Here is a 288,358-nt window from a genome sequence, read left to right as displayed (position 1 = left end):
CCAGCCCGAGGACACCCAGGTGCCCTTTCTAATCCCACCTTCCTGCACCTGGCCCATAGCCTTAGCACTTTAGGTGCAGACCCAGGTACTTTTTAAAAGAGTTTAGAATTTCTGCCTCTACCACCAACTTGGGCAGCGAATTCCAGGCACCCACTACCCTCTGCATAAAAAAGTTCTTCATCATGTCCCCCTACACCTTCTGCCACTTATCTTGAATCTACGTCCCCTGGTTCTAGAATTCTCCACCAAGGGAAACAATTTTACCCTGTCCACTCTATCTATTCTCCTCAAAATTTTGTACACCTCAATCTCAGCCTTCTTTGTTCTAAGGAAAATAACCCCAACCTATCCAACCTCTCCTCGTAGCTACACTTTTCTAACCCTGGCAACATTCTTGTGAACCTCCTCCGCACTCTCTCCAGAGCTATTACGTCCTTCCTGTTATGTGGTGACCAGAACTACACACAATACCCCAGTTGTGGCCTCACCAGTGTTTTATACAATTCCAACATTATATCCTTACTTTTATACTCTATACCTCTGCCAATGAAAGAGAGCATCTCATATGCCTTATTTACAACCCTGTCGACTTGAACTGCTGCCTTCAGGGACCTGTGTACTTGTACGCCAAGATATCTTACTCCATCTACCCCTCTTAGTATATTCCCATTTATTGTGTAATCCCTGTAACTGTTTGACCTCCCTAAATGTATGACAACACACTTCTCTATGTTAAAATCCATCTGCCACTTTACCATCTATATCATTTTGGAGATTATGGCTATCCTCTACACTATCCACTACTCAGTCAAACTTTGTGTCATCTGCCCTCAGAAAAAGGGTTATCAACTCTTGGGGGAAAGAAATTAAGGGACACTATGACGTGGAGGACCATACGAGTGGGCAGGGGTTGCTGGCAAACCTGTGAGACTGGACGGGGTGGGAATGCTGGTGAACCTGTCCAATCAGCCAGCTGAGAGCAGTGCAGATGCACAGTTGTGTACACGCATAAAATTTAAATGTCCAAAATACAGGAGAAACAGTGCCAAACACCATATGGCTGGGACACGGGACAATCACCTCAATTATGGAACAATCCCATAAAATCCAGGATGGTTGGTCGTCTCGATAGGTGACGTCTTTGGCACAGGTCTGCTTAATGATATTTCTGGCGGCAGCATGTTTCTCATGTAGGCCAGCACTGTGTCTGCCGAGATTCTTGGCAGGAGTCATTAGGCATATCTTGAGGAGATACTCTTTGCCACCCAATCACCAGCTGGTGATCCGGTTGGTGTCAAGACTGCACCGACGGCAGAGACAGAATTAATGGATTTTGACTGCTGCCAGGAAACTGGACATGGACCTGCATGGTGCATTGCTTGTGGTCACAACCAAACTGGACATTCTTTTCTTTCTTGTTACAGGACAGAGTGAGGCCATTTGGCCCATCATTGCAAGAGCAACTCAGCTCTTCCCACATCCCTGCCCTTTCCCCATAGCTGTGCAATTATTTTGTTCTTCTACTGCTTATCCAATTTGGAAGCAATGATTGTATCTGCCTCCACCACACTCTCAGACAATGCATTCCAGATCCTAAGCACTCGCAGTGAGTGCGCAGTGTACTAAGGTTTTTTGTCTCTCATTTTGCTGTTGGTTCTTTTGCCATTCATTTTATATTGGTGTCCTCTGGTTCTCGACCGTACTACCAAAGGGAACAGCTTCTCCCTATGTACTCTGTGTAGGCTCCTAATAATTTTGAACGCCTCTATCAAACTCCTCTAAATGTTCTTCTCTTTAAGGTGAACAGCCCCAGCCTCTCCATTCTAGCCATACAAAAGGCTCACATCTTTGAAAACATTTTCATTAGTTTTTTCTGCACCCTCTTTCCTAAAGTCCGGTATCTATATAAATGATTTGGATGTGGGGACCAATTGTAATATTTCCAAATTTGCTGATGACACACACTGAGTGGGAATGTAGTTGGGAGGAGGGAGCAAGGAAGCTTCAAGAGGATTTGGACAGATTAAGTGAATGGGCTAGAACATGGAAGATGGAATATAATGTGAATAAATGTGAAGTTATTCACTTTGGTAGAAAAAGGCAGAATATTTCTTAAATGGTGAGAGGTTGTAAAATGCGGGTGTCCAAAGGGATCTTGGTGTCCTTATTCATGAGTCACTAAAAGCTAGCATGCAGGTACAGCAAGCAATTAGGAAGGCAAATGGTATGCTGGCCTTCATCGTGAGGGGCTTTGAGTACTGGAATAAGGATGTCTGGCTGCAGTTGTATAGAGCCTTGACAAGACCTCACCTCGAGTATTGTGTACAGTTTTGGTCCCCTTATCTAAAGAGGATATACTTGCCATAGAGAGAATGCAAAGGAGATTCACCAGATTAATCCCTGGGATGGCAGGATTGCCGTATGAGGAGAGATTGAGGAGACTGGGTCTGTATTTCTTAGAATTTTGAAGAATGAGGGGTGACCTCATTGAAACTTACAAAATTCTTACAAGGTGTGACAGGGTGGATGTAGATATGTTTCCCCCAGCTGCTGAGTCTAAAACCAGGGGATATAATTTCAGGATAAGGGGCAGACCATTTAAGACGGAGATGAGGAAGAATTTCTTCACTCAGAGGGCTGAATTTTCTGGCTGACATGCGGGTGGCAGGGCCTGTATGTCAGCGCTTAAAATGCTGCACGAGCGTCCCGACGTCAGCGAGTGGCATTGCAATGTTTAGGTTGGCGGGCGCGCTATGCAGCGCAATGCGTTCTCACCATTAATTAAAGGCCATTAAGTCACCAATTGACGAGGATTTTGAGGAGCCTGTGCGAACTTCAGCTCAGTGCACGGGTCCAACGGGCAGGGGGGTAAGTGATTTTTTAACAAACCTCATCCAGTGGAGGGATGAGGTTTGATATCGGATTTAAAAAAGTTTAATAAAGTTTTTGTGTACTTCATTAACATGTCCCATCTCGTGTGACATTTTCACCTGAGGGGGACATGTTAATGATTTTTTTATTGTTCTATTTTTAATCTTTCACAGCCTTTCAGCGATCTCCCTGAGGCACCACTTAGCCTCAGGGAGATGTGTACTCTTTAGCACGCATGTGCAAAAGAGCGCACTCTTGCAGTTGGGGAATTCCCCCCAACCTGCACAGGAAGCACATAGTGCTTCCTATCAGGCGTTACACTGGGTGGGCCTTAATTGGCCCACTCACGCAAAATGGCGGCGGGGCCCATTTCAGCGGCAGCGATCGGCTGCCCGCCAGCCGCCAAGTTGATCGGGCCCGCCCGCCTGTCAAATGCAAAATTCTGCCCAGAGGGTGATGAATCTCTGGAATTCTCTACCCCAGAGGCTTGTGGAAGCTCAATCATTGAGCATGTTCAAAACAGAAATCGATAGATTTCTGGAGACTAATGACATCAAGAAATATGGAGAAAGCACGGGTAGGTGGTGTTGAGGTGGAAGATCAGCCAGATCTAATTGAATAGTGGGGCAAGTTCAATGGGCTGAATGGCCTACTCCTGTTCCTATGTTGCTCCTTTATCCTTTCAGTTTTGTTGTTTGCTCTCATCCTACATCCCCAAAAGGGAGACCTACCCAGACCACTCATCACTACAATATAACTGTTTTAAAAGCAGACAAAAGAAATCCAACAGCAGCAAAATGTTGTTAGTAAATGTTAGAACACAGTTATGGATGGGAGAAAGTAGACAAAGAAAGGTTAAATATAAACTAGTATCCTAGAAGGACAGCCAGCAATTAAACTTTATGGACTGGATCAGCCTTTTAAACATTACTCTTGCAGAGTCCGTAATGACTGTCAATAGCTGGATTTGCTGAGTGAGTTTAACACATGGTGACCAAGTGCTGGGCAGACCAATTTCATGAAAATGTCTTACTATTGTTATGTCATTATTCAAATAATACCCTATTTAAACATTTTAATGAGACTTTTAAATGCCTCGCACTGAGCAGTGCAATCCAACAGAGTGGTGGGTCTGTCGAAGGGTCATGAGGACTCGAAACGTCAACTCTTTTCTTCTCCGCCGATGCTGCCAGACCTGCTGAGTTTTTCCAGGTAATTCTGTTTTTGAGTGGTGGGTGGTGCATTTCTGGCAAGAATGAGTGTGCACTCATCATCCTCTGTAGTGGATCCTTAATGGGATTGAATTTCAAGCCAACAGATTTAGACTTAAAGCTTGGACTTTGTCTCCATCTAGTGACACAAGTTAAAGACTGTCAGAATATATGTTTGAGCTTTTCCTCCCCAATTACAAAACATCAATTATTACTATTGTTTTGTAATGATGCCTGCCTGAGGCACTGACTGAGGCCAGGTGAGCAAGTGACAAGCTGAAAGGAGGATGAGGCAGACCAGTCAGCACTGCACTATATACTAATGCATAAAATTTCTCTTTTCGTGAAAATAGAAGAACGTGTTGTACATAATGAGATAGATTCAGAACAAGATAAAAGCAAAATACTGTGGATGCTGGAAATCTGAAACAGAGACGGACTCAAAAGGTTAACTCTGTTTCTATCTCTACACACGCTGCTAGACCTGCTGAGCTTTTCCAGCATTTTCTGTTTTTGTTTTCGATTCAGAACGAATCTAGCAGCATAAAATTGGGCATCCATGAAATGTCGTGGGCCATTAGCAGCAGCGGAATTGTATTCAAGTACAATTTGTAACCTCATAGCTCAGCATATCTCTCCCTCTGCCATTACCATCAAGTCAGGGAATTAACCTTGGTTCAATGAGGAGTGTAATAGGGAATGCCAGAGGCATCTGGGAGCACGACAGCCTTGGTCCAAACATAAGAAAAAGAGCTGAATTCCAGAGCTAAGGTGAGAGTGACTGTCCTTGACAGCAAGGCAGCATTTGAACTAGTGTGGCATCAAGGAGCCCTAGGAAATTTGAAGTCAATGGGAAATAGGGAGAAAATTCTTCACTGGTTGGAGTCATACCTAGCACAAAGGAAGATGGCCATGACTGTCAGATGCCAATCATCTCAGCCCCAGGACATCACTGTAGGAACTCCTCAGGGCAGTATCTCAGGACAAACCATTTTCAGTTGCTTCCCTTTATCACAAGGTCAGAGATTGGAATTTTTGCTGATGATTGCACAGTATTCAGTACCATGTGCAGCTCTTCAGACATTGAAGCAGTTGTCCTTGCTGACTATGTCAAACACTAGGAATTTCCTAGCATTCAGAGCAGCTGCAATCTTGTTATCCCTGAAGAGGTACTAACAACTCTGTACTTGCAGAGACCAAATTCCAAAGGAATTGTACAAAGCCATTTACATTTCTAATGCCAGGCCCAGCCAATGGAGATTACCTGTCTGATAGAACAAAGGACCCTGAAATCCCCTCTAGAATTATTAATGGTTGAAACATTAACCATCTCAAGGATCTAGACAAAGGAATATACATCCTTTTTTCAAACCAAAGTGGAGAAGTGGGAATCCTATCACATGACCGCCCCACCACCTCCCCAGCTGGGAGAGCCAGTTATCCTGCTTTGTGGAGCTGCAAAGGCAGTCTGCCATTTTCCATCAGCCAAGCAGCAGCAGAGCCAGAGCTCTGTCCAGTTTGAAATTGCCTGCCTCCCCACCCCCCCATCTACATAATTTCTACTGAAACCTCTGAACTTCTATACCAGCGCCTACAAGACTAAATCATCTCTTATGTGCCTATCCCATTGTGGAAGTCATCACTACTGGAAAAATGGATTGTCCAGCATCTGCCTTCAACCTGCTGACTGTGTGAAAGAATATACCATTGGACTTTGATTCTGGACTCTTAAATCACATGAAACAATAGTTCTTATTTTGTCTGTGGTATTTGCTCTGTACCCCTTTCTGTGTTCTATCCCGGCTTTATTGTATAAATGAAAAGGCCATGTTGCAATCCTCCTCTTGCATTTCAGTGTGTGCAAATAAATTAACCCTTTTAGTTCATCCTATTTTGAGTTTGCTGTGGGGTTATTAATAGAGAATTGAATCACACCAAAACTGAGGGGTTGGAAAAATATGCCACCACATATAAAGGGGGAAATCAAAAATCAAAACACCTTCCTGTTTACGGATGGGTGGTGAGAGGAAAATTCAGATCTGCTTAAATTAAACCCCTCCTGTCCATAACACAGTCCATACCTGCATGCAGCAAGATTGGACAACATTCAGGTTGGGCTGATAAATGGCAAGTAATATATACGCCAAGGAAGTGCCAGGCATAGACCATCTCCCACAAGATGGAATCTAAACACCTTCCCTTGATGTTTGTTAGGAAATAGAGATGGTTTAATTAAGTTATATTGATATTTGTGGGTGTTAGGAATGAGTTTTAGCTTTAAAGTTTAAGTTAGATTTGTATTTCTGTATCTGTGTTAAGAAAGGTCAAATGGAGTTTTAGTTTCACTTTAAAAAGGTACTTGCATTTCTAATGAGGTTTTTTATGACTGTTGCAGCTAGGTTAAACAAACAAAAGTAGAAGAATTGGGCTGTTGCCTAGCAACAGGGGTAAATCTGTCCCACAGACACATACAGAAAAACTAACAAAATAGCAGTTTTAAGCAGTATGAAGCCAAGACCCCAGAGAAACTTGACACTGGGAGAGGGAGGTGCAGATTTCCCAAAGAACCAAAAGGTCCCAAGGCCAAAGGAGTGAGAGATGGAAACTGGTGGAAGTCCCAAGCAGACCTTCTAGTCAAAGGAAGGACAGGAACATGGAAAAGGTCCTGTTAAGTGAAGTTAAGAATGAGGGGCAGAGAAAGGCTCCAAACTTCAAGTTTAAATCTTCAAACTTAAAGGGAGCTTGAGAAGAGACAAGAAGGTCCAAAGAGGCAACTGAAGTTCTGTAACTCTTTGCTATGGGCATGTGAAGTAATGGTACTGTTGATGGCTGAGTCGGTGAGAGTGAGCACGTGGAAGATAACTTGAATGCAAATGGTGACCCAGGGAAGAGAAACATCAGAAGGAGATTTAAAATCTTTGAGGTAAACCCTTGTGGAAGGCCTCTGAGAGAAAGAGTCAGCTTGGAAGAAGATTCCGAGGCGAGGTCTTCGAGAGTGGAGATTGGAACCCTTGTATGAAAGAAGGAATGCACAGAAACCAGTTGGCTCACAGTGTGACAAGCATCTGGGAGGAGTTGAGGGCAGATCCATGGCACCTGGTTGAGGTGGCATCTGTCACTTTGTTTCAGAGTGTGGTGTGCCTGACCATAGACTGCCTGTTGGTTTATATGGATTGTGTACTTTCTGTGAACATTAGAGTATAAGATAGTTTTTATAATTTGTGTTATCCTTACAAATCTGTATATATTTGTAAAGTTATAGTTGTGGGTGAAGGAGTATTGTAATGCAATTAGTTTTTGCTTGTTTAATAAATGTTTTATGCTTTTGTTAAAAGCTCATTAGCTGACTCTACTGACTCTGTTCTGTAGCCCCTCTCCACATATCTAAACAAACATATAAAAGTTAGGATCTATCAAGCTGGGTTCCACACTGGGATTAGGCTTGTCCAGGGGTAATCTCAGCTGGGGATCATAACATGTTCAATGAGATTACTGTCACTGAATCCTCCACTATTAACAGAAACTAAACTAGACCAGCCATATAAATACTATGGCTTGCAAGAGCAAGTCAGAGGCTGGGAATTCTATGGAGAGTAATTCACCTGCTAACTCACCAAAGCTTGTCCACCATTTACAAGGCACAAGTCTAAAGTGTGATGGAATACTCCCTATTTGGCTGGATGAGTGCAACTCCAACAACACTCAAGAAGCTCAGCACCAGCCAATACAAATCATCCCACTTGGTGGGCACCCCATCCACCACCTTAAACATTCACTCCCTCCACCACCAGCACAGACTGGCAGCAGTGCTTATCTCCTACAAGAGGCACCGCAACAACTTTGCCAAGGCTCTTTTGACTGCAGCTCCCTTGACCTTCCTTCGAGCACAAGGGCAGCAGATGCAGAGAACATCAGCACCTGCAAGTTCCCCTCCAAACCACACACCATCCTGACTTGGAACTATATCACCATTTCTTCACAGTTGCTGGGTCAAAATCCTAGAACTCCCTCCCCAACAGCACTGTGGGTGTACCTACACCAAATAGACTACAGTGGTTCAAGAAAGTTGTTCACCAACAACTTCTCAAGGACAAGTAGTGATGGACAATAAATGCTGGCTTTGCCAACAATGGTCATATCTCATGAACAAATATTTTAAAGAGTAATAACTAACAACATAGTAAAAAAGTTCTGGAAATGTGTGATTTCTAGGAACATAGTTTCATTAGTTTGTTAAGGAAAAATTAGGAATTATCTCTATCTTAATAAATGAGAAATTGTAATATTAAGTTACTTAAAATAAAGGATATGATACTAGAAAAGCAATGGCTATTGTTTAAATAACTTATACATAATTTGCAACAGGTACACATTCCTTTAAGGCACAAAAACCCACAGGAAATGTGGTGCAACCTTGGCTAGCAAAGAGTGAAAGTTAGTAGTCGATTAAAAGAAGAGGCTGTTAATGTTGCCAAAAGGAATAGTAAGTCTGAAAATTGGGAGGATGTTAGAATTCAGCAAGGGAGGGCCAAGAAATTGTTAAGGATGGAGAAAAGAGAATATGAGAGTAGAGCAGCAACTAAGACATAAAAACAGATAATAAAGCTTTCTATAGGTTTGTAAATAGGGCTGAGATGAAGTGAAATTTCTTCACTCAAAGGGCTGTGATTCTTTGGAATTCTCTACCCTAGAGAGCTGTGGATGCTCAGTCGTTGAGTATATTCAAGACAGAAGTTGATAGATTTATGGGTATTAAGGAAATTATTGGGACATGGGATAGTATGGCAGGGTGGAGTTGAGATAAAAGATTAGTTGTGATCTGTTTGAATGACAGTGCAGGCCAAAATGACCCTCTCAGTTGCTATTTTTTATGTTTTTATGTTCTTATTGCTCTTTGTCTTTATAATGAATAAGCAAATATCGAATAAGGAAATGATTAATTCTTAGGACAGGAAAAGGCCATTGTTAAAAATTGGAAACAGTTCACTTGCACTTGAAATGGAGAGATCAATAGCAGGAATCCTGTTCTTCACTTGCTAGGCATAACCATTAAACATGAACCTTAATCTCCTTTCAAGCCAGTGTGATACTGGATAGAAAATGGCTTGGCATTTATTAAAATATATAAGTACTAGTCAATCTCTTGTGGCGTTATAAATGGGTTCAATATGAAGTACAATATTTAGGTCAAGAAGGGCTAAAATGCAAGGTCTTGTGGCACACTACTTTTGGCCAGAAGCTCTGGGTTCAAGTCCCACTTCAGGACTTGAAGGCACGTTCTTAAAGTGGGCAAATTGGTTGATCATCAGCCTGTAAATTCTTCCAATATGCCTGATGGCAGGTAATAAGAGTAGGAGAGTTTTCTGGTCAGCCATACTGCAGGAGGCAATGTCAAACCACTACAGTCCTTTGTCAAGCATAATCATGGACTAATCCAATGGAAGTCCATGGTGGCCAAAGCCCTCTTAGGATATGGACCTGGAGGAGGAGGAGGAAGGCTAGGGAGGAAGCAATGGAAAGAAGGAATGAGAGAGGAACTGAAGAAGGGGGTGAGTGGGGGCAGAGCCAGTAAGTGAAAGGTAAAGTGGAGGATCATGTGGATATGTGGATAAGGACAGGAAGAGTAGGGGAGTGGCAGTTGAAGGAGTGGTCAGAACAGATAGTGGAGGAGAGTGAGGAATAAGGAAGAGATGGGAATAGGTGGAGGAAAGGCAGGATGGTAAAATCTCTTAGTATGTGGAGCTTACGGGGGGAGAATTGTTAAACTATCATCACCCACCTAGGCCGGGATTGTTGTCAGTGAAAGGAGGGGATCGTGACCTTTTCTACCTATTGTGGGGAAGGGAACACTTATATAATCCTGGAGTTTGATTATCTGTTCAGTTTCAGGGAGAGAAGAGCTATGCTAGCCTCATATCTAGCTATGACTTCTTCCTCCTTGGAGGGAGAAGATCACTTTCTGGTAGTTGTGTGGCAATGGTGAACAGAACTTTGCAAGCAGTGGAAAGGGAATGTGATAATGAGCAAGTTCACTGCACTTCCTGGGCCAAATTTCTCCTCTGGAGGTAGAGTGAAGTGGAAGGTTCACTATATTGGAGTTTCAGTACATTGGTTTGAGGAGAGGGATAGATTAGCACAGAACAGAAGAACATAAGAACTAGGAGCAGGAGTGGGCAATTCAGCCCCTCAAGCCTGCTCCGCCATTCAATACCATCATGGCTGATCTCATTTCAGCCTCAACTCCAATTTCCTGCCCTCTCCTCATAACCTTTCAATCCGTTACTAATTAAAAATCTGTCTATCTCCTTAAATTTATTCAGCATCCTGGCATCCACTGCGCACTGAGGTAGTGAATTCAACAGATTCACGATCCTTTAAGAAAAATGATTCCTCCTCATCTGTGATTTAAATCTACCACCCCTTAGCCTAAAACTATGGCCTCTCTTTCTAGAATGCAACAACATTTCCCTATTTTTATACTCTATTCCTTTACCAATAAGTGCCAAAGTTCCATTTGCCTTCCTTATTACCTGCTGCACCTACATACTAGCTTTCAGCGATTCATGCACGAGGACTCCCAGATCCCTCTGCACTGAAGCATTCTGAAGTTTCTCTCCACTTAAATAATAAGCCGCCTTTTTATGTTAATATTAATGACTGTTAATAACACTCTGGCGAGATACGTCTTTGTTGTTATTAGTCTCCAACTATCTTTTATTACTGGAAATACAGAAACATTTGACAAATTAGGATACCGAGAGGCAATTAGTGGATTTCCCCACTGGGCTCTAACAATCCTAGTTCACAAGTGATTGTTAATTCTGCATTTGAAGTTTTGCAATCAATCAGGGATTCCAGGCCATTGTATTATCAGGGAGTGTTCTACAGACATGAAAAGAAAAGCAGTTTCACTGAGGGTATTCTGATTCGACTTTTTGGTTTAACACCAAGTGGTTTCTCCTTTATGAAACACTTTGGGATATTGAATGTTAAATTTGCTATATAAATAAAAGTTATTGTTAAGAACAGCAACTCTTGTGGTGTTCCTCCACTTAATCTTTTAAAGAACTGGCAGTGCACCACATCCCTCCAGTGTGTACTTTGGATCCAGAAAGACTATTCTCATCTGGGGTTATTTTGGCCAAAGGGTGAAAACATGCATAAGTTGGGTGCTGTGCCAAATATCTGTCTGAAAGTCTGGTTGTCATGAGCATTTTGTGGGTTAATTGCTGACAATCGTGATTTGAACATATCCACAGACATGGGTGAAGTCTTCTGCTCCCAAAGGAGGCGAGGAAGGAGGAAGGAGGGCCTGAAAATTAGGTGGGTTGATGTCAGGCCCAATACCCAATGTCTTCCCACCTCCACCAGTAGTAAGTTTTGGGCAGGAAGGCCTTTGGTTGAATTTCCCATCCTGTCTCCACTTAAGTGGCCAATTAACGAATGCTTTGGTCCCCTTTCAGCCCCTGCTGCAATTTTCACAGCTCCAGGCAGCCTGCCGACATGAGGCCTCTACAACTGATTGAACTGCATGGATTGTATGTCAGCTGGGGGTGGGAGTTGGGGAGAGGATCCCACGATCTGCACCACTGATCTGTGTATGATTGAGGGCATGGACATGGGGCAGGGATGTGGTTGCTAACAGCCAAACCCCATGGCTTCCTTCTCTCCGTAACCCCACCCCAACTACCCCTCCTCCCTCAAAAGAACTTACCTTTCTCCTGGGTTGCTCCACAATCCTGGAACTTTGGGCAGTCATGTTCTGGCAGCAGCCACAGTCTCCATGTGGCGCTGCCAAGTGCAAGAGCTGCCAGCCTCTGATTGGCCGGTAGCTTTAGGCGTGCAAGGTGTAAAATCCCTGGGTCCTCATTCAGGGGGAAGGCCCACCATTGTCTTCCTAAGTGCCTGATGGGCAGAAGATAAGGCAGGCCTTCATCTTAAGAGACAGCATAGATGTCTTGCTTGTTTTTTCAGGCAGCGTGAGAGACACAAAAACAGAAGATTCTGCTTACTGAAGCTGACCGCTGCAGGTTTAGCACTCAAGCAGTGATTAGATGCAATTCTTGTGGACAGACAAGTTGGTAGAGCGGGCAGATAGGTGGCAAATGAAGTTCAATGCAGAGAAGTGTGAGGTGATGCATTTTGGTAGGAACAGCATGGAGAGACAATGTAAAGTAAGGAGTACAATTCTTAAGGGGGTGCAGGCGCAGAGGGACTGGGTGTATATGTGTATAGATCATTGAAGGTGGCAGGATGGGTGGAGAGAACAGTTAATAAAGCGTACAGCATCCTGGGCTTTATTAATAGCAGCACAGAGTACAAGAGCAAAGAAGTTATGCTGAGCTTATATAAAACACTAGTTACACCTCAGCCGGAGTATTGCGTACAGTTCTGGGTGCTACACTATAGGAAGGATGTGAATGCATTGGAGGGAGTGCAGAAGAGGTTTATAAGAATGGTTGCAGGGATGAGAAACTTCAGTTATGAAGATAGATTGGAGGAGTTGGGACTGTTCTTCTTAGAGCGAAGAAGACTAAGAGGAGATTTGATAGGGGCATTCAGAATCATGAGGGACTGGATTGAGTTGATAGGGAGAAACTGTTCCCACTCTTAAAAGGATCAAAAATGAGATGACACAGATTTAAAGTGATTTGCAAAAGAAGCAAATGTGATGTGAGAAAAACACTTATTCACACAGCAAGTGGTTCAAGTCTGGAACACACTGCTGGAAGTGTGGTAGAGGCAGGTTCAATTGAGGCATTCAAGGGGACATTAGATGATTCTTCGAATAGAAACAATGTGCAAGGGTACATGGAAAAGGCAGGAGAATGGCACTAAGTCATAATGCTTATTTGGAGAGCCTGTGCAGACACAATGGGACGAATGGCCTCCTTCTGCGCCATAACAATTCTGTGATTCTGTGTGTATGGCTTTCACCCATTCCACTGAAGATGTGGACCGCAATGGCTGGGATTGGATGAATGTCTCAAGAAGCAAGAGAAGGGATGTCTAGGTTCTTTGATGAAGAACTGGTTCTAGTGGAGGAGGTAGAAAGGATGAGGGATGTCCTGCAATGGGGAAGAGGTCACATCTGTGGGAGGCCCAGGACAAGGTTCCAGTCACATAAGACATTTTAATGGTTTGACACCAAGTGATCAAGGTAAGATCCCATGTCATAAATACACTGTTCAATAGCTGTGCTTCCACCACTACCATCACCAGGATCACAAAATTAACATACTTTATCCACCATCTTACTATACAATGACATTCACACAGCCCACACTATTATATCCCTCACCAGCACTACTCAGATCTCAAACACATCTCACAGATTTTTGACCACTTGCAGCATCTCACGTGCACACTTGCCAATATACTCATTCACCATCAGCAGGCATGCTTTCTCTTCCAGGAAAAAAATAGCACATAACCAGTGACACCAGGGGAGGTCAACCATGTCTGCATGACATCACTCCCCTTAAGGAGACAGAGCTAGCAGTGATTGGGTGGGGAGAGGCAGAATCTGTGGCCAAATGCAGAGCAGGGCACATCTTGCCTAGAGTTGCCTGGCTACTCCAGTTTCCTTGTGGGTCCACAATTATCCAGATCCCCAGTTACCCAAAGCTCTCCTCACTCCAAAGCTCCATTCTGTCTCATTACGCACATCCTCCTACAGTGATCACATACGCTGTAGCCTAACCCTTCCAGCATGATCACTGCAGGCTCCTTGGGCCAAGGTCAACTTTGTCCTACAGAACAAGTTGAGGATGAGAAAAGTACCTCAATGCTGTGACACAGGACTCTGTGATCTACGGGCTGTTCTTAGGGACACACAGCGAGACAAACATTAACTGCAGCTGGGAGGATCATCAACTTGGTGAAAGGTGCTCTTTGGTCTGCCCGAAACTTGTTGGTCTTCCAGTGCAAAGAGTTGTCCCTGACCGAGTGTTGCAGACTGGTATGTTCCAAGATGCAGGACTACGTGCTGAGGGACACACTAAAGTTTGGGGCAGCTGCTGAAAAGGCCAATGGGGAAAGGTCACTAAGAGCTTTCTGCCGTAGTGCACCGAGGGACTGGGAATTGTATAGACCCCTCGGGCTGTATGACTCACAATGAATATATATAGTGAATACTAAATGTATTATAATTGTATTGAAGCGCCTCAGAGTGCAACACGATGTATGCCGATAACTCCAATACCATTGCACTGTCTGACTGTCTGTAATGACCATATTGAAATGTCTGTGATATTCATTGATTGTATAGAAGCACCTTGTGATCCACGTGTAGAAGTTGAATAGGATTGCACTTTTTGTGATGGCCATTTAGAAATGTTTTGTAATGTTCGTTCAGATATTTTATGAATAAAGTATATTTTTCCAAAAAGAAAAAGGAACAGCTACCTCATCCCCTTACTCTCCTCCTTCTCCAGAGGAGAAAGTAGCAGTGAGGAAGAATGTACTATGGCTACTAATGTTGCAGGCACCAGCTCATAGACTGGCACCATTAGGAACAGAGGTTAGCTTGGAGAAGGGGTCCTCAAACTGGGACATACTAGACACTAGCAGGGAGAAGGGGCAGGTGACTCTGCTGCAGAGAAGTCCGATGAGGACCTTCACAGGGTCAAGCTTCAGAAGAAGGCTGATGGGCCAAATGAACCCAATGCTTGGTGAAACGGCAAGCCTGCTTGAAAGGCTATAGATCATATCTAGGGGCTTGAGGTGGAGTCCATCTTGAGCTTGGTCTATGGTTGGACGCAGAACCTGGAACCCTCCCTCCCCAGTATGAAGAGGTTGGTAAATTCTAGCCAGCGACCTGTGGAAGCAGCCATCATGTGGATTCTGATGACTGACATCACAGCAGCTTCCACTGTAGCCACTGCAAACTGCTGCAAAGGGAGCTCAGGCAGCTGCCAAGGTAGCTCTGGGGTCCTCAGTTGAAAGTGGATTGCAAGATGTCTCTGATGCTCTGACGTCTGTCCCAATTAATGTAGGACTACTACTTTGTGAATATCCTAGGAATCCAGTTGATAGTTTTTCTGTCTCTCTTGCAGCACTTGGTTCTACTCTACCTGCCCTCACCTCCTCCAATTCCTCATGCAGAGCAAGAACACCTAGCACCCATGACTTAGGACTTCCTTTCTCCCCATGATTCCCATAAGATATTCAATTAAAGTTGCACCACAATTTTTTTAGATGAAATCCTGAGACACCACCTGGGAAAAGTGTTAGTAAGAGTGTTTTTAAAATATGGAACTCTTCACAAATTTGCGTCTCATCCTTGCGCAGGGGCCATGCTAATCTTCTCTGTATCGTTCCAATTTTAGTGTTGGTCAAATCTTCACAAAAGATTCCTAATAAGTCTCAAAGTAAGTCAAACTCAATCAGTAAATGCACATTGAAAACTGAGTATGGCTATAACTGAGTAGTGCTTGAAATCCTCAGTAATGACTTTCCTGCATTCAGCTGGTTGCTGTTAGGAGGAGGCATTAAATGAAGCATGATCCACCAAAATGGCATGCAGCCTCTATAATGATCATTAATTGGCAATAAGCTCCCTAACGATCCTTTTGACAGCCAGTTCTAGTGCTGGGTTCAACCAGTGGTGTCTCTAAGATGGTGTAATTGCAGGCTAAACCAATGCTGCAGCTTTGGACCCCTCGTTAGTGCCTAAAATATTCAGCCAAAATCACTCTCATAAAGGCTTCTGGCCCACATGACTAGACTGTGCTGAGTCCACAAATATGGAATGGGTTTTTCTGTGCAATATGCCAAATAATATTATGGCATAGTAAGCCTGATTTTCCCTTTCTGCTGAATTTGCAGTGAAATTTATTGCAGTTCCTTTCTATACCACTCAGTGGTGCCATAGCATAACCTTTATTTTTGTTTTTGTCCAACAAAATAACAAATACGTAGGTGTATGTGTATCAGCAATAAACTGTCCCACTGAATGTTTGGGCACAAGTTTAAGCCCACACTTTTTTTTTGGGAACAACCTAGCCATATATCAGAGAAAGATATAAAAGGAGAGGCCAAGTGCTTAATCAGGGAGACGGAGGTGAAATGAGTACATCACAGTTTCCCTCTCCAGGGGCTTGTCACAGAAATGCAACGTCAGACCTTGGAACAAGTTGCCTCAGTATGTATCAGCTTCAGCTAGTCTATGATGGGTGGCTACAAGGGATGGAGATAGTGTTATCAACTCTCCTTTGATGTATTGCAGGACTTTCAGCATAGAACCTCCTAGTTCCAACTTCCCCATCAGGTCACAGAATCTTTTTCCCTTTCTCTAATATTTTTATAATCTAAAAGTGTTCAAAGAAAATGAAAAATGCACACATTTTTAATGCCTTATGCTATTTCTCCTGGGTTGTTCTGGAGATTAATTTTCAATTTCTGGAGATTCCAAGAAAATCTGCAGAGTTTGAACCTTTAACCTAGAAGGTGTGAAAACAGAAAAGAGAAATCATATTGTACAGATCCAATAACCTAGAAAATGACGTAAGTCCCGATTATCCCAAAGCTATTCAGGTATTGACCCATCAGTCAAAAACTGTGCAAACTAAAGAAATAGGGAACAGGACAGTGGTGAAGAAAGTGCATAATACATATTAAAAGAAGAGCAGGACTTGAAAGATACCTCAGGGGATCTGATCATTAAATTTGGGAAATAGAACTCAGATAGCCAAAAGAAAGAAGAGCTTATCATGAAATGGAGAACTGGCAAATTCCACATACTAAGGAACATATAAAAGCCTTGCAAAAGTACATTGCCACATTTTTAGTTTCCAAAGTCTAGATTTTATGCATGATAAAATGGATTGTTTATCATTACATAGTTCAAAACTACTCTATTCTTTGCATAAATGTTGATGATTTTTCACTCCAAATCAATATTAAGAGAAAATGAACACCTTCCAAAGAACTGTTGATGAGAAAAGAATCAACTTTAGACAATCAAATAAAATGCAAAATAAGTTTTCTATTGAAAAATGCAGAACCGTTGGGAGTTTTCCTGTGCCTGCATTCAGTGACTGGCACTCTCAGTCATGGTGTTTATTATAACTGTAACATGGGAACTTAGCTGGGATTTAAAAGCAACTTTACATGACAATGGCCTGCTGTTGTGAGCAGAAAACAAATTGCCAATAGTTTTGATGCTGAATGGGCCCAGTAATGTGGGGATTGGGTCAATTGTGTTGGTTTGAAATGCGATACAAGAATCATTGTTTCACATATCAGTTTAATTATTGAAGCTGAAATGAATTCACAGCAACCATACAAAGAGTTAGAGTTTAGTGAAAGAGGACAATCACAATGTATTGTAACATAGCCAGTGAAATGGATAAATAGCAAATAATATTTTGCACTGAAACACTGCTTTAATGTTACAACACTGTGCTATAATTTTATGTCTAGTCAGAGCATTTCCTGGCTCATTTAGAGTTTTAACTGATGATTGTCATATACATACGGTTCCTAAAAGTAGCTACAAAACTCTCCTGTAAATTATAACTTATAAGATTGTTTCACTCCTGAGAAGTAAATTTACAGCCAAAGTTTGAGAGATTTTGTCAACTAACAATTACTACCAGCATTTTAGTTTTTAATTACCATTTGAGTTTGTAGCACAGGGAAATCGGGTAGGGTCAGTGGACTTACATATTTGCCTCCTGACTTTAAACATCAGTGGAGCTAACACACCATTGTGTGTTTTGAAAATTGCTTCTCTATATCATTCTCCTTAGCAAAGGAGAATTGCAGTTGTCAAATAGAAAAAAACCCTGCAAATCTTGGAAATCAGAGACCCAAATTGAATTCTGAGAAAGGCTTTGCAATCAAAATGTTAACCTATCTTTTCTCTTTACAGATGCTACCTATAGCCTGTTAAACTAGATTTTCCTGTCCTCTATGCAATCTGTGAAAATAGAGTGGCTGAAAGAACTTATACAGTGCTTGTTACAACCACAGAACAGCCTAAAGCACATTACAATTACTTTTGAAGTGTAATCGCTGTTATAATGTAGGAAATATGGCAGCCAATTTGCATATTGCAAGCTTCCAAGCAGCAATGTGATAATGACCAGATAATGGGATAAAAATTGCATAGCCTGGCTTTTGGGTACAGGGCTCATGATTCACGATCTTCCTATGCCACTTCCAAATGGGCAGCATGTAAAATTAGTGCATGTACCCCATTTCCATGATTGTATGTGATCCCATGCAGATCCCATGCTGCCCTCTCCTCTGTACCACTGCCTCTCATCTCTGTGCACCACAAGGGGCCGAGCAGCATGTGTGTGGCTGCATCAAGCTGTGCGTAGACCCTCAGTACGCAAACACCAAGTGTCACTTTGTGCTGAGGTTCTACCTATCCCCACTGTTGCAAAGGATGGTTCCCTGAGCAGACCGTCAAAGCAATTTGGCAGAACATGTCATTGCCAGAACTTTCAAATAAACACCAAGACATAGCTTGGCTGGTAGTGAGAAAGGCCCTCCCTGTCAGACCCTTCCTACCTGCCCGGAGTCTCACCCCCCTCCCCACATTGCCTTTGAGATGGCTGTGGTGGGGAGGAGACCATTGCCCACCTCCTTGTGGAATGTGCCTTTAAAAAGAGGGTCTGGATAGAGATGCAGTGATTTTTGTTGAAGTTCATCCCAAGCACCTCTGCGACACAAGACTCTTGTGCTCTATGGGCTGTTCCCAGGGACACACACTGAGACAAACGACTCTGTGCTCTATGGGCTGTTCCCAGGGACACGCACTGAGACAAACATCAACTGCAGCTGGAGGGTCATCAACTCAGTGGTCCGCTTGAAACCCGTTGGCCTTCCAGTACAAAGAGTTGTCCATGACTGAGTTTTGCAGATTGGCACATTCCAAGGTCTAGGGCTATGTGCTGAGGGATGCACTAAAGCTTGGGACAGCTGCCGCAAAGGCGCAATGGGGAAAGACCAATCAGCCATAGTGCAGCAAAGGGCTGGAAACTGTATACATCCCCTCGGGCTGTATGTCTCACATTGAATGTGTATAGCAAATATTACATGTATCACAATTGTATTGAAGAACCTCCAAGTGCAGCATGATCTATGTGGATAATTTGAATATCATTACACTTTCTATAATGACCATTTTGAAATGTTTATAATGTTTTTGTTGTATTGAAGCACCTGAGCGTGCAACGTGATCGAGGCAGAAGATTTGAATATCATTGCACTTCCTGAAATGACCATTTTGAAATGTTTATAATATTTTTATTGTATTGTAGCTCCTCAGAGTGCAACATGATCAGTGTAGAAAATTTGAATATCATTGCACTTTGTGATGGCCGTTTTGAAATGCTTTGTAATGTTCTTTTAGTATTTTCTGAATGAAATATATTTTTGCAAAGAAAAGCATTGTGAGCAAACCATGTGCTTCAGGCAGCTTCCCCTTTTAAGGGTGCAGTCTGTGTAAAAGAGTAGTTACACTAATGGACTGAAGATTGCTAGACGATCACTTTGGAACACTCAAGAGTATTACATCAGGGTAAGAACTCCCTACTTTTGATGGATCCAATAGGCTTTTCCTGTCTTTGATGTAACTCATATGCAAATGATTCTGCAATCTGTTACTGTGGTAAATGTCCTATTTATCCTGTGAGATGAATGCCACAAAACCAGGAATCAGAAAAACAAATGCACATGAAAAAGTTTTTGCTTATACAGTTGTTTTGAAGCTCTGATTCATGATTTTCTGACCTCCAATAACTAAGAGCAAAGTCAAAACTAAGTCGAAACAATACTAAATGCAGAACAGATACCCAGCTGCAGTGACTGAGGTCACGGTTCCAGCTAAATGGAGGGTGGGGGGGGCGGTGGGAAGAGGAGCATTAAAATGTATCCAAAACTCTAAAATTAAAAGGTTTGTGTCTAGTTCAAGTTCCGACATGTCTGTAAGGCATGTGCAAGTGTCTGGCATGTCCTTCGGAAATGATGTGTGCTGACTGGCTCAAATTTCACATTCACCAAAAAGCAACCAGTAAAAAAAATTTGAACATTCACAAGCACACCCACAACACTTAAGTTTCAAAAGATTATAATTACAGAAATATAGATTCATTTACATATTTCATATAAAATATTAGAATGACATTGGACACCACAACAGTTTTCCATCTTTCATTTCTCCCTTTTAGGGGCCTAAAAAACAAATTTTGATTTCCTGATGGCAGCCTTATTTTCTTTGTTTCTTGGTATTATATTGCTCCATGAGCCTTTATTGGGTCTCCTACACATATTATGCATTTCTCTTCTCATCATACCTGTCTCACTTTTGCTCTTTGCACAATTCCTAGATCTCATGCAGTTGACTTCATTACTCTTTTGCAGAATCTGGATCACTTTACATGCACAATTTTTCAGTTATTTTATCGGTGTTGATTTTTGGGCTAGTGTGCACATGCTCTTTTGACCCTTGATCACCTCATAGCCCTTTTCAATTGCTATTGAACAGTTTCCACTCATGTGTGATCACACATCCTTTGAAACTTTGAGTCTCAGCCAATAAATAAGTAATGCATACTTAGAAATATAGCTATTTCCCCAATGTAGTGCCGGCCCTCTATAGGAATATATCGAAAATAAATGAAATTCCATTCATTTTACATTTGTATCAACACTACATTTTAAACTGCTAAGTTATTTTATATTTTATTTTATATGTGCTCACTCTGTCCCTGTGTGACTGTGTTCATTCTCTCTCTGTGTGACTGTGTTTATTTGCTCTCCTCCCTGTGTGATACTCTGTTCACTCTCTCTGTCCCTGTGTGACCCATAACACTCTCTGTCCCTGTGTGACTGTGTTCACTCTCTCTCTCCCTGTGTGACTCTGTTTATTTGCTCTCCTCTCTGTGTGACTCCGTGTTCACTCTCTCTTTCCCAGTGTGACTGTGTTCACCCTCTCTCCCTGTGTGACTCTGTGTTCGTTCTCTGTCCCTGCGTGACTCTGTGTTCACCCTCTCTGTACCAGTTGCCATTTATTCATAAGGCAGAATTTTCAATTCTGGAGACTAGGCGGGGTAACGGGCAGGGAAGTTGGCATGATTCCCCCTGCTGGGCAGCAGCTTGGATTAATCCATGTGATTTTCTGTTTTTCAGCTCATTAATTATGCACCAACAAAGAGCTCGTCAAATCTCATGACAGGATGGGCAGGGATTCAACCGCCCAACTGTTCCCTCATTGGGTCGAAGGTCCTGGTGCCATATTTAAATGGCACTCACACAGACATTCACTCACTGCAGGTCAGGTGTGTTGTGAAGTATTACATCACCATGGTGCCCAAAAGGACAAAACCCTCCACTCCACAGTTCATCGAGGCCTCCCTGGGGATCCTTCTCCAGGACATCCAGGAAAGGCAGGAAGTCCTCTTTCCTCGGGTTGTAAGCAGGAGGTCCTCCCACCTGACCACACAAGGGGATCACTAGGGAGGTCAGTGTCCTTGGCACACAAAGAAAGAACTGCCCTGCAGTGCAGGGAAAGAATGAATGAATCATTTGATGCACTCCGCCAGGGTAAGTGAAACTTCTACTCACTGCAAGCTCACATTCTCATAAAGGCATCAGGCAGCCTAAGAGCTAAAGTCCACAGGGATGTCACATGCAACCAGCAGATGGATCATCAGCATTGAATGTCTGCTAGCCACTTTAAGATCATCTCATGTAAGATCCTGCACAAATGGTATCTTAATCCCTTACTGGGGAGGGCTGAGCAGACACAACAGGGCATGCATGCTTCTGAACTGCCCTTTCATCCATAGTGCTCATAGCCAATCCATCTGTCTTTATGCAGAACAAGATGTCCCACAACAGAAGGGAGGGAGCAAAGACCAGAGGAGGGAACTGCATAGCTAAGGACACTCTCCTCCCACAAGCAGCAGGCAGCAGACCTCACTGGAGAGGATAGAGATCATTCCTGTGTGGAAGGCCTTGCCCAAAAAGCCAGTGAGTGTCACTCCAGTGTGCATCAGTCACGTATGGAAATGACTCTGAGTGATATAATGTAGGAGTCTTCCTAGTCAATCACTAATTATCTCTTCCCTCTATTCCAGCTACCAGCAAGAAAAGGCAGAGGAAGAGCTCCAGCAAGCACCTCAGCCCCGGCCCCCAGACCACCTCTAATGAGGAGACAGGGGGAGCATCTGATGAAGACCAGTCACTATGTTCACCTGCACCATCCATCAGCATAAATACACTCACCTTGGTGGGATTTAGTTCTAGATTAGATCACCTGACAGACACGTATCCACAGCAAGCGAAGGCAGTGGCAGCCGTGGTCTCTGACACTCAAAGGATTGCTGGAGACCAAGCTTCTGCTGAGACTGAGTCCAATGATAAGCCTCTGGAATCGGCCCTGAGAGAAATGTTGGGGATGCAGAGACAGGCAGATGAACATCAGGCAGAATTATCAGAGGTCGTCATCACATCAGAATGAAGGATCAAGGAATCCATTCATGTTCTATCTGATGTCATGACTCCAGCATGTGAGGCACGATGAAGTTTCCAGGGTAAGGGTGGTGGCCACCTTGGAAACTCAGGACCAGCAGGTTCTGCCGGATTTATGCTCAGACCTGCACACCATCAGCCATGGGTGCGCTCCAGCAGTGGTTAGGCAAGAGGGACTTGGAGCACATCGACCTCCCTCCAGGTATCCGTTCTTCTCAAGGAGTCAGGGAGATGCCCTCAGGTACCCAAAGGGAGGAGGAGCGCCAGCCAGACACCTTGGGGACATCCACCCAGGACACCCAAATGGTGTTGTGCAGTTCCAAATCACCTCTGCCTGGGACCCCATCAACAGCAGCCAGTCATGCAGAGGAGGGTGCACTTGCCCCAGAGCAGGAGACCCTTAGCAGGCCAGGGCTCTACAGGCCTCAGGTATCTAGACGATGCCCACCGAAGTCAACTCAGACATCAGGCATAGCAGTCAGGAGGCTGCCTCCACCTCTGCTGTGGATGTTGGGGAAGTACCTGGATGTAGCCGTAAGGTTAGAAAAATTTAAAAAAATTTAAATGCACAATGGTGGCATGGCTGTTTATTCACTGTATTGTTATGCCAATAAGATATGAAAAGAAATCCAAAACTGTATATATATATAAACTTTGTTGTTTTTTGCTATTTTTAAAATGGGCTTTCTGCTGAACCAAAAAGATATAGCTGCTACAAATCTGTGGCCTGGATTTTCTGTGCCCACTGGTGTGGGGTATGTTCAGTGGCATAAGCGGACAATATGGCAAGAAGGCCAAAAATCAGTTTCATGACATTGGGAAACCAGTTTGCAGTCTTCTACTCAGCCTGTCAATGGCAGGCCACATTCCCCGCCATCGGACGTCAGGAACCTCATTGTTATACATTAGCATATCATTATAAGGCCAGCCCGCTGGATTCATCCCCCCTTTGCTGGATCGTCCTCCCGGGTCAGCGGGAAAATACGCCAACGTGTTTCACAACAGCATATATAAGGCATGCACTTGACAGTCTGCACTCCGCTTGGGACTTCAAGGTTTGTTTGCTAACCTTGCTTTGGTCAGCACTCACAATCATCAGTGCCAGGCTTCACAGAAAGCATCACATCACTTTTAGGGGGGCTCTCACGCAGGTCTCTACTTTCCAGATCATCCATATGTGGCTTTTCAATGGCTGCAGAGCTAGGGCTTGCTTGGAGATGGAGGAGAAGTGGCCTCAGACAGGGGAAAAGGCTGCAGGATGAAGGCTGCACTATGGAAGGAGGGTATCCCAGGGTGTGTGTGAGGGTACATGTTGATCTGTGCAAGTGGCCTCAAAATGGTGAGGGCTGAGGATGCAGTCTCCAGAGGAGATGAGGCCAAATGGACATGTGAGGGTGTGTGAGTGAGAATGGGTGGTGATGCCCCTTGAGCTGGCAGTGAGTGAGATGCCAGTGAATGTGTGTTGGACTTGAGTGTGTGAGTTTGGAGTGATAAGATGGTTGCCATACCCTGGCAGCATGGATGAGATCATTCATCCTCTATCTGCATTGGATAGCCAACCTTTTTTGAACAGCTTTGGCACTAATCCCCACAGCCATCACCTACCAAGCTGGAGTGGTAATGTAGCTGCCCCTCCTGTGGCCAGAGCCAGAGTAGAGGACATTACAGTGGGGGTCCCAGCATCCAAAAGGCACTTGAGGGCTGCGGCGTTCTTGCTTTTTGGAGCCATGTCTTCTTTGCAACAGTCCTGGGCTGAAAGCATTGAGCGCAGCTGTACTTTAAATGTGGTGCCTGGCATGATGAAGCAGCGAGGTGATGGCGCAGCAGGCGAATCAAAGCCTGCCCGCCACGGAAACAGCGTGTATCCCAGGAATGCATAAATAATGCAGCAAGTTTGGGATGGTACGGCGTGAAAACCTGCCTTTGCGACTGGTGGGTAAAGCATCGTTTTTCCCACCCGCTACCAGACTTAGTGCAAATCTAGGACAATTCCACCCTTTGTTCTAGAAACTACCGACAAGAACAAAAGAATCCTCCTCATCATTGTGGGCTCGTACACACAATTATAAGGACATTATAATCATGAAAGCAAGGCACTCACAGATCAAACTTGTTATTCCTGCAGAGTTGTTACACAATCTGGACAATCACACTTGGGATTGTCTAGGTCCATTTCAAAAGGGAACCATTGAGGGGACAATGGATGTCATTTGCCTCTTGATAAGCTACCCCTTTAGCAGAGTCAGAGGGTCTGCCCAGACAATGGCTTTCTGACATAAGGACCTCAATATGGATGGTAACTCTTTTAAGAGGCAATGACTGGAACATTATCAGTTCTGAATCCACAGTCAATCCCATACAATAGCTAAACATCCCTTTTGACATCTTTGTGGAGAAAGAAGATTACATGACTTGCGTGACCATTTTGAAATCTCTATATTCCTTTGAGAAGGGAGAAATCCTCAGCCTGCTGCATTAACACCAACTGGAAAGAACTCCAGCAGCTCCTGGCTGAGCAAGCAGCCAGCAACCATCTCTCAACTCCTTGCAGCCTGTTAGATTTTAAAAGCCTCCAATGCTAAGCAGTCTAAGCACAGAAAGCCCATCGTGCTGCATTGTCATTCATTTTAAGGGTTTTCATGTTGTTATTTCCAACCAGAAACTCATCTAGACCGAACCCCGCAATGGAGGAAACAACCTCTGGACTTTGATTTCTCAAACTCTGGAAATCATATGAATTAAAATTCATTTACTTTATTCTTTTACTGTTGTTGCCCATAATTGGAAATCTTTCTCTTTTTATCTCCCCTTACTGTATGTGCGTGTGCGTATGCGTGTGTGAGTTGCGAACACTCCCCCTACCTGAGTTTGAATGTGAATAAACTAACCTTCTGAGGTAATCATGATGCAAGTTTGCCATGAGTTATTAGTAAGTTGGATCACATAAACTGAGGTTTTGGGGAAACACACCACAGGCTACTTTAAAAATAATTCTAAAACACCTGTTTTCGGATTGTTGAGGAGAGGGTAAAGAAGATCTGTTTCTCTTTCTCCTGTCGGCAACAGTATATAATCTGCAGTATTGTAAATATAGTTCGCATTTATACTTCTCCAAGTCGCAGGCATTGAATGGCTAATTGATGTGATGCAGGTCCTGTGTTCATTCAAGGGTCCAAAATGAAGCCCCCGTCCCCCCCGCCCCACGTCCCAATTATCTCCATTAAGTCTCACTCAATCCCACCACAGTGATTAGTCTTTATTTCCACATCTACGACATTAACAAAGGCACTTCATATGTGAAGATGTTGTTTGGACAACACACGCGTGACCCTTGGATCTCAGACAGACATTATTTGGCCTCAGGAGAATTGCTCATAAAGGTTAATGATTATCCTGATGCTGTCGCACTGAAGTCTATAGTTTGTGGATGTTGTAAATATTTGTCCAACCAATGTTAGAGTCTCTTCTCCTATGAATACTTTTGCAATGGCGTTCATTTTATGATTGTGAGTTTTTGGGAAAAGTAGTATTCATCATCGTGCACCATAGTCTTTCATTCCTTCCTGTGCTGTGTTTTTTGTCTCCATGTTTAAGGCTGATCATTATTCCTTTCATAGTTCCCACTCTCCCCATGCAAGATGCTGAATGATTGCAGTAAGAACCACATGGTGACATTTGAAATGTGTGCTAGAGGGGAATGAGTTTGTGATGGGGGAGGTGTGTGCTCTCACCCTGATGCGGTCGACAGCTGATGAAGCTGCGGACTTACCTGTGAGGATCTTACTTTGCTCCTGAATGGCTGCCTAGCGGTGCTTTACAGAACGCTTCTGTAAAGGCACAGTACGCAACTTCATATGGAATTCATTGCATGACTGTGCACTCATTGACTTAGGGTAGATAGAAAGGGTTGGCCTTTGTGAGCTGGACAATGTTGAAGACTGTAATGCTATGGAAGCGATGGACAATGTTGAGGACTGTAATTCTATGAAAGCAATGATCCAGCACTTCTCCTGAGTGCTCAACAGGGCCTATGAAGGGACGAAGTTGTCATTGATTGCTGTGTCAATACTGACTGGGCCACTTCTCTCCCAAATATGAATGCAGGACATGGACTTGGCAGGCTTCTGATGAATGCAGGGTCATGAATGATTGCATATAATCAAACTATGGTCCTGCTGAGCCACTCTCTGTGAGGACAATGCAAACATAACTCACAGCTTTGGGTGCATGCTATCTAGTAACAGGTCACTGTGTCCTGATGTCCAATGGCATATTGAGCCTCAGTAGCAAGATAAGGCCTCTGCATTATTCATGCATGAGAGCTGGCATTTGGAGAGATGATGTTATCCAATGTAGCTCCCTCTTGAGACAATCCAGCGCTAACCATTGACAAATAATTTTCCTGTTTGTGTTGCCTTGCTAAGCTGCTGTCGCACTGGCATGAGTTCATCCATGTATGCAATGGTGTTTTAGTTTCTTAAAGGCTGCCATGCCCACTGCCTTGTTGATGCCATGGTTGAAAGGACTGCACTATGTCTAGTTGCTTAAGGAGGTGCGCTAGTGGAGTGCTGACCACTATCCACAGTGACCACATGTTCGCTAGGCTACTGCACTTTCCAAGGATGACCACATTGTTAGGGATGAAGGTGACTTATGCTGTCTCCGTGATCATTTTGGGATACATTGACACTGATAATGAAGGTTATATTGTGTCCTCTCTATTGAAGCCTGAAGAGAACTTCTATCCTGAAAACTTGACTTCATCTTATTCCTCTTGAACTCTTGTAGCTATGAGGTTGTCATAGACACGTCTACCACATCATGCCTGTGCAATGGCATCCTCACACAGCTCGTCTGACTCCTCGCCCTCTTCAGATTCATCCTCTTCCAAGCCCTCCTTATCTGAGGAGACATCTAGCTCCTCCGTGTTCCCCTCTGGCAACACATTGTTTTTGCTTGTTTATCTTTTAAACACTGGTACAATTTATTTGTAACGGTAAAGTTTTACTCATAATAAGGTTTTTGTAGTGACGATAGTAAAGCTTATTGGGAGTGGTAAGGTTTAATCATTAAAATGATTTTTTTTTAAAATAAATAGAAGTAAAAATAAACAAATAAATAGAAAGAACTAAAATTTTAAAATAAAATAAATAATATAAAATAATTAAAATAAATACCAAAAACACTTACCAGTGTAATTACGAAACATATAACTTTTAGTTGTAGGTAGTACTAGCATTTAATAAGCACAGTAAACTGTAGCACACATAGGAATTATTCTAAGTTATTTAAGAAAGTAATTAAAATAACTAAATAAAATAAATAACCATGGCAGGGCAGGTGTTATGTTTCAGCTGTGGAATATAGGAACTTCTGGATGCCAAGGCGATCCAGGACTAACATCTCTGCAGAAGGTGTAAGCAGCTGGAGAAATTCCAAATCAGGATTATTAATCTGGAAGCCAAACTGCAGACACTGCACAATATCAGGGAGGGGGAGAAACACCTGGACACTTTGCTCCAATATCCTGACACTTGGTCACACCTCTTAGAATAGGGTCGTATGTTTTGGCCAGCTGTGAGGGACAGGAGGATGTGACCGTGAGTGAGGTAGGAAAAGGAGCGAACAGCCCGTTGTGAAGGAGCCTCAGACTTTACATTTGTCAAACAGGTACAAGGTGCTATGTGAACGAAAGCAGGGTCCGTGGGGTGGATGAGAAGATTGGCCATAGCACCATGGTACAGGAAGCTGGTCAAGCGGGGAGAGCAAAAAGAATGTTAGTAGGGGATAGTATAGTGAGGAGGATTGACACTGTTCTCTGCAGCAGAAAGCAAGAGTCCAGAAGGCTGTATTTGCCTGCCTGGTGCCAGAGTTTGGGATATCTGCTTAGAGCTGGAGAGCAACTTACAGTTGGGGGGGTGGGGGGGATCCAGTCATCATGGTCCATGTAGGTACCAATGACATAGGTAGGACAAGGAAAGATGTTCTGCATAGTCAGTATGAGGAGTAAGACACCATATTAAGAAACAGAGCCTCAAAGGTAATAATCTCAGGATTATTACCTGAGCTGTATGCAAATTGGCACAGGACAAATAAGATTAGAGAGATGAATGTGCGGTTCAAAGACTAGTGTCGGAAAATGGGCTCCAGTTCATGGGGCACTGGCACCAGTACTGGGGAAAGTGGGGACTGTACTGTTGGGACGGTCTACACCTGAGCCAGGCTGGGACCAGTGTTCTTGTGAACTGCATAACTAGGGAAGTAGAGAGGGTTTTAAACTAAATGATGGAGGCAAGGCATCAAACGTGGAAAGATGTGATATGTCAAAGAGTAGAAACAAGGTAAGGGAGGAAGGTATTAATATGGGATATGATAAACAGACAGTGACAGGAAGGGACAGAGATTACAGAGAGCATAAATCTAAGACTAAATCAACAGATAAGGCTAAATGTTACAAAATAATAAAAGGACAAAACTTAAGCCTCTATATCTGAATGCACGTAGCATTCGAAACAAAACACCTGAAGTGATGCCGCAAGTTGAAATAAACAAGTGCAATCTGACAGCCTTTACAGAGACATGGCTGCAGGATAGCATAGATCTGGACCTGAATATCGAAGGATGTGTGACCTTTATGAAGTACAGGACATTAGGATAAGGTGGAGGAGTGGCTCTGTTAATTAAAGACAACATTAGAACAATGGAAAAGGATGACTTAAGTTCAGGAAATCAGGATATAAAAGCAGTTTGGGTACAGATGAGGCAAGAAGTCACAGGCCCCCTAATTGTAATTACACAGTAGGACAAGGTATCAAAGAATAAATAGTGGGAGATTACCAGAAAGGTACAGCAATGATTTTATTTTTAATCATTCATGGGATATGGGCATCACTGGCTAGACCAGCATTTATTGCCCATCCCTAATTGCCCTTGAAAAGGTGGTGGTGAGCTGCCTTCTTGAACCGCTGCAGTCCATGTGGTGTAGGTGCACCCACCGTGCTGTTAGGGAGGGAGTTCCAGGATTTTGCCCCAGTGATAGTGAAAGAACGGCAATATATTTCCAAGTCAGGATGGTGAGTGGCTTGGAGGGGATCTTCCATGTGGTGGCATTCCCATGTGTCTGCTGCCTTTGTCCTTATAGATAGTAGTGGTCATGGGTTTGGAAGGTGCTGTCAAAGGAGCTTTGGTGAATTTCTGCAGTGCATCTTGTGGATGGTACACACTGCTGCTGCTGTGTGTTGGCAGTGGAGGAAGTGAATGTTGGTGGATGGGGTGTCCTGGATGGTGTCAAACTTCCTGAGTGTTGTTATTAATCACTCATCCAGGCAAGTGGAGAATAGAGTACAAGAGAAAGCTAGCTAGAAATATAAAGACAGGTAGTAAGAGTTTCTCTCGATATTCAAAATAGAAAATAGTTAACAAAGTGAGCATTGATCATATAAACAGTAAGTCTGGGGGATTAATAATGGAAAATAAGGTGATGGTGGATGAATTGGACAGTTATTTTGCATCGGTCTTCACTATAGAGGATACAAGTAACATCCCAGAAATAGCTGTAAATCAGGAATTGGAAGGGTGAGAGGAACTCAAGAAAATTACAAATCACCAGGGAAGTTGTACTTAACAAATTGTTGGATCTGCGGGTCGACAAGATACTTGGTCTTGATGGATTTCATCATAGGGTCTTAAAATAAGTGGGTAGTGAGATAGTTGATGTGTTGGTTTTAATTTTCCAGAGTTCACTAGATTCAGAGAAGGTTCCATTAGATTGGAAAATGGCTAATGTAACTCCTTTATTTAAACAGGCAGGGAGACAGAAAGCAGAAAACTATCAGCCAGTTAGTTTAGCATCTGTCATAGGGAAAATGTTAGAAGCTATTACTAAATACATTATAACAGGGCACTTAGATAAATTCAAGGTAATCAGGCAGAGTCAACATGGTTTTGTGAAAGGGAAATCATGTTTACCCAATTTATTGGAGTTCTTTGAAGAAATAACATGTGCTGTGGATAAAGGGGAATCAGTGAATGCTTAGATTTTCAGAAGGTATTTGATAAGGTGCCACATCAAAGATTTTGCAGAAAATAGAAGCTCGAGGTAAAGGAAGTAACATATTGACGCGGATAGAAGATTGGCTAGCTAACAGGAAATGGAGAGTAGGCATAAATGGATCTTTTTTTGATTGGCAATATGTAAAGAGTGATGTGCAATAGGGATCAGTGCTGGGCCCTTAATTCTTTACAATTTATATGAATTTGGATGAAGGGACCAATGGTATGGTTGCTAAACCCGCTGATAACACAAAGATGGGTAGGAAAGTAAGATGCAGTATGCAGACCAGGCTTGAGGGGCCAAGTGGCCTACTCCTGCTCTTAATTTGTATTTTTGTATGTTCGTATCGCCCCTTTTCAGTGCCAGGTTTGCAGGGAGCAACAAACAACGATGATGCAGGACATTCTCTGCGGTGAATATTGGAGAGTCCTGCCTGATCAGTCCAAACCTCGGAATTGCATCTTCAAGAGGCCAATAATTTGCTCTGTTAAGGACCTTGTGGCTGAATGTGCAACACTGTATCTCTCCTCAGATGCATTCTGTGGATGACCAATGGATGTCCTTAGCCATGTCTTCTGGGGTACCCCTTATCACAGAGGAGCCAACCGTCTAAGCACCGAGCTCTCTCCATTATCTCTCGTACCTGGTGTGACTCAAAATGTACAAGTCACGTGAGCTCCCTGGGCACCTAGCACAAACTTGCATGATCTGCTTTCTGTGATCACAAATTAGCTGAATGGTCAGACAGTGAAATCCTTTCCTATTAATGAATCTCACAGGCAGGTGCCAGGGAGCTCTCAAGGCCAGATATGTGCAGCTGATGGTGCCCTGCATTTGTGAGAAGTCTGAGATCGCAGCAAATCCCACAGGTCTGGCAGTCTGGCTTGCTTTATCCATGTGGAACCCTGTGTAATGGTGAGCTTTACTGAAAAGGGCATCTGTCACTTCCCTTATGCATCTCTGCTTCACCAATTGTGAGATTCTACAAAGGTTCCCAGTGGAGCCCTGGAGAGATCTGCTTGCAAAAAAGTTCTGTGTGGCAGTAACCTTCAGAGCAAATGGCATTGGGTGCCCTCCAAGTCCATGTGGCGTGAGTTCCTTATGGACAATGTGACAAATACAAGCTCCCACATTCCAAAAAAAGCTAAAGTGCCTGTGGCACTGTCTTGTGCTCATCTCCATGTATGAGCTCGGTCTTCTGTGGACCCTTGATTGCGCAAAACATCTTTGTGGATTTGACCCCACCTCGCCACCATCCTGGTGCCCCACTGGCTCTTATTTCTCAAGGCAATGCTCTTCCCTGAGCTGTGCCAATCAGCTACAGGTCCTTCTTCTCCTCATTCTAATCGAAGCTGTCAACAAGACTGTGTTGCCTGCAGCCTGCATTCTCCACTCCTGCTTGTATCTGTGAACGGATACATTTGAGCAATCAATGGTTCCCGTTGAATGGTCCCCCTCCATATATAAGGCAGGAGTGCAGTCTACAGCCCTTGACTTGCCCTCACTCTGTACATGGCATAGCAAGGCCAACTCTTGTAGGATGAAATCATCCTGAAGGACAACAGGTGACTGAGATTTCCCTTCAGACGTGACTGCACTTTCACAATGAGGGTCAGGCTTCTGGTGGTTGTGCTCAGCATTTTTAATATATAATAGATAGAATATTTTTCAGCTCCTATTACAAAACTAACCAAGCTAAAAATTGTGTTTATTGGTAACTCTGCCCAGCTTACCTTAGGATGCAGCTCTGATCACACCAGCTGTAAATAATTGGTAACCAGGTCGGTGTGTATCATTGAAAAAACTGTTTTATCTATTCGATGATGTTCAGATATACTAGGCAATATGTCTTAGCTTCACAAAAATTTAACCCTATGTTTAGAAATAACTAGACTATAGAATAAATTCAACCAGTGGGCATTGTGTTGAAAGAGGGTGCAAATCATGTTTCTTTCTGGCACAGCTCCCCACTGGGATTGTGAGATCACTGAATTTGCTAGCAATTTGGATTCATAAGTCGAATATATTTTTATATCTTTCTCAAAACAACTTTCTGGTTGTATCATTGCATCTAATTATAATTCAATATAACCATTGAATAGGTAACAATGGCTTTATTTTATCATGGTCTGGAAGCACAAAACATGAAATCTAACATCACATCAAAGGCACTAAAAACCACGAATTGTGCAATGCTTAAACAAAAAACACAAGAAGATCAGAGTTTGCCTAACTATTTTCCTCTCCGTCCGCCTGAAGCCTATGTTTACCTCCAAGCTGTGGTCACCCCTGCTAATCTATAACACTATGACTCAGAGTCTGTTATTCGACTTATTTCCATTTGTAAAGTCCCTTGGAATTTTCTTTACTTTAAAGGCACTAATATAAATGCAAGTTGTTGTTATTGTTGATGTTGTTGCAACAAAATCATTGAGAAATGCAAGTGAATTCTAATGGAATACGCAGAACAACAGTATTCATTATTGTGTCTATTCACAATCTGGTTAACCAAGCTGTTATGAATTCCACAGATCCTTAACTTCTGTTACAAATTTGTGTGGAATTCTATCAGGTTCAATTTGAAAATCTAACCAAGTATAACTCTAATCTATTCATTTTAATTTCAAGGCATGACCCATTGGGCAGAATTTTTCAGCTGCCGTGTGGGCTGGCCGGAGCGGGTGGGGGGCAATCGCGGAGTCGGTCACTGCCCGAGATTGGCTCTGCGCCACCATTTTACATGGGCGGGCCAATTAAGGTCCGCCTAGGGTAATCCACAAGCGGTAGCGCACAGCTCTACCTGTGCGGGTGGGGGGAGGAGGGAGAGTCGGGGCCAGTGTTCTGAGGCACGGAGCTATTCTAACCAAGACATGGAGATGCCTCAGGGAGATTGAAGGGCTTCTGAAATTATTAAATAAAGCGTTTATAAATTTATGTAAACATGTCCCCTCATGTGACTGTGTCACATGAGATGGGTCACGTTTTTATATTTATGAAATTTTTATAATTTATTTAATAAAAGCTTTAGGAAACCTCATCCCACTCATAGAAACATAGAAGCTAGGAGCACGAGTAGGCCATTCGTCTCTTCAATGGCTGATCATCCAACTCAATAGCCTGCTCCCGCTTCTCCCCATATCCTTTGATCACTTTTGCTCCAAGAGCTATACCTAACCCCTTCTTGAAAACATACAATGTTTTGGCCTTAACTATTTTCGGTGGTAATGAATTCCACAGGCTCACCACTCTCTGGGTGAAGAAATTTCTCCTCATCTCAGTCCTAAATGGACTACCCTGTATCCTCAGACTGTGACCCCTGGTCCTGTACTCCCCACCATCAGGAACATCCTTCCTGCATCTACCCTGTCTAGCCCTGTTAGAATTTTATAGGTTTCTATGAGATCCTTCCCCCCCTATTCTTCTGAACTCCAGCAAATATAATTCTAACTGACTCAATCTTTCCTCATATGTCAGTCCCACCATCACAGGAATTAGTTGGATAAATCTTCGCTGTACTCCCTCTACAGCAAGTACATCCTTCCTCAGATAAGGAGACCAAAACTGCACACAATATTCCAGGTGTGGTCTCACCAAAGCCCTGTACAATTGCAGCAAGACATCCCTGCTCCTGTACTCAAATCCTCTGGCTATGAATGTCAACATACCATTTGCCTTGTTTACCGCTTGCTGAACCTGCATGCTTACCCTCAGAAGCTGGTGTACGAGGGCACCCAGGTCTTGTTGCACATTCCCCTCTTAATTAATAGCCATTCAGATAATAATCTGCCTTTCTGTTTTTGCTACCAAAATGGATAACCTCACATTTATCCACATTATACTGCATCTGCCATGCATTTGCCCACTCACTCAGCTTGTGCAAATCACACTGAAGCATCTCTGCATCCCCCTCACAGCCCTCCCACCCAGCTTTGTGTCATGGATGAGGATTCCTAAAAAATGCGAAGGCTGCTTAAAGTTGGACAGGCAGTGTTTATAATTCTTAATGGCCTTAATGGCGGGCACACAGTCGACACCGACACGCGCTTGCCAAACGAAACATCGCTAGTCAACGCGATGCAGTTGGGGCACAAGCCCGACGTCATCATGCATCATGTTACACATCGGCATGTTGGACCCGCCCCCGCACGCCGATTTAAAAATTCTGCCCATTGTTTCTGAAACTACATCTCTAAATCTTGTGGATGAACATTGATGGCATCCATAAAATATTTCTGTTAGACTAACTCATTCATAATTCCTTGATTCTTCTCAATCTTTTCTCTCTGAATATCAGGATTGCAAAACAATAGCAATTGCAAAAGCTGTATTCTAGTGCATTATGACAGTTCTTGATTGTTTTGCTGCTTCTAATAAATATTAGCCACCACCTTGCATATTTTCTCACTCTTCTTCATGTACATTAATGACCTGGGCTTGGGTAACATGAATTTCAAGCACACAGACTGCACAAACATTATCAAATAGGGATCTTTTATCTGCTGGCATCAAATTTTCATAAGCATTGATGGAAAAGCTTAACTCCAAGAAACAAACTATTTACAATGGACATGAGTGTCTGACACTACAGATCCACCAAGGTAATGTTGAGAGCTTAACTCCTGTTCTTTAATCAGCCAGGTAGCAGAGTTCAGTTGGTGGAGATCCTATTGTTAATTTCCCATGACCATATGACCTAGATTACCTTGCCTCCCCTACACAAAGGAAATCTTCCCCTTTTTGTGACTTCTCAGACATGGGGTTGCTGCCCAGATGGTATGCCCAGTTCTCTAGCAGCTTTAATTACCCTTCAGTTACCCTTCCCAGTTCCACAGCCATTGTCTGAGGCTTTGAGCTGCCCTATTCATGGCCTTGGCTGCTCCATGCTGCAACTCACAAGTTCTGAACTTCTGCTCCTGCTTGTTACTGCTGCCCTCGCTCTCTACTCATGGCATCTGGCTCCATCATTCCCACCACCCTCCCAGCCTACCAAGACCCTCTCCCTGCCCATAGGAGCCGACCAGTTTCCCTGCTTGGTGCTCTTCCGCAGCATTGCCACCTGCTAGCAGAGGGCCTATTACAATGGCATAACTTCAAGATTTGCAGATGACATCAAACTCAAAAATACGGTAAACATTAAGGATAATAGTAGAAAATTTCAGGAGACCATAGAGAGACTGGTGAAATGAACAGATAATATAGCAGATTTTTTTAAAATTTTGTTCATGGGATGTGGGTGTCTCTGGCTAGGCCAACATTTATTGTCCATCCCTAATTGCTCTCATTCAGATGGCATTTTTAAGAGTCAACCACATTGCTGTGGGTCTGGAGTCACATGTAGGCTGGACCAGGTAAGGATGGCAGATTTCCTTCCCTAAAGGACGTTAGTGAACCAGATGGGTTTTTACAACAATTGGCAATGGTTTTGTGGTCATCATCAGACTTTTACTTCCAGATTTTTATGAATTCAAGTTTCACCATCTGCCATGGTGGGATTTGAACCCACATGAGCTTTACCCTGGGTCGCTGGAATACTAGTCCAGTGACAATACCACTATGCCACTGGCACCACCACCCCACCCCCCCCCCCCCCCCACCGGCCACCTCTGGTAAATTTAATTTAATTAATGAAATTTAATGCAGACATGTGTGAGGTGATACATTTGATAGGAAGAATGAGGAGAAAAAAACTAAATGTACAGTTTTAACGGGTTGCAGGAACAGAGAGACCTAGGGGTATAAGCACACAAATCTTTGAAAGTGCCAGGATAACTTGAGAAGACTGCTAAAAAAGGACTTGGGATCCCTGGCTTTATTAATAGATGAATAGTTTGAAAGGGAGGTGGAAGCTGATTAAGCAGTAACTTTCAAAAAGAGAATTGCTAAATACTTGAAAATAAATATTTTACAGGGATATGGGATGGAACAGGATGGTAGGTCTAATTGAATGGCTCCACCAAAGAACCAGCTCAGGAACATTGGGATGAAAAACCTCCTTCTGTGCTGTATTATTCTGTGGTTTATTTCCTTCATGATTAAGGGTGTATGCCATCTGGTTGATAGACATTTAATGGTTTGTTTCCCGCTGTGTGTGAACAGATTTTTATCACCAGCAGGAGAAATCAAGATCTGCACCTGAGCTGTCCACTACATGAAAGTATAAGTGAACTATTTTAAAGATGTACGTTTACTGTGGGAATCTGACATTTTATGTTGCAATCATGTTAAAAATAAGGTGGTGGTAACACATGGTAAGATAGATCTTTAAACGTAGACTTAGAATCCCACTGTACTTAGGATAAGACTCCAATTGGTTTTGCAATTATTTTTTAAAAATCCAAATAATTGGAGTAGTGTTACAGAGTGATTGTAATTCACTTCAATGCACCTCTAAAATCTACTGTAGAACTAGGACCAGCAGCAGAAATGGGCATATCTCTTGTTCCCTTACTCTTCTAATCGTATCACTGGAGATAAAAGCAAAAAAATAAAAACAAAAAACTGCAGATGCTGGAAATCCAAAACAAAAACAGAATTACCTGGAAAAACTCAGCAGGTCTGGCAGCATCGGCAGAGAAGAAAAAAGTTGACATTTCGAGTCCTCATGACCCTTCGACAGAACTAGGTGAATCCCAGGAAGGGGTGAAATATAAGCTGGTTTAAGGTGGGGGGGGTGGGGGTGGGTTGGGTGGGGGGAGAGAAGTGGAGGGGGGTGGTGTGGTTGTAGGGACAAATAAGCAGTGATAGAAGCAGATCATCAAAAAATGTCACAGACAACAGAACAAAAGAACACATAGGTGTTGAAGTTGGTGATATTATCTAAACGAATGTGCTAATTAAGAATGGATGGTAGGGCACTCAAGGTATAGCTCTAGTAGGAGTGGGAGGAGCGTAAAAGATTTAAAAATATTTAAAAATAATGGAAATAGGTGGGAAAAAGAAAAATCTATATAATTTATTGGAAAAAAACAAAAGGAAGGGGGAAGAAATAGAAAGGGGGTGGGGATGGAGGAGGGAGGTCAAGACCTAAAGTTGTTGAATTCAATACTCAGTCCGGAAGGCTGTAAAGTGCCTAGTCGGAAGATGAGGTGTTGTTCCTCCAGTTTGCGTTGGGCTTCACTGGAACAATGCAGCAAGCCAAGGACAGACATGTGGGCAAGAGAGCAGGATGGAGTGTTGAAATGGCAAGCGACAGGGAGGTTTGGGTCATTCTTGCGGACAGACCGCAGGTGTTCTGCAAAGCGGTCGCCCAGTTTACGTTTGGTCTCTCCAATGTAGAGGAGACTGCATTGGGTGCAACGAATGCAGTAGACTAAGTTGGGGGAAATGCAAGTGAATGCTGCTTCACTTGAAAGGAGTGTTTGGGCCCTTGGACGGTGAGGAGAGAGGAAGTGAAGGGGCAGGTGTTACATCTTTTGAGTGGGCATGGGGTGGTGCCATAGGTGGGGGTTGGGGAGTAGGGGATGATGGAGGAGTGGACCAGGGTGTCCCGGAGGGAACGATCCCTACGGAATGCCGACAGTGGGGGTGAAGGGAAGATGTGTTTGGTGTGGCATCATGCTGGAGTTGGCGGAAATGGCGGAGGATGATCCTTTGAATGCGGAGGCTGGTGGGGTGATAAGTGAGTTCAAGGGGGACCCTATCACATTTCTGGGAGGGAGGAGAAGGCGTGAGGGCGGATGCGCGGGAGATGGGCTGGACACGGTTGAGGGCCCTGTCAACGACCGTGGGTGGAAAACCTCAGTTAAGGAAGAAGGAGGACATGTCAGAGGAACTGTTTTTGAAGGTAGCATCATCAGAACAGATGCGACGGAGGCGAAGGAAGTGAGAGAATATGATGAAGTCCTTACAGGAAGCGGGGTGTGAGGAGCTGTAGTCAAGGTAGCTGTGGGAGTCGGTAGGCTTGTAATGGATATTGGTGGACAGTCTATCACCAGAGATTGAGACAGGGAGGTCAAGGAAGGGAAGGGAAGTGTCAGAGATGGACCACGTGAAAATGATGGAGGGGTGGAAATTGGAAGCAAAATTAATAAATTTTTCCAAGTCCCGACGAGAGCACGAAGCAGCACCGAAGTAATCATCGATGTACCGGAGAAAGAGTTGTGGAAGGGGGCCGGAGCAGGACTGGAACAACTCTTTCTCCGGTACATCGATGATTACTTCGGTGCTGCTTCGTGCTCTCGTCGGGACTTGGAAAAATTTATTAATTTTGCTTCCAATCTCCACCCCTCCATCATTTTCATGTGGTCCATCTCTGACACTTCCCTTCCCTTCCTTGACCTCTCTGTCTCAATCTCTGGTGATAGACTGTCCACCAATATCCATTACAAGCCTACCGACTCCCACCGCTACCTTGACTACAGCTCCTCACACCCCGCTTCCTGTAAGGACTCCATCCCATTCTCTCAGTTCCTTCGCCTCCGTCACATCTGTTCCGATGATGCTACCTTCAAAAACAGTTCCTCTGACATGTCCTCCTTCTTAACTGAGGTTTTCCACCCACGGTCGTTGACAGGTCCCTCAACCGTGTCCGGCCCATCTCCCGCGCATCCGCCCTCATGCCTTCTCCTCCCTCCCAGAAACATGATAGGGTCCCCTTGCCCTCACTTATCACCCCACCTGCCTCCGCATTCAAAGGATCATCCTCCGCCATTTCCACCAACTCCAGCATGATGCCACTACCAAACACATCTTCCCTTCACCCCCACTGTCGGCATTCCGTAGGGATCGTTCCCTCCGGGACACCCTGGTCCACTCCTCCATCACCCCCTACTCCCTAACCCCCATCTATGGCACCACCCCCTGCCCACGCAAAAGATGTAACACCTGCCCCTTCACTTCCTCTCTCCTCACCGTCCAAGGGCCCAAACACTCCTTTCAAGTGAAGCAACATTTCACTTACATTTCCCCCAACTTAGTCTACTGCATTCGTTGCTCCCAATGCGGTCTCCTGTACATTGGAGAGACCAAACGTAAACTGGGCGACCGCTTTGCAGAACACCTGCAGTCTGTCCGCAAGAAAGACCCAAACCTCCTTGTCGCTTGCTATTTCAACACTCCACCCTGCTCTCTTGCTCACATGTCTGTCCTTGGCTTGCTGCATTGTTCCAGTGAAGCCCAACGCAAACTGGAGGAACAACACCTCATCTTTCGACTAGGCACTTTACAGCCTTCCGGACTGAATATTGAATTCAACAACTTTAGGTCTTGACCTCCCTCCTCCATCCCCACCCCCTTTCTATTTCTTCCCCCTTCCTTTTGTTTTTTTCCAATAAATTATATAGATTTTTCTTTTTCCCACCTATTTCCATTATTTTTAAATATTTTTAAATCTTTTATGCTCCCCCCACTCCTACTAGAGCTTTACCTTGAGTGCCCTACCATCCATTCTTAATTAGCACATTCGTTTAGATAATATCACCAACTTCGACACCTATGTGTTCTTTTGTTCTGTTGTCTGTGACATCTTTTGATTATCTGCTTCTATCACTGCTTATTTGTCCCTACAACCACACCACTCCACTCCACTTCTCTCCCCTCACCCAACCCACCCACCACCCACCTTAAACCAGCTTATATTTCACCCCTTCCTGGGATTCACCAAGTTCTGTCGAAGGGTCATGAGGACTCAAAACGTCAACTTTTTTCTTCTCTGCCGATGCTGCCAGACCTGCTGAGTTTTTCCAGGTAATTCTGTTTTTGTATCACTGGAGAGTTTGGTGGCATAACTGAAAATTAAATAATGGGTGTGGTTAGTATTACTTTCAGCTTAATTAGAAACTAAAGTGTGATGACCTTTGACCTGGAAGCAGTACAATAAGGAAAATTTGTAATTTATTTGAAATGGCTGTGCAATCTGAAGTTGTTTTTAAGCATGGTTGAAAAGGACTTTTAAGAGTTTGCACCAATGTAAGGGGATTAATTGTAATTTTCTTGGATAATAGGGAATACTGGTCCAGGTGACCTGGCGACCATTGACCTGAAAGCAGTATCAACAGGAACAAAGTTAAGACAGAAGTCCTGTGGCCAGACAAAAAGGAAAGCTGCAGACAAGGAAGAGCTGCAACAGGGAAAGAACAGAGAAGGCATATTTACCTGGAGCTATGTTTGTAAATGACAGAAAGCTGAAGACAGGGATGGAGCAGAGATTATGAATTGGTCAATTCTATGGTTATGCTTCAATTTTGCCAGAGCCGACCAGGCCATTTAATGAGGTATCTAGCCAACCGAGTTTCCTCAGAATCTTATATACTTCAATAAGATCACCTCTCTTTCTTCTAAATTCCAATGAGTATAGGCCCAATCTGTCAACCTTTCCTCATAAAACAAGCCCCTTATCCCAGGAATCAGTCTAGTGAACCTTCTCTGGACTGCTTCCAATGCAAGTATGTCCCTCTTTAAGTATGGTGACTAAAACTGTGCACGGTATTCTAGGTGTGTTCTCATCAATGTCATGTACAATTGTTGCAAGACTTCCCTACTTTTATACACCATCCCCCTTGCAATAAATGCTAACATTCCATTTGCTTTCCTATTGCTTGCTGTACCTGCATGTTGATTTTTTTATGATTCAGGTACCAGGATACCCAGATCCCTCTGCATTGCGGAATTCTGCAGTCTCTCTCCATTTAAATAATATTCTGCCTTTCCATTCTTCATGGCAAAGTAGACAACCTCAGCTTTACACACATTATACTCCATTTAGCAATTTTTTACTCACTCACTCTATATCCCTTTGCAGCCTCTTTGTATCTTCTTCACAACTTGCTTTCATAGTTATTTTTGTATTGTCAGCAAATTTGGCTACAGTACAGTTAGTCCCACCATCTAAGTCATTATTATAGTTCATAAAAAGTTGACACCTGTGGCACTCCACTAGTTACAGTTTGCCATCCTGAAGATGACCCATTTATCCCGACTCTCTGTTTCCTGTTAGTTAGCTAGTCCTCTATTCATGCTAATATGTCACCCCCAATACCTTTAATGTGGCACCTTTTCAAGTGCCTTTTGGAAATCCAAATACACTGCATCTACTGATTCCCCTTTATCCACCCTGTTTATTCAATCCTTTAAACACTCCAATAAATTTGTCAAATATGATTTCCCTTTCACAAAACCTGCCTGATAATATTATGATTTTCTAAATGTCCTGCTAATACATCTTTAATAACTGACTGTAGCATTTTCCAAATGAGAGACATTGGGCTAACTCGCTACAATATCATGCATTTTGTCTCCCTCCTTTCTTAAACAGAGGAATTACATTTGCAGTTTTCATTCCACTGGGACCTTTCCAGAATCTAGAAAATTTTGGGAATTTAGAGAATTTTCCTCCAATGAGCTGTCTGGTTCCAGGGCTTCATCATCCTCAAGAGAACCATGTTGAGGAGAGTGCAGCAGTCTGCCACAGTAACTGTGACTCTGTAGGAGTGTGGTATAGGGCACCATCTGATTGGTCTAGGCACTAGAATTGGATCTTCAGAAGCCTGATGGCCAGCATGACTGCCAGGAAAGCAAGTGCACAATTGGAAGAAGCTCTTCTTATACCACAGACCAGTTGAATATTGAGGCAGTGGAAGCCCTTCCTGTTGCTAGATCTCAGCCTTGTTGGTCATAAGAATGCAATCGATGATGCCCTGCACCTGGGGAATCCAGCGGGTCAGGCAAAACCCACTGCCCTCTGTGCCTGTAAGACTTAATTTGTCACGAAATGAATGTATTGTCTAGATTTGGTTCTGTTCTGTTCCCCATTCTGCATTTGTCTCCCCTCACTGGTTTACCCCAGACAATGCATGTAGCCTGCATGTCCCCTTGAAACTCTCAACACCACCTGTTTACAAGCTCTTAATGAGTTCTCCAAGTTGAGGATGAATTGGAATTTGAAATGTAACAGGCAACCCTGAGCTGTGCAATTAGGGGTGAGCGCACGTGGCTTGAGGGGGAGTTTGTGCTCCAGGCAAAGTTCTACACCTGGGCCAAGGTTCAAATTAGGATATTTCATGCATCCTTGTGAAGATGAAATTGTTTGCAAGTGCACTTCAGAAGAAAATAAAGCCCTGTATTTTCATGCACCAGTTTACCAGGAAAACAAAGAACGGATTGGGAAAGTTGATTAAATATTTAGTCAGCTAGATTTTTATTTTTCAGTTAAATTATCAGACAACATGAAAGCTACTTCCTTTACGAAACTACAAAAATTTTATGTTGATCCAGCAAAACTACTCCCCCTTCAGCGACCTTTGCCCCGGCCAGCTGGTGTTAAGGGCCGAGGGAGGGGAGGTCATGGAGGAGGAGGGGGTTGAGGGGGTCAAGGCGGTGGATTTAGAGGACAAGGTGGTGGTTTCAGGGGAGGCAGGGGAGGTGGTTTCAGAGAAGACAGAGGTGGAGGGGGTGGACGTGGTTTTAGAGGTGGAGGCGGAAGGTGGAATTGCAAATATTTGAAGATTGTGCAGCAATTTACAAGTTTTCTGTTTTAGTCCTCCTTATTTTGCCAGATATGAACTACATCAGGTTTTTGTGGTTTATTGCATAAAGGGTATTATTGTATTATTTGCATAATAATAAATCACATCTGTATGTATTGATATAAATGTATTTGAGGGTCCAAAGTGCCACTCCGTAATTTGTTTGTATAGTGATGGAAATATCAATATTCTAATCCAACTAGTTCGGAACACCTTTGTGCACAAGAATACAAAGGAAGTAGTTTGTATTGACCTAAGGCAATTGTACAATGTTCTATTGATTATAAAAATACTTGTTCTACAAAATAGTACATTTTGAGATAATGTTTCAGAATGATATTTGTTTTAAAATAAACGTTTCTACACAAAAAAAACAAAAAACAATGTTAATTGACCTTATTGGCGATCCCATCCTCCCCCGACCCTGGTGATCATAGCCGGCACCGGGAACAACTTTGGGAAACCGGCACGCCAGGCAGCTCTGGTATTTTCAGGTCCTGTTCATCTCTGTTCCCAACCTTGGCGGAACCCAAAAGTTGAGTCCATGCTGTCCATAAGCATAGCATTGATGCTGAGAAAGCCTTCTTTGTCTCATGAGCATATACAGAACACAGATGTCAATGTGATGCCCCTTATACACCCAAATATTTATATATGCACACATGAAGCATGCGAGTAGCAGGATATTAAAAAGTATAACATGTAAATTACAGGAAGAAAGTGACTGAAACAAAAACAATAAAGGAGAGTGTATCTACTTGACGTGGTAGCAGTACTGGATTTCAGTCTTCAGACGTGCTGAGCTCAGCTTAATTGAAGTTTTAGCCAGCTGGTATACAGAAGGAAGGATGTGAAAACATCTACTGCCTTCATATCCCTTACCATAATGTGCTCAGGAATCAGACTGACAATCTGACTCCCAAGTTATTTTGTGTTATTATGTATTAGAAACTACGCTGATGTAAGAGCAGTAATATAATAGCAAGATAAGATACTCTGTATGGACAAAACATTTTGAATATATATAATCAGTGTGATCATTATTAGCTGGGATGTATAATGTGGGACATGATCCTCACAAACTGTAGTTTGGAAGAAAAGCCAGTGAAAAAAATGCCATGTTTATTACCATTATATAACATGAAATAACAAAATAGTAGTTGTATATAATGTTTCTGAACAGTGATGTGCTTCAAAGTGATTTATGCGATTTGTTCATGTGTTTCAAAAAAAAATTCATATAAACATTAGCCCATTAAAGAGAATTGCAAATGCTCTTCTTTAAATGTATCTTTATATGTATGAAAAAGCACCACAATGGTATGAATATGTACTTTTATTACTTTTGAATGTCTTTTAAACCATATAGATCATCAATGGCTTGAGAAATTGTATACGATTGTTCTGTTTGAAATTCTGTTTGAAAAGCTTTCTTTTTGCCCCAGGTGAAAATGATGAGCTAGGAATTTAAAGTGGACCTTTGGATCAAAGTTGAAAGGTATCATAATGCTGTGCCTGGCAGTGGTTTACAGCTGCAATCAGTCCATGTGTGCATAAAGAAAGAATCTTTGCTATGTTCAGCAGCTGCATGCTGGCGGCAAGATGTGGGAGGTTTTTTTTACCTGACAAAACAATGAGTGTGATATGCTGGAAAGACTGATGGCAAAGTTTCTGTCACAGTCACTCTGTGTAGGCAGGAGTGATGCTCCTCACGTGTCTACAGATCCACCTTCAGATGAACTTTGATGTAAGCTTCTTATTTGATGCCAGCTGTTTCTTTCAGACATGAATGCATACTTTATAAATCATGATGCCACAACTAACCATTTAGGGCTGATATCTGTCTGTATGAGATTCCAGGCTTGAATCATTGATAGATTTTTACAACATGTGCTCTTAATAAAAACAAAAGTCCAATATCCAAGCCAAAAGATACGTCTTCAGTTGTCTAACAACACAACAATGTTATGTGAGCAGAACAATTCAAACTTTTGCCTCATGTAAAGAACTAATGTACCAATGATTCATAAGTTTATTATTCCACTTTCAAAATGAAAAATAAAACCTTTTAATTAGTGTTGAAATAAAGGCTAGCTTAAGGACATATTATAAATAAACAACTTTTTGTGTAAACAACTGTTCTGTGTCAATGCAGCTATTGCACTCATGCCCAAATCTAACACACCTGCTCACACAATCTGAATTAAAAAATCCATCAATCGGATGAAACATTTTTTATCTGAAAAGAAGACACTTCACTGTCAGGTTAACCACCAAAAATATTTGGATCAAAGAATTACTTAGGTTAGTCAATGCACCTCAAATTTCTCCAGGGTAGAAATCTGAGCATACAATCAGCAATCAGTGATATCGGAGCAGGCAAGGTGTAACACATAACCACACATGTCTGAAAAAAAACACATCTATGGTACACTAACATAAAGATTTTCAGTTTACCAGCAACAGTTTGTGAGTTTGGGTGACACCACAATGCTCAAAAAAGCTGCTGGTTCATCATTGCGCGACTAGCCTTTATAAAAAGAGAAAAATGCATTGCATGTCAAATGTGAAATGATCATTATGGATTATGTTAAAAGAAATTACTCAAATAAACACAATGAAAGGCAATTTTTCATTAAGTTCTTCACTGTCAAGTGCTGCATGGTGAACATTACTTAAATGTTGTACATCTTTATGATAATCAGTAAAGACTGTTTTATAAGTATGAAGTGATTCAGATATTTCATCCTTCTATTGTTGCTAATTACTTTGTGATGTTTCTTTCTACTCACCGGCTGCAGCCAGTTTTCCAGATGGGTTCTAATTTAAGAAATTCTCATTAGATTAGGAGTTAATAGGTTTATAATCCTCTCAGTGTCTCTGTGATCACTGTGTAATCCCCCTCTTTCAATCTCTGCCTCTTCATTCTCTGATCTTTTACTCTCTCTGATCTCTCGGTCTAATCTCTCTGCCTCTGATCTCCCATCTCTGTCTTGTCTTGCATAATGATTTAACAGCACAATTTCTCTCAATTCTCCACTCCCTTTACACCACTTTTATTTACTGTGTCTGTGCCTTCTTCGTAAAACAGTTTAGGACATATCTGCTAGAAGCTGCTAAACTGTTATAAAATGTGGCTTAGTTTTTGATAATATTAACTACTAGTCACCCTAAAATCTTCACAAAATAAGATTGAAAGGATCTCATTACATAAATTTTATTTTAAAAAAAAGTATACAACCCGCTCTGCAAAGTTAAGTATACTAAAAATTAACCTTTTATTTTTAGATACTTACATCACATACTTTTTTCACCAATTAACAATAATAATAAAAATAAGGGAAATTGCATGGTGGTGATGATTTTCGTCATAACCACCCCATGGCTTTGGACCTAATTACTAACTTGTCCTTCAGGTTATGAGTTAAATGACTCATGTCCCTCCGTGATTTACTTCTCAGCAAATCGCTGCAACCATACCTGCCCTCCCCAAACTCCGCCTCTCAAAACTCGAATAAACACCATCATACTTCATTTGGAGAAAACCAATCTTTCATAGATTGAATGATCTCTAAGGCATGGATTTCTCGTTTCCAAAACTAATTTCAATCTGGTGCCAAATTCAGGGGATCTCCAAGTGTTCAACAACTATTGTCATCAAGCAGGGTAAGCAACCAATCATGTTGTATTATCCTCACAGACAGCAAACCAGGCAATTAACAGCACTAATTTTCTTTCATTTTTCAATGAATAGAGCAAAATAAAGATTGGGACTTACACATGGGATTGAGGAGGATGGGGCGGTGGGGATTTGAGGGGATGGGGGGGTGCCTGCGTGTGGGTGAGGGGGATGAGAAGCGAAGGGGGTTTAGTATAAGGGATGGGAATAGGTGAGGGGGGGATGAAGGGGCATGCGGATTGAGAGGGCATGGGGGCAATAGGTATTTGGGGATGGGTGAGGGAGGTAGGGGGAATCCTTTCAAATTTAACATAGTTTTGAGATACTCAAGATTCTTTTACGCCCATATATTTGTAAACTGGAATGGAGGCAGGCCTTTTAACCTGCTCATTCCAGATTTGACCTGCCTCGACTCCTATCTTAAGTCTGCCAATGCAGGCAGCAGATTTGCCTCAAGGCCAATTAAGACTCTGGGAATGCAAAATTGCGATCCCTGGCAGCCTGGAGAAGGAGGCGGGAATGCGACTCGGTTTAGTCCTGACTCCTGATTCCCTCCTCTCATGTGATAATTGGGCCCCTGGTAATGGGAGATAGAGAGTGCAGGATTAAGAAGTTATTCACAGCTTCAGTAATCAAAACAATACAGCAAAGAAGTATGTTTTTGCAGGGTTTTATCTCATTAGGTTCATGTTACATGCCAAAAAATATTCGCCATTTTAAAATTTCCATGCATTTTCACTAAAGATTAAGAAAAAATTGACCAATTAAAACAAGTTGTCAAACAAATTAACCATCAACAGTTAAAAAAACATTCTGGTTAGCATCAACTTCATCTCTAGCCAGTCAAGGGATTTAGCTCAAGGATTGGCAACAAGAAGAATCCACTTGCATTCAACACTCAGGTCAAAAGCAATAGGACTCTTGTTAGAAATGGTGCATTTTGGGTATCATATTGAATAAACCCAGCCAACATATAGCAAATGCCTTTACAGATTAGCTTGGCATACCTACCCACTTCTTTTGTAGTGGCCAAAGTGCTGAATAAAATACATGAATAACGTATCAAGCCAGGAGAATGCTGTGCAGTGATCCATATAATAGCTGCTGTCAATCATGCCAACAGCTAGTGAATTCCATTACTGGAAAGAGTGACCTTTCCCTGGGAAATTCAGTCTGCTGTGCAGAAAAGAAACAATTACATTGGGATAATTGAATATTAAACTGTGAATTAGTAAAGACGGCTGCTGTGATAATTACAAGGAACAGCATACAACCACCTTTTGTTTCATGTGTGTTTTTGGATGGAAGAATCTGTTATGCATCCTGAATGTAATGAATAAATGAATGAACTTGTATATTTTGCACTGAATGTTTCTCTGGGAGAGTTAAGGGAGAGCTTATAGTTTCGTTCAAACACAAAATGTTAAAAAAATTCCTGCCTATTTTCTCTACTGAAGTTGCTGACTTATGCTGAGTGCACTACCATGCACACCAGCTGCCCTTCAATAGCCTGGCCATTCTTCATGAATGAACCTAGGAAATAAGTGTTGGCAAGTTACGTTACTCTGATGGGCATCACAGTGGAGCCAAATCCTGCCATCAGCTCATAACCATATATGAAAAAAATCCAACAAGCGTTACTAGAAAGCAAAATAAAAACAATGAATGTTGTAGGTTTTGTCAGGATCTGTAAGAAGAACAGGAGGATTGAGGGTGTGGGGCCAAATTAGATCCTTTCACATTCAGACAAATCCTAAGAACTCAAGGCCAGCAATAGTAGCTCTATTGGGAGTGCAAGACTCAGATGTTTAGAGGGCCACTGAACTATTATTGTTCATAGTTGAATTTCACCCCCGTGAAGCATTAAAATGAGTGCATTAACAGGTGACCCTTGACTTCCTGCAATCCCTTCAAAGCTTACACTGACCCATTTAAACTAGGCAATAAAGGCCAGCAAGGTTATTATTTGTCAGGAGGGTGCTTTTAAGGATAAATTCCTCCTCATTTCAGTCCAAAATGGCCAACCTCTTATCCTGAGACAGTAACCCTTAGTTTTAGACTCTCCAGTCAGGGTGAACATCCTCCCAGTATTTACCCTGTCAAGTCCCTTAAGAATTTTGTTCTTTCAATGCAATGACCTCTCATTCTTCTAAATATAGGCCTAGTCTACTCAACATATCCTCACAGGACAATCTCCTCATTCCTGGATTCAACCTAGCAAACCTATGTTACATGTCCTCCAGGACAAGTATACCCTTCCTTAGGTAAGGAGACGACAGCTGTACACAGTACTCCATGTACAGACTCACCAAAGTCTATAATTTTACTAAGACTTCTTAATCCTTATATTCTCGTTCCTTCGTAGTAAAGGTTAACCTGCCATTTGCTTCCTGACTGCTTGCTGTACCTGCGTGTTAACTTTCTGTGAAGTACATACAAATACACTCAGGTCCCTTTGAATGCCAACATTTCTCTGTCTCTCATCATATTCTGTTTCTCTATTCTTCTTACCAAAGTGGATAACTTCATTCTTCCCCACATTACTTTCCATTTGTCATGTTTTTGTCCAATTATTTAACCCGTGCAAATTCTTTTACACTCATCTTGCACTCTCCTCTCAGCTCACTTTCCCATCTAACTTTTACATGAACAAACCTGGACACATTACACTTGGTCCTCTCATCTAAATAATTGATATAGATTGTGAGTTGCTTAGGCTCAAGCACTAATCCTTGTGGTACTCTGTTAGTTAAAGCCTGCCAACTTGAAAATGGCCCATTTATTCTTAATCTCTCTTTTCTGTCTGTTAATTCATGCTTATACATTACTGCCTAATTTTGTATAATGACCTCTTGTGTGGCACCTTATTGAATGCCTTTTGAAAATTCAAATACACTATAACCACTGCTTCCTCCTTATGCATCTTGCTATGTACAATCGCAAAAAACACTAATGGATTTGTCAAACACTATTTTCCTTGTAAAACTAATTTGACAATGCCTAATTATTTTGTGATTTTCTAAATGCCCTGTTCTCCTGTATTTAATAATAAATTCTAATATTTACCTACCACGGATGTCAGGCTAACTAGTCTATGGTTCTCTGTTTTCTTTTTCCCACCTTTCTTTACCAGCAGAGTTCCATTTATTACTTTCCAATCCATGGGTACCATTCTAGAATCTAGGAAACTGAAAGATCAAAACTAATGCAACAAATCCCTCTGTAGTCACCTATTTTAATATCCTAGGACAATGTATCTCAACTTGGGTTCCACAGAGTCCTTTCAGGCGTTCTGCAATGCAGAGTCAGCCCATAGGTGGGCACCATGGGCAACTGTACAGGGCACCTCGGTCAAGATTAAATGAGTGGTGGCTGGAGGCTCCCTCAGGCCTCCTGTTCTTCCGCCTGCTTCTCCCATGCTCTATCTCTGCTCCTGCTCCCTTAGTGCTCTGCTCCCACTGTGCTCCTGCTCTTCAGCTCTCACCAGGCTCCTGCTCTCTCTGTGCTCCTCTTGCTTTTGCTCTCCACTGCTTCCACCACACTCCTCTTTCCTTCTACTCTCTAGTGCTTTCTTTGTGCTCTGTTCTCCTCAGATTCCTGCCCCCTGCCAAGGATAGCCTCAACAAGTGAGAAGTAGGCACATAAATCTCACAAATATCTGTCAGTAAATACCTGTTTTCTTAAAAGCATTATTAAAATATTCTTTAAATGCAGCACTTTCATGAGTATTATATAGTATTATAATTCAACTGGCAGTGGTCCATGATTACTAATCCATTTGAAAAGGAATCCTTCACCAAAAAGGTTTGAGAACCACTGATCTACAGGATGCAGCAACTTGCCAAGGCTGTTTTGACACCACCACCCAAAATTGCAATCTCTAGCACCTGGAAGGACAAAGGAAGCAGGTGCATAGAATTATGCACAAGAACTATGTGCAAGTTCCCCTCCAAGTCACACACCATCCTGATTTGGAAATATATTGCTGTTTCTTCATTGCCACTGGGTCAGAATTCTGGAACTGCCTACCTAATAGTACTGTGGGTGTACCTTCATCACACTGACTAAGATGATTCAAGAAGGTGGCTCACCACCACCTTCTCGAGGGAAATTAGGGATAGCCAAAAAATGCCAGCCTTGCCAATGATGTCCACATCCTGTGAATGACTAAAAGAAAAGTTATATTGATAATGGCACAAGCACAAAAATTCGCAGAAAACAGATGTTGAAAGTTAAAAACAAAAACAGAATTACCTGGAAAAACTCAGCAGGTCTGGCAGCATCGGCGGAGAAGAAAAGAGTTGACGTTTCGAGTCATCATGACCCTTCCACAGAACTTGAGTTTTTTTGTCGAAGGGTCATGAGGACTCGAAACGTCAACTCTTTTCTTCTCCGCCGATGCTGTCAGACATGCTGAGTTTTTCCAGGTAATTCTGTTTTTGTTTTGGATTTCCAGCATCCGCAGTTTTTTTGTTTTTATCTCTGTGTTGAAAGTTAATACTGCTAGCAAACTGAGGTACTACTTTCTAGTTGTCCTGCTACGTATATCCTGATGGATGTTTGTTTAGGTGCTATTCTTCCCACTTTAAAGTGACACATGCACTGCAGTAATTCAAAATTGACTTGAACACTACATTATTGTGAGAAATGTTTGTATGGCAACATGGAAAGCTGCTTGAACTCTGAACTGGAGGATCTGATTTGTTCTTTTAAACATCCTAGTTCAACCTCAGAGTAGGCCATGTCCTTAGGAATGGTGCAACAGGCTTGAAAGGCCTACTCCTCTTCCTATATTAATGGCTCAAAGTCATGTATCAGCATTGTTGACTGGCAGTCACAGCTATCCCCTTCAGTCATGCTAACAGCACCATTAAGGCTTCCACAGACAGAAGGCTGACAACAAATATAATGAGGCCCATGTAACAAAGAAGAAGTCTCATTGGACAGAATATAGGCGTTCTCAAGTGACATCTTAGGTCCCTGCAAGGCAGGCCAAAGTGTCCAGAATGACTGTAACTTGTTGCATATCACATATTATTGTAATAATGGAAGACTTGCTACTTTCAGAGCTGAAGGTGATAATGATGAAGGACTTCCATCTCCATGGAATGAGGAGGGTGGATCAGGACAGCCACAGAAGCTTGTAGCACAGTGCTCTCAATAAATAAAGGATGACGCACCAAAGTGAAGACTTTAGAGAGAGTGCAGAAAAGATTTACAAAACTGGTTCTAGGAATGAGGGACTTCAAATATGTGAATAGATTGGAGAAGCTGTGGTATTCTGCTTACAGAAGTTGGAGTGGAGATCTGATGGAGGTGTTTGAAATGATAGGAATCTAGACAGAATAGAGAGGAACGCTGTTCCATTGGCAGAAGGGCAGAGAATAGAGGACTCCAATTTAAGGTGATTGGTAAAAGAAGCAATAATGACAGGAGGAAGAATATTTTTATGTAGTGAGCAGCTAGGATCTAGATTGCAATGCCTGTCATGGAAGCAGATTCACTTGTGGCTTTCAAAAGTGAATTGGATAAGCACCTGAAGAGAGAGAAATTGCAGGCTTATAGGGCAAGGGCGGAGGAGTGGGATCAGCTGAGTTGTTCTTGCAGAGAGCTGACAGGCCGAATGGTCTCCTTCTGTGCTGTAACCATTCTATAATTCCAGGTCGAATACAATTACTTCTCAGTGCCCCCAGCTAACAAATTTGCTGGAGCTCCAAGTTTACTACATCTACCTGTCTCCTGAGTGAGACTGAATGCTGAGTGGCATGAGTGATGACAGCTTTATGTTCAGTGCTTCATCTGGTGAAAACCCTTCTTACACTTTAACTACTTCCTCTCGTTGAGTTTCCATGGGCTGGGTCTGTGGTGTGATGCGATTATAGAGCTGTTGATGAAGCAGCAGGCGTTCAGGATTTCCATTCTTGGAAAGGAAATGCACTGCCTGAGACTGTGGTGGAGGCAGATTCAAATCGAGGCCTTCAAAAGAGAATCAGATAATTATCTGAAAAGAAAAAATTTGCAGAGCTATGGAGAAAAGGCTGGGGAATGGGACTAGGTGAGTTACTCTTGCAGAGCCGACATGAACATGATAGGCTGAATTGCCTCCTTCTGTGCTGTCATCATTCTGCCAACAAATTGAAATCTGGAAGTTCCTGTCAGTTATTGGAGTGGATGGCTCTTTCCTGCGAGGCAATCCCTCTAACATGAAACACTAACGAGCTTGTCTAGCAGTACCCACACTGACCTTGCAGCTTGCAGTAAAAAGACTAGCTGTTAAGGTGTACAATTTTTTTTTAAAAAAGCATTACACCTGCCACTACCCATGATGAGCATTTACCGCTTTCTAAAGCACCGTGTCCCGATCTCATCATCACACTCTTGGTCCCCTCTAACTGATTTTCAATATCTACTCCTCATTCGAATGAAAATATTTCAGTGATGCTGCTTTTTCCTTTACCCACCGATCTTTTTTTGTACTATCTGGAGTTGAGAAATCGGGGCTGAATAGGTTCTTAGTGCAGTTTTACTATATTTACAGATATTTTTCAAAAGTCCCAGGAATTTACAACGTAAAGAATTTCAAGTTGAGAAACATAATAATCACTCATTAATAGTTACTCAATGTAAACTTAATGGAACATAAAATTTATCTTTCTTTCAAATAGTGCATCTAATACATGGGCACTATGTACCCCTTCAGCACTTAAAGCTGAACTCATGCTGTAAAGGTGTGGTGAACTAATTTTCATAATATTAGGCATTCCTGGGGTACATTAAATATCCAAAGCCAATATAATTTACAGCTGTTAGAACTGCTGACCATCCTTAAGTTGTCCTGCTACAGAGGGAAGGGAAATGGCTCCACTAACTGAGGGAAGGTGAACTAAAGTCAAGTGCAAACTGCCTGAAACAGTTTCAAACTGTTTGGAAGTTGTTCACAGAGGGGTGTTGCTAGGTAGAGATCCTTTTGTCAAGAGCATCTGATAGATAGCCAAACATGATTCTAACTGTGACTACATTTGTAACCTTGCCTTACAACACACTTCAACAGAACTTCACTTCTATCTGGTAAAGCATCAAAGAGGAACTACCTGGTATATATTGCACTATAGTAGCTGCTTGCAGCTGTAGATATGCCCATGTTTTTGCAGAATGCACTGTTTGTGTCATGCAAATACCATTGGCACTGTCACACAAAAATCTTTCAAGCTAGGAACACATTACTGATACAAATCAAAAACAGAATTACCTGGAAAAACTCAGCAGGTCTGGCAGCATCGGCGGAGAAGAAAAAAAGAGTTGCTGCCAGACCTGCTGAGTTTTTCCAGGTAATTCTGTTTTTGTTTTGGATTTCCAGCATCCGCAGTTTTTTTGTTTTTATTACTGATACAAATGTTGGGCATTCATTGATTCACATAAGTTGGCTGATATAAGTTAGTGTTGCTGGTCTCTTACTTTCTTCATTCCTGGTATTTATCCATCTTCTTGCAGGAAAACAGTTATTAGCAGGTGATTACCTGAAGGGACCCAGAAGGAATCAGCAGAACTAAATGTCCCTTCTGTACTACCTCACAACATTCTGCAAAAACACAAAAGGGGAGCTACTCATTCCCTCATGGAGAACCCAATTTCTACCCTTCCAGTGTGGACCTAATGGTTTCAGTAAGCTTGTGACTAATGGTGACCCACAGGATATTGAGAGGTGTCAACTTTGTGTCAGTGGCAGCATTCTCACGTTTGAGCGAGAACATTGTGAGTTTAAACCCTAGTCCAGAGTCTAAGAAATACAGTAGGAATGCTGCACTGTTGGATGTTCTGCCTTTCAATTGGATTGAAGTCATCATTAATCATTGCCACTGGGCACTCTTTGGTTCCATCAGCCGTTGCAGACAAAGTTCTTGTAAACTAGATCAGGAAAAATCAGCGATCGGTTGGAGGTGGCCATAGGGTCATCCATGTGAACCTGGCTAAAGCATGCCCAGTGAATTCTTGATGCCTCAAGTGAAGCATTACATGGATTGTCAATGCCACAGACATTTTCTGCCAAATTATAATTGATTGCATACCTGGGTAATTTCTCACATTATTAGGTACTAGTGTAATAGTTGCACTGAAATAGCTTGGCTGGGGATGGTTAGTTCTGATGAGAAGACCTTCAGCACTACAAAGGTGTTGTCAAGGCCTATAGTCCTCACTTGCATACTTTTAAAAAAATTTGTTTATGGGGAGCTAGCATCGCTGGCAAAGCCAGCAATTATTGCAAATCCCTAATTGCCCTTAAGGAGGTAGTGGTGAGCTGCCTTCTGCAACCGCTGCAGTCCATGTGGTGTAGGTAAACCCACAGTGCTGTTAGGGAGGGAGTTCCAAGGTTTTGACCCAGTGACAGTGAAGGATTGATGATATGGCTTCAAGTCAAGATGGTGTGTGACTGGGAGGGGAACGTGAAGGCGGTGGTGTTCCCATGCATCTGCGCCCTTGTCCTTTTAGGTGGTAGAGGTTTATGGTTTGGAAGATGCTGTTGGAGGAGCCTTGGTAAGTTGCTGCAGTGCATCTTGTAAATGGTGCATATTGCTGCCACTGTACACTGGTAGTGGAGGGATTGAATGTTTAAGATGGTGGATGGGGGTGCTGATCAAATGGGCTGCATTTTCCTGGATGGTATTGAACTTCTTGTGTGTTGCTGGAGCTGTACTCATTCAGGTAAGTGTGGATTATTCCATCACACTCCTGCAGACAGCTTTGGGAAATTAGGAGATTACTCACTGCAGAATTCCCAGCCTGTGACCTGCTCTTGTAGCCACAATATTTCTGGTCTAACCAGAGCTATATATAACTGGTAGCCCTTTTTATTCCAGCCCACCTGAGATAAAGGTCAACATTCCATTAGCCTCATAATTTTTTTGTGTGCCTGTCCACTAATTTATACTGATTTCTACACTCACATCTTCATAAGAACATAAAAATAGATGCAGATGTAGGTCAAATGGCCCTTGAACCTGGTCTACCATTCAACAAGATCCTGGCTGATCTTCTACCTTGACTCCACTTTCCTATTATATCCTCATAACTGTGAGCCCATAAAATCTCATGGTTTCAGAACAAACAAGGCCAAAGAAACCTGATCATTACCTGGCAATATCTCAGGAAGGGACTGAATTGAAGTATCCACTTGACACTTTGATTGTTGACATTGTAAATACTTCAGTCTTGTCCTTTGCATTCACATACTAGAGTCTGTTATAGTTGAGAATAGGAATGATCATGAAATCTTCTCCCCCTTCCTTTAGTTTCCTAATTATCCACCACCAAAGAAATAGAGCTTTGTTTTCATCTCCTGGTTAAGGAACTGTATAGTTCTATCAACTGCATTCTGCTTTTGCTGTATGTGGGTAACCTTATATAGTAACTTGGCTAGGTTTGTACTTCATTCTAAGGTACGCCTGGTGATACTTTTGGTGTGCCCTTTTATAATTCCCATTGGTCTCCAAACTTGATGTAAAGGAGGCCTGATGGTTGTGTAGAATCATGAAGTTACAGACAGTGATGGTATACAAGTTTGCTAACACAATGGCTGCCATGCTCATAGATGCTCAGTTTTGGTCTGCTGAATTTATCATTAGTTTGTCTTATTTTGCACAGCCATCATTTCACACTACACAATGGAAGGCATCCTCAAGTTGAAATCAAGACCACTGTGATGGTTACTGTTATGTTCCTTCTGTCAGGTTGCTTTGCTCAGTGAACACAGTTGCATGCCTATCTACTGGTGAGTGAGTTGGCAAACAAGATGCTGCAGATGCAGAGACCAGAGTAAGATGAAACACATGCTGTTTATTAACACAAGTAACAGAGCACTAACACGTTTGCTTCTCCAACCAGACCCTATTCTAAACTACTGATTAACATTGTAGCCCGCGCTACACAGTAACTGGGTAATACAATCACATGGTCAATCTGATCACATTTTCTTAAAGGTGTATTGCACCTCAGATAACCACATCCCTCCCGCTTTACTTGAAAGTACAATTTACAATCTTTACAGCATATCAACTATTTACATAAACTATTTATAAATTCAGTCTCTCTGGAGGCCTCTGCAAACGCGTCGAATGTCATAGTTCTACGACTTTGGATCACTTATCCGAGGCCTCCGCCTCAGGAGTCATGTGTCCATTAGGCCCTCCAGTAGGAACCTGTAAGTTTGTCTCTTCGACTCTCTCAGGCTCAACAGATTCTACAGGCACTTCCAAACCAAGTGGAGTTCCTTCCACATGAGGTGTAGACTCCAACGGGAATGCTTTCCCCCTCTTCCGGGCCCAATCACATGCACACTTGCTGCCTCTCCCCTCCAAGTTCAACAATATGAAGGTCAACTGTCAGGAAGGTTCTCAAAATCGGGATGTTGGGCAAGGCTAAATTTAATATGGTATGATCAGCTTCCTGTTGCGTTAAAAAAATTTAGGGGGTCTTTTAAGTAATTCCACTTTTTCTTCCTATGTGCCTTCTTTTGATGGGTTTTCTTCTTGGCAGCGCTGACTTTAATCTTGGCCTTCTTTTCAATTCCCTATTGGCCAGACTAGACTCAGGTCTAAGCTCAACTTGAGTGAACTTAGTGGTTGAGTCTTCCAGCATTTCCTCATCTGTCAGCTCCTTTGAAAACTCAGGGGTCTCTATTTTTAAAGCTTCTTGGCTTTCACGTAGCTGATTCTTCAGCTCTTCCATTTCTTCTTTATATTTGTTAGTTGTTCCTTCGAGAGTTAAACATTGTTGTGTTTTCTCTACTAATTTATTCTTCACCTCGGCCAGAGATATGCTGAATTATTGCCGTTCTTCCTCATACCTTTTTAGTGGTACAAATTGGGATCTGAGGGAATCTTGTGGTATGCAAAAGTCTTTCAGCAGGTTTTTTTCTTTTTGGAGGTTACTGACTTCAACTCGAACTCTGTCCTGAAGCATCATCTCTACGAGTTCCTTTTGTTGAGTCTTTGCATACTCCTTTTCCCAAACAGTAACATTTCCTGCTTTGGATTGAGATCTCAGTTGTCTCTCAAGGTTAATCTCTCTTTGATCCTCTGCCCGCTATCATTATTAGGGGTAGATTAACAGACTGATTTCCATTCTGTACTGGTACCTTGCATCTACCTCTTAATTGTATGTCTTCACCAGCATATGTCTTTAATTTAGCATCTGAATTTTCCAGATTTAATGAATGGTCTCCTCCATTCAGATATTTAAACGTATGTTCCCCTATAACTGTCATGGATGCCCCTGTATCCACCTCCATTTGGACTGGTTTCCCATTGACTTTCACTGTCACATAGATTGGCTCTGTTTTACCCATTTTCAAGTTGTGTAGTGAGTAAATATCTGACTCTGCTTCTTCTGGTTCCTCTGTTATCCTATGACTTCTACCTTTTTGCTTAAAGTTTTATCTTAATCTGTCATTACAATATAGCTTAACTGCCCATTACGATGGCAGTAGAAACACTTGATTCTTTTAAATTGTCATTCACTTGCAGGCTGTCTGGTACCATTTCTGTCTTTATTATTGTAGGTTTCCTCTGTTAAACCATTGCTTTTTGCTGGTCTGTTAATGGTGGCTGTTTCCCACCTTTCCATGGAGCCCAGCACTTCCGCACCATTTCTAACTGGTGCTTCCCTCCAGACGTGAAGGATGGCGCCATTTTATGCTCCCTTGATTGCTTCTGAATCCCTGAATCCATTGTGAGCGCCAACTCCAACACCTTGCTGAAGTCTAAATTTGTTTCTGACAACCACCTTTTTTGAATGGCATCTTCATTAATCCCACATACTAATCAGTCTTTTAACATGTTGTTAATCGATGTTCCAAACTCACAGTGCCCTGTCAGTTGTTTTAAGGCTGCTACATAGCAAGAGATTGTCTCTCCAGGGGCGCAACACCTCGAATTAAATTTAAAACACTGTTACATTGTTACCAAGGGATTAGGCTGAAAGTGGCTTTTCATAAGATTTACCAACTCATCAAAGCTCTTGGAATCTGGGGCGTTGAGTGCCATTAAGCTAATAATTGGGCTGTATGTTTTACTGCCACACATCGATAAGAGGATTGCTTACCTCTTCTCCTCCCCCAATGTGTCGTTGGCCAAGTAGAAGAATGCAAGGCGTTCAATATAATGTGACCAGTCATCGGTGATCTGATCAAACGGTTCAATATGGCCAAACTGTGGCATACTGGAGGGAGATAACTTCAATTACTATGATGAAGGTTGTACTTACAATTGCCTTGCAAGGTACAGCTGAATTACTTCTGTTTAATTTCTGAGGCTTTTTTTGGTGTCGTCAACTGGTTATATTTTGCCTCGTCTCCAGTTGTTATGATCCTTCTGTTGGGTCGCTTTGCTCAGCGAACATGGTTGCATACCTATCTACTGGCGAGTGAGCTGGCAAACAAGATACTGCAGACACAGAGACCAATGAAAGATGAAGCACATGCTGTTTATTAACACAAGTAACAGAGCACTAACACATGTGTGCTTCTCCAACCAGACCCTGTTCTAAACTACTGATTAACATCGTAGCCCGCGTTACACAGCAATTGGGTAATACAATCACGAGGCCAATCTGCTCACATTCTCTTAAAGGTGTATTGCACTTCAGATTACCACAGTTACTCTCATCAATGACATTGTGGATATACATGTCTTAAGCAAGTAGGTTGTTAAGTATTAATTTACTAGCTGGGGGCAGCCTTGTTTGAGCTGAAATCATATGATCTCATGGGGTCTACAGTCAATCCTGAAGACTCCCAGAGCTAAATTGGTTGGCACTGCCTCTGATGGGTATAGTTCCTATTGGGTTACTGAATTTATTCAAGGCTGACTTATAGCTTTTTGACAGACAAGGGGCCAAGGGTTATGGGAGGCAGACAGGAAATTGGAACTGAGACCACATCACACAGCCATGATCTTATCGAATGGTGCAGCAGGCTCAAAAGGCTGAATGGCTTACTCCTCCTCCTAAATCCTATGTTCCAGTGGAAAAGAGTTGGTGCTGAAGTAACCTGGGATGTTCTGAAAGTAAATATTTGTAAACCGTACCCCTATCATTTACATGTGACATTGCCTGCTTTTGGATATTTCATAAAGAGAATTGTGCAGAGACCATACATTCTGTTTGTTGACATCTTTAAGTGATCACTTAAATCGAAATTAACATCATTTTCTTTGGCTCATTACTTAGTTTTCTCTAGATTTATATTTCTGGTAACTTCGTGTGCTGGGGATCTTTCCCACATTTAGCTGCCTGATCTGGGAATCAAGCACTCCCAAGTCTGTTGCGAGGCAGTGGAGTAAAGCTTCTTCTGTTTGGCTCCAACCTGCCAATTTCTAGGTACATTCGGACTGTGTTCATATGTGTTCCCTTTAGGCAGCAAGACAGGAGATCATGACTCAGGCTAGAATAGAATCTGAATTCCAGAAAACTCAAATGTCACTCTCCAGCTTAGTAGGCTGGTGAATATTTTCACAACTGAATAATTTCACTACATGTCAATGTACCTTTACAATGCATAAGCCGATTCCCATTGAGGTGACAGGATGAAGCCCATGAAGAAAATGTTCCAGACACCATACTGAGCTGGAAGGATAGTCCTTTGTAGAAATTGTTTTGTGTGTTTAGGACATTCACACTTCAATGACATTGAAAGCCTTCTCTAAGAAATAAAAGAGACAGTAGAAGCAAGGCTCAAGATGCCAGACAGACAGAGAAATGAGCAAGTCCAATATTTTAAGTTTAAGTTAAGTTGAGCAATTTGAACAATAACCATTAAGACCTGGATTCCAGAGTGACAGAGGATAACAGTAATGTCACTTACCAGAAGGCAGTAAATGATAGTTTTAAATTGTTACTTTTCCTAAGCATTGACAATTTGGTGTGAAATTTTTTTAAAGAATATCTTTTCTACCTCTTCCCCAAATTTAGTTTAAATATTGTAAATGCTTTAATAATATTGCACTGCCAGAAAGAGCGAGGGAAACAGATCCAATAATAACTTTCAGAAGGGAATTGGATATATTCATAAAAAGGAAAAATTGGAGGGCTATGGTAGAAAGTTCAGGACAGTGGGACTAATGAAATAACTCTTGCAAAGAGCCAACACAGGCACAATGGATCAAATGGCTTCTTGCAATGGTGTATGATATTATAGTCTTTTAAAACATTTCAGACACTCAAATTTTAATAAATGCCAAGGAAAAAAGGATACTTGGGAAACAATGTGTTAAATGATACACGTGACGAGTGTTTCTAGAACTTTGCAGTGAACCAACTGTGGTAATGAAAAGCACAATCTGAGAGAAGATAAAAGAGGGAGAATGATTTAAAATCATAATTTTACAGCACAGAAAGAGGCCATGTGGTCCATTACACTTGTGATCGCTCTCCACATAGCTATCCACATAGTCCCATGTTCCCGACTGTTTCTCAATATCCTTCAAAATTTTTCACATTCACTCACTTCCTTTATGGAAGTGTTCATGGATTCTTCATCCATCGGGGTGAGTAATATCTCATCCTAAGGTACTATCTCAATAAATCTTTTTTACTCTTTTCATTGAATTGACACCCTTCCTAAAGTACTGTGTCCAAAATTTGACATTTGAGCATTCTAACTGCTGCCTAACCAAGGATTTGTGTAGATTTAGCATTAGCTTTTAGTTTTTGAATTCTATGAAGTAGATTTTCTAAGTCCATGCCGCTACCTAAACATGTCGGATAATATATATCAGACAATAGGCAGTAACTTCCGATGGGGTGGTAATTGAGACAGATTGCAACTCCGCTCGAAATTACTTACCTGGAAATCCAGGCAATCCTATCTTGCCCGACCTTCCAACTCAGGTCGGGTGACATATGTGTGGTGCAGTGAGCTCCTGGGGCCTACAGTTGAGGGCAACTCAGTTGCAGGTAATTAAGCCATGCCCCCTTTTTTACACTAGCTGCCATAAACCATGTAAGTTTAAAGGTCCATGTAAGTTTAAAGGTCCAGCCAAGTTTAAATGTCAGCGGGAAGGTGAGTGTAGAAGGTAAGTGGGTAAGTAGGGGGGTGCGGGAAGTCATGTTAGGTCGATGCTATAGATACCCAAAAGCTAGAAATACTTTTAATTTTTCTAACTTTATCTGGATAGCTATTGCTGTCAACCATCCAAAGTTTGTGATTTAAATCATAATTTCCGATGGTTCCCAGTGTAGGGTGATTGCCCATTGGAAGTTTGAAATTCTTGGGCAATTCCCATGCAATCCTTACCTGGGAACTTCTGGGGCGGAGTGGGGGGGGGGAAGGTGGGGTTCACCAGTGTATCTTTAGGGTACCCCCCCCAGATACATTGCCTTGGAGCTGGAGCTCAGAACTTATGGCACAATTTTGAAGTATTGAGATACTTCATCATGTGCAAAAAATTTACCTTCACGCTCCTATACATAAAATCTAGGATCCATATAATTTTTTTAAAATAGAAGTTCCAATTTTTGTGTGTTCACAAAATGCTAACTATAGGCTTACATGTCGATTTAACATTTATTTAGATTAGATGGGGCATTGAGCTTTCAATTTTGTGTCATGCTTCAAACTGAAATGGCCTTTTCAGGTTGTGTGCCACGAATTCACTGCAGTTGTGTAGTAAATGATTGTGAGTCAGAGAGGATGTAGTACCTCAAAATCAACTTGAACCAAATACCCTGCCAAATAATATATAAAATTGGCTATATTTAACAATTACCACAGTTCTCATGGGATAAAAGGTTAGCTTAAGGCATTAACTGCTTTCTCGGGCTTCTTTAGTTCAGCCTGGTAAATGATGATTGCTGCTTTTCCTTTACAACTTTTCACATTCCGTAAAAATAAACTTATTGATTCATGCTACATCAATGGTCAAACTACTGTGTTATTTGGACCACATAAACATGAGTTGTCTCAACCAATGAATAGCATCAGGTTATAGAAGGTACATTTATATGAGATTGTAGGATTGTAATATCAATAAGAAATTTGGACCTCCACATTGTATTAGTGATGTCCAGTTGATTAACTGTAATATTTTTTGAAAGTGCAATTCTCTATGCTAAAATGTCTTTGTAAATAAAAGATGCTGCATAACTGGGCTATAAAAGTGTTTCAAAAAGTACAAGGCAGTTCATGTCAGCATTATGTAACCTCTTCCAGGGCACTTTAATAGCACAGTGCTATCCATGCTGTTTCTCATGTGTACAGGAACTAAACAACATAACTCTGACATTAATACCAGAATGTTGACACAATTAGCAATCTTTCACAAAACTCCCAGAAAATGTTATCATCAGGGTTGTAATGAATAAAAATCTACGAGCTCTTTAACTAGTATAAAATTATATAGTGATAGTATTTTGCATCAATAGCCTAGTATAACCAATTAAGAAAGTACAGCCATGGCACAATGGGGTAGATTATGACTATGGGTAGGATAGGGCCGCTAGCTGCCCAGTGGCCCTCACAAGATGTCCAGCCCAATTTGAGGGTTGGGCTTTGTTAGCACAGCGCCAGCAGGCTGCAAGCAAAAAAATGAACGCCCTGAGGCAGCCCAGGGTGAACTGCCAGGTGATACTGGGTGGAATCTACAAACCACACACTCCACCCAGTACTGTCCTAAAATGGCAATGGGGTACAGCAACGGATCCTTGCAAGCAAAAAGGTCTACTGCTTGAATCAGGCAGATGATCCATCTGTCGGAACTTGGCATTAACCAGACTGGAAATAGTAACGAGGCAGTAAGTGATCCACTGCAATTTTAGAGTGTTACTGCACTGTTTTCTGCTGGTGGAAGCAGTGAAAAACTACCCCAGTATCTCTACAATCAATTTTATGTTACCTATATGGTTATATTTCTGCGGAAGTAGATATTGGTATGCTAAAAATGCCTATTTCTGCTCAATTCAGGGGTATCATGCTAGCATTAATTAATCAATAATTTTGTTATGCTAAAAACATTTATCATGGGATTAATGTAACCAATTTCACCATAAAAAAAAAATTAAAAATCCCAAGCATTATAACTTTGTATCAAACCAAAACATGTTTTTTTTGTAGAAGTTACCTGCCCTGAAAAAGGTTGCAATTTGAATCCCCATCATCCCAAAACTAAGCAATAAGCCTAATGAAATATTTTCTTCTCCAAGAACAATAGTCAATAGCCCGAAGCACACATTTCTAAGGTGTTTTCTCTAAATCAGGCAGATGCCTAGTACCAAGTTTTGCTTCAGCAGCATTCAGTAATTTCAGTCTTGTATGCCTGATGAAGAAAGTCAGAGTTTCCAGTTGCCAGATTCAGTAATGCAATCCCAGTCAGGTGCTAATTGATGGCACAGTTACCACTGCAGTTCTACTTCTAGTTCAGTCAACTATACCATTGTAAGATTTGTTATGCATCATTGAAAGGATTTCCACAGTATGAGTGGTTATGGGTTGTCTGTACAGTGGGTTGGTTGCCTGAAAGTAAAGACAAAGTGAGGGTTAATAATGAGAGCTTAGTAAAGTTGAATTTGATTCAGTTTTTTTCACCAAAACCACTGTACCAAACAAAATAGCACTTGTGTGATTGCATTTAGTGTGGTTGGTTTTCAACTGCCAGGTGTCTGATTGTCAATCAGCCAATAATTCTAAGGCCAAGGAAGTGTTTAATTTTATGGGTCCAGTGGAGCTCCTCCCAGATTCACAAAAACACTCTGGCTTGCTACCGGCCCATTCAAGTTCTCGGCACTTATAGCTCACTGAAGTGCATGGTGAAGATGGCACTAGCCTCCTGATGCCAGTTTTGTGCAGAAATCAAGGTTTAGGCCCAGTCTCTGTCATAAAAGTCAACATTTGGGCAAATCAGTGGGCAGATTGTAATGCAAACTGTATCCTGTACTATACACAAGTAAACTATGTTTGACGTAGAAATAGCTAAATGTGATATAGAAGACAATTTGGGCAATATTAGATTTGGCATTTAACTTATTAACACGAGCTTCCTCCCACCCTTTTCATCTAACCCAATCAATATTCCCTTCTACTCCTTTCTCTCATGTGCTAATCTAGCTTCCCGTAAGTGCATCATTTGCCTCTAACACTTTTTGTGGTAAAATGTTCCATATCCTTACCACTCTTTGGGAAAAGAAGTTTCTTCTGAATTCCATATAGGATTTATGAGTGATTATCTTATATTTTTGGCCTTTAGTTTGGTCCCCAACCATGCCAAAAAACGCATATATAATCTCTACGTTTACCCTATCGAACCCTTTTATTAACTTAAGGACCTCTGTCAGATTAGCCCTCTTTTCCAGGGAAAAGAGCCCTAAGTCTGTATTATTTTTTATGATGGTTATAACCCCTCAGTCTGATATCACCCTTATGAATCTTTTTTGCATTGGCTCTAATGACTCCATGTCTTTTTTACAGCATGGAGACCAGAACTGTGCACAGTACTATGTCCGTGACCAAACCAAGGTTCTATACATGTTGTCACAAAGCTATGACCTTTCATTTTTGAAAATATGATTTTTCAACTTTCAACTGACTGTAAATTTTCCAATTTGAACTGAGACAGAGCGAACTGCTTAAAAATGCAAGGCCACATTTCAAGGTGAAGGTGAGAAACAAACAAATCAGCCTCATGGGAGTGTGAAGAGACAGACATTTCCTATAATCCATCGAAACTCGTATTGGAGTGGGGTAAGTAAATTGTTCTTTCAAAAGCAATTTAAAAACTGCAGAAGGTTTTCTTGGGTCTGTAATATTATAGTGCTAAAATGTCCACATTCAATGTTAATTCTTTCATAGAACAGGATGAGATAACTGGCAAGAAGTTAAGGGCACTGTCCTTGGAAGAACTAAAAGGTGCAGCTAGGTGGAGGTGGAGTTCCGCCCGAAAACCAGAAAAACTGAAATTTTAAAATGGGTGGCAAAACATCTAGAGGTGGAAGTTGAGGACACCAGAACAGATAGATTATTGGCAGAAAGATTAAGTTTGGAGCAGTGGAAATTGGAACAAGAATTTGAGGAAAGAGAAAGACAGGCAGAAATGGGAAAAAGAGGGAGAGAGGCAGGAAGGAGGAAAGAGAATTCCAGGAAAGAGAAAAGGAAAGGGAGTTAAAAATAAAACAGCTCAAGATGAGAAGGAAAGATCCTACTGTGCCTGTTGAAGACACCCCTGGTAAGAGAACCACCCCTTACACATACTTAGGGGTTGAGGTATTCAGGTTTGGCCATTTGATGAAGACAAGGTGGACATCTTCTTTATCTCTTTCTAAAGGTTAACACAGCAGTTAAAGTGGCCACCCAACACTGGTCTTTGCTGTTGCAGAGAAAGCTGACAGGAAAAGCTCATGAGGTTTACTCCCTCTTGCCTGAGGAAAGTGCAACAAGCTACAAGGCAGCAAAAAAGGACTATTTTAAGTGCGTACCAGTTAGTGCCTGAGATGTACCTTCAGAAATTCCGTCCCCTCAGGAAACAGCCTGACCAAACTTAACTGGAATTTGAATGGCTTAAGCAACTCACTTTTGACCAGTGGGTACAGGTGCTTAAAATTGAGGCCATCTACGAAAGGCTTTGTGAAATAATTCTCCTTGAGGAGATCATACCCTTTCCAATAAGAACTCACACAGAGGAACAAGATGTAACAGGGGCCAGACAGGCGGCAGCCTGGCTGTGATTATGAGCTTGTCCACAAACCCTCTTCCCAAAGGAAACCCTTCCCTAATCACCACCAACTAACTGAGAAGGATGGAAGTTGGGAGAGTGATAGGAAATTGAGCACCCATAGGAGAGGAGGGACTGCTGGACAACCTGCACTGCTGCTTTTAGTGATTTATGTCCTGTATTCTTTGATCTCCTTTGCTCTTCTACTTCATTTAAAACTTATCATTCAAGCAATGCTTGGCCTCCTTATTCTCCCTGCCAAAATGCAACACCTCACACATCTATATCGAAATTCATTTGCCAAGATCAATAACGTCTTCTTGTATGTTGTCACATTCTTCCTTTGTATTAATTTCATCCCCAGTTTGATTTTTTCCTACAAATTTTGAAAATGTACTTTTGACTGCAGAGTTCACATAGTTCATGTAAGTTGTGAACAACAGTTGTCCCAGCACCAAACCCAGTGAAAACCTCTTCCCAACTTTTGTCTGAGCAGCTGCCCTTACCTTTATTTCTGTTTGAGAGGCAGAAGAAATATTAGCACCTTGGAGGAGATAAAGTGAAGAACCAGAAGGCATATCTCTCGTATAAAAGATTGAAATGTAACAGAGAGCAGAGAAGCTATCTGGCAATGAATGGAAACAGCCAAGAGGAGATGTTGTGGAAGCACACAGTTTATTAAATGTCACAGATAAAGTTAATCCACAATAAAACTCCCAGGTACACCAGGACCCTGGAACAAATAAGTATGATTAAGGGATAATGCCAGTAAGAACTTTCTCATGCAAAGAGTGATTAATACTTGAAAGACTTCTGGATTGAGGGTAGGAGAAAGATTTTGAGAAGTATATAAGTGTTGTATCCAGGTAAATTAGCTAAGATGGGAAAAATAGCCACCTTTATCAGCATATGTCTTGTGCCCATCACCTGGTTCTACTATGTCTAAATCTGCAATTATCTTAATATTTTAATCAGACTTTTTTTTTGGGGAAAATTCCCATTGTCTGACTTTCAGTGAAGCAAGATCTCAACTGAGGAAATTGAAAGTAAACCTGACGAGATGGAACAAGAAAATGACAACAATGAATTGTAAGCTTGCAAGTACTGCAGAAGTATTGTAGAGCTCAAGCCTCTGTGTTTGAAAGTCATTGGGTGCCTTCCAATATATTATTATTGGCTCAATAATTTCCGTAGCAATTCTGTAGAAATTAAATATAGCTCAACAAAAATCTTACCATCTCGTATCGGGCTCTGGATCTTTCATTCTGAAATCTGGCGAATTCTCGCCTATCATGGATAGTGACAATCAATTTCCAAATGGCAAGCAAGGCAATGCCCACTGCCAAAATACTACCAACCACTGCTAACAATACAGTTACTGGGTCAGTTTCACTCGCACATTCTGTAAAACGAGAACAATTCAGTAAATAAAAGGATGAATGAATAGGTCTAGCTCATTCTGAAAATGCAGAATTCAAACTCTAGTACCACGCAATAATCACTCAGTTTTATGTTTGGAACACTTCTCTGCAAAGCATTATTGCCACTAAGAAATATTTGGAAAAACTACAACTTGGCCCTATTTAGCATCTTTGACATAGCTAAATCTCGAAAGGTGCTTCATGGAGTATAACAGGTGTTGATACGGATTCTTTGTGAGGGAATTAAGAAAGGTGAGCGAGGGATTGCTTGAAGAAATGGGTTTCAAAAGTGAAATTATTTCTGATAATGGACAGGTATGGGGTTTGAACCTCAGCTCAGCATCAAACATGACTATGTACTGCCTCATTAGGCCTCAGAAGGTAGCAAGGGAGAAGGATGGAGTCAGTGGCAAAGAACAGTTTTTAACATGGACCAAAAGCTAAGGCTTCAGTCTTTCTAATATTCAATTATATAAAATTCTAGCTCATCCACATGTTAATATCAGAGAGGTAGTCTGAGAGAACAGTGATTGCTATGGGCTGTAGGGAAGTAATGAGAGTGATTGAATTGGGTATTGTCAGCATTCGTTTGGAAGGGGAACCATTTGCCTAAAGGTGACATCAATGAGGGGAGAACGTAGACAATGAAAGGGAGGAAGCCAAAGAGGTTAAATCTCCAAAGTGATTTTTTATAAATAAGACAGGAAGCTATTGCTGAATATATTCCTGCTGAATTTGAAAGATATGAGTGAGAACCCCACGAGGGCAGTCCAATGGTGTAAGACACCATGGAGATATCGAGGAAGGTAAGGAAGGACAAGGTAATCACAAAGGATATCAATGATGAATTTGACCAGGGTGATCAACATGCTTTAGAAACAGGACTGGAGGAATTCAAACAGATTTGAATGGAAGGCAAAAATGGAACTTGGTATTGATGACAAGAGTAGGAAAACCAGTTAGAGAGATGGGGTAGCAATTGGAGAGGATGGGAAATGATGGAAGGTGCTAACTGCAACTTTTAAAGGGTGGAGGGATAGTGCCATTGCAAGGGGAGAAATGTTGGCAAGCACATGAACTAAGAAGATTGACTAAGGGATCAGCTGCTTGATTAAAAGGTGGCTGAATCATTGGGGATAATGCGGAAAGGGGATTTAAAAAGTAATGAAAGAGTGGTCAAAGTAAGGCGAATGAAGGATTTTAGAGAGGTCAGGTAGAAGGTAGGGTGGTGGAAAAGAGGAGGAGGTGGTGGAGATTGAAGGGTAAATCGCTCCAACTTTGAAGATAAAGAACAATTCATATTTTGTGTTGCAGGTGAAGATAGAAAGGGCTGGGAAAGGGTTTTTTGGAGATGATTTATCATGAAGAAAATGAATCATGGATTGTCCTTGCCTTCCAGAATGATTCTAGAGTAGGGGGAGGATTTGTACCATGAAGACAGAGGTGCAATCATGGTTGATTTGATACAGGTGGATGATGAGATCATGCACCAAATATGCTTAATTCTGTAACTCTCAGAAGCTGTATCCAGGGGAGCAGCAGCAATGGGAGACAAGGAGCTGGATTTAACAGGGAATCATATTCCCCACCACTAACCCCCCTCCCCCGACTAAAAAGTCGGCTGGGAGCCCGCCCACTAAAAATCCAGCTACCCTGCAGCCATTTTACACTGGGCGTGTGTCAACTGGCTCAGGGTGAGACTTCCATCTCCATCTGGGGAGGAAGTCCCACCTTAGAGTGCTGCAGGTCCCAGCAGTGTCAGGTTTGAGCAGTGGTCACTGCTCGGACTACAGGCAATCCCCAAGCAAGAGGAGGTTATGGAGCCAGACTTAAGTCTGGAGCATTGGCAGGGCCTAACTGGCAGGCTCCAGCTATGGAAGAGCGGGTTTTAAAGGCTGGGGTTGGGGGGTGGAGTTGGGCGGGAGGGTTAAAGCGGTGATATGACCTTGAGGGTGGGTGCCTCTGATGGGCAGGAGGGACCCCCAAAGAGGACTCTTCCCTTCCCTGTCTTGTCCAACACCAGTCTGTGCAGTAAAAGCTGCCACATGGCTTGGGCCTCCTCCTGCCATGGGTAAAACAACAGCCGAGGCAGAAGGAGGTGCTTAAGTGGCCATTAATTGGCTGCTTAAGGGCCACAATAGGCCCAAGGGTGGGCAGCCTGCCTGATGCCGCCCCTCTTGTCCCTTAAAAAAAAACAGGTCTGGGGTGAGTGGGAAGGCCACGTGCTGCATTTAACAAGTCTCCCCACCTTCAAACATAGCAGGAAGGGACATAAATCCAGCCTAATGAGTCATTAGGCAATACAGTGAGTCATTTGATAGAGCTGAAAACATTGACAACAAATTGAGGAATGCCATTGCCCTAGTGCCATAATCTTGTGAGTTGCAAATATAGCTGAATAACAAAAGACATTGATTCACTACTGCATGTGTAAAAGCTCAATCAGCTGAAATATGTAGTGACGTACTATGAATTTACATCTACCTTTACTTTTCAGTTTTTATTATATGTATACACACACAATATATATCACATCTGAAAAACCTTCCTGCCTTGCTTATTTTCTTATTTAGCAGCAAGCTCATTATAACAAAATAGCATGAGAGACTGTGAGGCAGACAAGATTGACCAGGTGCATGTGGGGTCTGTGTTGTGCAACAGAGAGTGAGAGAGAACATAAGTATGTATGATGAGTGAGAGGAAATGAGATCGAGGCTGTATGGGAGAGAGAGAGAATTAATAAAAAGCAGAAAACACACTAACCTGGTTCCTTCAGAGCAGTAAGGACAGATTTTCCACTGACATGTTCTGAATAAGTAAACCTCATGACACAGTCATTTTCAGTTTTGTATAAGCACAGGACTGCATCCTGATCATCTGTTTCTAGAAAAAGATGGGAACAATCTTTAGGCCAGTAGTAGGAGCCAGCTCCAATTCTACAACTCCAACAAAATGGGACAGGCTAAAAGCCCCATTGTTTTCTGTGAAGCACAGAGTCAAAGGGCATCAGCTATCTAATTATACTTAATAAGAAAAATGTTCTTTTTACTAGTTTCTATATACTGTTGGTGCTATTTCAGTTTTCGTGCAACTTTGCAGTTTTGTCAAGTTTGCATGAAACAGACTTTCTATGCAAACATCTGCAATTCATTAGGCTTTCAAAATACACTATTGAAATTGCATGGAGTAGCATGCAAAAACAAAATCTGCCTTCACAGAAATGCCATAACTTTTCCAGACACACCACTCTAAGTGAAACCATTTCAACCAAATTAAGTGGCTTCCTACAAAAAAATGTTTTGTTTAAAATGCAGATTTGGCCCATTCAAGGCATAATTCCAATTTCTAAATGCAAAAACTTGTGTTTTAATCATTTTCTATTAGTTGCATGCCATTTAAAAAGTGCATTTGAATTGTATTAGAATAGTCTAATTATCGATGGCTAAGTCTAATTTTCAATGGCTAAGCTAAAGTGCAAAAATCATTGGTTGATCATTACAGATAGGACACTGAGGTTTTAACTTTTATTACAATCACTACAATAATTCAGTCATTTTGATGTGCATTCTTATGATTTCTTTAATGATAAACAGCACTATTTTAAACTTGTCAGTAATTCTGCGTGACTTACTACCGTTCAGAAAATGTAACACTGGCCATAAATCAAACAGTATTTATGCTGACACAGCGGCAATGGCTTTCTGCCAGTAGTTGGAAATTGGGATTTAAGGCTGTTAGTTGGTGGCTAGGTCCAATTAATTACTTTGTGTGCACGTATGATTCAGGTTCAGGGGTGAACTATATGGGGTATATAATATGACAAATCCAGAATTAGGGTAAAACAATAATATTTGTATTCATCATGCAGCTGTTGCCCTTGCAGAATAAAAGAGACTGAACCTGAGCCCAATGAAAGAATTGTGTATAAAGAGTTTTTGGTTTTCTATATAATCACTGAAAGAAGTTTGTGAAATATTAGAATGTTAACTAAATGAATCAGTTATGGGTTCCAGAATCTTTCATTGCACTTTATACTTATAAAATGCACTGGCATCTCTATCTTTGCCCTTTCATCTGTTGCACAGTTACATTATCCGTTCTCTGAAGTTTACTTTGAAATGCAAAGGGATCCTGTACTTTTAGAATAAAATCAGAAACAATAGGCTTAATTTTGTGGCGATGACTTGGGTCCCACCCACTGGTTGGAGAGCCAGTGGGAACCATGCGTTGTCTTTCCACGAGAAGCCTGACACTATTCTGAGGTGATCAGACACTTAACTGGACAGTGTCAGGTTTCCCAGTGAACTTATGCCACAACAGGGCAGAAATACCGCCTCTGAGAGATGCTAGCCAATCAAAGGCTGGCAGCTTTACAGGGCTGGCCACGTCACTGGGAGCGGTGGTCATTGCCGATATTGAACTAAGGCCTACCCAGAGGTTTGGGGATGGATCCTCCAGAATAGTAAGTGGGGTGAGATGAGATGGGGGGGCGGTGGCGTTAAGGGATTGACAGTAAGGGTAGGGGTGTAGCTTCCCAATTCCTGGTCCCTCAACAGGCACAGAGTGCCTTTTAATGAGGGACACACCTAGAAGGTTGCTGACAAATTTCTAGTGAATCTCTTGCTTGCTGCTAGCTGAATACCAGTGGTGGTGGGATGAAGCCCTTAAGAAGCCATTTAAGGGCATGGATTTTCACCAAGTCATGATGACTCGGGAGCCTTTTAAATTGGCAGCTGGGACCCGATGCATGGGGGCAACAGTTCCCTGGTGCATTCCCCATGGCAATGCCTCAGCCAGAGTCAACTTGCCTTTTTGTGAACTTAAACATAAATTTGGAGGATAATGGTTCCCTGGTGCATTCTGTATGTCAACACCTTGACCAGTCAGAGTCCACTTGCCAACATACCACCACCCATACCTCAAGCAGTATAAATTGTTGTTCCCTTTGAAATTTAGCATTCTTGCATCTGTCCTGATGGGTGCAAGATGAAAAGTTCCAACAGCATGTCTTTTTTTTTCAGCAATACTCTTTATAAGTAATTAGAGTAATTACATGTTGCTTTTTTTACAAAGAGAGACTAAGTAAAGGATTTACTTACTGAGGATGTCCACTGTCAGGATCTCATCCTTGCAGAGTTTTTGACAGGTCTGATTGTCAGCCAGTCTTCCTGAGTTAAACAGTCTGCAATCTATACACTCCCTGTAACAAATAGTGACATAGAATTATTCTTTCTGATTTTCACAACATGAAAAATCAAGGAGAGCACTCTGCAGTCAGATATATCTTTATGAAGTACCATATTCTACGCAAACATTCAAAATGAAGACAAGAGCAATTTCTGTAGATGTTAGACTTTAAGCCCAGATATTTTATAATGGGGTCAGAAGACAGGTCAAACAGATTAGAGACAGCAAAGACTTGGATAATAACAGAATGGTGTGTAGGCTGAATTTTTGTACTTTGCAGAATGCCTCTTTCTTCTTTGACAGGTTCCCTGCACAGAAGTCATGAAGGGTTTTCAAAATTCCCACATTTTTCATATCATCAACAAGGAAATGGCTTTTGGACTTTTATTTGAAACTAGACAACGAGAGGAGACAGAATATGCATTCTTCGCTTTAAAACAATCAACACGAAACTAAAGCCCATCAAAATCTTGCATAATCGCTACTAACTATGGGGGCAGGAAGACCACAATCAATGCAATTATGCAAACCCATCAATACTCCACACATACAATGGCTTTCAGTTCAAGACTAGTTACGGGGGCAGGAAGACAATGATAAACATCACGCAAGCCCATTAAAAACAAGACAACAATCACCTGGGGAAGCCCACCAAAATCAAACAAAGAACTAACCTTGATTTGGATTGAGATAAGAAATTCGAGAAAAAAAAACAGTATACCTGGGCCAGCAGATCTGAAGTGAGCAGTTTTGGGCAGGGACACAGAGGGTGAGCAGTTTTGAAAGCTGACACAGGGCAGTGAGCAGTTGGGAGCGGTTGAAGCTGAGTTTAAGCAGGGAGCTGAGCCAAGCAGGGAGGAGATCTGGAGGTTTGCAGGCCCGCAGGCAATGTCACGGAGAGGGGCATGGGGTGGCTGACTCAACCGAAGACAAGGCCACAACCGCAGCCCTCCACGAAGATCGACCACCCACAACTGCGCCCTCCACCCAACTGAAGAACCTTCGCTGATTCCACGGACTAGGACCACGTGGGGATGGCTGGCCCCAGAGGACACAAAGAGCGTACCCCAAAACTGCAACCAGCTTACCTGGCTGGATTTTGAACTGTCAAGGAACCCTGGTTGGTGAGCAAGCATGATTCCTGACCTCTCCTAGTTCAATTTTGTTAGGTTTTGGGGGTGGGACAAGGGTAAGGGGATTAGTAACATGATTTTCCCTCGATATGCCGTGAGTTCCCCGTTCTTAACTAAGTGTACTTTGTAGTCTGTATAATCTCAGTGTAATCCTCATGTTATAAATTCATTTGTGACTTCAATAAACACAGTCTTTTTTTTCTTGCACCAAAACCAGTTGTCTGCTGCACTTTGTCACAACCCCCAAATAAGTCCAAGGTCTAGAACCCAGGGAGTGGAAGCAATTCGGATCGCTCAGAAGTCAGAGGTGAAGCTGACACACACCACCACCTCCTACAGTCAGCCTGATTCACAAGTTTGGCTTCTAATTGTGCAGGAAGAACTCTGGAGCAGGTCGCAGGCCACAGGAGCAGACGACAGGTGCTGGTAGGTTCAATCCTTAACCCGGAGGGTTCTGATCCCCAGTTGTGAGACACTCTGTCTGAGGAGTGGGTTAGGCTGGGGGGCAAAATTTGGGGAACTGTGGAGAACAACTCCAGTTCTCCATGGCCTTCAGGCAGTGCTGTAAGTTCACACGCCTTCTTCCTGAAGTGAAGTGGCTTCACTTCCCTGACACTGCTGTCCTGCACTGAAGGCCTCAGGAACCCGCTGCGCTGCACATTTCACAGCTAGCCTGGGTCAGAAGGTCAGGCGAGAAACGTGTAACACCCAACCAAGGTAAGTAAAAAAAGAGCAGAGTGGCAATCCAACAGTGACTGCCACTCCTCAGAGGTTCTGGCCCATTATCGCCGTTACAAAGTCTGTGGTGGTGAAATTTGTCTTATGCGCTGCCACACAATGAAAACAGCGAACCAGCTTTCCACTCAGTCCAATTTCCTTTTCCACTGAAAGCAATTTGCCCTTTCTCTGTTACAAAGCATTGCATTTTTTTTTTTACAATTTTCTGCAAAGAAATATCCTTCTAACCACTCTTCTTTCTTAGTGACAATCTTTATTCCCAAATCACTGAATCCCCAACATTATCTCCATCAAACCCCTTCATCATTTTAGAAACTTTTGTATGAAATCTTTTCTTAGGATTCTCTGCTGCAGGGAAAATAGACCCAAATTTAAAGTTTCTGCTCTTGATGATAGTTTTCCATCAGTTGTATTAGCAGAATAAATACACTCTCTCTATGACTTTTAGTAATGGGTCACTCAAAGCTGCAATACTGTAACTATGCCTTTACTTGTTTGCTCTCACACTTTCAAGGAATTAGTTATTCAAACTGTTGGATCCTTGGTCACTAGTTTAATTGGACTAATGGGTCCAGGTTGCACACTTGTTCTTGGATGACCAAGTTGGTACCATAGACATAGCAGATCAGTAGACAGTTCTTATGTAGAACATATTCTATTTACTTACAAAGCAGCTCAGCAGCTTCACTTGTGTGCTTACAACTAAAACCCTGTTTCTACATTACAGACTCTTATTCTAGACTACTAATTACAGACTACAGACTACTAAGGTAGCTCGCACTACTCTGTCAATGGATAATAAGATCATGTGATCTTCTATTATAACATTCATCTTCAAGGTATACTACACATCAGATTACCACATTCCTCCCCCTTTACTCAGAAATATATTTTACAGTTACAATTACAATTTTTCTCAAAATATCAAATTATTTACACAGATGAGTGGTTTACAAATTCAGTCTTTCTGGGGGTTTCCTTATGTGTGTAGAACGTCTCAGCCCTACAGCTTCAGATGTTTTGTCAGGAACCTGCTTTTCTGATGCTGTCCAAACATCAGGTTCTTTGATGGGCACCTGCAAATCTGTTTCCTCAACTCTTGCGGGTAAAACTCATCCTTCAAACACATCTTACTCAGTTGAATTCTTTCAAAAGGAGATGTTGATGCAGTCATGAACGCTGGAGGAATCATTTCCTAAGACTTTGTTTCTCTCCTCCTTATATGATTTATATGCCTCCGTATGATTCGGTCTTCTACTTTCATGTGGTAAGAAAGAGGTCCAGTGACTGCACTTATTTCACCTGATAACCACTTAGGTCCTTCACCAAAATTTTTCACATATACTGTCTCTCCCACGGTAAACTTTTTGTCACGACTATGCCAATTATGTACAATTTTCTGATTTCCCTGTGACCCCTTTCCACCTTCCCCCCTAAATTTGGAGTTACTAAGCTCAATCTTGTTCTGAGACGGCAGTTCATCAACAATTCCACAAGTGTGACACCTATTGTCATGTGAGGGGTGCTTCTTTAGTGGAAAAGAAAAAGTGCTAACTTGGTCATTATGGAATTGCCAGTTAATTTCTTCGTACCATTTTTGAATGTTTAAACTGCTTGCTTGGCCAGTCCATTCAAAGAAGAGTGGTATGGTGAAGATTTTATATGAGTATTACCATTGAGGCTGATAAACCGTTGAAACTCAGCATTCGTAAATGCTGTCTGATACGACCATTTCTGGTAGTCCGTTGATGGTGAAACTTTGTCGTAGCTTATCAATTGTAGCCGAAGATGTTGGTGACTTTACATTATATATGTCCATCCATTTTGAGTGAACATCAACAATAAGGAGAAACATTGTTCCCATAAAAGGTCCCACATAGTCAATATGCAATCACACCCATGGCCTTCCTGGCCACTCCCAGGAGCTCAGTAGCTACACTTGTGGTAATCTGATGAGTAGTATACCTTGAAGAAGAATGTTATAATAGAAGATCACATGGTTTTATTATCCAATGACAGGGTAGCGCGAGTTACTTAGTTTGTAGTCAGTAATTAGTAATCTTGAGTAAGAGTCTATAATGTAGAGACAGGTTTTTAGAGCTGCTGGAGGTAACTTTTACACTTGCTGACGCTGCATTTAACTTTTCACTAAGCTTTCTATTTGTCCTTCTATTCCAGGCCACCATAGATAGCTGCATGCTATGGTCTTCATTTGGGAAATATCTGGATGTGCACTCTGTAGCTCAGTTAACAAAGGCTTTTGTCCTTTTGGAGGGACGATCACTCAAACTCCCCACATAATAAGATACCATCCTGGCTGGTTATCTCATATTTTCCGTGAAAATATGGTTTCATTTCATCAGATTCCTGTTCTTGTGACCAACTGTGAAGAACTTGTTCTGTACTTTGGATAAGACTGGGTCTCGACTTGTCCAATCTCAGATCTGTCTAGCACATACCAATGATGAATCTAAGAAGTTCAATAATAAAACAAGTTCTTGAGGAACTGGAACATCCTCATTATTTTCTTTCAAAGGTAAACGATTAAGTGCATCAGCATTTGCAATCTGATTTCCAGGCCTGTGGATGAAAGTATACTCATATGCTGCCAGAATCAACACCCATCTCTGTATTCTTGCTGAGGCTATAGGTGGTATAGCCTTGCCCTCACTGAACTATCCTAGCAAAGGCTTGTGGTCCGCAATGACAATAAAATGACAACCCGTGTACAAACTGGTGAAAATTCAACAGTTCTGTTGAAGAGTCATACAGACTTGAAACATTAACTGTGTTCCTCTCCGCAGATGCTGTCAGACCTGCTGAGTTTTTCCAAGTATTTTTGTTTCTGTTTTGTTTTTTTTTAGAGTAGGTAATACAAGGGTGTCAGTTCTGTCGACAAATTAGGCAAGAAGCATCCATAATAATTGATCATCCCCAAGAATGATTTGAGCTCAGAGGTGTTCCTTGATACTGGTGCCTCTAATGGCTCTCACTTTTTCTTCAGCCAGGTGGAGGCCCTGTGCATTCACCTTGTGACCTAAACAGACTACCTCTTTCGCTTGGAACTTGCACTTTTCTTTTTTTAAACGCACTCCCACTTAAAAACTCAAAACTTATTCCAAGTTTGCCAAATGCTGCTTTTCAGTAAGTCCTATTATTAGAACGTCATCAAAATAAACTACAACATGAGGCAAACCTTGCAGTAAATTCTCCTCTGGAATATGGCACATGCCGAGGATCCATCAAAAGGCAAACACGTATATTGGTACAACCCTTTGTGTCTATTAATTGTGACAAACTTCTCTGAGGCCTTCTCTAACTCCAATTGTTGATAAGCATGACTTATATCAAGATTCGTGTAGGCGGTTCCACCTGCCAACTTAGCATACAAGCCTTCAACTTTTGTATAGGCTGTCTGTCCAACTTAGCCACTTTATTGACAGTCAGCTTGTAGTCTCCACAAATTTGAACACTTTGGTCAGGCTTAAGTATGGGGACTACTGGTGCTGCCCATTCTGAGAATTGCACAGGTTGTATAACTCCTAGTTTCTCTAATCTATCCTATTTGGTGTCTACTTTTTCCGGCATTGCATAAGCTTCATAAATCGGGGGGTAGAGTCTGGATCAACATGAATTTTTCTTGTAGCCCTTGGATCTTCCTGAGTTCATCTTGGAAAACTGAGGCATATTTTTGTAGTAGCTCAGGTAACCCAGTGGCTCTCAGTTGGAAGATCTCAGTCCAATCCAATTTAGTTTCTTTCAGCCAGCTTCATCCAAGGAGACTTGGCTCCTCACCTGATAACACCATCAAGGGTAATTTCACTGATTGACTTCCATATTGTACTGTAACCCTGCTTATGCCTTTGATTTTGATGTCTTCTCCCATTTAAGTTTTCAATTTGCCATCTGTTTCTTCCAAATTTAATTTACGTTCTCCATGATCCATGTATTTAAAGGTATGCTCACCTATCACCGTGGTGGAAGCTCCTGTGTCCACCTCCATTCTGTTAGGCCGATTATTCACCCTCACAGTTACATAGATTGGTTCTGTTCTTCCTAATTTTAATTTATACAATGAATAAATATTGAAATCTGATACTTCAGGCTCTTCCATGTTATGAATCTCAAGGGTTTTTTTCTTTTGATTGAAAGTCTGCCTGATTCTATCCTTGTAATGTCTAATGAGGTGTCCGTTTTGTTGGCAGTAAAAACATTTGACTTTTTTAAACTTCTATTCATTACAAGGTTGTCTGCTTCCATCTCTGTTATCATTATTTCATGTTTTCGTTGCTAAGTCACTTCTTTTTATTTGTCTGAAAGCTGTGGCTGCTTCCCACTTCTCATCAGAGCTGTACATTTTCGTGCCCTTTTTGGAGGACAGCGTGGAGGACAGCACCATTTTGCACCCCCTGTAATGCTTTCGAGTCACTCACTGCACCTTCCATAGCCAGTGCTATTTCCTGCGCCTTCTGAAAATCCAAATTTGTTTCAGACAGTAATCTCTTCTGAATTGAATCTTCATCTATACCGCATACCAAACGACCTCTAAGCATTTCATTTATAGATGTACCAAATTTGCAATATTCTGTTAACTGTTTTAGACTTGCCACATAACAAACAACTGTATCCCCTGGGGCTCTATTTCTTGAATTAAGTTTGAACCGTTTCATCGTTACCAAAGGCTTGGGCTGGTAATGATTCCTCACAAGGTTCACTAAATCATCAAAACTTTTCGAATCTGGGACACTGGGTGCCATTAAACTTTGGATCAATCCATAAGTCTTACTCCCACACGTGGATAAGAGGACCGCGGGCCTCTTCTCCCCTGCAATGTCATTAGCTTGGAAAAAGAACGCAAGGTGTTCAACATAATGAGACCAACCACCTACTGTTGGGTTGAAAGGATCAACTCTTCCAAACTATGACATGCTTCAAGGGGACTGCTTTCATGGTTAGAACAGAAATTCTACTTACAATTACCATGCGAGGTACGGACTGATCTCAGTTCACCTGATTTCTTCCTCACTTTTTTTTGCTTTTTTTTTCGTCCTTCCTTGCATTTTCTTGCTTTTTACAACTCATCGCCAGTTTGTTGCATCCTTGGTCACTAGTTTAGTTGGACTAATGGATCCGGGTTGCATGCTTGTTTCTGGATGACCGAGTTGGTACCATAGACAGAGCAGGTCAGTAGTCGGTTCTGATATAGAACACATTCTATTTATTTACAAAGGAGCTCAGCAGCTACACTTGTGTGCTTACAACTGAAACCTTGTCTCTACATTACAGACCCTTAATCTAGACTACTAAATACTGACTACAGACTGTTAAGGTAGCCCGTGCTACTCTGTCATTGGATAATAAGATCATGCGATCTTTTATTATAACATCCTTCTTAAAGGTACATTACACATCAGATTACTACACAAACTTAAGTCTCCCTGTTCATCTACAGCTTTCTATTGAGCACACACCTGCACTCTTTGCTTCTTTTCCCTGAATTGATTACCCCATGCTTGGAGTTATAATGAGATTATTTTTGATCTCAATAACCAAGGTGGACTCTAATGATGCCTGGAGCAACAGGAAATTATTTCGACACCTGCTTATATTCACAAAACTGGAGAAAAAATTTAAAAATTGAAGACAAAATCTTCTAACAGCTGAGGCAAATCTAACATTTTTGCAGGTAAAACTGAAAAAGCTAGTATTTTTTGCCTTCCCCAGTTCCCCTGAAAAGTTCTGGTAGTGTAAATGGGCTTCTACCAAAGTTCAGATGGTTGATCGAGAGAACCCCTAAAGATATTTAACCCATGCAGTAGAACAGCACCTTTAAATAGCTATTAAATTATAATGAGCAAAACTCAAAGACAGACCACCATCTTTTACTGGAAATGACTTGTACTGGGAATCAATTGGTGTGGTGTAACTTTCTGGTTAATGCAGTCAAAGTTGAAGCTTGTGTTCATTTATTCTGAACTTTATCATGTTCTCTGAATATGAAAAAAATCTGGCAAAGCACTGCCCTCCAACTCTTCCATCACAGCTGTGAAATTAAGAAACCATCCAAAAGACCTTAATGTCAATCAATGCCATCCTCTAGGCACCTTTCTCAAATCTATATTTCTAAGTTTACTCCAATAAAAGCAGTAAGGAGATCATGTGTAAAAGAAGGATCAGGTTGCAAATGCATATAGCACAATAATGCTGCTCTCTGTGCTGATTATGACTTTTCCATTATCAGCCTAATGTGAGCCTCCAGGCCTTGAGAAGTGGGTGGAACAAGTCTGGAGCACAGATCAAATGATGTTTTAGGGAGGTGAGTTCATCTATTTATAATTTTGCATTCAGGCCTTAGAATAAATGTCATTGAATTCTCAGGTTGCTCCTTATTTTGAGGCAACTTCAGAAAGTTTGTGATGAATGGATTGTTTCATATTCCTCAACAGTGCTTCAGCAAAGATCAGCAGATCTGGAGACACGTGCCATGAGACATTAATTAACCCTTCCTTGTGGGAGGCAGTGGCGTAGTGGTATTGTCACTGGACAAGTAATCTAGAGACCCAGGATAATGCTCTGGAGACCTGGGTTTGAATCCTGTGGCAAATGGTGGTATTTGAATTTAAGCAATACAAATTTGGAATTAGGAGTCTAATGATGACCATGAAACCATTGTTGATTGTCGGTAAAAACCCAACTGGTTCACTAATGGCCCTTTAGGGAAGGAAATCTGTTGTCCATACCTGGTCTGGCCTACAAGAGACTCCAGATCCACAGCAATTTGGTTGACCCTTAAATGCCCTCTGAAATGGCCAAGCAAGCTACTCAGCCATATCAAATGGCTAGAAAGTCAATAAGAAATGAAACCAGACCACACGGCATTGATCTAGACATTGGAAACGACAACAGTAAACTCAGCCCTTTCAACCGTGCAAATTCCTCCTGATTAACATCTAGGGGCTTGTGCCAGAATTGGGAGGGACTAGTCAAGCAACAGCCTAACATAATCATACTCGATAATGTCCCTGACACCATCATCACCATGCCTGGGTATGTCCTGTTCCATCGGTAGTACAGGCCCAGCAGAAGGGGCGACACAGTTGTATACAGTTAGTAGAGAGGTGCCCTGGGAATCCTCAACATCGACTCTGGACTCCGTGAAGTCTCATGGCATCAGGTTAAATGTGGGCAAGGCAACCTCCTGCTAATTACCACATACCGCCCTACCATCAGCTGATGAGTCAGTACTCCTCCACATTGAACAGCATTTGGAGGAAACACAGAGGGTGGCAAGGGCACCGAAAGTACTCTGAGTAGGAGACTTCAATGTCCATCACCAAGAGTGGCTTGGTAGCATGACTACAGACTGAACTGGCCAAGTCCTACAAGACATAGTGTCTAGACTGGGTCTGCAGCAGGTGGTGAGGGAACAAAAAAGAGGGAAAAACGTATTTGACCTCATCCTCACCAACCTGTAGATGCATCTGTCCATGACAGGATTAGTGGGAGTGGTCAGCACAGTCCTTGTGGAGATGAAGCCCCGTCTTCACACTGAGGATACCCTTGTGTTGTGTGGCACTACCACCATACTAAATGAGCAGATCTAGCAACTCAAGACTGGGCAACCATGAGGCATTGTGGGCCATCAGCAGCAGCAGAATTGTGCTCAACCACCATCTGTAACTTCATGGCCCAGCATATCCCCCACTCTACCATTACCACCAAGCCAGGGGATCAACCCTGGTTCAATGAAGAGTACGGGAGGGCATCCCAGGAGCAGCACCAGGCATTCCTAAAAATGAGGTGTCAACCTGGTGAAGCTACAACACAGGACTACTTGCATGCCAAACAACATACGCAGCAAGTGTTAGACAGAGCTAAGCAATTCTACAATTAACGGATCAGGTCTAAGCTTTGCAGTCCTGCCACATCCAGTTGTGAATGGTGGTGGACAATTAAACAACTTTCCAGAAGGTATTTGATAAGTTGCCACATCAAAGCTTATTACAGAAAATAAAATCGCATGGTGTTGGGGGTAATGTTAGCATGGCTGGATTGGCTGGCTGATAGAAAGCAGAGAGTATGCATAAATGGGTGTTGGATGTGATGAGTGGAGTCCCACAGGGGTCTGTAACTGGGGCCTCAACTTTTTACAATTTATGTCAATAACTTAGATGAGGGGACTGAAGACAGGGTAGCTAAATTTGAAGATTACACAAAGATAGGTAGGAAAGTATGTTGTGAAGAGGGCTTGAGGAGGTTGCAGATGGATATAGATAGGTTGAGTGAGTGGGCAAAGATCTGGCAAATGGAGTTTAATGTGGGAAAATATAAAGTTGTTCACTTTTGCAGGAAGAACAAAAAAGCAGAGTATTATTTAAATGCAGAATGGCTGCCATAATTGTGAGATGCAGAGGGATCTAGGTGTTCCAGTACATGAGTCACAAAAAGTTAGTATGCAGGTACAGGAAGTAATTAGGAAGGGTAATGGAATGCTTTCCTTTATTATGAGAGGAACTGAACATAAAAGTAAGGATGTTATGCTTCAGTTATATAGGGCATTGGTAAGACCGCACCTTGCAGTTTTGGTCGCCTTATTTAAGGAAGGATGTAAATGCATTGGAGGAGGTTCAAAGGAGGGTTACTAGATTGTTGCCTGGAATGAGTGGGTTGTCTTACGAGGAAAGATTGGACAGACTGGGCTTGTTTCCACTGGAGTTTAGAAGAGTGAGGGGTGATTTGATTGAAGTAAGATCTTGGACGGCCTTAACAAGGTGGATGTCGAAAAGATGTTTCCTCTTATGGATGAGCCCAGAACTAAGCGACACTGTTTCAAAATTAGGGGTCGCCCTTTTAGGACAGAGATGAGGAAAAAATTTTTTCTCTCAGAGGGTTGTGTGACTTTGGAATTCTACGCCTCAGGTGGTGGTGGAGCGGGATTATTGATTATTTTAAAGGCAGAGGTAGATAGATTCTTGTTAGGCATGGGAATCAAAGGTTATCGGGGTTAGATGGGAATGTGGAAATCAAAACACAAGAAGATCAGCCATGATCTTATTGAATGGCATAGCAGGTTTGAGGGGCCAAATAGCCTACTCCTGTCCCTGTTTATGTTCCTATGCTCAATGGAGGAGGAGGCTCCACAAATATCCCATCCTCAATGATGAGAGAGCCCATCACATCAGTGCAAAAGATAAGGCTGAAGCATTTGCAACAATGTTCAGCCAGAAGTGCCAAGTGGATGATCCATCTCGGCCTTCCCCTGTGGGCCCCAGCATCCCAGATACCAGTCTTCAGCCAATTCAATTCACTCTGTGTGATATCAACAAATGGGTAAAGGCACTGGATACTGCAAAGGCTATGGGCCCTGGCAATATTCCAGCAATAGTGCCAAAAACATGCTCCAGAGCTTGCCACGCCCCTAGATAAGCTGCTCTAGTACAGCTACAACACTGGCAAATAATCAACGATGTGGAAAATTGCCCAACTATGTCCTGTACACAAAAAGCCGGACAAATCCAATCGGGCCACTTACCGCCCCATCAGTGAAGTGATGGAAGGGGTCATTAACAGTGCAATCAAACGGCATTTGCTTTGCATATCAATAACCTGCCCACTGGCACTCAGTTCGGGGTCTGTTAAGGTCACTCAGCTCCTGACCTTATTACAACCTTGGTTCAAACATGGAGAAAAGAGCTGGACTCCTGAGGTGGATGAGAGTGACTGTGCTTGATATCAAGGCAGCATTTGACTGAGTGTGGCATCAAGGAGCCCTAGCAAAACTGGAATCATTGGGAATCAGGGGGAAATGTCTCCACCGATTGGAGCCATACCTAGCACCAAGGAATGTGGCTGTGGTTGTTGGAGGTCAATCATCTCAGTTCCAGCACATCACTGCAGGAGTTTCTCAGGGTAGTGTCCTAGGCCCAACCACCTTCAGCTGCTTCATCAATGGCCTTCCTTCCATCATAAAATCAGAAGTGGAGTTGTTTGCTGGTGATTGCACAATGTTTAGCACCATTTGCAACTTGTTAGGTACTGAAGCAGCCCGTGTCCAAATGCAGCAAGATCTGGACAATATCCAGGCTTGGACTGATGAGTGGCAAGTAATATTTGTGCCACACAAATGCCAGGCAATGCCCAATTCCTACAAGAATCTAACCATCGCCCCATGACAGTCAATGGCATTACCATTACTGAATCCGCCATTAACAACACCCTGGGGGTTACTATTGACCAGAAACTGAACTGGACTAGCCATATAAATATGGTGGCTACAAGAGCAGATGAGAGGCTAGGAATCCTGTGGTGCGTAACTCACCTTCTGACTCCCCAAAGCCTGTCCAGCATCTACACGGCACAAGTCAGGAGTCTGATGGAATACTCTCCACTTTTGTGGATGAGTGCAGCTTCAACAACACTCAAGAAGCTTGATGCCATCCAGGACAAAGCAGCCCACTTGACTGGCACCCCATCCATAAACATTCACTCCCTCCACCACCAATACACGGTGTGTACCATCTACAAGATGTACTGCAGGAACTCACCAAGGCTTCTTCCAAACTTATGACTTAAACCATCCAGAAGGACAATGACAGCAGACATGTGGGAACACCACCACCTGCAAGTTCCCTTCCAAGCCACTCCCCTTCTGAGTTGGAAATGTATCGCCATTTCTTCAGTCACTGGGTCAAGATCCTGGAACCCTCTCCCTGACAGCACTGTGGCTGTACCTACACCACATGGACTGCAGCCCACCACCACCTTCTCAAGGGCAATTAGGGATGACAATAAAGGCTGGCCTAACCAGCAATGCCCACATAACATGAATAAATAAAAGAAAAAAATAATTAGTGAATAACTTAAAAATCTGAAGTACACTTCCATGGCTTCCCACATCCCCTCAGTACTTTGCCCATATGGCTTTACTTTATGTCTGATCTTGATTGTGAGTTTGGAGATATTCAGTTAGGAAGAGCAACATAGCAAAGCATGATCCTGTAGGGTAACAATTTTAGACATTACCTGTAGTGAGGATCAGCTGGTTGACTTCATTCTAACTAGTTTACAAAGGTGTTGTAGCACTCTTCACCCCCCCACCACCCCGCCCCCCCCGCACCCCCCCCCCCCCCCCCCCCCCCCCCCCCCCCCCCCCACCCCTACCCACCCACCCACCCACCCAATGCAGCTTAAGCACAAACTGTGGTTCAAAGCTAGACCTACTGATCTGGATAGTTCAGTATTACATAACACCACGGGCAGGATTTGCTGGTCCTGACCTAAGTCAATGGACTTTTGGCTGTTCTCCAAATTTTCCGGTTTCACCCGTGCCAATTCCCACCCATCTCCCCACTAGATCATCTGGGGGTCCACAGCAGAATTCGATATTACTATGTATGGATTTTTTCTTTAATTGAGTTAAGCTGAAAAAACTTTGCACTATCAAAATGTAACAGAAATTGTGAAGGAAAAAGCATAAGTAATACTTGCCTAATTTGGATTTGTCAGTATATAGTAGGGCCTTTCTATTTAATAAAAGTGTTCAAATCGAGCGTTCCTTTAAACTAGAGCACATATGAAGAACTTGTATATTTGGCTAAACAGACTGAACGGGTCTGATCTCTACCTTTTCATGCCACAGGCATCAGGGCAGGTCGGACACTTCTCACAGGTATCCCCAAACGCTCCAGGTTCAGTGCATGAACACTGGCCACATGCACAGCTTCCTCTGCCGCTGCAAATTTGCCCATCATCTGAGAGACATGAGTTTATTTCTGTTGAACAGTTGCAGTTGTCCCCAATCCAGCTGGCATGACACTTGCATTCACCGCAGTGACACTCTCCGTGCCCTGAGAACAGAAGAAGGCAGAATGAAATATTTGACACCAGTTAATAATTACTCTGTAAGAAAGATTAAGTATGAAAAGGAACATTTGAAACCTGTGACAACTTCATAGCAACACAAGTGTTCACTGGGCAATGGGTATGCAGATGTTCAAAGCTATTCTTGAAACCAGCCGAGAGGAAACTTACTTAACTGAAGGAGACTTGTGATGAATTCACATCCAAATATGTATATCCTTATACTTCTCTGAAACCATCATCCAAATTTTAACAGTTGCTGTGCTTATACAATGGCACTGTCACTGGCATCAGCTCCTATTTCAGCAGCACCAGGGTATTACAAACAAGGCATCAGTAATGACTGCCAACACCCTCATCAGGTGATTTTGTGCACACTGCTAGACTCTGTGCAGCTGCTGGAAAATATAAAAGGCTACTGCCAGTGGCATTGCACATTGCATGCTACCATATCTTCTGTCACTGACACTGTAATCAACCTTGGGTGGATTCTGGCGTACGAGAAGGTAACATTTATATCAGAAGCAATATGCACAAAATTAACATGGCAGAGAAAGACATTCAAATAGCTTGAAAGGTCTGCTAGGTTCCTTTGATAAACTTACAGTCAGATGGCCCCAGCCATCCTATTCTGTTTCTCCTATTAACACGTTAATTATCATTTTTTTGAGCTGAGCCAATGAAAGTCAAATTCACATTCAAATAAAAGCGGATGATACTCAATGAAGTTCAGATTTGTGTGATTTGTGGAGTGCTGCTTTTCAGAATGGGTTTTGAATGACTCAAATTTGGAAGGTCGAGTATTTTTAAGGATTTCCGATGCAGTCAGACTTGTGAGATTTTCTATTGCATCCTTATTTTGGAAATTCCACTGAAAATGAGTGAGGGAGGGAAAGGAGGAAGGAAGACAGCCTTACACTTATTTAGTGCTTTTCATGACCAGTAGACATCTGAAAGTGCTTTACAGCCAATGAAGTACATTTTTGAAGTGTAGTCACTATTGTAAAGCAGGAAACGCAGCAGCCAATTTGCGAACACCCATAAACAGCAAGGTAATAATGACCAGATAATCTTAAGTTTTTTATGTTGATTGAGGGATAAATATTGCTCAGGATACTGGGGATAATTCCCCTGATCTTCTTTGAAATAATGACATGGGATATTTTACACCCACCTGAGTAGGCAGATGGAGCCTCGATGTAACATCTCATCTGAAAGATGGCACCTCTGAGTGAAATGTTCCCTCTATACTGCACTGGAGTGTCAGACCTGATTTTTGTGATCAAGCCCTTGAATGGGACATGAACCCAGAATCTTGTGACTCAGATTGTGCTACCACAGCTGACAAGACAGCTGCTCACTCAGTTCCAAATGTAGACCTTTATCTAAAATATGCCTCTCTATACTCAACATCTGCTAAATTGTAGATACTAGAATTACAGGCGTGTTCCTCAAGAAAACAATACCATGTCAAAATGAGTTTAATTGATATTGGGGTGACCAATTACACTCCCAAAACTGAAATCGTAAACATTTTACCTGAAACTTGATTTGGGTTTCAGTTGCTTTGGATGCTCCCAGTCATGTTCTGTCACTACAGGTTTGTTAAGCTAGCAGCAACAATTTCCCACCTCTACCCCAAGAGACAGGCATGGCTGCACAGGTGGGAATCCCACAGGATGTCCACCGCAATTTGTTAAATAACCACCAGCCTTGAAAATCTGCCTGGAATCAGCCCATGGCTGCAGATTCCATGCATACCACCAAAATGGAAAATTCAGCCAAGTCAGTCCACACATCTGTGGAGAGAGAAACAGGGTTAAAATTTCAGCTCGATAACCTTTTGTCAGAACAGTCACTGACCTGAAACAATGGGCTGGATATCCTCAACGTGGGTAGTGGGAGTCAGAAAACTTCCTGGCTCAGCCCACCCACCATGGGAGAAAGTGGCAAGAAAGATGCATTTTTCATTGTGTGAGGTTGGGTGTAGGCTGCAGCTGTGCCAGCCAACCCAGGAGAGTTCAGAGTCAGCCATGGGGGCTGCCAGGTGCTGAGGCAGGTTGTTTCAAAGGCACACCTCGATATTGTAGAAGTTTAATCCAGTTATAATGAAAAAAAGGCACTCTAGCCCTCACCCGCCCACATGCTCCCCTTGTCCCATACCACCTCATGAATTCTCACCCACCCGTTATGGCCCCTCATGCCCCATTTCCAAGGTATGCCCCCACACTGACCCCCATGGCCCCTCATGCAAGATTTTCCCTGGCCTCATTATGCATTCTTGGCTGACAACCCAGAAATCCATTAGTATCCTCATACACCTGAGCCCCAGGGAAAACATTGCTTGATTGACAGCTCTGGCTCTCTGATCTCTTCTGTCAATTGCACAATGTTTACTTACACTAGATAAAGAGATTTCAAGTGCTTTCAGTTTCAGCTATTGATACTTTAAAGGGTCTAGGTGATTGCCATTTTTATTGGCCTGTAGTAAAAAAAAGTTTTCTTTTAAGGAAGTGGAAAGTTATCAATGACTCCATGAAAACTTTGGAGGACTAGAGGGCATGCCTATCCCCACAAAAGAGTCGCCAGGCTGTGAGTGCAGGTTGTGGGCTTGTGACCTGAACCAGCCTGCACCTTTATAAGACACTTCTGAAAACTGGAAACCCTGGGAATAGGGTGGGGAGTTCCAGAATATCGTTCTGGTCGCCATTTTCATCCCTCCATGAACTCTCCCCGATCCTATGAAAATTCAACGCAGAAACTCTGTTTCTCTTTCCTCACATGTTGTCTGAGCTGCTTAGCATTTCCAGCATTCTCTACTTTTTATTTCAGATTTCCAGCATCTGTGGTACCCTGCTCTTGGAAAATTTTGCCGAAGAGTTTCAAATCAGACCATTGCAGGAAGGAATATCTGCAGCCATTTTGACAGATAGGGTGGGGACACTGTGGGTGGTGGGATTATCACTGACCAGACATTTAACTGGACCAACCACATAGATACTGTGACTACAAGAGCACTTCAGAGGTTGGGAATTCTGCAGTAGGTATCTCACCTCCTGATTTCTCAAAACCTGTCCAATATCCACAAGGTGTAAGTCAGGGATGTGTGGGATAAACTACCCTCCAATTGCTTGGATGAGTGTAGCTTCAACAACAATCAAGCAGCTCAACACTACCCAGGACAACACAGCCCTCTTGATTGGCACCCCATCCACTACCTTAAACATTCACTCCCTTCACCACTGATGCACATTGGCAGCAATGTGTACAATCTACAAGATACACAACAGTAATTTTCCAACAGCATGTTCCAAACACATAATCTCTGCCATCTGGAAGAACAAGGGCAGCAGGCAGGTGGGAACACCACCACCTACCAGTTCCCTTCTAAATCACACACCATCCTGACGGGAAATATATTGCCATTCCTTCACTATCACTGAGTTAAAATCCTGGAATTTCCTCCCTGACAGAACTGTAGGTATATCTGCACCACATTGACAGCAGTGGCTCAAGAATGCAGTTACCACCATCTTTCAAAGACAAATATGAATGTGCAATAAATGTTGGTGTTTTCAGCTGCATGTACATCACATGAATGAATTTCTAAAAATGTTTGCACACCTAAAGGAATCAGGAAATGATCCCTGCAGCTGAGGATGAATGTCTGAGGATCACTAGAAATTGGTTCTCCGGCTGCACCTAAATAATGACAGAGAGCCATTTATGCCTGTCACATCTCCAAAGGCAGCTTGCCTGAACGACACTTTGGACAACCTGCCTCACCAGTAGTAGCCTTCATGTAAGTTCCTGGAGGAATGGGAAACAAGCTTGCTGCTCCTCCTGGCTCTGCAGAAACCTATCTATCTTTGCTGGCCCCATTTAGGCTGCAGCAACCTGTTGAAGAATTGTGAGTGGGGCAGGCCCAACGTGCATCCCTCCTCAAAGCAAACCGATTTGGGTGAAGGGGACCAAAACTAGTGTTATGTACATGAGGGAGCCATGTAAGGGCCTGTTTTGGGCAGCCACCATGGACGTTTGATATATGGTCTGACTGAATTTCAGGTCAGGTGTCTTTCAAATACCCTTGGGGTGCAGGAGTTGATTCCTGAAATTGGGTCTCGTCTCTATTTAACAGCTCTAAAACAAGCATAGGGTGGAATTTTTACTTCAATTAGTCATGCAGCCCCATTAATCTCATCACTTCAAAGTTTAGACATGAAAAATTATACTACAGATCCACATCTAAGGTTGAGACACAAGATGTTTGTTAAATGCTGAAACTGATTTGTGAGTACCTGCATCCAAAACCTTATTTTTTGCCTGAAGTGGCTGTAGCAAATGTTCAAAGTTTAGAGTTCAGTTTATTTTTTGTGCTAGCTCTTCAATGAACACTGCACTGCCCTTGTTATCTTTGCGCTTGCTGGGCTCAGCAATTCTGCACAGCTGCACTCAGTGCCATCTGGTGCATTACCCCAAGATTCAGGCCTCTGACAACTGTGACATTAGTTGGTTAATCTAGTCGTGGTGGGAAAGATCCAACTAATCTTGATTAATTTCAAGTTTTTGTGTGGCACTAAACTATTGTAAATAAATGAAAGTTACATAAAACCTACTCCCAGATTATTTCCAGAAGTGGATGCAATTTATAACGATAAACAAATAAGGTCAAAATTAACAGATTTCTAGCTACCATATGATTCAGATAGAACTTGAAAAATAAACAAACTAAATCAGAGGAGACAGGGACATCCTCCAAAACATTCAAACCCACGTCCCCAAACTGCAGCAAAACTATAGTTACCCAACGTATTCCCTAAGTGAACACAATCAGCAATAGCTTAAAACTATCAGTTGCTGCTTCTGTTTGAGTTAAAACCCCACCAAAATTACATTAAAGGCTCTGTCCAGCTACAACAGGTTTGTCCAACTGGCAGCCCACAGGCCACAATGTGGCCCATGAAGCTCTTCTATGTGGCCCTCGGAACCACTGATCAAAATGCCGGTAAGACTGGTCAGTGAAATTAAAGATTCCGGCAAGGGACTGGTCCTCCAATCACAGCCTGTTTCCCTCCCATGTTTGCTGCTGATAGACTCACTGTGAGCCTATCAGCATCAAACATGGGAAAGAACTAGGCTGTGATTGGAGGGGCAGCAAACACCAGTAGCTGTGAATATGTGGAGACAGAGAGAGAGTGTGTGGGGCGCAAGGGGCCAACTTTTCCCTCGTTTCCCTGGTTTTCACCACTTCCACCCCCCCACCCCCACCCACTGCATTTCCCCCACTCTCTTCCCACTTCCTCCAGCTCTGGCCACTTTCCCCGAGCTCTTGCTGCTTTCCTTCGCTCTCTCCCCACTTCCCCCATGGCTCGTGCCACATTCCCCTGGCTCCCACTGCTTTCCCATGACCCTTGGATTGCACCTGCGTTTGAGCACCGTTAGACCTCAGGCCTCGCTCCATATCACTCTTCTCCTCTCATCGCATGCCTCCCCTGCCGATTTAGTGAGTGAGGGTGAGTGTGAGGGTGAGGGTGTGGGTGGTTTACACAGACAATGTCCCTGAACTACACAATAGGTGGATTTTCAACTAAGATTATATTACAGCACAATCCAATTTGTCTTAGCAAAACTCGAGCATTGAACACCCAACCATATGGATTACTGACATCACTTTTACTGTTAACATCCAATCCAGATACCTGACTGACCTAATGTTTACTGTTATTACCCATCCAAATACATTCTTATAATGTTAATTATAAGTGTGTGTGAGAGGAGTGAGTTTGTGTTTGTGTGTGAGGGGTGAATGTGTGTGAGAAGGGTGAATGTGTGTGTGTGCACGTGAGGGGAGTATCTATGTATGTGAGAGGGAGGGTTGAGTGTGAGGGTTGTGTGTGTGTGCCAAGTGAGAGGGTGGTGAGATTGTGTGTCTGGCTTACTCCCAGTCTCAGGGTTCTCACTTACCTTCACCGCCACACACCACCACACACTCTCACCCATTCTGAACAGTGGGTGAGGGTGACTGAGTGAGCACCCGAGACTGGGAGTGACCTGAGACTCTCACCCTTTCGCACTCCAATGGTCATCTTCATTTATTACTCGTTTTTAAAAAATTACCAATATATTGTTCTGACATTCTTTTGCTCAGCAAGTTGTTTCCTTTCATACATCAGCTTTTTAAAAAAAATCATGTTTAATGTTGTGCTAAACCTTATCTTTCTGAAATTTGCTCATTAGCCCCGGAGTGAGAAAAAAATTGAAATGTGGGCCCCCCCCCTCACACAAAAAGGTTGGACAAGCTTGAGCTACAATGTCAATGCAGTAAATCTACTCCCTTATCTAAACTTTAGTTATCATGTGACAGATAGTGCTGCGTGTTCGCCAGAAAGATGACAAAGATTTATTGTTTGAAGTAAAGCAGCAGCTTTTTGCTATTAGGAATTTAGTGGTGACCTGAAATGCAGACCTCTATTTGCCTAAAAGGAAAGGCTGAAAGTGCAGACTATTTATTGTAAAAATGAAAAGTACTAAACCTAATTTCTGATATTAGGTAATACATTTAAGGAACTGTATTCCTCCATCTCAAAAGCCTGAAACAAAAAACCTTTTCAATTAAACTAATCCTTACTCTTCACATTTCCTTCTTGCTCAAAGTAACACTTTCTCTGCAGTTTTTGCACTTGTTACTTTAAACTATTCCTTATGTTGAAGATTGCATTGCCTTTGACCCCCAACTGCATGCTTTGTGTTCTCACCACCAGTTCCATTCACCCCTTGAGTGGAATGGCAGCATGACCCAGTTGGATCCTGAACTATGGGCCAGATTTTTGCTACTGAGGTGAGTAGCTCGAGTCAGGAAATTTCCTGACTCAGCATATCTGGGTCATTTTAAAGGACCACAAATCACACAATTTAACTCTGGGGAGGCGAGGGCAGGATTGAGTTGGGCCTGCAGAGTGCCTAAGTGGGCTGGTTAGAAAAACCACCTTGATTCTCTGGGACTTTGTCCCAGTTGTTTTAGAAACTGTTAGGCTCTCTAGCCCTCAGTCCTCATATCTATCACATCATGACCCAGTCCACATGCCCCATTCATGCCACTTCCATAACCACTCACTCAGTATCCTCAATGGGCGGAATCAGGAGCCACTTAGAAAAGAAAAACTTCAAGCAATCTAATAGAGCTCTCACTCACTCAAAAGAACGCCCATTCGTGAAACCCAATGATTTTAAATCCCCCCAAGTGTTCAATCTGTTATAAAAAATGTTCTATTCAGCAACCACTTCAAGGACAGCCAATCCTATAATAGCTTCTATAAACTGTCAAACAAACTGAACTCAGCAACTCCCACCCCAATGAGGTAAGTGCTTTTGTAGATTTTGAAACTCAGTTAAGCATTTATAATGGGCTTAGCTGTAATAACAACACTCGGAAAATGTCAACAAAGATCCCTATTGAAACTGCAGAAACAGATGGCAATATCGTTTCTAACCTATTCCAGATTACCTGTTAATCAAAGCAGTCCAACAGAGGATTTTTAAAAATTCTAACTGATAACTTTGTCCTGTTTTATTCCATGTTTAAAGGGATGAGGATTTAAAAAAAAAATTCAGGTCATGAAACCTAAGCAGACCTTATCAGTCTTTCAAGATTACATCTAGTACATAAATTCATGACTCACACATGATGGGTTAAGGCCCTTATAATAGCAAAAATGGGGTCTGTTTGAACTCAGAACTAATGTCAAATGGCCCTACTGAATTTGGAAATGGGGATGAGACTTCTGCATCCAGGTCCCACCCAATATTCTTAAAGGCCTCCAGAGCTGGCCAACTTTTCAAAATTCCAGCCCCAAGTTTCCAACCTCCCTTCTTCACAAGGACAGCCACCTCCATTATATTGCTCCAACCTCAGTCTGTTTGCCATTGGAACCCTCATTCACATCTTTGTCATCTCCAAATTCAATTACTTTAAAACTGTCCTGGCTGGTCACCCTGCACCCTCCATGAACTTTAGCAGTTCAAAAGTTTTTTTTACGCTGTGAACAGACATACTGAAGGGCCCAACAGTAACAAGTGCAAAAACTGCAAATTGTGCAAGACAACCTAGCCTTTGTTCTGATTCTAAATACGAAGTAAATCTAATTTGCGCCTTCAACACTATCCATGTCTTATGCTCTCTGCGTTGAGTGGGAGGATGGCACTCTGTGGCTTTTTGCTGCCTCAAAAAAGTAGTGCCTATTGCACCACTAGATGTGTGGGTACCTATTCTATATATGCTAATCTGATTATCATCATATTACACTGGCCAGTAGAAGTTATGTTCCCCTCCACCTGACCAGCATAAATATAGAATTTCCAGATTTCTATTATTAGTGCAAATTTTTTTGTTCATCTTTTTGGATGGGGAAGTGGTGTCTCAAACTGGGACTTTTTCCTTTTATAAGCATTTTTTTTTAGCTTTGTACATGTGTTTCAAGACAGTTAAAATCTAAGAAAATTCATGGCATCAACATAACAACATCTTATATTTCTATACAGTAAAATCTTTATAATCTGGAATGCGCGGGGAGTGGGTGGTGCTGGTTAATCAAAAATGCTGGTTAATGGAGAGTTCCATTTACCAATAGAATACAGTGCAATACTTGTAGCATGAACGGATATGCAAGCACTCAGGAAGTAATGAACAGTATTCTTTTTACTTCTAGTCTTCAACAGTACCTTGAATCATAACTTATAGTATAAAGTAACAGAGTACACAGGTATAGGTTCCAGATAATTTTGTAATTGCTTCTGGTTGGTAAAATGATGATTCATGTTAGGGGAACATCAGAAATTCCAATTAGTAGAGAATTCCGTTTGGTAGAGTGCCCAACAACACAAAGTTTACTGTAGTGACTTTAATGTAATGAACTGTCTCAAGCCACTTCACAGGAGCATTATAAAACAAAGTATGACACTGAACTACATAAGGAAACACCGGGTCTGATGACCAAAAGCAGGGGAAGTCTGCAGAGAGGCAGGTAAGGAGCCTCCAAAGAAGAAGATACCCTGTAGCAAGGGAGTAAGGACAATTCTAGCATCCCTACCACCACCAGCTGAGATCACTTACACAAAGCAAGGGTTGTGTTACAATCCCCATAGAGACTGATAACTTTTGAAATGAGTTACTGATTTCCCAGTGACTAATACCAAGAAGTGCACAAGATTTCACGCTTTAAGGCTTTTACACAAACAAACAAACTAAAATCAATTTTGAAATGTAAAATCTCATTTTATATTATTTCATATAACGTGAGGGCAAACTGATTTAGTTAATTATTGGTTCCATTCCCCAGCTTCACCTCCTCGAAGCTGCCTCTGCAGGTGACCATGAGGTTGCTGTCCAGGTCGCTCCATCCCTCTTAGCTGCTCCTCCTCATTAAAGGACCTGCCTCCTGAGTGGACAATGCCCATATCAGGTGGGGCACTCCTAGTTTCAAGGGCCACTCTCGCACATACTTCCTCCAACCACCCCACACCTCTCGGACCCCTTTTACTTCATTCAAGTGCTACAAGCCAATGGCACCTTGGAGGCATGACCCCAAAGCCCTGGCAGCTGAACTCTTTATCCTCACAACAATATGGTATGACCGCTCTTTTCAAGTGTTCCTGGGAAGGCACAATGTCTCACCCATTGGCTGCCACACTCAGCACTGACCTGCTCTTTGCCTCCTGATATACTCACTAGGCTCTGACGCCCAGAAGCATGCATGTACCTTGTTCAAAATTGAAATGGACCACTAAAATCCTGGTCAATTGGCATTTTAAGTGCCCAATTATCTTGTTTTCAGATCTGTGTGCCATTTTGACTCCACATGCTGTCCATCCCTCAAAATCCACAGCTGGAGGGATGATGCTGGAACAGTCTTCCCACGTGATGTTACATTCTCCCCCCACCACCTCCAAGGCTGACGGCGAAGGGGCCTGAAAATCCTGGCCCTTTTTAAAATCCCTTTAGCCCTAGATCCATTTAGGATTATGCTAATCAGAGAACATTTGCTTAAAATATCAATATTTATCAAAGTATTTAGTCCTCCTTATGTAGTTAATCAAAAAACATAAAATCACTCCAGATGTTCTACATTTACATGATAAAATAGTCAGCTGACCAGAGTTTGTATTCAAATGGTTCATCTTGACAGTATCATGGGAACCCCTGGTTCCGGTTTCTTCAACAGATGCCTCGGTAATCTTGTGAACTCCAGAGCAACTGCACACAATAGTTTAGCAACAGCTGCCAAATCACTAAATGGCAGCAACAGCTGTTTATAACATTTCAAAGAAGAAGCTTTTTCAATTGGTCAAGCCAAAAGAAATCAATATTTTCATAATTGGATTGTGTATGTCATTCCAACACATCCTACCACTTTCAAAAGGAATTGGGTTGTGACACTCTAAACTAACTTCACAGAGGAAATGTACAACTAACAGGAGATTTTGGGCCGTAACTTTGGAGCTCCAGGGCAGTGTAAGTGGGAGGAGAGGTACCCCAAAGATGCTGCTGGGGAATGCTTCTCTCCTCCCCCCCCCCACCCCCGAGAAGTTCCCGGGTAAGGATTGCATGGCAATTGCACGGGAAGTGCAAACGCAGGGCAATTACCCTGCACTGTGAAACATCCGAAAATGCAATTTAAATCGCAAACTTCGGATGGTTCCGACTGTGTTACATCAATAGTCATCCAGAAAATGTTAGAAGAATTCAAACCACTTCTAGTTTCTGGGTAACTATTGAGCAGACTAACACCAGCCCCCCCACAGGACTCCTGCCACACCGCCCCCCATACTCCCAGGTGACTGCCCCCCCTGCCCCCGCCAACTATACCCCCACGGGATACCCCCCACCACAGGTCGCCCCACCCTCCCACAGGACTCATCCCCGCCACCCTCCACAGGAATGCACCACCCACACAGGAATGCCCTCCACCAAGGCCTGACTGCTGGCCGCTTCCCCTCCCCCAACTCAAGCACCCTGCCCCTTAGGCCTGGCTGTTGACCTCCCCACACTCTTCTCCCCCAGCCAGGCCCCACTACCCCACCCAACCCCCCCTCTTCAAGGCCCAGCTCCATCCTGGCCAGGCCTGATTCCCCCCTCCCTGACCTGACTCCCCAAATCCTATCCACTTACCATATACACTTAACTTCTCCCTGGCTTGTCAAAGATGTTTAAACCTGGCTAGATCTTTAAACTTACCTGGCTTACGATAGTTAGGGCTGTAAAAAAAAAAGAGGCATGGCTTACTTACCTGTGACTGAGCTGTCCTTGACAGTAGGCCTCTGTAGTGAGCTGCATTACACCAGATGTTGCATGGCCTGAGTCAGAAGGTTGGGCGTGATAGGATTGCCTGGATTTCCAGGTAAGTACTTTCGAACGGAGGGGCAATCTGACTCAATTGCAATTCCACTGGAAGTTATGGCCCTTTAATTTCATCATTCTAGATGAATTCAAACCTGGGGCCCAGGGGTGAAACAAAAATGTGCTAATCCACTTTGCCACAGGTCCTCCTTTACTCTCAATTCTAAACTACTTAAACAATTTCCATCTTCTTGCTCTCTCTGCAATGGCCCACATACTGTTTGAGAAATACATTTTTGAAGTTGTTGGGAAGTAGGCTGCTTGCACGCTCAGCAGGAAGCATTAGCCCAACTCGCCATATTTTAATCAGGGGGAAGTGGTGGCAGAGTGCTAATATAACCAGGCTAGTAATCCAGAGGTCCAGGCTATGGACCCAGGCTCAGGATATGGGATTGAATCTCACCACGGTAGCTGGTGGAATTTAAGTCCAATTAATGAAAATCTGGAATTAAAAGCTAGTCTGGGTAACCATGACAATAAGACCATTGTCGACTGTCATAAAAACCCATTTGGTTCACTAATGTTCTTTGGGGAAGGAAATCTGCTGTCCTTACCGGTTCTGGCCTACATGTGATCTAAACCCACAGCAATGGAATGGAATACAAGCCACTCAGCTCTATTAAACTGCTACAAAGTCTACAAAAAGAAATGAAACGGAACAGACCAATCGATGTCGACCTAGGCACTACAATGGCAAATCTGGCCCTGTTGACTATACAAAGTCCTCCCTACTGGGCCTGTGACGAAATTGGGACAGCTGTCTTACAGACCAGTCAAGCAACAGCCTGACATAGTTGTACTCACTGAATCATACCTTACAGACAATGTCGGAGCCAATTCCATCACCATCCTGGTTATGTCCTGTCCCACTGACAGGATAGATCCATGAGAACTGGCAGCACAGTGGTATACAGTCGGAAGGGAGTTATCCTGGGAGTTCTCAATATTGTCTCTGAACCCATGAAGTCTCTTAACATCAGGTTAAACATAGGTAAGGAAGCCTGCTGATTACCACCTACCATCCTACCTCAGATGATGAATCAGTGTTCCTCCATGTTGAACACCATTTGGAGGAAGCACTGGAGGTGACAAGGGCACAGAATGTACACTGGGTGGGGAATTTCAATGTCTATCACCATAACTGGCTTGGTAGCAATACCACAGACCGAGCTGGCAGAGTCCTAAAGGACATAACTGCTAGACTGGGTCTGCGGCAGGCAGTGAGGGAACAAACAAGAGTGAAAACCTACTTAACTCATCCTCACCAATCTACCTGTTGCAGGTGAATCTGCCCATGACAGTATTGATAGGAGTGACTACTGCACAGTCCTTGAGGAAACGAAGTCCCATCTTCATATTGAGGATACGCTCTATAGCACTACCGCTATGCTAAATGGGATAGATTTAAAACAGATCTAGTAACTCAAAATTGGGCATTCATGAGGCGCTGTGGATAATCAGCAACAGCAGAAGAATTATAACCAGCCACAATCTGTAGTATCATGGTCCGGCATATCCCCCGCTCTCATTACCATCAAGCTGAGGGATCAACACTGGTTCAATGAATAGTGCAGGTGGGCATGCCAGGAGCAAAAATTAGATGTCAACCTGGTGAAGCTATAACACAGTACTACATGCACACCAAACAGCGAAAGCAAGATGCGATAGACAAAGCTAACAAGCTCACAAGCTCTATCCCACAACCAATGGATCAGACCTAAGCTTTGTAGTCCTTCAAGATCCAGTCGTGAATGGTGGTGGATAATTTAACAACTCAAGGAGGAGGAAGCTCCACAATGATTCACATCTTCAATGATGGAGGAGTCCAGTACATTAGGGCAAAATACAAGGCTGAAGCATTCGCAATAATCTTCAACCAGAAGTGCCAAATGGATGATCCATCTCAACCCACTCTTGAGGTCCCCAGCATCACAGAACTCAATCTTCAGCCAATTTGATTCACTTCACGTGATATCAAGAAACAGCTGAAGGCACTGGATACTGCAAAGGCTATAGGCCTTGACAACATTCTGGAAATAGCACTGAAGGTTTGTGCTCCAGAACTGACTGCACCCCTAGCTGAGCTGTTCCAGTACAGCTACAACACTGGCATCTAACTGACAATGTGGAAAATTGCCCAGGTATGTCCTGTCTACGAAAAACAAGACAAATCCAACCTGGCCAATTACCGCTCCATCAGTCTACTCTCGAGCATCAGCAAAGTGACGGAAGGTGTCATCGACAGTGCTATCAAGTGGCACTTACACAGCTATAACCTGATCACTGACAGTCAGTTTGGGTTCCGTCTGGCCCACTCAGCATCTGGCCTCGTTACAGTGTTGGTCCAAACACAGATAAAAGAGCTGAGCTCAAGAGGTGAGGTGAGAGTGACTGGCCTTGACATCAATGCAGCATTTGACCAAGTGTGGAATCAAGGAGCCCTAGCAAAACTGGAGTCAATGGAAATCAGGGTGAAAACTCTCCACTGGTTGAAGTCATATGCAGCACAAAGCAAGATGGTTGTGGTTGTTGGAGGTCAATCATCTCAGTACCAGGAGATCACTGCAGGAGTTCCTCAGAGTAGTGTCCTAGGCTCAACCATCTTCAGCTACTTCATCAATTACCTTCCCTCTGTCACAAGGTCAGAAGTAGGGATGTTCGCTGACAATTGCACAATGTTCAGCACCATTTGTGACTCCCCAGATACTGAAGCAGTCCATGTCTAAATGCAGCAAGGCCTGGACAATATCTAGGCTTGGGCTGACAAATGGCAAATAACATTCGCGCCATACAAGTGCCAAGCAATGACCATATCCAACAAGAGAGAATCCAACCATCTTCCCTTGACATTCAATGGCATTACCATCCCTGAATTAACCACCATCACATCCTGGGGGGTGAAACTGACCCCAGAGACTGGACTAGCCATATAAATACTGTAGCTACAAGAGCAAGTCGGAGGCTGGGCATTTTGCAGAGAATAACTCACCTCCTGACTCCCCAAAGCCAATCCACTATCTACAAGGCCTGGGTGAGTGCAGATCCAACAACACTCAAGAAACTCAACACCACCCAGGATAAAGCAGCCCATTTGATTGGCACCCCATCCACCACCTTCTACACCCACTCTCTCCACCACTGACACACAGTTGCAGGAGTATGTACCATCTACAAGGTGCACTGCAGCAACTTGCCAAGGCTTCTTCAACAGCACCTTCCAAATCCACGACCTCGGTCACCTCGAAGGACAATGGCTGCAGATGCTTGGGAACACCACCACCTGCAAATTCTCCTCCGAGCCACACAAAATCCTAATTTGGAACCACGTTGCTGTTCTATCATTGTTGCTGGGTCAAAATCCTGGAAATCACTACTTAACGGCACCGTGGATCGACAACTACACCACATGCACTGCAGTGGTTCAAGAAGGCGGCTCACCACCACCTTCTCAAGGGCCATTTGTGATGGGTGAAAAAAGCTGGCCTAGCCAGCGACACCCAAATCATGTGAAAGAATTAAAAAAATAGCATTTTGCAGCTAAATTACAAAATAGGTGTACTTCCAAAAAATCCAAATTTGATGTTCAGTAAGATATTAGTGGCAGAAAAAGAATTAATGACATCACAAGATCATGCACTTGAAAATGTACAATGGATATTGAGACTGAAGAGTTAATTATTAACTCCATTCCTGTTGACAAAGCTTCCTCCACCCAAAGAGAGCAGGGGATGGGAGGTAGGGTGGTGGCAGTGTGTGGATTTTCAAATTCACAGCTTCCGACTTCTGATGCTTATGCTCCACTGTGGTTTGGCTGAGACATAGCCTGCTTTCATGAAGTGAAACTCTTTTTTCCCCTGTGGTGATACACAGTATCCAATCAAATAGCTAAGGGACAAGAATTCACTGCACACAGATGGTAAGCAGATTGGATTGGCAAAGTGGAAACTTGGCACTGAGATGGGCTTCTTGCTCTTGGTATGAAAAAATGAATATGCAAAACATAAATGACTTTGATTTGGCTCATTTTTACTATGTGACTTACAGCAATTTTTCACATTTTCAGTACAATGCCAGCAATATTTTTTTTTGATTCTTTACATAATTCACTTTCTGCCCATGCAATTCATAATTCTAACTGGTTTTGGAAGTTTACTTGCTCAAGTATGTATTTAGTTTTCTTATTATGGATTGCCAAACTGGCAACGTAACTGGCAAGAAAGCACTAGTTACGACAGAATTGCAACAACAAAAAACTTGTATTGCTCCTCCTGGACCTAAAACAATTTAATCTTTACAATGCTGGTCTGTTAGTGCATTTCTCTTTCAATTGTGTCAAAGTTGTGTTAACTTTTGTTCAATGTTTATACTTTCCAGCTCCCACAATATTTCAGAAACGCATGGTGCAAAACAGAAAGACCCATGTTTTGCCATAAGAAAATAATGGTGAGCTACCACCATATTACTGATATTAAACTGTAAATTGGACAACAACTTCCAATGATCGCACATGTACAGTCAAACATTAAAATAAAGAAATCACTGTCTAAGTTGCCCTGCTCCTCCAGAATCTTTGTGAGGGATTTGGTATTGGTGCATAGTTGCGGTACTTACATGATAGATATCCATTAAACACAACATAAAAGTAAGGGCCTGTTCATTCAGGTGTAAGTGAATGTTTACCAGCATGTTAGATCGTAATTACAAACAAACAGCCTCTCTGGCACTGAAAATTGATTTTTTCCCCCAAACAAATCTAATTTCTTCAGGGTGTAATTATTGTTGGCGATCTAAGATTAAAAATGTCTTTTTTTTGTTATTTCTTTCTGCCACTTATTTCTCTATTATTCTATATTTCTTTCCCTCCCTTTATTTTGCTTCCTGCACATGATTTGACATTGAACTAATGGTTCTAACTCTCCTAGTTTAGACCTGCAAGTGGAATCTAACACACTTTGAATCTCATGGACCATTGGAACCATATCCTGGCTAGCAATGCGTGCCTGCAAGCAGCAGCATTCTGGGCATATTTTCCAGGGACCAGCCAATTAAGACGCAGCACTAAGTCTAGCATCCAATTAGGAGAGGCAGGCAGGAGGAGCAGGCAGAAGCCTGATTAAGGGCGCAGTAACTAAAGGGACACCAGCAGCATGCACATGTAGAACTGTTCCTTCTGGATAGCAAAGCTGCAGAAGCAAAAGGTGGGGTAGACTGATGTCAGAAGGGGAAGGACAGCCCCAGAATTTATAGGCATGGGACTTGATGTGATGATAGAAGCTGTGAGGGCACAAAGGTACATAATCTTTCCAGAGGACTGCAGGAGGATGCCAGCCAGCCTCTCCAAACTTGGTTGCAGGTTGAGAAGGAAGTGAGCAACCAGAGTGTGGTGCAGTGAATGTGGATCCAGAAGAGGAAATTCTTTAATGACCTGAAGTCCAGCAAGGTGCATGGCATGCAAGTGCTAGATTGCAGCTATTGCTCTTTCACCTTCACCTTTCTCCAACTCACATATCCTTTGAAGGTCTCTGTTTGCAATCAAACCTATGAATGTCTGCCCAGACTGCACCTTAACTCAAAAGGTGGGATTTTCTGGCCCTGGCACCGTTAAAAGTCAACAGCTCTCCAAATTTTCCCATTCCATCAGCAATGATATGCACTATGTTGGGGCTGGAAAATCCCAGCCTAAATCTTTATAGACAACAATGATATTCTCCATCAGTTTGTTGACCTAGTGCTCCTCATCACAGTCAACCACTGAAGTGTTATGCTTACAACCTAAGCAAAGAGTGACCTAATAACGGTCCTCACTATTTCTTTTCTTATTGCAGAAGAAGAGGGCATACAATTCCCAGCAGAAGCGGGGTGGAGTGGCATCCTTCACTGATGCCTATGAAGGAAGATCCACTGGAAATTTGCAGGCTACATTATTGCATGCTTTTGCCAATTGAGAGTTAGGGGTGCCCCAGCATGTGGTGAAAGCATTACATATGACACTTGCTTGCAACTGGTTAGATACATGCAGCCTTGTTCATCAATAGGATAAATATAATCATCAGTAAAATGCAAGGCCTTCATCTCTCTGTCAGCTACGTATCTCACTGGCTGGTGTATTTTATCTCCTACAGCGGCATCACCAGAGGTGCAGGGAGAAATGAGGGAGGGGCACTGCAGTCCTCAGAGGAGGAACAATCTGAAAATGCACAGTCACATGGCTCATTCACACCCTCCACCAGATGAAATACACTCACCTCAAGTGAGTTCAGCATCACAGATAGAAAAGGTGGCCATGAAGAGACTCCATTGGAGGCCTGAGAAAGCATCGGGCTATGATGAGCTACACACAGGTGCTGAGCCTCAAAGGTCATATGCTAAGCAAGTCCTGTTGAGCAGCAAAGGGGAATGTATGGTCATCTTTCAGAATTCCCAGAAGCAGTGTGCTCCCCTGTGCTCAAGATGGACTCGTCCACCTCTGACATGAATGCCATTATGTCAAATAACAACCGTTATTGAAAGAGTGGATAACCTAATGGAGAGTCAAATGTGGCAAGCCAACAAGTGCATGGAGGCACACAACAATGGACTTCACACGATGGCGAATACAATGAAAAGCTTTGAGTGAACATTTGCCTTGATGGCTGAGCACTATATCCAAATGTATCCAAGTGCAAGTCAGCCCTGGGAGGGGTCAGGTAGTCAGGGACAATGCCATTGGGGGTCTCCTCAAGGTGTTCCCCCCGCCATCCCCCAGGTCATAGCCCTTCCCACCACCCCTATATCAGATGGACATGCTGCCCTCAACTGAAGTGTGCCTGGATAAGGGCACCATTGGCTTCTCTGACACCCAGATCAAAGCCTGGACTCATCATAGACACCACTGAATGTTCATTCCCCGCTGGCCCATCCTCCTTTGCATTCTCCTCCATTTCCAAGGCTTCCTTCGGGTGCAAACTCCACTCCTCTTCAAACAGCCAAGTTGTACAGAGTGCAGCACGCCATCGTGTGAAATCCTTGTCGGCCCATATTAAAGGGTGCCCCCAGAGCACCAAGGGACCTGAACCACCCTTTGAGCAAGCCAATGGCCCTTGTAGACAGAAAGCATCTACTGAATCTCCCTTGTGCCTCTTGTGGTGACATGATGCACTTGGCAGCATCCAGCTCTTCATAGGTTACCCCCTTGTCACTCTGCAACAATCCACTGAAGCTGTCTGAAGGTCTGAACAACTGAGGCACCTGAGAATGCTGGAGGATAAAGGTGCCCTGTCAGCTCCCCAGAAACCAAGCACACACCTGTAGGATGCTCTTGCTGTGGTCACATACCAGCTACCCACTGAATGAATGGAGGCCCTTATGATTAACAAATACACCTGGCTGATCCATAGGCGCCTTGATCACCACACGGATGCAGTAATGATGCATTGGACCTGAGGGAAACTGGCCACCAAGGCAAGCCTCTTGGCTTGACTGGCTACATCCCTTTAAAACTTGAAGTACTGGGTTGCTCTCCAATGCAAGGCATCTGTCACCTGGCAAATAAATTTGTCGGTTGCTGATTGTGAAACTCAACAGATGTCTGCAGCCGAGCCCTGAAATGAGCCGGATGCATAAGGGTACAGCTTTAAAAGTTGTTGCCACTCTTTATCTCTTCAACTGGCCTCAGTGCAATGACAACAAGTCCCTCTCTCTGTTAACTATCCAACGTACTTGCTTCAGGGAGTTGCTCTCATTAGCCTTACATTATAGTTGGCCCATTGACTCCTGGTTTCCTCCTTCATAATGCTGCAATGGTGGTGGCTTGAAGTGTTAATGCTTTCCCAGCGTGCATGCTCCTTCCTCCTCTTCGATGGCTTATTGAATGGACATGCGATCCGAATGCAGTAGGGAAAGATCCAATGCACCCATCAAATGATCCTTTATTGGCTATGTGTTCACGAGGGTTCCGACCGCACTGCCAATCTGCCCCTGGGTAAACCGGGAGGAGGTGGAGCTACATCGGGTTCCCGGCCCATTGCTAGTTCCTGCTATTTTCTCAGTCTGGCTGACACTGGTCCTGCCTCCAACTGCCCAGTAAAATTCCACCCCACTTGCCTCGTTAAGAATTCATCTGTTAGATAAATTAACACAGGTTCCAGATTCTCTATAGAGAGCATCACGCTGAAACAGATTTCTAATTCCAGTGCAAAATGCCATAGAAAGTCTGTGAGCAAGTGTAAATGTAATGAATGGTGGGCACTATTCATTCACTGCTGACTGTAAATTCCAACCTGATATATTCTGCACTTCCTTTTAGACCTACTGTTAAAATTATTATTCAATTATACGGTTTTCTGAGGTTGCGCAGTTTATACCGGTATCGCAGGAAATTGTTGGTCTAGGCTTTTTATTCAAATTGGCTGGAGGGTATTTAGGAAGAATCTCAGCCACTATTAAAGCACAGCAAATTGGAAAGAGAAACCATTCTTTTGTGGAGCTGCTTTTCCAAAGGCTGAAGTAAAACCTCAGGCTTTACTACTTATTTGTTGTTTGTGTAGCAGCCTGCATTAATATCATCTAATGAAAATATTTTCCAATGTAATGAAAGCTGGTATTAAGTTATGGCTCAACGAAGTGGAAACCTTCATCTTGAATCGTATTTCTACTGTCTCCAAGAACATTTGCTTTCAAAAATATACTCTCATAAATATTCAAGATTCGCATTAAGGTTTTACTTTATAAACAAAAAATTCAACAGTTCTAAAATTCTTCATAGCAGCCTTTACTTGTGTTAGCAAATTTATTCCAAACATTAATGCTATATGTAAACAGCTGCAATTGATCTCAGACTGGTAACTGCGGTACTGGTTCCAACCAACAAGAACCCTGTTTACATTGCCTGACTGGAATCCTGACTCTGCTGTAACATATGCAGAATTCCTTACTCCGCAGATAAATATTAAATGTTTAGAGAATGTAAATGTTGGCATTGCAATTTTCTTAACAATTCAATTAATTGCAAGTAGATTTAAAATGTCAAGTTTTATATTTTGATACCCCATAGAGGCTAAACTGTATGCCATGTCATATTCAGGCAGTGTGAGATCACCTTCTGCAGGAAGTTTCACATCGCTGCCCCCTGTTCTTATGAGGACTCTATTCTCTAATCCAGGTTTCTGTGTCTCCAGTGCATCTGCACTTTCAATTTTCCTTTCATGCCAGAGTTTGCTGGTTAGGAGATTGATTAGAGATAATGGAAGGAACTGACTAGTAGTATCCAACAAGGATGTGTGCTGGGGCCTCAATTATTCACTATACTGAGTATTGACTGAGATAACATAATGGAGAGCCACACAACCAAGTTTGGCAATGGTACAAGGATAGGTGGTATAGTATACATGGAGCATAAAATTACAAGGAGACAAATGTAGAAATTGTGACTAATGGATTTCAATGCAGTTAATTACAAAGTCTCCATTGTGGACTAAAAAGGATACATTTGAGTATTTAAATAGTGTAAAGTTAGGAACAGTGGAGGGCCAAAGATATTTAACAGTACTTGTACATGATTTACTAAAATGTAGAGGTCACATATGAAAAATAATGTCAGCCTGTATATCTAAAGGGCTAGAATATAAAGGGAAGACATTTTGCTACAGCTATTCAAAGCCTTGTTCAGACTACATGTAGAGTACTGTGTACAGTATGCACAGCGCACTTTAGAAAGAATATACTGGCCTTGGAAAGAGCATAATATAAATTTACAGGAGTTCCAAGGATTGAATTATGAGGAGAGATTACACAAATCAGCTTTATATTTCCTGGAGTATAGAAGGTCAAGGGGTGACTTGATTGATAATTTTAAGGTTTTGAAAGTAATTGATAGAGTAGATAGAAAGAAACTTTCCGCTTTTGGGGTACTTACTCTACGATAAGGGGATGTGATCTAAAAATCAGAGTCAGGCCATTCAGAAGAGAAGTTCGGAAACACTTCTTCTTCCAAAGGGTGGTGGCAGTGTGATACTTTCTCCCATAAAAAGCAGTTGATACTAGCTTAATTAATAATTTCAATCTGAGTTTGCTAGGTTTATTCTAGAATAGGATGTTAAGGATTATAAAAAAAAGGTGGATGGAGTTAGGATACAGATCATATATGATCTCAGTGATTGGCAGAACAGACTCGAGGGCTGAATGACCTACTCCTGCTCCGACGTTTCAAAGTGTGCTTTTTCCTCAACCATCCATGAGTCATTACTATAATACTTGCTCTCTACCTCTTGTAACCTTCATTTGTGAGTGCAGTAGACCTCCCACATTACTGAGCAGGGCACCAAGCACTCTTTCCAGGTTAGGCAGTGATTTACACAGACTTCCCCAAGTTAGTATAATATATTCACTGCACATGGTGCGGTTTCCTCTATATCTGAGAGACCAAATGTAGACTTTGCTGAGCACCTCCATTTTGTGAGAAAGTGTGACCTAGGCTCCCTGTTGTTTGTCACTTTAATTCTCAATCCCTCTTGCAATCTGATCTCTTTGCCCTTGGCCTTCTGCACTGTTCCAGTGAAGGTCAACAAAAATTCAAGGAGCAGCACCTCCTATTTTTACTTGGCATGATGCAGTCCTTCTACCTTAATACTGACTGTAACAACTTCAATTCTTAACCACAGCTCTCATTTTCTCTCCTGTCATTAGGGTTGGTATTTAATAAGAGACACGTGGGTCCCAATGAGGACCAGAAGTCAGCACTTTCGTTTGCATGTCGGGACCTGGCACACACACAACTCAAATGAACATTTAAAGGGTTGGTGGCGGCATGGGAGACACATATGATTACACGGTGGGGGCAGGTATTCATTGGTGGACTCTGCAATCAGGTGACAGCAATGCAGCAGCTATGAATAGATTATAAAAGAGATCGATCCTGGACAAAGAGGGAGACTCTGCATTACAACCACAACTTTCCTGTCCACTTCCATTCTATCAATACTTTGTTCTATTTCTTGTTGCAATCCTACATCACCCTCACCCCCCTCAAACTTCTCACCTCATCACTCCCCACTTATTATTCGCTTGTGTCCTGGGTCACCCCCTCTCACATCCAAGCTCCTTTAACTGCACATATGTCTGAGCCTGAATAGAGACCAGCCCCATGGTTTAATGATGCTGCTTTGCAGATTTTCCTCCACATTGTCAGGGAATGGTGGGAGGTGTTCTTTTCTACAGATGGCAACAGAAGACCCTCCCTCTTGACCAACACAGCCTGAACCGAGATCACAGAGAAGGTGAGCAACTGTGACATCCTTCAAAGATCCTGGATCTTGTGCAGGAAAAGGTTCAATATTCTGCTCCTGTCCACCAGGGTAAGTGGCATGTTCACATGTTACCAAAGGGTCTCTCATAGGGTCATCAAGAATGTATGTTTGCGAGTGGGCAGCTAGGCCAGGCGGATGAATGCATGACCAGCCTCACTACCACATTGTAATTGAGGCCAAAATGCAGCCTCAATTTGATAGTTTGGCTTTTGTGAGTGCTTGGATCCAACATGCCACTAATAGGTGTGTCACAGGAGAGTCCCCGTGTGTAGAACACTTGCTAGGGAGGGCACAGGAGATGTCATAGCCATGCATGCTTATAAAGCGATTAGACAGACATTGAGATGACACTCAGTCCTTCTGTTTGCCTGCAGGATAAAAGAGAACATAACACAAGGGAAGTGGTGGAGAGCCTGACATCTACATATTGACAACTGCTGAACAGGAGGCTGCCGAATTAGCAGAGAAGGAAGCTGGACAATCCTGTGCTGACAGAAAGGCCGGAGTCTCAAGAAATCAGAGTGAGGATGTCTCCAGCCTAGCGTTAAGAACTGGGCATACAGGAGATACTTGTGATACAATGATGGGGAATGAGATTGTGCTAACTCTTGGTGTTCTGCACTGAAGGTTCTCACAGCAAGGTGGAACACCTGAGTCAGCCTACAGCAAGCCCAACAACCGCCTCCAAGGATAATGACACTGACTACTCAGAGGCTGCACCATCACAACATTCCCCTGCACTCTGACCAGCACAGAGACAGTCACTCGGTGGGTATACATTCGCGATTAGGCTCGGGGTCACAATCCGGTCAGCACATCACAGACTCAACCTCGCAGCTGATGGAAGATGACAGCTGAAGTCCCTGACAGTCAAAGGACTGTTGGAGATCAGGCCTATGCTGAGCCCCATGTGTGCTTCTTTTAAAGCCTGCAGAGACAGGCAGGGAAACATGTGCCAGAGATGCCAGAGGCCATGCACAGATTTGAGAAAGGTGGAGGAGATCATCCAAGGCCAGAGTGCTATCATGGCTCTGGCTTGTGAGCACTTGGCTTCTTCCATAGAAAGGTTGGCACCTGCCATTGACAGCTAGGTCCAGCAGAACAATCAGTGGCTGCCAGATGTGTGCTTGGGCCTGTATTCCATTACTCTGTCCATACTCTGTGCTCTATTCAGTAATGGCTAGGTGAAAGGAGGTACCTCTTCTGCTCCTGGAGTCAAGGAGGTGCCATCACACACTGACAGGGAGGAGGGGTACCAACAAGCCACCTCGGATGTGTCATCTCAGGGCGCTCCAAGGATGCACTGTCACTCCTCCACCCCACTGCCAGTGGCCCCAGTGCCTCCAGCAGGTGAAGCTGAAGAGGGTACATCTGCACCTGTGCAGGGGACCCTCAGAAGGCAGGAGACCTCTAGGCCACGGACCACCAGAGGATGGCAGCCAAGATCAGCCCAGGTAATGGGGCATAGCACTCAGCAGGCTGCATCTAACCTCAGCTGTGGATGTCAGGGTAGCACCAAGGCATGGTGGAAGAAAGTGTAAACTTTAAAAAATTATAATAGCAATGTGGCATCATTTCATGGATGCGTTCAGTTATGTTTTAACATATAGTTTGAATCACTTTATCCATTTGTGGTGATTTTGTTTGGAGTTTTGCCAACTGATGGGTACTTTTAAGAGAGTGGCACTTCATTGACTATCAATGATGGTGAAGTGGGTCTTTGGAAACAACATTTATTGTGGGGCTCGGATGTAGTGGCATCTCAGAGACCCCTACATTGTGCAGTTTTCTATTTTTATCATCCCTTGTTGGTTCCTGGGTTTGGAACCCAGCTGGGAGCCAGCATATGGCACTCATCCTTGTATCATCCATCACAAGCTGTTGTCTCATCAGCATCTGCAACTAAAGTATTCCATATGTTGCAGATGCATGTACATAGTTCTTAGCAAGGCCTTGCCAGGATTTGGAGCATGTGTCATTGAGTCATGGGCAACTTCCTTGCAAATTGCAAGTGTGTGTGGCTTTGATGGTGTCATGCATTTGGGCTTGCTCAGGCCAAGGGCCTGCAGAATTTTTTCTCCTAGGTGCCAGAGGTCGAGAGCCTGTAGGTTGGCTTGGAGGGAGTGATCTGGATCTGCTGGCACTTCTACGGCAACATTTTGTGAGGAGATCAACAGGTCTTGCAGGAGCCTCATTCTGGCTGAAATGAGGTTGTCATGGGCATGGCTGGTGCATCACTCCATCGGCCTGACATCTGCAGGTGGAGCTGCACCATCCACTCCCTCAGGAACATGAGGTTCCTTCCCTTCTTCCTCGTCTGCCTCCATCTCCCAGTCTTCCAATTCCTCAACCCTTTTGCGGCATGAGATTTTGTAGGGCACAGCAGACCACAATGATCCTGGAGACTCTCCGTGGCACACACTGAAGCACTCCACCTGAGTGGTCCAGGCAGCGGAATCTCATATTTAGCAGTCTGATGGTTTGTTCTACTGATGCCCTTGTTGAGGCATGGACAGTAGTGTACCCCTCCTCTGCTGGGATTTGTGGGTTCCCCACAGATATCATGAGCCAGGTTTTCTGTGGATATCCCCTGTCACCCAGGAACCACTCCTGCAGCTACTGAAGGGGGGGGGGGGGGGGGGGGGGGGTGGTGGTTCAAAGAGCTGTGGCCTGCCTCCTATAGTCCTATACAATTATCACCTCTGTCAGTTTACCATTCTCTGTTCTTCACCAAATCACTTTACAGTTCAATCTTATTCTTTTTTTGTGTATATGTCCCTCCTTTTTCCTTAGTCTGTTCCTTCTTATAAATTGTTCATCTGTAATATATTCCAAATCCCAATGAAGTGTTATACTTGGAATATTTTTTTTTATTTCTCCACAGATGCTGCCTGAGCTGCCGATGTTTTGGTTTTGTTCTTTCTGGAGGCAGGCTAGATTTATATTACAACTTTAGCTTCAATTTGAAGAATAAACTGATTTTGTATTGATGTTAATGTTACGTGTTAATGTTTCCAAAAACATGGTATTGAATGAGCCCATACTTCAGAAAACAGGAATGTTTTTGTGAAGCCATAATCTGCCACTGATGACATCTGTGATTAGCAGGCATATGCAACAGTGAGCCAAAAAGCTCAATATAACTGAACCGATAATAATTCAAGGAGGCAGTATGAATGAACTCATGCCAGACTGAGCATTTGCACATACATTTACATTAGAAATATGTAGAATCCCAAATATAGATTGGAGGTGATGTCATGTAATAATGAGTCAATCATAAATCTAACATTTTTTATCCACTTATTTTTATTTTTATTCACTTATCCATGGTTTTATCCCCTTTTTCATCCCCCCATCTATCCCATTTTCTATACTTTTTTCCCCACCACCTCCGACCCCCCCCATCCCCAATAGGGCCATCTGTTACTTGTTCCACGTTGTTCTTTCACACAATGCTACCCTTGTTCTGCTACTATCACATTCCACTTTCTTACCTTTATGCCACTATCAGCACCATTTTTAGCCCTTACCATTAACACTCCCTTTGTCCTTGTCTTTGTCAATCTCTCCTTTGTCCCCACCTATCGCTGGCCTTCTATCCAGCTTCACCTGCTCCACTCCCCTTAAACAGTATAAATTTCATCATATTTCCACTTCTCTTCAGCTCTAAAGACGGGTCATACGGACTCCTCTCAAGAATTCCACATTGTGATGAAAGGAATTAATTTTACTTGAAATTCTTAATTAGTAATGATTATAAGTTCTATCATAAAAAGTAATTAATTAAGTTTTACAAACACATAATTAGGTAGACGAGGAAATATGTCTATATTAACTTGACTCAGAAACAATGGCTACTATATTTGTCAGAGTTGGAAAGGTTAAGAGCAATATTTGCTTACTGTTTTCTTACTGTCCTGAAGTTTTTGATACATTACTTATTACATTGTTTGATTGCAGAGCTGTTGAACAATGGGGAAGATTTCCTCTGCTGTGTTCTTTAGAAATGGAATTAAGATTTTTTATGCATAGTGATAATCTTCCCTATAAATCAAAATTTATCAGTTTATCAGAAACCCCACGTATGTGTATTATGAGATTTCTGACAAACTTCTGTTGAAGTTATAGCAGCAGAATGGAAGAAGCCCTGAGGAAATTCACCCCAGGATTCAAATAGTTTAGAGGCCAAATCCAGACAAAGCCTGGGAATAGAATAATCTAACAGCTAGTTCTAACTGAGAATACAAAATGCATTCCTCTGCCACAGCCATTTTGGTATCACCCCTTCCATCACTTGCTATATGACTTTCATTTACCAGCTAGAATACAGTGACATTGTTAGGGGGATATTATTAAATTGGATCTGGCGCCTCCTCACTAAAAGAAGACAAAGAGTGGTGTGTGCTGGGGAATCATCCTCTCCCAGAGATGTCCTCTCCAGGGTGCCCCAGGAAACAATGTTGGGACATTTACTCTTCTTGACATGCAAGAAGAGTAAATGGAAGACCTTCCCAACAAGTTAATAAAACAGGGTGTGACTATGTGTGACTGTGTGCTTTATGCATTAGGGAAAACTCAAGATCATATTAATTCACTGCAAGGTGAAATTGCAAAAATTGCAGCATCAGTGGGAGATGGCACTTAATATCAAAAAATGCTAATGTCATGGGTATCGCCAACAAAAAAGATCCACCAACAGATAGCTTTAAGTTCTGTAATCAAGTTCTCCAATAGGTAGATACACAACTATATCTGAGGGTTCATCCTCAAAACAATTTTCAATGTTTCAATTTCCACAGTCAGCAGATAACGTTGGAAGCAAACAGGGGTTTATAGAGGATACAAGTAATATCCCAGAAGTAGCTGTAAACAGGAAATGGAAGGGAGGGGGGAACTCAAGAAAATTACAATCACCAGGGAAGTAGAACTAAGCAAATTGTTGGAGCTGTGGGCTGACAAGTACCCGGGTCCTGATGGACTTCATCCTAGGGTCTTAAAAGAAGTGGCTAAAGAGATAGTTGATGCATTGGTTTTAATTTTACAAAATTCTGTTGATTTGGGGGAGGTTCCATTAGATCGTAAAATAGCAAATGTAACTCCTTTATACAAAAAAGGGAGGGGGACAGACATCAGGAAAATACAGGCCAGTCAGCTTAACATCTGTCATAGGGAAAATGTTAGAAGCTATTATAAAACCTTATAAATTCAAAGTTATCAGGCAGAGTCAACATGGTTTTATGAGAGGGAAATTATGTTTAACCAATTTATTGGAGTTCTTTGAAGAAGTAACGCGTGCTATGGATGGATGTACAGTACTTATATTTCCAGAAGACATCTGAAAAGGTGCCACATCAGTTTACTGCAGAAAATAAAAGTTCATGGTGGAGGGGGTAACATATTGGTATGGGGAGAAGAATGGCTAGCTAACAGTAAACAGAGAGTAGGCATAAAAGGTTCATTTTCTGGTTGGCAAGATGTAATGAGTACAATGCCACAAAGATCAGTGCTGAGGCCTCAACTTTTCACAATTTATATAAATGACTTGGATGAAGGGACCAAAGATATGATTGCTAAATTTGCTGATGACACAAAGATAGGTAGGAAAGTAAGTTGTGAAGAGGATATAAGGAAGCTACAAAGGCATATGGATAGGTTAAATGAATGGGAAAAGATTTGGCAAATGGAGTATAACGTGGGAAAATGTGAAATTGTCCATTTTGGCAGGAAGAATAAAAAGAGGCATAATAGTGGAGATTGCAGAGCTTTGAGATTAAGAGGGATCTGGGTGTCCTAGTGCATGAATCACAAAAGGCTAGTATGCAGATACAGCAGATAATTAGAAAAGCTAATAGAATGTTATAGTTTATTGTGAGGGGAATTGATTACAAAATTAGGGAGGTTATGCTTCAGTTATATAGGGCATTAGTGAGACCAAATCTGAAGTAATGTGTATGGTATTGGTCTCCCTATTTAAGGAAGGATGTAAATGCATTAATAGCAATTCAGAGAAAGTTTACTAGACTAATACCAGGAATGGATGGGTTGTCTTATGAGGAAAGGTTGGACAGGCTAGGCATGTATTTGTTGCAGTCTAGAAGAGTAAGAGGTGACTGGATTGAAACATATAAGAACCTGAGGACTCTTGACAGAGTAGAAGTGGAAAAGATATTTCTTCTTGTGGGACAATCTAGAATTAGGGGTCACTGTTTAAAAATAAGGGTTCACCCATTTAACACAGAGATAAGGAGAAAATTTTTTTCTCTCAGAGGGTAATGAGTCATTGGAACTCTCTTCCTCAAAAGGCAGTGGAAGCATTGTATTTGAATATCTTTAAGGCAATGCTAGATAGATTTTTGATAAGCAGTGGGGGGTTGGGGGGGGGAGTGGTTTGGTGGTGAAAGGTTATCAGGAGTAGGTGGGAATGTGGGCTTGAGGTTATAATCAGATCAGCCATGATCTTATTGAATGACAGGGCAGATTTGATGGGCCGAGTGGCCTACTCCTGCTCCTAATTCGTATGTTTGTGTATGTAGGGTTCTTGGATTTCTGAGGAGGAATCTTTGATATTGTAACAAAAATATCAGCATTATAGCCTGGAGTATGCAAGTTGTGTGTGGGATCCTTATATGGCGAGAGATATAAATAAGATTGAAGCAAACCAAAGACGGGCTGCACAAATCAGTATGGGAAATACACTAGTGTCACATCCTTGATCAAAGATTTGAATAGGAATTACTACAGCAAAGGAGGGAGAGAAATAGACTCACCACTTTCTATAAAATATAGAATTTCCTGGTGGGAATTGACAGAAGCAAATACCTGTTGCCCTCTGGCAATGACAAAACACAAGGTAGCCATTGACACAGACTACAAAGACCATTTGTTTCCAAGAAAGTGTATCAGCAATCTTTCTTCTCAAGGGCAATCGCACAATGGAACAAGCTGCCAAAGGAAATAGTCACAGCCCCATCACTTGAAATCTTCAAGACCCCATCTTTAGGCAAAGATCTAACTTATAGTTTTATAGTTGTAAGTTTTTATTATCAGGACTATCATTTCAGCAGGTCATAACTGATTGAGCTAGCGCTACCCCTATAAATGTTGGCAGAATATGGATATTAGCCTGTGATGTTGACATAACTAAAGCAGAAGCAGAAGGAGAATTAGATAGCATTAATGAGGCACCAAATTATTCATGGGCTACAGGAAGCTGGAGAAGCGGGGGAGTGGGTAACAATGGAAAACATTCCCAGTGGGAACTGCAAGAAGCATGTCGGTGTCAGTGACTTGGTAGCTTGTGGTGCTTGCTCAAAAAGAGGGCTGTCCGAGAAATATAATGCCTGTGTGCGGGTTCTGAGGTCAATCTCTGAGAATATGCCTAAATTAACAGCTTAGTGGTTGAAAGAGGTGGACCCCACAAACCTCACTTATGGTAACATAGGGAAATTTCTTTCTTCATTGCAAGTGACAACTGAATGCCTGACAACCTCAATGGAATCTTTGACAGCTGCTCATGACCAGATGAAGAGTCTGCCTCGACAGATTGCAAATCTGGTGGCTGTAGGGGACAGATTAGACAGTATTATTTACACTGGCTTTCAGGATATAGACAACTGACTCTCAAGGCTTTCAGAATTTGTTAGTTGCCATTCAATCTCACTGTTAAGTGGACAAAATGTAAAGCCAGGAAATAATGAAGTTACATCAAGCTCAGTTATTCATTCATATTATGCATTGACATGTAGGGGCAGAAATATCTCGTGATGTTTTAAGGTAATGGATTTAGGGAGTTATAATTGAGTTTCACTCAGCAGATTCCTGGGATGAAGGGGTTATCTTATGAGGAAAGGTTGGACAAGTTGTGCCTATTTTCACTGGAATTTAGAAGAATGAGAGGAGATCTTACTGAACATATAAGATTCTGCAGCAGCTTGACAGGGTGGATACTGAGAAGATGTTTCCCCTTATGTATGAGACTAGAACTAGGGGGAACAGTTTTAAAACAAGGGGTCTTCCATTTAAGTTGGACATGAGGGGAAATTTTTTCTTTCAGAGGTTCATTCATCTTGGAATTCTATTCCCCAGAGGTCAGCACTGGATATTTTTAAGGCTGAGTAAGATAGATTCTTGACTGGCAAGGGAGTCAAAAGGTATAGTGGGTGGGCAGGAAAGTAGAGCTGAGGCCACAATAGATCAGTCATGATCTCATCAAATGGTGTAGCACGCTCAAGGGGCTGTATAGCCTACTCCTGCTCCTAATTCGTATGTAGATGAAGGAGGAGGATGAGGAACAACAGCAGTGGTGACGAAGGGAAACTGTTAAACTGGGAAGAAAAACTTTCGATGATATGTTGAGTTCTGATGCCCCTTGCAGCCATCACTCAGGGGTCTTCACTCCATAAAAGCAAAATATTACAGATGCTGGAATTCTGAAATGCTCCATGTTTTCCTGCCCCCAAAATTGCCCCTTCTCAAGGAGTCTACATGTCTAGGCCTTTGTGAATGGCAAAGTTGAGTTTGTGACATAAAAATTGATTGTAGTCATCACATTCACAGCCAAAGCCAAAACTGTCTGGGCAGATGATTTCAGCTGCAAGCCTTCATGTAGTACAGGGGTGGCCAAACTTTCTGAACCTCAGAGCCACGTATGATAACCTTCAGGCATTCAAGAGCCCCAATACATGGACAAGCTGTACATGTATTCAATTTTTCTTAAATTAAACTTTATCTTATAACAGTATTATAATATTAAACCTCTTAAGTCAAATGATAGTTATCAGGGCTAATCACTGCTATAGGTAGGAAGAGGCCTTGTGAGTCTCCAACCTGGATACAAGCCTTTGAAAGGGTGTGACAGAGGCTACAAGTCAGAGGGCCAGCAGCGAGCGGGTGGGTTAGGGAGCCAGGGATGCCACTCCAAATTGGCGCTGATTGGGTCACATGGCCCTAAGTCAGTTCAGTGGGAAATTACGTTAAAAAGAACTGACCAATGTTGAAGTGCACTCACCTTTTCTAACCTGCCAAGATGCCGACATAGCATGTGACCAATGAGAAAGAGACATTGCAGATGTAATAAGGTTCTTGATTGCCATTTTGACTGCCTTAATGGCTACCCACCTCAGCCACAGGGGTTTTCTGGCTTCACTCCGATCCCGCCCATGAGAAGATGGCAGGCAAAGGAAGACTTAAGAATAATCAACCCAATGACAATTTCCTCTATTTTTCCAGACTCCAATCCAGTCTCCAGCGGGCTGGGGAAATTCCACTTGAAGTGTACGTTAATTGCATGACTTATCAAACCAACAAATGGTTGAGTTTGTAGACCTTTGAATGTTCGGAAAGATTGTCTGAAACATCAGATTTGACTGAAGTGATTAGAACAACATACCTCAGCTATGGAACTGAAACTGCTGAAAGACAAATTGCAGAATTCATTTTAAGACAGAAAAATCCTTTGCTTCTGTTACTGAGCCCATACCCGTTGGGAGCCGCACTTCATGTATAAAAGAGTCACATATGGCTCATGTGCTAGAGTTTGGCTGTCTTTGGGTAGTATGTGGCACTGCAACCACCCTATTGTCTTGTTGGTTGAATGCCTTCTTCGCTCACCAAGTTCCATACTGACACCTTCATAAGATCTGCATGTAAATTTTTTGATGGGGTTACACCTTATTAGGTGTATATGCTACCTGACTCCCTTTCTTCTATCCTGTACTGCTCCTCATCCATTAAAATTACAAATATTTGAATTCCAACACTGTCAGTGTAAGAAAATATATTCTGTAAGTCTAATGGGCCATCAGGTTGTCATAATCAGCTCCATCCAGCTGGATTGTTAAAAACAAGTGCTTGAAAAGTTCCTTTATAACTTAAGCCACTCCTTTGAGCTGCACGTGCAATGCCCAATGCTTCCAATTAGATGATGCTGACAATGTGTACACTTCACCTAACGTATCATTAATTATCTGTGATGCCAACTGAGAATACATTATGTCACTGGTTTTGAGAACTGCAACATGAGTGACCTGATTTTAATACAGGAAAACAAGCTTCTGGTAGAATCAGTAAATGAACACATGGGGCTGAATTTAATGGCCTCCCCTGCCCCACACACACCCACCCACCCCCTGCCCCCACCACGCCACTGAGAGCAGGATGGTGGGTGTGGGCAGGGCCTTAAACTGGGCAATGGCAACGGTTCCCAATTAATGGGCACTTAAGGGCCTCCTCCCTCCGTAGCTGGGACCTTGTGGTTGGGCTGAGGGGTTTTCCTGTTCAGGCACCCATGCCCATAAAAGAACCCCCTAACCCCCCATCCCAAGGTGCTCCTTCTTGCTCTGTCGATCCCAGGGCTCCAACCCTGCTCACCATGGCCTGCCATCCTGGCCCCAGCAGGACCCAAGACTTATCCAAAAGACCGGACTTCATCGGCATCTACACTTTGAGACTGCTTGCCGTCTCAGCAGTGGCCACCGGTTCTGGTGGTACTGCTGGGACAATAGAGTTCCCGGCCATTTGATTGGCCAGAAGCTCTCTGAGGCAGGCCTTCCTCTCTGAAGGGGGCAGAAGACCTGCCTTAAGTCAGTTAAAAGCACAACGGGAGTAAGATGATTGTGGAGTGAGCCAACTGAGTGCATGTTGGTTCACCCCCGACTTTTATGCCATAGGGTGGGAACCACCCCACCCAGATAAAATTATGCCCATGGAGGGGAAAAATGAAATTGGGCATGGGGATTGTGGTGCATGATTCACCTATGTCCATTCCATGTGATGCAGGCAGCATCCAAGCCTGCTAATGTATTGCCTGTTAATGATATTGATTGTGGCATGCAACCCAGTGTTAAATGTACTGCTGAGTCTCAGCAAGGGGCCCAAGTTTGTGCAAGGAAAGCACCAGGTAAAGCTAGTCCACACTACCTAAAACCAAACTGCACCTTTTAAAGAAGACTGAAGCCAGGGCTGGAACTTATTAAAGTTAAAGACTAAAATTTTGGCACAAGCTTGTAATGCCTGTGCTAATGCTGTTAACAAGGTGGCAATTGGTGCAGGCTGTAATATGATGGATCTTACTTCTAAACCAGCACCTGTAGCACAATACCAGCTGAATTTTGTGGCTGGGATGTCCAAAATCACAATATAAACAACAGTGGTGACATTATGTGGTGAAAATCTGACAAAAATGAGTTCTGTCCCAGAATACACCTTGAAAATTGCTGGTACACTCATTGTGAGCCACAAGCTCACCAAAAATGGCGAGTAAATTCAGACCCCTCATCCCAATAACAGACCATTCCTACCCTCGGAGGCTAAAGACACTTTACGCTACTTTTGATTCTAGAAAACCCTTATCGAAGTGATAAACTGGGAGACAGTTTTTTTGAGTCTAATGTCTGCTGATGGAAGTAAATAAGTAAAATTTAGCAAAATGCTGGGAGCAGGCTGAGAGACAACAGTCTCCTAAAATCCGAATTAAAACACCAGAGTAAAATAATATAATGATATCACACAATTGCAATAAATAGATATGTAAACTTTTTGTATCAGCTACAAAAACTCTCTGTTCTTGTAGCTGCAGATTACTCATCATATGGATTAAAGAGACCCGTGCAATCACTGCCTGTGTAAAATATCTTCAACTTTGTAAAACTACTCTCTGATGGTGGATGCTCATCCCCCAATGTATGTACATCTGTTGTCATTCAATGTAATGCTTTTAATGGGAAAGGTAAGCATTATCTGCAAACCGATTCAGGATTGCACACTACAGAAAACTAAGTATGACAAACAAAAGTGCAGATTTCTACTGTCACCGGCTTATTCTCCACATCCAGGTGAATATAAAACAGATGTGGAAGGTACAGGCAACTTGCCTGTACCTACAAACTGTTTCAATGTAAGACTCATTTGCCAGTGCCAATCCTTTCATCTACTCATGTAGTCACTGAAAGCAGTTCAGATTTTCTGACTTAGATATTACAATGGAAGTTTCTGTTTCCTTATCACTGGATTGTATCTTAATAATTATGCAGCATATTCACAACAAGAAAAGCCTAACTAATTCCCCTGACCTTCAATGGCACCAAAATTGCCGAGTCCCCTCTCCAGTGACATTCATGGGTATGGGGTCACCAGTGACTTAATGCTAAACTGGACCAGCCATTGTATCATCGCAGTTGCAGGAATAGGTCAAAAGCTGGGTACTCGATGATGAGCCTGTTTCGTTATGTGGTCAATGTCTAGAGAGGGATTTTGGAGATTGTCTATTCTCTCAAAGTATGCTGCTTGAGCTGTAGTTTCTCAAAACCATTACTCTTTATTCACAGCAAATATTTACACATTTGGATCTCTACACGAGATTGGAGCTTCTTCTCCTTCCAGATCTCTCTTACTTCTGTCATGCAATCTGACATCATTATTACATCAGCATCATGTATGCTTCTGATGTTAACCCTTTATTCTACATCTCCCCCCCAAATCTTTATTCCTATCACATTTACATCCTCCTACATCTCCCCACAAAGTATCAGACTTTTAGTCTCCTTTTGAGGTTGAGGATATTCTACACTCTCCCTTCTGTCAGTGGGAGTTCTCCTGGGTGGCAATTGAGATTGTAGCAAGTCTTTCTTCTTCTTCAGCAGGATTCAAGTAGTAATCCCAAGCTTCTATTGGTTTTCTCTCCAAGGATATTAAGGCATTGCAGTTTCTCTTTGTGATACCCTGGTATCTCTCAATCCTGTACAATGTTGGATGTGGAGTTTTGCAGTGATTGTGCCTTCCCCTCTGTTGGTCTTGGACCCATACTCTCTCCCCAGCTTCAGCACTGGTAACTCGGTGAGCTGGTTACATGAACAAAGCCATATTCGTTTGTGAAACTGTAGAATAGCTCATTAGCAAATTGTGACCCATTGTTGGACTATGATATCCGGGATGCCATGTGTTGCATAAATTCTCGAGGGATTGGATGACTGCTTCTACTGTGATACTATGCAAACTGTTTACTTCAATCTATTGTGAATAGCAACCAATAACAGTATGGAAGATTTTCCCCCTAAACTCAAATAAGTCCATTCCCAAACCCTCCCACGGCCTTGATAGAAAGGTAGAAGGTGATAGTGGTTCTTTTTGTTCTTGGCTGTTTATTGCACAAGTAAGATAGTTAGAAATCATTTCTTCTATAGAGCAAGTAATGCCTGACCATCAGACTGATTGCTGTGTTCTTGGATGACATTTTGCTTTCCTTTGATGTCCTTGGTGATGTCTTTGAAGAACATCAAGCAAGTGTTCTCGGTATGACTATTCTCTCGTTGAAGACTAGTAAGTCGTCAATGAGTGTAAGGTGCTTGCGCTGTTCGAAGTATTGCTGCTATGGTCAGCAATTCTGGGTCTTAGTGTGCCAAGAACTCAGAAGAGATTAAAATTTGGTTAATCCTTTTGAAAGCATTTCACTTGTCCACATTCCAGCATCACTGTTGACCCTGTCTCAACATCTGTCTCAAGGGCTCGAATTTCATAGGTGTTTGTCTACTTGGTTAACCATTCTAAGCAATCTTTGAAGCTCAGTTATGTTCCAGGGTTGTGGAAATTCGCTGAGTACTTCTGTTTTTTATGGATCAACTGTGATTCCATAGGCTTGCACTATATAACATAGAAACTTGATTATAGGTTTCACAAACTCACATTTTTCATCCAATGTCAGGCCTACATCCTTTAAGACTCTCAGGGCATACAATCTATAGGCTGTCCTACAACTATTCACCAAGACAGGACCCCTGGCACAGCAATTGCCACCAATACGAAGGAAGTGCAGTAATACTATAGCTGTAAGAACACTTGTAAGTTTCCTCCATGTCACTCAATATCCAAGCTTGGACATATATTACCATTCCTTCATTGTTGCTGGGTCAGAATCCTGGAATTATTGATCTAACAATATAATGGGAGCACATCATCACCGCAAGGACAATAGTGGTTCAATAAGAAGGCCCACCATTACCTTCCCAGGGAAATTAAGGGATCTGCAAACATACTTGCGTTGTGGCATTCCATCTGATCAACCTAACAATTATACCAGCAATTAACCATCTGAAAGAATTATTTAATTGTTTACAGTGTTACCATGTGAAAAAAACTTAAATTTAATTAGCATGAATCAATGCACACCACCAAAGAAAGCTGGGACACTCCATACAAGCATTAAAATATTTAAATCAGGCTCTCCAAATGCAACTAGGAGTCAGATCTAAATTTAAATGTAGGTTGGCCAAGTCTCCCAGGGCTCAAGAAACCCAGCAGGAAGGTAGAGATGGGAGAGCCTAGTCAAGCAGATAAGTGCTTTTTATAGCACTACTCGTGAGCCAGGAGGAGGAGAAATGCTTCCACTGGCCACTCAAGCATATGTTCCACTGATTGCAGCTTCTCCTCATGCTGCGAACCGACGACCCCCCACTCCTCCTCAGACTGCCAAAACCCCCTTCTGAAGTCAATTTGCCGACCCCATCTTCTGTCTCACAAAGCAGAGTACAAAAGCTGGTACAAATATATGGATATTTGAAAGTATTCTGGCATTCTCCAAACTGGAGAGGGATTACTGAAATTTAGAGATTTATGGCTTCTGTACAGCAGCTACTTATATTTATATATCACCTCTAGCATTATAAAATGCCCCAAGATACATCATGGGAACATTATGATGCAAAATTATAAACCTCTGGATGGAGGTTCATTACACTGACACCCTAGTAGCTGATTACAGCATTCCAGCAGAAGGAAGGCAATGAGCTCCCCTGATTCAAAAGGAACAGTATCTCATACTTCGTGGAATCATTGCTCAAGTTTCAAATATGTCGGTGATAAGGTGAACTTATTAGACTTTCAATAAATCCAGGATGCCTACCAATTAAAGTGCTAATGCCAGCAATACAAGAAGTCTAACTGTAAACTAATCTCATTAATTTTATATCAATCTGTGAAACAGAAGCTCAGTACCAGCTTTTAGTGATGAAAGCCGGTTAAATCTGAATTAAATGGAAATATCTGGATTGCCTTTTTAATCTTGATTATTAATTCAATCAGCTGCAAAATAAACTAAATACTTTCGAGATTAAAAGTTAAATGCTGCTGATAATATTGTTATAAGGTGAAAAAATGTACATGGTTTGTCAATTCATGCTCTGATTTTCTCTTTGATGATTTGGCAAAAAGGGTTAATTCACTCACAGTAGTTTATGCGCAACTAATTGAGATCTGACTGAATAAGTGTTAAAATAATATGAAGTTGCTGCTGCAAGATGGTTTGGGAAGCTAGATTTAGGTATCTAGTAATTCCCTAGCTATAACCTGGGCAATAAATTCCATGTGGTTCTTTGATGAGCTGTTAAGAACTCATTTGGTGCTTTTTGAATACTGCAACAGTGTACTAAACGCATTGGCCTGGGTTTTCACTGGTTGGGATGATTTGAGACCCTTTAAAAATTGTGGGTGGATCCTGATTCCAGGATTCCTGACCCCATTCCCAGGCTACCCAATTTTCAGGAGTGCCTTTTAAGGGTGGGGGCTGGTTTGGGTCACGAGCCTGCACTGGGTCCCAGATGGCCAGTTCCATTGCGGTGATAGGCATGTCCTACTCCTCTGCAATTTTCATGGAGTTGGGCCAGGTTTTTAAAGAATCATGTTTCATGGCACCTCAGCAGTATTGTGAACCATAGTCAGCATGAGGGGACCTTTTAAAAGGTGAGTTCAAAAGGTTGTCCTTATGCCCCCCCCCATGCAAAGGTATGCCCCACATCCATCCTTGTGGCCTTTCATGCTCTCTAAGCCAAGCTATGCCCCCCTACCCACCAATCCCATGGCCCTCTTGTCCCCATACCAAGCTATGGCACTTCCATGCTCACTAACCCACTGTACATTCTATAGTTGGAAAGGGTTTAATTTAAACAGCCCTGATTTCTACTCTCACCACCTGTTCAAAAACAGAAAGGCATCTCTGATTTTTGATTGCCCCCTTTACAAGTGGTGGCGTATTTCCCAACCCCTCAATTTTGGTGTGATCCAATTTCTATTAATAACCTCACAGCAAACTTGAGATAGGGTAAATCAGAGGGTTAATTTATTTGCACACACTCAAACGCAAGAGGAAGGTAGCAATGTGGCTTCCTTTTCATTCATACATAAAGGTGAGATAGAGAAAGAAGGGGCTTACAGGGCATGGCCACAGAGAAAAGAATTATTCCATGTGAGTCCAGAGTCCAGAATCAAAATCCAATGGTGTATTCTTTCAGAGGTCAGCAGGTTGAATGCTGATGCTGGATAAGTCACTTTTCCCGTAGAGATGACTTCCACAATGGGATATGCACAGAGATGAATTAGTCTTGTAGGCAATTGTATAGAAGGTCAGAAGTCCCAGTAGAAATAGTGTAGATGGGGTCAGGCATTTAAGCCTGGACAGAGCTCTGGTTCTGAGCCGCTGCTTGCTAGATGGAAGATGGCAGACTGATTGACAGTATATTCCTTTGTCTGGATTCTTGAGATTGTTAATGTTTCAATCATTAAGAATTTGAAAGATGACTGTAGGGTCCATTGGAGTAGCCTCCAATGGCCAGGCCTGGCTTAGGAAAGGTAAATGGCCTTTGTAAAATTCCCTTTGAAGCTGGTTTCTGCAGCTCACAGGGTCATTAGTGTCTCTTCAAAGGTAACAAGGTGTCAGCTTCTCTAACTGCCAGAAAGTTCCTTTTGTTTGAAAGTCACAGCCAGCTATGGCTTCAGTCATTTTAAAGTCTTTGTCCAGTTTTAAAAATTTCATAAGTTAGCCATGATAGATATATATTTCATAAAAATATATTGTGAGGTCTTAGTTCCATTACACATAGAACCAGTGAAACCTGTAGTGACAATAGGATGTGTTAAAAAAAAAGTTTTTAGAAGTCATTTTTGAACATAAGTAATCAAAGTAATGAGTAATGAACATAAAAGTCCTTCCACTTCCTTCCAATAAAAGTGTCAATCATCCAGGCCCTGTAAAGTATCAATAAGAGAAACTTCAAGCAGTCAAAACCTCTTAATGTTGTGTAAATAAGCTTTGTGCAATTGACAGCAGAGATCAGAGAACCAGAACTGTCGATCAAGCAATGTTTTCTCTGGGCCTCAGGTATTTGAACAGAGTAATGGATGTCTAGGCTCTCAGCTAAGCATAATAATAAGGCTTGGCAAAGGATCCACAAATCCATTACTCTCTGATCTCTTCTGCCAATTGTACAGTGTTTATTTACAGAAGGCTAAGAGGTTTTCAAGTGCTTGCAGTTTCTGTTATTGATACTTTAAAGGGTCTGGGTGATTGTCACTTTTATTGGGCTGTAGTGAAAGGAATTTTTTTACATAGTGAAAAGTAAAGAATTAATAACTTTTTTAAAAGCTTTTTTTACATATCCTATTGTCACTACAGGGTTCATGTATGGTGGGTGAATGGGCAAGGAAGTGCTATAGCTTGGCATAGGAAGCATGAGGGGCCATGGGGGTAGGTGAGGTCATAGACTGGCATGGGGGGCATGAGGTGGCATTGAAGGGCGTAGTGGGTGAGAGGGCTGGAGGAACTTTCTGTTTTTATTTTAACTGGGTTGAAGTCCCACAACAATAAAGCAGGCTTTTGAAACAGCCCACCATGGCACCTGGCAGCCCCTATGGCTGCCTCTGATCTCTTTCCTGGCCTGGCCTGACTGCAGCCCAGGGGCTTACACGGCATGGCCATAGAGAAAATAATTATTGTTTCACATGAGTCCAGAGTCCAGAATCAAAGTTCAATGGTGTATTCTTTCAGAGGTCAGCAGGCTGAAGGCTGATGCTGGATAGCCACCTCCATGGCAATGAAGATCCCGCCTTTGTAGACGCTTCCTACTGAAGTGGGTGGGCAAAGCCAGGAATTTTCCCGACTCCTGGTTCCCACCTTGGTGATAAAAACCCAGGCCAATGTTATGCACATGAGTTCTTGAAAGTACTTGCATAAAAGTACCCTCCAGTAACATATCCTCTTTTGTATTGGAATGTGTAGGTGATTTACTTATGTGTGAGACACCTTTAAATTTTTCTCCGTGGCCTTGCTAGTGTAGTAACTTAAAGGAGCTAACTTGTGCGTGGCTTATGCAGGGAATTTCGGGTTGCTATGCGCCTACAAGGAAAATTGCTCCATTGTGAGGATTTGTTTCTTTTGGGAGGAAAACAGGAAAACTGATGTCAAAGGGAAAAATGGTTATGAGGTGGAAATCCATCTCAATCAGTGGTGCAAAACTGGCAATATTGGATCGGCCAACCATTATATGCAGCATCTATATTCAGTTCCATTGATTGATGTCACCCAGTTTTCACCATTAGCTTAGATAAATTCCCACTCCCTAAATATTAGAAATGATAATGTGTCTATACACAGTGTTTGGGCATGTAATATTTATTTTACTTTATCAAGTTATTAATTTCACTAAATACCTTAATCTAGTCCCTGTGGAGAGAATGACATAGGTAGAAAAGAAGCTACTTTGCAAGACTGCATGGCAACTTTAGGAGGGAGTGGGGTCCACAACCGCCTTATTATTTTATATAAGGTACCAGTTTACTGAATACGACTTCAAATGCATCTGAAAGTAACTAATAGAATTTGAATGAGAATCTGGTATATGTTTGCCATGTTAAATAGGGCTGATGCAGCAGCAATTTTGATAACTTGTGCTAAAAGGGGAAGCAACTTAAATTATTTTTAAAAATTCATTAATGGAATGTGGGCGTCACTGGCTAGGCCAGTATTTATTGCCCATTCTTAATTGCCATGCGATGGTGTTGGGGAGCTGCTTTCTTGAACTGCTGCAGTCCACATTGTGTAGGTACACCCTCAGCACTATTGGAAAGGGAGTTCCAGGATTTTGACCCAGTGACAGTGAAGGAATGGTGATATATTTCCAAGTCAGGATGGTGAGTGACTTGGAGGGGAACTTCCAGGTGGTGGTATTCCCATGTGTCTGCTGCCCTTGTCCTTCTAGATGGTAGATGTGGGTTTGGAAGATGCTGTCAAAGTGAGTTGGTGAGTTCCTGCAGTGCATCTTGTATATGGTACACAGTACTGCCACTGTGCGTCAGTGGTGGAGGGAATGAATGTTTGTGGATGGGATGCCAATCAAGTGGGCTGCTTTGTCCTGGATGGTGTCAAGCTTCTTGAGTGTTGCTGGAGCTGCATTCATCCAGGCAAGTGGAGAGTATTCCATTACAACCCTGATTTGTTCCTTGTAGATGGTGGACAGGCTTTAGGAAGTCAGGAGGTGAGTTACTCACTGCAGGGTTTCTAGCTTCTGACCTGCTCTTGTAACCACAGCATTTATATGGCTAGTCCAGTTCAGTTTTCAGCCAACGGTAACCCCCCAGGATGTTTATAGTGGGCTTTCAGTGATGGTAATGCCATTGAATGTCATGGGGCGATAGTTAGATTCTCTCTTGTTGGAGATGGTCATGGCCTGGCACGAATATTACTTGCTACTTGTCAGTCCAAGCCTGGATGTTTTCCAGGTCTTGCTGCATTTGGACATGGACTGCTTCAGTATCTGAGGAGTCATGAGTGGGGCTGGGTAATCGCCAGCAGTGAACATCCCCACTTCTGACCTTATGGTGGAAGCAAGGCCACTGATGAAGCAGCTGAAGATGGTCGGGCCTTGGACCCTGAGGAGCTCCTGCAGTGACGTCTTGGAACTGAGATGATTGACCTCCTTTTCCTTTGTGCTAGGTATGACTCCAATCAGCAGAGAGATTTCCCCCGATTCCCACTGCCTTCAGTATTGCTAAGGCTCCTTTAAGCCACATGTGGTCAAATGCTGCCTTGATGTCAAGGCAGTCACACTCTCCTCATTGCTGCTACTGGATAATGTGATCAACTTTAAATGATACACAGTTTAACAAGGACCATATGAGAACATTTTCATATACTGACTCATCAACTCTAAGATATTTTGGTTTTCTTCTGCATTCAACAGATCCAACTGCAATTTGTGTAAGAGGAAGTTATTTGCAAAATCCCTTAAGACCTGATCCTTTCTTCTGGATGATGCCTGTCGTACACATTGTATAAAGGTACACATTTGTGTAAAACAAATTCAGCAACTGTCTCATCCCTGGGTCATGAAAATCAATTATTTCAATACAATTCTTTTCTTCTGTGCAGTTTGGAGATGGGAATATTTTTGTTGAATGACTATAATATTTTTGTAAACCTCCCAAATTGTGTACATATGTTGCTGCCAAATTAAAAATAATCTTTTACAATGATTTTCAAGGCTTTCTTGCATGACTTCTCACTGCAATTAAAACTCAAAAATATAGCAAACGACACAAGTAATAAAAACAATATAAATATTTTAGTGTTGAAATATGTAATTGGATAATCAACTAATTAAAAAAAATGCCTATGCATTTAAATAAAGGCTTGCACTTATTTAGCATCGTTCTTGACTTCAGGATGTCCCTAAGTGTGAAGAACTTTTGAAGTGTAATTACTTTTGTAGTGTACAACGCTAACATAGTTTCATAAATGAATTTTGTGTAATAAATTCATGGAGATGTTTCTAAATAGTACATAACACATTGTAAACAAAATAAAATAAGCAAGTCTGGAAATTAATTTAAATTCTTCTGTGGCTTTAGCTCATGTTTTAGACAAGAGACAATTGTTATGATAGTGTGTCATGACAGTATTATAAATCGTGAAAATAGACTAAGTCAAAATGGACTGAGGTCACATGAGTTTTGTGGATTTCAACCATTCTCTTTCATCTCACATAGAGACAAAAGGATGCATTCTCAGATATGAAAGACATTTGTAATTCAACGAGTGCTCAACAAATATAAACAGGCGCCAGTGGCTTTGATGATTTCCCTTCACACACAAGGACATTGACTGATAAACTTAAAGATGTGAAAAGCCACAACAGCAGGTGGAGGAGGATTCAGACAATAATTAAAATTATTATAATGCCTTATTTGGAAGATGACTTTGCATGTTTTACAGGATCACATGATCAGTGGCCATCTTCAATCTCTTTTAAAAATACAGCTGAATACCCTTTATCCGTACATCTGAAAACCAAACACATCCAAAAATCAAATTTTTTTTGAGCGGACTGTAATGTGAGCCAACACAAACCTCCCCGATCTTTTGTATGGGAGGTCTGTGCCCCAAGCCAACAAAATAATATGTAAAATAAAAGGCAAACTTATGAAACAAGAGCCAATGTTGATGAAGCAGATGAAACTGAAAGAACTGTTCAAGAAGGCCTGCCAGCAGAATGCATCGACATTCAACCCTACAGATATATCACATCTGAAAACCGAAAATATCTGAATACCGAAATGCAATCAGGACCAAGGATTTTGGATAAAGGGTACTTGACCTGTTTAGCAATCTGCTACAAGCAACCCCATTGACAGAACTTCATTACACAGGGAAAAGGGGATCAACAAGCACAGCCAATGAACTGTTGTAATCAACCAGGCAAAAAAAGGCCCACACCATAGTTCTTTGAAAGAGAAATAAAGAAACCTCCACTCTTCCGCCCTACCTGGTTCCATCATCAAGCTTACTGGAGAAAATCAATTCCTCCACTATGATCTTTAGGTCGGCGAGCCGGGGGGGGGGGGGGGGTGGTCCACTCACTGATGCAGAACTCCCGATGTCACCCCGCATCATTTCAATTTTCAGGTTGGCGGGGGGGGCAGCCAAATCAGCTGTGTACCCGCCAATCTGTCAACAGCCTAATGAGGCCATTTAAAAACTAATTAAAATAATTAATGGACCTGCCCATTAAACCTCAAGGTTGGCGGGCAGGCTGGGAGCCCTGGCGGGCTTCAGAAAAGGCATGAAACCTCATCCACAGGCGGGAGAGTTTTAATGAGGGATTTTAAAAATTTAATAAAGGTTTGATTACAAGTGATGGACATGTCGAGAAATTTTATTTTTCCACCTGCACCATTTTTAAATTTGGCGCCGATCTCCCTGAAGCAGCAGTTAGCGAAAGACTGCACTCTCAGCTGGGGGCTATTCCCCACCCCACCCCGCCCGCACAGAGAGTGCATTGCACTTCCTGGCGGATGTCATGCTGGGCAGGCCTTAACTGGCCAGCCCATGTAAAATGGTGGCGCACCCCCAATCAGAGGCGCACCTGCTCCTGAACTTCCCCCCCCCGACAAGGGACAATTCTTCCCTTACTGACCGACTATGGGAGTCACCACAATTGCTGAGACATCTCTGCAGTGTCAAAGCCTTCATTTCAGTCAACATAATAATGTGACTACATAACAACAACAGGCTTGAACTGACAGAGGCTAAGGCCAGAATCTTCCAGCTCTCACCTCGGTGGGTTCCCCCACAGCAGGGCCATCGAGCCATTGAAATCTCCATTCAAATCTGTGGGACCGGAAGATCCCACCAGCATGAGGGGCTGGAAAATTCCGGCCTGAGTTTCATTCCATTTTTATGAGTATTGTTTTTATCTTCATCAGTACCTAGTTTTGGTGCATGCATGAGGGTTCGAGTAAGAGAGTGAGTGGGATGTAGTTTCTTTAGTAACCTCCAGGGCAAGGGTGTTGAAAAATAAACTGTTTTTTCCCTTTTTAAATACAAAAGGGTTGCCGTTGGGTTATTTGAAATTGATTCACTCCCCACAGGGATAAGGAATACACACCCTCACGTGCAAATATAAGTGATCACAGGCAATAAAAGGTTAACACCTTAAAATGTGTCCATGGCATAGTCCATTCAAAAATTAATAGTCTTCAGGACAATTCTGGTGCGGTGTAATCTGTAGCCACAGACTGAGCGTCAGAGATGTTTACTTCTCATTAAAAGCCACTAGCCGGGATTCTCCATGCCCGCCAGCGTCAGGCATGTTCAGTGGCATGAGCGGACAATATGGTGTGACTAGTTTCATGATGGCGTGAAATCAATTTTTCCCGCCATTGGATGTTGGGAATCTCATTGTAATACATCCGCATATCATTATTAGGTCTGCCTGCTGGAATAGTCCACCCACAGCTGGATCACCCACCCACGTCGGCGGGAAAGCACACCGATATCTTTCACAACAGCATATAAAAGATGTGCATTTGGTGGGCTGCACTTTGAGGGGAACTTGGATTTGAATAGACAGTTACGTTGCGCAGCGGTCAAGAGGGCTGCTTGTTGTTTTCAAGCTTGAGGCGCATTGGGGGAAGAGCAAGGACAGTCCTGTGGTTGAATGTAGTGCACAAGCATTCGGGTTGTGGGGGTAGGGTGTGTGAGGGAAGTGACCACGTATTAGGGACACCTTATATAAAGTGACCGTTCCTCTGCAACTGAGACAGTTCAGGCACAGCCTTAGATATGATTAGCATTGGGCTTCTAGCTTATCTGCCCACTCCAGCAACACAGAGGCATCAAAGTGTCACCAAGTGCTCCAGAGCTCTGCATCCCATTAGCACAGACTGCAAAGTAATGAGCATTTTAGTGGACTGTAGAACAGTTGGACGACTGCGCATTTTGTAAAATCTCCTTGCTAAAGCTGGCCATGGAGCACTTAACCAGAATGGGTTCTTAGTACATCGAAGCTAACCCATGTGTCTCTCTCTTTCATCCTGCAGGAGGGGTACATCAGGATCATGAAGCCTGGTGAACCAGCTGTATGCCTTGTGGTTTACAGAGAATGAAGACAATGGAGGAGAGTGTGACTAAGGTGCCTAGCTCCACAGAGGGAGGAGCAGCACCCTCAGGAGGAAGAGGTGGCTGGGGCTCCCGTACACGCCACTGTAGAGCCACAACGAGCCATCACAGGCCGCCGCCTAGCGAAACCCAGGATCTATAGACACCGCCTTTCATTCCTGCTGATGAAAGAGAACCAGTGTAGCCGAAGACTGCGCATGTCTAGGGAACTGGTCGGTCACATCTGCCACCTGCTGCAGGATTTGGTGCCATGTGGACATGGAGGGCATTCACTGCCAGTGGCCGTGAAAGTGACAGCGGCACTCAATTTCTACGCCAGTGTCTCCTTTCAGGGCTCCACAGATGACTTATGTGGGACATGACAAGCCTCCACCACAAATGCATTCATGAGGTCACGGATGTCATCTTCACGAGGACACACAACTTTGTACGTTTCGCCCGGGACCTGGACAGCAAAAGTGACTGGCTTTGCCCAGATCTCGGGTTTCCCACAGGTGCAGGGTGCCATCAACTGCACTCAAGTGGTGCTCAGGTCTCCATCACAACACGCGATCAATTACATAAACCATTCTCTGAATGTGCAGCTGGTGTGTGACCATCCACAAACGCATCCTGCAGGACTGCGCACAGTTTCCAGGAAGTGTCCACGACTCCTACATCTCAGTCGGTCACAGATCCCTGAAGTATTCCAGGGTCCACAGAAGTTTCAGAGATGGCTCCTTGGGGACAAGGGCTACCCACAGAGAATGTGGCTGATGACACCCGTGTGGTGGCCTCACACTGCAGCAAAGCGAAGATATAATGAGGCTCATGCTGCAACATGCAACTTGGTAGAGCAGACAATCGGGACACTGAAATTGAGGTTTCAGTGCCTGGACCAGTTTGGTGGAGCCCTGCAATATAGTCCACAGAGAGTGTCAAGCATCGCTGTGGTCTGCTGTGCCCTTTACAACCTAGTGCTGCAACAGGGAGAGGTCCTGGCTGAGGAGAAAATGGAGGAGCTGGAGGACTCCTCTGCTGAGGAGGACGCAGATGGGGATGAGGGTGAAGAGGTCCTCAAAGATGGCAACGACTGGGATGAGACCATTGCACTGGCCAGATGAGGCAGGCGCACTCGGGAGGCCCTCAAACCTACCAGAATGATAACATGTAGTGAGGAGACCCCATAGATCCTCACATTGCATCTGTGAACACTTGACTCCAGTCTGGCTTATGGCAGCATGCATACCCTCTTTGAGAATGCTCCTGTCATGGAGATGCAGCGGAGGCCCTAATAGTTGCTTGATTGCCGGAGGATGATGACAACATGCAGTGAGGACACTCAATATATCTACACATAGTCTCTGAGAATGTCTGACTCCTGTCTGGCTGAGGATTGCTCGGTTGCGCTCTGTGATCAGGGTCATATCATACAGACACTGCCATGAAACTTTAGAAGCACCTGATCCTTTGTCTGCCTTCAGCACCTGACCCCGTCAGGAGTACAGCATCACCAGTCACAGATGCTGAAGAAATGGGGGCCAGCCCCACTTTAAAGGTGCTGCGGGCACTCAGAGAGATAGATGGAACTCTGTGACGCCTGTCCACTATATCCTGGCAGCAGTGGTGACCACCGTTGAGGTGCAGGCATTAGGAACGTTTCCAGGGAGTGTGAGGCTGGACCATCACTTTGGTCTGAAAGCTGCACAAAGCACAGGGAAGAGGCCCTGGACTGAGACACCTACGTTTATCTTGTGCAGAAAGGTTTCACATGTGAGTGACTGCTCATCAGAACAGGGAGCCATAGGCAGGGAGACATTCTTAGTGAATAGTATGTACCAGTGATTAACATCCATGCCTAGGCTGTGCAGCTACGTCTTCTTAACGCTTGGCCTAAATAGCCAAGTGGTTATGGTACTGGGTTTGTAACCCCAAAATCAAGAGTTCAAATCTCACAATGGCAAACTATAAAACAATGTAACTTCATCTGAAACAGATGGAAACGGGTTTGTACTCAAAAGAGTTACATCTTCTTAACGCTTGGCCTAAATAGCCAAGTGGTTATGGTACTGGGCTTGTAACCCCAAGATCAAGAGTTCAAATCTCACAATGGCAAACTATGAAACCATGTAACTTCATCTGAATAGGAAAAGATGGAAACGTGTTTGTACTCGAAAGAGTTACACCTTCTTAACACTTGGCCTAAATAGCCAAGTGGTTATGGTACTGGGCTTGTAACCCCAATTCCATCTCTGCCCCGCTGAGGAATCCTGGCCGGCAAACTGGCAGGAACTGGAGACGAAAGTCACCGCTCGCCTGCGGCGCTGGACAGGACTGCTCCAAGTGCTATCTTACCGAGGTCGAGTTCTGGTCATAAACCAGCTGATCGCCGCCATGTTGTGGTATCGGCTGGTCACTTTGACCCCTCCCCCAGACTTTGTCACAAGAATCCAGAGATTGTCAGTCGACTTCTTCTGGGACAAAAGATTGCACTGGGTCGCTGCCGAGGTTCTGAGTCTCCCGCTTAGGGAGGGTGGTCAGGCGCTAGTGTGCCTACGCACACAGGTGGCGACTTTCCGCCTTCAGACCCTGCAGCGATACCTTTACGTCGAGCCTCCTCCTAGATGGTGTGCCCTGATGACGTATTTCTTCCGTCAGGTGCACGGCCTGAATTATGACGTGCAGCTCCTGTTTATAGAACAGCTGGGCCTCGGTGGCTCCTTGCAGGCGTTGCCCGTCTTTTACCGGGACCTGATCAAAGTCTGGAAAGTGGTCGCCTCGCGACGCAGCTCTCCCCCGTCAGGAGTAGCGGCCATCGTCAGAGAGCTGCTGCTCAGGAATCCGCCCCTCCGTCCTTTTCAGTGGTTGGCGGAGAGGAGGGCTGTGGCCGCAGGGGTGACCAGGATCGGGGACGTGCTGGGTGGCGGAGGCCTGGGCTGGATGCTCCCGCAGGAGTTGGCGCGACGCGCGTCTGTGAGTGTCCAGGTCGCAGCCGATGCCATCCAAGACCTGAGAACGGTCGTGCTCGGACCCGACGTTATTTTGGGTCTTGAGGTGGCCCAGGTGCGCGGCGGTCTTCCGTCTGAACGTTCCCCTGTTCGGACGGAATTCCACATTGGCCCCAAGCCCCGAACCCTCCCTCGGGTGCTGGTGCCCCGCAATATGAGCCGCCTCGGGGACATGCCCTCCGTGCCTTTTGGCACGGCAAAGAGGGGCTTTTTGTACGGACTGTTGCTGCACACCTTCCATTTTCTCGCCCTTGTCCGTCGCCCGGACACGCCCTGGCGCGCCTTGTTGCCGTCCGGCGGCGGAGGCCCCCGATGGGAGGCCCTCTACGGAGGTGTCCTCCCCATTTCTAACGGGGACCTGGGTTGGAGGGTGTTGCATGCAGCAGTCCCCTATAATAAGAGGATGCATAGGTTCACGGACTCTCAGGACACGTGCCCTTTTTGCGGTCTTGTGGAGTCCGTGGACCATGTATACATAGGGTGTTGTAGGCTGCACTCCCTTTTTAGTTACTTGAAAAACCTTTTATTGATGTTTTGTTTGCACTTCAGCCCCACGCTCCTGATCTATGGGCACCCGGTGCGGAAGGGGGTCGGGAAGGAGGAGGACCTCCTCGTGAACCTGCTCCTGGGCCTGGCCAAGTTGGCCATTAACAGGTCCAGGCAGCGGGCGATCGACAGGGGAGTCCCGCCCGATTGTTTGTCCCTCTTCCGCGACTACGTTCGCTGCCGGATGTCCCTGGAGAGGGAGCACGCGGTGTCTGCTGACACTCTCGAGGCCTTCCGTGCTCGGTGGGCACCGCGGGGACTGGGGTGTTTTGTTGACCCCTTTAATCACATTTTGATTTAAAGTTTGTAAGGTTCCTTTAAACTTTGTCCTTGGTTTTACAGCTGACCTGAATTAGGGGCTGTGCCTGATTTATCCCAATTTTGTTGATTTGGTTTTCATTTAAAAGATTATCAAGAGTTCAAATCTCACAATGGCAAACTATGAAACAATGTAACTTCATCTGAAAAGGAACAGATGGAAACGTGTTTGTACTCGAAAGAGTTACATCTTCTTAACATTCCTAGCTCTGCTCACTGATCTTGGTGCTCCCTGGACATCCACAGTGGAGGTGGAAGCAGCCTGCCGACTGCTACACCCTGTCTGTGATGACCTTGGTGGGTGTCCTCTGTAGGGCCGAGAACTGAGGGGTGGGGGTGGGGGTGGGGGTGGGTGGGGAAGAACACCCCTTGATCCTCCTTCCTCTGGGTGCCCAAGGGCCCCAGGCTGACTCCTTGAGGTGAAGGGGTAGCAGGAGTGAGATCGAGCTGTCCCGCACCCCTGTCACATACACACTGTTGAAGGCTAACTGGGGCATCAGTGATGGAGTTGAGCTCGCGAGGCAGTGCAGGAGCGACGTCCTGCACCAAGGTCTGCATAGCGGCCGCCATCCTACCAGTGTTGACCTCGATGCATTGGAATGCCGGCTTTATGACTTCAGCCTGGTGGTGGACAAACTTCTCCATCGTGCTTTGCAATCTGAGGAGTGCAGCGGACATTTCTTTTTGATACTCCCGAGCTTGTCTTTGCAGCTCCAGCAAATGTGACATGACTGAGTCCAGAGGCTTGTCATCTGACTCGGACTCAACAAATTTCTGGCCTCCAGCAGTCCTCTGAGTGCCGGGCACCTGGAAATCCCTGTCGCCGCTTGCTATGGATCGGACAGTGTGATGTGCTCACTAGACTGTGATCCCGAGGCTATTCTAAAGCTAAGTCCCACCGAGGTGTGTGTCTCTGCACTGCTGGAGTGTGGGTAGGTGCTGTGACGGGACTTCAAAGAGGGTGCCTCCAGATTCCTTTTCAGAGGTCTCTTCAGGGCTTGTTTGGAGGCCCTGAATCGTGGACTCTGTCGGCTGTTTCCCAGCTGTGCCTGCAGAAGCAAGTGGAGATAATTAGTGCATGGCAGTAGCCTGTGAAACAGGACACATCACTCACAGCATAGTTGTCCAATGGGCATTGCACTGCTGGATCCTCACTTGGTAGAACACCACCAACCTCACCATCAGCACAGGACCGGTCCAGATTGATGCCGGCTAGCTGGGTGGCTCTGTTTTAAAAGTTTGTGAGGACCTTGATTTTGGGCTTTCCTCCACTGGTTTGTGACCTCTCCCTCTTGTTGTGTGCCAGCTTGTCCTACATGAATAGAGATGGAGAAAGCATAAGCAAGATACCTGCCAGGCCATATGATAAGTATGCCTGGCATGTGTAGGTGATGAGTGGTCCCATGGACGGGATGAGGACAATGAAGGTGTGTGTGAAAGAGTGAATGGTGATTTCCCTTGAACTGGCAATGAGTGAGGGCCCTGTGAATGTGTGATGGGTTTGTGAGCGTGTGAGTTGATAGTGTGAGAAGAGTGACTTACCCTGGTGGAATGGAGGAGATCAATCATTCTCTTGCAGCACTAGGTGGCTGATCTCTTTTGAAGGGCATTGGTGCTGACCACAGCTGCCACCGCCTCCCAATCCTGGCTGGTCACACCGCTGCCCATCCTGCGGCCAGAGAGGGATTAGAGGACTGCGCGGCGGGCCTCCATGTCATCCAAAAGGAGTTCCAGTAACGTGTCGCTAAACCTGGGGGCTACAGTCTTTTTGCCTTTGTGGACATCTTCCCTACAGCAGTCATGGGCTGGAGGCACTGAGATGTGTGTGCGTGGCTGTATGGCACTTGGCGTGATGAAGTGGCGAGGTGGTGGCCCACCTGCCATCGAAATGGCATCTTTCCCAGGAATGCATGAGTAATGAGGCAGGTTTGGGACGATACGGCGTGAAATCAATGGGGTTTGAAAACAATGGGAAGTGGCCAAAGTAGTAACGAAAAGTTGACAAGTCGTTGGGTGGATGCAGTTGGAGTAGGTGAATTATTGACTGGGTTGCCCATGGATACTGTTTTGAGACCACTAATCTACCTGAATTATTTGGATTCTTAAACTCAATGGAAACTAGTTAAATTTTCCAATCATACCCAACAAGAAGAGACAGGAGAATTGAAAGAGGCAGTAAAACAACAAATCTGGGACAATTCTGCCTACTGAGTGCATTAAATATTATTCCACGTGCCCATTGTAAACCACTGAGTCACAATTCAACATAAACAATCCAGCCTTAAGTTTAGGTTTTTAAGACCACTGAACTCAAATATATATTTTAATCATAAACTCAAGCAACAGCTTGTTTCAACACCAAGATTTTTAATTGTTTCTGGTTAGTTTCCTTGGCACATGTCAATGCAATACAAGGACAATAATAATCTGAATGACTACCTCCTCAAAGGACTCGCAAAAAAGATACAAACAATATGTTCTTTCCAAAAAAAGAGTATCGGGCATAATTCAAAATTTTGGTATAAATTAGATGGAAGCCCTAGATAAACTGAAAGATCTTTAAACAAACAAATTTATTGATCTAATGATACTTATACCAGAGGGCTGACATAAATTAGTGAGGAAATTTGTAAGGCATTGACATCATTATGAGAGGTCAATGGACTATGGGGAGATGCCAGGGAATGAAAACATGCAAATATGATACCCATATTCAAAAGAGTGGCAAAACAGAAACAGGCAACAACAAATCCATGAGTTTTACTTTCTTTCCACATAAAAATAATGGAATAAATTATTAGGAATTATCGATGGAGGATTACTGAGATAACAACCAACATCTAGTGAGCAGCAGTCACCATGGTTACAGAAGGAAAAAATCCTTCCTCACCAACCACTATGATTTCTTTGAGGGACTGACAGTCAAAGTCAACTATGATAAAGCCTACAATACTGCACGCTTGAGATTTGCAAAAGGCATTTCACAAAGGTTCACATGCAAAATGACTAACTAAGTTAAAAGCTCTGGAGATTAGTGGCAAAGCTTGCATTTGGATGATATTTGCTAATGGGTAGAAAACAAGGGGAAGTGGCCAGAGTGGTAAAGACAAGTTGTTAGGGGTGCGCAGATGGAGCAGGTGAAGTATTGATTGGGCTGCCCATGGACACTGTGTTGAGACCACGAATCTACCTGAATTATTTGGATTCTTAAACTCAATGGAAACTAGTTAAATTTTCAGATCATACCCAACAAGGAGAGGCAGGAGAACCGAAAAAGGCAGTCCAGAAACTACAGAATTTGCTGGAGTAAATATCTGAACGTGCTGAACATGGCAGTTGAAATCTAATGCAGACAAGTATAATGCATTGCACAGTAGGGAGAAAAAATAGGCAACACATTTACTTCATGAATGATGTTGAAATATTAAAGGATGAAATTGAAAGAGACTGAGCAGCTTAGTGAATGCAAGGTTTACCATGTCCAGGCAAGGCAGTCAACAAAATCACTAAGAATGTTTTCATGCAGACAGCTGGCGGAATCGTCCCAGATTTACACTAAATGCGGTAGCAGGCGGGTAAAAGGACATTTAACCTGCCAGCCACAATGGCAGCTTTTCACATCGTGTTGTCCTGAATCCACTGCACTAGCTACCCATTCCCCAGAAACACACTGTTTCCATGGCTGGTGGGCTCTCATTCACCTGCCATGCCATCACCTCGCCACTTCATCACGCCAGGTGCCACATTTAAAGTCCAGCTGCGTGCACACATCTCAGTGCTTCCAGCCCATGACTATTGCAGGGAAGATGCCAATGAAAGACAGAGAGACTGCAGCCCCCAGGTTTAATGGCGCATCACTGGAATGTCTTTGGGACGCAGTTGAGGCCCACTGTGGTGTCCTCTACCCCTGTGGCTCTGGCCAAAGGATGGGCAGCAGCACCACCAATCCAGCATGGCAGGTGATGGCAGCGGTGGTCAGCGCCAATGCCCTGCAAAAGAGGACAGCCACTCAGTGCCGCAAAGGATGAATGGTGTCATCCACTGCATCCTGGTAACTCACTCGTCTCATCACTCTCAACTCACACACACTCACAAACCCAACACACATCCACAGGGATCTCGCGCCTCAAGGGACAACACCACTAACTCTCACACACACTCTCACATCTCCATCAGGCTCACCCTCTCAAGCTCGCGTCCTCATCCCATCCACAGCTCCACTCACTACACATTCCACACAGTGCCATGTGTCCTGGTCACATTCTCTCCATCTGCTTTCATGCAGGAGAAGCTGGCTTACACCAGCAAGGACAATTCCCAGACCGGGGGTGGAGTGACCCACATTAGGCCTCTCACTTACTTTGAAAAGCATGCCATCGCGCTGACTGGTGGGGGTGTGGACCCTGCCTGCGGTGATGGTGAGGCTGGCAGCAAACACCCACCTAAGGATCCTGCACCACATCATCCGTCTCTCAACACAATGAGTGCACTCTCTCTCTCTCTCTCCAGCTTTTGATTCTGCTGCCATGCACTATTATCTCTACTTTGATTCGCAGAGAGCTCTTTAAGAGACCGATAACCTCAGCCAGCCAGTCCCTCAGCTCCATCTAAATCCTCATCTCCAGCCAAGAGGATACCTCCTCCAGTGAAGAGGTGGACATAAGCAGCCTGAAAAACCCCTCACAATGCTTACTCACACCCTCCACCAGTGCAGAGAAACACACCTGGTGGGACCTAGATCTAGTGCAGGCTCAGGTTCACAATCTGGTGGTTATGGACACAGGTCCGCAGTAGGAGAAGGCAGGTTTAAGTGAGCTCCCCGGCACTCGGAGGACTACAGGGAGGAGATATCTGTGAGGCCCGAGGCAGATGATGAACCTCTGGATTTGGCCTTCCAACTCTTCCTGGAGAGTCAGCAGAAGGCGGAGAAACATCATGAGTGCTGTTGAAAGCCCTTAACAGAGTGGCAGCCGTGTCAGAGGAGTGCTTCTGCCTGCTCTCTGATGCAGTGGTGCCCACATGTGTGTGTAAGGAGGTCTCCATGTGTGTATAAGGAGGACGGCAGACACCATGGAGACACTGGTCCAGCTGAATGCAGAGATATGTGCAGACCTGCACTTCATCGGGGGAGCCATGGGTGAGTTCCTGGAGAGGCAACACGAGAAGGAAACAGGGCAACTCAATGCCCCTCCAGGTATTCATTTCCCTCAACAAGTCAGGCCGGGGCCCTTGGGCACCCGAAGGGAGGAGGAGCGGCAGCTGGACACCCTGGGACATCCACTGAGAAATCTCAGAGGCTGTCCTCTCCCTCCGAGTCCTCTTTGCCTGTGAGCCCATTAACCTTGTCCTGTCTCGCCGCAGAGGGAGCAGTTGGCGTGTGAGTGATTCTGGAGGGAAAAGTGTGTATGTGGCAGGTCCTTTCGGAGACTTGTGTAAGCATTCTCACACGCACACACATAATCGTTCACATATTATACTCTTCTCAATGTCCTGAGCATTTTCAATGCTGCTTGCTGGAGTTTGCTTTTGGTTGTCCATCTGAGCTGTCCTGCATCTCCTCCCGCCCAATGATCACACTCCCATGCAGCACCTGATCTCACCCACCATGATGGTCATTTCATGTTCGACTTGGACAGCACGTTCTGGATTCGTTTCTCGTGCACTCCCCTATCTTTTCCCCTCCCCCAGTCAGCCATTCCCTTTCCCCTATCACAGGTGACTCCCCCGCCCCCACCACCAGTATCACCTTCCACCTCCCCTCTGTGACCTACCAGCCGCAACCCTTTTCCTTTGTTTCCCTTTTCCAATTTAGGTACCCAGGTGAACATGCATGTTCCTCTCCTTCCTGAAAATCCTACCCCAATTAACGTCCCTAAGCTCCTCCTTCCCACCCCCATGGTCCGTGCCTGCCTCCGAGTCCCCATCTTGCCATCCCTTCTGTTGCTACTGTCAAATCCGCACCCTCCCACCCTACTGCCTCACTCTGCCCTCAGTCATTCTCACCATTCCTGCATACCACACCCACCCTCAATGCGCTCCGCAGGAGGCAGGCATGGATCCATCAGACCCCTCCCTTGCACATTCACCTGCACATCCCCACTCCAGACCCCTTCCCTCATGGAACCCCCTCCCCCCTTCGCAACCCTTCAATCCCTGGAACCCCTTCCCCCTTTCGCACCCCTTTCCCCTTAGTCCTTCCATCCCGTCACTGGACTCCCACCCGACTTAGTCCCTCCCCCATCCTTACTCCTTCCTCCACCCTTAGTCCTTCCCCCCCTCCCGACTCCTTCCTCCAGCCTTACCTCTTCTTCCAGCCTCACTTCTTCCTCCAGCCTTATTTCTTCCCCTTTCCTGACTCCCTCAGACACCCTTAGTTCTTCCTCCACCCTTACTCCCTCCCCTCTCCGCACTCCTTCCTCCCCCTGGACTCCCTCCTCTCTCCGCACTCCTTTCTCTCTCCGCACATCTTCTCTTACACCTTCCACCCCACCTTACACCTACCCCCCATAGTTGCTGTCCTCTTCCCCCCTTCCCCCCTCCCCATATTCCCTGCCCCCCTCCAAACCTCACCCCCCAACACCTACTCTCTCCCCTTCCAATGTCACACACCTGACACCATCACTCCCCCCTCCAAACCTCACACAACAAAAAAAGGTAAAAAAAACTGTTGCACTCTCAACCTCACCCCTCCAGACACTTCTTCCTCTCCCAGCTCATCCTAACCCTACCTCTCCCACCCCCTCGACCATCATCCGTTGTGAGTTTCAAAGGTAACTAACCAACTTCCATCAGCTGCTTCGCAGCAGAGCCATGTCCATAAGAATCCACCCAATATTCCATGCACATTTCTCCAGTGTGCCGTTGTTGTCGGGCTCCAGCATCTTCTGCTCCTCGGATGTCCACGATGTGAGCAAGGCCCTGAAGGTAAGTCCCAATTTCTGCACGTCAAACTTATCAAGATGTGTTCTACACCAGTGTCTTTTCCCGTAGACGTGCGCAAACAATCCAGCAGGAGGAATGAGTCTGGTGGGTTGGCCTTATAATGATTTGGGGCTGATGTATTACAATGAAGTTCCCAACGTCTGTTGGCAGGGAACACGGTCCGTCATCGGCAGGCGGAGTGGACGATCGCAAGTTGGTTTCACAATGTCGTGAAACCGATTTTTGGCCTTCTCGTCACCTTGTTCACTCATGCTACCGGACACGCCCGACCCCAGCGGGCACAAATGATTCCGCCCAATGTACCAATACCTAGAATAAACTTCCAAACAGAGGTAAGAAACAACTAGAGGTATCAATGGGAGAGGAGTCTGTTCTAGATAGATGAATTAAGAAGGTATAAAGTATCTTGCGTTCTTCAGGTAAAGGACTATGGAAAGAGAGAGAAACAATCGTTTCCCAACATTTGTGGTCTCATGTCTGTCCAGACAGACATCTCATTCACCAAATAGTAGGCCTGCCTGGTGGTACATGTTTCAACTGTACAAGGGCCATCTCTAGAATTAAATAGATTATAAGAGTAGAAAAAATGTAAAGTGTACTTACATTTATCTTTAATTTTCACTCAATGTAAAATTTATGAAAAATAATTTAGCTGACCCCTTTGGGAATGGACTGAGTGGAGATAATGCACTTATATGTGCCACCTAGTATCTGGTTCAAGGGTACTGAACTGACATCTGGGAACAACCTAATCAGTTATGGGACACAACAAAAAAAAAAGTAAGAAAACTACTGCACTTACCCACCCAAGAATGAGCTGGGAGATTAGAGATTGGGGACGGGTTGCGGTGTTGGGGGAGTGGGGGGAGGATGGTGGGCTGTAGAATCAGGAGAGAAGGCAGAGTATCCGTCACCTTCCTAACTTCTCCCTGATTAAGTCAGGAGTGGGGAAGCCTTCTCACTTGAAGGTCAATTGAGGCACTGAAGTGGCCTATTAATGGCCACTGCTTCTGATGGCACTGCTGGGATTGAAGAGCTGCCAGCCATCCGATTGGCCAGCAGCTCTTGGTGGTGGGCTCCTCACATTTAAAAGCACAGAAACACATATGGCAGGCCATTAACTGCCTAATTGGCATAGAATCGTGCAGAGCTCCTGGAATTATTGTTCCTTCACTATCAGTGGATCAAAACCCTGGAACTGCCTTCCCAATAGCACTGTTAGTGTACCTGCACCAGATGGACAGCAGCAGTTCAAGCAGGCGGCTCACCACCACCTTCTCAAGGGCAATTAGGGATGGGCAACAAATGGTGGCCTTCCCAGCAATTCCCACATTCCATGAAAGAATAATAAAAATGGCTGCAGCAGGGTAGCCCCCAGCTTTCCAGCTGCTGGACTGGGACATTGCTGCAGCCATTGAATTCAGCCCCAAATGTACAATTCAGACTTGCTGTAATGTCTGCATTCACTCTTAGGGAAAACTGAGAGATTGTGTGTGACTAGCCAATAGAGACATTTTTGTATCATTCCATTAACAAGCAGCTGTTGGGCAAAGTGACAGAGAGGATCATATCTTTATGGGAAAAAGTCAACATTTCAGGAATCTGTGCAGACACATTTACTGGTTATGTTATTAACCCTCTGCAAGCTGAAAGGTAATGGAGCTAGATGAAATAACACCCTAACCCTTTTCTCTAATACCTCTTCTGTGGGCAATGAAAATAACTATATTTATCTATGCTGTGTACAGATTTGCAGGAATGCCAAAACCATGCCCTGGGGTTATAGAAACAGACACTGACTAGACAGAAAATAACACTGGCCCCAAATCTCAGCAAGACTGTAACCTATCTGACTACTGGTAAATGAACCTAATTTTACCAAGAAAGGAACTACCGTTTACAACCGAAATACATTTGTCAGCCAGCAATGCAAGGCTGCAGAAAAGCCACATTAAAATTAAAACAGCATAGAGTGTGAGACTTTTTGATATATAATTTTTTTATGCGTGTCAAGGAACAAAGGTTGCTTCTGTGAACTGGAAAGCAATCCCATATCACCTTTGGAACTGGAGTCCAAATACCAGCTCAGATTTTAATGAATGACTCCAGCCATGTAATTTTTGGACAGCACCAGCCGTTTCAAAGAGGTAAAAACCCCTAACAACAAAAATTGGTCATGACTTAGCACAAGTTGGCAACCTTACTAAAAATTCTATAAGGGGACTAAGCTGAGAAATAGATAAATTCTTGCTAATGCATGTGTTCTTCTATCATTGGTGTTGAGATGTGTTGTTTAGAACTGCCCACAAGCTTCTCTAACACTTGATGAAAAATACTGGTAGAAATTCAGAATGTACCGGACAACACTTGTGCTTTTTTCCAAAATTTATTTTCTATCCCTTTACGTTGATTCTTGTGATATCATTGGGATGTTAGGACAATAAATGGAAGAACTTGAATAGTTGTTTCAAATAAATTTGCATAATTCTCCAACTGGAGGTGTACTCTGGACCTTTACATTGTTCTATAAAGTGCAAACTTTTAAATGAAAGGTAATGGAGCTAGATGAAATAACAACCTAACCCTTTTCTCTAATGCCTCTTCTGTGGTCAATGAAAATAACTATATTTAGCTATGCTGTGTACAGATTTGCAGGAATGCCAAAACCATGCCCTGGGGGTTTTGCAACAGACATTGACTATACAGAAAACAACACTGGCCCCGAACCTCAGCAAGACTGTAACCTTTCTGACCACTGGTAAATGAACCTAATTTTACCAGGAAAGTAACTACCATTTACAACAGAAATATATTTGTCAGCCAGCAATGCAAGGCTGCAGAAAAGTCATATTAAAATTAAAATAGCATAGAGTATGAGACCTTTTGATATATAATTTTTTTATGTGTGTCAAGGCAAGGAACAGGTGTGCTAAGGAACAAAGATTGTTTTTGTGAACTGGATAGTAACCCCATATCACTTTTGGAACTGGAGTCCAAATACCAGCTCAGATTTTAATGAATTACTCCAGCCACGTCATTTTTGGACAGCATCAGCAGTTTCAAATAGGCCAACACCTACAACAAAAATTGGTCATAACTTAGCACAATTTGGCAATCTTACTAAAAATTCTATAAGGGCACTAAGCTGAGAAGTAGATAAATTCTTGCTTATGCATGTGCTCTTCTATCATTGGTGTTGAGGTGTGTTTAAAACCAACCACAAGTTTTTTTAATACTTAATGAAAAATACTGGTAGAAATTCATAATGTACCAGCAAACACTTGTGCTTTTTTTCAAAATTTATTTTCTATCCCTTTATGTTGATTCTGGTGATATCACTGGACTGTTAGGACAACAAATGGGAATTTGAATAGTTGCTCCAAATAAACTTGCATAATTCTCCAACTGGAGGTGTACTCTGCAACTTTTACATTGTTCTATATAGTGCAAACTCTTAAAGCTGCTCAAAGGGCCATCTGCTTCGGAAAAGAGATACATATTGGCGAAGCTTCTCGGCTTGCACTCATGAGGACAAATGCAAGAATGCCAAATTTCAAACAATCACAACAATTTATACCACAGGAGAAAAGAGTGCTGATTGGTTGGCAAGTCAACTGATTGGCCGAGGCATTGCTATGGAGAAAGCTTGCCAACCAATCAGCACCCTTTACTCCAGTAATAAAAAATTGTTGTGATCATTTGAAATTTGACATTCTTCCTTTTACCTTGATGAATGTGAGATGGAAAGCTTCAGCAACATGCCCCTCTTTTCAGCAATGACCTCTGTTTGTAGTGACTGTCTCATGCTCATCCTCGGCATAAATTCATAACCGAACTTATTTTGGAGACTGTAAGTTAAAGGTTGGTGACTGTTTCCAATATCAAGTGTGGCTGGAATTTTCCAGCCCCTCACACCAGCGGGATCTTCTGGTCCCGCCAACGTGAATGGAGATTTCAATTTTTCGCCAACCCTGTCTCAGGGGAACCTGCCAGGGGTGGGGGGAGGAATTCTGGCCTGTGTTTCTGAATATTTAGAACATTGTGTTACAAATACCTAGTTCATTGTTCATAGCAATATTTTAGAGGTAATTTTTAGTTCTGGGAAGATTAAAATCTAACAGTAGAAAATGGGATAAATGCAACTAAAGCAGCTTGAAGACTATTACACTTAAAAGGATGGGGCCGTATTGACCTAAGGGGTTAACAGCTAGGAAAGTGAGATCATCAAACAACAGGTGGGCTTACTTCGTTGGACAATTGGAGATGAGGTGTCTACATTACTTGCAAAGAAATGCAGACCAGAGAGGTTTTGTTTTGGGAGTTACAGCTACAATTAATTTAAAAGCACTCAGTGACTACGTAATCATGGAGATGGATGGACCTTAAGAAAATTCTAGGGTTTAAATTTATCTGTGCGCTTGTTGGGGGACTGTGTGTTTTGCAGCGGGGAAAAGGCCATACTGAAACGGCGCTGCTGTTAGCAGGCTCCAGGCTGCAAATGTGTTGCTGTTAGTTGGCTCTGTGTAAATGGGGCTCAAGAGAAGTGCCAAGAGCCATTTAATAGCTCTGTGTAGTTAGAGCTCAGGACAAGCCCTGGAGAGCCCAGAAGGTGGCAGAAAGTCACTGGCTCCCTGCTAGAAAGAATTAGGGCTCAGAAGAAGCCCTGGGAGTTATTTGTACCTTGCAGTGGCTGAGGAAGTTGGAGCTTTGTGAAATCCAGGGACAGTGCTAACCCAGTGAAGCTAGCCAGCTATTAAAGAGCTGAAAATGCACCAGTAAGTAGAGGCTGGAGTGCAGTCCAGGGGAATGTCATCTTCAGAAACAAGAATGAACCCTGGGAGGTGTTCAGTTATTAAGGCAGTCCGAGTTGGAAGAGCTTTGAGGGAATTCAGAGGCTATATCTTCAAAAATGAAAAATTTGGAGTCCCTCATGAGAGAGACAGAGTTTGAACAAGATTGACTGACTCACAGTGTTTACTGATTCTGGGTGGGATTCTGAGAAATCTGTGGGATCTGTTTTGGTTGCATTTGCTATTTATTGTACAGTGTGGTGTGTTTGCCTACATTTTTCCTGTTAATCACATGTACCTCATATTAGCCCTGAATATTAGAATGTAAGAACGATATTGTAAATTTTATATCTTTTTTGTCTTGTATAATAAAGTTTATTTTTGTTTGTTCAAAACCCATGGAATCTTATGGCTTTATTCTCTTAATAAGTGTATTGGATCTCAAAATTTGTCTACTTTAAACCAAATGTTATTGGTCCCTAACCGGATCACACCAAAAACTGGGGAGTCGGGTCAAGAATCATAACAAGTCCGAACAAAGCTTTTCCGTTTTTTTACAGCACACTATATGAAAAAGCATAAGCAAATTGAGTGGAAGGCTCTGTTAAAATGTTAGTATTCTCATGTCTTTCTTGATCCAATAGTTGCGGTCAGTGCCATACCAATATGTCTGTTATTTGGGCAAATTTCAAACAAAATGATCAGCAACAGTGTTTCATGTTAAAACAGTAACATTTTATGTTCAGATAATTTTTTGATAGTGCAATTTGATTAGTACAAGTGACAACCATGAGAATTTATTAATGCAGCCGATTATAAATTTGCTCTGGATGCTTGTTTAATAAAAACCTAATCTGTTTCAGCGCTTACATCAATCTGTCACCACTCATATTACACGAGTAATTTTTGTACAGGATTAATGTTAAAAGTTTTTATATTAAAATAGGAATCCAAATGACTACCACCTACCAAGTATTGAAAGGGACGCAATTGCAGCCTTACTAAAGTATTCTTTGCATCCCTATGCACTTGAGACATTATAAAAATATAATTTCGTGCACCACAAAATGTTTTAATGTGCTGTCCTAAGAGTCAGCATTTAATGGATGGGAACTAGATTTTTTAGAACATAAAATAACTCATTTAGTTGTTAAACCCTAGAGGCTTTTCTCTGTATGACATTTTCCTGCATAAAACATCATAATTTAAATTATCGGTTCACTCCACAGAGACCTCTTGTGTTCTGCTCTGCACAGTCCAAAGCTCTACTTTTGTAAAATTTTGTTCACACCACAGCACTCCCCTTTACCATTCCATATTGGTTTGTAACTATAGGAGCAATGGAACATTTTCAATGGCTGTAGCTCAAAGGAAAAGATACTTTGATACTGGAAAGAGTCTCTGTGGGAATACTGGCATGCATAGTGCTTGTATACTAGGGTTGTATTCAAGAATGGAAGTATGTAAGTGTTTGAGGTCAACAATGCTAACTTGCTTGATCAAATTAGTTCCTGCCAGCATGAAACAAAGCATATTAAAAGGATTAGTAATAATGCTGTAAGTTAGTCCTTAACAAAACTTGTGTATACAAAAGAAAGTTGAACTGATGTCAAATAGATATTTTTGCATATCCCACATGATGTATAATGCACCACATACACGCAAGTCAGGCATAATTGATGAAATGGTCATCAATATGACACGCTTGCACAACCAGAAAGAAAGCCTTCATTCAATTGATTTGATGAGGCATTGGGGCACAATGCAATCTCCCCAAGTTGATAAAATCTCTTTATTGCACCATGGTTGTGTGATTTAAGTATGCCAATGAAGTTTCCCGCCTCTCCAAGAAGGGATTATTGCATGGCATGTAACCCTTCAATGTTGAAATAGCAGCAGACATGTATGCATTGGGCCGGGATCACATTTTTTGGGGTTTAAAGCACCCTGACCTCCCCTCACCCATCACAGGGGAGGTTAACATTGAGACCAGTATGTTTTCAGTCTTCATTGTGCAATTGTTAGACTCTACTAAGATTAAGCACTTACTCATAGGGAGGCAAGTCTGAGGACCAAATGCTCAGAGCTGATCCTAAGTGTGAGTTTTTAGTCGCATAGCAGTTGCACTTTCAAAGTGCTATCCAAACCAAAAAGATAACAGCGATTAAATATAGCAGGCTAACTTTGTCCCAAGGGTTGCAGAGGAAAGTCAACCTGTAAATTGTTACAAGCTTACTATCCTACTACTGCTTAATTAGTTGCTCTGAGTCAGTGATATTATTCAGTTATCATTAGGATAATTAAGCAATCTCCTTAAGAAGCATTTTCTCACATGTCATCCATTGAGTTAAGAAAGTGAGTCCATGGAATTAATGAAGGAAAATAAGGAGATGGCAGATGAATTGAACAGGTATTTTGCATTGGACTTCACTATAGAGGATACAAGTAGCATGCCAGGAATAGCTGTAAATCAGGAAATGGAAGGGAGGGAGGAACTCAGGGAAAATCACAATTACCAGAGAAGTGGTATTAAGCAAATTGATAGAGCTGTGGGCTGACAAATCCCCAGGTCCTGATGGATTTCATCCTAGGGTCTTGAAAAAGTGGAGGAGCCAGAAAGTAGGAAACTGCAGGCCATCTGTCATAGGGAAATGTTAGAGCCTATTATTTGAGATGTTATAGCAGGGCACTTAGAAAAATTCAAGGTAATCAGGCAGAGTCAACATGGTTTTGTGAAAGGGAATTCATGTTTAATCAATTTATTGGAGTTCTTTGAAGGAGTCATATGTGTTATGGATAAAGGGGTGGATGTACAGTACTTAGATTTCAGGACAGCATTTAATAAGGTTATTATGAAACCATCAAAGGTTATTACGAAAAATAAATGCTCATGGTGTATGGAGTAACATATTGGCATGGATAAAAGATTGCGTAGCTAACAGGAAACACAGAGTATCCATAAATGGGTCTTTTTCTGGTTGGCGGGATGTAACGAGTGGTGTGCCACAGGGATCAGTGCTGGGAGCTCAACTTTTGACAATCTATATAAATGACTCAGATGAAAGGGCCAAAGGTATGGTTGCTAAATTTGCTGATGCCACATAGATAGGTAGGAAAGTAGGTTGTGAAGAAGACGTAAGGAGACTACAAAGTGACCTCTAAGTAAGTGGGTAAAGATCTGGCAAATGGAGTATAATGTAGGTAAATATGTAATTGTCCATTTTGGCAGGAAGAATAAAAAAGCCTATTATCTAAATGATAAGAGGTTGCAGAGCTCTGAGATTCACAGGGATCTGGGTATCCTAGTGCATGAACCACAAAAGGCAAGTATGCAGGTACAGCCGGTAATTAGAAAAGCTAATAGAATGTTATTGTTTATTGTGAGGGGAATTGATTACAAAAGTAGGGAGGTTATGCTTCAGTTGTACAGGGCACTGGTGAGACCACATCTGGGAGTACCGAGTACAATGTTGGTCTCCATATTAAAGAAGGATGTAAATGTATTAATAGTAGTTCAGAGGAGGTTTACTAGACTAATACCAGGAATGGATGGGTTGTCATATGGGGAAAGGATGGGCAGGTCAGGTTATATTCACTGGAATTTAAAAGAGTAAGAGGCAACTTGATCCGAATCTTCAAGAATTCTCAGAGGGTCGCAGGTCTTAGGAACTCTCTTCCTCAAAATACAGTGGAAACAGAGTCTTTGAATATTTTTAAGGCAGAGCTAGTTAGATTCTTGATACACAAGAGGATGAATAGTTATCAGGGATGGGCAGGAACGTGGAGTGGAAGTTACAATCAGATCAGCCATGATCTTGTTGAATGGCAGAGGGGGCTCAAGGGGCCGAGTGGCCTACTCCTGCTCCTAATTTGCATGCTCATATGTATGTTCATTGGGCATCATCTGGAAAAATGATAATCTTACATTGGGAATGATGGGCATTAGTTGCAGTATAAATCAGCAAAGTTCTGACAAAAACAAGTTAAACTTTAAAGTTAAAACAGGGTTAGTAGTCCTTTGTATTGTAGTTCACATTCTAAAGATTGAAAGGAACTGCATATTTTGTCAGCTGTTTTCAATCATTAAACCTTACATTGACAGTTGGAGGCCAGTGAACAACCTTTGAGTACGATGCCTGAAATCCTGTCTTAAATTCATAGATATTCAAACCAGAAGTTACGATAAAGCTCCAGCTTATACTCTTTTTGAATACAATGCAAATGCAGCATGTTGTGAGCAGTACAAGTGTGATATTAATATATTTTATCTATATGCTTTATTTTTTTTATCTGTCCTATATTTTCCACTTCTATCTTTGTTCTTTCTTTCTCTTCAGATGTGACAGCTGCTATTGTTTTTGTCTAGCTTTCCTTCCCTCTTCACTGAGGAAAAGCAGAAGGCCATTATAGTGGCAATGCCATGCACTGTTCTTTGTGCTATTGAAAGCTCCTTATTAAAATGATAAGTCTCAAAATATTGGAAGTCCAAAGCTCTGGTGTTTGTAGATAGATTGCCAAACAGCAATATTGTCATGAAATTATAATAATTCTCATAATATTATTGTGATTTATTGTAAAAGTAGGTTAATAGTGGGGTTTGGATAGTTTCACTGTGTGTTTCTGTGTGTGTGTGTGTGTGTGTGTGTGGAGGGGGGGATTTAATTGAATTGGAGACAGCTGGTCTGGAGACTTTCACTCATCAAAAGAAGCTAGGTTTGAAATGCAAAATATGTAAACATGGCTGAAGTTTTAGAATATGAGGTGAGGAGAATTTGCATTTGTGGATAATTCAGGGCAGTTTGAATTTTAAAGAGATGGTAGGATATTACACCTAGCCAGAGAAGTTAGGCCAAGTAATGTGCTTATTTTTCCCAAAGATTACTGACAATATTAGCACCATGAATAGATTTATATTATGAGAAAAGTAAAGTTCCAAAGACAAATGGGAACAATGGAATTTACATTAAAAGGGAGAAATATGTATAAAGGAGATTGAAGCTATGTGTCAGGGAAGGCGTTGTAAGATCTACTAGAAGTGTGAAAACCTTCAGTATTTATGCATTATGCTGCTCAAGGTGAGAAAAGCCACTTTGAATTCTACTGTCCAGGGTATTGCATTGACTTGCCTGGGTCTGTTTAAAATCTATTTGTTTTTTACTGTTGCCTTAACGGGGGTGTAACTGGAAGCCAGATTAATTAGGGGTTTTAGGAGTTATTTTGGTAGTAATTTGTACACTTGTGTATGTGCTTGAAATCTTTTCTTTTGTTAATAAATGTTTAATTTAGTTTTGTAAAAATCTCTAGAGTCTTGGTGGACTTGTTACTACTGAATTCAGGGCACATCTCGAAATAAATACAAATTGCAAAATCATTTCCCTCGGATTTGATCCAGCTGATCCACACATCATCTGCCGTGTCATAACAATATACATAATCACAACACAGCATCCCTATCAAGGCACAGGTTAAAATTTATGCTGCTCTTTCCTGCATATATGCAATTTTACTAGGAGACGTAAGTTTCAAGAATTGGTACAACAGCTAGTTTCTAACTGCCATTTAAATAACATTATATAAAAAATTCATAATCATTTCGCCCTGTCACACCAGCTTGCACAATAACCTTAAATACCCATCAGCAAACTTATGGCTTCTTCCTCGTGCCTTAAAAATGCTTGTTTCTAATGCCAGAGGTTCCAAGCTTAAGTAGTTCTGCCTGGGTCTGAGCTTGAAACCACAGCTGCAACCTGCTGTTTTGAGAGGTAAAATTGAAAGAAATACGTTAAAAAGAAAACATTCCAAGCCATTTGAATCTTTAGATGTAGCAATACAAAGTCTGTTCTTAGGGTGACATTTCCCAGGCCGGGAATTTCCCTTTTACAGTCCTAACTCCATGCAGTTGCACATTGCATTATTTGCTACATGGTTGGTGGGTTTCAAGGAACTTTAACTCTACAATTGAATGCGCATCATTCCCATCTCCACAATATTGTCCAATTCTGCCCCACCTCACTGTCAGCAGCCTCATCTGCGCTTTTGTCACCTTGAAACTCATTTTGCGACACTGCAGAACAGTTGGGGTAGGCAGGAAAATAGGGGGAAGGCATGACGGGATGGCACATAGATGCATGCCCATCTCCTGGGGAGCTCCGTGGAGACAGCCGACTGGGAACCAGGTCAGCTGCCCGCTTCAGGGAGGCAGGCAGCCAATTAATGTAATTAAGAACCCAACTAGGGATCAGTATGTAACAGGATTGGCATCTTACAGGAGTTGGAGTGCTCCCACCTGCACCATGTGCAGATGCCACCAGCTTAATCAATGCAACCTCCTAGATGGAGGTTTGGTGGCCATGTGAACCGGAGCTCATTGGTAAGGGTTGAGGGGCTGCGGGGGAAGTGTGAGGGTGGACAAGTTGTTGCTCTCATGGAGGATGGGGATCCCAGGGTATCAAAGGTCCCAATTGTTTTTGTGGGCCATGATGGAGTACCTCTGTTACTCCAGGACCCACAAAATAAAACTGACCAATTGTTTGGCAGGCCTCTTCAGTGGAATTGATTGACCTGGCAGAAGGCTCTGCCCATTTAGAATCAAAAGTGACTATTGTGATCCTACTATGTTTTAAGAGCTCACTTTCATATTAAAAGGTTTATGTTGCCTGAAACAGCCGAGTGATTTAGGCATCCAGTTCCACTTTGCAAGACACCTACTACCAGCTGCCTAATTCAGTTTGGGGACCCTCATTTTCATTTTCTTAACTATACTTAGTCAACTCTCTCAAGGCATTGAGAACGTTGGACACATCCATGATAACACAAAATATTTAAACTGGTCGGAAAATTAAGCTTGATGCACTGAATGACTTTTTCTTTCATACTTAAAGTTCTTCTGAAGTTTGGGTTTTGTTGCACAATGTACGGGAGTATAAATAGACTGAGAAAGTAATCCAAATAAGCTGGATGATGTTCAGTTTTATATTAATAAAGAATTGCTGGTAATTAAAAGGGGTATTGTCTTCTTTTTCTAGGATCTATTTGTTGGTTCATTGATTAGCCAGGAACATCTTACTTTGACAAAATCCTGTTTTTTAATCTAGAGAACAAATCACTTTGCAGCAGACTATTTGGTACAGTCTACTATCTTCCTTTAAAATAGTTAGTTGAATTATAGTATTGTCATTAGGACAGGGAGAATTCTCAGGCTTCTGTCAATGCTCTTTGACATCTTGCATCTATGAAGTGTGTGAGATCGTCCCCTCACTATGTCAGGTTGATATTTGAGCATTGATGTATGGGGAAGTCATGGTCACAAACTCCTTACTTGTCTAATCCCTGGTTTAATATGTCTAATAAACACATTATATCAAAAATGACAATGTATTTCCTGGCTGAAAACCACTGATTGAGTTTTAAAAGACTGAAACTGCATTCTAGTGGCTTGAAACAGCAGAATCTAAGATGGCTGAACATTTGCATGACTGTTCCTCAAAAATTCCAAGGCCATTACAACCCATCTCAAAACCCCATCAGAAACAATCACTCTGAAGGAGTGCCATCTCCTAACCCATGCACAAAGCATCAAGACAATCGCCTGGGTGCTCAACTGGGTGGGGACCAAGCATTATACATAATCACCTCAAACGATGAAATCTGGCTGAGAAAGGAATTCACCCAGCCATAATTTAATCATGCAAGTCATGGACCTGGAATCCAGTAGCCATGACCATGTTGAGTAACTGGTAAGTTGGAAAGAAAGGATCGTGTGACAAGTCAACTGACCCTCTTTTTTTCAGGCCACACGACAGAAGCAGAAGAGATGCTGAAGGAGCAGGATCTGAGTAGGCCTCTCTCTCTCTCTCTCTCCCCCCACCGTTCTGCCAAGCTTGAACCCTGTCTGCTGTTTGGCCACCCACATGCCACAGGCAGTGTTCTAAGAATCAATCCAGCAGCTGCTAACTCTATAAGAACAGATGTAAATCATCTGTCAACATATTTAAATCACCTTGATGCAGAATTCAGAGGGACCACTGAGCTCAATCTGAAAATATCCAAGTCAGCAGTCTATAAGACCCATATACCCTTAACTTTCATTGGACTCTAAAAATACTGTTTATCTATCCTCCCACTCTGTAACTTACGGTTTGTGTGTGTGTGTGTGTGTATGTGAACCTTGAGTGCATGTGTGGATGAAAGTCAAAGCGTTTTTGTTATTTTTATTAGAGCAGGTTAAATACAATAAATACAATTCCCTTTTTAAAAAGTTACAAGGAAACCTGTCTGTCTTTGTCCTTTAGTCATACATGTAAACAGTTAAACACTCACTGCATTTGCAGGAATATCCTTCTAAAAACCTGCTGAAGTCAATCGAGGATTGGAATACAGGAGAGTCATTCTACCCCTCCTCACCTAATTGTAACGATGTGCAAAACTTAATAACTGCCGTGCATTTCTTGAATTTTAATTTCAAACAGTCACATTGAAAAATACACAAAAGCCAAAGTCCAAACCTATTTGAAAGAAAAGCATTGTATATATTGAATGTTTAATGTCTTTCTCTCCTCAGAGAATTAATTATCCTGATAACAAAAGACTGTTAAAAAAGAATCAGCAAACACAGCTCTGAACTGAAGAATGAACAATACAGCAGCATTTACGAGTACTTATATTCTAATAGTTTGAATGAATTAGATTTTTGCTGGTGGCGCTTTAGGAGACAAAACACAAAACCACTTCTTTCATCCTCACAGACCCTGTGTAACCCTGCTTCCTGCTAAGATCAGTTCAGTCTAGAGGTTAACTTATAGATGCTTAGGGTAGGCTTCCTTACCACACAATCAAAAAGAAAACAGATACAACTTCAGACTTCATTTTGGGGAATAATATCACAGATAAAGCAACATCCAACCTCAATTTCCAATAAAAGTGAGTTCCAGTCAATATGCACACAATTATCATTAACTTCACTACATGCCATCTTGTTAATTGGAAGGCATTATCAGATTAAAATGTAGTAATGCCTCATGCTTGAGTAACTGCATTTTTCAGCATTTTATAATATAAAGAATGAAACAGCTATTTATGTACAGGTAAACATAAACTATCTCTAGATAAAATCTCAGCCCTGATACTTTCTGAATGATGGCTATTCTATTTTGGTTACAAAGGTGAATCAGAGAACTTAACACAATACTGGCTTTCAATCACTTGCTGATGGTTTCCTAATTTAATTAAAACAGAGAAGAATACAGCTGTATATTCAAAATGGATTCTTATTAGCATTAACATGCAACTCTGACTTAAGCTATGCAATTCATGTAATTAAATAGATTTTACCTTTCACTGTTCTGAATGACAAACCAGCAGAAAAGTATAACTCCTTCATGAATGTTGTCATGCTATGCTTTTTGCAGCTGTCTAAATACAGTAGCTGTATGTTTTATATCTATAAAACAAATGTATGGACATTTTGTTCCCTGTTATTTTTGATAAATCTCATGCAAATTACATATAACTGTTCAATATGTGTATTTTTTCTTTAACAGGATCTACCTATGGTCTGAGTTGGTACCAGAGCTAGCCAAAGTTCAGCAGGCCCCAATTGGCAAACTGCATTGTGAGACATTGTTAAATTTGAATGTTACCAAATTTCAGTTGGGCCTTAGGCAGGCAAGACTATGAACAAAGTAATCGCTCTGACTTGCCACTTATCACTCCATTTTGAGTCCAATTTCTCAGCCACAATATCTACACCAGTGCATTGTTCACAAATGCAAAAAAAAAGTGAAGGGCCTTTGCAATTTAGCAGATGGTAAGAGCACTAAATTACAGAGGTATATAGGATCCCTCACTGGTTTGTATGTGCACCTATAGCTAGAATTATCAACACAGGCTGCTAAAGAAACTGCAGAGTAGAAAACTGATCCAAATTTCATCCCAACTACAAACAAAAAGAATATGTTCAAGACTTGTGCTTTTTCTGATATGCCTAGAAGCATGAGGAGCCGATGTTTCCCCATTGCTTTCTCTTTGGCAATGTCTCGGTCAATCAGAGCCATTTTGCCAACCAATCAACACACTTTTCTCCAGTAGCAAAAATTGCTGTGATTGTTTGAGATTTGACATTCTTGTGTTTGTCCTGATGAGGGCAAGGTGTAAAGCTTCAGCAACATGTCACTCTCTTTTTAACAATATTTAAATTCTGTACCACCAAGTGAAAATAATTGCATTCTTCTTACTGTAGACAGAAAAAATTGAAATCATAAAACCATATGAAAAGTCAAGAGCAAGAAACAGCTATTCAACCTGATGATTCCCCTTCAAGCTGCCTCCTCATCTAAATGATTTCAGTGTGCAGCACAGGATGGAATGTGGTTCTGACGGGCTATATATTCAACTGGAGGACCAGCAGCAGGGGTGGCAACACACAGCTAACTTGGTCATCTTAAAGACAGCCTCTGCCTTTTAAAGGGACAGAAGTTGTTGCTGACTGTAGAAGTTCTGGCTGGAAGGTAAAGCACAGCAAATGATGCAACATGCAAGGGAGAGGACTTTCAGGTTTTCTGATGTGGTGCTGGAGGCATTAGTAATAGAGGCAGAGAGGAGGAAAGATGCCATTTTCCCCAAGAGCAGCGGAGGCACTCAAGGCACACACTGAGAAAGGAATGGGAGCAGATGCCACAGAGATCAGTTCCCAGAATCTGGCCCTGAGGACCTGGCTGCAGTGGTGGAAAATATTCAATAGCCTCACACAGGTGATCAAGGTCAGTGAATGTATCTGCAAAGGACTTCTCTTACACACCATTCCACCAAAATCTCATGCTCCTCAATGCACCACATGCCCATTACTCATCCATCAGTAATCACAACATTCAGACACTCCATCCCGCCCTGACACCCAGACAAAGCTGACAGCCTCACACCCAGCTCTCACAGCTTCCACATAGCTTAGTTACCCACCTACTGCAAATACTTCACCGAAAGCATTGCAACACATTTGCCAATATTTTTTTCTCTCTCTCTAGCAGGACCATATTCCATCCTGTGCTGCACACTGAAATCATTTAGATGAGGAGGCAGCTTGAAGAGGAATCATCAGCTTGAACAGCTGTTTCTTGCCCTTGACTTTTCATATGGTTTTATGATTTCAATTTTTTCTGTCTACAGTAAGAAGAGTACCACAGTGAGCAGCAGAGAAACAGTGAGGGATAGACATGCCTGCATCGAATGAGGTCTCTGGAGGAGATGATGTTCTGCATTAGACAGCTGGCTGTGACTGAAACTGCTGCATCTAGCATCGCCGAGAACATCCAGAAGGACAGAGTGTTCCTGCCTATGTCCCATCTCACATCACCATCATTCTCCTATGTGGTATGAAATGCAAGTTGCAAATGGTGTGACGATGGACCACTTGTTATCCATCCCACTCACAATCTCTCAGCCAACCCTCCCTTTCTGCATCTCTGCTTTCAGATACCTAAGAACTGCCAACCAGCCAATGCAGCCTCAGCATGAAGCTACAGCAGATCTCTAATGAAGCAGCACCATCATTTGATCTGATATTCGCAGCCACCAGCTCAGATACTGAAACTGTGCAAACTTTAGACGGGTGTATAAGCCACCCAACGGGCAGAATTTTGCCCTTGGTTGGCGTGTGGGCCTCACCGGCTCGGCGGCAGGCAGACAGCCGAACCCCGCCGCTGAAATGGGGCCCGCCACCATTTTGAGTGGGTGGGCCAATTAAGGCCTGCCTGACAGGAAGTGCTATGTGCTTCCTGTGTGGGAGGGGAGGAAATCCCCAGCTGTCAAAGTGCGTGCATGCGCACGAAAGAGCGCACTGCTCCCTGAGACTAAGTGATGTCTCAGGGAGATTAGTGACAGTCTGAAAAACTTAAAAAATAGAAAAATAAAAATATTATTAACGTCCCCCTCATGTGACAATGTCACACGAAATGGGACACGTTAATAAATATAATATTACATTTATTAAAGTTTTTAAAAAGGAACATGAAACCTCATCCTGCCAGTGGATGAGGTTTCTTGTATTAACAGAAGTCCACTGGGCTCCTGGCCTGCCCACCAGCCTTAAGGTTGGACGGGCAGGGCCTTTAATTATTTTAAGTACCCTGTCAATGGCCTCAATTGGCCATTGACAGGTCGGCGGGCGGACATCTGATTTCACTGTCCGCCCGCCTTCCTGAAAATTTAAAGGGATCAGGATGACGTCGGGGGTTCCTCCCGACATCATCCCGCGTCATTTTCCTGTCAGCGAGCGGGCCCTGCCCCCAAGTCACTGATGGGAAAATTCTCACCAACGTCTCAGTGCTGTAGTGCAAGGTCAGACTGAGGGCATGAGAGCCATGCTTCATGCCATGCAAGCTCGGACAGCTTCTATCATGGCCACAGATACCAGTGTACAAAGCGTTATGCAGATTTTCACAGCAGTCCAACACCACCTTCCAACAGATTACTAGGGCTGTACAGTGCACCAGGGGATTGCCGGTGGTTACATGGTGCATAAACCTGTCCTCTCTCAGGGTGACGGTATTCATCCTTCCACCACTGCCACTCTGCTGTTGCTGTTCGGGGTTTTCCTACATTTGCAGTCTTACCCACTATAAGTCAGTAGCTTTTCACCAGCTCTGCTGAAGCCACTGGAGCAGCACTACATCGAAGCACTAGGCCAGGCAAAAGCACCTGCAAGACAGGCATTACAGGAACGCACTAGCATGAGTTTTGTGCGTATCATCAAAAGTGTTGCTGGGTATAGTTTTATGGAATGTTCTTTAGTTGGTGGCTTTTATTTCAGGATTTTGACCAAGAGGACACTGTGTTAGCATAATGGATTGAAAGCAGGTGAAAGATGGATTGGAATGTGAGGAATTGTGGAGCAACTATGATGGTGTGGATGACTTTTAAAGGGAACCAGTGGTAGCGATCTGCTCACAGACAGTTTATTCAAGTAAAGGTATCCCTGAAGCCTCCTTCCTGCCTTCTTCTCTTCCTCCTCAGGTGGCCTCCCTAAGTCTGGTGGCAAAAGCTGTGTGCTCATGATTTCAAGATTTTTGAAACTAACATGAACTTGGAGACCTGCTCAGGTGAGTACTGGACAGCTCCCATTGTCACCCACAGCAATCCAGATAGTGGAACCATTGCTTTAGCATGCCAACAGCATGGCACTCTCATTGTAGGTGTGCTGCCTATGTATTATCGGATGGCAGAGGTGAGTTATTAGCTAGTTTTAAAGCAGGTTTCTGTTGTCACCCAGCAGCCAGCCTCTGGTTCTTTGTAAAAAACAAAAACAGAATTACCTGGAAAAACTCAGCAGGTCTGGCAGCATCGGCGGAGAAGAAAAGAGCTGATGTTTCGAGTCCTCGTGACCCTTCAACAGAACTCGTCTGGTTCTTTGCGGTGGGCCAAATATGGTATGCCTGACTGATGCAGGATGAAGTGCTCCTGAAAAGCCTCTGGTAATTAAGGTCTTCTATTGAGAGCCCTCGCCCTTCTCACTTGGCTTCTCCTCTCTGCTGCCTGTGCTCCATTTCCAAATAATGCTGTAGCCAAGAGGGACTACATCTGTTAACAAAGTAGGCTTTTTCCAAAAATACTACCAACTCCTCTGACCTCACTGTCAAGATTTTGCCTTTCTCTTGAAAGTCCAAAACGTTAGCAAAACTCCTCTAACAACACAAATTCGGTAATTTCAATAACTCTGCTCCAGCAAAAGTAAGTCAAAAGCACCTCTCCTGATGGATGGTTAACTCCTTAACTAAAGAAATAAGGGGAGTCCCTTACGCAGCTGAATGCATGTTTAGCCGGGAGTGCTTAAGGGAAGACATCAACTGGACCTGCAGGGTCCAAAGTGGAAGGTTGTTCATCAAATCAGCATTAGAGGCTTTGACATCATAACCTGCAAGCTTCTCGTGCGTAGAAGCATGGTCACGCCAGTGCCCTGCCACTCAGGGCCTGCCACAAAGCCTGCGCTGGACCTGGCCCAAAGTGTTCTGGGAAACCTTTTTTTGAATTCGGGCTTTAGTGATAATCTGGAGCTCAATTTTGCGACCCTACTATTTATCTAATACCTTGTTGTATTTCCAAAAAAATTAACGTGCATCATGTGTAATGAAATGGTAGTACTCACAAACAGCAATAAGAACAGTAATCAGTTAACCTAGTACCTTATTTACCAACCTACCTGTGCTGATGCAGCATCTCTCTCCATTTTGAACATTCCTAATGATTTTGTTCCTATTACACTATCTAGCAGATTATTCCAAATATTTATCACTCTTTGAATACAGATATCCTTCCTAATACTGTATATTTTTCAAGCTTACTTCTCACTCACTTACATTTATATTCTCTAATTCAGCTTTTGTTGAATTATAGAAAGTGACGATAGTCTGATCCCATTTTCTGCTCGCTCCTTTTAGCCTTTAATGTGTCTTTTTCATGCAACTACCTAATTTCCTTTTAAAAGGAATTATAGACTCTGTATAAAACAATGGTCGTGGCAGAGAATTCCATATTCTAACTATTCTCTATGGAAAAACATTTTTTTCTAGCATTCCATATTATTTTTCTTGTCATTATCTTAGGTTAGTGTCCCTTGTCACTGTCTCATCAATGAGTGGAAATAATCCATCACTATTAGTTTTATATACTCTGATATAATCAGGATATTCTATGTACCCTGAAGAATCTTATCAGGTCATGCCTTAACCTTCTCAACTTTAGCAAAAAGAGCCCTAACCTCTCAAATGTCTCTTCATAAATAAATCCCCTCATCTCTCATAAAAGCACACTACACTTTTATCATTGTTTTTATATCCTTTCTATAATGAATTGCCCATTACTGCACACAATAGTCCAAATGCAGTCTCAACATTAACAGTTTAAGTTGGTGATGCTGAATCTACTGTCACTTCTCTCTCAATTCAATTCCTTTTATCATATGTTTATGATGTACACATTTTGACCAAAGTACAATGCATTACATTTAGCACTGCTAAATTTTATTTGCCATTAATTTGCTCAAATATACAACTATTCCAAATTCCACAAATCTTTGTTGTGTCTTCTATCTCTTCTGCTACACCAATTTATATTAGAAAATCTTATATGCTTATATTTCATTCTGACATCCAAGTGCTTAATCTAGATTAGAAACAATAGAGGTACAAGAACCATTCCCTCTGACACTAAATTCAACATTACATTAACATTGTAGCTCTTACGTGAATTGTTTCTTATTTTTTTAAATGAACTTATTTTGCTCCATGCTCCATCCTGAATTCTCGGGATTTTAGTTTAATTCGAAGATTTTCATGGAAATATGCAAAATCTATAATAGGGAGTTCCACGATTTTTTTTTATTCATCAACAGGTTGTAGGCGTCGCTGGCTGGGCCAGCATTTATTATATCCATCCCTAATTACCCTTGAGAAGCTGGTGCTAAGCTGGCTTCTTGAACTGTTGCAGTCCATGTGGTGTAGGTACACCCACAGTGTTGTTAGGGAGGGAATTCCAGGATTTTGACCCAGTGATGCGAAGGAACGGTGATATATTTCCAAGTCAGGATGGTGAGTGGCTTGGAGGGGGACTTGCAGGTGGTGGTATTCCCAAGGACCTGCTGCGCTTGTTCTTTTACATGGTAGCAGTCGTGGTTTTGGAAGGTGCTGTCCATTGAGCCTTGGAGAGTTCTTGCAGTGTATCTTGTGGATGGTACACACTGCTGCCACTGTGCGTCGGTGGTGGAAGGAGTGAATGTTTGTGATATTGGTGCCAATCAAGTGGCCTGCTTTGTCCTGGACGGTATCAAGCTTCTTGAGTGTCATTGGAGCTGAACTCACTCAGGCAAGTGGAGAGTATTCTATCACACTCCTGACTTGTGTCTTGCAGATGCTGGACCAGCTTTGGGGAGTCAGGAGTTAACTGTCGCAGGATTTCTAGGCTCTACCCTGCTCTTGCAGCCACAGTATTTATATGCTAGTCCAGTTCAGTTTCTGGTCAATGGTCTGGTGTTGATAGTGGGGGAGTCAGCAATGGTAATGCAATTGAATGTCAATGGGCGATGGTCAGATTCTCTCTTGTTGGAGATGGTCATTGTCTGACAGTTGTGTGGGGTGAATGTGACTTGTCACTTGTCAGACCAAGCCAGGACACTGTCCAGGTCTTGATGCATTTGGACATAGACTGGTTCAGTATTTTAGATGTTGCAAATGGTGCTGAACATTCAACAATCATTAGTAAACATTCCCACTTCTGACCCTATGATGGAAGGGAGGTCATTGATGAAGCAGCTGAAGACAGTTGGGCCTAGGACACTACCCTGAGGAACTCCTGCAGTGATGTCCTGGAAATGAAATGACTGGCCTCTAACAATCACAACCATCTTCTTTTGTGCTAGGTTTGATTCCAACCAGCGAAGATTTTTCCCCGATTCCCATTGACTCCAGTTTTACTGGGGCTCCTTGATGCCACACTCGGTCAAATGCTGCCTTGACATCATGGTCAGTCACTCTCACCTTACCTTGGGAGTTCAGCTCTTATCTCCATATTTGAACCAAGGCTGTAATGAGGTCAGAAGCTGAGTGACCCTTGCGGAACCTAAACCGAATGTCAATGAGCAGGTAATTGCTAAGCGAGTGCTGCTTGATAGCACTATTGATGACACCTTTCATCAGTTTACTGATGATCGAGAATAGACTGATGGGGTGTAATTGGCTGGGTTGGATTTGTACTGCTTTTTGAGTGCAGGACATATCTGGGCAATTTTCCACATTGCCAGGTAGATGCCAGTGTTGTAGCTGTACTGGGAAACTTGGCCGGGGGAGTGGCAAGTTCTGGAGCACAAGTCTTTGGTCCTATTGCTGGAATATTGTCAGGGCCCATAGCCTTTGTAGTATCCAATGACTTTAGCCGTTTCTTGATATCACATAGAGTGAATCGAATTGGCTTAAGACTGGCATCTGTGATGCTGGGAACCTCCGAGGAAGCCGAGATGAATCATCCACTCAGCACTTCTGGCTGAAGAATATTGTGTATCTTTTGCACAGAAGTGCTGGGCTCCTCCATCATTAAGCATGAGGATATGTGTGGAGCCTCCTCCTCCAGTGAGCTATTTAATTGTTCACCACCATTTACGACTGGATGTGGCAGGACTGCAGAGCTTAGATCTCATCCGTTGGTTGTGGGATCGCTTAGCTCTGTATCTCACTTGGTGCTCATGTAGTTTGGCATCTGTGTTGTAGCTTTACTAGTTTGACATCCCATTTTTAGGTATGCCTGGTGCTGCTCCTAACATGCCCTCCTGCACTCCTCATTGAACCAGGGTTGATCCCCTGGCTTGGTGATAATGCTAGAGTAGGGGATATGTAGGGCCATGAGGTTACAGATGGTGTTGGAGTACAATTCTCCTGCTGCTGATGGCCCACAGTGCCTCATGGTTGTCCAGTCTTGAGTTGCTAGAACTGCTTGAAATCTATCCCATTTAGCATGGTGGCAGTACCACACAACACGATGGAAGCTATCCTCAATGTGAAGGCGGGACTTTGTCTCCACAAGGACTATGTAGGGGTCATTCCTACTGATACTGTCATGGACAGATGAATCTGTGGCAGGCAGGATGGTGAAGATGAAGCCAAGTAGGTATTTCATGTTATATCCCTAAAGAAGGCAGAATCTTCTGCACCTAAATGAATGTTGACTAATTATTATTACTGTTCAGCTATTCCTCTACACTAACTATAGATTATATTTCCTATTAGTTTCCCTATTTCTGAAATTAGGGTCATTGGGTTCGTGATTACCCAAGTCAGGTTTTCCTCACTTTTTAAATTTAGGTATGATGCTTGCTTTCCTCCAGTCCTATGGAATATAAGAATTTAAAACTAGGAGGAGTAGGCCATTCGGCTCTTTGAACTTTTCCATCATTCAACAAGATCATGGTTGATTTTCTACCTCAACTCCACCTTCCTGCATAATTCCCTTATCCCTTGATTCCCTTATTATCCAAAAATCTATCAATCTCTGTCTTCAATATATGCAATGACCAATAATCCACAATGTTTTAGAACAGAGAAATCCAAAGATTCATATTCTTCAAGTGAAGAAATTTCTCCTGGTCTCAGTCTTAAATGGCCAATCCTTTATCCTGAGACTGTGACTGCTAATACTAGGCTCTCCAACCAGGGGAAATATCCTTGCAGAATCTACCCTGTCAAGCCTCTTAAAAATGTTATATGTTTCAATGAGATGAACACTCATTCTTCTAAACTCCAGAGAATATAGGCCCAGTCAACTCAATCTGTACTGATGGGATAATCACATTCTTCCAGGAATCAGTCTAGTGAATCTAGGTTGCACTCCCTCTAAGGCAAGTATATCCTTACTTTGATACGGAGATCAAAACTGTACACTATGCTTCAGGTATGGTCTCAGCAAGAATTATGTAATTTCAGTAAGACTTCATTTTTATACTCTAACTTCTTTGTAATAAAAGCTAACACACCATTTGCTTTTTTCACTGCTTTCTGTACATACATGTCAATCTTCTATGATTTGTGTACAAGGACACTGAATCTACAACAATTCCCTTCCTCTCACCGTTAAAATACATTCTGCTGTTCTATTTTCCTTCCCAAAGCGGACAACTTTACACTTGAATTGCATCAGCCATATTTTAGCCCAATCACTTAACCTAGCTTCGTGTGTCCCCTTCACAGTGCCTCAGCAGTGTCTAATGATTCCTTCATGTTTAAGTCAGTGTCTTGCAATTTCTTTCCTAATCTTTATTATATATATTCAAATGCAATTTCTAATCTTCAAGATAAATGCTATCTTGACCAGGAGAGTTGAAAGTTACAAATCCGTACTTAGTCCAAAATTTTCTAAGATAATGCATGGTAGTATGAATCCAGTGTCATTTAATTGTTGAATAGTTCCAGGAAATATTACACTAGACACAAAGCATGAATCTTGGATGAAGAAAAGCAATGTCTGCTAACCTGCGTTTGAAGTACATCTCTGGCTGATTAGGTACAAACTTTATTTAATGTAAACTTCAGGAAGTCTGAGGAACATAACTGCTTTGTTACAAGCTGAAAAATGTTTGATGGTGAGTGGCTACAAAGAAAATCTTGATGGCCAGTAGTGTACAGGTAGTTCAAGTGGTTGAACATTTGACTCCCATTTGAGGAGCAAGAGCTTGAATCATGGTAATAAGACCAGTCAATTTTCATTGGGTGTATTTCATCAGTGTTCATAATCCTGTTTGATAGAGTGCCTTGCTGTAGGGAACTCTTTTTCTCTCTTCAGGTATCATGCTCTAAGAAGGCAACGATGGAATTCCATATGTTAGTCCATGCTTATGCTTGGCAAGGTACTGCAGTGGTTTGCCATTGCCTTCTGCAGGTTCTGGCTGACCAGGAGACTCTCCCACTCTTACCAGCTGCCACAGGCATTTTGGAAGGATTGAAGATTGATAATCACCCTGTTTGACAATGTTATGAATGCATCTTCCATGGCCATCAAGTCATCAAGTCCCAGAGTGGGACTCAAACCTGCAGTTTCTAGCTCAGAGGTAGGGATGCTACCACTATAAAAAAATAACTCTGAAACTGTTACAAGGGGTGGGATCCTGGAATCCGGGATTTCAAAGTTTTGGGGATTTGCGTCTGCGGCTGCAGGAGACATGGAGGCTGCCAGTTGTAGAAGAAATCCTATACTGCAGAAGCCATTCTAATAGCACATAAGAATTAGGAGCAGGAGTAGGCAACTCAGCCCCTCGAACCTGCCCTGCCATTCAATACGATCATGACTGATCTCATTTTGGCCTCAACTCCAATTTCCCACCCTCTCCCCATAACCTTTCAATCCATTACTAATTAAAAATATGTCTATCTCCTCCTTAAATTTATTCAGCATCCCAGGATCCACTGCGCTCTGAGGTAGTAAATTCCACAGATTCACGACCCATTGAGAAAAGTAATTCCTCCTCATTTCTGATTTAAATCTACCATCCTTTAGCCTAAAACTATGGTCTCTCGGTTCTAGAGTGCCCCACAAGGGGAAACACCTGCTCCATGTCTACTTTGTCTATCTCCTTTAGCATCTTATATACCTCAATTAGATCTCCTCTCATCCTTTTAAACTCTAGTGAGTATTGGCCTAAAATGCTCAATCTCTCCTCATAAGACAAGCCCCACATCTTTGGAAGCAATCTAGTGAACCTCCTCTGAACCGTCTCCAATGCAACTACATCCTTCCTCAAGTAAGGGGACCAAAACTGTGCACAGTATTCCAGGTGTGGTCTCACCAATGCCTTGTACAGTTGCAACACTTCCCTATTTTTTTACTCTATTCCTTTAGCAATAAATGCAAAAATTCCATTTGCCTTCCTTATTACTTGCTGTACCTGCATACTAGCTTTCAGCGATTCATGCACAAGGACACCCAGATCCCTCTGCACTGAAGCGTTCTGAAGTTTCTCTCCATTTAAACAATAAGTTGCCTTTTTATTCTTTCGACCAAAATGGATAACCTCAAGCTTATTCACGTTAAACTCCATCTGCCAAATTTTGGCCCATTCACCTAACCTGTCCATATCCATTTGTAAATTTCTTATTTCCTCATTGCAACTTACTTTCCCACCTATTTTGGTGTCATCTGCAAATCTAGCTTTAGTGCCTTCTATCCCTGAATCCAAGTCATTAATATAGATTGTAAATAGTTTGGGCCCAAGGGCCGAACCCTTTGGCACCCCATTAGTTACAGTTTACCATCCAGAAAAAGACCTATTTATCCTGGCTCTCTGCTTTCTTTTGGTTAGCCAATCCTCTATCCAAGCTAATATATTACCCCTAACTCTGTGTGATCTTATCTTGTTTATTAATCTTTTGTGCTGCACCTTATCAAAGGCCTTCTGGAAGTCCAGATATACTACATCTACAGGATCCCCATTATCCACTTTGCTTGTCACATCTTCAAAGAACTTAACAAAATACATATAATTGAAATTGGTTGGCACCATATGTAATCCAAGAGTAACTGGTACTGCCTGCTGACAGAAAAATAAAATGTTTTAGTGCAGACAGGTAAGCTTGCATTGCCCAGCTTGGCTGGGATTATATTGGGTGGTGGTGGCCCCTGTCCACTGGTTGGAAAATCAGGGGCAACCTGACCTTAATTGGTCACGGAAGCCGCAACTGGATTTTATCATCCCAAGGTAATTTATCGTCTGCAGTCGGGGCCTTTTTCTCTTTAAAGGAGGATGCAGCCACTACCCCCTGCCCCCAAGAGCTGTTGGTCAATCAGATGGCTGGCAGCTCTTCAGTTCCAACAGAACCATCAGGAATGGTGGCCACTGTTGGGACTACAGGCAGGCCCAGATATGCCAGCATGGAGGAGGCCCTGGAGTGCAAGGAAGTTTGTGAGGCTTGCTGGGGCCAGTCAGGCAGGTTATGAGGACAGTGAGGGAGTTTTTCAGCAGGGGTGTCTCTTGTTGCCTAAGCTGGGGAGGGGGGCGGGGTTCCGTGGCCTACAGGGTACCTAATCAGGAGCCCAACCCATCCCCGAGCCTGCAGGAAGTCTGGCAGGGTATATCTGGTGGTCTCGTCATGTGGTGAAAAGCATATCTGCTGCTGGTAAAATACTAGTGGTGGAAGGAAGTGGTCCCTAATTATCCTTAATTGCCTTCATTTGGCCTAAGGATGGGATGGCCATATACCATCTTCCCCACTGCTGGTAAAATGCCAGCAGCAGCAGGAGGATGCCAGGCACACCACCACCACCCCACCAGATTTTAAGCCCACCTCTCCTCCTTCTAGCAGACTCCCTGGAGCCCTGTAAAACCCTGGACCTTGTTAGTATTAGTTTGAAATGTCTTATGTTACAATGCACTAGACTCCTAATGAGATCTGTAGCTATTGTCTTCCCACATCCTAGAGAAAACCTCATTTACATAAATGAACCGAAACACATTTGGCAATCCCACTAATACATGATTTTTCACTTTTACACGCAGTTTCAAAGTGGCCACCTAGAAAATATGCCATTCTGGCATTCTAAAAACTTAAATGTGGCTGTCTTGATATGATTCACAGGGAATTCATGCAGAAATTAGACAGATTCCGAATGTGCGCGTACAATACATTAATGGGGATGAACCTAGTTAGTCACTGGCAGAGGCACAGAATTCAAGGAAAAAATATCTGGCAAGCTAAAATTCCATGAAATTTTTAATATTATTACTTTCAGTTCTTACCCTTAATATTTGAACTCCCAAGTTCACACATAAAGGTACATTTCTGACCTTGCACTCCCAGTGAAAAGCTACAGCAATATGAACCACAAATTTAGGTGTGTGCTTCAATCATTTAATTTAAATGGGTGATATATTGTGCACACTGCACACCCAACCTTTCAGTATGAGCTTCTGCCAGGAAAGGCTTCCTGCTAGAAATACAAACCATTCATAAAAGTGTTATTTGAAATTAGGTTTGGAAAGTTTGCCATTCAACTTACTGAATATGATCTGACCAGTTTGTAGCAGCCTACCTATAGTGACTTTAAATCAAATGATCCTAACACTTTGTCTTGGATGGTGTCAAGCTTCTTGAGTGTTGTTGGACCTGCACTCATCCAGGCAAGTGAGGAGTATTCCATCACACTCCTGACTTGTAGACAGTGGACAGGCTTTGGGGAGTCAGGAGGTGAGTTATTCATCGCAGAATTCCTAGCCTCTGACCTGCTCTTGTATTTATATGGCTAGTCCAGTTCAGTTCCTGGTCAATGGTAACCCCCAGGGTGTTGATAGTGGGGGATTCAGTGATGGTAATGCCATTAAATGTCAAGGGGCGATGATTAGATTCTCTCTTGTTGGAGATGGTCATTGCCTGGTACTTGTGTGGGGTGAATGTTACTTGCCAAAGCCCAAGCCTGGATATTGTTCAGGTTGTGCTGGATTTGGACATGGACTGCTTCAGTGTCTGAGGAGTTGCAAATGGCACTGAGCACTGAGCAAACATCAGTGAATGTCCCCAGTTCTGACCTTATGATGGGACGAAGGTCATTGGTAATGCAGCTTAAGATGGTTGGGCCTGGGACAGCCTGTTTCAGCTTCAGACAGTTACCAGGGACAGTAATGGAGTAACTGGCCAGATTTCATCTTCAGTTCAACAACAGAGGGGTGGTGGTGGTGGTGGTGGTGGTTGAGGGTGGGGGGGGGGGGGGGGTGGGGGGGGGGGTACTCCCACAAGTGGAAAATCCAAACTCAGCAGGGCTATTTGAACTCAGTGCTCAAACAGACCCCATTTTCACTGGATCAAGGGCCTTTTCCCGCAGTGTTATGGTTACAAATTTTTAGGATAGATGTAGATGTGGATATGTTATGTAGCACTGTCAAGCTGTCAAGTTATTTAAATGGCCAGCCATTGAAAAAATCTGCCTGCCTGTGTCTGAGAGTTGAAAAATTAAATCTGTTCTAGCAGTTTCAATAGCTGTTTGCTGACATAACACAAAGTGTCATCATTTTACCATTATTAATGCTTGACTGCTTTCTACAACCTATCACTGACAACAGGGGTCTGTACATTCACATTTTGATTGACAACTCAAAAAGTTTATTAAAGGGTTAGCTGTCTTTGATGTGAGTTTATAAATACAAATGTTTGTTTTTATAGGGGATTAAGTGTTGAAGGGATTGAAGTGTATTGAACCAGCTTCCATGAATGAGATTCTTTTATATTTGGTTGAAGTCTGTAATATTTAGAACTTTATCTTATTTAATCTCAGCATGGTTCCAAAGGTTTGCCCATGGTAGATAACGGGTGAGTTGGCATGCAGGGTGTAAAGGCAAAGGGTGATGGGTGGGGAGGTCATAAGTTGGCACTAAGTTGGCATAAGGGTTATTAGAGGACATGGGGAATGGGTTGGGATGAACTGACAGGTATGGGCATTTTTTATTAATTCAAGGGATGTGTGGTTCTCTGTCTAGGCCAGCATCTACTTAGCCATCCCTAATTGCCCTCGAGAAGGTGGTGCTGAGCTGCCTTCTTGAACCGCTGCAGTCCATGTGGTGTAGGTACACACACAATGCTGTTAGGGAGTTCCAAGATCTTGACCCAGTGACAGTGAAGGAACGGCGATACATTTTTGAGTCAGGATAGTGAGTGGCTTGGAGGGGAACTTCCAGGTGGTGGTGTTCCCATCTAACATTGCCCTTGTCCTTCTAGGTGGTAGTGGTCATGGGCTTGGCAGATGCTGTCTAAGGAGCTTCTGTGTGTTTGGGTTGGGAGGGTGAGCGAGTTAGAGGGGTGAGGGCTGGAGGACCTAATGTTTAAGAAAACAACAGGGATGAAGTCCCAGAGAATTGAGGCAGACCTCTTAAACAGACTGCCTCAGCACCTGGCAGTCCCTGTGGCCACCTCCAATCTGCAACAGGGACCAGTAGGCCCAACTCCATCCTTCACCCACCCCTCCCTGGAACAAAAATCCCACCATTTGGGGCAATTTTTCTCAACCTGGGTGCAGGGTGCTGGGAGATTTCCCGGCTCTGCACAGCCGCCTTGGGAGCAAAAATTCAGGCCGTTTGCTTTGAATTCCCTCAGGGACACTTTCCCCTACCCTTACAAAGCAAATATTGTTAGACCTCAGAATAGCCTAAACCTCTAAAGAATGCACTCCTACTGACCCCACAAACTCAAAGGGCAGGGATAGGGAGGGAGACTGGATGGCTACAACGAAGGTTCAGATCATGGCCCACAGATTTTTGAGGCTCAGCAAAGAGAAATACAGGATGTGCTTCCAATCAGTACCTTTCCTCATTCACATGCTGTGTAAGTTACTGCAGAAAATTAGAAACAAGGCACTTACAAAAAACAATCTCAAAACTTAAACTTCTATCCTCATGTAGTTCGAATCCTCAAAGGGAAAAAAACTCTCATTCAGTAGGGTCTTGGTAATGGAGCTCATAGCAAAAATAAAGGCATAGGGCCACTGGATCAGAAACGCTGGGCATATGCCCAATGAAAACTAAAAGTGCCCTGTTTGGATCAGTTGAAACAATCACGTGTGTCCAAAATCTGCTTTTCACATTTAGCTTCCCACCAAAGAAATACTGCTTTTCAGCAAAGGAATGGATCTTAAACTAGAATTGCCATAAAATCAGGAATCAAGCGTATTGAGATTTCACGGTGACCTTTCTTAGTTTTAAGTATATACTGTTCACACTCTGGTACATTTTGAAATTTACACTCCCGCAAAATGCTGTCAGATTAATCCTTCATCTGTCACTCAGAAAACTCCAGCAGATATTGACAGCTATTTCCCCCACCAAAAAAAAACATTTCTCCTTAAGGGCGAGGGGTTAAAGCAAATACAAATCAATTTATGCTGTAATTAAACACATAGAATCTCAACTTACCTGAACAGAGTTTGCCCTTGTGCCGAGCACATGAGAAGTCATCACATTCACAGAATGTCCCATAAATCCTTCCGAACTCGCTCTCATAGCAGGCACACTGGTTGCAGCTGCACTCCCCTCTGCCACTGCAGATCGGTTTTCCCTCTGCTTCACGGCAGAACGTCTGGAATACATTACTTGTTTCTCCATCCTGGCATTCACAATTGGCTCCCAGAAAGCCCGGATCACATTTACAGATCCCACATTCATAGGTTCCATTACCACTGCACTTGGAGCTGTTGGCTTGCATCTCTGTTGCACAGTCACAGTTACAAATATAGCCAACGGTTATACTCAATGAATCTTTGAAGCCAACTGGCTTAATGGTGAAGCTCTTTCTACCCTGGGCCTCTAGGCAGCTCTTGGCTTCTACAGTGACATCAAAAGACACCTAAACAGAAATAACATTACTAAAGACGGCAATACTATACAAAGGTCAAAGGCACAACAAATTCAACATGTTTGCATATAATTATCTCCCTTACTTTTAAAGCAATGTTCTTAGAAAGTGCATCTTGAGGAGCACACAGCTTCAGTGAACAAATTGGATAGTCCTAACTTGATTGTGGCAGATTATTTACACTCAGTCCAGAAAACACAGATCTTTGCAATATACTTCAAAAATACCTGTTTCCTTTTATACTTCCCAAAACAAAACCAGTTTGCTAGAAAGCAATGGGAGATTTTAACTTTATCTGCCTCTATTGTTTTTTTAACTTAAAAAAGATTGAGATTTCCACCAGGCAGACAGGCAGTCAAAATATCTCTCTTGCCCACCATTGAGCCAACTGTTGAATGTGAGTTTTGCTGAGGCCTCTGGATGGGGAGCTAAGCCAACTAAAAAGTTGTGACTCTTCTTTAAATATGCAGGTCAAGATCTGATGATCCTTTTTGGACCCTTGCTGCAATTTTAACTTCAGCCTGAGTGGGCAGGTCTCCAAAGAGTTAAACTTACAGTGGTGGTTCAAGCTAAATAAAACAGCAACTGCCATTAGCTTTGAAACAGCTGGACTTCCAACATTATCTTTTTACATTTCAGCGTACACTGTGCCAGCACTTCTGCCCTTGTATTGTATTGACAGCTCTGTCTAATCCTTTATTCATATGGGTGAAACACAGTTACTCATCATGCTCAATGAGTTTTTCTAAATTTACAGACTTTCACAGCTTTTTCCAACCTATACTTTAACATTGTCACTGCTGTCCTTACCCAATATAATTCATTTTAAACTTGGGAAATTGAATACTGGCATTATTTTAAACTAAATCTTGTTCATGTGGATTGCAACAAATCAAAATGCTATACCACAAACACAGTCTTCAACATCACTACACCAAATCCATTCTGACATTCATGCAGAACTTGCAACCAACCATGAAAGAATTTTGATTTGCACTAATACAACAAGCCAAGGCTGCATGCTCCAGTTATTCAATGCCTTCGTTATTTTATTGAATAGCTGGATAGGAGGAATTAAGAAAGGTCAGAAGTACCAATATTTACCACTCATATTCTAGGAATGAACAGACTTTGGAATTTCTATTTCTGATACTGTAGGCAGCCTTTGATCGATCCCTCTGTATGTGCAAACTACCTCTCCGTTTTCAATATCGTATTATTCTCTAAACACCTTGAGCTCCCAAATCCAGGCTCAATCAGGTTTCTTTTCCAGCCACAACACCAAAATAGCTAGAATCAAAATTACAGATGAATCCCTTGTGACTATGACCATGAAGCACTATTTCTTCTCCACCTTCTCAATCCCTCTGCGTCTTTGACACAGATGAATCACGCTATCCTCCACCAATAAGTTTTCTCCATTGCAACATTCCTTCTAAGGTGAGTAGAGAACAAACAGACTGTGCAAAAGCAGTGTTCCCTTTAAGGTTCGCTCATGTGCAACCATGTGGTAATCTTAAAGGGACCTTGCAGTGCACAGCGGAAATTAAAGAGAACATTGCTTCAATGCTCAGCTCAGTAGAATTGCTTTCATTTGGCTTAGCTCTTACCTATCCAATTTGCAGCCAGAACAAAACAAGCAATGGCCTCTCTTTCCATCCCTGCATGACTAACTTATGCTGCCTCCTCTTTGTTGTTTACATGTGGCCCCTTGACAAGCCTCCCTAATGATTGGATCCTCCTGTCCCCATTCATATGTGATCTGATGTCCTCCATGGCTCCCTGCAATTTTCTTCCTATCTGACCTGATTTCTCCATCCCCCTGTATTCTGCAATCTCACTGGCCCATTCCGGTATCTACCCTCTTCCTGAATCTCTTCAGCCCTCCACAATCTACTTTCTACCCTCCCTCCCCATTGTCCCTGGCCCTCCTCCCCGCTACTCCCAATCCTCACCTCCACTTGCCCAATGTCTCCAGTGCTAATGGTATGTTAATTATATTAAGATACACAGGTGAGGGACATTGTTAAATTAAGTACTATGAGCACATATAAATAGGAGACAGTTGGGATGCTGGTGTGTGAGAGGGGAGCTGTGAAACTGAACAAAGTCAATAAACTCTCTCTCTCTGTCTATAAAGAAAAGTTCTGTGTTTTGGTTTCTGCTTCACCAACTGGCATGGATCCTATTAACATCCAGCCGTGCCTGCAATCTTCTCCCCTCCCCCCTCCCCCTGCAGATCTCCCTGGTTCCCTACAGCAATGTCTTTTCCCATTGACCTATAATGTCCCCAGTCGACGTCCTCGCCTCGGGTTTCCTCACAGCAAAACTGATTGTTATTGTTGTTGCTGCTGCTTCTTCTTCATAAATGATGGATTTCCTTAGATTCAAATTTGTTCTTTTCAACATACTGCAAAAGGAATAGGAACAATAACACTGGTTCTTTTATTCTTTGAGATTTTCTGATAAAAAAGTGTCCTGCTAATCATATGTATCAAGCATACAACTCGCACACAGAGTACATTTCACATCTTCCAAAATAAGTACTTTTGGGGTGGAAAATTGTGCTTCCTATTTATACATTCCTTTTTTTTACATTAATTTACAACTTAACTTACAAGAATGAACAAGAACACATAGGTACACATGGAAGAGGATGGCAGCCTAAATGTTGAGTTTGTAAAGAAAGATGAAGGTACACTTAAGTCTTAAGTCACAAGATTTAAAAAGTGAATTGAATCTTGTCTGCTGACCTGATAAAGGCAAAAATCAAGTTTTGTAACAACACTGCTTATCATTTAAATTATAAAATGAATGTGCTACAATGTGTTTGTCACGGTTTACCACTACACCACAAGATCCATGCCTTTTGTATTCTATGCCTCAATTTATAAAGCCCAGAATCTTGTATGCCTTATTAACCACTTTATCAACCTGCCCTGCCACTTTCAACAATTTGTGCACATATAACACTAGGACCCTCTACTCCTACACCCCCTTTAGAATTGTTCCTTTATTTTATATTGTTGCTTTTTGTTCTTCCTCCCAAAATGTATCACTTCACACTTTGCTGTGTTAAGTTTCATCTGCCATGTATCTGTCCATTCATCAGCCTATCTGTGTCCTCTTGAAGCCTATATGCTCACAGTTCACAACACTTACAAGTTTTATGTCATTTGAAAACTTTGAAGCAGTAACTTGCATACCCAAATCTAGGTCATTAATAGAGATCTCCAAAAGCAATGATTCCAAGACTAACCCTTGGGGAACCCTACTATCTGCCTCCCTTCTGCCTGAAAACATTCACCACTATTCTATGTTTCCTGTCACTCAGCTAACTTCATTTCCCTGCTGAAACTGTCCCTTTAATTCCATCAACTTTGACTCTGCTGAAAAGCGTGTTATGTGGCCTTTCACCCAACACCTTTTGGAAGCCCATGAGCATTACATGAACCAAATTACTTTCATGAACCTTCACTGTTACCTCAGCAAAAAACTCCATCAAGTTAGTTAAAAACACAAATTCATGCTGGCTTTCCTTAATTAATCCACATTTGTCCAAGTGACTGTTGACTTTGTCCCTGATTACTGTTTCTAAAAGCTTTCCCATTACCAAGGTTAAACTGAATAGCTTGTAGTTTCTGGACATATCCTTACATACATTTTTGAACAAAAGTGTAAAACTTGCAATTCTCTAGTCCTCTGGCACTACACCTGTATCTAAAGAGGATTAGAAGATTATGGCCAGTGGCTCTGCAATTTCCTCAGTATCCTGAGATGCATCTCATCCAGTCCTGGTGACTTATCTACTTTAAGCACAGTCAGCCTTTCTAATACCTCTCTTTATCAATTTTAACCCACCCTTTCACTATGACTTTGGCAGGATCTTCTTTCTTGGTAACAAAATACTCATTTAGTTCTCGGCCCAACCACCTTTAGCTGCTTCATCAATGACCTTCCTTCCATCATAAGGTCAGAAGTGGGGATGTTCGCTGATGATTGCACAATGTTCAGCACCGTTCACAACTTTTCAAATACTGAAGCATCAAAAGTCCAAATGCCTCAAGACCTGCACAATATCCAGGCTTGAGCTGACAAGTGACAAATAACATTCATGCCACACAAGTGCCAGACAATGACCATCTCCAACAAGAGAGCATATAGCCATCGCCCCTTGACATTCAATGGCATTACCATCGCTGACTCCCCTGCTATCAACATCATGGGGTTACCATTGACCAAAACCTGAACTGGGCTAACCATGTGAATACTGTGGCTACAAGGGCAGGTCAGAGGCTAGGAATCCTGCGACAAGTTACTCACCACCTTACTCCCCAAAGCCTATCCACCATCTAGAAGGCACAAGTCAGGAGTGTGATGGAATACTCTCCACTTGCCTGGATGAGTGCAACTCCCACAACATTCAAGAAGCTTGATACCGTCCAGGACAAAGCAGCCCACTTGATTGGCACCACATCCACAAATATTCACTCCCTCCACCATCGACCCACAGTAGCAGCCATCTGTACCATCTAGAAGATACACTGCAGGAATTTACCAAGGCCTCTTAGACAGCACCTTCCAAAACCATGACCGCTACCACGTAGAAGGACAAGGGCAGCAGATAGATGGGAACACCACCACTAGAAGTTCTCCTCCAAGTCACTCACCATTCTGACATATTGCCATTTCTTCACTTTCTTTGGGTCAAAATCCTGGAACACCCTTCCTAACAGCACTGTGGGTGTTAAATACCACATGGACAGCAGCGGTTCAAGAAGGTAGCTCACCATCACCTTCTCAGGGGCAACTTGGGATGGGCAATAAATGCTGGCCCAGCCAGTGAAGCACACATCCCATGAATGAATAAAATGAAGCACCTCAGACATGCTTTCTGCCTCCATGCTTAAAGTGCTTCCTTGGTCGCTAAATGCCTCCAATTCTCCATTTACTACCCTTTTACTATTCATTGGCCTATATAAGACCATCGGATTCCTTTTATGCTGACAGTCCCTTTGCTTTCCTTCTCTCTTTTCTCATTTCCCCCCTGAACTTTCTATATTCAGCCGAGTTCTCACTTGTGTTATCAAACTCACATCTGTCATATGCACCTTTTTTCCTGCTTCATTTTACTTTCCATCTCTTTTGTCATTCAGGAGCTCTGGTTTTGCTTGTTCTACCTTTCCCACTTTTTGGAATGTACCATCCCCTCTTTAAATGCAGCCCATTATTCCTTTACAGCTTTGCCTGTCAATATTTGATTGAATCAAAGAGCTAGGGCACACGCATCTCCGGGCTCCTTAAAGGCTTTTCACTCTTATTCACAAGTTATAACACAGGGACTCACGCAAACACTTATAGCAGATCAACGTCTTCTCAGCACAGTCTTAAATTGCAATGCTCACAAAACCAGTAGCATAAAAGAATGGGAAACTTGGGAGTTTCAAGGAGGATTCATTTATCAGCTACAATGAAAGAGTCTAAGGTCAGTGCCTCCTCAATGCTTTAGGTAATTATAGAATTGAGATTAATCTTTTGCATATTTAATTTACAACAAAATTCAACACTGCTGTTGTAAAATATCACATGGGCCAGGATTTTTCCCTTGTCGGGCAGACTCAGTGAGGGCAGGCGGGAACAGTTGGGAAGCCAATTGCCGCCCGTGATTGTGGCCGGACCGCAATTTCACGCTGGTGGGGCATTTAGGGCACACCCAGCATGAAATGCGTGTGGCAGTGCTCAGTGGTGCCTGTGTTGGGGGGAGTAACTTGCAAGAGCGCAAGTTCGCGCAGGTGCGCGCTGGAAAAGCTCCCTGAAGCACAGAGCTGCCTCAGGGAGATGAAGAGTTGTGAAAATAAAAAAATAAAGATTTTTAAAATGATCAAAGACATGTCCCCTCATGTGACTCTGTCACATGAGCAGGGACATATTAGAATTTTTTTTTAATGACAGATCAAAACTTCGTCCCACCCAACTGTAATTTGGACAGGCAGTGAAAAATTAAATTCAGTTACATTTTTAAGGGCCTTAATAGGCCTTTTAATTATCGGCGTATGCGCTGCCAAATCCCAAGCATGCCCACCAACCGAAATATCACGTAAGCATGCAATGATGTCGGGATGCTCGCCTGATTTCATCGCGCATTATTTTACACTCGAGCGGGTCAGCCGCGTGCCCATCCGCTCAGCAAGAAATCCTGCCCATGAATATATTTCATGCACTGAGATCCTGAAAATTGGGCTCTACTCATGATTGTGTGACATCACCAGGATTAACATCTGAACTGCTATTTATGATCTGTGGGAGTAACTGATTGCTCCAGATGCACCAGCCAATATTATTCAAATTTAGGGAGCTAGGACATTGGGAGCTAGGCAAACATTGGCAGTCTTTCAGACCTTTGTTCTTTAATTTATATGTTTTCATAGAATTCTAGCTGATCTCCTGTAATATTGCTCATCCCTAATTGCCCTTGATAAGGTGGTGGTGAGCTGCCTTCTTGAACCACTGCAGTCTGTGTGGTGTTAGGAAGGGAATTCCTAAATCGATGCCGGTTGGTCTGTCCAGTTTCATTCCTTATCAACTCCAGTGGTTTGATACAACTGATGGCTTACTAGGCCATTTCAGAGGGGAATTAAGAGTCAAGTCAACCACATTGCTGTGGGTCTGGAGTCACAGGCAAGGACCACAGATTTCCTTCCTTAAAATACATTGGTGAACCAGATGGATGACAATCAACAATGATTTCATAATCATCATTTTTAATTCCAGATTTTTATTGATTGAATTCAAATTCTACCACGGTGAGATTCTAACCCGGGTCCCCAGAGGGACCTTGGGTCTCTGGATTACTAATCCAGTGACAATACCACTAGGTCACCACCTCCCCCTATTTGGTGTTAGGTATGCAGTATAGAGATATAAAGATGTTAACTTGGTGCATGGCATTATGGTCAATGCTCTAAATTAGCAGGTCTGGGAATTGCAGCAACTTGTAAACTGTTGAGATAAACAAAAAATGTTGGAAACGCTCAAAAGGTCAGACAGCATCAGTGAGACAGAAAAACATAGTTAAGGGCCCTGATATTTATGGCGAGGGAGGCTGGAAATGGCCAAAGAACTCAGCAAAGCCAGGAACTTGAGGAAATGCAAAACTTAAAGGCACAGCCTTGATATCTTTTATCAATCCATTTCCCATCCAAGCAGCAAGGCCAATTGACAAGCTGTGCGGCGCATGGCAGGAAATACCAGCAGCAGGGACGCTTGGAGACAGACTCCAGTAATTGGAGGAGAGAACAGAAAGGCCTTGGCTGAGCAGATCACCATAGTGGGGGCTGGAGGGAGGGGTGGGCAGGCTGAGTTAGACATCACAGTAAGGGAAAAAGAGAGAACATCGGATCTGCAGGACTTCAGTGAACATGAGGTGGGAAGACAAAGGCAGTTGGTATGGAGATGCCAAAAGCATTCTTGAGGGGTGGTGACAGCACTCCTGCTCCACCTGGCCCACAGGAGTTACTGGAAAAGGCGCTTACTTCCAGAGCCAGCAGCTCCTGCCTCCCTTTCACAGATGGGGCTTTCTGTCTCCTAGGGAATCCATGTGGTATGAGTTAAATTAAATTAGCTTCAATTGCACTGTGAAAGACTGATCTTAAGTATGTTAATGAAGCACCATACCTTTTCACAGCTGGAAATATTAATGCCTTGAAAGCCAGGTAAGGACAAATTTTACACATCTGACAGTTCAACTGGCATTTTTCCCCACCTGAGGCTACTTGTATACCCAACCTATACTTACTAACACAGTTTCAACTGGGGATCTAATCTGTGACCTTCCTGCTTTATTTGCAGATCAATGCCATTATTTTACACTTAATTTAAATAGTAACAAGGATCTTTAAACTAGAAAGGATCCTTGTTTTTTCTTGCTTTTAGCAATAGAGTAGAACTGATCAGAAACATACTCAGTTCAGATCAAATTAATTCATATTTTCAGCAAGCAAGTTAAAAAAATACTTTGCATAACTTCTTGTATGTTGACTCACAGGACACACCCTAGCATTTTTAAAGCTTTAACCTTCTGGAATCAACAAGAAGAAGCAAAACACGCTCATTCAATAAAAAGAGAAAAAGGAAACAAGAGTTGAAAATAGCACCTTATTTTTAGATTTATGAGGTGGTCTTTAAGGTGATGAGCTTCACAGACTTAATGAAAGTTATTTCTAGCACATTTCAGTAGCATAATAAGTATTTATGTAGTCTGCTATAGCAAAGCAAGGATTAGTCACATCATTAGCAATGAGAATTTAATGAATGTTACTTATATTTTCAACTCCATTTGAAACCACTCCTCTTAATTTTGTTGTTTAATTAAATTATCTGTTCATTTAGTGTTTTTTCATAAACTCAATCTGTTCATTTAAATTTAAGTTATGAAAAAACACTTCCCATGCTTTTTTTATTAATAGTGTTTAATCTTATTTACTGGATAATTTAGTTTTATTTTGAGCAAACATTATTCTGAGTTAACAAAAAGATGTTCTGAGTACATAGCAGCTGCAATGGTTCTCTACACTACACTCACTCCACTTTACAAGATTAACACAAAGAGGTGGTTTAAGGGGGTACTCTTTGGAAAAAGTACTCTTTTGGAGACAGTACAATGTTGACATCACATATTTATATCAGCCCCTTAATTTTTTTTTAAAAAGGTGCCTTTAGTTAGAAGCTGTGTAAATTTGCTATATGTTAAAAGAATCACTTAAAAACAGAACAATGTAACACTCTTATCAATCAGTGTGAGTAATAATCAAATACTTACTGTGTCTCCAATTTTAAGGTCACCGCACTTTCTAACTCCAGGGCGTGAAACACCATCCTGGCATGTGGCAGTCAGGGAAAGCTTGATTTCTTCTGGCTGGTCCCCTACTGTTAGTTCAACCTTAGATCGAATACTCTAGATTAAGACAAATACATATTCTTTAATATTATTAAATAAAAATATTACATAAACATTCTTTATTATGAATATATTAATCTCAGTTTATTCAACATGATAGCAACTGATTATCATGTAACAAAAGCTTCCTTTTATAAAACAAACACCTAAATTTAGGGTTGTCAGTGTTTGGGTTGCAGTCATTTGTGGTACAGATGTACTTACGATGGCCATAGGGACGGCCAGTCTTAATGAAAATTGTGAAGCTACTTCTACCACCCACCATCAACTGTAAAAGGCTTTCAGCATCTGGGAATAATGAGTAAGCCTAGTAACTGACAATACTATTGGAAAATTAAAGAAATTAAGGAAATATGTAAAGCTAACAACCTTAGTACTAAAATCACTTCATGCAGGAAACAAAATTCACCTAAATATCTATGCGTTACCAAAATAAACACAGCTTTTCAGCTTCTTTCACAAGGGAAAGGTGGCTTTATCAATCTAATAAAAACTGGACTGATTACCAGTTTGTGGTGCATGCAGAGCTTGTCCAAACAACATGGCCTTCAGTATTGGACCTCATTAATATAACTCTCGCTTCATAAAGAAACTGATGCTGGCTTGCAACAGCTGCCCTTTGACCCATGTTAGCCTCTGTGATGAACAGGGATGCAATTTACTACAACTGGTGCCTATATCCTGACACATAATCACTTATAAGCCCCGTACCTGGCCCCTGCCACCACCTCTGCTGCTAAAAGGTCGATTGCAGGCTTCCCATCCCTATGGTTGCTCTGCTGCAATATAATGCTGGAAGCAGCATTAATTGCTTTAAGGCAAGACTTCCACCCCTATCTTGGGAGCAGGTACCACCCCAGAGAGCTATTGGCCAATCCAATTGGCCAGCAGTTCTGTAGTCCGATGAGCAGTGGGAAGCGCTGGCAACTGCTGGGACGACAGGTAGTCCCACCATACCAAAGAGCCCACATAAGTCCAGGGTCGGGGTCTCAGCGAAGGGGATGGGTTACCAGGCTCAAGAGGCCAGAGGGAGAGTTAAAGGGAGGGGGCTACCTCCAATTGTCCCAGGGGGCCAAGAAACGAGGTTTCCTCCTGTTGTCCGACACCAGCCCACACAGCTAAAGCTGAAAGGCTTCCTGCATGGCCCCAAGGACAGGTGGATCGCCCGACACCTCACCCGTCTCCGGTAAAACTGCATACAGGTCACGAGCGGAAAGTAGGTGGCGGGAAGTCACCTGCTGGATTTTATGTGCCTCCCTGACTTCAAAACTACCAGCAGGAGAGTATAAGTCCAGCCTGCAGTATTAGTCAGCATCCCAGTAAAGTACAATATTGGAAGGCAAGAGCAAGAAATGTGCTGAGATGTCCATCTGATAAACCACAAGAATACGTGCTGAAATAGCAGGAAATGGAGCAGAAAAATAACCAACATTGAGTTTGGGAATCAAGGCAACACATTCCATTTAGCCACTAACACTAGACCATTTAAATAGTGAGCTTTCTTCAGCTTCAATTCAAAATATTGTTAAATTGTGAAGGCCAGATTTAAAAGGTGTCGGTGAAAATACATAACATTTACAATTCAAACGAGAAAGGAGTTAGAGACTAAAATGGTGCTTATGAAATGTTTCACTTATACAAAGATCCATTAGAATAAATTCAATTGAGACATCATAGCTCAACATATCTCATTAGCCTAATAAGTACAGTTGCAAAATGTATACTACAGATTAATAAAGCACTAGTGTCTTTGTTCTTAAACAAACAAGGTACATGTATTCTCAATACTGTGAACTATGTCACTCCAGAGCTAACTAATAATTTATGTATCCTAAATCCAAAGTATAAAATTATTTAAGCCCTTCCTAACAGCACTCCAGGTGTACCTAAACCACAGAGTCTGCAGCAGTTCAAGAAGGTAGCTCATCACCACCTTCTCAAGGGCAATAAGTGATGGGAAATAAACGCAAGCCTAGCCAGCCATGCCCACATCTCGTAAATGAATAAAAAAACTCAACGCAGCAGTATCCCTAAATATATTTCTAAGTGGCCTCATATGATGTTTACATTAATTCCCCTTGTTAGCCCGCAGCTTTCACATAGTTGAATTGCACAAGCAATCTAGATATGCTCTTTTTGGCCAAGAAGTTTTCATGTGTCTTTTGTTCAATGTGTAAACAAAACCTATTGAAATCTTAAGCTGAGAAATTTTGTCCCCTTGGAGATGGCATTTTAGCAGATTTATGGATGGAAGGTTGAAATTTTGGCCAAAATTAATATCTACCGGGTTTCTACCCCAATTAAACTGAATAGGAAATCATGAACAAGCTACAGGCAATTCTCTGTCTGTCTCCTCTCCCTCAAACCCTAGCAATACTTTGAGTCACATCTGAGGGCACCCCGGGTTATCCGCAAATCCAGGTGCATCCTTGATAAGCACAGCCGAAATCTGTTGAGAGTAGGCATAGATTCCGTCCTTGGCCTAATGAAGACCCTAGCAAAGGCCAACACAAAGTTGATTACCATTCTATGCTGGGCCTTCCATCTCTATTGAAATTAAAAGCTAAAGTAAAGCTTGACTTAATAGAAAAGAAGATTCTTTTTACTGTACTCCTATGCAACAGGAAACTTCTATTTGCCTCTTCTCAGAAGCAGAAGCTGTTTACAATGCATTTCAAAACACATGGCATGGCAGTATCATGCTGCTACTGGTGAACAACTTTTTCACTTTCTATTGTTATGACTGGGAAGGGGACAGTACACAGTTTATCTAGCCCCTCTACTCCACAGGTCACAGCATTATCTCAAAAGTGTATTTCACTCATCAAAATAGCCAATTATTTACCTTTGCTACTGTAAGACCCAGAATATAATAGACTTGAACCAGGCTTCTTTCAATAAACACAGAATGATTGATTTATTATAAAACAAAACTTTTTTTAAAACAAGTAGCAAGAACTGGTTAACACACAATTATAATCTGGATGTATAACTATCTTTCCCTTTTAAAAATACCGCAGCGCGTGTCACACACACACACACACACACACACACACACACACACACAAATAAAGGACAGATAGGGTCTCTCTGCAGATATGGGCTTTACAGGATAGGCATTATAAAATAAAGGATAAAGTTCGCAAGGCCTTGACGCTGTTGATCTGGAGCTCCTTCATGTGAAGATGGGCTGCTGGTCCCAGTAGATGTCTGGAGGTTCTTACCAACAGAGCTTCGGTGTGGCAGAGAATATAGCTGGGTCAATCCCTCTTGTCTTAGCCTCTCAGGTTTCCAAAAAACAGACCAGCTCCGTTGAGCTGAGGATTCTTAGCTGGATACTGCCAACAACTTTATCTCAGGCAAGAAAGTGAGCTGGACAGCCTTTACTTTCTCAGTTCAGTTCCAATTGAACTCAAAAACACAAGTCCAAAACTTAAAGCTCATCCCTGTCATGTGATTTCCACTAACTCACTATCTTTTTGCCTTTAAAGTTTTTTTTTCCATCAATTAAAATAATTGCAATACAAACAAGCACAAAGCTTTTCCCCCCTAAGTACCATGCTGTTCAGGTGATTTCTTGGAAAAGGCATGCTTGTTGACAGTTCCAGTGTGAACTTATTACTCCAGGTCAGCATTCAAAGGTCCAAATAATGCAATGTCCTTCCAAATTTTAAAAGAAAATCCAGTGCATAGAATATGTTTTTCTGAACATTATCAATCCCATTGTCAAAATATAAAGAGAATGTTAGGAGACAATGCGTTACAATTTGTTGATAATAATCTCGTCAACACTCATAATATGCTTTGGCAATGGGAACACTTCATTCACTTAGGAAAATAATAATAATTTTAAATGAGTCCTGAGCAATATGCAGGGTGGAGCAGCTTCCCCTCTCTTCCTCTGCTGTGGGATGTAATAATAAGGCTAGATTTTATATATCTTTCACAGTCCCAGAGATACCTGACATTTAAATCAATTGACGGAAATTCGTCAGACTTTCTGATGTGTGCGTGCACAATGAACTTGTACAAGGTACTTCACCCAGGGTGACCAAGTGTTGCATATTTTTTGGGATTGTCCCGTAATGGAGGCCACTGGCCTGGATTTTTGTTGCCTGGACAACGATGTTCACATTTTTCAGCCTTTTAAATTCCACACAAGCACACTATACATCTTTGGGGTGCTCCCAATTCTCCTGCTCATCTAATTGGACATGTCCGCCAGGCCTAACACAGGTTCATCAGCACCATTCCCCACTCTCAAAGGCTCACCAGTCACCCCACCCTCCCACAACTCTCACAAGTTTGCAAACAATCCTTGCCCACTTGTATGGCCCTATACCAAAGTGTCCATTAATTTCTTCCCTAAGAGTTGGTCACCCTGACTTCACTTCACATTTTCACTCATAAAATCTACCCTAAAGAGCTATTCTAGGGCACTAGGCTGCTGAGCAGAGTGAAAAGCCTAGTCTGATCCGAACATCACCCACTTAACTGTCAATGGTTCATCTATATATGGTGCATGGGGCACAGTTTTCAAGCTCTTCACCTGACACAATACTTGGAAGTACAGTGAACTTGGGGAAGACAGTGTAAGACTTCAAGATGACATGGACAGGCTGGTGAAACAAAAGAAAATTACTACGGATGCTGGAAATCTGGAATAAACATTGTAAATGCTGTAAATATTCAGCAGGTCAGGCAGCATCTGTGGGGAGAAAGTGTAAACATTTCAGCTCAATCTTCTCTTCTTAGGCAGTTCCTCGGGACCGAAGATGACTTTCTTCCACTCTGGGGTTATGGGTCCTGAGGTGACTAGAGAAGCCCAGTGCTGGATCCGCACACTGCCACAGGTGGGGCAGGTAGCGTTTGAAGAGGCAGGTGGTTGGGGTGCTTGAATTTTGGTACGCTCCTTCCATAGTATGCGCTTGGCCTCCATCTGGGCCTGTCAGAGACATTCAAAAGGGTTGGCACCTTTGCAGATGCTTCCTCTTTGGGGGGTCATGAGCAAGAGATCCCCACATATCTGTGGGGAGGTTGCAGTTTTCAGGGAGGCTTTGAGGACATCCCTGAAGCGTTTCCTCTGCCCTCCTGGTAACTGCTAGATGTGACGGAGCTTGGAGTAGAGAGCTTGTTTTGGGAGTCTTATGTCAGGCATGTGGATGACATGGCCCGCCCAATGTTTCCGATTAGCCATAACTAGTGCCTTGATATTTGGGATTTGGCCTGAGAGAGGACATTGATATTGGAGTGCTTATCCTGCCACTGAATTTGCTGAATTTTGCAGCGATATCACTGGTGATATTTCTCCAGGGATTTAAGGTGTTTGCTGTATGTTGTCCATGTCTCTGATGCATACAGGAGGGCAGGTAGCACCCTGAACCTGGTGCCGGGTTTCAGGTCTTTGTCATTAAACACTCTTTTCCTCAGTCAGTTGAAGGCTGCGCTGACACACTAAAGACGACGCTGAGTTTCATCATTGATGTCTGCCCATAATGAGAGGAGGCTCCCAAGGTATGAGAAATTATCCATGCTGTCCAATGGTTTGCTATGTTTGGCATCCAAGATGGCTCCTGCTGGGATGTCAGATTCCTAGGCAGATCCACACCATGCCCATCTATTCTGGTCAATAACCTTTCACAGAGTCGAAGATGGAACACATGAAATAACAAGAGTTGGTGGTGCAAAGCCAAAAGGAGTGATAATGGACAAGTAAAGATGTGATTAGAGGAGGTATGAATGGCAGAACAATGAACAACTGCCATCTGAAAGCATAAACAAGAGAAAAACAAGATTAAAACCAAAACATAGGACTCAAAGTGGAACCAGAGATTACGGTCTGAAACTGTTGAACTCAATATTAAGTCTGGAAATATGCAAAGCGCCTAATGAATAGATGAGGTGCTGTTTGTCAAACTTGCATTAACCTTCACTGTACACTACAGTAGGGTGAGGACAGAGAGGTGAGCATGAAAGCAAAGTGGAGAATTAAAATACCAGAAGCTCAGAGCCATGCTTGTTGTCTGAATTGAGACATTCCTCAAATCGGTCATCCAATCTGCGTTTGGTATCTCCAATGTGGGGCAGACCACATTGTGAGTAGTGAATTCACAATATACATTTGGTGGTATACTCAATTTTATGAAATTTCTGTCTTACCTAGAAGAAGTGTCTGGAGCCTTGGATGGTGAGGAGAGAGGAGATAAAACAGCATATGTTGCATCTCCTGCACTTCTCAAACTTCTGGCACGGAATGATGCCACAGGAAGGGGGCAGGGTGTTAGAGATGATTGAGGAGTGGAAGCAAGGTCCCTTTGGAATGCTGAAATGGGAGGGGAGAATGTGTTTGGTGGTGGCATCATGCTGGAGGTGGTGATAATGGTGGAGGATGTTCCACTGAATAGGGAAGCTGGTGGTGTGGAAGGTGAGGACGTGGGAAACCTATTGTGATTCTGGGAGGGCGGGGAAGGGAGTGGACAGTGTTGAGGACCCTATTGACTATAGTGGGGGAGGGAGGATGGAATTCTCAGTCAGGTAAAAGGAAGACATGACAGAAGTGCTGGTGTGGAAAGTTGTGTCATCAGAACAGATATGACAGAGACGGAGAAACTGGGAGGATGGAATAGTGTCCTTAAAGGAAGCTGGATGTGAGGAAGTGTAGTCATGGTACCTTTGGGAGTCAGTGGGCTTATAATGAATATTGTTGATTATTTCTGGGATAGGTTGAGAAGTTGAGGGAGAGAAAGGGTTAGAGACGGAACTTGCAAACGGACAGAAGAGTGGAAATTGGAAGCAAAGTTGATGAAGTTTTCCAGTTCAGGGTGAGAGCAGGAAATGGCACAGGTACAGTCATCAATGTGCAGGAAAATGAGTTGAGGGGCAGGTGGGGGGTGCAGCAAGACTGGAACAAGGAATATTCCACGTATCCCACAAGAAGACAAGTATAGCAATCCCCATGCAGGCACCCTTAGCATCATCATTTTTTGGAGAAAGTGAGATGAGTTAAAAGAGCAGTTGTTCAACGTGAGAACAAGTTCAGCCAGGTGAAGAAAGGTGGTGAGGAACACAAACTAGTGACCTCCATTCAATGAAGGCTGGTGGAATGGGTGGAGACATGGCAGATCAGTTTTAATGCAGGGAAATGTGAAGTGATACAGTTTTATAGGAATCATGAGGAAAGGCTATATAAAAAAAGATACAATTCTAAAGGGGATACAGGAACAAAGAGACCTGGAAGTATATGGGTACAACTGGTTGATGGTGGCAGGACATATTGAGAAAGCAGTGAAAATGGTATATGGGATCCTGGGTTTAATGAATAGATTTAGGGCAGTTTTTTCCCGTTCTAATGCGAGCTTTAAAAATGATGGGCGGGACCCACATCCAGGATTCCCATCTCCATTCCTGGCATGGCAAATTTCAGCAGCGCAGGATAAGGGAGTGAGCCACAAGCTGCGTCCCAACATTGCTGGCACCATTGTGGAAGTGGGCATTTCTGACCTTCCACAACTTTGACGGTGGAGGGCAGGTTTTGGTAAGTGATGCGAATCTCAACAGCACAAGGTATCATGAACCATGGGTGAACTATGGTTTGGAGGCTGGAACCATATGATAGTTAAGTACAAAAGGTGTTGCCTACTTCACATGTAATTATGAAATGCTATAACATGAGATATATATGTTTCTGCTACAGTGATTGATGATAGGGCTTTAATTTGAAAAGGTAAATGACCATTAAATAACGTGTTTGCCAGGTTTTACTTCTGTCAACTGGCAAATTGACAAGTGAAATAACTACATTGTGGAAGTGGAAAAATCTTTGGATGCATCAGAGTACATCCACTGGATAAAGTGCTTCTCTGCATTGTACAATATTCAAAGGTTAGCCTAGTTTGAAATTCAGATCTGATGGTATGTAATGTCCCCATGCCTTCAATTTTTTTCCTTTAAGTTCAGCCTGGCCATCTGTTTGGCTGTTTCAAAGCTGAGCTCTGGCTGTGTTCAAAGGCTCAAATGGATTTTGTGCAGGAGGTTTTGACAATACAGTTGTTCGGTGGAATGACATTATGAATGCTTGGCTGAATTAGAACACAATGATGGAGACTGCTCAACAGGGATTGTTGACAAAGCTATCAAGAGGAATGTGAACTTTTGAATCAAGTAATGTTCATTTATATTGGTAGATTTATGAGCTTTCCAAAGACTTCCAAATGATATTCGGCCAACACAGACACGATAGGCCAAGTGGCCTCTTTTTGTGCTGAAGGTTTCTATGAATCTGTTATTTTATCTGTTCTGTTTACCATGGATTCTGGTTAAGCAGGTTGGGTGGATGAGGGGGAGTATGGGCTAGGTGAAGAGAGGTATAGTGGAGGCAGATTCAATTATAGCTTTCAAAAGGGAATTGGATAAACACCTGCAGGGAAATTATCCGCAGCGCTACGCGAAAAGGACAGGAGAGTGGGACTAACTGGTTAACCCTCTCAAAGAGCCACCACAGGTGCGATGTGAACGTCAATACCTCCAGTCATAATCCATCCTGCCTTGGAGCTATATTACCATTCCTTCACTGTCACTGGTTCAAAATCCTGGAACTCCTTTCCTAACAGAACTAGGGGTGTTCCTATAACAGATAGACTGCAGCAATTCAAGAAGGCAGATCACCACCACCATCTCAAGGGCAATTAGGGATGTGCAACAAATGCTGGGCTAGCCAGAATTGTCCACAACACATGAAAATATTATTTTTTAAAATTTAAAATGCTGTTGCAGAAAGCCAGCATGGGTTTGACAGGCTGAATAGTCCCACTCTGTGCGATAATCATTCTGTTCAAGGATTCTATGTAAGACAGACAGTTAAATATTAAATACTTCTCACAGAGATCGAGTAATTGGAATTTAATCTGGAGAAGTCTGCGGTAAATCATTATGGTAAGGCTAACTAACCAAGGGAATACATAATAAATAGTAGGAGACAGGGAAGTGTGGAGGAATGGAGAAACCTTGGTGTTTATGTCTACAGATCTTAAAGATAGCAGGATAGGGAGATAAGGTGGTTAAGAATGCGTATGTGACAACTTCCTTTAATAACGAAGGAACAGAATATGAGAGCAGAGGGGTTATGCTAGAACCGCATAAAACACTGGGCCACAGCTAGAGTGTTACATATAGTTCTTGTCACTGCATTACTCAAAAGGTGTGATCATACTAGAGAGACTACAGTGGAATTTTAGGAGGATGTCAGCAGGACCAATGTTCCCTCCAAGATTCGTGGGTGTGTGGACCAACATACGGAATACTGAATATAAACAGTTACAGCAAAGCATACCGGATAATCAGATTTGGGAGTGTGTCAGTGGTGTTTCATTATAGTCACATAATGAAGACATGTGAGATTGTGACAAGTTACGCATTGTCTGCTTTGACATTCTTTTTTTCCTGTGCAATGTCTGTCGGTAATAACCATTAGTCTTCTCCACATAAATGAAGCCTTCTGTTTGCTGAAAGTGGAGATGGTCGGGCGTAAGAGCTAAAAGGTTTTATCTATTGTCCTTATCTGCCAACAACACGAATAGTATTATGTTACAAAAACACACTTATTATAAAATTTCAGTTATAGATATAGTCAATAAAGAATTTTAAGAAGTGGTGGTTCTTGTCGACAGCTGAACCCTCCTACTTTTCACTGAATCAGGAGTTGGCTGACTGAACATCGTTCACTGATAAAATACGCAAGTTCAAGTTCTGTTAAGACAAACGGTAAATTCAGTCCCACATTGCTATATTCATAAAACTGGTTCAAAGAGACTAATCCAAAGGTGATGCTTCAGCCCCAGCTTTTTTTTAGGTGGGATGAACATAATAATGATATAATGTAACATTCACAGTTTCACAAACCAAGAAAGTTCACATTTCATTAGTGCAGAATAAAATACTACCATGATCTTAGAAGTACCAAAGTGAAACAATATCTGCTTAGAGATCTGATGATCATGCAGCTTTCCAAAGCATACTGTTCCAGACTTGTGGCAAAACATGTGCATGTCTAAGCAATGTTCAAAAGGCAAAAAATATTCTGTTTACATTCCAGAGACACTTCAGTATAACAATATGTTTGGTTGAAGTACTATTTGATTTTGAAAATGAACTCAAATCAACTTACACTGTAAGCATTGACAATCAGCTGAATGATATTCTTTGAATCCTTGTCAAGAATTTCTACAGTTGTTCCAGGAATCAGAGCAGTAAAATTCTTCAGAAATAGAAACATAACATGAGGTTTATTCACAAAGCAATTCAACAACAAAAAAGAACCAAACCATGGATTGTAAGAAATATGAATCAAAATGTGTACAATACCTTGTAAAGTATGTAATGGGACTGAGTAACAGCAAATATCAAATGAATGTTGTTCTCTGCCAGCTTTTCTCCAAGAAGTGCAAGTGATGGGTAATCCTGGAGTCAAAATAAGAAAATGTAGAAATACTAGCCAGTACATTTCCCCACAGTCTCAAATAGCATTGGATATTGTTACTTACAAGCAGCTGGTACAACATTATAGGCCTATTCACAGCTGTTCTTTTTCCCAGGAGAAGCTTATGTCACAAAAATATTGGATAATCATAGGAAACTATTTACATCTGTATTTCTTCTGTTACAGTTGACATCACATTATACCACAAGTATGAGCTTTACATCACTTTCAATTCTTTCACTGTGCATAATGCAACCACTTCCCATTTCCTGGGCTGACTCTCAGTTCTGTTCACCTGTCCTAATTCACTTTATTTGTCACTTCTTCCTCTGCAAATCACTGTCCATCCTCAAGTTTACCATTCTTGCATCTATTTGCCTTTCCTTGCCCTCTATTTCAATTTCATTTCACAGGGCTCTCCAAAAATGATATTGAGCTTCCCACTACACTGAACTAGCATGAACAAAATTCCAGTGATATCATATCATTAACTATCCCATTCTATGCAATATAGAGCACCATAAAATTCATTTTAAAGGATCACAGGATGTAAAACTAAAGCAAAAATGTAGCTTGAGCAACTCCACACATAGGGTGGAATTTTACGGCCCCTCCTGCTGGTGGATTTTCCAGTCCCGCCAAAGCCAATGGACTTTTGAATGGCTTGCTGTATTTTATGACCCACTCCTGCCGCCATGGGGTCGTAAAATTCCACCCATAAAGTAGTAATGGCTTGTAGGCCCTCATGCCACTTAATCAATTACTTGTGAAAAGGCAGAACGATTCTTCATGCATTCTGTATGCACTAATAACATATTTCAAAAAATGCCAATATGCAATAATTCTTAGATGTAGCTGATAGCTTATCAGGAGCTAAAGACATTTTAATACAAAGGTACATAAGTACAAACAGAAGTGAACATCAGATAATACTGAATCAGGGAATTATAGGATACATTAGGTGAGGTTTTGTAAATAGCTGCAACATATTGAACAAAATTTATTCATAAGTAGAATGAGTGCTGTGGAACCAAAAATATCCCCTTGGAAAACTGAATTCACATGTTTTTATCATTAGTTTGGCATTTTTTAAAAAGGAAACATATTGGGCTGAATTTTAATCAACACTAACTCAAAAATGACTACATGCATTATGCATGTCAGGACATTCACTTGATATCTTACGTACAATTTTACTGACTATTAACCTGACATAATTATGTTGGCATGCTGGTCAGGAAATAATGCAGGAAGGTTAAAGAGACCATTTCCACAATCATCATAGATCAGGAGAAAATGATTACAAATTTATAGGTTAGGCAAAGTTTAGGGGTAAAAACTTGTAGGCCTGAATTTTCACAATCGGGCTGGAGTGCAGAGTCGGGTCAATGCTTGGCTCTGCAAACCTGACCCAGGAGAAAGTGCCCCTTAAGTGGCCGGGGGAGGGGGGTGAAAATGGGAGTCATGACCACTGGCCCCAGAAAGAGTTTGGAGGTGCCGGGTGTGGAGGCAGGCTGGGTGAAAAGTTGGCCTTGGTGTTCCAGCACTTTGTTGCAGTTATGAAAAAAACAAAAAAAGTCCTCATCCCACACTTCCCCACACACTCCCCATGAACCACCCACACCAACTCATGCTACCTTGTGCCCCCATTCACCCCCCATGGCCCCACATACCCTCCATGCCAACCTATACCCCTCTACCCAGCCCCATAGGCCTTCATGCCCTCCATGCCAACCTATGCTCCTTTACCCACCCCATGGCCCTTCATACCCCCATGCCAATCTATAACCCTTTACCCACCTCCCATGCCCCCCCATACACTCCTTGCTAGCCTTTGTCCCCTATTCACTCCGTGGCCTTTTATAGACCTGAGGCCAACTTAGTGCCAAATCATGCCAACCCATGCCTCCCCACCCACCCCCCCTTTGCCCTTACATCAGCTATGCCAACTCACCCAGTATCCAGCGAATTCAAGAAGGCCAAACTCCTTTTTTACAGCACTAGCAGTCAAGCAGGTAAGTTTAAAGGGCCAGGGAAACTGACAGGCCAGGGAGAAGGTAAGTGTCTAAGATAAGTAGATAGGATTTGTGGGTCGGCGGTGTGTGGGGGCCTGACGTCAAAGGGACGTCTTTAAAAGACCCAGGCAAGGAAACACGATACCCTTAACAGTCCAATTCAATGTGAGTTTTCTTAACTTCAGTTCTTTGTAGGTAGCAACTTGAGGCTTAGATGCTGGAGGTCGGGAGGGCTTGGGCGGTCTGTGGTTGTTTTGAGGCCGGGGGCGTGGGGGTTCCGAGGTTGGGGGGCTAGGTTGGAGCTTCAGAAGTCGGTGCGGGGGGTTCCACATTCGGTGGGGTCTGAGGACGGGGCACTGGTTCAGAGGTTCTGAGGTCAGAGGCGTCCGAGGTTGGGGAAGGTGCGAGGTCGGGGGCGGGGTCTGAGGTTAAGGTTTCCAAGGTCGGGTGGGAGGGGGGGGGGTGGTCAGAAGTTCCAAGGTCGGGTGGGGGATCGGTGGTCCCGAGTTCGGGGGGGGGGGGGGGGGGGGGGGGGGGGGGGGGGGGGGGGGATCGGAGGTTTCGAGATTGGAGGTGTGGTTGGAGGTTCTGAGGTCGGGTGGGCCAGTCCGAAATTGGGGGGGGGGGGGGAGTCCAAAGTAGGGGGGGGTGTCCGACGTCCAGGATTGTACTGGGGGTTCTGAGGTCAACGGAGTCCAAGGCCGAGGTCGGGGGGAGGTCTAAGGTTGGGGTGAGGCTGCTTAGGTCAGGGGAGGTCGGGCGGTATCCAAGGTGGGAGGTTCCAGGGTCGGGTGAAGGGTGGTCTGCGGTTGAGGGGCTGGACGGAGGGGCTCCCATGGGGGGAGTTGGGGATATCAGGGAGTCCCATGAGGTCAGCCTGGGCCTTTACAATAGTTACCCAGAAATTAGAAGAGGTTTTAATTCTTCTAACCTTTTCTGAGTAACTATTGGTATAACCCCGGCGGAAACATCTGAAGTTTGCGATTTAAATCGCATTTTCAAATGGTTCCCAGTGCAGCACAATTGTCCAGAGGAAATGAGCATTCTGGGAAATTGCTGTGCAAAACCCTTACCTGGGAACTTGCCAGAGGGATTCTCCATTGCATCTCTGGAGTACCCCTCAATCCGATACTGGATAGCGCAGATGTTATGGGCCTATGTGTTTTACTGTTGCCTTAGCGAAAGTGTAATGGGAGTTAGATTAACTAGGGGTTGTGGAAGTTATCATAGTGGGAATTTGTAGATTATGTATGTACTTAAAATCATTTCTTCTATTAATAAAGGTTTAATTTAGTTTTGTTAGAAATCCATTAGACTCGGTGGTCTTATTACTACTGAATTCAAGGCACACATCTTTAAATTTATACAAATTACAAAACAGTTGTGGCAGTTGTTTCAGGTTTCCCTTTGGGATCTGAGCAGCTCAGCATTTACCATCGGCTGTGCCATAACAGATTAAATAAAGTTCTAAGGTGTCTGTCGATGAATTTACTAATTGGACAAACACTCTCATTGATAAAACCCATTCACTACATTCAACATCCTTTAATCCATTATAAAAATAAGTATTTGTCTTCATACTTCCACTTCAAAGACTTTTTTTTGTTCATGGGATGTGTGTGTCAGTGGCGAGGCCAGCATTTATTGCCCATCCCTAACCGCCCTTGAGAAGGTGGTGATGAGCTGACTTCTTGAGCCGCTGCAGTACATGTAGTGGAGGTACACCCACGGTGTTATTAGGGAGGAGTCCCAAGATTTTGACCCAGCGACAGTGAAGGAACTATGATATATTTCTAAGTCAAGGTGGTGAGTGGCTTTGGGGGAAATTACCAGGCGGTGGTGTTCCCATCTGTCTGCTGCCCTTGCTCTTCTAGATGGTAGAGATTGTGGTTTGGAAGATGCTACCTAAGGAGGCTTGGTGAGTTCCTGTAGTGGATTTTGTAGATGGTACACGCTGCTGCTACTGTGCGTCGGTGGTAGAGGGAGTGAATATTTGTCGATGGGGTGCCAATCAAGAGGGCTGCTTTATCCTGGATGGTGTCAAACTTCTTTAGTGTTGTTGGAGCTGCACTCATCCAGGAAATTGATTCCCATTGACTCCATTTTTGTTAGGGCTCTTTGATGCCACATTTGGTCAAATGCTGCCTTGATGTCAAGGGCAGTGACTCTCACCTCACCTTTATAAGTGTTTTATAGCATTTGGAGCTATCAATCAAACTGTGGACAAGCACCGTAGTATGATAATGATGGGTTGCAAAATCAGACATGCAGCACAATTCCTATAACAGTAACCCCCAGGCTTATGCCAACAGGCAGCGTGAAATAGCATGCACTGATTTTTTTTAAACACTCCAAACAGTTTTCTTTTCAAATATTTAAAGATCAAGAGATTTAAATCCTTTGACAGCTTGAAAGCTCCCTATGACACCTCCCCTTGACAGTTCTCTTTACAGCTCTCCTGACAGTTCCAATGAGCTTGACAGTTCCAACCAGTTTATGCAATTTTTATGCACAGTCTATTTTAAACAATCCCAAAGGACACATGACCTCTCCCAAAGGGCTCCTGACTTTTCCTTAAGGTGTCCCAGGACCATATTCAAAAGGGTAGGTCACCTCTCCAAAAGTGTACCCTAACTATCCCAAGAACTCTGGAAAGGTTGGACCTTCTCCTACCAGGTCTAAAGTGCACAAGTCATGTTTTGGACATCCCACTAGCAAAAATCAGACCTGACTGAGGCAGCTGCACTTTAATATGTGCAGTTGCCGCCGTGAACCATGGATGTAGAAATCACCTGATACATTGTGCCGGTATGACATAGGACAAGAAGTATTGATCAATATTGAATCTATATATTACTGTATCATGTTACAAAGAAGTGACAGGTTAGCCTCACCATTTGTGTAGAGGAACTATACTCGTTGTTTTCATCAAGATGGCACTGTCCATCATTGGGTTGTACCAGACCACCAAGCTTGCCATCCAATGCAATGTGTGGTACATCATCTGTGGTAAACACCAGTAAGTGGGAAGCCTCCTTCCGCCAGCCTATTTTTTCCTTAGGAGGCAAATAAGGTCACAATTACTAGTGTTATTTTTAAAGCCTGGCTTCCTGTAAACATAAACAGTTTAGGATCATACTGCTGTAATTAGAGATCCTCGCAATCCATCAGCAAAGTCCACATAGTTAGGTGAATGGTCAGAGTACATAAATGCCACAGTCTCCACAAATCTCTGCATAGTCAATATAAAGGAATTTGATAAAACGGAGAACTATCTACTATAGTAACTCTTATGATTGAACACTACAAAAAAACTATCCAATAGTATTATTTATTATCAGACCCAGAAACAGTAAACTTGAGGAAGTTTTAAAAGCAAAATAAAGACTTGTGATGTTTTCTACCTCACTGAGTCCGGGCATGAGTATCAGTCAAATGCAAACACAACTCGGAATTCATTACTGCTTCAGTAAGTTAATTATCTCTAAGCTTGCTACACATTCCATGATTCTCCCTCAACAAATGTTATAATTATCACCAGCAAGCAGGTTGTCCAGGAGACTTCTCAGATAATTTTATTAAAATTCTAATAATGCGCAGGATCCAAGATGAACTTATATCATATCCTGAATCAACTAAAATTGCATAATTTTCCAGAATAGTTCTGCTGTCACATGCTTTTTAAAGTAAGGTCATAGCCTTAAATTTGTTGGCATAGGATTGTATGTCATCTACTAACCACAGAAACAGGGCAGACATTCCACACGTTCCAATCATAACCAATTTCTGGTACAGCACAAGTACTTAAGGAAATCAGAGAATGGAAAAAATTCCCTCTTTGGGAGCTTTGTAAAACATAAAACGGTTTCTCTATGTGGATATAAACAGACACCCATGCAAGATCCACCTATAGGAAAGGACACTGAATGCATGTGCTTTTCATATGTTAAACTTTCAGTGACCCAATTCAAAGGAAATAACTAAAACGTCTGATAGGTGTCTTTTTCACCACAACAAACTGCCTTCTTAAAATCCTCTAGCTTAGCCTCTGCACTTATAATATTAAGGACAAGTGCTTAGGTTTCTTCATCTCTGAAGTTGAAACTACACCAAAAATAAAGCATTTTTCTCCATAATAGATTGCAGGATTCTTTATTGCATCCTAGTGTACACAAAGGGTAAAGGATCGATTTTCCTAGCTGTTCTGTAAACTGTAGGGAGTATATATTACAGTCATGCTAATATTAGCTGTCAGTGATGTGTATAGTTTAGGAAATCCAAGGTGTAGCTTTGGTTGCTGACATTCCAATCGCAGCCAGAGATCCCAAGAGATCTATCTCTGGTACCTCTCCTTTACTTAATTTGCCCTGGTGACATCAGCCAGAGGTGCAGGTTTAAATTTCATCTGTATACTGATGACAGCCAGCTGTTCCTCCCCAATAATTCCCTTGGCTGCATTACCACCCCTGTGCTTCCAGATTACAGATCTAACACTGAGTCATGGATGAGTTCAATTTTCCTTCAACTAAATGTCAGCAAGACTAAAGTCATTGTTTTCAAACTCTTCCATAAATTCCACCTCCTTTTTAATATATACTCTCGTGGGATATAGATATCACTGGCTAGGCCAGCCTTTACTGTCCATCCCTAACTGCCCTGAGAAGGTGGTGAGCTGCCTTCTTGAACTGCTGCAGTCCATATGCTGTAGGTATACCCACAGTGCTGTTAGAAAGAGAGTTCCAGGACTTTGATCCAGGGACAGTGAAGATACAGCGATACAGTTCCAAGACAGAATGATAGTATGGTTTGGAGGGGAACTTGCAGGTGGTGGCATTTCCATGTTGCCCTTGTCTTTCTAGGTGATAGAAGTCACAGGTTTGGAAGGTGATGTTGAAGGAGTCTGCGTGAGTTGCTGCAGTGAATCTTGTAGATGGTGCACATTGCTGCCACTCTGCATCATTGGTGGAGGAAGTGAATGATTAAGGTGATGGCTGAGTGCAAATCAAGCGGGCTGCTATGTCCTGGAAGCTGTCAAGCTTCTTGAGTGCTGTTGGAGCTGCACTCACCCAGGAAAATGGAGAATTCCAACATACTCAGGCCTTTGGGGAGTCAGGAAGGGAGTTAGGCATTGCAGAATTCCCAGTCTCTGACCTGCTCTTATAGCCAGGATGTTGATAGTGGTGGATTCAGTGATGGTAATGTCATTGAATTGCAAAGAGAGATGTTAGATTCTCTCTTATTGGTGATGGTCATTGCTGAGCACTTGTGTGGCGTGAATGTTACTTGCCACTTATCAGACCCAAGCCTGAATATGGTCCAGGTCTTGCTGCAAATGAATATGGACTGCTTCGGTATTTGGTGATTGGTGCTGAACATTGTGCAATCATCGGCGAACATCCCCACTTCTGATCTTATGATAGAGGTAAAGTCATTGATGAAGCAGCTGAAGATGAGACTAGGACATTACCCTGAGGAACTCCGGCAGCAATGTCCTGGGACTTAGATGATTGACCTCCAACAACCACAACCATCTTCCTTTGTGTTATGTATGACTCTAACTAGTGCAGGGTTTTTCCTGATTGCCATCGACTTCAGTTTAGCTAGGGCTCCTTGATGCCACACTCAGTCAAATGCTGCCTCATGGCACCTCTGGACCACCATGTTTGGACCAAGACTATAATGAGGTCAGGAGCTGAGTGATCCTGATGGAACCCAAACTGAGTGTCAGTGAGCAGGTTATTGTTGAGTAAGTGCCACTTGATAGCACTGTAAATGACCCCTTCCATCACTTTGCTGATGATTGACACTTGACTGATGGGGTAGTAATTGGCCGGGTTGGATTTGTACTGCTTTTTCTGAACAAGACATACTTGGACAATTGTCCACATTGCCGGGTAGATGCAAGTGTTATAGCTGTACTGAAACAGCTTGGCTATGGGTGCAGCTTGTTCTGGAGTACAAGTCTGCAGTACTACTGCCAGAATGCTGTCAGTAGCCAAAGCCTTTGCAGTATCTTGTGTCGTCAGCCTTTTCTTGATATCACATGGAGTGAATCAAATTGGCTGAAAACTGGCATCTGTGATACAGGGGACCTCAGGTGGAGGCCAAGATGGATCATCTATTCTGAAGATGGTTGCAAGTTATTCAGTCTTGTCTTTTGCACTGATGTGCTGGGCTTTCATTATTGAGAACGGGGATATTTATGGGGCCTCCCCCTCCTTTAATTGCTTAATTGTCCACCGCCATTCACCACTGGATGTGGCAAGACTGCAGAGCTTAGATCTGATCCGTTGGTTGTAGGATCACTTAGTTCTGTCTATCACATGCTGCTTCCGCTGCTTAGCATGCAAATAGTCCCGTGTTGTAGCTTCACCAGATTGACACTTCATTTTTAGGTATGCCTGGTGCTGTTCCTGGCATGCCCTCCTGCACTCTTCAATGAGGGTTGATCCCTCAGCTTGATGTTAATTGGAGTGGGGGATATGTCAGGCCATAAGGTTACAGATTAGTGGTTGAATACAATTCTGCTTCTGCTGATAGTCTACAGCACCTCAGAGATGCCCAGCTTTGAGTTGTTAGATCTGTTCAAAACCTACCCCATTTAGCCTGATGGTAGTGCCAACACGATGAAGGTTATTCTCAATATGAAGACAGGACTTTGTCTCTACAAGGATTGTATAGTGGTCACTCCTACCAATACTGTCATGGACAGATACATCTGCAACAGGTATACTGGTGAGGACGAGATCAAGTAGGTTTTCCCTCCTGTTGGTTACCTCACAGTCTGCCACAGACCCAGCCTAGAAGCTATGTCCTTTAGGACTCAGCCAGTTCAGGCAGTGGAGGTGCTACCGAGCCACTCTAAGTGATGGATATTGAAGTCCCCCAACCAGAGTACATTCTGTGCCCTTTCCATCCTCAGTGCTTCTTCCAATTGGTGTTCAACAGGGAGGACTACTGATTCATCACCTCAGAGCGGCAGTAGGTAGTAATCAGCAGGAGATTTCCTAGCCCATGTTGATCTGATGCCATAAGACTTCATGGGGTCCAGAGCCAATGGTGAGGATTCCCATGGCAACTCCCTCCTGACTGTATATCACTGTGCCGCCAGCTCTGATGGGGCCATCCTGTTGGTGGGACAGGATGTACCCAGAGTTGGCGATGGTGGTATTTGGGACATTGTCTGTTAGGTGTGATTCACAGTGAATTACTATGTCAGATTATTGTTTGTCTAGTCTGTGTGACAGTTCTCCCAATTTCGGTACAAGCCCCCAGATATTAGTAAAGAGGACTTTGCAGGGTCAACAGGGTTAGGTGTGGAGTTGTCGTTTCCAGTGCCTAGGTCACTGCTGGGGGTATGTTTGATTTCATTCCTTTTTGACTTTGTAGTGATTTGATAAAATTGAGCATGCTAGGTCATGTCAGAGGGCATTTAATAATCAACCACGTCATCCTGGATCCGGAGTCACATGTAGGTAACGACGGCAGGTTTCCTTCCCTAAAGGACATTAGCGAATGTTAGGAACATTCATAGGTTTAACTTATATTTTGTATTTGGGTGTTAAGAAAGGTGAAACCTGGTTTTAGTTTCACTTAGAGGTTTTTGTGAGCTGGGTGCCAGGAAGTTTGGAGCCTTTTTTGTACACATGCATTTTCAATGAGGTTTTACAACTCCTGAAGTGAAGTGATAGGTTACCAAGAGGTTTGTAGTTTAGTGAAAAAAAGTAGAAAAAAATTGTGCTGTTGCCTAGCACCAGAGGTCCAGAGAAACATAGAGAGACAGGGAAGCACAGAAGTTAGTGTGTGTATACCAGACAGTGCAGGCAGTAGGTCTAATCTCTCTCATAAGAAATCCTGCAAGCCTGCTGGGAAACTGAGTTTAAGGAACTCATATTTTTGCTCTGAAGCTGAAGTAATAGTGAGTTTAGATTGCAGTTTTTGGATGTCTCAGGGAGAGATACCAGCTGAAGAAAAGCATCGAGTGAATGCTCAGAGGTCTGCCAGAAGAAAACTGTTTGAAACTGAGCTAACCGAAGCAAGAAACCTTGGTGTTGACACAGTGGTAAATCTTCACTGGGGTTCTGTGTCTGTAAGGGTTACTGGGATGAAAGGAATAGTGTGAGTTTGAATCATTTTCCGGTATCTGTATTGAAACCTTTCCAACCTTTTTGCCTAGTGTAATATTGTTCAATTTTTCTTGTTTAATAAACATTTTATTCTTTGTGTGAACAGTATACTGGCAGACTCTTGTGAATGTGTTCAGTAACTGACCTCCACTGTTTCTTAAAAAAAGCAAAGCTAGGATCTTCCAAACCAGGTTTCAATCTGAGATCTGACTTGTCCAGATTTAACATCAGCTGGGATCATAACCGTGAACCAGATGGGTTTTTACAACAATCAACAATAGCTTCATGGTCACTAGTACTGAGACTAGCTTTCAATTCCAGATTTATTAATTTAATTTACATTCCAACAGCTGCCATGGTGGGATTTAAACTCATGTCCCTAGTGCTTTAGTCTGGGCCTCTGGATTATTAGTCCAGTGAAATTACCATTATGCCACCAACTCCCCCTACTTGTCACAGACTACTGTTCATTGCTGGTTCCTTGCACAGGTTGAATCAAATCTTGATATTATGTTTGACTCAGAACTGAACTTCAACTTCCAAATCCTATCCATTACTTGCACCTGTACAATTTGCCTGACTCTGCCCCTTCCTTTCTGCCAAAGAAACTTCTTTCGCTTCTAGACTCAATCTTTCCAATGTCCTTCGAGGATGCAACTGTCACTTAAGATTGAACATGCTGGGGCTCCTTTCTCTGGAAAAGAGAAGAAGAAGAGGAGGCCTGATAGAGGTCTTCAAAATTATGAAGAACTTTGATAGGATGAAGATGGAGAAACTGTTTCATCTTGTGAATTCAGAACAAGGGCACATAAATATAAGACAGTCACAAACAGATCAAATGAAGCACTTAGGAGCAATTCTTTACAAAGAGTGGTGAGAATATGGAACCCGTTGCCACATGGAGTGGTTGAAGCCAATAACACTGATACTTTTAAGAGGAGGTTTGACACATAAATGTATCAAACCTCCCTTGCTGGGAGTGGGAGTCAGAGCAGAGCGGAACGGACCTCCGGGAGACAGTCAGGAACTGAGGAACACCTATAAATACAGACCGGGGATTCGAATGAGGAATGGAGCTGAGAGCGCCTATAAATACAGAGCAGGGATTCGACTGAGAGCAGAACTGAGGAGCACCTACAAGTACAGACCAGGGATTTGAGTGAGGAGCGGAACTGAGGAGTGCCTATAAATACAGACCAGGGGTTCGAGTGAGGAGCTGAGCAGCGCACTGTTTCACTGTTTCAGCTGCTGGGAAGCTGCAGTCCAGGAATAGGGAGAAAAAAGCAACTGTGACATCACAAGAAACTAGTAAGTTGATTGCCTGGTTAGTGCTCAATCTAAGGGACAGTGTGTGAGAAACCAGCTAAGGGCAGGTGAGTTGAGGTAGATCTATAAATAAAAAGAACTAAAACTTTAAAAATAATAAACCAAAATTTGAAAACTTTAAAATTAAAATAAAACAATAAAGATAAAAACGCAATTAAAATAAAATAATTTAAACAAACATCTAAAACACATACCTTGTAATTAAGAAGCGTATAATCTTTAGTTGTCATGGCACTAGCATTCAATTAACACTAAATTGTAGTATACATAGGAAGAAAGTAATTAAAGTAAATTAAATAACATAAGTTAGAATGGTGGGACAGGTATTATGTTGCAGCTGTGAGACGTGGGAGCTTTTGGATGCCAAGGCGATCCACAACAAACACGTCTGCAGGAAGTGTATACATCTTGAGGAACTCTGGATCAGGATTATTAATCTGGAAGCTGAAATGCAGGCACAGTACAACATAAGGGAGGGGGAGAAATATCTGGATACTTTGTTCCAGAAGACAGTCACACCTCTGAGAAGTGGGTCATCTGATTTGGTCAGCAGTGAGGGGCAGGAGGGTGTGACTGTCAGTGAGGCAGTTAATGGGACCGAGCAGACAATAGTGGAGGCGCCTCAGACTTTGCAATTGTCAAACAGGTTTGAGGTGCTCACAACCTGTGTGGATGAAAGCGAGGTCTGCAAGGTGGATGAGCTGGCTGGCCATGGCACTGTCGTACAGGAAGCTGTTCAAGCAGTGAGAACAAAAAGGAAGGTAGTGGTAGTAGGGGATAGTATCATGTGAGGGGGATTGACATTGTTCTCTGCAGCAAAGAGTGACAGTCCAGACGGCTGTGTTGCCTGCCCAGTGCCAGGGTTCGGGACATCTGCTCAGGATAAGAGAGGAACTTGCAGTGGGAGGAGCAGGATCCAGTTGTCGTTATCCATATAGGTACCAATGATATAGATAGAACTAGGAAAGAGGTTCTGCAAATTTAGTATGAGGAGCTAGGTACCAAATTAAGAAGCAGAACCTCAAAGGTAATAATACTTGCATTATTATCTGGGTCACATGCAAATTGGCATAGGGCAAATAAGATTAGAGAGGCAAATGCATAGCTCAAAGACTAGATGGGGAGAAGTGGTTTCCGGTTTGTGGGCACTGGCATCAGTACTGGGGAAAGTGAGGGCTGTACCTTTGGGATAGTTTATACCTGAACCATGCTGGGACAAGTGTCCTTGCAAGTTGCATAACCAGATAAGTAGAGAGGGCTTTAAACTAAGTAAGAGAGGTGAGGGATCAAGCTTGGTTAGAGGTAGCAATTCAGGGTGTAGAGTCAAGACAGGAGAGCAAAATAGTAACATGAAAAATGAGGGTCAGAGAATGGCAGGAAGGGACAGAGAGAAAAAAACCTAAGAATATATCAACAGTCAAGACTAGACGTTACAAAGGTAACAAAAAGACAAAACTGAAGGCTCTCTATCTGAATGAACGTAACATTCATAAAGTAAATGAATTGATGGTCCACAATAAATATGATCTGATAGCAATTACGGAGACATGGCTACAGGACAACATAGATTGGGTCTTTAATATTGAGGGGTACATGACACTCAAGAAGAATAGGAAGCTAGGTAAAGGTGGAGAGGTAACACTGTCAATCAAAGAGGCCATTGGTGTAATAGTTAGAGGTGACCTTGGTTCAGGAGATTAGGACGTAGAATCAGTTTGGGTGGAGATGAGGAATAGTAGGGGGAAAAAGTCATTAGTGGGAGTAGTCTGCAGGCCCCCTAACAGTAGCCACGGTGTAGGACAAAGTATTCCAGAGAAAATATTGTGTGCTTGTGATAAAGGGACAGCAATAATCATGGGTGATTTTAATCTACACCTAAACTGGAAAAATCAGATTGGTAGTAATAGCCTGGATGAGGAGTTCTTAGAATGCTTTCGAGATCGTTTCTTAGAGCAGTATCTTCTGGAACCAACCAGACAGCAGGTTATCTTAGACTTGGTATTGTGTAACATGACAGGATTAATTAATGACCTCAGGGTAAAGGCACTTCTAGGTAACAGCAGCCACAATATGATTGAATTTTACATCCAGTTTGAAAGGGAGAAGAGTTGGTCTAAGGCTATTATCTTAAACTTAAATAAGGGCAACTATGTAGGGATGAAAGCTGAGCTAGCTGAAGTGATCTGAGAAACTAGAGGATAGATCAATAGAGAAGCAGTGGCAGACATTTAAGGGGATATTTCAGAGTATTCAGAATAGGTACATTTCTATTATAAAGAAAAATTCTAAGGGGAACACCTACCATTCGTGCTTACCTTAGGAAGTTAAGGAAAGCATCAAACTTAAGGAAAAAGCATATAACTCCGCAAAGATGAGCAGCAGGACAGATGATTGAACAGAATATAAAGAACAGCAGAAAGTTAATCAGGAGAAAGAAATTAGAGTATGAGAGAAAGCTATCTAGAAATGTAAAAACGGATAGCAAAAATTTCTACAGGTACTTGAAAAGGAAAAGATTAAGTAAAGTGAGTGTCGGTCCTCTAGAGGGTGACAGTGGAGGGTTAATAAGGAAATAATAAGGAAATGGAGGAAGAAATAAACTAATATTTTACTTCTGTATTCACTATGGAGGGTACAAAAATCATTCCAGTAATAGCTACAAATCAGGAGGTAAACGGGAGAAAGGAAGTTGGTGAAATTGAAAGCACTAGGGAAACAGTACTGAGCAAATTAATAGAGCTGCAGGCTGGCAAGTCTCCGGGTCCCAATGGGCTACATCCTAGGGTCTTAAAAGAGGTGGCTAATGAGGTAGTCGATGCACTGATGTTAATTTTCCAAAAACTGATAGATTCTGGAAAGGTTCCATCAGATTGGAAAGTAGCAAATATAATCATTCTATTCAAGGGGAGGGGAGTTAGAAAACAGAAAACTGTAGGCCAGTTAGCTTGGCATCGGTTGTGGGGAAATTATTTATATTGATCATTAAGGAGGTTAGAGCTGGATACTCAGAAGAGCTCAAGGCAATCAGGAAGAGTCAGCATGGTTTTGTGAAAGGAAAATCATGTTTAACCAACTTATTGGAGTTTTTTGAAGGCATAACATGCACAGTGATAAAAGGGAGCCTGTAGACGTACTGTACTTGGATTTCCAGAAGGAATTTGATATGGTGCCACATCAAAGATTATTATGGAAAATAAAAGTGCAAAGTGTAGTGGTAACATGTTAGCATGGATAGAAGATTGGCTGGCTGGCAGAAAGCAGGCAGTTTGCATAAATGGGTCTTTTTCTGATGTGACAAGTAGAGTTCCACAGAGGTCGGTACTGGGGCCTCAACTTTTTACGATTTACATCAATGACTTAGATGAGGGGAATGAAGACATGGAATCTAAATTTGCAGATGACACAAAGATAGGTAGGAAAGTATGTTGTGAAGAGGACATGAGGAGGTTGCAGATGGATATAGATAGGTTGAGTGAGTGACAAATGGAGTTTAATGTGGGAAAATGTGAAGTTGTTCACTTTGGCATGAGGAACAAAAAAGCAGAGTATTACTTAAATGGAGGATGGCTGCATAATTCTGAGGTGCAGAGGGATCTAGGTGTTCTAGTACATGAGTCACAAAAAGTTAGTATGCAGGTACAGCAAGTAATTAAAAAGGCTAATGGAATGCTATCCTTTATTACAGGAGGGATTGAACATAAAAATAAAGATGTTATGCTTCAGTTATAAAGGACATTGATAAAACCGCACCTTGAATACTATGTGCAGTTTTGGTCGCCTTATTTCAGGAAGGATGTAAATGCTTTGGAGGTGGTTCAAAGGAGGGTTACTAGATTGTTACCTTGAATGAGTGGCTTATCTTATGAGGAAAGGTTAGACAGACTGAGCTTGTTTCCACTGGAGTTTAGAAGGGTGAGGGGTGATTTGATTGAAGTATACAAAATCCTGAACAGCCTTGACAAGGTAGACATCAAAAGGATGTTTTCTCTTGTGGGTGAGTCCAGAACTAGGAGGCACTGTTTTAAAATTAGGGGTCACCCTTTTAGAACAGAGATGAGGAAAAACGTTTTCTCTCAGAGGGTTGTGTGACTTGGAACTCTCTGCCTCAGAAGGTGGTGGAGGGGGGGTCATTGAGTGTTTTTAAGGCAAAGGTAGATAAATTCTTGTTAGGCAAGGGAATCAAAGGTTATCAGGGTTTGATGGAAATATGGAAATTGAAACACGAGAAGATCAACCATGATCTTATTGAATGACGGAGCAGGCTCGAGGGGCCGAATGGGCTACTCCTGTTCCTATTTCTTATGTTCTCATGTTATGTTCTTCTGTTCTTATAAAGGGAATAAGGGGCAGGGTGGGAGGAATCTTTTGTGGAGAATAAACATCAGCATAGATCATTTGGGCCAAATGACTATTTTCTGCACCATAGAGTCTATCTAATGTGATTCTAAAAAGTGCTTTGTCATCATTTTCATTTTAATAGTTAAACAGTTGAGAGGACTGGGTGATGTAATCGATTAACCTTGGACTTATTTTTGAATCTAATGCGGACTCAGGAGATGAAAGTCTCCTCTCTCTGCTGGCTGTAAGGATTCTGAAATTAATTCTAACTGTCTCAGTTCTGCCCCTCAGGGCAAGTCCCATTACTTGGTACAATTTAGCCATCCCCCTCAAAAAGGCCATAAGAATGACTGAAAGAGGAAGAAAGGTTACGATGCTTAGAGGAAGGTTAGGTAGCCTCACTCTGAACCTGGCAGACACTTCAACTTAATTTGAGATTGCTTCATACTGAAAAGCATTTAATTTCCTGGCATTGAACTCTCTAACCCTGATGTCAACAAGTGGATAAAAATATGTCCACATCATGTCGCTTCACAGTGGTGCTACATCAACTACCCCAATTGTCCCAAGGCAGACGGTGCTACTGGCCATTACCTGCTTTGATCGCAGGGGATTCCCCATTGATAATACTAAAGAAACCCATGCGTGCTGCACAGCTAACAGCCAACAGCACTGTCTGATGCTGGGGTATCAAATAATCCATGATGCAACTTTGCACTTTGTGAATGAATTTTAGCTCCAAATCTTTTTCTTAAACTGTTTTAAACAGAGGAAAATACAACTGTACAGCCGATTATCTGGATGTGTTACAATTATTTGTTATTGTTAACTGTTTTTGGTTTTAACTGAGTGCTGATGGTATTATGGGAAATCATTGGAAGGAACGACATAACTGATCATGGAATGGAGTGTAATTGATACCACAACGTATGGTCCCAACTTCAACTCTGTAAATTGAGATGCAGCTTCATTACTCAATCAGTAGCTCTACTTTAGGTACCAATGAATGCATCAGCACCCAACTAACTTGTTAATCAACAAAAAGGCAAAGATTCTAAAAACGATACTAACCCTACTAATTAGTTTAAAAAGTTTGACAGAGAAATTTGCGTAACTTCGCTTCTAGTAATGCCAAGCAGACTATGTTGATTACTCTAGGGCAAGCAATGCCATGGGCCACTACCAGAGTGGGTCATGTGGCTTTCTTCAATTACCTCAATGAAGAAAGCCACATGGTCCCTGCCTGTAAGTCTGCATGGCGCCACTTCAAGCTACGTGGACCAATCTTTTCTCCCCTGACTTCTGAAAAGTATCATCAATAGTTAACAGGATATAATAGATTATAAGATCAGATAAAGTTGGCAATATCTGTGTCAGGCCAATTTGAGACATATTACCCTCATGCTTGCTGTGTTAAAACTGGACTGTCTGCAGGGCACACTTTCTCACCTTGCAAACTGCCGCCTGCAGGATTGCATCAAAACCACCCTCTGGTGCATCACGATTCCGAGATACCATTTGCTTCTGAACTTCTGCATTGAACTTGTCAGACTTGTCAGTCAATGACAGCAAGTGTCGGAATCCAAAGGATGGAACGCATTGTGGAAACATCTTATAACTACATGAAAGAAAATAGGACAATAGCAAGGATTAGTTATGTCTTCCATGACTGTTGTATTCTTTCCTGTAGATGTACACCACATAGAGAATGGGAATTTATGTTGTGCATATTAAAATAGATTTTATATGATAGATATTGAAATGGGTCATCAACCCATAGCTACTCATAATTTTATTTAATTGGTAGACTGCTACTGTTGGCTTAAAAGTATTTTGGGTCTCTATCTATTCTTATAGCTAATAATACAGGCTAATTTACCATCACTAAAATATATTTCAGAAAAAAAAGTATTCAGTAACAGTTCTTCAGCATTATTCCCTTCACTCCTTTTATTTAAACTTTGGTCTTCACCAAGCAAAATTATTCTTGAAATTTCTGGCCCCTCCCACTGGCAGGGTCTTCTGGTCCTGCTGAAGCGAATGGACGTTTGAATGCCTGCGGGATCTGCCACACCGGGGCTGGAAAATCCCAGCCATAGATTTCTACTCTGTGAGAAGGGCTAGGATTAGAAGTCTGTTATTCAATGCAGTCTTCAATAATGCTTCAATATTGGTCCATGTCCTACCCTTCCTGAGAACTGCAGGAAAGATCTGCTTTCAATTATTGTAACTGATGAAAAGAAATATGAGGAGAACTTTGGGAAAATTACATTCTCATGGGGATTCAACAAATACTTGATTTGATTTTAAAATGAATCAAAACTAACATGGAAAAAAACAAAGTGGAATAAAAGGAAAACCGACATTTTTGATTTAAATAAATAATGAGGCTGTTAATTAAAATCATAATGTTCAAAATTCTAGTCAGGCAGACTAAATAAGTTGACCCTTTAACAGTTTCCTTTAAAAACAAGCACTTATCTTAGTATCCAGACTTGCTGGAGTGAAGGTGACTGAAGTAATCATTGACAATCTAAAATATTAATGTTAATATTAAAAATACTCAAGTCTATTTTAAAATGTTGCTATTCCTTTATTAATGAATTGATTACAAATAACACCACTGAGTACGTTTGATATGAGAGGTGCAATAATGTAGGATTATAAACTAAGTAATAGCAAGCACTTGGCAAACCAGAAATATTTTTTTTATTTTGGAAGAATCACTATAAAAATATCATTTTCATTTTAGTTGCTCCAATTTAAAAAACAAATTAATTGAGTCACTAAATGTCTATGACTCTACATTGTACAGAAAATTGGCAGATTTAAACTGGAAAAAACATCAGGGTTAGCCATTTTATTGAGCTTATAGGAACGAATGGTATAGTAGTATTGTGCTACAAAGCATTTCAAATGGTCCAGCTGCAATCCATTGGTACATATGAATATTCCAATGTATAGTTGACTTGTATAATTCACATATGGCATTGTAAAATAGGTATCTGGAAGCAAACTCAAGCATTCTTCACTGACAACAGACAAATTTACAGACAAGTGTAAATCTAGGGCTGAATTTTCCGTTCGTCGGATGGGCGGAGCTGACCCAATCGCGGGCGGGCATGGACCTGATTGTTGCTGACGATCGGGGCCGAACCGCTATTTTACGTGGGTGGACCAATTAAGGCCCGCCCAGCATGATGTCCGCAGGAAAGCGCTATGCACTCCCTGTGCGGACGGGGGGAAGCCCTAAAATTGAGGGCTGAACTTTCCGTTCGTCGGTGGGGGGGGGGGGGGAGAGCTAACCCAGTCACAAGCTGCACCGCCATTTTACATGGGTGGGCCAATTGAGGCCCGCCCAGCGTGACGCCTGCAGGGAAGCGCTATGCGCTCCCTGTGCGGGCAGGGGGGAAGCCCTAAAACTGAGAGAAAAAAAATCCCTTACATGTCCCCTCATGTGACAATGAGTTGTGACATGTTCATAATTTCCATAACAACTTTATTACAATTTTTAAAACCCTACATGAAGCCTCATCCCGCCACTGGATGGGGTTTTATGTTTTTCTAGTTGCTGCTGGGGCTTCTGGCCTACCCGCCAACCTTAAGGTAGGACGGGCAGGTCCTTTAATTGCTTAATTGATCCTGTCAATGGCCTCAAGTGGACATTGACAGGTCGGCTGATTTTGCTGCCCCCACCGTCCCCCCCCTTCCTGAAAACTTAAATGGAGCAGGGTGACATCGGGGGTTCCGCCCAACATCATCCCGCATCATTTTACATGTCGGCAAGCGAGCCCCACCCCTGCTTGCCGAAGGTAAAATCCTGCCTCTAAAGTGGTGTTTCTTGGTTTATATTATCAACTTTAGCACCTTTATTAGCTTTATCATTTAGAATGCATGCATGATTTGACTGTATTCTTTGCACTGGTGATACTGTTCCTGCTGAGGACTGCACTTTAACTACAGTATCACTTTCAGTACACATTGGGACTGAGGAAAAAGTTAGCACAGAATATAGAATTCATGAATCGTTCACTGATTAAGAAATGTACATCACCAAATTGATTATCTTTCATAAAATGTATCTTCATTTCAGAAGGTTCTGATTGGTCGACGGAACTTAAACTGATAACATTTCCTGCAATTTAGTAAAATATATACAATCCATTTAGGTTTCCAAATACATTAATTACTTAGCTATACAATTTCATTCAGTCACAACTGCAAACCTTCAAAGAGTTGCTGCATTTGGAAGATTCAGAATACATTCAATTCCATAAACTTATACATAGAAAGTTCTTATTTGGCTAAACAGCTGGTTATGCCACCTATGTAAATCTGAATTACATCAAAAGAACAAAGCACAGCAAAGAATTTTGCAAGAGATATGAGAACAAGATTTATTTTTAAATTATACATTATTTTCTTCGCATTATATCAATGCCATAAGCATGAAAGCACAAACATTCTTTCTTCTTTTTTACTTTAATAAAACTATTTCAGGGACAGTACATGTTAAAACCCCTACATGCCCAGGAATTTGACTGTGGACCTTGAAGTCCACTTTATCTCCAGTGTCTTTCTTTAATCCATGAGGCAAATTAAACATGAACCAAAAATAATTCTGCCACATGCAATGTTGTGCACTGGCAGTCCAATTTTCATGCAGTGTATATATTATGAGTTTGAATGATATGATTGGGGGAAACAAATTCTTTTTAATTTTAAAAACAGAGCCACAATAATTTTAGTGGTAGAAAGAGGAAAAATACTTCCTTTTAAACAGAGCAACTAAATCTTGAGCAAAATCTGCACTGTATTATGTCAGGAAATTATAACAATTTCCATAATATTATTGGAACTTGTTGTAAGAAGAGGAATAGTGTGTGTCTGTTTATGTGTGCGGGACTTAGCTGAATTAGAGACAGCTGGTCTGAAGGCGTTGGTGTATCAGAAGACAAGCTAGGTTTGAAAGTTAAAGAGGTAAACAGGGTTGAAGTTGTAGAATGTGAGGTGTAAAGGGAACAAATGCGTTTTTAAATAAGCCAGACTAGCTTGAAATCAAAAGAGGGGGCGCAATGTTTCATCAAGTCAGGAGAGGTTGAGGAACAGTGGGCAGGATCTTCCCCTCAGAGTGGTGGTGGTCATGGTGGTGGTGGTGGTGGTGGTGGTGGGGGGGGGTTGTTCGGGAGCAAGCGGGCAGGTTCCCGATCTACTCCCCCAACTGGGGGCGCACCGCCATTTCACGTGAGCAGGCCAATTAAGGCCTGCCCAGTGTGACGTGCGCCAAGAAGCGCTTTGCGTTCCCTGTGCAGACGGTGGGGGGGGGGGGGGGATTCCCTAAGCTGGGAGTGTGTCGCATGCGCACAAAAGAGCACATAGATCTTCCTCAGGCAAAGTGCTGCCTCAGGGAGATCGGGTCATGTTTCAAACAGTGAACAAAGTTGAGAAAAAAAATTCTTGACATGTCCCCTCATGTGACACTGTCACGTGAGCTGGGACATGTCAATTTCTTTTATTTAGACATTTCACACAACTTTTAATACCCTCATGAAACCTCATCCCGCCCGTGCATGATGTTTCCTGTTTTTTCTGAAGGCCCCTTCACCTGCCCGCCAACCTTAAGGTTGGACAGGCAGGTCCATTAATTGGTTTAATTAATTTTTTAATGGCCTTAATAGGCCTTTGGCAGTTCGGTGGGTGCGCAACCGAATCGGCTGCACACCCACTGAACTGAAAATCTAAACGATGCATGGTGACGTCAGGATACATGCCCAACGTCACCCGGTGTAATTTTACACATTGGCAAGCGGCACCCCCCCCCCCCCACCGCTCACCGAAGTTGCAGCCAGTGTGTTTATTTTTCCCAAAGATTACTGGTAAAATCGGTACTATGATAGATTTTTATTGTTAGAGAAGTAAAGTCCAAAGGCATAGTGAAACAATGGGAAATTGCATTCAAAGGGGAAAATATGTATAAAGGAGAGAAGGCTGTGTGCAAGGGAATGCATTCTAAGATCTAACAAGTGTGAAAAGCCTCGAGCCTCTGTGACTAAACAGCTACCTGCAAGAACTGAAGTTGAGAAAAACTCACTTTGAATTCAACATTTCAGGGTGTCATGTTACTTTGCCTGGCTCTTTTAAAATCTGTGGCCAGAATTTTCACATTGGCGTGCAGGGGCAAGCCCGCCGAACTGTCAAATGCTTGTAAAGGCCAATGAAAAAACCAATCGTTATCAACGCTGCCTGTCCAGCCTTAAAGTTGACGAGCAGGCAAAGAGTCCAAGTGGCCTTCGTGTTTTTCAGGAAACCTCATCCACAGGTGGGATGAGGTTTCCTGAAGGTTTTACTAAATTAATAAAATAATTTACTCACATTGCATAAACATGTCCCAGCCCATGTGACACTGTCACATGAGGGGACATGTCTAAATAATTTTTACCTTTATTTAAATATTTCAACATGAACTTAATCTCCCTGAGGCAGCTCTGTGCCTCAAGTAGATTTCTGTGCTCCTTCGCGCGCAAGCTGGGACATGTTTATGAAATGTGAATAAATTATTTGTTTATTTCATAAAATCTTCAGGAAACCTCATCCCGCTCATGGATGAGGTTTACTGAAAAACTCAAAGGCCGCTTTGGCTCTTCGCCTGCCAGCCAACTTTAAGGTTGGATGGGCAGCGTTGATAATAACGTTAATTGTTTTTTATTGGCCTTAATAGGCCTTTGACAGTTCACAGGCAACAATCGGCTCCGGGCCCACCCATGCTCACTCCTGACCGACCCGCCTGACAGGGAGAAAATTGTCCCCTATGTGCTTTTACTGTTGTCTTAACAGAGGTGCAACTGGGTGTTAGATTAATTAGGGGAGCTAGAAGTGATTATATTTGTAAACCTATGTATGTGCTTAAAATCATTTTTTTATTTAGTGAAGTTTTAATTTAGTTTTTTCAGAAATCTATAAGACTTGGAGACTTATTACTACTGAATTCGATGCATGCATCTCCAAATATACAAAGTGCAAAACAGTTGTGGCAGTTGTTTCAAGTTTCCCTTTGGGATTTGAGCAGCTCAGCATTTACCATCTGCTGTGCCATAACAATTATCAGGGGACCCTTTGTGAAGCTTTAGAGACAAAAATCTGAAAGATACTTTGCAAAATGGAATCATACCCAATAAAAAAATCTATTGGTTAATATATTAAATCCTATGTCTATATGGACTTATTGACAACTTTTTTTTACAAATTCTGATGTCCACATTGATAATAGAAAGGGGCTATGTAAACCAGTCATGCTGTAACCAGACTCCCTGTTCAATGGTGGTGCTGTAGCATCAACACCAGTCAAGAGGTGTAATTATTGTGTTATAAGTTTATAAAGACCCTTTTTATTATAAACTTGTTCATGGAAATTCACAACTATGGGGGACGGCGGGAGGAGGTGGATTTTAAATCCCATCCGCACTCCACCTCCCACAAGATAGGTGGAAGAGGGTGGGCAAATGGAATGAGGGGATGGGCTAACAGGCAAATTTGTGAAGTTTTGCCTCCAACATGCAGCAAATGTGCCTGTTTACAGTTTAACTGTGCTGAGTTTCAATGCATCCAGGTAACCTGGATGTTGAACTGGTGATTATAATATCCAATGGAGTCCTTGTTCCTGAGATTTTGGTAGACATTTAAATTTAACACTGGCCATCCGAGTTTCCCAGAGCCTGGAAAACCGCACAGCTGAGAAGAAGTGGGTGTAACTAACTGATCCTGGGGAAACTAGTTAGTCTGAAACTAGATTATTGCATACAGTTCTGGACATTGTATTACAGATAGGATGCGATCACACAAGAGCGGGTACGGAGGCGAGTTATGTGGATGTTATCAGGAATGGAAAATTTTAGCTGTGAGGGAAGATTTATAGGCTGGGGTAATTTTCTTTGGAACACAGGAATCTGAAAGAAAATTCAATTGAGATGTATAAAATTATGAGGGGTCTCAATAGAATGGATAGGAAGGACCTATTCCAGTTCACAAAGAGGTTAATAACCAGGGGTATAGATTTAATGTGCAGATTTAATAGAAGGATTAGACAGGGGGTGAGAGTCAAGGATAATTTTTTTCATGGAGAGGGTGACTGTGGTCTCGATTTCACTGCCTGAAAGGGTGATGTAGGCAGAAACACTCATCATATTTTAAAAAGAATACTTGGATATGCTAAGGACCAAGAGCTGGAACGTGGGATTAGGCTTGATAATTCTTTTTCAGCCAACACAGTCATGGTAAGTTCCTGTCAGAGCATTGCCTGTGGGCCAATAGGAGCAGAAAAGCATACCCCTGGCCCCTCAATCAAATCTTCTGCCATAATTGGCCTCAGCACACATCTTTCACAGTCTCTAACACCAGCCTACGATGCTTCCCGGTCTTCCTCTCTCCTGTTTGTCAGTCCAACCACTCCATCAACCTGAGATGTCTTCTGGCCAGGTTACACCCATGAGCCTGCAATGTTTCCCAGTAACTGTCCTCCAGCCCCCCTCCTGACTGCTCCCCAAAAGGCCCAGCCCCTAGATGCAGCCTTCGGTCTTTGTTTGTCCAACCTAGCGGCTGCTCAAATGGACAATCTAGCCAGTTGCCAAGCAGGAAATGGAGTAAGAAAAATTATAATGAGATCCTGCCATTAAATTTGGCTAGATCTCTGTGTTTCCAACATTTCCAGGTTCCTTCTCCATCCTGGCAAAGTCTCTGCCCCCGCTCCCACAAATACAGGGGTCTATGTATCAAATGTAGCTGTCATGACCCTTTCTCATAATGTGTTACTTGTGCTGCAGTTTTAAAAAAATTGTTTGCCTGTTCTTCCCAAAAGACTAAACACTTCCTTGATACTACAATGGTAATCTCGCAAATGGCCAACTGAGAACATCAAGTGTAAAGCAATATATTTCTATCATATATATACATATATTTTATAGTATTTATTTTATGTTTACAAATTCTTGCCTGAATTGTATCTTCTGCTCCTTTTGCAACCTGCTTCTTTTTCTTAAAAACAAAAAATTGCGGATGCTGGAAATCCAAAACAAAAACAAAAAAATATAAGCCGGTTTAAGGTTTGGGGTGGGGGGGGGGAGAGAGAGAATGGTTGTAGGGACAAGCAAGAAGTGATAGGAGCAGATAATATTCAAACACCAGGAGAGAAATAGAAAGCGATGAAGGTGAACAAGGCTAAAGAGAGATATGGAAATCCTGTCAGAGAGAAGACTTCTCTCCGATAGGATTTCTGTATCTCTCTTTTGCGTTGGTCACCTTCATTGCTTTCCATTTCTCTCCTGGTGTTTGATTATCTGCTCCCTGCTCCTATCACTGCTTGCTTGTCCCTACAACCACCACCACCCCACCCCCCCCCCCCCCCCCCCCCCCCCCCCCCCCCCCCAGCCACCCTAACCAGCTTATATTTCACCCCTCTCCTAATTTTACTCAGTTCTGTTGAAGGGCCATGAGGACTCGAAATGTCAACTTTGTTCTTCTCCGCCGATGCTGCCAGACCTGAGTTTTTCTAGGTAATTCTGTTTTTGTTTTGCTTCTTTTTCTTCTTCCCCCTTATTCATGTCTCATAATAGACTCAGCAAACATACAAATGAGGATTTCAAAAGTAATGGGGGATGGAAGGAGTTATGAAATAATCAGTGGGATATGGAAATTAGTGATGGGAGCAACTGGCTAGGCAATCTTATTCCTTGGGACATATCAATGCTAAACAACACTCATATCTATCCTTCTACCATAAATACCCACCTTCCCAAAGCCCATAATTGTGTTTCCATCACCACTGTTTCCCTTTTTAGTAACTTGTGGTTTACTACTGCAAAAGGAGATGGAGACCCAACATAACTAGTCTCTGCCCATTTTTCTTCTGCTCTGTGCCTGGAAACTCATCATGCCCCAGGTATAAAGCGGAGGAAAAACTTGATAAAAAAGATACAGGCACTTGTTGCAGTTTTTAGATATTTGTTGGGGCCATACTTCTCCAGAACTTCCTAAAACCTTTACGCAGAAATGCCATCTACACAATTAATATGTGTTGTGTCAGTATTAAGATAATAGTTGGTATTGAGGTAAGTCATACTCAAGTTCACTTTCATGCAGATTAACAAAATACTTTTGATCCTTAGTGCAAATATAGCACAAAACAATGGGAAAAAGTATGATGTGGCAGCAAAACATTCTAATAGAGCAAAAGTAAGAAAATAATGTATCTTTACAATCTGAGATATTCAGTACTAAATTGACATCTAAGACGTTGTCATTTTGGATTGACAATGTTGAGTATGTAGCAGTCACCGTATGAGTCAGGATAACTATCTCAAAGATCCATGTTTCAATTGAAAAAGTACAGCGGGGCACATGACTACAGCTGCCACATTTCACTTCCGTTTATATGCAACTCCACTCATACCCCGCCCTGCCATTTTTCTGGTCAATTCCTGTATGAACCATCTATCTTCTATCTTATCAGATCAGTGTCACAGAATCAGAATCACAGAATCACACAGTGCAGAAGAGGCCCTTCGGCCCACCAACATGTGAGAAACACCTGACCTACCCACTTAATCCCATTTACAAGCACTTGGCCCATAGCCTTGAATGTTATGACATGCCAAGTGCTCATCCAGGCACTTTTTAAAGGATGTGAGGCAACCCACCTCCACCACCCTCCCAGGCAGCGCATTCCAGACCGTCATCACCCTCTGGGTAACAAAGTTTTTCCTCACATCCCCCCTAAACCTCCTGCCCCCCACCTTGAACTTATGACCCCTCGTGACTGACCCTTCAACTAAGGGAAACAGCTGCTCCCTACCCACCCTGTCCATGCCTCTCATAATCTTGTACACCTCGATCAGGTTGCCCCTCAGTCTTCTCTGCTTCAACGAAAACAACCCAAATCTATCCAACCTCTCTTCATGACTTAAATGTTTCATCCCAGGCAACATCCTTGTGAATCTCCTCTGCACCCCCTCCAGTGTAATCACATCCTTCCTATAATGTGGCGACCAGAACTGCACACAGTACTCCAGCTGTGGCCTCACCAAAGGTCTACACAACTCCAACATGACCTTCCTACTTTTGTAATCTATGCCTCGACTGATAAAGGTAAGTGTCCCATATGCCTTTTTCACCGCCCCAATAACATGCCCCTCTGCCTTCAGAGATCTATGGACGCACACGCCAAGGTCCCTTTGTTCCTCAGAACTTCCTAGTGCCTGTTCTGTGAACTTCCTGTTTATTGAATATTTCCTTGTCAAATTACTCCTTCCAAAGTGTCTCACCTCACACTTTTCAGGGTTAAATTCCATCTGCCAAATATCTGCCCATTTGACCATCCCGTCTATATCTTCCTGTAGCCCAAGACATCCAACCTCACTGTTAACCACCCGGCCAATCTTTATTCCATTCGCTAACTTACTAATCCTACCCCCCACATAGTCATCTATGGTCGTTTGTATAAATGACAAATAATAGGGACCGAGCACAGATCCCTGTGGTACGCCACTGGACACTGGCTTCCAGTCACTATAGCATCCTTCTGTCCTCACCCTCTGTCTCATACAACTAAGCAAATTTTGAATCCACCTTATCAAATTACCCTATATCCCATGTGCATTTGCCCTCCTTATAAGTCTCCCATGTGGGACCTTGTCAAAGGCTTTGCTGAAATCCACATAGACTACATCAACTGCACTACCCTCATCTACACACCTGGTCACCTCCTCAAAAAATTCAATCAAATTTGTTAGGCATGACCTCCCTCTGACAAAGCCATGCTGACTATCCCTGATCAAACCTTGCATCTCCAAGTGGAGATAGATTCTCTCCCTCAGAATTTTCTCCAATAGTTTCCCTATCACTGATGTGAGACTCACTGGCCTGTGGTTCCCTGGCTTATCTCTACAACCCTTCTTAAATAGCGAAACTACATTAGCTGTTCTCCAGTCCTCTGGCACCTCCCCCGTGGCCAGAGAGGAATTAAAAATTTGGGCCAGAACCCCTGCGATCTCCTCCCTTGCCTCCCTCAGCAGTCTGGGTCACAAATCCCCCGGACATGGAGATTTGTCCACTTTTAAGCCTACCAACACCTCCAATACCTTGTCACTCCCTATATCAATTTGCTTAAGAACCACGCAGATTCTCTCCGTGAGTTTGATATCTTCATCCTCATTCTCTTTTTGTCATCAGCACATGCACAACTCAACCCACTTACACTAATGTGACCATATGTGATGGTAATTATAGAGCTAACCAAATGGCTTAGTGTACATCAGGGCTGTCAGAATCAGTACAACAGATGTGGGCTGGGTCATAGCACTTGTTAGAAGGTGTTACTTTTTAGATGAAAACAAGAGGTTGTGGGTGTCCTAGATATAAATGATCTTCAGAGACATATATGGCTTCTATCTTCTGTTTAAAGATGTAAAAACAGATGTTTCTTTCAAAAAGTGTGCCAGGTTTCTAACTGCTGTTACAGTTCTCCTGGCCATTTTTGTTTGGTCAGTTTATGGGCAGGATTTTCCAGCCCCGCCCACCACCGGAATCATCCAGCCCTGCTGAAAGCCAATGGAATTTGACTGGGCCACCGAATCTCCGGTGACAGATCCCGCCACAACGGGACTGGAAAATCCCGGCCTATATGTAGTGTAATTGAGTTGAGTTGTGCACGTGCTGATGGCACTGATCTGATAAGATAGAAGATAGATGGTTCACACAGGAATTGACCAGAAAAATGGCAGGGGGGTATAAGTAGAGTTGCATATAAAAGGAAGTGCAATTTGGAGCTGTGGTCATGTGCAGTTACTCTGTGCTTTTTCAACTGAAACATGGATCTTTGATAGTCATCATGACTCATACAGTGACTGCTACATACTCAAAATTGGACCAAAATTGTCAATCCAAAGTTACAATGTTTTAGATGTCAATTTAGTACTGAATATCTCAGATTGTAAAGGTATAATATTTTCTTACTTTTGCTCTATTAGAATGCTTTGCTGCCACATCATACTTTTCCCCATTGTTTTGTGCTGTAACTCTTTCCAGTACAAACACATTTCCATCTGTTTTCAGATGAAGTTACATTGTTTCATAGTTTGCCATTGTGAGATTTGAACTCTTGATCTTGGGGTTACAAGCCCAGTACCATAACCACTTGGCTATTTTGTAGTTGCACTAAGGATCAGAAGTATTTTGTTAATCTGCAGGAAAGTGAACTTGAGTATGACTAACTTCAATACCAACTGTTATCTTAGCCTGACACATTTGGATGCCCAGTCATGTTTTAAGATTCTCCAACCAAGCTATTAAGAAAACATCACTTAAAAGTCCATCCCTGACTTGCTGGTCAAATGCTGGAATATTTCCATGCTAAAACAGTGCTGTTTACAAGCATAGAGTACTGAGGATACACATTCTGAGGATACGGGGTATACCATTTAGGACTGAGATGAGGAGCAATTTCTTCACCCAGAGAGTGGTGAGCCTGTGGAATTTGCTACCACAGAAAATAGTTGAGGCCAAAACATTGTATGTTTTCAAGAAGGAGTTAGATAAAGCTCTTGGAGCGAAAGGGATCAGGCTATTGAGTTGGATGATCAGCCATGATCATAATGAATGACGGAGCAGGCTCGAAGGGCCGAATTGCCTACTCCTGCTCCTATTTTCTACATTTCTATGTTTAGCTTCCCTCTGCTTGTCTAGCCAGGACCATTCCACCATTTAGGGTATTACAGAGTTACTTTGACTCAAGCAGGGGAAGGATGTCCATCTCCAGTGAGCAAAATGAGCCTAGCCAACTGGCCAATTATCAACAGTGCCCTGAAGTGGACTCCCCTATTTCCATGCTCAGTCTCTCCTTATGATTTGTGAACTACTCCACCCTGGTAAACATCATCAACTTAATAGTGGAAAGAAAGACAGAGTTAACATTTCAAGTCCGTATGGACTCGAAACATTAACCGTTTCTCTCCACAGATGCTGTTAGACCTGCTGAGTTTTCCAGAATTTTCTGTTTTTGTTTCAGATTTCCAGCATCCACAGTATTTTGCTTTTATCAACTTAATAGTTACTTTGACCTCTTTAAAAGGAAACTAAAAATTAAGGGCAGAAGAAAAAAAGAAATGACTGTAAAGAAATGAAAGAAAATTCTATCTGAACAGAGCCACGTGCAACAGGAAGGCAGGTATCAAGGCTAGAAATTGTCCACTCAGTGGCTCTTTAACACAGCCATGGCATTAGAATCCTTCTTCATACGCATCATAAAATGCAGAATGAAGATGACCTGCAGCCTGTGAATGAGGCTTTCTTTTAGAAGGACCCTGGCAAGGGTTTTTTTATTATTATTACTCATTTATGGGGTGTAGGCGTCGCTGGCTAGGCCAGCATTTATTGCCCATCCCTAATTGCCCTTAAGAAGGTGGTGGTGAGCTGCCTTTTTGAACCGCTGCAGTTCACGTGGTGTAGGTACACTCACAGTGCTGTTAGGGAGGGAGGATTTTGACCCAGCAAGAGTGAAAGAATGTCGATATATTTCCAAGTCAAGATGGTGAGTGGCTTGGAGGGGAGCTTCCAGGTGGTGGTGTTCAAATGTATCTGCTGCCTTCTCCTTCCAGATGGTAGCAGTCATGGTTTTGGAAGGTGCTGCCTAAGGAGTCTTGGTGAGTTTCTGCAGTGCATCTTGCAGATGGTACACACTGCTGCCACTGTTCGTCAGTGGTGGAGGAAGTGAATGCTCGTGGAAGGGGTGACAATTGAGTGAGCTGCTTTGTCCTGAATGGTGTCAAGCTTCATGAGTGTTGTTGGCGCTGCACTCACCCGGGTAAGTGGAGTGTATTCTATCACACACTTAACTTGTGCCTTGTAGAAGGTGGACAGGCTTTGGGGAGTCAGGAGATGAGTAATTCACCACAGGATTCCTAGCCTCTGACCTGCACTTGTAGCCACAGTATTTATAGCTAGACCAGTTCAGTTTCTTGTCAATGGTAACCCCCAGGATGTTGATAGTCAGGGATTCAGCGATGGTAATGTCACTGAGTGTCAAGGGGCGATGTTTAGATTCTCTCTTGTTGGAGATGGTCATTGCCTGGCACTTGTGTGACGAGAATGTTACTTGCCACTTGTCAGCCCAAGTGTGGATATTGTCCAGGTCCTGCTGCATTGGGACATGGACTGCTTCAGTATCTGAGGAGTCGCGAATGGAGCTGAACATTGTGCAATCATCAGTGAACATCCCTACTTCCAACCTTATGGATGGAAGGAAGGCCAGTGATGAGGCACTTGAAGATGTTTGGGTCTTGGATACTATCCTGAGGAACTCCTGGAGTGATGTCCTGGAAATGAGATGACTGGCCTCCAACAACCACAACCATCTTCCTTTGGGTCAGGATGGCTGGAGGAAATCCTGATAAGACTTCTAGAGGCAAGGACATGGAAGGTAGGCGTGGAAGTGTTTCCAGCTCGGTTCTTTGGCTCTTCCCTTGAGATTATGCTGTAAGTGATGATGGCCAGAAGGGGCACGTTGTTTCTGGTGAATCGGAGTAAAAGGCCATCCACCCAAAGTAAATAGGCATGGCTGGAAGTTGTGGAGGCTGCCAGTGCTGGTCGGGTTCCTTACAGCAATCATCAGCCTGGGCTTCAGATGGTAGCCCCGGCCTCCAAGAAGTCAACTGCTGACAAAAACCTGCAGGTCATGTAATGCCGCATAATGAATGAATCATGGCAGCTCCTGGGATAACTAGCACATACAAGGATGATCACAAACTGAATATTGAAGGAGTGGAATCTCTTGTGATTAATGAAGACTTTAGGCAGATCTGAGGAGGCCTTGACTGCAAAATGTGTGCAGTCAGTAACATCGTGTTCCTATGGGAATCCAGTCACTGCAGCGAACCTAACAACCCTCTATGCCTGACTGGCCTCATCTGTGTCAAAGTGGCTGCCTTGATATAAAAGGCACTGGTAACCTGGGAAATAAATTATGGGCAGAAGATTGAGAGATCCTTGAGATGCCATCAGCAATTCCCTGGAAGGAGCCAAAGACAAAGAAATTCAGGGCTCTGATGACCTTGACGGCGACTGACCGTGCCCACCTCATCCTCTTGGAAAGGGGTTTTGCAGATGTCAGCCACAACCAGTTGCAAAAATCTGAACCCCCTGAGTGACTGCTGCTCCATCATTTGAGAAAGCTGATCCTCTGCTGATCCCTGTGTTAGGAGCATCCCTCCTTCAACCTGAAGCTCTGCGCCCACCCGCCCAATGTCCAGCATGTGACTGAGGACAAGGCTGCTACTGTTAGTGTTGCTACTGTTGCTGTTCCTAGCGCTGTTGGTGTTGCAACTGTTGGTGTGGCTCCTGGGGCTGCTGCTGTTGTTGAAACTTGTGTTATGCCGCAATAGAAGTCCATACCACTGCTGCAAAAGTTACTCCCAGGCTGTAGTGAATGCTGACAGCAGGTAAATTGAGATGAAGGTGAGTAAGCTGCAAGGTAGGTGAAAGCACGTTTAAAATGTTGGAAATGAGCCCCAAGCAGTGAAATCAGGCTTCCTGAACAAATACTGTAAAGTACTGGTCAAAAACTTTGGAATTTTATTCTTTAAAGACTTCCCAGCACTACTTTTTATTTGTCAATCACTCCCTGCTGTGCTTCTGGCAAGTTCCACACAGCTAGGCAAGCCAATGCAATAGTTGTGAAGGTCAGAATGCTGGGTTAAATTCTCAATTAGTTGCCTTTTTGAATATTTTGACAACTTGCCCAGCAGCTCCATAGAGATTCCCTACTCACCTATATACCCAAACAAGTAAAACCCGGAGCTGATGTGATTTTCTTTCCTTGCCTTTCACAGCACCCATCCTGCACCCTCTACCCCACCCTGTCCTCACCCAAACCAGCCTTCCTTGGAAGTTGAAATTCTGCCCATAGGTGCAGAAAAAAAAACTGAGAAAAGGAATGAACATAAGCAATAACGGGTGAAACAAAGTGAGAATGAACTTAACAGAACAAGGACACTATGATCAGTTAAGGATAATTCTAACCAATTTGGCTCGACTGTGTGAATCAGAAAGGTACAGAACAATAGGATGTATTCATGTTACTTATTAACTGTGACAGCCCAGATAGAAAACACTGTTATGCAGGCAACTTCAAACAGCAAAGCAGAGTGCATCAGTACTAGCTAATTATTAACTTGAAGGAAAGTTTCAACAAAATAATGATACACTCTAAAAATCTGACTCAATGTCTTGAGAACATGACTATTTAATACACTTTCCCTCGGAGAACATCTGAAACAGTGGATTTAAAGAGGAAGTCTAGGTTAAATACAGTTTCATCTTAAATGTCACAACCATGCTGCAAAATCTAACTGAGAGCAATGCCACAGGAGATCAAGTAGAAAATTTAGGAAGAACTTGCTTTTTCACAATAGCTTTTTGCATCTCTCAGGATATTGCAAAGCATTTCACACACAGTGAAATAATGGGCAGGATTTAAGAGGTGGTGCCATGCAAAGAGTCGGGCTGTCCCTCAGCCAGTGAGGAGTGTCAATTGGCTGGAGGTGAGGCTTCCGTCCTTCACTGAGGAGTAAGTCTTGCCTCAGAGAGCTGTCAGCCAATCAGATTGGCCAGCAGCTCTGTAACCCAGCAGCATCACCTAGGAGTGGTAGCCTCTGCTGGGACCACAAACAGTCCCCAGAGTCTAAGTCCTGGAGCCATGATGAAGGTAAGTGTAGGGGGTGTGACAGGAGGATCAGGAGGGAAGGTCGGGTTGGGGTTGGGTGTTCTTGATGGAGAGGCTCAGGGGGGGAGGAAGCACCCGGAGAGGGTGGGGCCCTGATGTGGAAAGCCAGTGAGGGAGCATGCCTGCCTTCCTGCCAGAGGCCTGATAAGGGTAACTTGCCAGGCTTCACCCTTGCTCTTGACCTCCTTAAGTAGTCATTCATTGAGGATAGTCGGGGTCGGGCAGGAGGGCAGCGGGAAGGCCAGCAAACTATACCATCTAGCCCCCCCAACCCCGGTGAGGATCTATTAAATTTTGCCCAGTGGGTATTTCTAAATTTCTTCCAAACATTTAAAAAAAGGAACTTGATATAATTTCTGGAATAAGTTTTTACTTGCTACAAATTTTAAGCAACTCTTGATTGTCGGATTTGTGGATTTCCAGGCTGACTACCAAATGGATTAGTCTGGTAAACCACAAGTTACTAAAGAAGGAAAAGAAACCCAGACCCAAAGAGGTCTGTGCGAAAGAGTTTCCCCAGATACTTGTCCAGCACAGTTCCATAAGTAAGGATCATAAATTTTAAATTCATTATAGGAACCAGTTCTTTGCAATGAAGACTGCTGTATAAGTTAAAAAAGGAGGGTACACAAAGAAAGAACGAAGGATACAAAATGATGGAAAAACTCAGCAAGTCTGACAGAATCTGAGGAGAGAAAGACAGAATTAACGTTTCAAGTCCAAATGTCTCTTCTTCAGAGCTAAAGAGAAGTAAAAATGTGGTGAAATTTATACTGTTTAAGGGGCATGGAACAGGTGAAGCTGGACAGAAGGCCAGCGATAGGTGGAGGCAAAGGAGAGATTGCAAAAGATGTCATAAACAAGAGGTCAAAGGGGTGTTAATGGTGGTGGTACTAGCTAAAGGAGGTGCTAATGGTGACATTAAGAGTAGAAAGCAGAATGTGATAATAGCTGGACCAGGGTAAGCACTCAGAAAAGAACAACATGAGCAAGTTGAGACAGATGGCCCTAGTGGGGGGTGGGGTGGGGTGGAGGGAGGGGATGGTGGTGGGAAAAAAGATTCTTAAAGAATGAAGGATACCTGGAGGCATCAGTGATTTTGCAATAAGCAAAGCTGTTGTAACAGAAGACTATTTGAAGGAATGATGACCTATCATATTTGCTGGAACAAAAATTTTAATCATGTGAAACTAATTCTCAAACTCTATCTCCAAACATAAATCTTGTCCATAAAGAGATCATAAGATCACAAGAAACAGGAGCAGGAGTAGGCCTGTTGAAGCCTGTGTGAAGTGTTGTGAATACCTCTGAAGCACTCACACTTTATTCTACTATCCTGAACTAATCTGTTTCTGAATGACATGCTGCATCATAGAAACTTGAAGGTCAGCATCATGTAATTAAAAAGTCATCAATGTTCCTACTGTGTTTTCATCAGTTCTTCCCTCCACCTTCCCTGAGGGTTTTGACTTCAGTTGATTCCAGCAGAGACGTTACAAGAGGAAAACAGTGACAAAAATTGTTCTGTAGTGTTCACTGGTCTTCTTCATGGCACATAATCGAGACTATTCATCGAGGAAACTATTTTAGCACTTCACAAAATGCACTTTCATTAATCCCCAACAGTGTTGTAATATAATAGGGCAGATCATTTTTGTGGTAGCTTTCCCTGGTGTCCTGTCTTTGTCACACCCCATTAAACAGAGATTAATTAGGGGTAAGGACATTCCATAACAATAATTTTAGTAAAATGAAAAATGTAGGTTACAAAGGGCCCAACAATTAAACTCTGTGTTCTTAAAGCATCATATAAAGTTATATACACAGCTGCACCTGAGCAGTTGAATAATAAATAGTTGCTACAAGGTATAATGGTCCTATCATTATAAACATTATAAATATAAACCCAGCAAAATCAGAAGGGACGTAGTTAATCTTGGTTCGGAATGCAAAATGGGCACTAACAATTGGCAGTTCATTTAATACTCAGCATTAAAGTTGAAGTAAAGGACACAAAATGGAGTGCTGATTGGATGTTGCCATTTTGTGCTATCATGCAAGATGAATTTTACCCCCAGCACTGTTTAAATAATTAAGTAAAGGTAGTTGAATCTCAATTAAAACATTTTTTTGCCTTTTATTTTTTCCTTATGTATTAATGGTTATATTATGACAAATAGATATTAATGGCTGCATGTTTTCTTACATGATGATGCCTAAATTGCTAAGACTTTGTAAATGCCATGTCAAGAAATACAGCCCAAATCTTCCAGTATCTGTATTGTTAAGCTAGAAGTTAAGTTGGGAGTTGTCAGGACCTCGCAGAAGCCTTTGACGCAGACACATGCTTTGAAATTGCCTGCGAAGCTTAAACTTCTGATGTGCTGACTTCCGCTGCCTAGAACCTCCACGAATGTCTCCACTGTGCTCAGTGTCAGAGACTTGGGCCAGGCATGTGGGACTTACCTGGCCATCTACCCAGGGAATGTTATGCTGGTTAGGACTTGGTCTAGCTCAGTGATTAGTCAGCGAATCTGCACTGAGTACCACAACCGACTCCCCCCTCCCCCAAATCAGCCCTGACCCAACCTGACTATTCACCCCCACCCGACTACCTCCACCAATCCAACTGCCTCCCTGACCTGACTACCCAACCCATTTACCCACCCAGGCACTCACCCATTCATACCCACCCACTCACTTACTCACTCTGCCACCCACTCACTAAGCCGCTGGAAGACTTGAAACCTTTAAAATCTTACCTGAATATGGCAGCTAATGTAGAAAAAAGGGGCAATTACTCTCTTCGCCCATCTTCTCCTACATTTGTTTGGTCTTTCATTGAGATGGCTGCGCTGACCCATTGGTGCAGCAGCCAGGATCAGAAGTCCCAGCTGACAGTGTGCAAAAAGGTCATGCAGCAGAAATCGTCACTGGCAGTGGCAACACGCATAGCATCGATACTGACCGGAAGATCCGTGTCACAATTTTCAAGGACAGTTAATACAGGATAAAAATTTTATAGACATTTAGGAATGTTGCATGACCTAGCTTTAAAGAGCATGGTGAAACCTTGCAGAATCTTTTTTCAAGAGACTAAATAGCTGGGTAAAGTCCCTAACAGAATGATATTATGTTTTTAAATCTTTTTATTCTGGATATATTTCAGGTTTCTGTGTTTCAGACTACTCCTACAAGTGAGCCTCTATAATATCAATAATTGCGAACGCCATGAAAATTTTTGGGGTGGTGAGTAGTGAGGAGAATAGCTTTAGATTACAGGAGGATATAGATAGGCTGGTCAGGTGGGCTGATCAGTGGCAAATGGAATTTAATCTGGATAAGTGTGAGGTGATGCACATGGACAGGGCAAACAAGGCAAAGGAATACACGATGAATGGTAGGACCCTGGGATGTACCGAGGATCAGAGGGACCTTGGTGTGCATGTCCACCAATTCCTTAAGGTAGCGGGACAGGTAGATAAGGTGGTTGAAAAGGCATATGGGACATTTGCCTTTATCAGCCGAGGCAAAGAATATAAGAACGGGGAGGTTATGCTGGAACTGTATAAAAGGCTGGTTATGCCACAGCTAGAGTATTGCGTGCAGTTCTGGAATCTGCATTATAGGAAGGATGTGATTGCATGAGAGAGAGTACAGAGGAGATTTACTAGGATGTTGCCTGAGCTGGAGAGTTTTAATTATGAGGAGAGATTGGATAAACTGGGGTTATTTTCCTTGGAGCAGAGGAGATTGAGGAGGGACATGATTGAGGTGTATAAAATTATGAGGGGCATAGATAGGGTAGACAGGAAGGAACTTTTCCCCTTGGTGGAGGGATCAATAACCAGGGGCATAGATTTAAGGTAAGAGGCAGGAGGTTTAGAGGGGATGTGAGGAAGAATTTTTCGCACAGAGGGTGGTGGGAATCTGGAACCCACTGCCTGAAAGGGTGATAAAGGCAGAAACCCCCATAACATTTAAGAAGTATTTGGATATGCAATTGCCATGCCATGGCATACAAGCCTATGGGCTTAGTGCCAGAAAATGGGATTAGAATAGTTAGGTACTTGTTTGACTGGCACAGACTTGATTGGCCGAAGGGCCTTTTTCTGTGCTGTAGACATCTCTATGACTCTATGACTCTGACTTTACACCTACCCTGATAGCTAGGTAATTACGATTGCAAACTAAGTATAACAAACAGAAAAATATTTTTTAGACAATCTTAGCTACCAGTTCTACCCCATGTCACCACTAGATCCTCCTCACAGCTTTGAGAAGCTGTAGAATGACACAACACCAGACCTTGGTTTTCAGCTTTAACTGGCAACCTAATTTATTAAAAAGTAAATTAACAGCCAAGTAAGTGACAGTAATACCTACTCCTCACAAAGAAAATAATAAATGTTCACATTCTTTAGATTAAACCAAATTATCCTTTTGATATACTTCTCTTTAAATCACAATGAGTGCACTCCAGAAGTGATCATAAATGGTTTTTAGGCATGTGAAAAGTGCTTTATCAACGCAAGTTCTTTCTTTCTTTCTTTAGTTATCCTCACCAACCATGGAAACATCTGGGCAGTTAACACATTTAGGAGACACTCAAAAGATTGCTGAAAGCCTCTTCCTGTGCTTAAGCCCTGGATCAACACGAAGATCTAGAGAGGAGCAAGCTGACAGAATACTAGCTTATGTTCAGCAGAATTTAGTTTTATTCCACTCACAAAATTGCCAGTCAGGCACATATGTGAACACATCACATGTGATTCTGATTGAACTGTGTCACTTGGCTCTTTTCTCAAGCAAACTGCTAAATCCTCACAACAACATGGCAAGTTAGGACATGATTTCTAACAGCATAACTAGTTTTTAATCTCGATGTGCAACGACTGAATGAAAGGAGCCAATAACAAGCTAAAACTTGACAAAAATACTTCATTTTATTAGGTGCATTATCTGAGTGTGGAACAAGTTTGTTGGGTCATATGACCTTGTCTTGCTAAATTCTTTCCTAAACTTTTATTTGTCATCCAGCAACTACATTTTGTTTCACGGCCTCAGTTTTACAGGAATAACTCAGTAGTTCAGAGTACTTTAAAAATAATAATATCCAAGTATTAGCTACAAATTAACTTATTGTTTCTCCAGGATATTGAGTACATTAAAAAAATCATTCAAGGAAAGTATGTGATTTAACAAAAATACTCTGTACATGACAGAAGCAAAGAAGTGTAAAGCTTTTACTGTCCTTCACTTAATTAACTTAAGGACAATATATAATTTTTTGAATTTGTTCATTGGCTGTGGGCATCACTGGCAAAGCTGTTATTTATTGGCCATCCCTAATCGCCCAAGAGAAACTCACTGCAAAAATACTTAAGTATCACTCACCCTACACATGGGTTGTTCTGGTATTTGGGTCCTGTGTATGAAAATGGTGATGTTGGTTTGTCAACAAATGTTCCAAAGCCCAGGCGAAAGTTGCTGGTGAGCTTTGCCATCTCTCGTGATAGCGTTGTACCCAGGACACGGATGTTATCCAAGTCATCTTTCATGGAGAGGGAAAGGTCCATAAGATAATATAAATCCACAGGATAATCCTCCACCTGCCGCACCTGCATACGAAATGTGGTCTTGTCATCTATACGGTGTGATAGAAACAATGTTTGTGAATTTATATGCTTGGTGAAATCCACAGCATTATCAATTAGGGCTCACTGAATATATCCTTATCCCATTATGTCACTTCTTGCAGCAAGTAACAAACTCTCAAGACAAATTTCTATTTTTGCCATAGGGAAAATTAACTTTAAAAATAACAAAAAGGTTACCTGCTACTAGTACACAACTGGTATGTCAGGAAATTTAATAATTAGAAAAATAAAATATTGCAGAGATTTGTTCCAGGTTAAATCATGTTGAAAAATATTCTAAGCACATCTCTGTATTCTATTCAACTGAATATTATTAATATTAATGGGTGTGTCACTGCCACTTCTGCAGATGGATTCATTAAGAACATTAAGTAACATCAAAAGGTAACACAGTGATCTCATTAAAATTGAGACGCAGCTCATGACTCTAATGAATGGTGAGTTCAATATTTGGTCTCAGCTACACATCTGTGGAAAGGTCTCAAGTGGCGGACAAGTGACCTTTTCCGCAGGGAAAGGGAAAGACAAAGGGACAGTCATCCCTGAGTCAACATAAATCTTCTAGTAGTCAGGTCACAGCACCACAGATAAAGAACTGGGAGAAATTTATCTGCCAGCTCTATCTGCTGTAGCAGTTGTGCAATGTGGGGATAACATAAGAGAAAATTAGACAGTAACAAGTCTTCAAAATGAAAAAGAGATATGAAGAATAAGTAAAACATTTTATGGATAAATAATTCACCTAAAACCAGATGGATTAGGGCAGTTGAAGAAGATGGCTCACCACCACCGTCTCATGGGCAATTAGGGATGGCCAGTAAATAACAGCTTTGCCACTGATGCCCACATCCAATGAATGAATTTTTAAAAATTATATACTTGCCCTGATGTTAATTCAGTTTCCAGAGCAGATCCAGATACAGGATTCTTTTAGCTGTGGAACAGGGTCTGGCCTGCAGTGGTGGTCAGTACATCAAATGGGTGGAAATGTAATGGTCTCCACAACAATGAATATGAACTTCTCCTGTGGGTCCAACCCAGGAACCCTGAAGGATTTATATATTTTCCAACTTTTAGGCTCAGGGAGAAAATATCCATGATCAGTAACTCTCCTTTCCCAACTGATGTATGGGCATCAAAATTTCCAACAGGTGCAAATAAGTGAGTGCCAAAGATGCAACCATATTGGCATCTGTGCTTGCCTGACCCATAACAATAAAATGCTCTCCCGCCAACGAACATGCAAACTAGGAGCAGAAGTCAGACATTCAGCCCCTCGAGCCTGTTCTGCCATTCAATAAAATCATGGCTGATCTGTTTGTGTTTTGAATTCCACATTCCCATCTACCCCCCAGTAACGTTTAATTCCCTTGCCTAACAAGAATCTAATTATCTCCACCTTAAAAATATTCACTGACCCCACCCCAACCGGCTTCGGAGCCAGAGTTCCAAAGTTGCACAACCCTCTGAGAGAAAAAAATTCTCCTCATCTCTGTCCTAAAAGGATGACCCCTGATTTTAAAACAGCGACCCCTAGTTCTGGGCTCACCCAGAAGAGGAAATGTCTTTTCCACGACAATCTTGTCGAGATGGTTCAGGATCTTAAATACTTCAATCAAGTCACCCCCTCAGTTTTCTAAACTCCAATACAAACAAGCCTAGTCTGCCCAATCTTTCCTCATGTATTCCAGGTATCAATCTAGTAAATCTCCTCTGAACCACCTCCAACGAAATGACATCCTTCCTTAAATAAGGAGACCGAAACTGCAGACACTATTCAAGGTGTTGTCTTATCAATGCCCTGTATAACAGGAGCATAACATCCTTACTTTAATGTTCAATTCCTCTTATAATGAAGGATAGTGTTCCATTAGCCTTCTTAATTACCTGCTCTATCTGCATACTAACTTTTTGTGACTCAAGCACTAGAACACCTAGATCCCTCTACATCTCAGAATTATGCAGCCGTTCTCCATTTAAATAATACTCTGCTTTTTTATTCTTCTTGCCAAGGTGAACAACTTCACATTTTCACATATTATACTCCACTGCCCAATTTTTGCCCACTCACTCAAGCAATCTATATCCGTCTGTAACTCCCTTATGTCCTCTTTACAACATACTTGCCTACGTATCTTTGTGTCATCTGCAAACTTAGCTACCGTATTTTCACTCCCCTCATCTAAGTCATTGATACAAATTGTAAAAAGCTGAGGCCCCAGGTCTGTACACATGTTTGGGCAAAATTTCACCCTTGGCAGGCAGGCTTTCCGGGGGCGGCCGGGAAGCCGACCACCGTCCGCGATCGGGACCAGACCGCAATTTCATGCTGGCGGGCCAATTAAGGCCCACCCAGCATGAATTGCAAGCAGCAGTGCTCAGCGCTGCCTGTGCGGATGGGGGGAGGAGGGTGAACGGGCTGAGCACGAATTTTGCACATGTGTGCAAAGCTGCTTCAGGGAGATAAACCGTTTTCTAAAAAAAAATAAAGAAAATTAAAACATAATAAAACATGTCCCCTCATGTGATTCTGTCACATGAGCAGGGACATGTTATTAATTCAATTTTAAAACTTTTATTTTTATTTGCTTTTGGAAACGTCATCCCGCCTGTGGATGATGTTTCCAAAAAAATGCAAAGACCGCTTGGTCTTTTTGTCTGCCCGCCAACCGTTAGGTTGGACAGTGTAGTGAAAAATGTCAGTTAATTGATTATTTAATGGTCTTAACAAGCCTTTTAATTGTCGGCGGGTGCGCTGCTGAGTCCAATGCGCGCCCGCCAACCAAACTATCGCTCAATTGCGTGTTGATGTCGTCACGTTCGACAACGTCAACGCGGGTCATTTCATGCTTGAGTGGGTCGGGTGTGCCCCACCCGCCGAGCAAAAAATTCTGCCCTATGAGATTTGACTGCTGACACTGAACAGAAGAATCTGCTCTGCCAAAACTACAAATTCAGAGAAGCTGCTTTAACCTTGCATTCAATGTAAATTTGAAACACTAAGGGCAGAATTTGCTCTTTGGCATGCGGGGGCGGGCCACAACGCGGAAAATGATGTAAAATGGGCATGCATCCCGACATCACCGCGCGGCATTCAGATCTTCCATTCAGCGAGTGCGTGCCGGTGACGGCCACATGCCCACCGAACTGTCAAAGGCCTGTTAAGGCCATTAATAAACCAATTGAACTAATTCTGAATGCTGCCCGTCCAACCATCATCCAAGGGCAGGATGAGATTTCATGAAAGTTTTATTAAACTAATAAATATGTTTTACACATTTCATAAACATGTCCCAGCTCATGTGAGGGGGAGTGTCCAAATAATTTCAATCCTTCCTCATTTCAAACTTTCAATGTGAACTTAATCTCACTGAGGCAGCTCTGTGCCTCAGGGAGATTTCTGCACTCTTTCGCCCCGACTTTTCCCTCCTTCCCCCCTGCCCGCACAGATAGCGCTGAGTGCTACTGGGCACACGTCATGCTGGGTGGGCCTTAATTGGGCCCCCACATAAAATGGTGGCACGCCACCGAATGCGGGCAGCAATTGGTTCCATGCCCACTTCCGACCGGCCTGCCCGACAGCAGAAAATTCTGTCCTAGGATTCTTAGGACTGTGTTTTCAATTTGTAAATTTTGAAAAGATTAGGAGACACGGTTTTGATTCCATACAGTTCTCTAACTCATTAAATTTTCACCAACAATTAGTGCAATTTTTTCTTATATTTTACCTAATAGTTTTTTTGCAGAGTTAAGGCAACAACTCCTGTATTATGAACACTGGAGGCCTGAGACCATGAATGCTCATGATAGGATCAGTCCAATGCACAAAGGCTAAAAAATATTTAAAGTCTGAATGCCACTCTTGTTGCTTAGCATGCTTAAAAAGATAAATATTTCCAGCTTGGTGGCCTTCCCCCATTCCACCCACTGAAAAGGCTTACGAGCCATGAACAGCTTAACAGCCTTTAATTCTCTATTTTGTTTTGGAGCTTAGGTCTCATACAACGTTCTCAAAAATGTACTTTCCAATACAAGTAATTAGAAGAGGGTTGAAATAGAACTGAGCTGGTTGGTTTTTACATGCCTTAAAACAAGGGATATTGAACTCAATTATATTTATTTCCCCATCGCTATTCCAGTTGACATTTCTTACTTTAGCCAGGCCAGGGAATCAGACGTAGACTTGCCTGGCCTATGTATATCCTGGCCTACAAAGTGGGGTACTACTGAATGGTCCATTTACCCATTGACACAAAAACTAGAAATAATAGAGGAAGACAAGTCTTCAAAAAATCTTTGGTTGATAAAATGTAATATCTATCTTGCACAGACCGACCCCCAAGTCCAGATATTTAGGCATCATTATGCAGAATCAAGAGTTAGAATTATGAGCTTTATAAGGTAATGTTTTTGGATTGTTTCTTTAATTCAGGGTAAAAATTAAGAGAAATCATGTGACCTGTTCTTAAGCCTGCCTAACAACAGGCTTGGGTGGTGTGGCTGCTAAAGGTTAAAGGTAGGCCTGGGTTGATTTTTTGAGAAGGTGCAAGGTACACTTGGAGACAATGGTGCAGCACTGTGTTTATTTCATTCATTTTACAGGATATGGGTTTCGCTGGCTAGGCCAGCTTTTATTGCCCATCCCGAATTGCCCTTGAGAAGGCGGTGGTGAGCTGCCTTCTTGAATCACAGCAGTCCCTGTGGTGTAGGTGCACCCAAAGTGCTGATAGGGAGGGAGTTCCAGGATTTTGACCCAGTGACAGTGAAGAAATATTTCCAAGTCAGGACGTGAGTGACTTGGAGGGGAAATTCTAGGTGGTGGCATTCCCATGTATCTGCTGCTCTTGTCTTTCTAGATGGTAGCGGTCGAGGGTTTGGAAGGTGCAGCCGAAGGAGGCTTGGTGAGCTCCTCCAGTGCATCTTATAGATGGTACACACTGCTGCCACTGTTCGACAGTGGTGGAGAGAGTGAATGTTTAAAGAAGGGTTGCCAATCAAGCAGGCTGCTTTGTCCTGGATGTTGTCAAATTCCTTGTGTGTTGCTGGAGTTGCACCAATCCAAGCAAGTGGACAGGATTCCATCACACTCCTGACTTGTGCCTTGTAGATGGTGGGCAGGCTTTGGGGAGTCAGGAGGGGAGTTACTCGTGGCACAATTACAAGCCTCTGACCTGCTCTTGTTGCCACAGTATTTATATGGCTAATCCAGTTCAGTTTCTGGTCAATGCTAACCCCTAGGATGTTGATACAGGAGGTTTCAGCAACGGTAATGCCATTGAATGTCAAGGGGTGATGGTTAGATTATCTCTTGTTGGAGATGGTCATTGCCTGGCACTTGTGTGGCATAAATGTTACTTGCCACATGTCAATCCAAGCCTGGATATTGTCCATGTCTTGCTGCATTTGGACTTGGGCTGCTTCAGTATATAACAAATCATGAATGGTGCTGAACATTGTTCAATCACCAGCAAACAACCCCACTTCTGACCTTATGATGGAAGGAAGGTCAATGATGAAGCAGCTGAAGATGGTTGGGCTGAGGACACTACCCTGAGGAACTCCTGCATGTTGTCCTGCAGCTGAGATGACTGACCTCCAACAACCACAACCATCTTCCTTTGTGCTAGGTATGACTTCAATCATGGGAGAGTTTTCCCCCTGATTCCCATTGACTCCAGTTTTGCTAGGGCTCAGTCAAATGTGGCCTTTGTGCCAAGGGCAGTCATTCTCCCCTCACCTTAGAAGTTCAGCTTTTTTGTCCATGTTAGAACAAAGGCTGTAAAGAGGAAAGGAGCTAAGGGGCCCTGGCGGAACCCAATCTGGGCACTGTGGGAAGGTTATTGCTAAGCAAGTGCCACTTGTTGGCACTGTTGATGACCCCTTCCATTACTTTATTGATGATTGAGAGTAGACTGACAGAGCGGTAATTGGCTGCGTTGGATTTGTAGTGCTTTTTGTGTACAGGACATACCTGGGCAATTTTCCACATATCCGGGTAGATGCCAGTGTTGTCGCTGTACTGGAACAGCTTGGCTAGAGGCGCTGCAAGTTCCAGAGCACAAACCTTCAGTACTACTGCCGGAATATTGTTAGGGCCCAGAACCTTTGCAGCATCCAGTGCCTTCAGCCGTTTCCTGATATCATGTGCAGTGAATCGAATTGGATGAAGACTGGTATCTGTGATACTGAGGGCCTCCGGAGAAGGCCCAGATAGGTCATCCACTCAGCACTTCTGCTGAAGATTGTTCCAAATGCTTCAGCCTTATCTTTTGCACTGATGTGCTAGACTCCTCCATCATTAAGGATGGGAATATTTGTGGAGCTTCCTTCTTCAGTGAGTTGGTTAATTGTCCACTACCATTTACAACTGGATGTGGCAGGACTGCATTGCTTAGATCTGATCTGCTGGTTGTGGAATCACTTAGCTCTGTCTATCACTTGCTGCTTATGCAGTTTGGCATGCAAGTAATCCTGTGTCGTAGCTTCACCAGGTTGACAACTCATTTTTTGGTATGCCTTGTGCTGCTCCTGGCATGTCATCCTGCACTCTTCATTGAATCAAGGTTGATCCTGTGGCTTGGTGGTAATGGTCGGGTGGGGGGGTATGCCAGGCCATGAGGTTACAGATTCTGCTGCTGCTGATGTCCCACAGTGCCTTATGGATGCCCAGTCTTGAGTTGCTTGATCTGTTCGAAATCTATCCCATGTAGTACGGTGGAAGTGCCACGCAACACAATGGAAGCTATCCTCAATGTGAAGAAGGGACTTTGTCTCCGCAAGGACTGTGCAGTGGTCACTCCTACCAATACTGTCATGGACAGATGCATATGTGGCAGGTAGGTTGATGAGGGTGAGGTCAAGTATGTTTTTCCCTCTTTTTGGTTCCCTCATCACCTGCCGCAGACCCAGTCTAGGAGCTATGTCCTTTAGGTCTCAACCAGCTCGGTCTGTGGCAGTGCTACTGAGCCACTCTAGGTGATGGACATTTAAGTCCCCCACCCCGAGTTCATTCTGTCCCTTTGCCACCCTCAGTGCTTCCTCCAGGTAGGGTTCAACATGGAGAAGTATTGATTCATCAGCTGAAGGGGGGCAGTAGGTGGTAATCAGCAGGAGGTTTCCTTGCCTATATTTGACCTGTTGTCATGAGACTTCACAGCGTCTGGAGTCAATGTTGAGGACTCCCAGGGCAACTCTCTCCTGACTGTATACCGCTGTGCTGCCACCTCTGCTGGGTCTGTCCTGCCGGTGGGACAGAACATACCCAGGGATGGAGATAGTCGTGTCTGGGACATTGTCTGTAAGGTACAATTCCGTGAGTATGCCTATGTCAGGCTGTTGCTTGACTAGTCTGTGAGACAGCTCTCCCAATTTTGGCACAAGGCCCCAGATGTTAGTAAGGAGGACTTTGCAGGGTCAACAGGGCTGGGTCTGCCATTGTCGTTTCCGGTGCCTAGGTCGATGCTGGGTGGTCCATCCAGTTTCATTCTTTTTTATTGACTTTTTAGCAGAATGATACAAATTACTGGCTTGTTAGGCCATTTCAGAGGGCATTTAAGAGTCAACCACATTATTGTAGATCTGGAGTCACATGTAGGCCAGACCAGGTGAGGATAGCAGCTTTCCTTCCCTTAAGGACATAAGTGAATCAGTTGGGTTTTTAACAACAATTAACAATGGCTTTGTGGTCATCATTAGACTTTTAATTCCAGATTTCTTTTACTGAATTGAAATTCCACCATCTGCCATGGTAGAATTCGAATCCGGATCCCCAGAGCAATACCCTGGGTCTCTGGATTACCAGTGCAGTGACAATACCACTATACCACTGCCTCCCCTAATGGTTACAATGGTTAGACTGCTAGTCTCCAAAATCCCAAGAATGTCAGGTTGTAAATACGTTTTTTTATTCATTCATGGGACATGGGCATTGGTGGCTAGACCAGCATTTATTGCCCACCCCTAATTGCCCTTGAGAAGGTGGTGATGAGCTGCCTTCTTGAACCGCTGCAGTCCATGTGGTGTAGGTACAGGTGTTAGGGAGGGAGCTCCAAGATTTTGATCCAGCGACAGTGAAGGATTGGCGATATATTTCTAAGGGAAGAACTTTTGGGTTGGCGAGCGGGGGCAGGGCCTGCTCACCGACACGTAAAATGATGCGCGGTGACGTCGGGCAGGCGTCCTAACGTTACCATACGTCATTTAGATTTGTAGTTCGATGGGTGCGCAGCTGAGTCGGCTGCACACTTGCCAAACTGTCAAAGGCCTATTAAGGCCTGTTAAAAACTAATTGAATTGATAAAATCAGCTGCCCATCCAACCTTAAGGCTGGCGGGCAGGCGAAGAGCCCAGGCGGCCTTCGCATTTTTCATGGAACCTCATCCATGGGTGGGATGAGGTTTCATGACATGTTTAAAAATTCAATAAAAACTTTTTAAAAAATTTATTGACACGTCCCAGCTTATGTGACACTGTCACATGTTTTAAAAGTTTTTCATTTCTTTATCTAAATGTTTAAACCATAAACTAATTTCCCTGAGGCACTCTGTGGCTCAGGGAGATTTTTGCGCTCTTTCGTGTGCATTCGCGAAAGAGTGCAGGCCCTGACTCAGGGAGTCCCACCCTGCCCGCACAGGGAGCGTACAGCGCTTCCAGGTGTGCGTCACACTAGGCAGGCCTTATTTGGCCTGCCCACGTAAAGTGGCAGTGCGGACCCAATTGGGGGCGCCGATCAGGTTCACGTCCGCTCTCACCCACCCCCGCACAACCCTCCAGATGGGGGAAAATTCTGCCCTTCAGGATGGTGAATGGTATGGAGGGGAACTTTGAGGTGGTGGTGTTCCCATGTGTTTGCTGTCCTTGTCCTTCTGGATGGTAGCAGTTGTGAGTTTGGAAGGTGCTGTCTAAGGAGGCTTGGTGAGTTCCTGCAGTGCATCCTGTAGATGGTACACGCTGCTGCGACTGTGCATCAGTGGTGAAAGGACTTATGCTTTAAACTGTTTGTTTACTTCCAAGAAAAAATTGTTGGGGTTCAAGGACAGCCGATCAGCATTTTTCCTGGACACAAGGCCCATGTCACTCACATTGCCAAGGAGATGGGCTTTGAGAGGAGAAGGTATCCCTGAAACTCACAGATATAGGCAGTCTGCCAGAATCTGGGAGAGAGAGAGAGAGCAACTAGAGGTCGAAATTTCTCTGTAGTTCAACCTGCAGGAATGTGGGTGGGAGCTCACATTCAGATTGAAAAGACCAAATTTGTCAGGATTTTAAACGAGGCTGGAAGGTTTGCCTAGCTTGCACGAGAGAGAGAACCTCCAGGAAAAACACCCACCACGAAAACAATTCTAGGGTTAAAGTTACCAGCTGAGAATTGTAAAGAACAGAAGTAAACCCCTGCAAGCTAAGAAACGCCTTGGACTGATTCTGGGAGAATTGAATGTTTACTTCATAGACAGTGCAAAGTATACCTGTCAAGTGGATTTTCCAGCTGTGTTAAATGCAGAAGGGGAAGATTCTGTTCTGTAGTTTAAAGTATAAATGGCCTACAACAATAGTGTTTAATCATGGTGGTTTTTAGTCTGTTTGTTACTGTAAAATAGTTAACCCATGAAATCTTGTCATGTCATCCTTTCACCTATCAACCAGAAGTTTGAATTTATTTTTCTTAAAGTTATCAGTCTCTAAGGAGAATGTAAAACAAGACTTTACCTGTTCTTAGCTTCAGAGCAATCCTTTGAGGCGTTAGTTGAATGACATCTGATTGTGATGATCCTGATCCCTTATTGCTCAATGGTAAGTTTCTTTGTATCAGTATACCACTTTGAGGACTCTCTATAAACTGAATTGTGCATCCTCTTTTAATCAAGTTTTCCCTAAAGTCACATCTTGAAAAGATGCTTCCCTTGTTGCCAAATTCCTTAAAGATAAAAAGTGATAAGAAAATAAGAATGTTAAATTAATCACAATAGACACAGTGACGCAGATATAAATTGCTCTGTAAAGAAAATATGAGTTACAGGGGACAATTCAATCATTATTTTTGCTTAGCCATTTTAGGACTATTACAGCTTTTCTAATATTAGATTTTCTTTTTGTATGATGTAGCCTTCATGTGCACTTTTCAAATTACTTCTGACTCTTTAAAAGTCACTATCGTCATTCCAGTAGAAATTTCTGCTTCAAATTTTAGGAGGTGTAGAATTACAGTCGAAATAAAAGAAAACCAATTATTGATTCATAGATGCACCTATGAAGTTCACATGCAATTATTCAAAGCCTTTTTTCAGCCTACTGAACTTTTCTGCATGTGTGAAGCAGAGTGAGATAACAGAAAGTACTACTGTGCAGGGATGGGATATAAAAACTGAATTATAGCTGTACAAGAAGGTCTCAAGGACAGAGAGCCATAGCAACTGGCACAGTGGGTCTGAGTAGCGTGAAAAATGCATGATTACTAAAACAGCCATTGTTGTTGCAGTCTACTCTGTGGGAGCGGATTCTTTGCAGATTAGCTACAGTAATCAACTGGAGTACTATGACCCATGTGTAGGTGTAAATTTAAGGTAATCTGAAAAGCCCTATAAACACAATACTATCTACCCACCAATGCTAATCTCTCCTTACAAAATACTATGAATTATATTAAATAAAGTCTGTGAAATTAGTTATCCATCCCCTTCACTGCTTCCTAAGATATTCTGGACTTTATTATACCCTGCTTAAACTGTAGACAAGAACACAGTAAATAAACAATCCCACACTGCAGTTCTGCAATAAATAACTATTAAAAAACAGGTGACAATACAATACAAAGGATGGCAGCTGCTTTTAATTCCAATGGCATTAAAATAAATCACTTTTTAAATCTTTATCACCCCTTTTCTTGTGGAATAGGATATATATTGCATTTGACCACAGAAATGTAGTTGTTAATGTTTCAATTTGGCAGGCACAAGCATTTTAAATGCCAAGTCCTCTGCTACAATGCTGTATAACTGTAAACATGAAAATCATTATTTTTTAAAATATATTCATTATAATGTTACCTATTTATGCATTTCATAAGTGGGCACTTCTTCGCCACTGTCAAGCTCAAACAGATGGAATAAAAATTTGCTTGCCTCCCCATTTACCTCACCTCAACCGACAGAGCCCTCTTCCACACTTCCATCAACTCCAGGATGGACCTTTTCAACACTCTACTTGTGAACTTCCCAAATTCCACGCAAACTCCAAATTGTTCAAAACTCCTCCTACCCTATCTACTCCTCTTCATGGAATCATCTATTGCTTTCCTATTTCGATCCTCATTACAAATTCCTGCATGATAACATCTCACCCAAACAACCTCCTTCAGTCATATGTACCAGCAAATCTTCTGTTTTTCCAACTCTAGCCTCTTTTGCATGTCTATCATTCCCATGGGAATGGGATGAATGCCTGTTTTATATCCTGCTGAGTTTACCTTTCATTGATTTCAGATGGGGTGTAAAATGGGTGCCTGATCTAAACTCACCCATTCTCACTGAGGTTAGGTTAAATCAGATGCTAATGTTCACCCAATTTCTCCTCTCTGAAGTAACTTAGGATGTTTTACAATGTTAAAAGCACTTTCAAAATACAAGTTGTGGGTACAATTCTAATGCTGATTTAAGAGGTTATGGTTGTGGTTTTCTGTTTCTTTATTTACCAAGCATCAAATTTCCCATACAATCACTTTAATGGACAGAAAACTGTTGGACAGCAAAAGGGGAAACCATAGCCCATTTGTACACTACTCTACTCTACTCTAAAAATCTACTCTAAAGTCAATATAATTGGGAACTGAACAAAAACAACCATGAAGTGAACAGAAAGGTGCATTTGAGTTTTAAGTACATTGTTGAAATAACATCAATATCTCCATTAGTAGTTTATGACACCGGAATCCAAATTAGAATAATCTTGGCATAAATAGGTTTGATAGTACATCCAAATGTTCTAAACTCAGAAGTAATAGCTTGTCTAAATCCAACAATGGAAAATGTCATTACCTCCCAAATCATATGAAACCTCTAAATATGTAAATATCGTATAATGTACACAAAATATGTAAATGTATAAAAATGTATAAATAGCATGTACACAATCAATATCTACAGGTTATTCAAATTAAATGTAAAAATTATGTTAACTGTCCTTTCACTTATGTCACACCATCTTAATCATAAAATTATCATGAAATAATCAAAAATAATATTCCATCAGTGTCTGTTAAACCTGCAGATGTAGACCATTATACATAAACACACGAACAATGTACAATAACAAATAGCCAGCAGCGAAGCTATGTTTCAAATTTGAAGCTCTCCTTTTAGTTATAAGCTGCCATCATACTGCTTCTGTGATTTGCAGCATCTTCAAATCTTCTTGATTGAATTACAGTCTTTATAACTCACTGCCAGCTATCGATAATCCCAGATTAACTCTAAAAAGTTTTAAATACTGGCCTGCTCCCTGATTAGCCCTCAGCTAAAGAGCCCTTTCAATCAGCTTGGCTTCTGCCAAAGATTTGAAAGGTCATGTCTACTCCAACCATCAATTATAAATTTGAAAAAAATTCCTAGTGTTGACCTCATCTCTCATCTTTGGGAGAACAAAACCACAGACAAACAAATATTTTTATTCTTCTAAAGCGGTGACTCAGGTTTGTTTTCAATTCAATGGACAACATATTACAAGGGGGAGGACAGATCACCCCCACCCTAACCCACCTTGTAGGCAATGTTGGCATGGAGCCAACCCACTTCATGCCCGCGGACCCCACAGCAATAATGTGCTGCAGGCGGGCTGAACTGAAGCAGGAAGTCACGCCCTTGGGAGCTGCGGGCCAATTGGATTTGGGGCAGTCCTGGCAGCGTCAGTGCATTAGTGGGCGCTGCCAGGACTGCAACTAAGAACAAGAAGAAGGCCCGTGAATTCCAGAGCCAGGTAAGTCTTGGGTAGTAAGGGTTTGGGCAGTTTAGGGAGGAGGAGGAGGGGGGGGTGTGTGTGTTTTATAGAGCACAGCTCGGAAGAAACAGGGGTGCTATCTTAGAGGGGCTGCCCCCCTTCCTTATGTTCAAAGGGTCCCTCCCCCAAAAGATAGCACCCTCCCCTCTTCCTTCCCATCCTCTGAGACGGATTTTTTAAAACGCAGCCTGCACGCTCCTGCTCAATTGCCCATGCTAACTGTTTCATGACATGGGCAGCATATTATTGGGGTCAATTGGCTTGTTAACAATCTCAATTGACCCCTAATTATTTATTTAAATATAGCAGACAGGCTGCCAATTTTGGCAATTGCCTACCCTTCATATTATGGGGGTGAGCTCGGGGGTGGGCGGAAAGGTGGTAGGGTGGGTACCCGCCCTATTTTACATGCACCCATCACCGAAAACACGCCTGGTGTATCTCAACAGTATGAGTATTGTGGGATGCAAAAAGATCAAAATAATTAATTGAACATTACTGTTTCTTCTGAAGTAAAATCTGGAGATCAAGGTCCTTGTAGCTTTGATTAAAGCTCAATGTTAATAAGTGGTTACTACATCCCTTCCAAATATTGATGCACACTCAGAAATTAATTTGTAGAAAAACCTGTGTATTGTCCATAACATTCTATCACTGAGCAGCACCTTGCAAATAGTAACCATAACATAAATGCATTTGAGAGTTAGAAGGGAGAATCACAAACCAAAGATTGAAATTTAAATAAGCTAAGCTTTGAAGGGATGAGAAATAAACCGATCACAGTAAAGAATCTAATAAAGTGCATAGGCCTATAAAGCAAAGACAAATACAAAGAAAAGTAGAAATCCAGCAGAATCGGAGAGTTATAAAAATTAACAAAGGGATACAAAAGAAGTAATGGGAGGACAAAAATAAATATTAAATAATCTGCAAGGGATATTAAAGCTAATAGCACTGACTTATATAGATATATTGAGAAAGGGAATGTGGACCTATTAGAAAAGAATGCAGGCAAGGCTATAATAGATAATAAGAAAACAACAGATTTTTCACAACAGAGGAACAGGAGCAGTGGAACCTAAAAATAGGCCAAATTAAAGGCATTACTATATTGGATACAAGTTTTAGAAAAGATAATGGTGAAAAGAATGGACCTTAAACCAAAGAACTATCTGGAATCAAATAATTTCAATCCCAAGGTTTTAAAGAAAATATGCAAGGAAAATAAGGATGTATTAGTCATCCAAAGCTCTCTAGATGTGGGAATTGTGCTTCTGGATTGGAAAACCCTCAATGTCGTTCATTAGTTAAGATGGGATGGAATAAAAAAACAGGTAACTACAGTCAGTTTAACATTAATTGTGTGAGTTTACTGAAATCTATTATTAGAAACAGAATGACTGAGCATTAAGATATGTATCAGTTGATCAAAGACAGTGAGCATGGATTTGTAAAGGGTAGGTCATGTTTGGATTATGTATTTAATTGTTTTGAGGAGGTCACTGGCATAGTGGCTAGGGGAATGCAAATGGATTTTGTCCAAATGGACATTTTAAAAGCATTTTTATATGGCTCCACAAGAGAGTTTAATAGCAAAAATGACAGTGCATGTTATTGGAATTAATCTTATGACATGGGTGACAATAGGATGGGTAGAAATAAAGGGAATTTTCCATGATTGGTGGGATATGGTGTGGTGTTTCTCAGGGATCTGTACTGAGGTCTCAACTTTTCACCACATATATCAATCAATTGGTAAACAACAACAGTAATAACTTGCATTTTATACCACCTTTAATGTAGTAAATGGTCCCAAAGTGCCTCACAAGAGCATTAGCAAACAAAATTTGACACTGAGCACATAAGGAGATACTAAGGCAGATGACCAAAAGCTTGGTCAAAAAGGTATGTTATCAGCAGTGTTTTAAAGGAGGAGAAATAGATAAAGAGGCAAAATGTTTTAGATGCCTTGCACATGAGGCCAGAATTGGAGATCCTGAAGAGCTGGAGGATTTTACAGGGAAAAGGCATGTAGGGACTTAAAATAGAGACTTTGTCATCCAGAAGGCAATGTAAATCAGCAAGCACAGGGTGGTGGGTATTGGGAATTGGTGCAATTTAAGATACAGGCAATTGAGTTTTGGATGCCTTCAAATTCATATAGGGTTAAAGATGGAAAGTGGGCCAGGCGAGCCTTGGAATAGCAAAGTCTAAAAACATGGATGATGGTTTCAGCAGCAAATGAGCTCATTGTCCCGGAGTCAGGCAATCACATGGAGGTGGAAGTAGACTGTCATGGTGATGGAGCAAATATGTGGTTGGAAGATAATTTCGGGGTCAGGTACAATCATGAAGTTGCACAGTTTGGTTCAACATCAGACATTTATTAGGGAGAGGGATGGAGTTTAAGACTAGAGAACAGATTTTGTGGCAGGAAATGAATACATTTCCTTCAGTTTTCCCAATATTTAACTGGAAAAACATTCTGTGCATCCAGTACCAGATTTTGGACAAGCAGTCTGGCAAATCAGAGACAGTAAGGTAGTCAAGAGAGATGGTGGTGAAGAAGAGCTGGATGTCATTGGCATACGAGTGGTATGATACCTGATATCTTTTCAGATGGCAGGATGTAGATGAGAATAATGAGGTGGCCATGAACAGGTTATTTGTGGACCCCAGAGGCAATGCAGTGAGAGTGGGGAGAGAAACCAATGCAGGTAATTCTCCGGCCACAGCTGGATGGATAAGACTGGAACCATGGAAAGGCAATTCCACTCTGCTGGATGATGGAGGAGAGACACTGGAGGAGGATGGTTTGGTCAGCTATGTAAAAGGTCAAGAAAAATGAGGAGGGATAGTTTACCATGGTTACTCTCACACAGGATGTCACTTGTGACTTTCAGTAGTGGCAGGGGCAGAAACTTAATTGGAGGAATTCAAACATGAAGTTGTAGGAAAGGTGGACACTGTTTTGACAACACGTTCAAGAACTTTGGAAAGGAAAAGGAGGTTGGAGATGGGTCATACGGACTCGAAACGTTAACTGTATTCCTCTCCGCAGATGCTGTCAGACTTGCTGAGTTTTTCCAGGTATTTTTATTTTTGTTTTTGTTTTGGATTTCCAGCATCCCCAGTTTTTTGCTTTTATCTTAGTGTTTAATTGACTGCCACTTCTCTTCAACGAATGACTACCTTGAAGAAGTATTGCTCTTCTCTCCAACAGGATTTCTGCCTCTCTCTTTTGCCTTGTTCACCTTCATTGCTTTCCATTTCTCTCCTGGTGTTTGACAAGGTGTTTACTAAAACTCACTTTCACCTATTAGCACATGTCTTAGCTAATATCACCACCAACAACACCTCTTTGTCCTTTTGTCTATGACATCTTTTGGCAATCTCCACCTATCACTGGCCCTCTATCCAGCTCTACTTGTCCTATCACCCTGCCCCCCCTCCTTAAACCAGCTTATATTTCTCCTCTCTTCTATTTTTCCTTAGTTCTGCTGAAGAGTCATACAGGCTCAAAACGTTAACTGTATTCCTCTCCGTAGATGCTGTCAGACCTGCTGAGTTTTTCCAGGTATTTTTATTTTTGGAAATGGGTTGGTGGTTTGCAAGGACAGAGGGTCAAGGGTGGTTTTTATTGAGGAAAGGTGAGATAGGAGCAGGAGTAGGCCATTCGGCTCCTCTAGCCTGCACCACCATTCAACTAGATCATGGTTTATCTTCTATCTCAATGCCATTTTCCTGCACTATCCTCATATCCCTCAATATATTTAATATCTAGAAATCTATCGATCTCTGTTTTGAACATACTCAATGACTAAGCCTGATCGCAGACTTGAAGGGAAGAGGAACAGTACGTGAGGAGATGAAATCGTTAACAATAACAGCTAATATGGGGGGCAGAAAGGGAAGCTGGTCAGCAGTTTGATGGGAATAGGGTTGAGAGAAAATGAGGTGAATCTCATAGACAAGATCAGCTGGAGAGAGCATAATGGGAGACAGAGAGAAACTAGAGAAAAATATAAGTTCAGGGATAGCACAGGAAGTAATCGTAGAGGAAGTTAGGTCCAGTGGGCTCAGAGAAGAGAGAAAAAGTGCAGAGGCAGCTGAATGGATGGTTGCTTTGTGACAAAGGAGTCTCTCCACTCGTTGTTAGAGGAGACAGGAGAGAAGTGTTTAAGAAGCCTGTTTGTAGAGAGAGAGGAGGAGCTGGGAGGGAAGGAATTGAGATAGGTCTAGACAGATTTGCAGGTGACACTAAGTTAGAAGGAACATTAAGTGAGTGGATGGGACCAAGAATTTATGAAGGACACGAGGCGAGTGTGTGAACAAAACTATGACAGATGGAGTTCAAAGTGGTGGATGTGCAAAATCATCCACTTCAGCTCCAGAGAAGGGAAATTAGAATATTTTCTTAATGGTGAGAGACCAAAAGCTGTGGTCATTTAGGTGTTCATGTGCACAAATAACTAAAAGTTAGCCACAATTACAAAAAGTAACCAAAAACACCAGTGGAATTTCACCTTTATCTCAAGGGGTTTAGAATTCAACAACTAGGAATTAGGAAGTGATACAAAAACAAAAATTGCTGGAAAAACTCAGCAGGTCTGACAGCATCTGTGGAGAGAAAGACAGAGTTAACGCTTCGAGTCCGTATGACTTCTTCAGAACTAAAGAGAAGTAGAAACGTGGTGAAATATATAGTGTATATACTGTTTAAGGGGGGGGTGGGACAGGTGACGCGGTGAGGCTGGAGCAGAGAGTTCATGATGAATGTTAAGTCCAGAAGGCTGTAAAGTGGCTAATCGGAAGATGAGGTGCTGTTCCTCCAGTTTGCGTTGAGTTTCACTAGAACATTGCAACAGGCCAAGGTCAGACATGTGGGCATGAGAGCAGGGTGGAGTGTTGAAATGGCAAGCGACAGGAAGGTCTGGGTCATGCTTGCGGACAGACTGAAGGTGTCCCGCAAAGCGGTCACCCAGTCTGTATTTGGACTCTCCAATGTAGAGGAGACCGCACTGGGAGCAGCAAATACAGTGGACCAAATTGAGCGAAGTGCAAGTGAAGAGCTGCTTCATTTGAAAGGAGTGCTTGGGCCCTTGGACAGTGAGGAGGGGGGAAGTAAAGGGGCAGGTGTCGCACCTTCTGTGATTGCATGGGAAGGTGCGGTGGGAGGGGGTTGAGGTGTAGAGGGTGACGGAGGAATGGCATAATGTCCGTCCTTGGCCTGCTGCAATGTTCCAGTGAAGCTCAGCGCAAAGTGGAGAAACAGCACCTCATGTTCCGATTAGCCACTTTACAGCCTTCGGACTTAACACTGAGTTCAACAACTTCAGATCATGAACTCTCTCCTCCATCCTCAACCCTTTTTGATCCCCTCTTTTCAATATTTATTTTATAATTTTATCTATTTTTCCCCACCTATTTCTATTATTATTTAAAAAATGTATTTTCATATATTGTTTTATCCCCACCTTATAGTCCATTTCAACCGTCCCCTCCCCCAACCCCACCCCACTAGGGCCATCTGTCACTTGCTCATCCTGCTCTCTACTCTTAATGTCACCATTAACCAGTATCATCACCATCAACACCCCTTTGACCTTTTGTTTATGACATATTTTGCAATCTCTCCTTTGTCTCCACCTATCACTGGCCTTCTATCCAGTTTCACCTGTCCCACCCCCCCTTAAACAGTATATATAATCACCACATTTCTACTCCTCTTTAGTTCTGAAGAGTCATACGGACTCGAAACGTTAACTCTGTCTTTCTCTCCACAGATGTTCAGACCTGCTGAGCTTTTCCAGAAATTTTTGTTTTTGTTTCAGATTTCCAACACCCGCAGTATTTTGCTTCTAATTAGGAAATGATGTTTCAGTTGGTCAGAGCCCACCTAGAGCATTACTATCAGGGTTGGCTAGCAGAACAAGAGGGCATAGTCTTATCAATGGAGCTAGGCTATTTAGGAATGAAATCAAGAAGCACTTTTTCATACCAATAGTAGTAGAAATCTTGAACTCATTCCCATGAATGGCTGTGAATGCTGGGTCAATGGAAATTTTCAAGACTGAGATCGATAGATCTTTGCTGGACATTGGTTTCAAGGGACATGGAACAAAGGCAGGTAAATGTATTTAAAGTACAGGACACCCCTGACTTACCTGAATGGCAGCCTCAAGAGGCCAAATTACTTCCTCCTCTTCCTACGTTTCTATATATGGTGTAAACGATAGACACCTAAAAGTTTTGACTGAGCTCCTGAAAATATTTAGTTTGATTCAATCCAAATGGAGGACAGAACTACACATTCTCAGACATCACTGGCTCCTGAAAGCTTCAGTAGGTATAACTCAGAGAAAATATAAAGCCATCAACTGAATCACCAGCATTTCACATTCAGTTAACTCCACACTAATAAATTCAGATAGAAATTCCTTGCCACTGCAAGAAAGTGTGGACACAAGAGCTGATGAGTTCAGTGGTCAGTTTCATAGCCACCCATGGTTTGAGAACTGGCTGTTTCTTGTAAGTCAATGATAACACTTCACTATTAATATCACACATGGAAAGCATGGAGATATTATTTCCACATCATCATATTATTTAAGACACACGTTAGAAATTTCACTTTAAGCAGATGCTACAAACTAATGTCATGACTGATCAGGACACAGGTGGCTGAAGTCTATATAACAGACTTGTCTGTTATACTTGACTATATGGGAGTCAAGATCAAACGTAATACTTAAATAATATGGGAGCATTTGGACTAGATCATGGAGATGTAATACAGTTCCCATTTGAAAGTCATACATTCTCTCGATATTATGCTTCCAAAATAAATTCTTAAATGCTCATTTATAATGAGGACTCATCTGCTGCAATTACACCTTCCTGGCAGTGGCGATGCTGCAGTGCCTCCTCTGGGAGTAAGAATATTGATAAATTTTTGTTGGCACAAATAAGAAAAGTTGACAGCAAACGTCTACAAATATATGTGTTTTAGATTATATATGATATTCCATTGCCAGACTGAACATTACACACTGACCGAGTTATACTAGCATCATTACTAATTAGTGGTCCCCATCCAACTATTAACCTGAGCATAACCTCTGCATACTGTACTTTTTTGGGGGGTTTTTCGCATTTTTCCCAAAGGCTGGGGCCATTGTAAATCTGAATTAACAGCGACGAAGCCAAAGGAATCACCGGGATAATATTGAATTAACCTTCGTGTTCCATTCAGCAGTAAAAATGGAGGATACAAAATAAAACACTGTCGTAAATTGATAGTTTATGAATTTATAACAATTCTGAGCAGCATACCTCTTTAACACACCAGCCACAGTCAGGATGAATAAGCAAACACTCTTTGCAGGAGGTAGCACGTCCACTTGTACAAATATTGAGACCTTCGACACAAAAAGAGAAAGTTGTCACTTTTCTGCGCGTTATCATCGAGTAAAGACGTAAATCGTCCGCTTTTCACACCTTCAGATTATGTTCGTGCTGAGGCTCAGCAAAGTCAATGGTGCATGTCAAATCAAGGTTTATTCCACAAATGTCTAACATCGGTAACAATACACAAGGCGCAATTCTGATATCACCAGTGTTTACTATCAACGACAGCGAGCGAAATACTTCAAACGTCGTTTAAAGCAACTTACCGAAAACATGATGCATCAATAGATAAAAAATTGGATAAGATAAAAACAAATAATTTAAGCTCCTCTTCTTGAACATGGCTTTTTGTAACTCTGTTGACCGTGTGGATTCAAAACATGTCCTTTACTTTTGGGTACCCCCTACCCCCCACGACCCGATCAGCGCTGCAGTCACCAATCAAAAACACTCGGAAGTTTGGGTGCAACTATCACAGTTTTGGCTCAGACATCTCGAGTCGTCGCGTCTCCCAAACTTTTCTGTGCGGTCGAGATCTCGGAAACTCATGCTGACATCGGGCCCGGCCGGAGAGTGCGGAGCAATGCCCGATGTCCAACTCTCCGCACCAGCGTCCACATCAAATCACCAACCTCGCACTGGCTCCGGCTTCTCTCTCTCTCTCCCAGATTCACCAGCGTGAAACTTCACCTGGCTTTCGCCTCACTCAGTGCAGCCTCTTTAACTAGTTTGCACACCCTGCTCTGTAGCCTTCTTCTGATCCGCAGCGCCGGCAGCGACACTTTGTTACCGTACAGTCGCGAGCTCCGGGCCCGACCCCGCCTCCTTCATCGCGCCGTCCAATCGCATACCAGCATGTTGTATTCCGGTCCAATCAGCGCAGCGCTCCTAGTTAACGCTTTCAACTCCGCAGCTCCTTCCATTCGAAAATCAATCCGCTTCCCTCGCTCGCTTTGTGGGCTTATTAACCCGCATACTCGACAAATTCGTTTAACTTTAACGAATACAGCGTAGGTCTACCTTGACCTGGAACTTAACAAAAAGTAATAGATGTCATCAGTAATTTGACACCCAGTGTTTTCGAACATGTTACCTAGTAATAATTTACTAGATCATGTAATAATTTTAAGTGATTGTTTTAGATACATTTTGTTTTACATACATGCCCATAGATCCTTGAAGGACAAGTAGATAAGGTGGCTAAGAAGGGCATATAGGATACTTGCCTTTATTAGTCGAGGCACTGGGTACAAGAGCAGGGAGGTTATGATGGAGTTGTATAAAGTGTTAGGCCACATCTGGAGCACTGTGTGCAGTTCTGGTCGCCACACTATAGGAAGGATGTGATTTCACTGGAGAGAGTGCAGAGGAGATTCACCAGGATGTTGCCTGGGCTGGAGTGTTGCAGCTATGAAAGGAGACTAGATAGGCTAGGATTGTTTTCCTTAAAGCAGAGAAGGCTGAGCGGGGATCTGATTGAGGTTTACAAAATTATGAGGGGCATAGAAAGGGTAGACAGAAAGAAACTTTTCCCCTTAGTGGAAGGGTCCATATTAGGGGGCATAGATGTAAGGTAAGGGCAGGAGGTTTGGAGGGGATCTGAGAAAAACATTTTCACCCAGAGCTTGGGGTGGGGGGGTATCTGGAACTCAATGCCTGAAAGAGGCAGGAACGATCACAACATGTAGGAAATATTTAGTTGGACACTTGAAATGCCATAGTATACAAGGCTACAGGCCAAGTGCTGGAAAATGGGATTAGAGTAGACAGGGGCTGGATAACCGGTGCAGACATGATGGGCCAAAGGTCTTTTATCCGTTCTGTAAAACCCTATGATTCTACGAGTCTAAAATACTGCAAATGCTGGTAATTTGAAATAAAAACAGAAAATGTTGGAAACACTCAGCAAGTCTGACAGCATTTCTGCAGAGATGAACAGAATTAACATTTCAGTCAATGTCCTTTTATGTTTTCCATGCTTCTAACCAAAACCTCTTCAGGGGAGCACAAAGAAAAGATGCAAAGTCTTCCCTTCATGGGGGAACTCTGTCAATGTCAGGCATGTACATTTAGATTTTTATTCCATTTTTCACACTGGCAACATTTCTAATTTGTTATTTTAAAACATGTGGTCCATTTGGCATTTGTACTGTAATATTCCGGAATAATAATCCAAAGAATTTGTGTTCTAATCCCAGCATGGCAGTTTGAGGATTTGAATTCAGTTTTTAAAAATCGTTCTGACTCTAAAGATATTGGATTGTTGTAAAAACTTGGATGATTCACTACAACTGAGCAAAAGATGCTTGCTGTCCTAATGTGATCTGCCAAGCAAACCACTTCAAGAGAATGAAAAAGAATTAGAAAAAAAATTGGGTCGTTTTCTCATTTTTAGTTTAATACTCAGTCTTGCATTAAATCTGATATATTTCTTTGAACTGACAAATACAGGTATTCTGAATCATATCAGCTTCTAATGTCCAAAACTTCACTATCATGAGGAGTAAAAAGTGTTTTACTGGTGCAGCACACAAAAAGTGAGTTTACAAATACATTTCAAAATTGGTTCATAGCCTATTTTTAAGTATAAATTAAACATACACAGGAGTATGCTGAAGCATTAATTCAATATTTGAACTCTGAATAATAGCATTGTGTACTGTAATGTGCTGCATGCCACATAAAATGGTGACAATTTGTATGTATATTATATATAATAAACATTCGAATATTACTTTATTTATGATGTCACAATATGATCAATATCAGCATTGCCCACATCCTCATGAAAGAATAAAAAGAACAATACTTGCCGTCACATCCATAAATAGCATTGAAATTGCCCTGCACCTTAACAAGTTAATTTGCTTCAGTTTAACTGTTTTACAGTTTCACTATTGAAAACCAAAGCTATTTTCAGTATAACATATTGAATTTTTACTGAAAAATAATATATAGCTTTAAAACAATTACTTGGGAATCATGATTACCTTATATATTTACCTTGTGAAGATGAAATCAGAGTACCTATTAACATACACAAAAATATTATTAAGTTTCTAAATGGTAAATATATAGGGAAAGATCTTGTTTTGAATTGGTTGCACTCTCAAGCCACTATCTCTTATGAAACATAAAAAAAGCTTGCAATGGTTTTTTTATAGGTATTCTTTGCATACATGTGTGCTGGATTAATGCTTCTACATATCAACAATAAAAAGTACCATGATGTATTGGCTGTGTGGCTTAAAAGAGAATATACTATGATCTGTACTTTTGTCTACCTGCAGCAGTAATACATTACAACTCTGTACGTGGACCTGAGCATCATTCCCTGTTCACCCCTCCATCTCCCAAACAAGAGAAAGTCCAAATTGAATCAACACTGCTGCCATTAGAGATACAATGATGTTAAAGGTATGGAGAGTCTTATTCCACTTGGTTTCTCTTTCAGCAGAGCAGGAGCATTGAAAACATTCAAGTTGTTTACAGACGTAGCATATCACTTCCATTTATTATATGCAGGGGGATTACAATAATATTGGATGTTTCCTTCTTTTGTGCACCTCTATGCCATGTATTTTGCTAAAAAGCAAGCAAACAAATATTTTTTTAAAACCATGCAAAGCAAATCAATTTTCAAAAGCATTTTATGCAAAGATATATCAGGCATATCACAACTAATCATGCATGTCAGCATGAATTTGTTTGTAAAATAATTGCTACAGTAAAAATATCTAAGGGTCGAACACAACTACAAAAGTATTCTAGGACGCAATGTAGCAGTGACAATTGCATGACGAAAATCTCCTAGGCAGTAAACCTTATGCCTTGTACCTACACTGCAGGAATTGGACAAGCTAACTTGTTGAAATCAGGTTACATTGTTTCCACCACTGGCTCTGGATGATTGCCCAGTGTATGCTCATTTATGCTATCGAGAGTGGGACTTTCCTACCTTTTGTCCGGAATTGCATGATTTTCTCAAAGAAAGGCAAAAAATCAACAGATGCATTTTAAACTTCTCTGGACTTTTACCTAAATTTTTCTTAAAAGTGTGTCGACTTAATCATCTCAGGGTAGGCAGATTTTCTGGAAAATAACCTCACTTTTGCAAATCTTTTCAAACCTAGGGAAATCTTTTTTAAAAGGTGAATTAAGTCTAACCTTCAATATTTTAAGGTGCCATAATAAGACAATTTAAGATATTAAAGTCGCTTTCATTTTGTCAATCCCTTTCCAAAGTATATAAATATTTTTTAAACAGTTGTAGTTGCTGTCCTGGCCAGAAAATAGGAAGGAAAATAAATATCTATAAACATCATCTTGGCTACTTTGTAAAATTATTATTTTTATTTTTAAAATGGACAAGGCTTTATCTGACTAGCCATGCCTCATACCAGAGGAATTTCTAATCTTCAGAAACCAGCAGGGACTTCCTTATCTTTAAAGAGGTGCTAATGCCCTCTGTGATGGCTGACAATCAAATTCCAAAGAAATGCATTAACACCCTTCTACTTTTTTGTACTTTTGCAAAGGACAAAAGGGACCCTCATTCCTCTATTAAACACTTCAAGATTTCAGACCTAGGAATATACATATGTTGTCCAACACCCAGGAGAAGAAATGGAAAGTATGTCACATGACCCTCCCAAGCTGCTAGAACCTGTAATATTGCCATGTGGAACTGACCCCAGGCCATCTACCAATTCATCATCTAACAGGTGGCAGCAGGAAGAGCTCTGGCCAGGTAGAGTGCCTGACCCTCATCTACACTACTGGAACATTGGAATTTCTGTATCTGTGCCTTCAAGGCTAATTCATCTCTACGTGCCTTCTCCCATTATGGAAGTCCTCACTTCTGGAAAGACGGATCACCCTGCAACAGTCAGTCTGCTATCTTTTGAAAGAATTGAAAGAAGTCCACACCATTGGACTTTTGACTCTGGGCTCTGGACTCATGTGAAGGTATAAGTCTTATATTTATGGTAGCCTTACCCTATATCCTTTTCTTTCCCTTATCCCTCTTTTATTGTATGTATGCAAGAGGGGGCAGACATTACAAAACCCCATTCCCGCATATTGTGTGTATGTAAAATAAACCAACCCTCATATTTTACTTCATCTCGAGCTTACTGTGGGGCTATTGATAGATGATTGGATCACTCCAAACTGAAAGGTTGGGGAAAACACGCCATCATTTATAAAGGAGGGAAATCAGAAATCAAAACACCTTTCTGTTTATGGACAGATAGTGAGAGGAGAAAGCAGAGCTGTTTAAATTAATCCCCCTCCAGCCTATAAGATTGTCTTCCTGTGGGAAGTCTAGCAAGGGTGATATGGTATGCAATGACAGAGTCCCAAAACTACCTACACAATACCTTCAGTCACACGTCATAGTTTTTATCCAAGGCTTATGTGCTTTTGACTTGAAGGAGAAGAAACTTATCTAATTGCCATAACCACTTATTTCTATATATTTTGTTTGAATACTAGAGACAGGTCAGAGAAGAAATTAATCCATTTAGTCATTGAAACTTGCAAAATTCTTACAGGGTGAAACAGGGTAGAGGTAGATAAGATGTTTCCCCTGGTGGGTATGCCTAGTACCAGGGGACACCATCTCAGAATAAGGGGCAGGCCATTTAAGACAGAGATAAGGAAGAATTTATTCACTCAGAGGGTAGTGAATCTTTGGGATTCTCTACCCCAGAGGGCTGTGGAAGCTCAATCATTGAGCATGTTCAAGACAGAAATCTGCATACTAGTGACATCAAGGGATGTGGGGATAGCACAGGAAAGTGGCATTGATGTATATGTTCATCTAATTGAATTGTGGAGCAGGTTTGATGGGCCAAATGGCCTACTCCTGTTCCTATGTTCCTAACTGTCTTATGGTTTCTTTTTCCTATAATTATTAACAACTTAATGAAAAACTAGCAATGCTGGAAAGCCCTGATATAAGGATACTTCAGCTATCCAAAATACAACAAAGGTTTTGAGTATGTGCAGCATGTAAGTTACTGTTGGTGCAAATATTAATAAGTCTAAGTTTTTTCATGAGTGAGCTACATTACCTTCCTTTGAAGGATGCAAATCAGTGTGATGGTGTGGACAAGGTTAAATTTCTCAAACAAGAAACATGCGCACAAGGTCAAGATGCAGCTCTTTGAAGTGCTTATTGTGGCTTTGCTAATCCAGTTAAGTAGATACAACAAAAAATTGTACATATATGTTTTGGCAACCTTCTCAATTGTGGAAAAATGTTTATGCATCTATACTGCAAATCTCCCCGCAAGGGATACTGCACTGAACTACTCAGTTTACCTTGTCCCATATGTGCCCTGCTTCAGACTCGTAAGGTCTCATAATATATTGTGAAGTCAATGTTTTTGAAATGCATGTGGACTATGCATGGTCTGGTGGCATTGGGACATTAAAAATAGAAGCAGGAGTAGATCATACTTTGCCTCAAGGTTCTTCCACAGTTCAATGTGATCATCGCTGATTTTCTGCCTGAACTCCCTATATCCCTTGATTCCCTGAGGGACCAAAAATCTATCCAGTTCAGTCTTGAATATACCCTTGAAGGAACATCCACAACTCTCTTTGGTAATCAATTTGAATGATCCACAACCATCTGAATAAAAGAATTTCTCCTAATCTCAGTCCTAACATATTATCCTTAACTGTGTCCCGATGTCCAAGATTCCCCAGCTAGGGAAAACAATCCCCTAGGCCGGGATTTTTGCTCCCAAAGCAAGCGTGTAGAGTCAAGAAATCTACCAGATTGCTGAACCCGGCTTGGATTTTTGTCCGAAGGGGCGTGTGCATGCTGGAGTTGGGCGTGCCACCCTTGGAAACAGTGCAGAGGCAGCCACAGGAGCTGCCAAGTGCTGAGGTGGGCAGGTTAAAAGGCCAGCCTCAGTTTTCTGGGACTTCGTTCCAGTTGCAATAAAAGTCATTAGGCCCATGAGCCCTCACACCCCCTCAATCCCCCAGCCACTCCCTATGTCAACTCTTGTCACCACCCAGCCCCCATGGCCTCTCAAACCTTCATGCCAACCTGAGTCCTTCTACCTACCCCCATGGCCCCTTACAGCCCCTGTGCCAATTTATACCAACCCATGCTCCCCATCCACCACCCTTTGCCCTTATATCCTCCATGCTAACTTACCCAGTACCCACCATGGGCAGATCTCAGAAGCCATCAAATTCAGAGGCACAGTTGGCTGTGTTTTCTTTTTCAAAATTTAAGAAGTAGGAGATATAAATAACTAGACAGTTCCACAGATCTTATTTATCTTTTACACAATCCACGTCTTCTATTAAAAAAACAATGCAGGAAACAGACGTTGCTCTAGCAAAAAATATGGTCTGTTTAAACTCAACACTGAATTCAAATGGCCTTGCCCTCCAGCAAAATTAGGACCTGTCAGAAATGGGGGTGGGATTTCCAGATCTGGGGCCCTGGCGCCATTTTGGCTAAGGCACAGAGTTTCCAGGACTTCATGAAAATCTGGATCCCAGATTCTGTCAAGCCCCTTCAGACTCTTATATGTTTCTTTTTCTAATTCATTTATGGGATATGCACACCTTGGTCAAGGTCAGTATTTATTGACCTTGAGAAGGTAGTGGTGAGACATCTTTTTCAACTGTTGTAGTCCATGTAGTGTAGGTACACCCACAGAGCTGTTAGGAGGGTGTTCCAGGCTCTTGGCCCAGTGGTAGTGAAGAATATAGTCCCAAGTCAGGATGATGTGTGACTTGGAGAAAACTTTGCAAGTGGTAGTGTTTCAAACTCATTTTCCTAAAATCCAGAGTGTACAGACCCAATTTATTCAGCCTCTCATCATAGGGCAACATCTTCATCCCAGGAACCAATCTATTGACCTTTTGTTGTAGCATCTCCAAAGCAAGTATACCATCCTTAGATATGGAGACCAGAACTGTACACAGTACTCTAGGTATAGTCTCACCAAAGCCCTGTACAATTGTAGCAAGACTTCCTTATACCCCATTATCCTTGCAATAAAGGCCAGCATGCAATTTGCCTTCCTAATTGCTTGCTGTACCTGCATGCTAACCTTTGGTGTTCCTTGTAAGTGTACAACCAAGTCTCTCTGATCATCAACATGTAGAAGTTTCATGACTTTTTAAAAGTAATTTGCTTTTATTTTCTTATACTACAAAAGTGAATAACCTCACACTTCCTCACATTATAATCCATCTGTAACCTGTTGCCCTTTCACTTAACTCCCTATAATTCTTTGCAGCTTCTCTGTGTTGCCCACCTCATCATCCACCTAGCTTTGTATCATCAGAAAACTTGAATACATTGCTCTTGCTCTCCTCATCTAAGTCATTTGTAAATAGCTGAGGCACCAGCACTGATCCTTACGACATTCCATTAGTAATAGACTGCTAACATGAAAACGTTCCTTTTATCCTTATTTTCTGCTTCCTGTCCATTAACCAATTTTCTATCCATGCTAATATGTTACCCCGTAGTCTATCTGCCCTTATCTTTTGTATTCACACTTTGTGTGGCACTTTGCCTTGTGGCACCTTTTGGCTTTTGGCTCCCCCTTTTCTACCCTACTTGTTACATCCTCAAAGTCCTCTAAAAAAATTTTCAAGCACAATTTCCCTTTCATAAAACCATGCCAACTCGGTCCTATAATACTATGATTTTCTAAGTGCATCATTAAGACTTCCTTAATAATAGATTCCAGCATTTTCCTGACAAGATGCAGGGTGGATTATGGAGAAGAGCTTTATTATGCAGTGAGTAGTAATGATCTGGAAATCGCTGCCTAAGAAGGTGGTTGAAGCGGAGATGATCAATGATTTCAGAAGGAAACTGGATGAGGAAAATATACATGCAGGGACACAGGGATAGAGAATGGGAATAAGATTGACTGAATCACTATATTATGATGCACAAGTGGCCTCCTGTGCTGTTATGACTCTGGCCAGGATTTTACAGGGTGACAGTTGCCCCATCTTGACCAGTTATGGACACTGCAACTGCATTTTGCATTCTTCAGGCCTGCAATCAGAGCTTCCGCCCGTTTATGGGATGAGGTGCCACCCCCCCAAAAGCTACCAGCCAATCGGATGGCTGGCAGGTCTTCAGTCCCAGCAGCCCCACTGGGACCAGTGGCCATTGCTGGGTCTCCAGCAGGCCTCGATCAACCAGAATGGAGGAGGCCCCAGAATCAAGGTAAGTCAGGCTGGGCTCTCCGTGGCCAATCAGGCAGGTTCTAAGGAATCAGTAAGATAAAAGCAAAATACTGCAAATGCTAGAAATCTAAAACAAAAACAGAAAATGCTGGAAAAACTCAGCAGGTCTGACAGCATCTGTAGAGAGAGAAACAGGGTTAATGTTTCGAGTCCATATGACCCTTCTTCAGACTCGAAACATTAACTCTGTTTCTCTATCCAAAGATGCTGCCAGATTGCTGAGTTTTTCCAGCATTTTCTGTTTTTGTTGCCTAAAGAATCAGGATTGTTGGTCATGAGGATATGGTGGGCCTTTTAAGGGGGATGGCTCTTATAGCCGGGGGAGGCCCCCATGGGCCACAGGGTGATCAATCAGGAGAGATACCATTGTGCCATCATTTATTGAAGGCTAAACCATATTTCATGAATGTACTGTATGTTCTGCACTTCATAAAGTTGCACGTGAAGCAATTCTATATGTTCTTTTATTTTTCCTTCATTGCACTGTAAAGTGGAAGAGTCCTGAATACTGACTTCTCCATTGTAGCAAGAGGTGCCTAAAAGATCAACTTTACAAACAATGCCCAACGGATGGATTTGTTTGTTTTTCTGTTCCCAAGATAGAATCCTCGAGTGTTGTCCAATATTTGTGTTCAAATGCCAGTTGAGGCTGGGATCCAACCTCACAGTTCTGTGGTTTGGAATTTGTAAATTAAGATATGAACTATAATTTCAGAGATAGTAACGTTCAATCTGGTTGTACATAGTTTATTTATATACTTCAGCATTTAATTGCCAGAAGAGCCACTTATAGCCTCACAAATTCTGGACAAATAGAAGTTATTAAAATTATACAATAGTCCAGTTTACCTGAAATGACAGTTTCGGGATTCCTATTGCCAACTGCACTCAGAACATTGGCCCGATTATATACACTGACATTTGACAGCTTTTATTAACTTAGCATAGAGAATTCAAGGTTTTAATTGAAATTCTTATATAAACTAAGTAGTCTTATGTAAAATAATCACAACTTGTTAAATACGTAAAGGTCAATTAGCCATGTTGGTATAAAAATATAGATTACGAGCTTGTCCAAAGGCACAGTGTGTGACAAAACATGTGATGTGGCACTGAGTCATAAGAAACCATGAAATTCACAGTCTCGTTGGCTGGTCTGGATGCAGTAGCTGATTTAATCTGAATAGTGGTGGGATCGTTCCAATACTTCACTTTTCTGAAAGTAGCAAATGAAAAAAAATTGGAGACTTACTTCCCTTGTTGCGCAATGGCCCTCTTTTGGTATATGTGTAAGTGTGGACATTGATGCAGGACAACACTGATCCCAATGAAGGCTTCACAGTTATATAATGTAACCTACCACCTGTTGTCTTAGACCATACATAAAGTAGAATCTGTGAAACTGTGCAGTACCATAAAAAGCTAACCCCCACAGGACAAGGAGTAAGGGTAGAAATTTGACTAGAAAAAGAAAAAATGAGAAATAAATAATAAAGATGGGAATTGATCTGGATTGTCTGAAAAATTTTACAAAATGATAATTTTGATTTGCCTGACTCCATTTTGCTCATCAAATGTGTTTGATAGTTCAATTCTATTCTCTGTATCATTTAGAAAATATATCTGTTGAACAAATCATTTTCAATTTGCCTAAATCCCCTTATAAAAGACATTTGCTCCACAAAGAATGTCCCAGATTAGTTGGGTATTGGGTGCTGAGAGAGGGAAGAAGCCAGTATTCTAGCCCTGGAATTCTCATTCACCCTCTCACAGTCAGCACTGAGACTGCCTCCAAAGGCTAAGCAACAGGTCAGTTACACTTCCTCTCAGTTAGAAAGTGGTGCATTCTGTTGAGAAGAGCAGAAGAAAAATACAAAATCATTTTTTTCTGTAAATTAATTTAGGCAATTTACTGTCAATTTAAGCAATTCAACTGGTAAAAATTTTTTCTCAAGCTCTCCAATTATAAACTCCAATCCATGTCTGAATTGATTTCAGCCAATCCTGCATCCCATCTGCATCTGCTGGGGTATTTATGGTCAACCTTAGCAATTCCAGCCAGGTCCACAATATTTAAAACTGAAAGGATACCATTGGATATAAATGCTAGAAGCTGATTGAAAATAAAACAAAGGCTACTCCAGCACAGTGTGCTTTCAAGTTGCAAATGAATCCAAAAACTTAAAACAATGCTCCATGCAGCTGAATAAATAATAATGATAAGTCTCACTTTTATTAAAGCTTGGCTCTAAAGGGCGGTTTTGCAATGATGTGCACTGTGTGCAACCGATGTGGGATTGGCTTCAGAAATTCCCAAGAGCAAATTTTGTATCCACTTGGAACTAAATAGGTTTTTGCTGATGGAACTGTGATGGTGCCAGTCAAGGCTCTGGATGACATTCCAATGCAAATCATTTAGGCTCATAAAATTATGTAAATGAAAATGGAGCTACTCCATACCTCATTTTATGTGATTTGCCCTGGTATAGCAATATCATCCCTCAGGGCAAGTTCAAATCAGACACATTTGAACCTTACTTCCTTGGAGATTTTCTCAAAGATGTTGAGTAATGCAAGGAGTAACCTATTTTTTTGTTGTTTTGGGTTGCTTCTGATATATTTAGAAGAAAGAAAGAAATTACATTATTGCAGCACTTCTTACAACCTCAAGATGCCCCAAAGCACTTCAATGCCAATAAACTGTATTGAATTGTAGAAATTGCACGGATAACTAATAGCAATACTGGTGTTGAGTTCCTATGACATGAGAAGAACCCCAGCAGCATAAATCCAAAACTTTATCCTAATTGCTATATTTTATTAATGGATTTCCTGCTGAACTAAAAAGATGGCTGCTACCAGTCACCTGACCACCGGTTTGGCCCTTTAACTGGGAGCTTCCAAACCGCCGACCAATACCATGTGGAAGGACAAGGGCAGCAGGTAGAACACCACCGCCTAGAAGTTCCCCTCCAAGTCACTCACCATCCTGACTTGGAAATATATCGCTGTTCCTTCACTGTCGCTGGGTCAAAATCCTAAAACTCCCTTCCTAACAGCACTGTGGGTGTACCTACACCACGTGGACTGCAACGTTCAAGAAGGCAGCTCACCATTACCTTCTCAAGGGCAACTAGGGATGGGCAATAAATGCTGGTCCAGCCAGCAAAGCCCACATCTTGTGAAGGAATCTTAAAAAAGCTATCCCCAGACGTTACAAGGACAAAATAAGTTTTTGTTCAGCTTCTGGGATCTCACACCTCATTGTACAGGCCCGTTGTAATCCCAGAAATCAGGAGACTGGCACATCAGAATTTGGTATGCCTACAGTACTGCTAACAGACTCATGGGGACTGACTAGGCCCATTTCAAAAGGGATGGCATTTGCATCTGATAAGCTCACCTTGCTAGTGGAGCCAGTGGGTCTGCCCAGACAATAGTTTCCCAAACACCAGACCCCCAGCATAGATGGTAGCTCTTTCAACCACTAATAACTGGGACATTGTCAGCCCTGAAATCAAAGCCAATTCCAAATGCTTGATAAACTTCCCTTTTGAAGTCATTTTGAAGAAAGAAGATCACATAACTCAAGTGAGCATTTTGAAATCCCTAAATGATTTTGGGAACTGAGAAATAGCTAGCCTGCTGTTTTAACATCCAACTGGTGAGTTACCAAGAAGCAGGCCCCACCAGGCAGAACAACAGCCTGTACCTTGAAGCCTGTCTCTGCTGGAAGATTTTGTACCTTTGTCTACAATACCGACCCAGTCTCTGCATGCCTACTTCATCTTGCGGTCAGCATCAACTGAAAAATGAATATTATAACTCCGGTCTTCAGTCAGCTGAAGTCGAACTCCAATGTGGAAGAATTCCTCATTGGACTCTGACTTGGGACTCTGGAAATCACGTGAGTTAATATTCATTTCTGTGGTTCTTCTAATGTAATGTTCCTTTTTTCTATCCCCCTCCTTTGTTCTGTGTGTGTGTGTGTGTGTGTGTGTGTGTGTGTGTGTGTGTGTGTGTGTGTGTGTGTGTGTGTGTTTGTGTGTGTGTGTTTGGAGTGGGACGTTGCAGACACTCCTTCCCCAGGCTTTTGAATGTGAAATAAGCTGAACCTTCTGAGTTAATCCTAACTCGAGTTTGCTGCTGATTATTAATAAATTGGATCACCAAAAAACTGAGGGATTGGGAAAACACGCCAACACATTTTTAAAAATTTCAAAATATACTCTGCTTACAGACATATGGTAAAAGGAAACAAATACAGTAAACCTGTCTCTCCCCTATCCGTAACACTACTAACACTCACATTGCCCACATAATCAACTGTATTACAATAAATCATTGGGAGGGATCTTTTCAGGCCAGGGGAGTTTTTTTTAAGTGTCTGTGGTGAGTTAAATCCCCTGAAATTGAAGTTAGGTCAGGTTCTCAACATCATAGTGCCCTCCTCCTGGTTTCTATGGGGCAAGATTGAAGGCGAGTGAGGAACCCTTTGAATCTGATGGGTCAGTTATTAAGTTAATGAAGAAGTAAGTCAAGTTTTTTTTTTAACCCTCATTTCTGGGTTTCCCAGTGATGGGACTGTTTCCTGGCCTATCAATAACTTAGGGTCACCAAGATGAAAGCACAATGAAAAGAGTTTCCCCAGTGAAACTAATAAGCCGGGAAGGCTTTGATCAATTACACTGAAAAGCTCTAGCCGTGGCCACTGGGAGACTGTTATTCAAAGCATTCCCTCTCTCAGAAAGTGACATCACTGCTTGACAAGTGATTGTCAACTTTTTGGAAAGTACTTTATCTGTTGAGCAGTTCACTCACCTTCAGCTGCAGTCCTCTGCTGCTAATCTTCAACGTGGCATGGGAGCAGCTCATTCCACCTTCCATCTTTGATGATGGACAAAACTGAGACCACACGACCATTGACAGCACCAGCAGAAGGGCAGAGAATGATGCACCCTGAGATCCAGCTCAAAGGAAGTGAGACCCCCCCAAAACAGGGTTTACTAGCAGAGAATCAACTATCTTGACATGTCTGACCACCAGTACCTTAGAAGGCTGAGGCTGTCATGGCAGGTCACTGCTGATATCAGCAGCATCCTGAAACAAGACTCCCTGGAGGAGGTGGGCACACATTGCCATTGGATGACAAGGCACCTTTCAATGTAGGGTTACCCCAAATGCACTCCCACCCCAGTTCTTTGTCTCTTGCCAAGTTGTGTACTCTCTCCTTCTGCAAGCAGAGAAAGTGGATAGGTGCAAGTGTTTGTAATGCCTTATGTGGATTGGAGGGAAGGACATCCTTTGAGGAGGGTGACTGTGAAGGATGGGGCCGAGAGGACAATAGGTTGAGGGTGAGTGTGAGTGTTGGCTTTGAGGGCTGGCACTATGAGCTGCCTGCAGGGAGAGGAATGAATGCAGCTGTAAGGTGTGTTGTTCTGAGGAGAACTGTGCAGGAGAATGCTGGGAAAGTCCAAGTGGGGCTGGGCTTTCCCAGCATTCTCCTGCACAGTGAAAGTGTTACTCCTTTCAGCTTTCTGACCCTCCTAATGTCCTTGATCCTCTTGGTGCACTGTCTCCAGGTTGGAGGGATCATACTTGCACTGCTGACTTCATTGGCCACTTCCAACCACACCTGCTTGGTTGGAGAGCTTGTCCTCTCCCTTTTACCCTTGGGAAAGATCACATTGTAGCCCCCCACCCGATCCTGCAACAGGACCTCAAGGTAAGAATGTACGGCCAGGAGAACAGCCTTCCCAGGTCTCCTCTCTGTTGTTCTGGCTGCTGCAGCCTCAGAAATCCATGTGCTGGTGTGCCATTCTAACCCATACTGTGGTCCCTTTAAAAAATCCTTCCTTTGACAAAATGGACGAAATATCCCATCCATCCTCTCTAATTGGTCAGGCAATCCTGAGGCAGAATGCTAATCCCTTGGCTGAGTTAAAAAGGCATGTTAAACCTGTTCATCAGTAAATCGGGTGCCAACCTTAAATTGCCCCACCGTTCTGGCGACAACTATGTACAGAACATTCCGCCCATTGTGTAAGATGGACAAAATGCCTGCAGGATGCATCCTCCACTCATCACAGCCCTGACACGATTCCACCCCATGATCTCCAGTATGCTTCCCTTCTTCCTGTCCTCACTGAGTCCTTGCTGTTGCTCATGAACTTGTCCTGGAGAAAAGAAGTGCAAATGCCAGTGCTTGTTCAGTGAGATGATTTGAGGATGTGTATGTCAAGGTTGAACAGTAGTGTTGGTTTGTGGAGAGTGCCAGAGGTGTGAGGAGGAGGAGAGGTGTGTGAGGAGAATATCAGGTGCAGAATATGGCATTAGGAGCAGAAGCAGGTGGAGTGAAGTGGGATGCCGTGATTGGGGGAGAGTATTGGTAATGTGGGCTGGATTGATTTGTGGATGCTGAAGCTATAGCAAGTTCTGCTTTAAGCAGAGAGTCATCTGAGAGCTGAGTTAGTTGTCTCACTTTAGCAATCTTGGTCAAGTCATTAAATTTCATTGAAAATTGTTGCCTGCTCTGTGGAGTGATGCTCCTAGTGTTGACCTGCTCTGCCACATCTGCCTCTGTCAAGCAGATTGTCTGGAGATCCTCCTGCCGCCTAATGGAAAGGGGATATTGCTCTACCAAACCTCCATACTTCCAACAGCTGGAGACATTTGTGGTTTCTTTTTTGCCTGACATTGTGAGAAATCCAGTAACTGCTGCCTGCAGCCAAAACTGGGAAGGCAGTTTCATGGTGGTAATGTCACTGGACTAGTAATCCAGAGACAAAAACAGAATTACCTGGAAAAACTCAGCAGGTCTGGCAGCATCGGCGGAGAAGAAAAGAGTTGACGTTTCGAGTCCTCATGACCCTTCAACAGAACTGATTTTTCTTTACAATGAGAGGGATGAAATATAAGCTGGTTTAAGGTGGTGGTGGGGGGGTGGGGGGTGAGAAGTGGAGGGGGGGTGGTTGTTGTAGGGACAAACAAGCAGTGATAGGAGCAGATCATCAAAAGATGTCACAGACAAAGGAACAAAAGAACACAGGTGTTGAAGTTGGTGATATTATCTAAACGAATGTGCTAATTAAGAATGGATGGTAGGGTACTCAAGGTATAGCTCTAGTGGGGGTTGGCGGGGCATAAAAGATTTAAAAATAATGGAAATAGGTAGGAAAAGAAAAATCTATATAAATTATTGGAAAAATAAACAAAAGGAAGGGGGAAGAAACAGAAAGGGGTTGGGGATGGAGGAGGGAGCTCAAGACCTAAAGTTGTTGAATTCAATATTCAGTCTGGAAGGCTGTAAAGTGCCTAGTCGGAAGATGAGGTGCTGTTCCTCCAGTTTGCATTGGGCTTCACTGGAACAATGCAGCAGGCCAAGGACAGACATGTGGGCAAGAGAGCAGGGTGGAGTGTTAAAATGGCAAGCGACAGGGAGGTTTGGGTCATTCTTGCAGACAGAGCGCAGGTGTTCTGCAAAGCAGTTGCCCAGTTTATGTTTGGTCTCTCCAATGTAGAGGAGACCACATTGAGAGCAACGAATGTAGTAGACTAAGTTGGGGGAAATGCAAGTGAAATGCTGCTTCACTTGAAAGGAGTGTTTGGGCCCTTGGACGGTGAGGAGAGAGGAAATGAAGGGGCAGGTGTTACATCTTTTGCGTGGGCATGGGGAGGTGTCATAGGTGGGGGTTGAGGAGTAGGGGGTGATGGAGGAGTGGACCAGGGTGTCCCGGAGGTAACGATCCCTACGGAATGCCGACAGGGGGGGTGAAGGGAAGATGTGTTTGGTGGTTGCATCATGCTGGAGTTGGCGGATATGGCGGAGGATGATCCTTTGAATGCAGAGGCTGGTGGGGTGATAAGTGAGTTCAAGGGGGACCCTATCATGTTTCTGGGAGGGAGGAGAAGGCGTGAGGGTGGATGCGCGGGAGATGGGCCGGACACGGTTGAGGACCCTGTCAACTACCGTGGGTGGAAAACCTTGGTTAAGGAAGAAGGAGGACATGTCAGAGGAACTGTCTTTGAAGGTAGCATCATCGGAAAAGATGCAACAGAGGCGAAGGAACTGAGAGAATGGGATGGAGTCCTTACAGGAAGCGGGGTGTGAGGAGCTGTAGTTGAGGTAGCTGTGGGAGTCGGTGGGCTTGTAATGGCTCATCTACATCTGTTTTTGTTTTGGATTTCCAGCATCTGCAGTTTTTTTGTTTTTATCTTAGTAATCCAGAGAGCCAGGCAAATTGTCTGGGGGCACAGGTTCAAATCACAACACTGGTGTGAATTTAAATTCAATTAATAAATCTGGAATTATATAATCAGTAATGGTGACCATGAAGCCATTGTCAATTGTCATAAAAACCTATCTGGTTCACTATTGTCCTTTAGGGGAGGAAATCTGTCATCCTTACCTGATCTGGCCTACATGTGGCTCCAGACTTACAGCAGTGTCGTTGACTCTAAACCACCCTCTGAAATGGCCTAGAAGCCACTCAGTTGTATCAAACCATTACAAAGTCAAAAAGGAATGAAACCGGACCATCCAGCATGGACCTAGGCACTGGAAATGACAATGGCATACTCAGCCCTGTCGATCCTGCAAAGTCCTCCTTACTAACATCTGGGGGCTTGTGCCAAAATTGGGAGAGCTGTCTCACGGACTAGCCAAGTACCAGCCTAACTTGTAATGCTCACTGAATCATAGCTTACAGGCAACGTCCCAGGCACCACCAGCACCATTCCTGATTATGTCCTGTCCTACCAGCAGGTCAGACCCACAAGAGGTGGTGGCACAGTGGTATACAGTCAGGAGGGAGTTACCCTGGGAGTCCTCAACATTGACTCCGGACCCCATGAAGCCTCAGGCATCAAGTCAAACATGGACAAGGAAACCTCCTTCTACTTACCACCTACTTACCATGCCTCAGCTGATGAATCAGTGCTTCTCCATGTGGAAAACTAATTGGAAGAATCACTGAGGGTGTCAAGAGCACAGAATGTATTCTGGGTGGGGGATTTCAACATCCATCACCAGGAGTGTCTTGGTAGGAACCCTACTGACCAAGCTGGTTGAATACTGAAGAACATAGCTGCTAGACTGGGCATGTGGCAGATGGCAAGGGAATCAACAAGATGGAAAAACCTACTTGACCTTGTCCTCACCAATTTGCCTGTTGCAGAACATCTGTCCATGACAGTATTGGTAGGAATGACCACTGCACAGTCCTTGCAGAGACAAAGTCCGGTCTTCACATTGAGGATTCCTTTTATCATGTTGTGTAGCATTACCACTGTGCTAAATGGGATACATTTTGATCAGATCTAGCAAGTCAAAACTGGGAATCCATGCAGCATTGTGGGCCATGAGCAGCAGCAGAACTATATTCAACCACAATCTGTAACCTCATGGCCCAGCATATCCCCCACTCTACCATTACCATCAAGCCAGGGGATCAACCCTGGTTCAATGAAGAGTACAGGAGGGCATGCCAGGAGCAGCACCAGGCATACCTAAAAATGAGTTGTCAACCTAGTGAGGCTATAACTTAGGACTACTTCCATGCAAAATAGCAGAAGCAGCACAATGTAGACAGAGCTAAGTGATCCCAAACCAATGGATCAGATCTAAGTTCTGCAGCCCTGCCACATCCAGTCCTGAATGGTGGTGGGCAAATAAAAAACTCACTGGAGGAGGAGGAGACTCTACAAATATCCCCATCTTCAATGATGGGGGAACCCAGCACATCAGTGCAAAAGGCAAGGCTGAAGCATTTGCAGCCATCTTTAGCCAGAAGTGCCGAGTGGATGATCTATCTTCGCCTTCTCCCGAGGTCCCCAGCGTCACAGATGCCAATTCGATTCACTTCACATGATATCATGCTGAAGGCAATGGCCAAGGGCCCTGACAACATTCTGGCAGTAGTTCTGAAGACTTGTACTCCAGAATTGATGTGCCCCTAGCCAAACAGTTCCAGTACAGCTACAACACTGTCATCTACCCGGCAATGTGGAAAATTGCCCAGATTTGACTTGTTGACAAAAAGCAAGACAAATCCAAATCAGCCAATCATCGTCCTATCAGTCCACTCTCAATCATTGCAAAGTGATGGAAGGTGTCATCTACAGTGCTATCCAGTGGCACTTACACAGCAATAACCTGCTCACTGTTACTCAGTTTGGATTCTACCAGGGCCACTCAGCTCCTGAACTCATTACAGCCTTGGGTTCAGACATAAACAAAAAAGCTGAGCTCAAGAGGTGAGCTGAGAGTGACTGCACTTGACATCAAGGAGTCCCAGCAAAATTGAAGTCAATGGGAATCAATGGGGGTAGCTCTCCACTGGTTGGATTCATACCTAGCACAAAGGAAGATGGTTGTGGCTGTAGTAGATCAATCATCTCTGTCCCAGGACCTCACTGCAGGAGTTCCTCAGAGTGGTGTCCTAGGACCAACAATCTTCAACAGTTCCATCAATGACCTTCCCCCCAGCTCAGAAGTCAGGATGTTAGCTGTGATTGCACAATGTTCAACACCTTTCACAACTCCTCAGATACTGAAGTAGTTTGTGTCCATGTGCAGCTAAGCCTGGATTGCATTCAGCCTTAGGCTGATAAGTGGCAAATAACATTCTTCCACCCAAGTGTCAGGCAATGACCATCTCCAACATGAGAGAATCTAATCTTTTCCCCTTGACATTCAATCGCATTACCATCACTGAATCCCCCACTATCAACATCTTGGGGTTTACCATTGACCAGAAACTGAACTGGATTAGCCATATAAATACTGTGGCTACAAGAGCAGGTCAGAGGCTAGGAATCATGCGATGAGTAACTCACCTCCTGACTCCTCAAAGCCTTTCCATCATCTACAAGGCACACGTCAGGAGTGTAATGGAATACCCCCCACTTGCTTGGATGAGTACAGCTCCAACAACACACAAGGAGCTTGACACCATCCATGACAACACAGCCTGTTCGATTGGCATCCCATCCACCACCTTAAAAAAAATTCACTGCCTCCTTAGTTGACACACAGTGGCAGCAGTTTGTACCATACACAAGATGCACAGCAGGAACTCACCAATGTGCCTTTGACAGCACCTTCCAAAACTGCGAACTCTGCCATTTAGAAGGGACAAGGGCAGCTGCTGCACCACCTACAAGTTCCTCTCCGAGCCACACACCATACTGACTTGGAGCTACATTGCTGTTCCTTCACTATATGCTATCTAAACTTCCTAAAGGGGAAAATCCTAGAACCCCCTCCCTAGCAGCACTGTGGGTGTACCTACACACATGGACTACAGCTGTTAAAGAAGGTAGCTCATCACCACCGTCTGAAGGTAATTAGCGATAAACAACAAATGCTGGCCTAGCCAGTGATGCTCACATCCTGTGAAGGGGTAAAAAACAAACCTCCCCTTTAGGAAGTTTAGGTAGCATGTAGGAAAATTAATATTCCTTTTCCATTGTGCGAGATACCAATCGAAAGCAATGGTAATGCATTGCATTATTTTATGACAATAAGGGCCACTGACCAAATTTGCTTCTTAGTTTCACTCACGTGGTTGGATGCCACTGCCTGTGCACCTTTGCCTATAAACCAACAACTGTTTTTCCTCTTTTGAATGCAGCAACCCTGGCATTCAGCCCTAACATCCAAATCTGGGTCAATGCTGCAGCAAGATCTGAAGCTGAATGGTTCCATTGGAACTCAGAATAAGTACCAGTGAAGTATCAGGTCGTTAATGACATCGAGTAACTATAGTCATGTGTTGGTGAGACCAGGTATGGCAGGTTCTCTTTGCTGAAGGATATTAGTGAACCAATTGAGCTTCTACTACAATTTGACAGCTTGGATGGTTATTTTTCCCGGTGCTAGGCTACAAAATTACCAAATTTATTGAATGCAACGTCACAACTGAGATTTGAACTTACAGCCTTTAAGTTGTTGATCCGCTACACAGCCAGCCCACACTTTTCAGTAAGGAGAGTATCTGAAGTATTGATCATGGCAAACTTCCTTTGGCCCACGTGTTGAAGTTATACCTCCACCACTGCATCCACGAAGCACAGGTTCTTACCTGGCACTGCTGCATTACTTCACAATGTTCCCCAAATGTTGAATTTTTGACAGATTAAAAATTAAGGTTCTGTTTAAATAGCTGCTGCAACCACTTTAAAAAATGCATCAAACAGTGGAAATTGTGATAAAAGCAAAAAACTGGATGCTGGAAATCCAAAACAGAAACAAAAATAGCTGGAAAAACTCAGCAGGTCTGACAGCATCTGCGGAGAGGAATACAGTTAACGTTTCGAGTCCGAAGAGTCATACGGATTTGAAACGTTAACTGTGTTTGTCTCCGCAGATGCTGTCAGACCTGCTGAGTTTTTCCAGCTATTTTTGTTTTTGTAGTGGAAATTGTGCCTCCATTGATCAAACTGGCAGCTGGAGCTGGGAGCTGGCCAAGCCTTTTAAAGTAGGTCAATTCAACAAATTCCGGCACATTCAGCTGGACATGAGCATTCTGCTTTCAACAAATTCAGAATTGAAAAATACATCCTCATTTTCAGGAAGTGATTATATTCTCACTCCATCAAAATGATTCAATAGCTCCCTCTGCTGGGAACTTAGAAAAGTGTAAATTCATAAATTTTCATGTGCAGCTTATATATATTTGGGGTGCCAATAAGTTCTGCAGAGATCTGATTGATGTTTGTATTTGGGCCTCAATTTCATTTAATAAAGATGAATTGCAGACACTAATCACACTCCTTATATACAGCTCACCAATTGGGAGGGCACAAAATTTGGCAGCTAGGGCAGCCAATCTTGATGGGTCTACAAAAATAGCACAACATGGATTTATATAGTGCCTCTAACATAGTAAAACATACCAAGATGCTTAACCGGAGCTTTACCAAATATGATTTGATACCAAGCCATTTAAGAAGATATTAGGTCAAATGACCAAAGCTTTGGGTTGGCAGCACAAGCAGCGAAACAGGACGGTGATGATGAGTAGCAGAGGATTTTTATGTACCTACAGCAGCAAGGAGATGAAACATTATAAACCTATGAGACTCAAAACACATAGACAACTGTAGCAAGGGTGACTGCCAGATCTCCTTTGAGCCGTCCTTGATTGCAATTAAAAATTAGACTAGGTACCACAGAAAATAGCCACCACCTGACTTGTACCATTCATTGTTTGTGAGCAGGAAGAAGTAGGAGAAACATAGAACCATAGAAAAGTTACAGCACAGAAGGAGGCCATTTGGCCCATCTTGTCGATGCCAGCCCGAGGACACCCAGGTGCCCTTTCTAATCCCACCTTCCTGCACCCAGCCCATAGCCCTGCAGCTTACAGCACTTAAGGTACAGATCCAGGTACTTTTTAAAAGAGTTTAGAGTTTCTGCCTCTACCACCAACTTGGGCAGCGAATTCCAGACACCCACTACCCTCTGCGTAAAAATGTTCTACCTCATGCCCCCCTACACCTTCTGCCACTTATATTGAATCTATGTCCCCTAGTTCTAGAATTCTCCACCAAGGGAAACAATTTTATCCTGTCCACTCTATCTATTCCCCTCATAGTTTTGTACACCTCAATCAAGTCAACTCTCAGGCTTCTTTGTTCTAAGGAAAATAACACCAACCTATCCAATCTCTCCTCGTGGCTACACTTTTCCAACCCTGGCAACATTTTTGTAAATCTCCTCTGCACTCTCTCCAGAGCTATTATGTCCTTCCTGTAATGTGGTGACCAGAACTGCACACAATACTCCAGTGGCTTCACTAGTGTTTTATACAATTCCAACATTATATCCTTACTTTTATATTCTATACCTCTGCCAATGAAGGAGAGCATTCCACATGCCTTCTTTACAACTTTGTCTACTTGAACTGCTGCCTTCAGGGACCTGTGTACTTGTACACCAAGATCTCTCACTTCATCTACCCCTCTTAGTATATTCCCATTTATTGTGTAATCCCTGTTACTGTTTGACCTCACACTTCTCTATGTTAAAATCCATCTGCCACTTTACCGCCCACTCCACCAACCCATCTATATCATTTTGGAGATTATGGCTATCCTCTACATTATCCACTACTCGGCCAATCTTCGTGTCAGCCGCAAATTTCCCAATTGTGCCCCTAACGTTCATATCCAAATCGTTAATATATAACACGAACAGCAAGGGTCCCAACACCGAGCCCTGTGGAACACCACTTGGGACAACTTTCCATTTGCAAGGGCATCCATCGACCATTCCCCTTTGTTTCCTGTTACAAAGCCAACCTTTTATCCAGTTTGCCCCATTACCCTGAATCCCATGGGCTTTTACTTTCCTGACCAATCTGCCTTTCTAAAATCCATGTACACAACATCCACTGCACTACCTTATTCAACCTATCTTGTCACATCCTCAAAGAATTCAATCAAATTTGTGAGGCAAGACCTTCCTTTAATAAATCCATGCTGACCATCCCTGACTAGTCCATGCCTTTCCATAGGACAGTTAATCCTATCTCTCAGGATTGATTCTACTAATTTGCTCACCACCGATGTAAGTCTAACTGGCCTACAATTGTTTGGCATTTCCTTTGATCCCTTTTTAAACAATGGAACTACGTTTACATTTCTCCAGTCCTCCGGTACCTCCCCTGTATCTAGTGAAGATTGGAAAATCATTCTCAGAGCATCTGCTATCTCCTCCCTGACTTCCTTCAGCAGCCTCGGAAACAATCCATCTGGCCCTGGCGACTTATCAACTTTCAAGGATTTCAACCCTTCAAGTACTTCCTCTCTTTTTATGACTATCCCGTCCAATATCTCAGAGTGTTCCTCCTGGACTACTATATCTACATCCTCTCTTTCCTTTGTAAACACGGAGACAAAATATTCATTCAAAACCGTTCCCACAGCCTCTGCATCTACACACAAGTTTCCATCTTCATCTCTGATTGATACCACTTTTTCCTTAACTAACCTTTTAGCATTAATGTATTGGTAAAGCGCCTTTGGGCTATCATTAACTTTACTTGCTAATCTTTTTTCATGCCCTCTCTTTGATTTCCTTATTTCCTTTTTTACTTTGTTCCTGCACTTCCTATGTTCGTCTAGGCTATCTGTAGTGCTGTTCTTTGTGCCTATTGTGAGCTTTCTTTTTCTGTTTGATCTTCCCCTGTATTCCTCTAGACAACCGGGGGGTCTAGATTTGGCAGTACCACTCTTATTTTTGTAGGGGACATGTCTGCTTTGTACAATTAGGATCTTGCTTTTTAGTGCTTCCCACTGGTTTTGCACTGTTTTATCCTCTAGCAGTGCTGTCCAGTCCACCTCAGGCAAGTCCCTTCTCATTTCTGCAAAATTTGTCTTCCCCCAGTTCAAGACTTTTAGAGATAAAAATGGAGTTGGAAATCCTGTTATATATAAATGTATATATGTATATATATATAGTAATGAGGTCTATGCCTGTCTCTAGCTGGAGCTCTGGCCACCTAAATTGAGGCCCATCTGAAAATTACATGAAGCCCTTCAGTAGTAATTGGTAGTTGTTATTTATACAATATTGGTCCCAATACAAACTTAATTTAGGACAAAAATCAGACATATAGCTATTTAACCAATGCATTGTGATCTGAAGTGGTTTGTGACAAATATGTATGTATGAGCGAGTATTATCCATTATCAGTTCTATCTAACTTATTTTGGCCCAAAACAGCTATCTATGTTCTACCAAACTTTCCAAATGGCATTCAGTAGTAGTGAATCACATGTTCTGATTCATAGTCTCTTTTGATGGAAGTTACTCTGTGAAAGTACAGCTCCATAACAATGGATTTATAAATTGTTTCACACATCTATTGTTTCTCACATTAATGGTGCTGACTCTATTCAGTTAAAAATTATGAGCAAAGGCACTACATATAGACAGCTGTCAACAAATCTTCGGACTCTTCAACATGGTTCAAGTTATCCTTGCAAACAAGTGCCTTACTGGGTAGGGTGGTCATAGCTTCAAACAATAGGTTGTTCTATATTGGCCCGAATCTTCCAAGGAACAACAATCACCATTGGATTGCCGCTCCGCTCCTGTTTATCTGCTCCATGCCAGAGCACCACATTTCCGACTGGAACTTCTGATCCCAGCTTCTTCAGACATACCTTCAATCTAATGGCTTCCTCATGGCGCTGCCTCGTTGAGGAATGACAAGCCACACGCCCTTTTTTATGTCACCAACTGCCATATTCTGTTAAATGTTTACTAGCACACTGAAAAGTTGGGAAATTTAAACAGCTTTTCTGTGTGTTAGTGTCTGAGTGAATGGGTGAGTGAATGGATGAATGGGTGAATGCATAGGTAGCTAAGGGGTCGGGTGGGTTAGGTAAGTTGAAAGGGTGGCAAATAGGTAAGATGCTGATGTCAGGTCAGGTCAGGGGCTAGTTGGGGTGTCGGAGGAGTTGGGTGGTGAGATTGGATTGGGTCAGGTCAGTTTTGGGGGGTAGTCAGGGTATTGGGAGAGTCGGGTGGTGAGGTCTGGTCAAGGGGGAGTCAGGGTGTCAGGTGAAGTCTGGTGGTGGGGGGTAGTCAGGTCAGGTTGGGGTGAGGTCAGGTCAAGGTGGGTGTTACTGGTGTTAGTTGTATATATATCCAGGAGTTAGACTAGGATTTTTCAGTCTAGCAGTTCCAGAGTAATTATTCTGGCAAGTAAATCGGATCTGTCTGAAGTCTCTAACTCTAACAGAGTCAGAGACTTTCTTGGATGGTCCCGGTGAGCAGGGCAATTGCCCATCAGAAGTTCATACTTCCTGGGTAATTCCCACGGAATCATTGCATTGGGACAATGGGCAATCCAGAGACTGGAAGATCTGGGCCATGGTTTTAACTAGTTGAATTCCAGCATTACCCATGTGGACACTAGAATTCCCAAGCTTTAGCTCTTGCCAATATATACCTAAAATTTGTAATCCTAATTAAGGGGATTGTGCCACCACAAGCAGGGAATCACCCTCGGTGGGGCAAACAGAATTTCTGCTACTGTAGATTTCTGATTATCTTGACTAGGAGATATTTAAACATGACAATGGGGCATCTGTCCAGTTGAGGCATCTGAGAATAAAAAAGTTAACGGTAATTTTATAAATTATCTTCCTTTTAAACATGTCATCCTATTACTTGCTTTTATCTGTTTATTTTATTAAATGGACTTAACTATCTGCACAATCCTTTGGATAGATACTCCAAAGATTTTTGAAAAATTATTTTGTAAATAATTTGATTCCCATTTGTCCGAGCAAGTTCACTTCCTGCATTAACACGAGCTTCCTGGAAATCATGGGGCGCAATTTTATGTCCCCCAGGCGGGCGCGTACCTGACCCAATCTGGCATAAAATTGCGTGAGAAGACGTCGGGTGAGCGCCCCAACGTCATCCTGCACTCATGCGATATTTCACTCGGCAGGTGTGTGCAACAGTCAGAAGCGTCCCTGTCAATAGTTAAGAGGGCAATTAAGCCCATTAACAGCGCATTTGTCTTTGATTTTTCGTGGCCATGTGGACTTTGCATTTTTCACAAAAACTCATCCAAGGGCGGGCTGAGGCTTACATAATTAAATAAAATAAAAAATAAAAATCTTTGGGCAGAATTTTTATGCTTGGATATTTTTTCCTGATTTTCAAAACTTTATTTCACGGCTTTCAGTCTGCAGCTCCCAGAGTCTCTCTGCCTTCAGGGAGCTTTCTCTGGACGCTCACCCGTGCCCACGGAAACATAATCACCTGCCCTACCCTCCCGCCGCTCTGGCGGCGCTGAACTTTTCAGCGCATGTTTCACACTGGCTGGCTGTTAATTGGCCAGCCAGTGTGAAATCGTTGTTGGTGGGGGGGGGGGGGGGGCGGTCTGGGTGGGTCGCGGTCAGCGGTCCGTTTCCCAAACGCTCCCGGGTCTGCCGATCACGCCTGCCCACTGAGCTAAAAATTCAGGTCCATGTTTGCTGATTGAGTCTATCATCACTTAACTGTACTAAACCAGCGTCATTCTTTGGGTGCTACATCAATAAGTACTTACAGTTCAAGAAAAGCTCAGTGCTCTAACAAATTCATCATCCAAACAATCTGACCAAATCAGGCAAATATTAAATCCAAGTGCTTTATTAATACCATAACAATTTTTTTAGACATTCTAGCAAATTTGGTTGGAGTCATAAATTAAATAAAATTTTATTTTCTACTTATTGATATTTGTATTTGTACTTTTTTTTTCCCACAATATATTCAGATTGGAAGATATGTTTTGTGCTGATACTTTTCCGGTCTGTATTTTGTTCTGCAGAACAGATCTGAAGGATGTTAGAGTTTTCTCAGGTTGGACAAGTGACTTCTATAATCCATGAGTTTGATTTATCGTCTTTTCCTCTACTGGCATTTTTCTAAGCTACTGACTGGCAATTCAATCCCTTTAGAGAGAATCTTGTGGCTGCTATAAAATGGATCAGTTGAGCATTTGCAACTGCATATGTAGAAAATGAACTGTATCAACAATAATTTTGAATGTAAATATTTGCTTTCTATCTAATAAATCCTATATTGCTGAGGACTTTCAAGTTATCAAATACTCATGATAAAGTGGAATATTGCATTAAAAGAAATTATAATTCTTACACAGCTCTTGCAGAGTTAATGTAGTTCCTGTCTCAGCAGTAGAAGTGGCATTCACATCAGTCTAATGACAACATTATATGTTGCACGAAGGTGAAAGGATATTTCTCACTGCTAGTCTTTCTGCATTTAGATCTGATGCACTTATTTGCTTTATCGATGCACACTGTGAACAAAGACAGCAGATTATTTAGGTTAATCCCATTTCCTTGTAATTAAAAAATATATTTATTTCCTTCCTCTACTCCTTTAGTTAGTTGCCCTTTCATTCCAGTATCACCTATGACTAAGATTAAAATATGATAGATGGAGACCACATGGGATTTTAAGAATGAGTTGGAAAATTAGAGGTCAAAGCCTCTCAAAATAATGTTTTTTTCAAAGTAGTAGTTTTAATTCATGTCCGTTGTTCCGATAGACAGAAGATAATCTAAGGAGACATCTCATACTGCTGTTAAACACTTAGCAAAACAAAGGAAATCATTAAATATAGGCTCGAATGTTCTGAAGAGAGTGGCAATCACTGTTGGATTGCTAGTCTGCTATCATTTTTCTGAGCCACACCAGAGCTCCACTTTTCTAGCAGGGCTTCCGATCTCGGCTTCTTCAAAAATGCATGGCGCACCTTCAGCCCAACAGCTCCCTCAGAGCGCTGGATCGTCAGGGGAAGATAAGCCATGCCCTCGTTTCACAGCACTAGCTGCTGTATTCTGGTAAATGTTTACTAACACACTGAAAAGCTGGGACACTTAAACAGCTTTTCAGTTTCTTAGTGTATAAGTGAATGAGTGAGTGAATGGGTGAATATTTAGATAAGGAAGAGGGTAGGGTGGGTGAGGTAAGTGGGTAAGGGGGGTAGCGTGGTAACTGGGTTGGGTGGTGAGTTGGGGGTGTTAAGAGGAGGCCAGAGTTTCAGGGGTAGAATGCTCGTGGGGGGCAGTCAGGTTAGGTTAGGGGAGAGTTGGGGGTCGGGGGGAGTCAGGTGATGGGGTAGGTCGGGTGGGGAAGAAATCAAGGAGTCAGGGTGGGAGTCGGGCTAGAATGGGGAGTTGGGGGTGTCAGTTATATAGTTACCCAAGAGTTAGGCTAGGATTTTCCTGTCCAACATTTCCAAGATAACTATCCAGGTAAAGGAATTAGAACCATCCAAAGCCTCTGGCTCTAACTCAGAGTCAGAGACTTTCTCGGGAGCAGGGGGGCTGTCCATCAGAAGTTCAAACTTCCAAGGCAATTCCCACGGGGTCAGGATGTTGGGACTTCCAAGCAGCCCCAACAGGTATCTTGGCTGAGTATGTCAGGTCTCTGACAATCTGCAGACCAGAAGATCAGGGCCATTATTCACAATAGTAAGTAACAGGAATTTGAACACATCAGTGTCAGTTGATAGCAGTTCTCAGATACTCATGAGTCCCAGCAATACTCCAGGATTTGAACACAGAATCTAGCCCCATGGAAACTAATGTTGAATTATGGCAGACACTCATCAAAATTCATGGAAGCAAAATAACATAATGGAGAAAACAATGGCAATAGAGAGTGAAAAATCCCCACAACCAGATGGTTTCTATCTTAGGGTCTGAAAGGAAGTAGATGAGAATATTGCACTATACGTGAGCTGTAATTTCCAAAGTCCCTTTCAGTTAGGAACCATTCCTTTAGATTGGAAGGTTGTGCATGTCACTCTACTATTTAAGGAGTTGGCAGAGAGAAATCAGGAAACTTTAGATGAGTTAGTCCAATAGTTGTTGCTGGGTAATAACTAGAGTCCATAAGTAAGGATAGAATGACCAAACAGAGAACCTGAGTTAGAGTTGGAGATTTCGGATGGTTCTGACTTATTTATCTGGGTAGTTACTGTGGAAATGCCATAAGACATTGCTGGCTAAAGTTGAAACTCATGGAATTGAAGGAAATTGTTGCCCTGTTTAGGAAATCAGGTGAGGCAGGAATAATGGACAGGTACTTTAATTGATAGGATGTGACTAGTTATGTCCAACAAGGATCTATTTCAGGGCTTCAACTATTCACTACGTTTATTAATGTCTTAGATAATAGAACAGAAAGCCACATAACTAAGTTTGCTGATAACACAATGATAGGGGAAATTGTAAGAAGTGTAGATAAAAGCAGAACATTATAAAGAAATACTAATAGATTAAGCAAATGGGCAAACCTGTGGGCAAATGGATTTCAGAACAGGTAAGTGGGAGGTTTCTCACTTTGGAGCTGAAAAGGAGAAAACAGAATACTTTCTAAATGGTGAGAAGCTGAAAATAGTTGAGGTCCAATGAGACATGAAAAATGGGTCCATGTACATAGATCATTAAAATGTTATTGATAGGTAAAGAAAATCATCAAAAGGCCGATGAATTGCTGGCCCATAGCTCTAGAGGACTAGAATACAAGGATGTAGAAATTATGCTACAACAACTGCAACAACAACTTATATTTATATAGCAATTTTAATGTAATGAAACATCCCAAGGCGCTTCACAAGAGCATTATAAAACAATAATGATGTCGAGCCACATAAGGCGGTATTAAGCCTGATGACCAAAAGCTTGGTCAAAGAGGTAGGTTTTAAGGAGTGTGTTAAAGGAGGAAACTGAAGTAGAGAAGTGGAAAGGCATAGGGAGGGAATTCCGGAGCTTAGACCCCAGGCAGCTGAAGGCACAGCCAACAATAATGGAGCATTTATAATTGGGAATTCACAAGAGGCCAGAATTAGAGGAGTGCAGATCCCTAGGAGGGTTATGGCTGGAGGAGGTTACAGGGATAGGGAAGGGCAAGGCCATGTAGGGATTTGAAAATAAGGATGAGAATTTTAAAATCAAGACATTGCTTTATCAGGAGCCAACTTAAGCGAGCACAGGAGTGATAGGGGAATGAGAATTTCTGTGTGTTAGGACATAGGCAGCAGACAGTTATACAAAGCCCTTGTTGAACAACACCTTGAGTACAGTGAGCAGTTCTAGGCACCACACTTTAGGAAGCATATATTGGACTTGAAAGGAGTGCAGTGTAAATTCGCCAGAATGATACCTGGACTCCACGGGTCAAAGTACAAGGAGAGATCACACAAACCAGAGTTGTATTCCCTGGAATCTAGGAGGGTAAGGAGTAATATGATCAAAATTTGGGGGAGGGGGTATGGGGTGGTAGTGATTAGGTATTTGTGGTCATGTGGAGGAGGTTGTGTGACATAGCCTAAAAATTGGAACCAGACCTTATACGAGTGAAATTAGGAAACACATCTGTAGATTATTACCGTTTTGAAAAGTGCAATGTTTACAATGTTGTACAAAACAGCCTGCTTGACTTTTTATATTTTTTCATGGGGTGTGGTCTTTACTGGGGAGGACAGCATTTTATTGCCTATCCCTAACTGCCCTCTGGAAAGTGGTGGTGAGTCAGCTTATTGAACGACTGCAGTCCATGTGGTGCAGGTACACCCACAGTGCTGTTAGGGAGGGAGTTCCAGGATTTTGACCCAGCAACAGTGAAAGAACAGCAATATATTTCCAAGTCAGGATAGTGAGTGGCATGGAGGGGAACTTGCAGTTGGTGGTGTTCCCATGCATTGGCTGCCCTTGTCCTGCTAGGTGGTAGAGTTTGAGGGTTTGGAAGGTGCTGTCAAAGGAGCCTTGATGAGTTGTTGCAGTGCATCTTGTAGATGCTACACACTGCATCGGTGGTGGAGGGAGAGGATGTTGAAGGTGGTGGATGTTGTGATATCCTTGAGCTATCTATATGTAAGACAAATGAGGTACGTGGATTCTGTTTGCTTGAGGATTTCTGGTGGGGCTTATTTGCAGCTAAATCAGTACAAACAGTAGAGCACTGGACATATCCTGTTGTCTAGGGTACTACTGTGCAGAGGGAGATCGTGGCTCCTGGTCACACGATACCATCCAGGTAGCTAGCTCATCTGCATATTGAGTTTCTTAAAGGGACATCATTCTTAAAGCAATATTGCAATAGTGGATGGGGTACCAATCAAGTGGGCAGCTTTGTCCTGGACTGTGTTGCACTTCTTGAGTGTTGTTGGAGCTGCACTCTTCCAGGCAAATGGAGAGTGTTCCATCTCGCCCCTGACTTGTGCCTTGTAGATGGAGACAAGCTTTGGGCAGTCTCATAGATGTTTACAACACAGAAGGAGGCCATTCGGCCCATCGTGTCTACACCAGTTAACAAAGATCTGACTATACTAATTCCATTTTCCAGCACTTGTCCCATAGCCCTGGAGGCTATGGCGATGCAAGTGAATATCTAAATACTTCTTAAATGTTACAGGAGTTTCTGACACAACCAGCCTTTCAGGCAGTGAGTTCCAGACTCACACAGCCCTCTGGGTGAAATAAAATTCTCCTCAACTCCCCTATTAGCCTTCTACCAGTCAGGGGGTGAGTTACTCTTTACAGAATTCCCAGCCTCTGACCTGCTGTTGGAGATGGCCATTGCTAGGCACATGTGTGGCATGAATGTTACTTGCAACTTATCAGCCCAAACCTGAATGTTGTCCAGGTCTTGCTGCATATAGGCACGGACTGCTTCAGTATCTGGGGAGTCACAAATGGTGCTAAACATTTTGCAAGCATTAGTGAGCATCTCCACTTCTGACCTTATGATGGAGGGGAGGTCATTGATGAAGCAGCTGAAGATGGTTAGAACGCTACCCTGAGGAACTCCTGCAGTGATTCTCTGGGACTAAGATGATTGACCTTCAACAACCACAACCATCTTCCTTTGTGCTAGGAATACTCCAACCAGTATAACATTCCTATTCCTATTGACCCAAGTTTTGCTAGAGCTCTTTGATGCCATGCTCGGTCAAGTGCTGCATTGATGTCTAGGGCAGTCACTCTCACATCGCCTCCTGAGTTCAGCTCTTTTGTCCATGTATGGACTAAGGCTGTAATGAGGTCAGGAGCTGAGTGGCCCTGGTAGAACCCAGGGTACCCCATCCATCGCCTGGAACATTCACCCCCTTCACCACTGATGCACAATGTCAGCAACGTGTGCCATGTATAAGATGCACTGCAGCAACTTACCAAGTCTCCTTAGACAACACCTTCCAAACCCCATGGCTTCAATTATCTCAAAGGACAAGGACAACAGATACATGGGAACGCCACCACATGCAAGTTCTCCTCCAATTCACACACCACCCTGACTTGGAACTATATCACCGTTGTTGGGTCAAACCCTGGAACTCCCTTCCTATCAGCACTTTGGGTATGCCTACATGACATGGCCTGCAGTGGTTCAAAAAGGCAGCTCACCACCAACTGTTCAAGGGCAATTAGGGATAGCCAATAAAAATGCTGGCCTAGTCAGCGAAATCCGCATCCCTTGAAAAAATAAAAATAAATTGTTCAACTGAAGCTACAATACAGAATTGTACCAGCATAGGGAGTCTGCTGGCCGAAGCAGAGTCTGAAGAAGCCATGTTGCTCATGCACTTTTCATCCTGGTCTGCCTCTGGCTGTTTCTGGATCCAAGAACCTCACACTGATGACAAGAATAATACAAAATAAGAAGGTAGGAATCATTTTTGAGGGTTTTTTCTACTCTCTGCAGAGAAAACCACATTTTAAGTTGCAGACAGCATTTCAAGCTTGGATTTAGAGAAGCAGTCAGGCTGTATTTGATGCATACAGGCTCAAATCAGATGAGAAGGAGAGCTTTTAAAGAGAAGTTTCATCACTATTGCTGATGAAAATGGCAGTCTATGTCCAATCTGCTATCTTTTGCAGTATATCCAGAGCCATCCGTTGTATTCCCATGTTGGGAAAAGTGACTGTGCTGTTTCTATATGGTAGAACATAAAATCTATCAGTGTTTGCCATGTCATGCAGCCACAATGTCAAATCTTTGTGATCCTATCAAGATGTCTGAACAGCCTCCACCTACTATGGCAGGTTTTGCCATTTACAGAGGACAAAAGAAAAAAGATCATACTTATCTGCTATGGCATTGAAAGATTTGAAGATATTTTTGAAATACTTGTACCTGAGCAGAATAACTATGGCTCAGCTACAAAGGCACTAACATCCTATTTTACAACCAAGGAAACATAATATATGAAACAATCTTCTTCCTATGACAAAAGAAGAAGCCAATGAGACAATTGACCAGTATTGCATGTGCTTGAGGCAACTAGCATCCAAATTTGACTTGGGTGAAGCTGAAGAGGTCACAAGGGAAATTAAAGCACAAATTATTGAATGCTTGCTCTCCAGCTAACTATGCTGGAAAGCATTTGAGAAAGACAGAAACTGTCAGAGCTATTGGACTAGCAAGGTCACGATCACTTTCCGATTACAGGGCCATGGAAGTGAAGCTGCCAAATGCCACACTCTGTTTCAAGTATAAGGAAAGCAGACTTCTTCAGTGTGTGTCTTAAGAGGTCTTCTTTAGAGGTCTTAATTGAACTGATCTTACAATGTCTGCCTCCAGAGGCAGAGTGCCTCATGGCAGAGTCACATGACTATGGTAAGCCAGTTAGTCAGTACAGCATTGCATTTCTAAAACCCAAACACATTTCAAGTTCAGCCCCTGTAAACATTGTTCATTGCTCATGTGCCAGGAAATAATCTGCAGAGCAACAGCAGCAGTCTCACAAATAGAGTTATGACTTATCCAAACATTGTTTCCACTGTTGTGGTGCTTACCCACACTGGACAGTGTCCTGCTACCAGGAGACAGTGCAAAGCCTGTGTGCATTGTTAAATTAATACAGAAGTTAGAATAAGTAATAAATT

The 288,358-nt window shown here is 42.6% G+C and overlaps 1 protein-coding gene and 1 pseudogene across 2 annotated transcripts; both read right to left on the bottom strand.

The window, feature by feature from the left end:
* Positions 1–15,329: 15,329 nt before the first annotated feature.
* Positions 15,330–15,430, bottom strand: LOC121285342 (annotated as a pseudogene).
* A 47,511-nt stretch (positions 15,431–62,941) lies between these two features.
* On the bottom strand, positions 62,942–254,482 carry itgb5 (integrin, beta 5). 2 transcript variants are annotated; one of them, XM_041200573.1, is made up of 16 exons: positions 253,948–254,482; positions 253,607–253,692; positions 242,990–243,197; positions 233,022–233,271; positions 218,846–218,911; positions 211,310–211,478; positions 198,965–199,126; positions 193,941–194,036; positions 193,744–193,833; positions 183,444–183,578; positions 174,187–174,616; positions 86,558–86,780; positions 72,976–73,076; positions 70,640–70,759; positions 67,691–67,857; positions 62,942–64,264 (listed from the first exon to the last, which is right to left on the bottom strand). In XM_041200573.1, the coding sequence occupies exons 1-16, from the start codon at positions 254,021–254,023 to the stop codon at positions 64,169–64,171; spliced, it is 2,475 nt and encodes an 824-aa protein (XP_041056507.1). In that variant the 5' UTR covers positions 254,024–254,482; the 3' UTR covers positions 62,942–64,168. The 2 variants fall into 2 exon arrangements, with proteins under 2 accessions (XP_041056507.1, XP_041056508.1); XM_041200574.1 differs by lacking the exon at positions 218,846–218,911.
* Between the last annotated feature and the right edge of the window lie 33,876 nt (positions 254,483–288,358).

Source organism: Carcharodon carcharias, chromosome 12 (genome assembly GCF_017639515.1).
Source record: "Carcharodon carcharias isolate sCarCar2 chromosome 12, sCarCar2.pri, whole genome shotgun sequence".
NCBI classification, from domain to species: domain Eukaryota; kingdom Metazoa; phylum Chordata; class Chondrichthyes; order Lamniformes; family Lamnidae; genus Carcharodon; species Carcharodon carcharias.
This window is presented reverse-complemented; position numbering and strand designations above follow the sequence as displayed.

Excerpts from the sequence above, each read along its gene's own strand:
- itgb5 (XM_041200573.1), bottom strand. The coding sequence starts at position 254,023 with ATGTTCAAGAAGAGGAGCTTAAATTATTTGTTTTTATCTTATCCAATT. Across the intron at positions 73,077-86,557 it reads GATGCCTGTGGCATGAAAAG|GGAGTGTATAGATTGCAGAC; the intron begins GTAGAGATCAGA and ends TATTTGTTACAG. Across the intron at positions 64,265-67,690 it reads CCAGAGCCCGATACGAGATG|GCAACCAACCCACTGTACAG; the intron begins GTAAGATTTTTG and ends CTTTACTTTCAG.